This window comes from Patella vulgata, chromosome 4 (assembly GCF_932274485.2).
Source record: "Patella vulgata chromosome 4, xgPatVulg1.2, whole genome shotgun sequence".
Classification (NCBI taxonomy): domain Eukaryota; kingdom Metazoa; phylum Mollusca; class Gastropoda; family Patellidae; genus Patella; species Patella vulgata.
The window spans coordinates 40,267,382-40,555,739 of NC_065882.2; the positions used below are offsets into that span (position 1 = coordinate 40,267,382).

The following is a 288,358-nucleotide window of genomic DNA, read 5'->3' on the forward strand; positions in this document are numbered from 1 at the left end:
TGCGAAAGTTGTGGACAGACTGGAAGTTGTGTAAATCTTTAACGTGCACGAAAATTGAAAACCGGCCCTAATTACATGTATGTGGATTCCCAACCGATTTTCGAAAAAGTTATATTTTTGTACAGCTGGGGATATTGCGGATGCGATAACCGCCAAATTGAAATACCATGTCGTTCTCATTTTTTCTTCAAAATTTGAAAATTTACTTAAATTGTTATTTCTTGGAATTTTGAGTTTTCGATTACATATTTGGATTGGCGGCGTCTGTTCGATTCTACCGATCTAGGATTATCATGATGTGAATTGTTCAACTCTATTTTTCAATTCCCTTCTCTATCGCAATGCGCATGCAAAGAACGTGTCAATATCTGAGTTATGCTAGTGTATTTGGGATTTTTTTTTGGGGGGGGGGGGGCGGGGTGTGTGGTGAGGATAGTCTTTTATCATGCATCTGGCGATCGTGTGACGCCTTGGCACGGTGAAAGCCTTCAGTCTTGCAAGCAAGTCTAGTTAGGCTTTCAACTTCGGTGAAATACTATTGTTTTTACTAGGGATTATTATTAGGCTTTCAGACTTTTGTCTGAAAGACTATTGTTTTTACTAAAATTATTATTATTGTTAGGCTTTCAGACTTTTGTCTGAAAGACTATTGTTTTTACTAAAATTATTAGGCTTTCAGACTTTTGTCTGAAAGACTATTTGTTTTTACTAAAATTATTATTATTATTAGGCTTTCAGACTTTTGTCTGAAAGACTATTATTTTTACTAAAATTATTATTAGGCTTTCAGACTTTCGTCTGAAAGACTATTGTTTTTACTAAAATTATTAGGCTTTCAGACTTTTGTCTGAAAGCCTATTGTGATTACTAAAATTATTAAGCTTTCATATTTCATATGAAAGCTTATTGTTTTTGTTAAGATTAGTATTAATATTATTTTTTTTTTTTTGTATACTTTCTGCAAATCGGATTTCTCAGAATCTAACCATGGGATCTTTCTGAAACTTTGACCTACCTCCCAAAAATTGGGTGGCAGCTTTTGATTAAATATATTGTAAGCCTACAAGCATCCTAGCACTGCCGGCGAGACGTTACGGAAATATTCAGAGATCTGTATTATCATACGCGGAGGGAGGAAGGGGGGGGGGGAGTATTCGAGTCCTTTCTCCATTCCTACGACAGCAACCCTTCCAGTACTATGGCTTTATTTTAAGGCCTCAATAGTTAATCGCCTCCATTCCTGATTTAGGTTCTCCATGCCTCCTCCTTTGTCACTGTTCTGTTAGACAAGCTCTCCATCACTCCGCCGTTGCTGCTCCTCCAGGAATGCTGATGCCATTCCTCCCGTGAACAGGTAATTATGCGCTAGGAATATGTACGGTAGTTTGGGACCTTAAAGCGTATAAAGGGGCATAACTCCATTGGGCATATCGCAGCCCATTAACTAATAACCAAGTAACGCCGTATTTACCAAGGCCAATAAAGTTATTTATTCGGCGAATATGATTACTGTATGCAATATGTATTAAAATAAATATTTACAATTCATTGGAAAAACAATATTGAAAGCATAGCGTTCGATGTCCGACGTGGTGGGATATAGCTAGCATATAGTCTAGAGCCAAATTCTAACGAAGTCGCATTCCGCACACCTTAAAGCGGCGAATAGTAGAAGCCGTTAAGCGCTTGAAAAACATCATGAAATATCGTATAATATTATAGGAATGAAAATGTACCGATCATGTTTTATAATAAATCCTCACCTAGTAAAACAATAGGTGCTACTGTTAAAATAGTTTGAAATATAAAGTGATTTCTTAAGAATACTCGAAAGGCTCCAGAGTAGAGATGCTGCTTGACCGAAGTCGATTGCTATTTGCCATCACGTCGTTAACGGGGTCTTATATAGGCAACACCAACGTACCAGGTGACCGGATTGACCAATGGTAGGTTGTCCTTTTTGGGAGCGTCGGAACTAATTACAGCCTAGCGACAATAACATCATAATTTAAAACGATAACAGTCTATGCCGACTTGTCCGGTGCATGTCCGATCTGCTTAAATTTAGCAGTAGTTGATTTAAAATATACAGAATAAGAATTAATGAAATAATCATAAAACGGACAAGTATCAACACAAAGCCCCAGCATACATAGGCCTAGTGGCGTCGTGAGCCATTACACAATGAGTGATGGACAAAACGTAGTTCGTACTTTACATTATTAAGTACGGCCAATTATAAGTTAGAAAAGCAATATAAATACAACAACAACAGTAGAAATACTATGATAATTTAACAATATTCAACATTTCTGGTTTAAATAGAATATATATATATTTGACATTTCAATGACGTTTGTTTGTAAAATCTATCATGGACGACTAGGTTGAAATCGTACGAATTTACAATGACGTTTTATCGAATTTCGAGGAGTTTACATGCTCTAGTACATAAAGTTTGCTATCGGGAAAATGTGATGATCCAAGGACACACATTACCGGATATAAATACGTAAGTTATAGTTTTGAAATAGTAATAATGTACATAAATCGGACGAAAGTAACGTGTTTCATGACGACGTTCAAGAAATCAAATAACATTATAATAATAACACGGCGGATCGTCGTAGTTGGATTGTAACTAGTCATGATAACTACAATAATATTACATATTAAACTCCCCCCACCAAAGTTTTGAAAATTCTCCCGAATTTTGCACCGTTGCCCTTTAAATAACCAACATGGCATATAAAAACATTGTATATAACAATTACATCATGTAAGCGGAAATCTTTAAGCTGAATCATCTTGTACTCTTAAAGAGATGGCTGCGTCATCGATTACGTCAATGAAACGGTCGGTGTCCCGACTTCTCCGTTCTGCGGCGCTCTCCAATATATCCAGGGTCATGGTTGCGGAAGGAGACACATATTTTTCCAACGCGATTTCTCTCAGTAGATTGTACAGGTAATATTTTGATTTTCCTGCGGCCTCCGAGTTCTTCGTAGATGGCTTGAATACAGCTGTACCGGGCAGTGCCAGAAAATTAAATTTTAACAGAAGTTCATCTCTGTCGAACGTGAATGATCCACATCTGAGGTTGAGGCATACGCTCATATACTCCCAAGCAGTCAACTTCTCGGTAGCGTTCATACTTCTCCAGTTTACAGGAGGCCACTTCAGCGACGGTGACGAACCCAAATCTACGACCTCGCTTTCCTCCCAATCACGTCGTCCAGGTGGAAAGAGGGGCATGGCCCCACATCTCAACAGCTTAGAAGCTCGGGAACTCAGTTTCCAGTCTGGCCTCCGGTCTTCCATCGGCCGTGTCTCGTTTCTTCTACTCGACTGTACATCTCTTCCGTTACCGTCCGTTACTCTAACCCTCTTCCCACTCGAATCGTCTTGTTCCGTCGTATTCATGTCGCCATCGTTTCTACCTGTCTCCCTATTTATGTCCCCCTCTTTATTAAAATCCTCAATCTTCATTACATCTCTCGCCTTCTTCTTCATTTCCTCTCCGTTTTTCCCCGTTTCTCCTGTCTTGCTGAAATCTTCCTCCCCGTTCTTTTCCTGGTCTCGGCCTTTCTTTCGATTTTCATCTTTATCTTCATTCTTGTTCAAATTTCTGTCTTTCTTATTTAAATCTACCCCTCCCTTCTTGTTTATCATGTGGCTCACGTCTTTCCTCCCATCATTTGATCGGTTGCTCTTACACTGTTCTCCCTTCTTGTCTTCTCCCTGTCCTACATCATTATTAGTCCCTGCTTTGTTCTTGATACCATCCCCTTTCTTCCTTTCAAGGCCACTGGTGTTCTCTATCACGACAGTGTCCCCAATTCTCACCGTCTTCGGCTTTCCTTTACACTTGTCTGCATTCTCGTTCTCCTCCACATCTCGTCTAATCTGTAATAATTCCTCCGATGAGAACCAAGGCTCATCCTCGACGTCCAGAGTAATGTCTGAGGTGGATGGAGTTGGTAGGGGTGACAGCTGTACGCTATGGGTCTTATTAAAATTGAAACGACAGGATTGCACGTGACTGATAAAGTGTGGTTCTATGCCTAACATCTTTTCCTTTATTTTCCCGACCTCTTTGAAGACCATTGGTTCCTTTACGTTCTTGTTGTTCTTAAGAGTCACTAACCTTCTAACCAGGGCGTCCATAGACTTGCTGTGGCCTAAAACCGCATCATTCATAATAATTCTGACCCAAAAGGCGCCCGTGCCTACCTCCGTGCGAAACATAGCGTTGGTATTTCCCTGCATTATGTTGATGTTCCTTAAGGTCAGGTCTTCAGAAATTCCAGGTCTGGAAGGCGAGTAGGTGCGCTTGGCCGCAGCGTTCCGTTCCTCGAACTCCCATCCTCGGTACCACTGCTCGCTGGTTCGTGAACAGCCTACTCTGTCTATCATGGCTAAAATCTCCATTCGTGCTTTCATGGCTTCTTCCGAGTTTCTAGACGATGGTTGGATGACCGATCCATAGTTCTCTGGGTGGTAAGCCATCCAGAAACCATTGTTCTCTGACAGAAACTTCTCCGGCATGAGTCCCAGCTTTTCCGAGTGTTCAGCCTTCATATGGGTTTTCAGATCCACCATTCGCCTGAACGAAGTCTCACGGTCACACCATACACAAACCATTTTCAACCGTTGATGTGGTGCAGCTGCAAGGTGGTTTTTCAGTTTTCGTTTGTTCGGGAAAACTTCTTGACACAACCCGCAGGTGCAGGAATCTTCTTGACTCATCATCCTGGAATGAAGAAGGTCTTGTTCAGAATTGTGTGGTATTGTAACAGTGTACATTGACAAAATATGCAATATATTTTATTTTAGATATTTTATTCTTATGTATATTTTATAGATTATATAGTTTATTTTAAATGTATATATGTTTATTAAAGACGTCGAGTCTATATTGCATAAATCAACCTTGACGCTGATTTGGTGTCAATAGATCTTAAGCATATTATATAATGGTATACTGATATAGAAGAACTTGAATAGAGGGTCCTTTATTGGTTGTTTATTTTAAAGTAATTAAGTAAGATTAATGGTGACAGCTTTAACTTTAAAAACAATACCTAGGATTACACTGACGCTATTACTCGGGTTGTCGTTACCTGACATATTAAGTCAAGCGAGTCTAGATCCGGCCAATCAGATTTCGTATCGAGTAATGGGCGTCTTCCGTAAATGGTCTTCCACCAATCAAAAAATGAGATTAATCCAATACCCGGCATCTCCACCAATTGTAAAAGTGTGGTTTTCGGTGGTTTTTAATCTGAATATAAGAGAGATCCAATATTGTCGTTTCAAAGTAATTTATTAAGTGAAGATGATCATTATTCAAATTCAAACATTAATAACAATATAACGTAAATACTATGTAAAGGATGGTGTAGCTTATAATAATATATATACATAGGGTGGTGTAGCATATAATAACAATAATAATATATGTATAATTTCAATGTAATACAATAGAGCTAACTCGCTTGTGAAGAGGTACAAGTTACTGATGTAGAATTTCTTAAATGTACGATCCTTATTAAATGTAACTAATAAATATAACTATTAAATCTTTATTAAAGATTTATCGAATATATAGTACTTTTCCGTCTATTAAAAATATATATTGTAAAATATTCGCTAGAAGTTAAACAAGTAATAAATCATGTAAATCCTTACTTTTCCGTTTAATTTAGCGCGAACCATTTCTAATTATTTTAGACATTAATTATCTGTTATTGAAACATATTTAAACAAACAAGTATTTCGTCGACAAACGTACTTTTCCGTTTTAATAAATATATATATTGTAAAATATTCTCAAGTAATTAAACAAGTAATGAATCATATCAATTCTTACTTTTCCGTTTATTAATTAATATTTTACGTAGATGAAGAAATATCTATTAATGTAATACTCGATTCTACTAATCGTATTGATCCGATATAAAAGGATATAATTCTAAATCAAAGGTTAGAATAAAATATATATAAAGTTTAAACAATCAAAATATACATAGAGGCTTACCTGAATATAAGAGAGATCCAATATTGTCGTTTCAAAGTAATTTATTAAGTGAAGATAATGGTGAAAGTTTAGCTAGATATATTTATATCTTCCAAAAATCCCGGCAAATATTAGAGATGCCACGTGTTGGATTAATCTCATTTTTTGATTGGTGGAAGACCATTTACGGAAGACGCCCATTACTCGATACGAAATCTGATTGGCCGGATCTAGACTCGCTTGACTTAATATGTCAGGTAACGACAACCCGAGTAATAGCGTCAGTGTAATCCTAGGTATTGTTTTTAAAGTTAAAGCTGTCACCATTAATCTTACTTAATTACTTTAAAATAAACAACCAATAAAGGACCCTCTATTCAAGTTCTTTTATATCAGTATACCATTATATAATATGCTTAAGATCTATTGACACCAAATCAGCGTCAAGGTTGATTTATGCAATATAGACTCGACGTCTTTAATAAACATATATACATTTAAAATAAACTATATAATCTATAAAATATACATAAGAATAAAATATCTAAAATAAAATATATTGCATATTTTGTCAATGTACACTGTTACAGTATACTTGTTATACCATCCGTTATCTCCCCCTTAAAAAAAACCCGATTTGTATAAAACTCCGTATTTCAGCTCTACTATTATCCGCTATTAAGGAACCAGTCACGTCCATCACCGCAATTTGCGTTTAAATACTTTATGGTTATTATACTAAAAGGAGTCACCACTACCAAGTTTACCAGCCTAAGGTATATGTTCCTAGTGTATGTATGTGTGTCGATCTTTAATGGAAAAGCTAAGTAGGATCCACACTCCCGAAATGTATCAACAGTGACCATCCTAGGTCAGTAACCGACGATTGGTCGCGCGCTAACCATATCGTCAACCTGGGTCAGGGCCCTAGACAACCCTCCGTCCCTCTTTATACCGATGTTCGCTGGGGCCGACTGCCAGGCAACCTATAATTACAAGACATGAGCGTATCCATCCACCATCCGGTGTTACTGTAAACGTTAACAGTTCCATGAACGCGGTCATTACTTGATCGACCGTGTAGCTTATCCCCGTCTTTATTCCCCCTATAATCCAAGTATAAAGCCCTGGAGAACACGTCTCCGTTTCTCCTCTGACCAAACATAAAAATCCCCGTTCGGGCAGTTCCTAGATCGCCTTTACTTTGCTATTATAGATTATTTTACATTTGTTTCAATTATTTATTTTCTTGGGTAATCCTCTTAATTTATTCATTGGTTTGTTTGTTTTTTTCTGTTATACACCAAGTTGGCAGATTCTTTCCTTGATAGGGCATTTACCGATCAAGATGATAAACTTTGGGCATTTGCTTCTTGGATCGTTTTATAAGATATGTAGTGTCATCTATTCGTTTCATCACCATGTAAGGGCCTTTCCATTTTGAGGTAAGTTTGTGACACACACCTGCTTTCCTGGAGGCGTCATACAGCCAGACAGCTTGTCCGTTTTCTAAAAATCGTTTCTTCGCTTTCAGATCATAATGCCTTTTCTGGTAATCGGAATTTTTCTTTAATTTCTCGCGGGCAAGGGAATGCGCCCCAGATAATTTATGTTGCAATTGATGTATGTACTCGTTTACTTCCACAGTATCGATTTCTTCCGTTTCTGTCGGTTTCAGTATAATAGCCTGGACGGGCATGATAATGTTTCTACCTAGCATCAACATATTTGCCGTAGATCCGGTACTGGAATGAACAGACGACCTATACGCCCTCATCACCTGAGCAAGGTATTCGTCCCAGTGTCTCTGATCGCGCTCACAGAACATCGTCTACATGGAGGCCAAGGTACGGTTAAACCTTTCTACGGTACCGTTAGCTTGCGGTCGATGACTCGTAGTTCTCGTTTTGTCTATTCTGAATAGAGAACACATATCCTGAAATAACTTGGATTCGAAACACCTGCCCTGATCAGTGTGTATTTGAAGTGGCGTACCGAATCGACAGATAAACTCGTTGACGACAACCTTTGCAATGGTGGAGCTTTCTTGGTTTGGTATAGCGAATGCTTCGGTCCACTTGCTGAAACAATCGCATATGACTATAATACGACTGTTTAATCCGATTCATTGTCTTCTCTGCTCCAAGATGTCCCGCAGAGGGCAAGTCGTGGAAATATTTTATAAGTTCCTGCCTGTGAGAATTAGGTATGATCAGTTGCAGATAGTCATCGCCAGGTTCAAAGAATCTTCGATAAAGTACACCGTCCTTAATTTCTAACCTCTCCCATTTTCTCCACAAGCTTTTAGTAATAATACCATAACTGGAAACTTGGTCCCATTGCGGTCTATTATTTCCGCTTTCTAATGCAGTCATAAGGATGGCGATATCTACGTCTAAAAGCTGAGCTTGTCGAATCTCGTCTAAATTCCAACCATTGAGTACGAACAGATTGCGAGTTGGAACATTACCGGTGCAGCAGGCAGTGGATCTTGTTTTATTTTCAATGATATTCTCTTGGTTCTCTTCATCCCCATCTTCCAGGTCCAAATCGTTGCGCTCCTGCCTAAAACAAGACGTGCATGGCTTTCTTTAGAGTGCGTCTGCGTTACAGTGTTTGCGACCAGCTCTATGAAATATGGTCAAATTATAGGTCCCCAGCTCCTGTAACCATCTGGCTGTCTGTCCAGTGGGTCTCTTCAAATTTTGCATCCAGCTGACAGCTGCGTTATCTGTGCGGAGTGTGACTGCTTGACCATAAACATACAAATGGAATGTTTTGAGGGCCGTAACAGCTAAGAGCTCCTTCCTCGTTACGCAGTATTGTTGTTCATGTTTGTTCATAGTTTTATTCATATATGCAATAACCCTTTCCTCCCCATCTTGCAACTGTGAAAGTACCGCTCCGACTGAACAGTCGCTTGCGTCACTGTCCACGATAAACATGTCACCTGGCCTTGGGTATTCTAATATCGGTGTGCTCGTTAACGCATGTTTTAGAGTTTCGAACGCTTCTTGACAATCTTCAGTGCATTCAAGGCATACTCCTTTATCGCAAAGTTTATGTAGAGGTCTGGCTATTTGTGCAAACCCCTTCACAAATCGCCTGTAGTACGAACATAATCCTATGCAACTTCTAACGTGTTTGGCACTTCTCGGAACAGGCCAATTTGTAACAATTTCATTCCAATCAACAAATAGATTGAACCCATACGATCATACAGATACCCAAAAATGGTTTCTAACTTGTACGGTTGTTGAGAAATAGACGATTTTCTAAAAGTTACTGTTCAAGGTTTTGGGTCAAGGAAAGTGGCAATTATTATTCGATTTACATAAAATTTTCACCATGTGATGCCTTATGCCATTTCTGATTTCATAAAACTAATTGAACATTTTCATTATCACCGGAAGTACTGTACACTTACATGTAAAAAATGTGTAAAATGAATTGATATTGATGGATTTGGTTGATTCGGCGTCCATGTGATGTTCTGATTTCATAAAACTACTTTAACATTTTCATTATCACTGGAAGTAATGTAATTTTGTCAGGATTACTTACATGTAACAAATGTATACAATGAATTGATATTGCTAGATTTGGTTGATTGTGCGTACATTTTATTTGATGTGTGCAATGCTTATATGGAAACCTGTTTAATGGTTTCATCGGTACCGGAAGTGACATATGTTCAAGGGTAACGGGGCACCGGTGAAACCCGTCATTACTGCGTCGCAGTTCTAGTTATTCTTATTAGGGTTTCACACTGCGTAGCTTGTGTGAAACACTATTGTTTTTGTTAAAATTATTCTTATTATTATTTTTTTTTTCCAATTTGATTGTATCTCAGAAACTACTTGTCGGATCGATTCGATGTCTTCGGTTTTACTGGAAAAGTGGGTGTGACTTAGAGATTAAAGCTATTTCGAACGTTCTGCGACAATGCGAAATGTCCGATTTTTGAAATATTGCGGTAATATTAACAATAATCGTCGGATTTTAACATTGGATACATTTTGACATAGCCAGAGACAAGGCACATAGCTATGGTTTTTTAGATTTTTGATTTTCGACGAATCGTCGGAGATATTAGGCGCCAAATTTTGAAAATTTAAAGTTTTACAAAAAACTTTTTTATTTATGAATATTTTAATGTGGTATTATTTTTTTCAAATCTGGTAAAACTGAAAGTGTGTGCCCTGTAACGTAATGTCACTTTTAACTAGGTCAAACTGGATTTTCATAAAAGTGACACCATTTGATACATAATGTCAATTGTGACTAGTTCAACCCAATTTAACATTTTCATTGTCACCGGAAATGACGTAATTTGGGCAAAAACTGTATTTATAGCCTTCAAAACCAATAATTTAGTAAAATGAGTCGTATTTGTTATTTTTTTTTAAATTTTGATAATTGATTCCAATCCAATCAACTGATAGGATGAACCCATACGATCATGTAGATATCACAAAATCGTTTCTAACTTGTTCTGTTGCGGAGAAATAGACGATTTTCAACAAGTAACATTTATAGGTTTTTGGTCCATAAAAGTGTCAATTATTATTCGATTTTCATAATATTTTCAGTGTGTGATACCTAATGCCGTTTACGATTTTATACAAGTAATTAAAGACTTTCATTATCACCGGAAGTAACGTCATTTTGGCAAAAACTGTATTTTTAGCCTTCAAAACAGATCTTTTATTCAAATGAGTCTGATTTGTAATGTTTTTAATATTATATTTGATTCCAATCAACAAATAGATTGAACCCATACGATCATACAGATACCACAAAATGGTTTCTAACTGGTACGGTTGCAGAGAAATAGACGATTTTCTACAAGTCACTTTTCAAGGTTTTTGGTCTATAAAAGTGGCAATTATTATTCGATTTACATAAAATTTTCACCATGTGATGCCTTATGCTATTTCTGTTATCATAAAACTAATTTAACATTTTCATAACCACCGGAAGTAATGTAATTTTGTCAGGACCACTTACATGAAACAAATGTATACAATGAATTGATATTGCTGGATTTGGTTGATTCTGCGTACATTTTATTTGATGTGTGCAATGCTTATATGGAAACATTGAAAACATCGGACATTGAAAACATAAAAACACCGGAATTCACTTTGAAAACATTAACATCGGAATTTACTTTCAACATATCGGAATTCGCACTCAAGACCAGCTTCCTATTTAGTAATATTTTACATTAATATTAAATTACTTTAAAACACCGCAATGACAGGAATTCACTTGGAAAACATATAAACATAGGAATTCACTTTCAACATATCGGAATTCGCACTCAAGACCTTCGTATTTAGTAATATTTTACATTAAAGATACATTATGGGAGATTTTTATAGAGAGTTGGCCATTCTTGCTATAACAGTTCAAAAGTAGAAGATGAAAGAAGAATATATTGAAAAATTCAGTCAAATTACTTTATTCTGAACATAGTTATCATCGTTGTAATATTTGCCTAGAAATGGTAGCGAAATGTGTCTTCACCTTCGGCGATCGTTTGATTGACAGGCGTTAACTCCACCTACATATCTCGATTATCAAGTAATGTTTTCAATGGCATACGGAAACCCTTTACAGCGGCCTCGCTAAGTACACTATCATTTAGCCTCGATCTAACTGACGTATTTTCATCAGGTTACCCCTTATTTGATCTAATCAATCAGTGAAATCCTATTTTAATCCGAGCTGTAGCCGAGCCATCCGTGGGTCTACAGAGTTGATTTTGGTCTTGTTATTTAAATAAAGATTTAATTTATAATTTCTATAACATCTGAAGCCTAAATTAAGACTTGCAATAATCAGATTTAGCTCTTGCATAATGCATGTTTAATAATAAATTACTTTAAAACACCGCAATGGCCGGAATTCACATTGAAAACATAAACACCGGAATTCACTTTCAAAATATCGGAATTCACTTTCAAAATATCGGAATTCGCACTTCAGACCTTTGTACTTAAAAATATTTTACACTAATAATAAATTAATTTAAAACACCAGAATCCACTTACAAAATATCTGAATTTGCACTTAAGACCTTCGCATTTACTTATATTTTACATTAATAATAAATTACTTTAAAACATCGGAATTCACTTTGAGAAAATCGGAATTCGCCCATATAATTACTGTTTTAATAAACTATTAATCTCTAATTACAACAAATTGCAACGAAAGTATACATTTATTTTTGTCAACACGGGACCTCGGTTTTTCGCCCCATCCGAACGACTAGACCACTGTTCTTGTCAGGCCCTCCGTCCTGCATCACTGACAAGGGAAAATCAGTGCCTATAAAGATTGGAAGGTAGATATTTTCTTAGCCACTTATTTCCTGAAGTTTTGAATAGTAAGTGTCAGAAAAGGTAAGAATACTGCTTTTTGACCACTTGTTATCAAAATAGCCATTATTGGGAGTATCTGTTGGCTGAGTGTGAATTTGGGGTGTAAATGTTAACATTTCGTTCACTATGATGTCAAAACATGGTTAGGTCTAAATATTAAGGCCAACTCAACTGCAGATTTGATCTAACCCACGACCCAGCCTTTACCCCAACCCTAACCCACAATCTTGTCAACATTCATGTGCCGTAGGCCTAAGCTAGTCCCTTGCTTTCTTTGAAAAGCGGGGGACAATAAACCTTTCAGTAAGAGCATTTAACCATCTTCTCAAGGTTGGGATTAACCCCACTCCATAATCTTCACAGCTAGCTTTAGTTTATCACTATCACATTGGTGGTTTCTTGGTATGGACAGGTACCTTTATTCTTGTGTGGTCAAAAATAAATAAGCCTTTTAATTTCTAAAATGTGTTAATATAAATGATAATTTATTCATGAAAAGCTCAGAACTTTATGGATGACAAATTATGTATGTAAATAACTATAGTTATAACATGCTGTCAAGATCTACAGAAAAATTACATTTTAACTTTGATGAATGCCTCAAATTCAGTAAAGGGATCAAACAATTGGACAAAGCCAGCACCATATTGGCACCTCATTAATGATTTTAAAGGAGCTAAATCTCTAATATTTGGGATCTACAAATTGACACAAATGGGTCGCAACGCATATAATAATGTAATATGAATGTAAATGTTTCCATTTTTACTCTAATTTCAAAGCAGTTATATTCGACGAAATACGAATGAAGTCTCAATCGAATGGCAATCTCTAACGTAGTATTTATTGCGCATGCTCTCCATATAAAAATATGGGGTCACCGTTTGACATGACTTGTGGAATATGTCTAACCTCGTTCTTCGAGTCGTTTGTTACAAATTTTGCTGAAATGCATTATGGTACACGATTCGTGTACCAATCGTAAAATGTTTATTTTGTCTTAAATATTGGATATCAGAAGCCCATCTTTTCCCGGTAAGATCACAACACCAATGTTGATTAAAATTGACAACTAATTTGTGTTTTGGATGATATTGAGTTAGAGACTTAGCTACTTTAATATTAGAACTATTCACTTCAATTTTTTGTAATGAATTAAAATAAGCAAAGTAACCTCGAAATTTCATTTGTTTTAATAAATACAACATGAACACTGAAAATTAACCAAACTTCACACAGACCTTCATATTGATCAATTGTAATTTAGTATGAATCTTGTAATGAATGACCAAGTATATTTTTTATCTAACAATTATTGACATAAAAAAGGTGGCAGTAAATAAGTTCAGGGATAACATGTGTCATACAGCCATATTAAATTAACAGTTTAAGAAAAGAATGACACCAGTCGCAGTATAAAATGTGTATACAGATTAGTTTTGCACATGGTATTCCTAATCACCTTCTCCCTTAGATGCTTCATCAAAATTTTCTACCAAGTCTGAAAAAGAAATAGCCAACAAATCCATTATTGTTGCCATTATCAGTTTTATCATTAGACTGATATAAAGATAGGTTGCTAGGCAATATGCCCACAGCAGCTAAATCGTTACTAAAACAAGGGCCTTAACTCTGGAAGTAACTTACAGAAATTGTTGAAATTTCGTTTTACTAATTTAAATAATGTAAGTTTACATACAGATCAGATAACTTTTGTCATTTGAGCAGTCACACGGTCCAACAAGATGAAACAGGGGCCATAACCCATAACTCTAGAAGCCATTAAACAAAAATTCCTGAAATTCAACTGGCTTCGTCATTTTACCAATTTAAATGATGCATATCATTTTCACACAGATGGGTGATAACTTTGGTTGTTAAAGCATTCACACAAGGTGGAACAATGTGAAACAAGCCAACAGTGAGGCTGATGTCCCCGCCGAAATCCCAAAATGACACATTACTCGAACATTTATTTTTTACAAAAGTATCACGCAATCAAACCGATTATCAACTATACACCAAGTTTCATCACTCTCTAAATCAGATAGTATCAAAGTTATCTGGTTTACCGTTAGCCCGAAATGTTAATCATTTAACTCAGTCAAGACTTCACCTAATAAACATCAACATCAAGTTTTAAACATTCTACCTCAATTAAAAGCAGAGTTGTTATGTTCCAAAGTCTTGACCAATCAAATTGCTTATCGATCCTTCCTTAGCCTAAGCAGAAAATTTTCATCATCAAACTTAGTCAAGGTAATGATATAATGAATCTATACTCGGAGTTTCATCACTCTCACTTAATGAAAACCAAAGTTATTGGCCCTAAAGCATCAACCGATCAGATTGCTTATCTCTGCTTACCGTAATAGTCTGGAGGCTCAGGGTGGAGGGGTGTAGTAAAATTTCGCTTAGAATACGATGCCGAGTGGTAAGCAGTCTGCCGTTGGGGTGTTTGAGATATTTTGGGTCAAAGATCAAATTAGTTTATTTTGCACTGAAAGTGAATGCGCAGCCATTCTTGTATCATGAAAATAAGCTGTAAATGATCAAAAGTAATCACCCTTTCAATAAAAATGTAAACTTGCTATATTCACCTTTGATCTTTGTCAACCCAGAAGTCAAAAGGTGAAATTTTCTGTTTTAGCACTAGGAAGATTTAAAGCAATAAATCATAAATGTCAGCATAAAATATAACAACTAAAGTGTAACCCGTTCTAATTAATAGTAGGAACATTTTAAACTTATCTTTAGGTGGTCTTGGCACCAAACTTTTACTTTGGCATGTCGAAAAAGGTCTTGTATAATAACAGTGCCAAAACCAGTTTCAAATATACGTAAAAATGGTCAAATCAAAATCTCTCCGAAATAGTTTTACAACAAATGCTATACATAATGATACTAGTTGTCTGAAAAAACAATTGAATAGTTTTATGGCTTCACACCAGTTTGCAGACGCGTCACATTTACCAATACAATATTTTTATCCCGTAAGCTATTATGTACAATGCATCCGTTGGTTTTATCCGTGTCCATGTTCCGGCGAAATTCATAAAAATTTGCAAACATTTAATCTTGTGGTCAGATACATGTTTTCCGGTCACAGATTAACGTTGGTTTTCCCAGACTGGCATTCCCGGAAATCCACGCGGCCTTCAGGCTGGAATCCAACCATGAAACTATTAAATTGTTTTTAGGACAACTAGTTTCATTATGTTTAACAATCGTTGTTAAATTAAATCAGGTGGAACAAGCCAACAGTGAGGCTGATGTCCCCGCCGAAATCCCAAAATGACACATTAATCGAACATTTATTTTTTAAAAAAGTATCACGCAATCAAACCGATTATCAACTATACACCAAGTTTCATGTATATTACGCAATATCTTTTTCGACGTTCCAAAGTCAATACAGTAGAATCTGTATTAAGCAGCCACTCAAGGGAATTTTCATGACTGGCCGCCTAATAGGAGTGACCGCTTAATCAAATCTGAGTGTTTGTTAGTGCTGACATCAAGTAAATTTTACGCTTGGATGCATTGGAAGCAAACATCAATACTTGCATCAGTAAATTTGGCCGTTGCTGAAACTTGCTTGGGACGCAAATTATTTGACACAAATCTCTGATATATCTTCCGTAAACATGTCATTTTGTACCAACATTGATACTACTGTCTACCAGTACTGATGTATTCCATATTATTTATTCATTTTTTGTGTTGTTTTCAACATATCGGACTTATTTCGACTACTTCCGGTCTACGGATCATTGTTGAAATTGCTTTATTCCTTGCTATGGTCATATGACTTCATGCTCCAGAAGTGTCAAACATCGATTTCTTCGTAAAAAGAAAAGATAGGTTACCAGGCAACGAAACATACGCCCACAGCAGATAAATCGTCCGGGCAGTCAACAAGTCTTGTCGCATATTTTTACTTTTTTTGGTAATGAAACATTTATAATACACTAAAATCTGATTAAGAGTAACAACTCATTAAGTAATTATCAATCTGAAGTCAATAGGATGATAACTTTAGCCTCTAGAACGTCACAAGATTTTTCAAGGTGATCAAGGGCCATAACTTTGGCAGTAATTATCGGAAATCGTTGAAAATCAATAGGCTTCTTCGTCTCATGACCTTAAACATTGTGTATAAATTTAAAGTTAATCAGATATTAACTTTGACCTCTAGAGCTTTCAACAAGATTTTTTGAAGTGCTCAAGGGCCATAACTCTGGCAGTAATTATCGGAAATCGCTGAAAATCAACAGGATTCTTCGCCTTATGACCTTTAACACTGTGTATAAATTTAAAGTCAATCTGATATTAACTTTGACCTCTAGAGCTTCCACAAGATTTTTTTGAAGTGATCAAGGGCCATAACTGGCAGTAATTATCGGAAATTGCTGAAAATCAATAGGATTCCTCATCTCATGACCTTAAACACTGTGTATAAATTTAAAGTCAATCGGATATTAACTTTGACCTCTAAAGCGTCCACAAAATTTTTTGAAGTGATCAAGAGCCATAACTCTGGCAGTAATTATCGGAAATCATTGAAAATCAATAGGCTTCTTCGTCTCATGACCTTAAACACTGTGTATAAATTTAAAATTAATCAGATATTAACTTTGACCTCTAGAGCGTCCACAAGATTTTTGATGTGCTCAAGGGCCATAACTCTGGCAGTAATTATCGGAAATTGCTGAAAATCAACAGGATTCTTCGTCTTATGACCTTTAACACTGTGTATAAATTTAAAGTTAATCAGATATTAACTTTGACCTCTAGAGCGTCCACAAGATTTTTTGAAGTGCTCAAGGGCCATAACTCTGGCAGTAATTATCGGAAATCGCTGAAAATCAACAGGCTTCTTCGTCTTATGACCTTTAACACTGTGTATAAATTTAAAGTTAATCAGATATTAACTTTGACCTCTAGAGCGTCCACAAGATTTTTTGAAGTGCTCAAGGGCCATAACTCTGGCAGTAATTATCGGAAATCGCTGAAAATCAACAGGATTTTTCGTCTTATGACCTTTAACACTGTGTATAAATCTAAAGTCAATCTGATATTAACTTTAGCCTCTAGAGCGTCCACAAGTAATTGTGGACGCCGGACCGACGGATGGATAGGGGCGACGACAATATACGACCACATTTCAATGTGGGCGTATAAAAAGTAGGATATAAAATGGGCAAAAAATTCGAAAAAAAAAATTGAAAAAAAAAGGATGATAACTATGAATGGAACTTATATTACTGGAATCGGATCGACATCAGGTATCCCAAAATGTAGGTCAAATTTGAATATTTTGAAAATTAACAAACGACATGTTTGCCAACGACAAAGTTTCGAAATTTCGAAATATTCGACTGCTATTGTTCCAGAAAAGACTCAGGGTTTCCGATAATGTCATTTGTTTGAAAATATGAAAATAATTGACAAAACTATGGCCAGTTTCCGATTTTTGGGCACCGTACCAAATTCGACCCCTTCCGGTCTGCACAGAAGTTTCAAAGGTAGTCGATCAAGTAGCCACCACATGGTTTCCCCAATAGAAAATTAGGTCCCAGATCGCTATCTGTTACAGACACTGAGAAATAGGCTCCTAGGCGGAAAAATAATAATTTTAGTAAATAGGCTTTCCAGACAAAAGCCTGAAAGCCTAATAATAATCCAAACAAAAACAATAGTGTTTCACACAAGCTACGCAGTGTGAAACCCTAATTATGTTTCAATTTTCACATTTTTGTAATAATTACACCGATTTCCACAGCAACTGCAAAATACATAGGTTTTCTCAAAAATTCCATTTTGTCAATTTTTTCATCAAAAATGCTCTTGTGCATGTTGTATCTGAAATATTAAACCTGGTTGTTATGCATGTTAAAATCAGTAGCTATCAAGTATGATTAACGAAAAAAAAAAGTAAAAATATCTCTCAAGAGCTGTATTATATATGTTCATTTTTGAACAATTTTCCGCAGCACACAATTGCCCATTTTTGGGGCGTTTTTGGGACATTAATAAAATATGAAAGAATGGAGATACACAAGTGAAATTATGGGAATATGCCAAAAAGTTTGTGAATTTTTAAAATTACTTATTTCCAATCCGCCATATATTATCAATTTTGGTTGTCATAGCAACCAAAATGGAAAAAAATGCAATTTTTGACCATTTTCAACGCTATTTACCATAACCCAAAAGGTCATCACCACATTTTAAAGTAAGCAGTTTAAAATATTTGAAACCCATGTAATATCAAATGATATGGATCGTGTAAGTTTGAGAAAAATATGAAGGAGTTTGGGATGTTACCATAGCAATCATATTTATTTTTTTCCAAAAAGCATTATTTTCCAATAATCATGACATCAATATTGATAATTGTATTATTTTAAAAACAGAAGCTATTGGACAAGATTTTAAAAAATAAATAAAATCAAAATATTTATATGTCTTCTTCCAAGAGCTGGAAAGGAGTTCCCTTTTGAAAACCATTCTGCAGTAGCTAATTGTCCATTATTAAGACATAAATAAAATATGAAGGAATTAAGATCTTGAAGAGAAATTTTGTTTACAAGTAAATATGTTAGTGAATTTTTAAAATTATTTATCTTTACTCTTGTATATTACTTAATATTTGGTTGTTATAGCAAACAAAACGAAAACCCCCAAAAAGGCAATGTTATTCGATTTTCAATGGTGTTTACCACGACAAATCAATTGATCACCACATTATAAGTACAGTAGCAGAAAGCATTTTAGCATATATTTACAGCCCATGTAATATAAAATATTAAGAATTGTATAATTTTTAAGGATTTTGGATGGTTGTCATGGCAACCACATAATTTTAAAAAAATAGGTTGCCAGGCAACAAAACATATGCCCACAGCATTTTTTGGTAATGAAACATTTATAATACATTAAAATCTGATTAAGAGTAACAACTCATGAAGTAATTATCAATCTGAAGTCAATCGGATGATAACTTTAGCCTCTAGAATGTCACAAGCTTTTTAAAGTGATCAAGGGCCATAACTCTGGCAGTAATTATCGGAACTGTTTTAACAACATGGAACTTATTGGACGAACACTTTTAATGTTAATAATATACGGGTCCAGCTATGTGGTTTTTACTGCAAGCACTTCGCTTTTCCACAAAGCCAGCGGATTCTTTTTCCCCCACAGGTTTTTTTCTATCCACTCTAATGACGCCAAACATCAGTAAGTTGGACCCCCTGTTTTAACTTTATTATGACAAACGGAGAAGATGACCCGACCTCTCTTCCCATGACAGAGAACTTATAAGTGTGCTTTAAGGAACTTTTGCTATCCGAGGACCTTTTATTATGTGTTTTTAACAATTTTCAAGTGTAAATAATTTAATTAAATCAACCTGCCCACGTCATTGTTTTGGACGTTAAATCTGTATTAACAACAACAATGAAGACGACAAAAGCAATTAGCTCATTTACCGGTAATTTGGATAACCCCGTAATACCATACTCCTTGCAGTGTTTCGTTTGATTAGAGCTTATCCCACTACTCACTGCTGTAAAGAAAGCAAATTCTTGTTCTAAATTATGACTGGTCAATAGTCCGATTAACAACCAATAGCTAACTGCGTAAAAATACCACGTTACATCATGACTCACGATTTTAGTATGTCCAATTAACCAGTGCATAGCAGAATATTACAGAAAAACTAATTGTGTTACAAATGAGGCTATCAAGACGGATATAATGTAAACAATATTGTTTTGAGACGAACAACACTTTCACCGTTTTTAATACCTTAAATCACTGTCCAAAGTTTTAGGGAAGGCCCCTGATTAAAAGAAGGGCTGTCATGTTGCTGTGCTTGGGGATAGATTTGATTGAACGGGAAGAATATACACACTCCCTCAAAAGCGCAAGTATCAGAAGCTAATCCAGCAATGGCCAGAGGGATTTCTCGGGCCATGGCTTCAGGAATATGCCGTAATACTTGATATCCCAAACTATTCTCTGTAAGTACAGAAATACAAATGGTGCCAGTCATTTATCGATATGTATTCATTATAAGCTATATATAATAATAATAACCATTTCTATACAAAGAACAAATTTTATCGTAACTCCATTTTAAATTCACAGCGAATATGGAATTTTACGATGACTATGCATAACAATAGATCGCCCCCATTTCTCAGCCAATCAACGCTGGGAATCTTATTACCATGTACGGTTTAACTTTGGCGCGAAAATTGCATGGGATTCATGGACATGAATATCAAATACACTTGATCATACGAGGAGTTCCTGATGCCGTTTGGGGAGTGATTAAACTGTCGATGCAATTGAAAATACTTTTATTATAAAGATGATAAACGATGTTAGACATTATAACCTAATCGTATCACAAACGTTTATCAGATGTTCAGATTTCATATCAAGTCAATTAAATGTTGTTTAAACACAAATCAACAAATAATACGAGGCTACTTGATTACAAAAAACACTGGTGAGCAATAATTATAAACAACTGATGAGTAAAACTTAATTATTTTATACAATTAATGTGTGTGTGTGTACGATTCTACCACTAGTTTGTTAGTTGGGTATTACGCACACGTTCCACCTAGAGTGATGTCTTTGATCTGGCCGGCGTAAAAAAAGATAATTACTTAATCAGCATTCTTAACTCCACTAACACTCACTGCCAACACTGAGGTGTAAATTAATTTATGACCCTATGTCTGTATAACTTTAGTCGGATTGATTAATTAATGACAGATATTAACGACACTACACTTGCCATATTATTATCAATACACAGAGATAGTTAGATGACCCTTCTCAATCTGTTATTCCATTTAGATAGTTACCAACAAAATTTATTTGGTCTGTTAATTCTAACGTATATTGAAATATTTTTTTGTATTTCATTTTTACGGTCTATTTCAGAGTAATGAAGTCATATCCGCATGCAGAAAGAAAGGCACCATACGATGATAACGGATCGTCATTTAAAAATAGCGTTTCAATCATATTTGACTTTTATGATATATTTTGCATGACCACATCTTTTTATTCCTGTACTCCTTTACTCGGGGAAATTAGAACCACAATACTCTTCTGACGAAAATGTATCTCGAATCGTTTGGACTGCACACGATGGTAGAGGGTATTAAAGAAGGGTTCCCAGAAAAGTATTTATCGGGTGGTTATTTCCAATAAAAGTATGGCAATTTTGGTATATATGGAAAATAGAGATATCCAATCTTACTAGAAAACTACTGGATTCCCCGAAAAACACTCATGGAGCGTATACAGGACAAAAATGTAAGGGTTCCCCTTATTGACAGCTCGATGATTAGGAATTTCTGCACGCGTGAAGTCAAAGGTCACACACGAACATTGAGCGCTTGATGTACAAGTTGATAAACTTGATGAACAGTTAGACATACAACACTTTCTGAGATAAAAAATGACGGAAAAAGACGCGGGTAGTGGATAATCCGAGAATTTAATTAGGATTCGATATTTGTAATAAATAGTAAGCAATTAAAGACAACATCGTCTTATATATGCAATGAATTCTCCTCTGACTTCCAAGAGAGGTAAGTCACATGACGTAAACATGACCTGGCTTGATCAAATTTTTATAGCAGGGCATTCCTTCGCAATTACAACGTTTGAGAAGGATTTGAAGCAAAATTATGACAAATTAATTAGTTTGAATATGTTTTCAGTCCATATATACCATTAAATCACCCAGTTTGTACGCGGGAATGTATCTTCAAAAGTTTAAGTTAGTATCTTAAAGGTTTAAGTTTATATCATAAAGCTACGTTCCCAGAAAAGTATTTATCAGGTGGTTATTTCCAATAAAAGTATGGCAATTTTAGTATATATGGAAAGTAGAAATATCCAATCTTACTAGAAAAATACTGTATTCCCTGTAAAACACTCATGGAGCGCATACAGGACAAAAATGTAAGGGTTTCCCTAACCGACAGCCCGACGATTAGGAGTTTCTGACGGCGAAGGTTGCACGCGGAGATTGAGTGCTTGATGTACATTTTGATAAACTTTATGAAGAATTAGATGTACAACACTTTCTGAGATAAAAATCACGGAAAAACATGCAGGCAGTGGATAATCCGAAAATTTAATTAATTAGGCTTCAATATTTGTAATGTAATAAATAGTCAGCGATTAAAGACAATATCGTCTTGTGTATGCAATGAATTCTCCTCCGACTTCACTTGCGTTGCTAGGTACTTTTTTTATAGCCAGGACGACCTTCGGTTGCACGGATTTTTGTACTATAGTCGAACTATCTGCATGCGAATGACATTAGTTCAATCAGTGGTCGTGACCAGCTGTACAACACTTTCCGAGATAAAAAATGACGGAAAAAGACACGGGTAGTGGATAATCCGAGAATTTAATTAGGATTCGATATTTGTAATAAATAGTCAGCGATTAAAGACAACATCGTCTTATGTATGCAATGAATTCTCCTCTGACTTTTGAGAAAGCTAAGTCACAGGACGTAAAAATGACCTGGTTTGATCGAATTTTTATAACAGGGCATTCCTTGGCAATTACAATGTTTGAGAAGGATTTGAAGCAAAATTATGACAAATTAGTTTGAATATGTTTTTAGTCCATATATAACATTAAATGACCCAGTTTGTACACGGGAATGTATCTTGAAATTAAAATGAATTACAAAACAAATTATTCCGTAGTCCAGTGATGGGATTTTGCCCGTATATTCCGGACTTGTCCGAATCTTTTTTCCAAACGCCCAAAATTGTCTGACCGGGAATATGCCCAATCGGACATCAAGACATGGTGAATAATATTCAAAATTCCGAAATTAATATAGTTTACTGAGTGTATAACTACCACTCAACCAGATTATCGTCGATAATATGCTGGATTGATTAGGTAATTAAGTGATCAACGTATTTATTGTGTTATCTGCCTTGATTGACTTAATCCTTTGTCGCACAATTCATCAATCTAATCTTAAACAGAAGCCATTGTTTCCCCTTTGTCGGACTATTCATCCATCCATTATAATTTTAATCTTCGTGTTAACCTTGTGGTTTCTGCATTGTCGGACATTTTAATCGCATTGATGTGAGCCGACAATATATATAAACTAGTCATAAAAGTCAAATATTGTAAGAGTATATAACGCCCAGATCAATAGACAGTCATTATAATTCGTCTGCGATATCACTTCGGTGGAAGCGAGCGTTGAATAAAGCTATTTCACACACACATATATCCGAAAAATAGACATTTCTAGCATGCGGGGAAACCTCGGCAGATTCCGTTACTCTACATCTAGCTTCGGCTGCATGACGGTAAGTGATATGTACCTACGAACTTGCCGGTTTTAGAAAGAAGTTATCAAAATTGCATCGTTCGAAGCGTGTTTAGAATTTTCAGAGCAAAGTTGTCCTTGTTTGAAGAAAATCTGATTAGGTACATATCACTTACAGCTGAGGCTAGATGTAGAGTAACGGAATCTGCCGAGGTTTGCCGAGTGCTATACCGGTATTAGAAATCTCGCGAGGCGTGTGAAATTATGAAATGAATATGTGACTAAATTCACACTTCTAATGTCGAAGAAAAGATTCTATTTTGATGGCATATTCTTGGATTTACGATCATATTTTGAATGGGGTTTATGTTTTTAAATAAAGAAATAAGTAATCTAGGCAATGTTGGCGAATATGTCGATTGAAATAGTGTAAATACTTAATTGTTTTAGACGATAGCGCATGCTAGAGTAGAATGCGATTATTTAGCGGATGGTGTCATTCCTCGGGATATCATATTCTTACCCTCTGTACAGAAGTCGTAACAGAGTATCAGACGAATGCTGGACTTCTGCTGAAAAATGTAGAGACTTATGACCCGAAAATACGGTAATTTTGGAGGAACGCTTTCATTCTATCGTATTACGAATTTTGTAGGAATATTACTGACATAAATTTGAATACCGTACGGGAATTAAATATGAAAACTAACGAGGTGCTCCTATTTTTATATTACGGACGAATTTGAATATTTTGTTAATACGTGATTTTTGTGTGTGGTCTAAAAACTGCCATCTTAAATAACGATAAGAGTTATGTCCCTTTATTTTCGGTAAAAATGTCTGACAAGAAAAATTTTGAAATCCCATCACTGCCGTAGTCAATTGTTTTATTTATTTAGGCCGATTAAGGAATCGGTCAGAGGTTAATGAATACACACGCCGACTGTATATAGGTAATTAAGGAATAAACATTCCGAATATGCATTCGGTCACTGTGACGTCACCGGCGTCTGAGGGGATTAAGAGCGTTTTCGATAATTGGCACAGTCGGTTTTACGGGAGGTCTATTTTTATAACTTTGACTGAAGATAGCTGAATTAATTGCAATCAGATTGATGTGAACTTGCCAGAAAATGGATATAGTAACCATCTTATGTGCACTTTAAATAATGCATATAAATTTCACAAAGATTGGATGATAACTTTCAGCGTTGGAGTGTTCACACGCCGACTGTATATAGGTAATTAAGGAATAAACATTCCGAATATGCATTCGGTCACTGTGACGTCACCGGCGTCTGAGGGGATTAAGAGCGTTTTCGATAATTGGCACAGTCGGTTTTACGGGAGGTCTATTTTTATAACTTTGACTGAAGATAGCTGAATTAATTGCAATCAGATTGATGTGAACTTGCCAGAAAATGGATATAGTAACCATCTTATGTGCACTTTAAATAATGCATATAAATTTCACAAAGATTGGATGATAACTTTCAGCGTTGGAGTGTTCACACGGTTCAATAAATTGAAAAGAGCCATAATTCTAGACGTAAAAAACGGAAATTGCTGAAATTCAATAGGATTCTTTTTTTTTTACTGACTTAATTGGCACATACTGATTGGCAAATAACTTTAGAGGTTAGAGTGTTCACAAAGTGAAACAAGGGCCATAACTCCAGAAGAAATAAATGGAAATTGCTGAAATTCAATAGGATTCTTCTCTTTACTAATACTAATTGAAATGACGCATATAAATTTCATACAGATCGGCAGATAACTTTTGATGTTAGAGTGTTCCCAAGGTGCAACAAAGTGAAACAAGGGCCATAACTCTCGACGTAATAAACGGAAATTGCTGAAATTCATTAGGCTTCTTTGTTTCACTAATCTAAATCATGCATATAAATTTCATACAGATCGGCAGATAACTTTTGATGTTAGAGTGTTCACATGGTTCAATAAAGTGAAACAAGGGCCATAACTCTAGACGTAATAAACGGAAAGTGCTGAAATTCAATAGGCTTCTTCGTTTCACTAATTTAAAAAAGGCATTTAAATTTCACAAATATCGGATAACTTTTGCTTAAGAGCGTTCACAAGGTTCAATAAAGTGAAACAAGGGCCATAACTCTCTAGACGTAGTAAACGGAAAGTGCTGAAATTTAATAGGATTTTTCGTTTCACTAATTTAAATAATGCATATAAATTTCACAAATATCGGATGATAACTTTTGGCGTAAGGTTCAACATAGTGAAACAAGGGCCATAACTCTAGACATAAAAAAACAGAAATTAAATAGGTTTCTTCGGCTCACTAATGTAAACCACATATATCAATTTCAAAACAATCGGATAATAACTTTTGGAGTTGGAGGGTTCACAAGCAATTGTGGATGACGGACGGGGGCGACGGATTAGTTTAACATAAATATTTTAATGTATACCTTTGGGTTTTTAAATACAAAATAAGTTTGATTATTTAACATATCAGCTATTTCCAGGTGTTTGTTTCTCAAGCCATGAGGTATGGTACCAGTGAACTGTATGTCGTCAACTTTGACCCCATGGCACATCATCAAGGGGCCCTTGAGTGATATAAACAATTTTACTATCCTGTCTATTTTAATATTATTTCATCACATCAAAGTGTTTTGTTTTCTTTTGAGACCTTGTTTAAGGAGTGACGAGGTTAATAAATACTTTAAAACAATTAATTTGTATCTACCGATTTTGGTAAATTTGTATGAATATTGGTAAAATTCTAATTATCGCAACAAATCTAATACGAGGCTAAAATCTGTAGATACGTTGTGTTAATTAACAGGGGTGAGAAATTGACTGAAAGGTGATTTAATTATCGCTAGGGGTAAAAATCTCTGCGACGGTGCGTTTTCTGTACTGGGTGTGTTAATTAACAGACGGGTTAAAAACAACTGACACGGTGTGTATTCTTTGTTTGGTGAGTTTTGTCGATAGCGTGTTATAACTACACCAAAGGTGTCTTATCAAGGACAAGCAGGCTTAATCTGACGTGTGGGTGTTAAAGGGTTAATCCAGATATTTTTTGCAGAATAAAACTGCTTAATTTTGTGTTAAAATCCCTTAAATTCCTCTAGCTAAGGGCCGAGCAACTAACTCAATATTTGTGATACGTTTTCAAACAACTTAAACCCGCCAGTCTTCATCTGGAAATGGAGACGGGTGTCCAGGGATGTCATTTTTCAAGTAACAGGAAATTTTGCTAAAGTAAGGGGCAGCAAATTTAGGGCCAGAGGCCTGAATCTGCGGGCAAACCGAAGGGTGGGGAGTGTGTTATGGTATCGGATTCATGTGGAGAGGGTGATCGAAAGAATGAAAAAATTAAAAATTATAGGATCTCGACTTTCACTTAATTTGAAGCCAGTTGCGTCTCAGATTGTGCATATTATTGGACTTTTGGTTAATTATCAAGAGCCACTTGTAAAATAAAATGTTTGTTGAACATTTTGCATTCCTAGAAAGAAATTTATTGTTTTGATTTTATTACCAATCATATTTCTAAAAATAAAAAAACAACCAAAAAAACAATTCATTTTATGCATTATAACTATAATTTATTATGTACAAGTTCTGAATGTTTGATTATCAAACAAATTAATTTAAATTGAAGATGTAAAATATTGAAGATGTAAAATACAGTACAATCAAATGAATAGTTTTATGCTTTTATTTATCACTGGGCTGATCTAGGCTTAGATTGACTGGTAACAGTCTGCGAGGGATTCTCTGCTCAAAATACTCTGGCACTAATATATTGTGGTGAAAATCGATCAGTTTTGGAAAAAGTGCATTCCAAAATCCAATGTCTCTTTGTATCCTCTCGATACACATTCCCTTTGGAGACCAAATGCTAAAATCACAAAAGTCAACTCCACAGATTGCAATCTGCATTTGAATTTGAAAATAGTATGAATGTGTTCGGTTCAGAACTAATTCCCCATTTTCTATTTTATAACACAGATTGTTTATTTGATTTTTTGATAAGTTTTCTAAATCAGTGGGTCCACTATTTTCTAGCACAAGGGGACACTTTATTTCCAGCACACCCACTAATTTTTTATTACAATCCCAGATTAAGCCATCAGGGCTACAACCTAATTCTGGATATTTTGGGTTTACCCAAAAACCACTCTTGGTCAGAGCATGTCCAGGTGTTAAACTTCCCTCTTGGAAATTTTTAAATGCGTGGTCCTCATTGTCCCGTCCATATTTTAGCGCTTTGAGGTCCAGCACTTTTTTACTCCAAAGAAGTCGCTTCAGTAAATTATACTGTCCTTGCTTGGACTTAGTTGTCGTGACAGTTTTTGCATTTGAAGCAGTAACTCGAAGTGAGCGTGCTTCATACCAGCTGTCCGAGGTTGTCTGCCCCTTCGTATTGTCTATTTCTATAGGCTGGTTTCCTTGAATACTCTCTTTTAAACTATTTATTGTTAACTGGGAAAGTTTACGAAGATGGTCAGTGTCCACCACATAGTCATTGTATTTGATCTCCATGATCTGCGCAAACATGGTATTACTGCCCGCATTTGGGATTGTTGCCACAAAGTTGTTAACGAAAGTTTCATCATCTGGAATCATATGTTGGGGACGAGGATTATGTGATATAATCCTGTCGGATCTCAGCTTTTTGTTGTATGTGGCTTCATTATATGGCATGGTTTAGGATCACACTTCGCTTTCCGTCCCACATTCCATTTACACAACTCACTTGTTGCACTTATTGGTTGATATCCAAAGCGAATCGTATAATCTTCTAGTGCAAACAAGATACCAGCCACATGGCTACACCTGCTCATGGCAGACGCACAGCATTCGCATGAGGCATCTAAAACTTTAGCCGAATTTGAGTCTTAAGGTTAAAGTTACATTATAGTCTTTATCGGTCTCGTATGAAGCTAATACCTTGCATTTTAAAAAATAGCATCCATGCTTTTGTTGGTCTTCAATGTCCTTGACATGTCCGCTAACAAAATATTGTCGACCTTTATGCATAGCTTTTGATGTGCCAAAGTCAGTTACAGTTTGATCACCATCTGGATCATGCACTACAGCAGTGGCTATGATGTGGTCATATATGGTACCATAGGAAAAAGCACTTGGCACCTTTTTTGACGGAAATTTACTCCACCCTGTAGTTGGCAAAAGTGGAACTTCAGACAACTGATCAGCACATGAAGCTTGTAGAACTTTAGTAACTTTTCTCTGGTGCCAGCTTCCACCATCAATAGACACTACAATTTCTCCATCTTCGCTTGCTTCTATACAGCACAGGCATCTAAAGTTAAATAAACAAGCCAACAGTGAGGCTGATGTCCCCCGCCGAAATAGGAAAATAATTAGAGGACACATATAAAAATCAAATTGCGTATCGCTCTGCTTACCCTGAGCAGAAAATGGTCATTATCAAACTTAGTCAAGGTATTACTGTAATGAAACTATACACCAAGTTTCATCAATCTCACTTAATTAGAACTAAAGTTATCGTGTCCCAAAGCATCAACCAATCAAATTGCTTATCTCTGCTTACCCTAAGCGGAAAATGCTCATCTTCGAACTCCATCAAGGCATTGACCTAATCAACACATACACCAAGTTTGAACATTCTAGCTCAATTAGGAAGAGAGTTATCGTGCCCCAAAGTATCAACCAATCAAATTGCTTATCTCTGCTTACCCTAAGCGGAAAATGCTCATCTTCGAACTCCATCAAGGCATTGACCTAATAAACACATACACCAAGTTTGAACATTCTAGCTCAATTAAAAGTTATCGTGTCCCAAAGCATCAACCAATCAAATTGCTTATCTCTGCTTACCCTAAGCGGAAAATGCTCATCTTCGAACTCCATCAAGGCATTGACCTAATAAACACATACACCAAGTTTGAACATTCTAGCTCAATTAAAAGTTATCGTGTCCCAAAGCATCAACCAATCAAATTGCTTATCTCTGCTTACCCTAAGCGGAAAATGCTCATCTTCGAACTCCATCAAGGCATTGACCTAATAAACACATACACCAAGTTTGAACATTCTAGCTCAATTAAAAGTTATCGTGTCCCAAAGCATCAACCAATCAAATTGCTTATCTCTGCTTACCCTAAGCGGAAAATGCTCATCTTCGAACTCCATCAAGGCATTGACCTAATCAACACATACACCAAGTTTGAACATTCTAGCCCAATTAGGAAGAGAGTTATCGTGTCCCAAAGCATCAACCAATCAAATTGCTTATCTCTGCTTACCCTAAGCGGAAAATGCTCATCTTCGAACTCCATCAAGGCATTGACCTAATAAACACATAATAATAATAATAATAATAATAATAATAACATTTATATAGCGCTATTCCACACTGTGTAGTATGCTCATAGCGCTCAAGTCAATTCTGCAAAGTCTGAACAATATACTGTGTCATCTCATTACATATAGCGACGGAACAGATGTGTCTTCAGTGATGATTTAAAACTTGCTAGGGACGGACACTGTTTTAAGGAAGTTGGGAGTTTATTCCAATGGAAAGCAGCTTGATATGAAAATGTTCTTGCTCCAAAAGTTTTTAAATTGTATGTTGGTAATTGTAGTTGACAAGTGTTACTAGATCGAAGGTTTTTGACTGGTAAATGTTCGTTAACAAGTTCTTGAAGATAAACAGGTGCAGTCTTATAAACAGCTTGATAAGTTAGGCACAACAATTTGAATTCTATACGTTCATTAATACGAAGCCAATGAAGAGAGGATAAAACTGGAGATATGTGGTCACGGACTTTGGTTCTTGAGACTAGTCTGGCTGCTGAGTTTTGTATACGTTGGAGGCGTTTTGTTTGCTCATTGGTAATCCCAGATAGCACACTGTTGCAATAGTCGAGGCGAGAGAGGATAAGACATCGGACGAGGGTAGCTGCAGCATCTGATGTTATAAAATGACGTATTGAGCCAATATTCCGAAGGTGGTAGTGACATGTTTTACACAGAAAACTGATGTGGTTTTCCATAGACAAATTCGTATCCATAATAACACCGAGGTTTTTGACGTATTTTGATGGATTGATGTAAGATTGTTCAATTTTTAAATGGGTTATGTCGCTCTTATGTAGTCTGCGTGTAGGGGCGATCAATAACAGTTCTGTTTTGTCCGAATTTAGTTTAAGCATATTGTTTGTCATCCAGCTTTTTACATCTGTCACACATGTTTCAATTTTTTCACAACAAGATAGTTGACTATTTTGTTCAGGGAGGAAAAAGTCCATGATCTGAGAGTCATCAGCATAAAAGTGGTGATTTAGATCCTTTTTAATGAGAAGATTGCTGAGTGACTTTATGTACATACAGAAAATAATTGGTCCCAATACTGATCCCTGTGGTACACCACATGTAAGATCGACTGTGTTAGAAAAGGAGCTGTTAACCATAACTGCCTGTGTTCTACCTATTAAATATGATGAAAACCAGTTTAACACAAGGCCATTGATACCATACTCGGATTCCAGTCTGTTGAGTATTCTGCTATGATCCAGCGTATCAAAGGCAGCAGATAGATCAAGCAAAACGAGCATAGCGATGGAACCTTGGTCAACTCCACTTCGGATCGTATTGAAAACGTGGTTTAGAGCAGTTTCGGTACTGTGGTTGTTTCTGTAAGCTGACTGGTACTCGTACATTAAACTGTGATTTTGCATATGTTCCAACAGTTGTATTTTGACAACTTTTTCTAAGATTTTGGAGATAAATGGAAGGTTCGAAACAGGGCGATAATTTTTTAATACTTCCGACTCGAGAGATGGTTTCTTAAGTAAGGGCTTGATCAAAGCGTGCTTGAATGGCTGTGGCACAAAACCAGAATTTAAGCTGTTATTAATGATGGCTGTCAGGATAGGTAATAAAACATCCAATATTTTTAGCATAAAGCTGGTTGGAATTGGGTCTAAAACACAAGACGTTGGTTTTGAAGATAAAATAATTTTCTTTAGTTCATCTTCAGTCACTTCCTTGAATGATGTGAATGGTTTACCTTGAAAAGTGTTGACTTGTTGATTTTCATCTGTTTCTGGTATTAGTGCAGATCTGATTTTGTTAATTTTATCAGTAAAATACTCACAAAATTTGTTGGCTACATCAGATTCTTCACCTCGAGGCAGAATGACATCCTGTGATTTCCCCAAAAGTTTGTTGAGAGTTGAGAAAAGAACTCTTGGATTCTGTTGGTTGTTATTAATAATAGTGTTGATGTGATCAGATTTAGCGTTCTTGATCATTAAATTTACGGAATTACGAGCTGAATTTAGTATTTGTCTATCGATTTCAAGTTTTGATTTTCTCCACTTACGTTCTAAACTATGGCGCTTGTTTCTTGCTTCTAAAATATCGGGTGAAAACCAGGAAGTGTTTTTACGTTGACGGATAGTCTTTGTCTTTAATGGTGCATATTTATCAAGAAGAGTTGTAAGAACATCAGTAAGATTATCTAACAGTTGCGAAGAATCACAGACAAATGGTGGTGTTAAGACAGACTGCGATAATTCATGGGTAAAGTCAGTAATATGGATATTTTTCAAGCCACGAAAGGTGCATGTGACTGATGGTGCTACAGGTCTATCAAAAATAACATCAAAGGATACAAGGAGATGATCTGAAATTTGTTTATCTAACACTTCTATGTTTTGAATAAGGGAAGCATCTCTGGTAAGCACCCAGTCAATAATATGACCACTACGATGGGTTGAAGTTGGAACGTGTTGAATATAATCATGACTGTCAAGAATCTTGAGTACTTTCTTTGTTAGGAAATTATCTTGAGAATCAAAATGAATATTGAAGTCTCCGAGTATGATGGTGCTTTCTTTCTTCCTATCTAGAAGGTCACAAAGAGTAGCAAATTCTGTTAGAAAACTGGATTGTGTCAGTTCGTTTTTCTTCGATGGAGGTGGCCTATACAGACACACAAAGCGTAAAGACTTTTTTCCGCAGCTAATTATACATGTCAATAATTCAAAAGATGAAAATTCTGCAGGTATTTTTGAAATATCCAGAACTAAATTCTTTATATGTAAAAGAGCCAATCCGCCACCGGTCCTTTGGAGCCTAGGGACATGGATAAATTTATAGCCATCAGGAATTAACTCTGCAATTTTACTCTGATCGCCATCTTCTCTCAACCAAGTTTCTGTGATAAACAACACATCTAGATTTGATTCCAATATTAATTCAGAAACAGAAATTGTTTTATTTTTAACAGATTGAGCATTCCATAACCCAATCTTAAGAAAGTTTGAACTATTTGTATCTATATTGGTGATAGTAGTAGTAAGGTTATTCTTAAGAGAATTAATGTCATGTTTAACTAAATTTCTTGTGAACACATCAAACTTCTTTTGTTTTCTCTTTCCACCCCTTGTTCCTCTCCTTGTTGGTTTAGTTAGGTTTATTTTAAGATCACATATAGTATTGAACAGGTCTTGATTAAGCCTATTGTATTGGTGAGAAAGATTAATTAACACTTCTTTACTGAGAGTAGTCAGCATGTCACAAGCTGAACATCTGTGGTTGTGGCCAATTAAAGGTTAATAACAGTTCAACTTTCAAAAATATACAAAATACAAAAATGCATATTATCTGCATAAATATCCAAGTTTGAACATTCTAGCTCAATTAGGAAGAGAGTTATTGTGTCTTCGAAAGGCGGGGGACAATTAATAATTAGTGTTTTCTGCTAGACTGAGAATAGTTGAAATAATTCAATTTCATCGTGATTGGTTCTTAAAACTATTCTACACCCGTACTACTTTACTAGTCCGTAGTCAACTAGACAGTACTGTACCAGGTAGTACAAACTACAAACAATAGTCAATACTTCAATAATTACTTTTAGTGTTTACCGGTACATTCATTGTTTATGATTTAATAGGCCTAAGTAACAAAATACATACCTGTTGCGGTGTAAATAAAGCTGGTATTGGATCAAGATGATCGTTTGTGGGACAATTTTCACCAACAAAATGCTTACTGCATATACAAGTCCATTTCTTTACGTTTTATGTGGTGAAATTTTCTCAGCCACAAGCACGTGCCCACCGCTGACATTTTTCAAAGTTTCTTTTAGGTTTTGGAAAAGTTAACCTATTTTTAGAGTATTTCTCTACTAACGATGGGTGCTATTGCTCCACCAATCCTCAGACATTCAGCAATTCGTCGTGGCATGCTCCTAATCAACCGTCCAATCACGATTTGGGGCAATCTGACCCACACCTCTTGCAGTGTTGTTTTACAACCCAGGTAAGAAATACATTTATAAAATATAACGGCGATGAAACTTAATTGCAAGATTTTTTTGTTTATAATTGTGCTTTCAAAACAGTTCAGTGCATCTGATATCAATAGAGATTAGAATATTATATCGGATAATCAAATGGAGGTTTGACGGGATATCGGTAAATAACGATATTGCGTGTGACGGATTTTAAGACACATTTAATTATAGTTATAGTTCTGTGGTACCACGATAATGTTAACGAACAAAACCCACAAAAAGACAAGAAATATAAATAACTGCAGCCAGACAATGGTACGCAGTGTAAAACACGTATTCATCAACAAATGAAATACACATAGATTAAAGAAGGCACATGTAACTACAGCACATATAAATCCATGCATAAAGACCTACCATTAACAAAGATCGATCTGCGTAAAACATACGGTCGAATAAGAAATCGCATGGTAAATTTGGATTTGACACCTACGCGTCAGATTAAGCCTGCTAGTCCTTGATAAAACACCTTTGGTGCAGTTATAACACGCTATCAAGAAAATTCAAACAAAGAATACACACCGTGTCAGTTGTTTTTAACCTGTTCATTAATTAACGCACGTAGTACAGAAAACAAACTGTCCAAGAGATTTCCACCCCTAGCAATAATTAATTCACTTCCTGTGTGGTATATTACAAGTGACAAACTTGTGCTATTTGAAGTATTTATGTGGTCTTTAGTGAAAGAAAACAATGTTGTGGCTACCAGAGGTGACCGGTCAGCTAGAGGTCAAAGCGCAACACTCTAGACCACTAGGCCATCCTAAACCCCATTTATCTTTTGTAAAATGTAAAGTATAAAGCAGAAAATGCTCATGACCAAACTTAGTCGAGGCAACTTATTTAATGAAACAATACACCAAGTTTTACTTAATTAAATTCCAAGTTACTGTTAGAACAGACCATTGGCGAAATGATCATATTAATAATATTAAATTATCACACTAACCTGGAACATCATCATCTTCATCAATATCCCCACTTGATCCCTTGTTATCACCTAAAAGTATAAATCAATGTCAAATGCAACTACCAATAACAATCACACCAATTATATGGCATGTTTTTGGGGGGTTTTATTATTTTTTGGGGACATTATGATGCGAAGAATACGTATACATGTACTCCAGCCGAGATTAAGCGTGTCAGCCGCCATATCTTGGATACGCTTCCAGACAGACGATACCACAAAACTTTTTATTTTCGACGTATTGAAGCAAAGAATATGACAATTCCCGCCATATATTCAAAGGCAGAAATGTCAAATGAAGATAGCAATAAGTGACGGTCATTTCTTTTTAAATGTTATATCTATATTTACTTTGAACACTGTTCTATTTAAAAAAAAAAAAAAAATAATAATCTTAGGGGATACATGTTCACGTTATTTTACCATTATGACAGAAAAGTCATAATTGTAGTGGAACTGACTTTTCAATATTATTTATTGTAATATAATTGTTTGTACAATTGAATTTTATATCATTGGAAAGAACACGACAATCTGTACATTTTTGTAACAGACTATTTCTTTGTAAAGAAAATATATTTTTAGTTATTTGCAATTTAGTAGAGAGTATTAGGCAGTGATTGGATTTTGCCCGTATATTCCGGACATGTCCGACGCTATTTTCCAAACGTCCTAAATTGTCCGACAAGGAATATGCCCAATCGGACATCAAGACATGGTAAATAATATTCAAAATTCCAAAAGTAAGATAGTGTATTGAGTGTATAACTACCACTTAACCCGATTATCGTTGATAAAAGGCTGGATTGATTAGGTAATGAAGTGATCAACGTATTTATCGTTTTATACCGTCTATTCACCTACCGTGATTAACTACTTAATCTGCATTGATTGCACTGTAACATTGGTACCGTTTAATCTTGCGTAAATAGTGCTAATTTCTACTCTGTGTCCAATTACTCATAAATATTGTTGAATTTCGGCGAATAGTGCTCAATTTGTACTTCTATCGAATTTCAATCTCACTGTTTAATTTTGATTACCAAGCGTCTAATTAACTAGTGTTTAGTTTCTCGACACGTGTTGAATTATAAGCGTCCCGTCTAATTAGCACGACTGTTCAATAATTAGTTGGACCGTTCAATTTCCCGAGCCGTGATTAAAATCAGTCAAGGTGTCCAATTACGCAAGGTGTTAAATTTTGTTGTCAAACATCTAATTTTACATGCGATGTTCAGATATTACGATGTGTTTAGTTCTTGGTCATCATTCAGTTTTGCAGCACAATGTTGAAAAACTGTAATTAGTGTTAGTCTTAGTACTGACCTGTTGCGATACGGTGAAATATTATTTTTCAGGATTCATACGATGGCAGGTATCTGTAATGCCTGTCATTATCCGGGGATTATTTTTCAAGATCACTACAGTGAAACAGATGTTGGATTTTAAACAGTTCCGAAGCAAAGCTTTCTTGAGATGCACATACCGTTTCATCCACAATCATAAAACGTGTATTTATATATCCATTTAAAACAGTATTTCACACACTGACAACCCATCCACGAATGATAAATCTCACGCATCTGATTTACTTGTGTACACATCTACTCCCTACCCTGATTAAATCCTTTTGTTTAAATGTCTTCGCAATTAAGACTAACAGCATGGATATTGCACCAATCATATATTACATAATATGGGATCTATAGAAAGCGTTTTGGGTTGAAGGGTAGTGCGATTATCTCGGGCAATAAACACAGAAGGCTTGTAGAATTAATACACATGTGTCAGAAGCTAACAATATGTCTATTGTTAAAGACAAAACGTAAAAATAAACTAATAATTCGAACTCTTTATTTCTTTTTATTATTATAGAACGACAACCCTTTTTCGCTGAAGATCAAGTAAAACCTACTAAATACATTTCATGCTTATATGTAATGCATAACTTTGCCAAATTTATTTCAGAGAAAGCCAATTTTAAAAGGAATTGTATCATATATACTGAGCGCCATGGAAAACGCATCACTTAGTTTTTCGTATAACAAAAAGATCCTGTAAACATATCTTATTTATTTTGCTTCTTATTGTGAACAATATTCAAATGGGAACACATCAATAACAACACATTTGTACACCTATGGATGTTTAACCTGTAATCAACGGTACAAAGTCAGAGGGGTCAAAACCAAAAGTACGACACAGATGTCAGTAGCGCGTGTGTCTTCCATGGGCTCTTACGCACGCTGTGCAGCGACGTCGCATGGAATTTACCAATGTTTGAAAGAAGGCCTGGGGCAAATTGTTCCATTCTTGGACAAGAGCAGTTTCTAAAGCAGCAATGGTGAGCAAGAAGGCCTGGGGCAAATTGTTCCATTCTTGGACAAGAGCAGCTTCTAAAGCAGCCAGGTAGTCCATACGGTGATGAAATATGAAGCCTCCCCACACCATTACACTTCCCCCACCCCATCGATTTGTTTCAAGACGCAGCAGTCTGCAAGACGTCTCCACACACGTTGACGGCCATCAGTGTGATAAAGATGAAAGCGACTCATCACTGAAGAGCACACTTTGCCAGTCTACTCTTGTCCATGTCTGGTGTCCTTGAGCCCATATCAAACGCCGCTGACGGTGATGATCCCTGAGGATAGTTCCAACATAAGGTCGTCGTACACGGAGTCCTACTTCTCTTAGACGACGTCTTACGGTGTTGGCACTTACTGGTCCTTGTCCTCCGACGACTGCTGCACCTGTTAGAGTCGCTGAGCGGAATCTGTCACGCAGATGAGTGACCCGGATGTAGCGGTCTTGAGCCTGGGTTGTAACGCGTTGTGGACCAGGATGTTGACGATCACGTGTTGATCCAGTAACTCGAACACGTTCCACCAACCTTACAATAGTGGACTGATGACAATTGAAGTGTCTGGCAATAGCACGTGTAGACATGCCAGCCCTGGACATTCCCATGGCTTCATTCCGTTGATTTTCAGTAAGTCTTGGCATCTCTAGCTCGATTCCTTCACACAAATTACGACAGATTGGCGTTTCACAGTTCATGTACTGCACATTAAGTTGAAAACATGCTTTTAAAGGGCTCACACACAATGCTGCACGTGAATATTGGGTTTTTCATGTGCATCTTGTGCAATTTTTTATTTGGCACACGGGCCGATATTTTTTACGTTTGGGAACATTGTGTGAAACAATAGTTCATAGTATTGCATAATATTATACATACAAAACCACCTAGTAATAAAATATTTGGGAAAAAAAAGCGATGCTTTTTCCATGGCGCTTGTATATTTAAGTTAAATTTTTGATAAAGAATGGGGTTATCATAAATACAGGCCTCAGTGTAATTTTACATGCAAAATTAATGATATACCACCACGATGTTATGAATGTTGAATATTTTCGTTAATAATACGCACGCGTTAGTCCACGTTGTATAGTGAGAACACACGTGTTCACATATTTCTGCACAATATATATGCGGTTATATTTCCAACCAGTCATGTAAAGCTGCATGTCTAGAACATTTTAAAGGACACGTATGCATAAGTCTATACATGTATTATACAGTTTAGATATTTATGCTGTGTTCAAATTGTTTTGCATATTTACTGTATTAAGAGTGTATAGTTAAGAATTACTCTTGAATTACAGCAAAGATAGACTTTTAAATTGCAAACTATAAAGGTATTTTGGTTATCGGTCTTACAAATAGAAATAAGACATAAATAGAACTTGCAATGGGATTCGAAAGCGCTTTCAAGTCAGACGTAAGCTCATACTTACCGTAAAAATGAACTGAACGCAACACAAGTCTCCGATGTAAGAGAATATAAGTTAATTATAACCGCTATCAAATCCACACAAAAATCCAAGGCAATCGTTTTATTTTAGAAAAGAATAACTGTATTTCGACCGAAGAGCATATTCCACATGAACCCCAAATCAGAGATGAACTGTCAACTTGTTATGTAGTCATTCACGTGCAGATTGGTTTGAATAACAGAAATGTCCCGTGTATAAATGATCAAAGGATGAAATTGCACATAGACACTTTGTTTATCTAAAAGGGGCTCCGGCGCACTTTAAGGAATTATTTTTGACCCAATATTAACCATCGCCAATTTTTTTAAATCATGAGATAAAGTCAATCAACAAACAATACGGGTCTACTTTATTACAAAAATATTGGTGAACTTATCATTTTGTCTAAAATCATAACGCTAATCAACAAACAATACTATTGTTCTTTATTACAAAAACATCGGTGAACTAATCTCTGTTGTTATGGCGAGACAAGCTAGTTGATTATTAGGTAAATAAAACAATATAAACAACCAAGAGTAAAACTGATTTATTCCAATCAATTTATATACGAGTCAAGTATTACCTTAACCGTGTACGAGTTTGCATTTGAACGGGTAAACTCACACCATTTCAACTTGTAAATTCCAAATACAAACTGCTTAACGTATTCATGCTATAGACACTAATAAACTAATTAAAAAAACCGTTCCGTTTCCAATAATTATCAGACACAAATATTAATTCTGATTGTTTTATCCATCAACACACAGAGTAAACACATCTAACAACCAGAACTTATGAATTGGAGCCTCTTCAATAGTTATAAAGCACATCAAACAGTGTAGAATAAATTGCCTAACAGAAATTCATGCTTTATAATTTGTTAAAGGGGCGTGGGGCTATTTAAGGAATGACGTTTGTGCACAATGCAATGAAATAATTACCACCGGTGTAAGGAATTATTTCGACAGAATATGTCAACTGTAAATATGATGACTAAACATCAGTTTGTTCAGAAGACGCTCTGCATGCGCAAACTATCAAGTCTGTACCGATTTAATAAGATAGGTTGCCAGGCAACGAAATATACGCCCACAGCAGCTAAATCGTCCGGGCAGTCAACAAGAGTTGTCGCATATTTTTACTTTTTTCGGTAATGAAACATTTATAATACACTAAAATCTGATTAAAACCATTAGAATTTGTTTGGTTTTTATAAAGTTCTGCCCCATGCTAACGAGTTGTATACACAACTTTTAATACTGTATCATGAATTTCGCTGTTCCAAGTCATAAAAATTCATTGAAAATCAATATACTTGTTCGTCTCAAGATCTTCAACTCTGTGTATCAATCTACAGTCAATCGGATATTAACTTTGGCCTCTAGAGCGTACACAAGATTTTTCAAAGTGATCAAGGGCCATAACTTTGGCACTAATTATCAGAAATCTTTGAAAATCAATAGGATTCTTTGCCTCGTGACCTCAAACACTGTATAAATTTAAAGTCAATCAGATATTAACTTTAGCCTTTAGAGCATCCACAAGGTTTTTTGAAGTGATCAAGGGCCATAACTCTGGCAGTAATTATCGAAAATCACTGAAAATGAAAAGACTTCTTCGTCTCATGACCTTAAACACTGTGTATAAATTTTAAGTCAATCGGATATTAACTTTAGACTCTAGAGCGTCCACAAGATTTTTCAAAGTGATCAAGGGCCATCACTCTGGCAGTAATTATCGTAAATTGCTGAAAATCAATAGGATTCTTCTTCTCATGACCTTAAGCACTGTGTATGAATTTAAAGTCAATAGGATATTAACTTTGGCCTCTAGAGAGTCAACAAGATTTTTTTGAAGTGATCAAGAGCCATAACTCTGGTAGTAATTATCAGAAATCGCTGAAAATCAATAGGCTTCTTCGTCTCATGATCTTAAACACTGTGTATAAATTTAAAGTCAAACGGATATTAACTTTCGCCTCTAGAGCGTCCACAAGATTTCTTGAAGTGGTCAAGGGCTATAACTCTGGCAGTAATTATCGGAAATCGCTGAATATCAATAGGCTTCTTCGTCTCATGACCTTAAACACTGAGTATAAATTTAAAGTCAATCGGATATTAACTTTGGCCTCTAGAGCGTCAACAAGATTTTTTGAAGTGATCAAGGGCCATAACTCTGGCAGTAATTATCAGAAATCGCTGAAAATCAATAGGCTTCTTGGTCTTGTGGCCTTAAACACTGTATATAAATTTAAAGTCAATAGGATATTAACTTTAGCCTCTAGAGCGTACACAAGCAACTGTGGACGCCGGACCGACGACAACATACGACCACATTTCAATGTGGGCGTAAATTTTTTTAAACAATCCCATATATCCACATTCCTAAAAACAGGAGTTTTACCGTAATACAGTAATCACAATTACTTGTTAGGCTTTCACCTTCGGTGAAAGGCTATTGTTATTACTAAGATTAATTAGGCTTCACCTTCGGTGAAAGACTATTGTTATTACTAAGATTATTCTTATTATTATTTTTTTTTTTATTGGAGGAAGCTAGATCTCAGCAACTATAAGAGATAGAGGTCTGAAGTGTTGTTTTCTCCCGTGAAAATGGGTGGTGGTTAGTGCATAGAGGTAAAATGAAATTTGTGCGCATAGCGGAAATGCGTGAAATCTTTAACGTGCACGAAAATTGAAAATCGGCCATTATTCTCTTAATTCTCAATCGATTCCTCAGATATGTACATTTTTTGGATAGCTGGAGACATTTCCAAGCAGATAGCAGTTCAAAACTGTGGAATTTAGAAACTTTGTCGCTCTCATTTTTTTGGTGAAAAATGGAAAATTTACAAAATTTTCTGAAATTTTTATTTTTAGGAATTTTGAAATTTCAGTTATATTTTTGGATAGCTGACATCAGTCCGATTCCAACAATATAAGTTTTGTTCTGAAATGCTGACTTTGATTTTTCACTTTTTTTCGCATTTTGGTCAAATCGTAGAGTTCTTATTTTTTTAAAACGGCTCCAACGATTTTTCTGAAACTTCAGGAATATGAAGTCGAAGGACCAAACCATAAATGAAAATCCTCTAATCACCGGAAGTAGTCAAGAAAGGTATCAAAACTTTGACAAAATTGTGAAAAATGGGTGCCTGTGCGGAAAATGCGATGTATCAATTGTGTTCTTGTCGATTAGTTAAAGTTTTATATCGTTTAATAGCCAATTGAATTGTCTAAAGCGGCATGTTTCTATCAAAAATTTAAAAAGTTATGTGACTTTGAAAAGTAACATTTTTTACGCTTTCGAGCAATTTTAGACGCATGTTTCTCGGAAAGCCTCCCAACGATTTTTTAAAAACTAATGGGTACTCTGTATTGTGAAACCACTGTATCATTTTTTGAAATGTCAGGGGTAGCCGAAAAAAGAGATCGAAAATGTTGTATTTTTACGATTTGGAGCATTTTTAGAGGCCTATTTCTCGAAAAGTCAACATAATTCTTTTTTGGAACTTCTTCTACAGAGAGGCCTATCGGTAGTGTTATACATAAAATGATTGTACAATAGTCCCAAATTTCAGGAGTAGCAGAACAAAGGCACCGAAAATTGAACACGGCACCTTTCATTGTTAAGCGAAACATAAGTGGGGGATACAATCTGTACGTTTTGTCAACGTATAGAGCCTTTTCAAGAGTGATGATATTTGAACTGAAATTATTTCAACTATGAGTGTTTTCTTCTTTCCAAAATATGGGTTTAGTGACCCTGTAACAGAAATAGTTGATTCTTGTGTGTAATAATTAGCCTTTGAATTAATATTGTTGCTTCTGTGTCAAAATTATTTTATACCGGTAATCATCTGGACAGAAATCGACGGCTCGCGCTGTTTATAAGAAAGTCCAATTTATTAAGCGTTTGCAGTAGTATCGTACAGTGGTATCGAATATTGCACCTGTGATAAAAGGCATGACGTTGTTTGAGCATGGAATCTTATCTGTAATTAATATTAAATTTTAATTAGTGACGTCAAATCTTTAACGTGCACGAAACCAGAAAATTGGCGATATTTCATTGAATATTCAATCAATTTTTGAACCAGTTACATATTTGAGTAGCTGACATGAACGCAATTCCGAAGTCTCGTGTACACATTGGTGTGACCGTAAAAGATCCCTTGGCGGTTGGAATTCTATATAAAAGAAGACTAGCGCCGCTGTACGAGCATGTTTATAGATCATTTCGGGACTAACATATGGTTTACTTTTTTTTATTTCAATAATTCGCTTGCGTGTAGGGGTCTTTAGCAGTTGGAGGAAACCGGAGATAACCCACGGGGTTGGACAGGCTCGTCACGTTCAACCGGGGAATCGAAACCTAGCCAGTTGACTCAATGACAGACCGTATGATACAGCGCAGTCCCAAAGGCTGTAGCCTACCGTGCAAATTCCAGCCAGCATAATGTATCTATATAAGAAACATTTATTCCTACTGGCGATTTACAAATATTGCATGAAGAAATTCAAATCATAAGAACATAAACACGACTAATGCACAGTATCATATTGATTATAAAAGTATAATGTATATATTGGTTATACTATATATGTCACAAAACAACAATCATTAGATAATAATAATTATTTACTAATTATATAAATCATTTAAGAGGTAGGAGTTATCCATTGTTTAATTTAACAGTTATATAATTACCCTGGTTAGAGAGAGAGAGAGAGAAAAATGGGGTTTAACGTCCACCCCACAAAAACTAGGTCATTTCGGGACTAACATATGGTTTAATTTTATTTCTATAATTCGCTTCGCGTAGAGGGGTCTTTAGCAGTGGGAGGAAACCGGAGGACCCGGAGAAAACCCACGAGGTTGGACTATCGACCCTACTCAACCCCCCACCCTGGTTAGAAAGGTATGAACAATTAGAGAGAGAGAGAGAAATGGGGTTTAACGTCCACTTGACATAAACTAGGTCATTTCGGGACTAACATATGGTTTAATTTTATTTCAATAATTCTCTTGCGCGTAGGGGTCTTTGTTGGTGGGAGGAAACCGGAGGAAACCCATGAGGTTGGACAGGCGACCCTACTCCTTGTCACGTACAACCGGGGATTCGAAACCACGCCAGTCGACTCAATGACAGACTTTGTGATACACGTGTTAACCCCCCCCCCTCCGGTATGAAACCACCGTACAACGGTCAAAAGTATCAAGAGTGGCCAAACAAATGGCACTGTATATCGACAAAAGTCTGATAGGGTCATAATCGGAACGTTCTGCATACGTATAATATGGAGAGCTATTTTTCTAAGTGGCAATATTTGAACTAAGGGTGTTCTACTGTTAACCAATATCTGGCACTGGTGCTTCTAGAGTGAAATATTTCATATCAGTAAAAAACAGTTGCTCCTGAAATTAATATCCCAGTTTTTTTGTGTACATGACGTCATCTCTTTATACCATTTAAAATAAAGCTCCCTGCTGCAGCTATTTATAAGAAAGTCGCCCCTGTCTTAGTATGAAGGAAAGTTGAGGTTGATATTTATGATTTTTGGTTTTATTTGTTATCTGAGACTAAAAGACTGCTTTTGTCCCATTCGGAAAACTGTTTTTTGTTGGTTTTTTTTATTCCACTTACAATTCGTGTAGATCTCTGAAACTAACAGATAGTGTTCTGAATATTTATTTTTCCCTTGTTTTTAACAATTATTACTTATTACTATTGCGAAAATTGAAAACCGGCCCTAATTATGTGAATTCCCAACCGATTTTCGAAAAGGTTATATTTTTGTACAGCTTGGGATATTGCGGATGCGATAACGGCCGAATTGAAATACCATGTCGCTCTCATTTTTTCTTCAAAATTTGAAAATTTACTACAATTGTTATTTCTTGGAATTTTGAGTTTTCGCTTACATATTTGGATTGGCGGCGTCTGTTCGATTCTACCGATCTAGAGGTTTGAAATTTGATTTTCTGTCGGAAAAGTGGCTTGCAGCTACTGCTTAAAGCTATTTCGAAGTTTGTACGCAAAGCGGAAATGCGTCAAATCTTTAACGTGCACAGAAATTGAAAATCGGCCATTATTCTCTTAATTTACAATCGATTCTTCAGATATGTACATTTTTGGATAGCTGGAGACATTTCCAAGCAGATAGCAGTTCTAAACTGTGGAAATTAGAAATTTTTTTGGTGAAAAATGGAAAATTTTCTAAAATTTTTATTTTTGGGAATTTTGAAATTTCAGTTATATTTTTGGATAGCTGACATCAATCCGATTCCAACAATATAAGTTTTGTTCTGAAATGTTGACTTTGATTTTTCACTTTTTTTTCGCATTTTGGTCAAATCGTAGAGTTCTTATTTTTTTAAAACGGCTCCAACGATTTTTCTGAAACTTCAGGAATATGAAGTCGAAGGACCAAACCAGTCCATGAACTATAAATGAAAATCCTCTAATCACAGGAAGTAGTCAAGAAAGGTATCCAAACTTTGACAAAATTGTGAAAAATGGGTGTCTGTGCGGAAAATGCGATGTATCAATTGTGTTCTTGTCGATTAGTTAAAGTTTTATATCGTTTAATAGCCAATTGAATTGTCTATCGAATGGTACTAAAGCGGCATGTTTCTATCAAGAATTTAAAAAGTTATGTGACTTTGAAAAGTAACGTTTTTTACGATTTCGAGCAACTTTGGACGCATGTTTCTCGGAAACGCCGCCAACTATTTTTTAAAAAATTTCTCAATCGAGAGACCAATGGGTACTCTGTTTTGTGAAACGACTGTATCATTTTTTGAAATGTCAGGGGTAGCCGAAAAAAGAGATCGAAAATCGAAAATGTCGTATTTTTACGATTTGGGGCATTTTTAGAGGTCTATCTTTCGAAAAGTCAACATAATACTTTTTTGGAACTTCTTCTACAGAGAGGCCTATCAGTAGTGTTATATTTAAAACCATTGTACAACAGTTTCAAATTTCAGGAGTAGCAGAACAAAGGAATCGAAAATTGAACACAGCACCTTTCATTGTTAAGCGAAACATAAGAGGGGATACAATCTGTACGTTTTGTCAACGTATAGAGCCAATTCAAGAGTGCTTTTATCAGTGATGATATTTGAACTGAAATTATTTCAACTATGAGTGGGTTTTTTTTATCCAAAATATGGGGCTAGTGACCCTGTAACAGAAATAGTTGATTGCTGTGTGTAATAATTAGTCTTTGAATTAATATTGTTGCTTCTTTGTAAAAATTATCTTATACCGGTAATCATATGGACAGAAATCGACGGCTCGCGCTGTTTATAAGAAAATCCAATTTTCCAATCGGTTGCAGTATTATCGTACAGTATTATCGAATATTGCACCTATGATAAAAGGCATGACGTTGTTTGAGTATGGTCACTATCTGTAATTAATATCAAGTTTTTATTAGTGACGTCAAATCCTTAACGTGCACGAAACCAGAAAATTGGCGATATTTCATTGAATATTCAATCAATTTTTGAACCAGTTACATATTTGAGTAGCTGAAATGAACGAGAATTCGAAGTCCCGTGTACACATTGGTGTGACCCTAAAAGATCCTCCCTGGCGGTTGGAATTCTATATAAAAGAAGACTAGCGCCACTGTACGGGCATGTTTAGAGGTCTTTTTCTCAAAAAGGCAATCTAATATTTTTTGGGGAACTCCTTCTATAGAAAGCCTAATTGATATATATTTGAATGAAAAGAGAAAGAGAGAGAAATGGGGCTTAACGTCCACTCGACACTAACATATTATTTAATTTTATTTACATAATTCGCTTGCGCGTAGGGGTCTTTAGCAGTGGGAGGAAACCGGAGGACCCGGAGAAAACCCACGAGGTTGGACAGGCGACCCTACTCCTTGTCACGTACAACCGGGGATTCGAAACCACACCAGTCTACTCAATGACAGACTTTATGATACAGCGCGCGCACGCTAACCATTCAGCCATCCACCCTCCCTGAATGAAAAGAGAGAGAGATGGGGTTAAATGTCCACTCGACAGAAACTAGGTCATTTCTGGACTAACATATGGTTTAATTCTTTTATTTCAACAAATCGCTTGCGCGTAGGGTTCTTTAGCAGTGGGAGGAAACCGGAGGACACCCATGAGGTAGGACAGGCGACCCTACTCCTTGTCACGTACAACCGGCGAATAGAAACCCCGCCAGTTGACACCCATGAGGTTGGACAGGCGACCCTACTCCTTGTCACGTACAACCGGCGAATAGAAACCCCGCCAGTTGACACCCATGAGGTTGGACAGGCGACCCTACTCCTTGTCACGTACAACCGGCGAAAAGAAACCCCGCCAGTTGACTCAATGACAGACCTTATGATACAGCGCACGCTGAAACAGAAAGAAGCTTTAAAGGAGCTTCTGTGCCATCGGAAAGTAGCATGTCGATATCAGAGAGTTCATCGCTGACCTTTCGACCTCAGTCCCAAACGCTAGCCTACCGTAGAACTTCCAGCCAGCATAATGTATCTATATAAGACATTTATTCCTACTGGCGATTTACAAATATTGCATGAAGAAATTCAAATCATAAGAACATAAACACGACTAATACACAGTATCATATTGATTATAAAAGTACAATGTAGATATTGGTTACACTATATATGTCACAAAACAATCATTAGATAACAAGCCAACAGTGAGGCTGATGTCCCCCGCCGAAATCCCCAAATAAATAGATGACACATTAATTAATCGCACATCTATTTTTTTCCAAAGTATCAAGCAATCAAACTGATTATCAACTATACACTAAGTTTCATCACTCTCTATCAGATAGAATCAAAGTTATCTTGTCCCAAAGCAGGAAATTGCTTATCTCTGCTTAGCTTTAGCTCGATATGTTAATCATTGAACTCAGTCAAGACGAACATCTACATCAAGTTTAAACATTCTACCTCAATTAGAAGAAGAGTTGTTGAACTCAGTCAAGACGAACATCTACATCAAGTTTAAACATTCTACCTCAATTAGAAGAAGAGTTTGACCAATCAAAATGCTTATTGCTCGTTAGCCTAAGCAGAGAATTCTCATCATCGAACTTAGTCAAGGTATTGATGTAATGAAACTATACACCAAGTTTCATCACTCTCACTTAATTAGAACTAAAGTTATCGTGTTCCAAAGCATCAACCAATCAAATTGCTTATCTCTGCTTACCCTAAGCAGAAAATGCTGATCTTCACACTCCATCAAGGCATTGACCTCATAAACCCCTACACCAAGTTTGAACATTCTAGCTCAATTAGAAGGAGGGTTATTGTGTTCCAAAGTCTCGGCCAATTAAATTGCTTATCGCTCTGCTTACCCTGAGCAGAAAATGCTCATCATCGAACTTAGTCAAGGTATTGATGTAATGAAACTATACACCAAGTTTCATCACTTTCACTTAATTGGAACTAAAGTTATCGTGTCCCAAAGCATCAACCAATCAAATTACTTATCTCTGCTTACCCTAAGCAGAAAATGCTTATCTTCACACTCCATCAAGGCATTGACCTAATAAACACCTACACCAAGTTTGAACATTCTAGCTCAATTAGAAGGAGGGTTATTGTGTTCCAAAGTCTCGGCCAATCAAATTGCTTATCGCTCTGCTTACCCTGAGCAAAAAATGCTCATCATCGAACTTAGTCAAGGTATTGATGTAATGAAACTATACACCAAGTTTCATCACTCTCACTTAATTGGAACTAAAGTTATCGTGTCTCAAAGCATTAACCAATCAAATTGCTTATCTTTGCTTATCCTAAGCAGAAAATGCTTATCTTCACACTCCATCAAGGCATTGACCTAATAAACACCTACATCAAGTTTGAACATTCTAGCTCAATTAGAAGGAGGGTTATTGTGTTCCAAAGTCTTGGCCAATCAAATTGCTTATCGCTCTGCTTACCCTGAGCAGAAAATGCTCATTATCGAACTTAGTCAAGGTATTGATGTAATGAAACTATACACCAAGTTTCATCACTCTCACGTAATTATCATGTCCCAAAGCATCAACCAATCAAATTGCTTATCTCTGCTTACCCTAAGCCGAAAATGCTCATCTTCGAACTCCATCAAGGCATTGACCTAATAAACACCTACACCAAGTTGGAACATTCTAGGTCAATTAGAAGGAGAGTTATTGTGTCCCAAAAAGTGTGACGGACGGACGACTGGACGGACGGACAGACAGACAGACAGACAGACAGACAGACAGACAGACAGACAGACGGACGAACCCATTTTAATAGACAATAATACCATGTGATCTGATCGATACAATTAATAACAAGGCATTGACCTAATCAACATTCTAGCTCAATTAGGAAGAGAGTTATCGTGCCCCAAAGTATCAACCAATCAAATTGCTTATCTCTGCTTACCCTAAGCGGAAAATGCTCATCTTCGAACTCCATCAAGGCATTGACCTAATAAACACATACACCAAGTTTGAACATTCTAGCTCAATTAAAAGTTATCGTGTCCCAAAGCATCAACCAATCAAATTGCTTATCTCTGCTTACCCTAAGCGGAAAATGCTCATCTTCGAACTCCATCAAGGCATTGACCTAATCAACACATACACCAAGTTTGAACATTCTAGCCCAATTAGGAAGAGAGTTATCGTGTCCCAAAGCATCAACCAATCAAATTGCTTATCTCTGCTTACCCTAAGCGGAAAATGCTCATCTTCGAACTCCATCAAGGCATTGACCTAATAAACACATACACCAAGTTTGAACATTCTAGCTCAATTAGGAAGAGAGTTATTGTGTCCCAAAAAGTGTGACGGACAGACAGACGGACAGACAGACAGACGGACGGACGAACCCATTTTAATAGTCCCCTGCTTTCTTCGAAAGGCGGGGGACAATAATAATTATTTACTGATTATATAAATCATTTTAAGAGGTAGGAGTTATCCGTTGTTTAATTTAACAGTTATATCATTGAAATGAAATGAAATGAAATGGAGTTTAACATCCTACTGTTCTGCTCCTAACCTGGGCTAATGAAGACGGGCATACGCCATACAGTGTGCTATGAGGGAAATTTTGCCCGGACAGCGGCACTACGGCCTACTCTTATATCGAATTCCAACTGCCAAGGGATCTTTTACGTGCACGCCAATGTGTACACGGGACCTCGGTTTTTCGTCCCATCCGAACGACTAAACAGCTTTCTATGTCAGCCCCTCCGTCCTGCATCACTGACAAGGGAGAACCACGCCGGAAAATCTGGATGAACTTTCTCTGCCAATAGTTATATCATTACCCTGGTTAGAAAAATACGAACAATTAAGGTATTTAAACAAATGGTTACGAAAGTACATAACACTATAGACTTCTATGATAAGACATATAATACATGTTTAATATATTTATAAATGAAAATGTCCTACGTTAACAAATAATGAAATATGATAGTATCGGTAAATATAAAAAAACAAAGTAGTCGCGAACATCTTGGCTCTTGACTGCTTCAGTTGTTTGATCCTGGACTCTGTAATTAATAGTAAACTTTTACATGACGTCAAATCTTTAACGTGCACGAAACCAGAAAATTGGCGATATTTAATTTTTGAACCAGTTACATATTTCAATAGCTAGCGCCGCTGTACGTTCGAAACATTCCTCATGGTCCATTCCGAGCAGAATGTCGTTAAACCCCATTTCATTTTACTTTGATATCTATTGCGACATTGCTTTTCGTCCATTTCGCAAAACTGTTCTTTTTCTATTTCGCGTAGATCAACTTTATTTTTCGATTCCCTTCTAACGTAATGCGCATGCAAAGAACATGTCAATATCTGAGTTATGCAAATGTGTGTTTTTATTTAGGGGTGGGGGAGTGTGTGTTTGTTTAGGGGGTGAGAGGTGGGGATAGTCTTTTGTCATGCATCTGGTGATCGTGTGACGCCTTGGCGACAGTGAAAGCTTTCAGCATTTCACGCAATTCTAGTTACAAATTGGTATTACATGTAACGGGTGGAGTGGGGGTCCAGCCAAATCGCGACGAATAACTTCTTAGTTATTCATATTGTAAGTGTAACTGTGTTTTCTTTATTTTGACATTTTGTTAAATTAGAAACCATTTGAGTAATAAATGCAGGTTATTGAATGGACTGAAGCTACATGTAAAATCACAAATACATCGACATCTCTTTTCAAAATTTGTAATTATTACTACTGACAATTAACAATAAAAGTCATATTGCCCACACAACCACAGCAAGGTAACAGTTTGTTGTTAAAGGGGCGTCTACGTTCTGTCAATCGGTTTCTTTTGATGTTACGTGTCAATTCTCAATATGGAACTTTGATTGACAGTATGCATCAACCAGACTCTTTGGTGCCGAAATGAAAAAGTCAGCAAGGTATTATCGGACTGATATATGTGTCCATGGTATTCAGCAATAGTTCAAGCAGAAAATGAACCAAGAATGTTTTACAATCAACAATGCTGATTGTTAGCCATTTTCTAACATTTCTTCCAAGTTGAAACTATATGCTTCACGATTTTTGCACGAAGCTAAAATTATTGTCACAGGTAAATGCCAAAATTTCTGCCTAGAAAGTATGGCAGCACGAACTCAGTAAAATTTTAAGATTGGCGTCCCCATTCAGTCTGAAGAACAGTTCCGTTCGTCTTTTTAATTCTACCTTACTTGTTGTTCTGTAACCCCTAATCTAAAATGCTCTTTCGATCTCATCTAATATAGTACATGCCACAAAAACATCGAATTAACTTATTTATGATATCCCCATTCTTTATTAAAAATCAAACTTAAATATATGATACAATTCCTTTTTAAATTGGCTTAATATGAAAAATAACGAGGTTCACCTATTTTTTTTTATTACCTATGAATTTGAATATTTTGTTGACACTTGATTCTTAATTGTGGTTTGAAAACGCCTGCTTAAATAACGATAAGAGTTATGTGCCTTTATTTTCGGAAAGAAAATGTCCGACAACTAAAATTTTGAAATCCCATCAATGGTCTATACACTTACCTTGATTAACTACTTAATCTGTCTTGATTGGCTGACTTAATCCTTTGTCGGACAGTTCATCAATCTAATCTCAAACAGAAGTCATTGCTTTCCCTTTGTCGGACTATTCATCAATCCAATAAGAGTGATTATAATTTTAATCTAAGTGTTAAACTTGTGGTTTCTACATAGACTTTTACATTATAATCACAGCATGTACCAACCGACAAACTAGTCTTAGATGTCACATTTCGTAAGAGTAAAAACACCCCAAATCAGTGTACAGTCATTTTGTCTGCGATATCTTTTACGTCTTTTAAGACTCCATATAGAAATTCTCATTTGCAGTGGCATTCGCTGCGATCTCAATTGCCGCGAGAAAATCGCTTACGATGAAGCTATGTGCCGTGAGTCACGTACGCCATACGCTGCAGGAAGCTAGGTCTTTTTAGAAGTCTATACGGATTGGCAAGCTTTCATATTACGAACACACGTAATTTCGTAGAAATATCACTGACATAAATTTGAATACCCCAATTAAATATGAAAAATAGCGAGGTGTTCCCATTTTTATTACGCATAGATTTGAAAATTTTGGTGACGTTTTATAAAGAAGAAAACACTTCTTATTCCGGAAGTTCTGCATTCATTTGCTGCCGTATAAATGAAGACACGTAATTTTGCAGGAATATTAGGCCTACTGTTGTGAATTTGATGTCATAAATAATCAGTCTTGTGATCTAATATGGTAAGATTACTAAGATACAAAACTCCCAATAATAATCAGTATCATATTTACATTAATAAAGTACTGAAAAATATCTTACCTGCAACTGTTGTAGCTAATTTTTTCAAACTACTCAAACTTTCTGCTCCTAACTGATTTAAAATTCCAGGTAACATTTCTGCTATTTCTGAAAAAAAAAAATCACCCCCAAAACTCTATAAATCATTAAATATAACAATTTGATTGTAAAATGTTTATTTGGGATAGTATAGATATTTGACTTAAAAATACTTTATGGGAGATTCGATAAATGCAGTTCTCACTATAAATAATAGTTAAAAACAAGATAATGTAAAGGCAATTTGCTGAAAATTTCATCCAAATTGATCCACTATGAACCGAGAACTAAGCGGTTGAAATTTCCGGCTAGCCTTGATCATCATTACTAAAGTCAGTACGATAAACAGCATAGTCTTGACTATCAATTTAATCGTTAATTTGTGAAGGAAAGTTATGCAGTAAATTGGCTCACAATCCACTAAAGATCGCAGGCTAGCGATGCCATCTATAGAGTTGATTATAGGGTCCACAAGCTAAAAATGTGTTTTTTCGTACAATCATGGGCCATAATCCATGAAGTTTTGGTCCAATACATGCCAATATCGAAAGCAACCGAGATCTTTTGGAGAGAGAGAGAGAGAAATGGGGTTTAACGTCCACTCGACACAAACTAGGTCATTTCGGGACTAACGTATGGTTTAATTTTATTTCAACAATTCGCTTGCGCATAGGGGTCTTTAGCAGTGGGAGGAAACCGGAGGACCCGGAGAAAACCCACGAGGTTGGACAGGCGACCCTACTCCTTGTCACGTACAACCGGGGATTCGAAACCACGCCAGTCGACTCAATGACAGACTTTATGAAAATGTGGGCGTATAAATATTGAGCGTGGCTCTGCCCCTGGGGGTTGGGACATTCACATGATAACAATACACGTCCAAATGAAAATATGGGCATATAAAAATGAATACAAATTTTAACTTCTAGAGGGTCCACAATCTTCCAATACGGGTGATTATCGAAAGGAACTGAGATCTTTGTCATATAAACATAAAATTGGAGTTTCATCAAAATCGGATAAAAATTGTGACCTCTATAGGGTCCACAACCTTAATGATACACCATACTCTTACACTGTTTGTGTACGAGAAGCAGCCATTTTGTCGGGGTTCTGAAAATGAATTTTAAAGTGCTTTTTGTCAGCTAAATTATTAAGTATTTTGGCTTAAATTTAATCTACACTCAAAAGCCATTAAAAACCCAATGCCAAATTCAAAGTTTATTTACTGCAACAACTTTTAACAAATGTACATAACAATTGACAAAATTGAGATATTAAGCATCTGTGGATAATTTCATAAAAGAATTCACTACAAATGCACAAAACCGAAACATCAGACAACCATGAAACAAAGCAGGGGTCAGCTGAAGTCAGTGTCGGGTATGTCCACCCTGAGCTCTTACACATGCCTGAAGTCGCCTTGGCATGGACTGGCCCAGATGTCTCAATAGACGCTGTGGAATTTTTGCCAATGATTTTGGAGTGCCTGTGCCAACTCTGCAACAGTTCGTGGTGGCACGGATTGAGTTTGAACCCATCGTCCAAGTTCATCCCAAAGGTGTTCGATCGGGTTCATGTCGGGAGACATAGCAGGCCATTCCATAACACGAACATGATGATTGTTCAGAAAGTCTCTTGTCAACCTGGCAATGTGGGGCCGGGCGTTTTCATGCTGAAGAACCATCTGTCGACGGACGCCTTGTTGATCCAGCAATGGAAGCAACACCGGATGAAGGATGGCGTCAACATAATGTTGAGGGTTGAGATTGCCTTGGACCACCACCAACTGGGACCGGAAGTTGACGTCGATAGCGGCCCAAACCATGACGCCACCTCCCCCGAAATGATCCCTTTCCAGCACGCAGTTAAGATACACCAACATTTTGCAAGAGATGGATAGAGAACAAGCTACCCCCCCCCCCTCCCACACACACAAATACGAAACGTCGCCAGATAATCATGTCTCGTTAACACAAATCTGCAAAACAGTCCTGTATTTATCTAACCAATTGTGGACCAGTGCCGGACAACATTTGACTTTATTTGAATATGAATGTATATAAACATAGCTTACGTTTCATTTCTGCATGACCAGTAACTGCAAAGGTATTTGCTGCCAAGGAGGCCTGTACTTTTGGATTATTAAAATGAATGACCTGACCATCTTCTTTGATCATATTTACCTTAAAATAATTATGAAAGCAATTAAGATTGATGTTAACATATGTTCAGAGAGGTCAACTCCCATGGACATTTCAGTACTAAACAAGTCAACAGTGAGGCTGATGTCCTCCGCCGAAATCCCAAAATAAATAGATGACACATTAATTGCACATTAATTTTTTTCAAAAGTATCGAGCAATCAAACTACACACTAAGTTTCATCACTCTCTATCAGATAGAATCAAGATTATCTTGTCTCAAAGCATCGACCAATCAAATTGCTTAGCTTTAGCTTGAAATGTTAATCATTGAAATCAGTCAAGACATTCACCTAATGAACATCTACATCAGGTTTAAACATTCTACCTCAATGTTCCAAAGTCTTGACCAATCAAATTGCTTATCGCTCCTTAGCCCAGGCAGAAAATTCGCACAATAGAACTTAGTTAAGGTTATGATATAATGAATCTAAGCAGACAATGTTCATCACTGAACTCCATCAAGGGATTCACCTAATGAATGCCTACACCAAGTTTGAACATTCTACATCAATGACAAGGAGTGTTATTGTGTTCCAAAGTCTCGACCAATCAAATTGCTTATCGCTCTGCTTACCCTCAGCAGAAAATGTTCATTATCGAACTTAGTCAAGGTATTGATGTAATCTATACACCAGTGTCCTCACACTCTCACTTAATTAGAACTGAAGTTATCGTGTCCCAAAGCATCAACCAATCAAATTGCTTATCTCTGCTTACCCTAAGCAGAAAATGCTCATCTTCGAACTCCATCAGATAATTGACCCAATAAACACCAACACCAAGTTTGAACATTCTAGCTCAATTAGAAGCAGAGTTATTGTGTTCCAAAATCTTGGCAATCAAATTGTTTATCGCTCTGCTTACCCTGAGCAGAAAATGCTCATTACCGAACTTAGTCAAGGTACTGATGTAATGAAACTATACACCAAGTTCCATCACTCTCACTTAAACATGCATTATGCAAGAGCTAAATCTGCCTATTTCAGGTCTTTCTTTAGGCCTGAAATGTTATCTAAATTATTAATTAGACATTAATTAACCTATCCATGCCATAATCAACTCTAAATGGCAGCGCTAGCCTGCGATCTTTAGTGGATTGTAAGCAAATTTACTGCATAACTTTCCTTCTCTATTAAACGATTAAATGGATAATCAAGACCATGCTGTTTATCGTACTGACTTTAGTAATGATGACCGAGGCTCATGGGAATTTCAGTCGCTTAGTTCTCGGTTCATAGTGGATCAATTTGAATGAAATTTTCACCAAATTGCCTTTACATTATCTAGTTTGTAACTATTATAGTGAGAACTGCCAAATCGTTACCGAATCTCCCATAATGTATCTTTAATTAGAACTAAAGTTATCATGTCCCAAAGCATCAACCGATCAAATTGCTTATCTCCGCTTACCCTAATTGGAAAATTCTCATCTTCGAATTCCATCAAGGTATTGACAAGATTTTTTGAAATGATCAAGGGCCATAACTCTGGCAAAAATTATCAGAAATCGCTGAAAATCAATAGGCTTCTTTGTCTCATGACCTTAAACACTGTATCCATTTAAAGCCATTCGGATATTAACTTTAGCCTCTAGAGCGTCCACAAGATTTTTCAAAGTGATCAAAGGCCATAACTCTGGCAGTAATTATTGGAAATCGCTGAAAATCAATAGGCTTCTTCATCTCATGACCTTAAACACTGTGTATATATTTAAAGTCAATCGGATATTAACTTTAGCCTCTAGAGCATCCACAAGATTTTTCAAAGTGATCAAGGGCCATAACTCTGGCAGTAACTATAGGAAATCGCTGAAAATCAATAGGCTTCTTCGTCTTATCACCTTAAACACTTTGTATAAATTTAATGTCAATCGGATATTAACTTTGACCTCTAGAGCATCCACAAGATTTTTTGAAGTGATAAAGGGCCATAACTCTGGCAGTAATTATCGAAAATCGTTGAAAATCAATAGGCTTCTGTCTCATGACCTTAAACACTGTATAAATCTAAAGTTAATCGAATATTAACTTTGACCTCTAGAGCGTCCACAAGATTTTTTGAAGTGATCAAGGGCCATAACTCAGACAGTAATTATCGAATATCGCTGAAAATCACTAGGCTTCTTCGTCTCATGACCCTAAACACTGTGTATAAATTTAAAGTCAATCGGATATTAACTTTAGCCTATAGAACGTCCACAAGAACATGTGCACGCCAGACGGACGGACGGGGGCGACAATATACGACCACATTTCAATGTGGGCGTATAAAAAGAGAGTTATTGTGTTCCAAAAATTGTGATGGACGTACGCGTACGCGTTAACCACTCGGCCACCCAACCCCGCTCCTTTGATGGGAATAGTGGGGGATTAAAGTTATAAAGTAGTTAAGGGTGGATACAAACTAAAGCCAGCGGTTGCCATGCAAGATTTGCCCACATTTTGCAAGTAATGGATAAAAAACAAGCTAGAAATGACAGTCGAGTTTGAATTTCGTTAAAATCAACAAAATACTGGCTCTTATAATGGGCGTCCCAGTAGAACATAGGTAGTATTGCCTATATAGTTGTTCGCAGATCGTTATCCCGCCAGAAAGTAATTTTATTCATGTCATATTATGATTTTTATTGTTTTTGTTATTAATTTTTTTTAAACCCAGGGGCAGTAGCTATAACACTTAAGAATGCGTTTGTGAGAGAACCATGCAGGGACCAGCACATGGTGGGTGACCGATTTTCACCATTTTTTTTTTTTTATGTATGATGGTTAACCCCTCCAAACCCCACTGCCACAATTTTAGATCAATCAAACCATTTTTAGAGCGTAGATCATTTTCAGGCCACTTTTCAATTATTTCGTACAACTAAACTACGGCGAGTAGATTAAAGAAACTTTATAGCGTAGCAGATATGGTTAGTGAGTATACATTCTGAAAGTTTGATGGATTTTCATGGAGCGGTTTTTGGTATAGGGACTTATTACTGCAAGGTACCAAAATAGCTCAATTTAGGTATGTCATTTTATTCTATCTATACATGTATCTCACCCACTGCGGGTTTAAGTATTTTTTGGGGAATGCTGACTGAAAAGGCAATGATCTATAGTAGCAGATATGGCTAGTGAGTATACATTCTGAAAGTTTGATGGATTTTCATGGAGCGGTTTTTGGTATAGGGACTTATTGCTGCACAGTACCAAAATAGCTCAATTTAGGTATGTCATTTTATTCTATCTATATCTCACCCACTGCTGGTTTAAGTATTTTTTTGGAATGCTGACTGAAAAGGCAATGATCTATAGTACTAAGATCAAGAAAAAAATTGGGTGGCACTCAACTGGGGCGTGCACTCCTAATCAGCGAACACTTGCTTCAACGAGCACCAAAAAATCCCCCCCCGCCCCCGAGCGATTTTTAAGTAATTTAACCCCTACTAAACACGCACCTGTTCAACGCACGCAACGGGCATCACGATTAATTCCCCCCATAAAAATTCTACTGTTTCAACGGTCACTCCTCTAATGCGGCCACTATTTTACTAATAAATTCAACAAAACATCGCCCATTCAACGGCCATTGTTGAATCATACCATCTTGTCGTTCTTTTTTTTTAATACTCCGCTAATCCTGTGAGTAGTAGTTAATTAACTGGACCCCCACTGATCAGGTAAAAAGAAATGTAAAAATAACAATCAACCTGGGATTATCTGTTTATTAATCTTTTGTTTTATTAAACGACTAACCTGATCATTGTTTTCACGCGTAATGACACATTATTTGATACTGATTAAATAAAATGAAAGTACCGAGTTTTGTCACGATCATCTAGTATCTCTTTTCCATTGCCACTTTGTTGTAAAACAGACGTTTTAGCGCCCCCTATAATATTACAGAGTTACACCCCCTGTAAATCCGTGATAAAGTCAGCGATGGTTTTTTTGTTCATGTGCTTTTTTGATAAAATAAAATTAATTCATCGATTTTCTTCACAAAAATGGATAAATATTATCGAATGCATCACAATGTTAGACATTAATATCGAAGGTTGGTACAAAATGACAAGTTTACAGAAGTTATGTTCGAGATTAGAGTAAAGAATTTGGAATTTTCGTTCGGCGCAAGATTCAACGACGGTCAAATTTATCGATGCAAGTATTGATGTTCGCTCCCAATGCACCCAAGCGTAATTAATTTATGTCAGCACAAAAAGCACCAAGATTTTATTAAGTGGTCGCGTAATCGCTAAAATAGTTGGGGTGGGAAATACTCAAATTCATCGCATCTTGAAACGTTTTTAGACGCTATGACTCAGTATGATGAAAGTGTAAAATAAATATTTGGGGGGGGGGGGGGGGTCAGAGATCAAGTATTACTAAACAAACATGTATACGCGATCACTTTCAATTCACAACTAGATAAAAAAAGTACATGTATTGTTATTGTTATACTACATGAATAAAAAAAATATATGCAATCTATATCTTTATTTTTTTGTGGTAGGGGTTGGGGCAATATTGGATACCTCTAGTCAAAGAGCACCTCCATTAAGCAAGCATTTTTAAATTTCCCTTGGGTGCTTGCTTAATACAAGTTCTACTGTAGTAAACAATTTCTATTTTTGTACAAAAATAGCGATTTTCAACAAAAATGACGAAAAAAATACCGCTTTATTTACACACTGAAAAGTGTAACATGGCACTTGAAACCAAAATAACGTGGTTTCCAGTTCCTTTAAGAGCAAGCCATAATAAAAATAGAAATAAACAATATAAATATAAACGCAGATTATATACTTTCATCAAAAAATTCAAGTTTAAAAAATGTTCCATTATCAAAACTACAAATACTTATTACTATCTATCTATCTATCTAGCGCTATCTATCTATCCAATAAGTATCTAATCACGAAAACTGAGCTCACATTGTCCTTATAGTGCAGAAAAAGATACACTGTCACTTTTTCTTTCATGGTCGCAAGTAGAATTTCTTTGGATGGTTTTGAAGTGCTAAGCACATAGTATCTATAGGTGTAAAAAAATTGACCGGAATGCAACATACTTAAAATATACAGCTTATTGAAAAGTGCTAAAAATAAGCTTTTGTGATACATTTTTTTGCAAATTTAATTAGAGAAATAAATTTTTTGACTTTTATACGTTTTCATCATATCCATACCCATTATTTGTACCATGTTGTACTCTATATAAGTGTGTATTTGTATTTATTGTATATTTGGTATTGTCGTATTGTCCCTTTAACATATTTGTTGTATTGTCTCTTTAAGATTTCATTTTCAAACAAGTTACCGAAAATGGCTACAAAATGTTTAATTTCAGAGCATGTTTCCACTATTCATTTTGGGACACATCCACTGATTTCTACAATACAGAAATGTGGAAGCTTAAATATTAACGGCAACGAAGCCTAATTGCGTCGAAGTGGGTGACACTGAACAGTGTAGTATGGTAGCTACAGCTCTCGGGCACCGTCAGCTGTACCTTCAGGGCTGGATTTACAATAAGAGAGGCCCTAGGCAAATCCCCTGAACAGGGCCCACGACATGGACCTTGGGGCCCTGGGACAAGCAACTCGGTGAGAGGGTGGGTCGGGGGAAGTCATGGGGTTGGTGGTTCGAATCTCACTTTTGGGTGAATTTTTCATTTTCGTTGGATTATTTTATTAAAAATAATGTCTATTTGAGAGTAATGGATATGTTTGTTAAGATTGAGCACGTCGAAACTCTAATGGAAGGTCGTGGACAACTGCGGAAGTCAATTCCAGTCGACGCCAGATGAGCCATGAACGATTACAGGCCTTTGAAAGTTTTTTTTTTCAAGATATTTTTATAAAACAGATACTAATGTATTTTAGGGGTGGTAGTAAACACCATATGAATGAAAAGGAAAATAAATTGTTAGGTTTTTTTTTATCTACTACGGTTAATTATCTCCAAAATAGGGAAATTACAGATTAATTTCATGGGTTAATGTTTCCTTTACCTAGTTTTTGTCAAGTCGATTCCGGTCATTTTTATTTTTTGTATCAAATGTTGGGAGGTTGCTTGTTCACCCCATGAAAGAAGTAACTATAGGGCGTCAAACTTTGGGTGACGAAAAATGGGGAATTTAGACAGGCTTTGATATCCAGTCCGTATACAAATCTCGTTCGCCAGAATCGTCTGAAGTTAATATTGTGGTAACAGCACCGAGTCATCGATAAACTGTGTGAGTTTGGTCTTTCTGCTACGTATAGTAAAGGTGTAAGGACTTGCCAAAGTTGGTATTTCAGAAAAGACAGATTTTGGCAATTTCACCATATGAAAAATGTTTTTTCAATTTTCTCATACAGGAATTGAAAGATTTATCTAATATTGCACATTTATGTGTTTTGGGACTATCCCAACTTATAAACCAAATTTGGTCAAAATCTGTGATTGAAGCCTTAGCACCTTCTGCATGGTTTTCTCGCGGACACACTCTTAACAACCAATACCTAACTGCGTAACAATATCTTTTTGGTTTAAACAGAGTTTCAAATATGTTAACATAACGTTACGTCATGATTCACGAAATTTATTACGCCCAATTAACCAGTGCATAGCAGAATATTGCAGATAAACTAAATTGCATGACAAACGAGGCTATCAACATGGCTACAATGTAATAATACTGTTTGGAGACGAACAATACTTTCACCGTTTTTAATACCTTAAATCACCATCCAAAGTTTTAGGGAAGACCCACTTTTGAGATTAAACGAACAATTTGATTGAACGGGAAGAATAGACACACTCGCTCAAAAACGTAAGTATCAGAAGTCAATCCAGCAATGGCCAGAGCGGAATTTCTCTGGCTATTGCTTCAGGAATATGCTATTATAGTTTCTTTTGGATAACTGGCTACCAAACTGCATTTTATTTGTGCAAAAGACGGAGGCGACGGCAATAACGTCCACATTTCTATGTGGGCGTATAAAAAGGAATAGCCAATGGCATCACGACCTTCACAGAATCAGTAGTGTTACTATTTTAATGTAAAGAAACCTTTCCCAGACTATGGATCGAACTTAAAAGGACCATATAAGTTTCAGTCTTGTTAATCGGGGAGAAATTCGCCAGCACCATACTATGGAGACAAACGGACAGCTTGTCGCGTGCTGCTAAATAACGTCTACTAATTTGTTTTAAAATGAAAAGTTCCCCCTCTTCCAATTTTATTGGAGTGAATAAATTAGACATACATTTTTAGCGTGAATTTTTATAGATATTATAGTTGTCGCCGACGACTAGTAGATTTTTCTTCTACTTTTCCATTGAAAATGTTACTTGGATTCGACAAGAAGACAAGCGTTGTTTCGACCCCTAGGTCCACATGAAAATGTGGGTGTATAAAAATCATAGTAATAGCCTTACCTCTTCTATACCAGGTATTGAATTAACAGACAACCTTTTTAAAGAACTCTGTAATTTTTTATCATCTGTGATGGTAGTTCTATGCTGAACCTTTCGCTTTCTACGAGCAGAACCCTAGAATACAGTATAAGATAGGTTGCCAGGCAACGAAACATACGCCTACAGCAGCTAAATCGTCCGAGCGGTCGACAAGGGTTGTCGCATATTTATTATTTTGTAGGTAATTGGGGGTCTTTACAAGACAATTTTATACAGATCAGATTATAATTTTTGCCGTTTGAGGGTTCACAAGGTTTTACAAACTGAAACAAGGGTCTCAACTCTGGAAGTAATGAACAGAAATTGTTGAAATTTGACAGGCTTTTACGTTTTACTAATTTAAATGCATATAAATTTCATACAGATTAGGTGATCACTTTTGTCACAAGGTTCACAATCGCCATAACTCTAGAAATTATTGACGGAAATTGCTGAAATTCAAAAGACCTCTGTTTCTCAAATTTAAGTGATGCATATCATACATAATGGATGATAACTTTCATCAATCTAGCATTAATAAGGTTGAACAAAGTGAAACAAGGGCCATAAATCTAGAAGTAATAAACGGAAATAGCTGAAATTCAATAGGATTCTTCGTTTCGTTTCGTTTCCCTAATCTAAATATTGCATATAAATTTCACAAAGATCAGATGTTAACTTGTTTCATTAGACTAGAGCGTTCACAAGGTTCAACATAGTGAAACAAGGGCCGTAACTCTAGACATAATAAACGGAAATTATTGAAATTAAATAGGCTTCTTCATCTCATTAATGCAAAAAACATATATCAATTTTAAAACAACTGGAGGATAACTTTTGTCGCAAGAGCGTTCACAAGAAATTGTGGACGACTGACGGACGGGGGTGACGGCAATATACGTTCACATTTATATGTGGGCGTATAAAAATGAACAGACCATTGGACTAAGATATAGCTACTAAATTAATAACCATTTATCTTGAATTTCAGATAAATTTCCAAAAAGGTCATGTTTCACGAATTAATTCTTTCTTCAATACTTTAGTTAAAGAGAAATTTCCAAATCTTTCAAATTGTCAGCTAGAATTCATCATCATTATTCATATTTACACACCAGAAATCCTATACCAGTAAAAGTAGCCTACCTTTCCACCAATGCGAACTTGTTCAGCTTTATTTTGAAGTAACTTTAACTTTTCGGGATTCATTTTAAAAAATTAATTCTGGAATGAAAAGGAAAGAAACATATTTCAGGCCTTCATATAAAAGGAGAGTCATCGCTCTCGCTCTCCTGGGTGCGCCTGGATGTCAGTCGAGGTGAGCTTTTTATAGCTCGCCTCAATGTCTAAATTGACTTCCCTCAAAAAAAATCAGGAAAATATACCGGTAACGAAAAATACTGTCAATATTGACAATCAACTTGCTTTTCGACAACAATACCAGTCATACCTTAGTAAGAATCGGTTCATAATCCGAGTAATTCGCACATTTAACAGTAGTAAAAATAAAAAAACAAGCTTGCTGGTTATTAATAACAGGTCCAGTAAGTTTCCTTTGTAATAATAAGCCACGTGGCAAAAGACATCTTGCTCGGCATGGATTGTGAATCTCGGGATTTGCGCCCTGTCTTCAACGCTCAATCTGTAGGAATTCCAGGTGGATATTAAAATAATAATTGGAAAATACATTTTATGGTTTCACTGACCCGTTGTTAGTTAAATTTAAATAGTGATTGAATAATCCCTGATAGAACACTTAATAACGCGAGAAACAGACATTAATAATACAGTAAACCTCGCGTAAGTCGGATTCGTATAAGTTGGATCTTCACTCCACTCGGATAAAATCGTTTGGACCCGTTGATCCTTCACGGTTTTCTTATTAAATTTCTGCGCATAACTCAGATTTCCGATGTCGGACCTTTGCTCAACTCGGATCCAAATGTTCGGTCCATTTGATCTAATTCAGGCTTTTTTCCTTCGCCTAAGTCGGATCAGCAGTATGTTCAGAATTTGACTAAGTCAGTTTTGTACCGATGGCCTAAAACACGGTTAGGTATTCCATGCACAGAACCCCAAAATACTTTCCCCCCAAATCTGCCTGTTTGACGCGATACAGACCTGATAATTTCATTGGCATTATAATACATGGACTGAATGCATGCTACACGAGACTGGGAAGTTGGCTGTGCCTTTTCAGGAGTGATAAACTGCCAATGTAATTTTAATAAAATACCGTTTATAAAGAAGAAAACAATGTTCCAACAATATACATGTAATTGAAATTCCTCCAGTATAAATTAATTTTAAATCCAGTTGTAATTTATTATTGAATTCACAATCAGAATGTGCCGTTACTGTGTACGAGACAACGAATAAATGAGTTCCTGACATTACCAGTCAGGAGGATCTTCTATTCGCCACGCCCTAGGAATATGTTGACGCCTTTTTAAATGACACATGTTTTCTTTTCTATTTGTACCGTCTTCATCGAAGTCAAGGTCATGAAATCGTTGGGAGGCAGAATTATTTTAACTGTGTTAATTTCATCAATTGTCATAAATAATTTCATCTATCATCACTATGAAGCTTGTACAGCTCAACATAACATCTTCCGGAACAACCTGCAACAGCATTTCTATGGTTTGGTTAATCATTTTAGTGAAATTTTCAATGAATCAGTATCATTGTAATACATCAACAAGAAGAGAAGGGAGACAATCCAATGTATGTGTCGTCTGCTCAATACAAATAAAATGTTGAACCAAAGTAGTAATATGCCCAACATGTTTTTCCTGTACCCATGCCAAGTGTTTATCCCGAACTATAGTGAACAAATTGAATCTAAAGGGTTCTCTATCCTATGAAATTGAATGTTACCAGTGTAGCTTTGCAAACCTACCATTTTTTCATGATAACATTGAAACCCAGGAAAACGTAAAACAACCGAGTTCCAGTACCACGGATATTTCCAGAGATTTATTCCAATGCTTTTCGAATAAAGGACTACACTTTCTTCATGTAAATGTTCGATCATTACTACCCAAATTATCTGAACTGCGACTAATTGCGTCATATTCTAAGGCAGCAGTTATATCAATTTCTGAAACATGGCTGGATAACAGTGTTACTGACACCGAAGTTAGTATTAACAATTATGACATAGTACGAAAAGATAGGAATAGACAGGGCGGGGGAGTATGTTTATATGTATGTTTATATGTTAGATCAGACTTGGCCACAACCAACAGAGCAGATCTACAACATAATGATGTTGAATCCGTGTTTATTGAACTCTTATTACCTAAAACCAAACCAATACTTGTTGGAACTATTTATAGGCCACCTAAGCAAAATAACTTTCTGGAATACTTTGAAACACTTATCTCGAATTTGAACATTGACAATGAAACCATACTCCTAGGTGATATTAACATATGCTTGTCAAAAAAGTGTAGCCCATTGTATAAACTGTATACTAACATTCTAAAGCTTTATAACTTTCAACAGATAATCGTGGATTTTACAAGAGTGACAGGAACAACTAAAAGTATTATTGATCACATATTGTGTAATTTTGGTGACAAAATTTGTAATTCTCGGGTAATAAATATAGGGCTGACCTTAAAAATATCCTTGTTTCGCCTAACGTGACCGACTAACTAAAACCACCCCCGACTTAAATTATTTTATTGCACTTTTCCGCGATCTTTTTATTTTATTTTGTGGGTCAACCTGAAATATATCACGAGAGTTATTTCCCTTTACTATGGCTATGGTTTGATTCATTTATTGAAACTGGTTGATCAAGACGAAAGCGTCATAGGTGTCGCTTCTCAACAAAATGGTTGCAGACGAAAGCACGTCCATTCCCACGAAATGATTCTGCCTCTATGTCTGTGGGGCGTCGTTTTAAACATGACGACGATATTTTCAATATCCGTTTTCGAGAAAAATAAAGGCACAACCCGCACGATCGTTAAAAACGTGTTGAGGGAGTTTCAAACGTGAGTTTGTCGCAATTTGTGTGCGAGTCGTGCATCAAGAAAAATCCCGATGTCATTGATTTGTTTGCCAATAAAAGAAGACGAATGTTTGCACCCGGAAAATTATCAAGCTGTCAAATTAGCTCTTAAAAAAAAGAAATCTGAAAAAAAACCCGACCTACCGACCCTTCAACTCGATTGTGGGTCGGGTTTGGTGAAACAAAGATATTTTTAAGGTCAGCCTAGGTCTCAGTGATCATTACATTACCTATTGTACTAGGAAATGTAACAGGATCCCAATTAATAAGCATAATGTAATTAAAATTAGATCTTTAAAACAATACTGCAAAGAGGAATTTATTCAAAAATTACTTGAAGCAAAATGGGAAAATCTTTTTAATAGCACAAATGTCACTGAAGCTTGGTTAAGTTTCAAAGATATATTTACTGAAGTATTGAATTCTGTGGCACCCATTAAACACATTAGATTAAAACAAAGGACTGAACCATGGATAAATAGTGAAATTCTAGAATTGATATCAAAAAGAGATTGGCATCTTAGCCGTTTCAGAAAAACTGAAAATCTAAATGATTACAAAAACTTTTGTAAAATTAGAAATAAAACACAAAGAGTAATAAAGAAAGTTAAATCAACATATTTAGCAAACAAATTAGAAGAGAACAAAAATAATTAAAAAAAACTTTGGCAAAATCTTAAAGATCTTGGATATAAAAACAATAAAAAGGATAAAGCAAACATTGTCTTAAATGTAAATGACACTAATATCCATGACCCAAAGTCTGTTTCAAACCATTTCAATAACTTCTTCACAACGGTTGCATCAACTCTTGTGCAAAAGTTACCTCCCCCTAGCAATCGGTTTAACTTCAAATCACTTCTGTTACAGAATTTTTACACCAAAAAGAATGTACATAAAAGCACTTTTAATTTACATCATGTAACTGAAGATTTTATTTACAAGCAACTTTGTTCTCTTAATCCGAAAAAAAGTACAGGTCTCGATGAGATCCCGGCAAGATTCTTAAAAGATGGCACCGACGTCTTAAAAGTTCACATTCAATTTCTTATCAATTTATCTATATCAGAAAACACTGTACCTGGTGATTTGAAGCTAGCTAGAGTTAAACCTTTGTACAAAAAGAATAGCTCTTTGGACGTTGGTAACTACCGACCTGTAAGTGTCCCGAGTATTGTCTCAAAATTACTTGAAAAATCTATTTACATTCAATTAGAGTCATATCTCACTCAAAACAACCTTCTCTATGAGTATCAGTCCGGTTTTCGTGGACGCCACTCTACTGACTCATGTCTTATGCACCTTCTGGACCACTTGAAAGACCAAAATGCAAAATGTCTTTTTACAGGGATGATAATGCTTGACCTCCAGAAGGCATTTGACACTGTTGATCCTGATGTCTTAAGTGAGAAACTAAAACTGATGGGCGTTCAGTCCACGGATTGGTTTTGTTCATATCTAACATTTAGGAAACAAGTAGATAGTATTGGTGATACGTTATCCGAACCTGCTTCCATAACCTGTGGCGTGCCCCAGGGTAGTATCCTGGGACCGTTATTATTTCTGTGCTATGTAAACGATATGGTTATCAGTATCCCCTCAAAATGTAAACTTATTTTATACGCAGATGACAGTACAATATTATTTTCCGATCAGAATCCTGAAGTTGTTTCACAAACACTTGGCTGTGCTCTTGATTCCTGTTCAGAATGGCTCATCGATAATAAACTGTCGCTCCATCTCGGTAAAACCGAGTGTATTCTCTTCGGGCCTAAACGTAAACTAAGAAGTATTAAAGAGTTTACAATAACCTGCAATAACCATACCGCAAAAGCAACAGATAACCTTAAATATTTGGGTCTACGTTTTGACAAATACTTGTCTGGTGAGGACACTGTTAACAGCATTATTAAAAAAGCAAATTCAAGATTAAAATTTCTGTTTCGCTATAATAAATGCCTTAGCAAAAAACCCAAAAATTTACTTTGTTCTGCACTTATTCAGTGCCACTTTGATTATGCCTGCTCAGCCTGGTATTCTGGTGTGAATCAATCACTTAAAAATAAATTACAAGTTGTTCAAAATAAGGTTCTTAGATTTGTGAATGGGCTAGGACGTAGAGATCATGTTTCATATTATGATTTGAATATACTTAATGTTGAAAACCGAGTTAAACAGTTAAAACTCAATCATGTACATAAGATTTTTCATAATAATTGTCCATCATACCTTAAATCAAAATTCAAATGTGTTAGAGATACTCATCAATATGGCACAAGATCTAGTTTATTCAATTTTGTGGTTCCAAAATGCTCGGGTAGAGATCAGCTCACATCATTTTATTATACCGCCATAAGTGTCTGGAACGATTTACCAAATGATATTAAGTCTTTAGATTCACTTTACAGCTTTAAAGCTGCAGCCAAGAAGTATTTATTGTTAATACAATGTTAATCTGTGATACAAGTTTGATAATCTACTATTAATAAAATTGGTTGATGTATAACATGTAGACATAAATATATTTTATTATTTGTGATACAATGCTGTGATGGCATGTTTATTAAATTTTGCCTCCCAATGATGACCTGACGCGACCTTGGCAACTTTGGACCCCATTGGAAATAAGCAACGGATGTTATATACGTCAGGCTTTATGGGCTATCCTAAGTAAAGGTCTCTTCATGACACCATAGGTATCATATTTCTCTATGCTTGTCTCATATGGCATCCCACATTACAATGTAGCACATAGTTCTTATTTTCATATACATATCTGTATTTATTGTTGTCACTTTCCCAGTCGTGTAATGCGACACTAGTTCTTATTATAATACATTAATTTATTGTCATGGTGTAACCTTTACTTGAAGAATAAATAAATAAAATAAATAAATTCTGCGGCTTTTGTACTTGTTTTTAAGTCAGAACATATGAATGTCTTGCTCAGCTATTCAGTGTTCACGCATCATTTCATAATTTACTTATCAACAAACAATCACAAAAAAAAAACCTCGGAACGCAGTACAGATATTGACATTACAGAATTTATACGGCATCTGATTAATCGGTACTACTTTGAATCAGTTATTATCCGGCTCTTGCTTTTTATTTCTGAGCTACGATTGAATTTCGGTCTTCGCTTAACTCGGATCTTCGCTTAACTCGGATAAAATTGGTCAGTCCACTGAGATCTGACTTATGCGAAGTTTATTGTATATGTTTCCTTCAGGATCTCAAATGCTTTCTTATTCCCGATAACCCGACATGCATCGGTTGGAATAAGGTCAATAAACCAGCATTGCTAGATTTAGTTTTAAATAGCGTTTTAGTTTTATTCATTTTGATTTTATACACATGCTGACAGGGAGGTATTTTTTTAAATACTGTCCTTATTAATATTATTCAAGGCTATAGCATAGTCTTACGGAATTTTATTTTATATAAAGCAGTTTTAATTATGGTTGTCACATGATCATTGTGCCGCTTGTCTATCATGCACGAATGAATAGAAACTTTTTAAGTTACGTGATAGACAAAGATAGGTTGCCAGGCAACGAAACATACACCCACAACAGCTAATTCGTCTGGCAGTCAACAAGCATATTTTTACTTTTTTCGGTAATGAAACATCTGATTAAGAGTAACAGCTCATTAAGTAATAATCAGAAAATCATTAGAATTTGTTTGGTTTTTATAAAGTTCTGCCCCATGCTAAAGTTTAGTATACGAAACATTTAATATCATGGATTTAGCTGCTCAAGTTATCAAAATTCATTGAAAATCAATATCCTTGTTTGTCTCAAACCCTTATGCTCTGTGTATCAATCTGTAATCAATCGGGGCCCTGTTTCTCCATCTTGCAGCTTTGACAGGTCAGGTATAAACAAGTTGAAATCCGGTTGATTTGAAAACAAAAGACTCAAGGGGGCCGGAACCCGGGTATACAGGGTATAGAGTGACCGGGTATATAAATATGGTAAAACAATTAATTTGTCAGTCAGTCGAGGCTATCTCGTGCTTTGCAGTAAGTGCTAATAATAACGTAACGTATACAAATCTTCGAGTGGGAATTAAAGGACGTTAATTTACTGTGATATATTACAAGTGACATGCGCTAATGAAGTATTTATATGGTCTTTAGTGAAAGAAAACATTGTTGTAGCTACCATTCCTGGATTTGAAGGTCAGATATGATATGAAAACGAATATCGGTTTGTAGTTTTTTGAACCGTTTCACCAGTGCAACCAAACCATAACCGGGTAGCCGTATACATCCTTTATTATTAGGCAATCGTCTACGATCTTTATTAACCAGCGGCTGCCAGGCAGGATACGCCCACATTTTCGAGAGATGGATAGAGAACAAGCTAACAAGAAAGTGCTTTTTCCTACAATCAAGGGCCATAATTCAGGAAATTACAATTCGATATGCGCAAATATCGAAATGAACTGAGATCTTTGTGTTATAAAATTACATTTCAAGTTTCAACAAAATGGGATAAAAATTGTGACCTCTATAGGGTCCACAAACGAACGACGGCCATTTTGTCTGTCAATTTTGGGCCGATTTTCACGAAATTCGAACTCAACCTTCCTTAGGGTGTAACGGTGATATAAAAATTATGACCTCTTTAGGGTCAACAAGCTAAAAACGCGATTTTTCGTACAATCAGGGGCCATAATTCAGGAAGTTACGGTCCGATATGCCCGAATATCGAAAGGAACTGAGATCTTTGGGTTATAAACTTACATTTCAAGTTTTAAAAAAATCAGATAAAAATTGTGACCTCTATAGGGTCCACAAGCTAAAAACATGATTTTTCGTACAATCAGGGGCCATAATCCATGAAGTTTCGATATTTCAAGTTTCGTCAAAATCGGATAAGAATTGTGACCTGTAGAGAGTCCACAAACTATTGTGGACGTCTGGACGGACGTCTGGACGGACAGGGGCGACGGCATAATACGTCCACATGAAAATGTGGGCGTATAAAAACGATAGGTTGGCAGGCAACAAAACATATGCCAAATATTGAAGCTTAAATCTTGTACCTTGTCCAACTATGGACTAGTGGATATTAATGCCGGTCTAGTGCCTAACAGTAGACTACTAGCCCTGGGCTAGTGGATTCAAAATTATTTTTACAACCCTGGAAACAAGGGCCATAACTCTAAGACGTAATAAACAGAAATTATTGAAATTAAAAAGGCTACTTCGTCAAAACAGATATCAATTTTAAAACAATCAGATCATCACTTTTTGCGTTAAAGCGTTCACAAGAAATTATGGACGGACGGACGAACAATATACATCCACATTTCCATGTGGTCGTATAAAAAGGGGAGATAAGTTATAAAATTTCCAATGACATCATTGAGGTTGGATCAACCACATCTACTTATATTCCTAATTTCATGAAAATTGTACTAATATTCCAAGCAGTTGTCATGTTAGTTTTACTTCAGAGATGAGATGTCAATGCCGTGATATTTGAATTTCGAAAATAGCAGTAAATGTTTTAAGGTACTCAAAGAAAAAGATAGGTTGCCAGGCAACAAAACATACGCCCACAGCAGCTAAATCGTCCGAGCGGTCGTCAAGGGTTGTCGCATATTTATTCCTTTGAAGGCAATCGGGGGCCTTTACAAGACAGTTACATACAGATCAGATTATACATTTTGCCGTTTGAGGGTTTACAAGGTTCTACAAACTGAAACAAGGGTCTCAACTCTGGAAGTAATCTACAGAAATTGTTGAAATTTGACAGGCTTTTTCGTTTTACTTAAAGTTAAATAATGCATATAAATTTCATACAGATCACATGATCACTTTTGTCATTCAAAGGTTCACAATCGCCATAACTCTAGAAATTATTGACGGAAATTGCTGAAATTCAATAGACCTGTTTCACAAATTTAAATGATGCATATAAATTTCATACATATCGGATGATAACTATCATCAATCGAGCATTAACAAGGTTTAGCAAAGTGAAACAAGGGCAATAACTCTAGAAGTATTTATTGTAAATTGCTGAAATTCAATAGCCTTTTTTCGTTTCACAAATTTAAATCATGCATATAAATTTCACAAAGATTGGGTGTTAATTTTCTGCGTTATAGAGTGTTCATAAGGATCAATAAAGTGAAACAAGGGCCATAACTCTAGATGTTATAAACGGAAATTGCTGAAATTCAATAGGATTCTCCGTTTCACTAATCTAAATAAGACGTAATAATGGAAATTGCTGAAATTCAATAGGCTTTTTCGTTTCACCAATTTAAATAATGCATGTAAATTTCAGAAAGGTTCAATAAAGTGAAACAAGGGCCATAACTCTAGACGTAATAAACGAAAATTGCTGAAATTCAATAGACTTCTTGGTTTCAGTAAACAAAATACTGCATATAATTTTCAGAAAGATCGAATGATAACTTTTGACGTTAGAGCGTTCACAAGGTTCAATAAAGTGAAACAAGGGCCATAACTCTAGACGTAATAAACGGAAATTGCTGAAATTCAATAGGCTTCTTGGTTTCAGTAATCTAAATACTGCATATAATTTTCAGAAAGATCGAATGATAACTTTTGACGTTAGAGCGTTCACAAGGTTCAATAAAGTGAAACAAGGGCCATAACTCTAGACGTAATAAACGGAAATTGCTGAAATTCAATAGGCTTCTTGGTTTCAGTAAACTAAATAATGCATATAAATTTCAGAAAGATCGGATGATAACTTTTGACGTTAGAGCATTCACAAGGATCAATAAAGTGAAACATGGGCCATAACTCTAGACGTAATAAACGGAAATTGCTGAAATTCAATAGGATTCTTCATTTCACCTATTAAAATAATGCATGCAAATTTCAGAAAGATTGGATGATAACTTTTGGAGTTAGAGCCTTCACGTAAAAGGAGCGTGATCACTCTCGCTCTCCTGGACTCGCCTGGATGTCAGTCGAGGTGCGCTTTTTATAGCTCTCCTCAATGTCTAAACTGACTTCCCTCAAAGAAAAAACTCAGGACAAATATACTGGTAACGAAAATACTGTCAATATCGACAATCAACTTGCTAGTCGGCTACAATAACTAACAGTCATACCTTAGTGAGAATCGGCCATCCGGTTTATAATCTGAGTAATTAGCACATTTAATTTTGATAATTCGACAAAAAACACTACAAGCTTGTTGGTTATTAATAACAGGTCCAGTAAGTTACCTTTTAGTGTTGAAACTACTATTCGGATATCCGTTAACGGATACAAAATAAGGGTTATCCGAATCATTTTACTATCCGTTTACTATTCGTTACAATATATTCTGACATTCCCGATGCTCTATATTTCACCCGATTAGATTTTATTACATACTTCGAGAAGGTATTTGTTGAGTAATAAAACCTTCTAGTAGTTTATCGAGGGCTGGCCGTTCTTACCGCACGGTACAAATAAAACCTAGTAGTTTATCGAGGTTCGGGTGCTTCCTGAGTCCAAAATGGCCGCTTTATATAAATGAGAATTTTGGGGATAACTAACCCGAGCCCTAACCCTTTTTAAAAGACTGAACTTGGATCTAATTTAGTTTTTACTTCTCTTTAAAGGGTTAGGGTTCGGGTTAGTATTCCCCTAAATACTCATTTGTATAAAGCGGCCATTTTGGTATGAGTTCTGGCTTGTTCTGGAATTTGTTATTATCACGAGTATTATTTAGCGATAGTAACTAATAACAGTAGTCTAAATAAAACCAGCGGCTGCCAGGCAGGATACGCCCACATTTTCGAGAGATGGATAGAGAACAAGCTAAAAAGAAAGTGATTTTTCCTACAATCAAGGGCCATAAATCAGGAAGTTACAGTCCGATATGCACGAATATCAACAGGAACCGAGATCTTTGGGTTATAAACCTATATATCACGATTCAACAAAATCAGATTAAAATTGTGACCTCTATAGGGTCCACAACCTTGATATACCATATTTTTACGCTATTTGAGAACGAAGGGCGGCCATTTTGTCTGTCAGTTTTGGGCCCATTTTCACGCAATTCGAACTCAGCTGTCCTTAGGATGTATCGGTGATATAATAATAGGATTTTTTAAATCGGATAAAAATTATGACCTCTATAGGGTCCACAAGCTAAAAACGCGATTTTTCATACAATCAGGGGCCATAATTCAGGATGTTACAATCCGATATGCGTGAATATCGAAAGGAACCGAGATCTTTGGGTTATAAACTTACATATCAAGTTTCAACAAAATCGAATAAAAATTGTGACCTCTATAGGGTCCACATCCTTGATATACCATATTTTTTACGCTATTTGAGAACGAACGGCGGCCATTTTGTCTGTCAATTTTGGGCCGATTTTCACGAAATTCGAACTCTGTCGTCCTTATGGTGTAACAGTGATATAATTATACATTTTTTTAAATTGGATAAAAATTATGACCTCTATAGGGTCCACAAGCTAAAAACACGATTTTTCGTACAATCAGGGGCCATAATTCAGGAAGTTATGGTCCGATATGTGCAAATATCGAAAGGAACCGAACCCTTTGGGTTATAAACTTACATTTCAAGTTTCAACAAAATCGGATAAAAATTGTGACCTCTATAGGGTCCACAACCTTCATATACCATATTTTTATGCCATTTTGTCTGTCAATTTTGTGCCGATTTTCACGAAATTCGAACTCACTCGTCCTTATGGTGTAACGGTGATATAATAATACGTTTTTTTATATCGGATAAAATTTTTCACCTCTATAGGGTCCACAAGCTAAAAACGTGATTTTTTGTACAATCACGGGCCATAATTCAGGAAGTTACGGTCCGATAAGCGCGAATATCGAAAGGAACCGATATCTTTGGGTTATAAACTTACATTTGAAGTTTCAACAAAATCGGATAAAAATTGTGACCTCTATAGGGTCCACAACCTTGATATACCATATTTTTACCCTATTTGAGAACGAACGGCGGCCATTTTGTCTCAATTTTAGGCCGATTTTCACGAAATTCGAACTCAGTCGTCCTTATGGTGTAACGGTGATATAATAATAAGTTTTTTTAAATCGGATAAAAATTATGACCTCTATAGGGTCCACAAGCTAAAAACGTGATTTTTCGTACAATCAGGGGCCATAATTCAGGAAGTTACGGTCCGATATGCGCGAATATCGAAAGCAGCCGAGATCTTTTGGAGATACACCTATATTTCAAGTTTTGTTAAAATCGGATAAGAATTGTGACCTGTAGAGTGTCCACAAACAAATTGTGGACGGACGGACAGGGGCGACGGCATAATACGTCCACATGAAAATGTGGGCGTATAAAAAAGCTTTTCTTCATACCTGTTGCTTCAGTAAATAACCTGTCACTCTCAATTATCAAAATCAAAGACTAATCACATCACACATATCCATACATGTAGGTACACACACACATGGTTAGGTCTTTGACGTACATTGCTCTATATAAATATCGTAATATGAAACCTTTTTATTTCTTAGACATCGGAATGCCTAAAAGTTCTTGAAAGTTGGCGAATCTACTTTGGCTCAGCGACTCGAAGATTCGTACAATTCTATCATCCGTATCCACATGAATTCCGCAAAGTATCATGGTACCACACTTCCTTACTAAATTGAATACTTCACCTTTGAGTTGTACAGGGATGTGCCTACTATTACAATTACCGGGCGGCACCGCCCGGCACCAATATTGTCCGCCCGCCAAAAATATCTTGAAGCAGATTTCCGCCCATCTCCATTTTCTTGTAAATAAAGATAATCTAAATTGGTAAAAGCGTTTTTATTTGTTGCTTTTAACCTCATAAATTGAATAAATCATTTTGACTCGTGTCAAACTGACCTCGTATCATAGACATCTATTATAACGTTAGTTTTCGACGAAATATATTACTTTCAATTTCTTATTTGATGCGCAGAGTTATCTGATACTATTTTCGCTATTTAAACTATTTTTATAGATTCGTGCAATTCTATAATCCGTATCCACGTAAATTCCACCAAATATAAGTATCATGGTACCAAACTTGCGTTTCAAATGAATACTTCGCCGTTGAGGTGTTGAATTCCGATTATAAAATATCTGTAATATACTGTAGCCTAATTTGATTATCAAAAGACGATTTCACACAGTGCATGACATTATATTACATGAACTTCGTGCGGCGGACATGTAACACCCCCTGGAATTCCTTTCTAACGTCACGTCTTTATTTACGCTAAAAATTATATTATAATAATTTATATGATATATTTTCCCGACCTAATTATTTGATTTGATCATATTTTCCAATAAATTATTCATAGCCGTTATTTCTGGAAATTGTTTTGAACTTTTTAAATGATTAAATGATTAAATAAACCAGTCAGCGAGCCGTGTGCATCTCCATTCCATTCCCAGCATGTGACGTACTTTTACGGTAGAATTAGGTCAGATGACTTGGGGGAATACATGTTTTATTGAGATATAATAAATACTTCATATTACATAATGCTATAAACTAGGCCTAGTGACAAACACAGGTGAAAACATGCGTAGATGGTCATTCATAATTGTTATAAAATTGGCTGCTAGTGCTACCTGACTTCCAACCATTTGAGTAGGCGCATGACAATGGACCGTATACGTTCCATGGTACGACTGAATGAATGCCGACTTGTGTTTTCGATAGAAAAATACAGTCACGAGAACTCAGGAAAGAAACAAAACAATAATTAATAAATTCCTATTTACGCAGGTATACAATGGTGGTTTCAGTGTCAACATTGGCAAATTGCCGTCATCATATTCTTAAATAAATTACCTCGACTAAAGATGTCGCCCGTAGTTCTTATTTATTTTCTACGGTAATTTCGCTAAATACTACGGTGCGGTGACGTCGTGAATTTTGACCCCTGGACTCATGAAATTGCGCATTTTCGATCGAAAGTAAAAACCCCGATAATTTTCTGCCGAAGATTACCGCCCGGCATAAATATTTTTCTGGGCACATCCCTGGTTGTAGAATTCAGATTTTAAAATATCCGTAATAAATTGAATATCAAAACACAAATCACACCTGTGCATGGCACCGTATTTACATGTACCGCGTGCAAAGGACAGATAACGTCACCTGGAATTCCCTTCTCACATATCTGGACTATATTTACGCTACAAATTATATTTATACAATGTATATAAAATATTTTTCCGATTAAATACACCAAGCAACGAGCCGTGTGCATTTCCATTCCAACCACTACTTAGTACTATATTTACTGTGGTGTCGTGACGGTAGAATTATTTCAGATGACTTTGGGGTGCGTTTTAATTTATTTAGATATAATACTCTATAATGCTATAAACTAGTGTCAAGCAGATGAAAACAAGCGTAGATGGTGTGAAATTCATTGATATAAAATTTTCTACTTCCAAACTGTGTGAGTAACACTGTAGCCTACGACAGAGCGAAATGTAAACAGTGCAAATGGCGGCTTTTCGCGGTATATTTCCGTGCTTAATTCTTGCATTTAGAAACAAATAATTAAATGTACGTGACGTGGACGTGAGTATTGTGGTCAATTTACTGAACATTAGTGCTGATATCAAGTATCGATGCATCGTTGTTAGTTAAATTCAAATATTTATTGAATAATCCCTGATAGAACACCAGATATCTCGAGAAACAGATATTAATGATATATTTTTCCGTCAATATCTTCAATGCTTTCAGATTCCCGATAACATGTGACATGCATTGGTTGGAATTAGGTCAATAAACCAGCATTGCTAGATTTAGTTGTAAATAGTGTTTTAGTTTTATTCATTTTTATTTTAAACACATGCTGACATTGACTTAAAAATAATTTGTGTTTTAAATATACTCTTCAAAAAAAGTAGGGGATATTCAGAAACAATACAAAACTGCAGAAATGCACTGCTGTTTTTATTAGAGGTACCCATTCTAATTTCATGAAAATTGTGCAAATATTAAAGAAGTTGTCAACTTCGTCTGAACTTCCAGTACGAACTCACTGCAACGAATTTTAGAAATTTGAAAATCGGAAATTGCAGGTGAAAATGACTTTCGTCAAGGTACACAAAGAAAAAACAAGCCAACAGTGAGGCTGATGTCCCCCGCCGAAATCCCAAAATAAATAGATGACACATATATTGATCGCACATTTATTTTTTTCAAAAGTATCGAGCAATCAAACTGTACACCAATTTTCATCCCTCTCTACCAGATAGAATCAAGATTATCTTGTCCCAAAGCATCGACCAATGAAATTGATTAGTTAAGTTCTGCTTAGCTTCAGCTCGAAATGTTAATCATTGAACTCAGTCAAGACATTCACCTAAAGAACATCTACATCAAGTTTAACCATTCTACCTCAATTAAAAGCAGAGTTGTTATGTTCCAAAGTCTTGACCAATCAAATTCTTGTTGCTCCTTAGCTCAGAAAATTCTCACCATCGAATTTACATGTAGTGAAGGTAATGATATAATGAATCTATATTCCGAGTTTCATTCATTACTTCATTATAACCAAAGTTATCGTGCCCTAAAGCATCAACCAATCCGATTGCTTATCTCTGCTTACCGTAAGCAGACAATGTTCATCATCAAACTTCATCAAGGCATTCACCTAATAGACAGCTACGTCAAGTGTAAATATTCTAACTCAATTAGAATGAGAGTTGTTGTGTTCCAAAGTCTCGACCAATCAAATTGCTTATGGCTCTGCTTACCCTGAGCAGAAAATGCTCATTATCGAACTTAGTCAAGGTATTGATGTAATGAAACTATGCACTAAGTTTCATCACTGCCACTTAATTAGAAATAAAGTCATCGTGTCCCAAAGCATCAACCAATCAAATTGCTTATCTCTGCTTACCCTAAGCAGAAAATGCTCATCTTCGAACTCCATCAAGGCATTGACCTAATAAACACTTACACCAAGTTTGAACATTCTAGCTCAATTAGAAGGAGTTATTGTGTCCCAAAAAGTGTGACAGACAGACGGACGAACCCATTTTAATAGTTCCCTGCTTTCTTCGAAAGGCGGGGGACAATTATTAATAAAATAGGTAAAAAAACCCACAAAGTTATGACTATGCATTGTTAGTTTTTTCGTTCGTAAAATTCGGTGATTTCGGATTCCTAAAACATTTTGAAAATATATTTAATCAGAAACAATAAGCTTTCATATGAAATCTTAATAATAATCCGAACAAAAACAATAGTGTTTCACACAAGCTACACAGTGTAAAACCCTAATAATCCAAACGAAAACAATACTGTTTTACATAAGCTACGCAGTGTGAAACTCTAATACATGTAATAGTCTCATAAATATTAACTTCTGGTACTGGTCGGTAAACCTTTTATTTTATCTAAATAGAAATAGTTTTAAGTTCCATTTTAAGCAAAACATGCTATGGGTACTACAAGTCAAGGGTATTTTCACTCCTCAAAATCATGTAACAGCCTATAAGTTTCTGTGAGTAAATAAGGCCAGGCCGGAAATGAAGTTAAAAGGGAAATCCATAAAAGCTCCTATGCTTATTTGTAGTTGGATGTGGCAGAAATGTTATAATTTTGTAGATAACATAACAATAATTAATCGTTTTGAAGAAAAAAATGTCAAGTTTGCTTATTGAAAGCCCGATTTTGCGCCGAGTTCAACTAGCGGCTGCCAGGCAGGATACGCCCACATTTTCGAGAGATGGATAGCGAACAAGCTAAAAAGACAGTGATTTTTCCTACAATCAAGGACCATAATTCAGGAAGTTACAGTCCGATATGTACAAATATCGAAAGGAACCGAGATCTTTGGGTTATAAACTTACATTTCAAGTTTCAACAAAATCGGATAAAAATTGTCACCTCTATAGGGTCCACAAGCTAAAAACGTGATTTTTCGTACAATCAGGGGCCATAATCCATGAAGTTTCGATCCGATACATGCCAATATCGAAAGCAGCCGAGATCTTTTGGGGATAAACCTATATTTCAAGTTTCGTCAAAATCTGTAGAGAGTCCACAAACAATTGTGGACGTCCGGACGGACGGAGGCATAATACGTCCACATGAAAATGTGGGCGTATAAAAAGCAAGTTAAGAATTTACTAAAAATTGTTCACCTTATTTTAACTGAAATATAGCCCTTTATAAAACTTTTGTTGTTTTAATGTATCAAATCAATAAGAAACTATGTGCAAAGTTTTGTGTTTCTGGATCCCCGATATTTCTCATAAACAGTGAATGAAAGTTGCATGTGTATATTCTTAAAGTTACAATTTCATATTTTTAAGTTATATTTTTAAAACGAAGTGTATATTTTGCCGTCCGACGGTTCCTTACTTTATTTATTATTTAGTCGTACTTCCGTTCGAACTGCGCAGTTGTCCGTCTCCTGATATATTCCACCATTTTGGAACATTAAAAACAACTTGTCTTTCAAGTTCAGCGCAGAAGCACGATTTTACGGGAAAAACATAAACCACTGACAGTCTAAGTAGTTAAATTAAAAACCAAAATCCGCAGAAATGCGCCCTTGACCAAAATAGAATATTCTAAATGCTTTTCTACAATTTACATTTATTATCCTATTTTCTTTTAAAAATAATTCTCCAGTTTCTACCATCAGAAATTCAAGTATGGCTATTTGCTTCCTTATAAAAAACGGAGAAAGAAGCAATGTTAGACAAAGGACGAATAGAACTGTCTGGTGGATTGGGGTTGGGGTTGGGTTAGGTTATGGGTTAACGTCAGACGGTAAAATAGCCTATGAGTTGAAATCATTGCCAAAGCGAAAACTGCTAAGTCCAGGAATCAGACAACTGCGCACACTAGGGACCGGGTATCGTCCAGACTTTACGAAAAGGTAGGTTGCCAGGCAACAAAACATACGCCCACAGCAGCGTTCGTCAAAGGTTGTCGCATATTTATTCCTTTGTAGGTAATTGGGTGCCTTTACAAGACAGTTCCATACAAATCAGATTATAAATTTTGTCGTTTGAGGGTTTACAAGGTTCTACAAACTGAAACAAGGGTCTCAACTCTGGAAGTAATCTAAAGAAATTGTTGAAATTTGACAGGCTCTTTCGTTTTACTAATTTAAATAATGCATATAAATTTCATACAGATCACATGATCACTTTTGTCATTCAAACGTTCACAATCGCCATAACTCTAGAAATTATTGACGGAAATTGTTGAAATTCAATAGACCTGTTTCACAAATTTAAATGATGCATATAAATTTCATACATATCGGATGATAACTATCATCAATCGAGCATTAACAAGGTTTAACAAAGTGAAACAAGGGCAATAACTCTAGAAGTAATTATTGTAAATTGCTGAAATTCAATAGGCTTTTTCGTTTCACTAATTTAAATCATGCATATAAATTTCACAAAAATCGGGTGATAACTTTTTGCGTTAGAGCGTTCACAAGGATCAATAAGGTGAAACAAGGGCCATAACTTTAGACTAATAAACAGAAATTGATGAAATTCAATAGGCTTCTCCGTTTCACTAATCTAAATAATGCATATAAATTTCACAAAGATCGAATGATAACTTTTGGCGTTGGAGTGTTCACAAGGTTCAATAAAGTGAAACATGGGCCATAACTCTAGACGTAATAAACGGAAATTGCTGAAATTCAATAGGCTTCTTCATTTCACCTATTCAAATAATGCATGCAAATTTCAGAAAGATTGGATGATAACTTTTGGAGTTAGAGTGTTCACAAGGATCAATAAGGTGAAACAAGGGCCATTACTCTAGACGTAATAAACAGAAATTGTTGAAATTCAATATGCTTCTTCGTTTCACTAACTTAAATGTTGCATATAAATTTCACAAAGATCGAATGATAACTTTTGGCGTTGGAGTGTTCACAAGGTTCAATAAAGTGAAACATGGGCCATAACTCTAGACGTAATAAACGGAAATTGCTGAAATTCAATAGGCTTCTTCATTTCACCTATTCAAATAATGCATGCAAATTTCAGAAAGATTGGATGATAACTTTTGGAGTTAGAGTGTTCACAAGGATCAATAAGGTGAAACAAGGGCCATTACTCTAGACGTAATAAACAGAAATTGTTGAAATTCAATATGCTTCTTCGTTTCACTAACTTAAATGTTGCATATAAATTTCACAAAGATCGTATGTTAACTTTTGGCATTAGTGCGTTCACAAGGTTTAAGGGCCATAACTCTAGACGTAATAAATTGAAATTGCTGAAATTCAATAGGCTTCTTCATCTCACTAATGTAAACAACATATATCAATTTTAAAACAATTGGAAGTTAACTTTTGGCGTTAGAGCGTTCACAAGAAATTGTGGACGACGGACGGACCGACAGACGGACGGACGGGGAACGACAGCAATATACGTCCAAATTTCAATGTGGGCTTATAAAAAGGAAAGAAACTAAGCTTATCGTCAAGAATTTAATACACATATCCAGCTAATAGATTGCCGTCAAGAATGTGTTAAATGCCGTCAAGATTCACCAAAAACCGCCCAGTTTGTGCTACCGTGTAGATTAAGAAACACTGTTTACTTTTGACAACGATCGTCTGCTTTACGACCGTCCAGTTTCTCGGGATGTTTTTTTTAGAAATGAACACTACCATTTAGATTTGAAAGGGTTTAGTTTTTAGACAAGGCATTTATTTTCCCGGATGTTGTCAAGAAATGAACAGAGCGTTTAGATTCTACGCCAAATTACCACTTTACCGAGAGCCGTCTAGTAACTTACGGGTGAGTAGTAATGCAATGCCGTTTACTTTTCATGTCTTGTAATTAGTTTGCCCAGTGTCATCTAGAAAACTTAAGGCGTTTGTTTTTGTGTGAAATATTTAATTTCTGTCTCCCAATTTTAGAAACTATGTTCAGATTTAGAATCTGAGTATAGTGTCTGAAATTCTCGAATGAATTGCATATTTGTTGAATATCGTCCATTCTTCGGTATTACCGACGTCCGTTGGGAAAAGTCGATTTACAATGAATTGACAATTGTCCGTACATTCCCTTGTTTTTATTCGTTCTATACTTAATAAAAACATGGTAATGCACTGACTTTTTCTCATTGAGTCAATATTTTTTTTCTTTCAATTGTCAGATATATGCTAGACAAGTCGTCCACACGAAAAATCTGGTTAAGTCATCCACGCTGCATTGGTTGACTCGTCCACGCGACTTAGTTTAATTTAGGGATGTAGATTAAGTTGTCCACACGACATTGTGTAATGTTAGGGACGCAGAAATATTCATAGTCAGTATAATATGAGTGTTTGATATAAGTATAAGCAGACTCGCCAATCTAGAGCGGTCGCATTTATAAATAAACAACAAAATAAATCACTTTATTCAATAACAATTTCACTAATAAATAACGTCACTACACAGCCACTAAACGACTCACCTCGGTATACAGACAACTTATCCCAACTTTAAAACATGAATCGAGATATAAGACAACTCATCCCAACAAATATAAGTGCTAGTTTTATTTGTTTTAATAATGATATTGAGAGTAGGCATAAAAGAATGAATCATAAGGCAAAATAAGAAAACCTCCAATTTTACCTTCTAACATTGTTAGCTACCAACCCAGATAAAAATGGTGTCTGAGGGGAAATTGAGAAAACACAAACAGAAGCAGACCAGACACACACAGTTCAAGCTATTCCAACTGTGGTATTTATTTGTAAACCAAACAAAACTATTTTGGCATGAGTGTTTTCTTTAAAGTTGGGTCGAGTTGTCTTCTAACTTAGGATGAGTTGTCTTATATTGGGATGAGTTGTCTTGGACGAGTTGTCTTTGGGATGAGTTGTCAGGTATTCCTCACCTCTATAGTCCCGGTACACTTTTCTTCCCCAGTTCATATAATTTCCATTTTATAAATATACTGAGCGCCATGGAAAACGCATCACTTAGTTTTTCGTATAACAAAATGATCCTGTAAACATATCTTATTTATTTTGCTTCTTATTGTGAACAATATTCAAATGGGAACACATCAATAACAACACATTTGTACACTTATGGATTGTAGATGCCGAGCTGGTGAAGACTAGTTCGATGATGTTCACTTCACTAAAATATTCACATGACACCGCTATTTAGTCCCTTTCAGCCCATCGTTTCATACGCGCTTGAAAACCCATGATATGTAAGAAACACGATACTGCAAACAACAACTATTTATTCACTGTCACATAATATTACACAAAAGTTCACAGCTTGCAGGTCACATTTTATACATACATAGATAATCAAATGTCCAACATAGCGTCTGCGTTTGCGGTAGAAAACAGTACGCTGTCACCAGCTCACATCACACACTCGCAGCTTCACTTGCACATGTTCTCAACATCCGCTCGGTTGCTAAGCAATTGACTCGATTTACTAGACACTACGTACTATTCTACCTGATGCTAATTAGACCCGATTAAACGCTCATTTAACCTAATATTCTGAATGTATGCACTGACACATTATATTGCCATATATAGATTTTGAACATTACATGGATGTTTAATCTGTAATCAATGGTAAAAAGTAAAAGGGGTCAAAACCAAAAGTACGACACAGATGTCAGTAGCGCGTATGTCCTCCACGGGCTCTTACGCACGCTGTGCAGCGACGTCGCATGGAATTTACCAATGTTTGAAAGAAGGCCTGGGGCAAATTGTTCCATTCTTGGACAAGAGCAGCAACGGTGTGCATCTGTGGTCTCCGATACAGACGGCGTCCAATCTCAACCCAGACATGTTCTATCGGTGCCATGTCCGGAGACATGGCTGGCCAGTCCAAGACATTGATGTTGTTAGCATCAAGGTAGTCCATACTAAAACGGGTGGTATGCGGAATTGCATTATCCTGTTGGAAGTGCTGAAGTTGTGGGTGCGCTCGAAACATCGGAACAATTGGTTGCAAGACATCATCACGGTAGGCTACAGCATTAACGCGACTCCTGCAAATGTGTAGGGCGGCCCGGTGATGAAATGTGAAGCCTCCCCACACCATTACACTTCCCCCACCCCATCGATTCGTTTCGAAGATGCAGCAGTCTGCAAGACGTTCCCCAAGACGTCTCCACACACGTTGACGGCCATCAGTGTGATAAAGATGAAAGCGACTCATCACTGAAGAGCACACTTTGCCAGTCTACTCTTCTCCATGTCTGGTGTCCTTGAGCCCATGTCAAACGCCGCCGACGGTGATGATCCCTGAGGATAGCTCCAACATAAGGTCGTCGTGCACGGAGTCCTACTTCTCTTAGACGTCTTACGGTGTTGGCACTTACTGGTCCTTGTCTTCTGACGACTGCTGCACCTGTTCGAGTCGCTGGGCGGAATCTGTCACGCAGATGAGTGACCTGGATGTAGCGGTCTTGAGCCTGGGTTTTAACGCGTTGTGGACCAGGACGTTGACGGTCACGTGTTGATCCAGTAACTCGAACACGTTCCACCAACCTTACAATAGTGGACTGATGACAATTGAAGTGTCTGGCAATAGCATGTGTAGACATGCCAGTCCTGGACATTCCCATGGCTTCATTCCGTTGATTTTCAGTAAGTCTCGGCATCTCTAGCTCGATTCCTTCACATGTCCAACAACAAATTACGACAAAATGACGTTTGACAGTTCATGTACTGCCCATTAAGTCGAAAACATGCTTTTAAAGGGCTCACACACAATGCTGCACGTGAATATTGGGTTTTTCATGTGCATCTCGTGCAAATTTTTTTTTGTGCACACGGGCCGATATTTTTTGCGTTTGGGAACATTGTGTGAAACAATAGTTCATAGTATTGCATAATATTATACATACAAAACCACCTAGTAATAAAATATTTGGGAAAAAAAGTGATGCGTTTTCCATGGCGCTCAGTATATTTTATCATGAATAGTGTCCAACGTCTTCTAGGGGTGATGATTTTCCGTTTCAGAAAATAGCAAATTCCGTTTTAAGTATTTTTTATTCCGTTATTTTCCGTTTCAGAGCTGACCATATTCCGTTTTTTCAAGATAAAATGTTATTTTATGAATAAATGAATAAAACATCTTAAAATGCCTTTTATTACAAAACGGATCATTTTAAACCAATGATAACAAATGTTGAATTGTGAATGACTTGTAATGTTCAATGACTAGTTATTCTTTAAACCTGTTTCCCGAATTAAATAACAGAAAATTACATCTTGTGAGCTCGTTTCATCTTTTTAGCAGACGAAGCCATTTTTCTCAGCTGCTAGTTGTAGTCGCGATTTATCCAGACATCTTCGTAGTTACTACCGTTTCTTCGAGAATAAGGGCTGGATTCACAAGGCTACGGTATATTTCTGATGTCACATGGTTAATGCGGATAAACACGAGTCACGAGCCTGGCAGTAAAATAAGAAGTAAATGAAACGATTTTTACTTTTATGAAGTGACAGAAGTTTTTTTTATGAAATATATATGTACATTACAATGTTTAATTCAAGTTAAACTACAGAGTAATTTTATACAGGGATACATGAAAGATGGGTTTTCGTTTCAATTAAAATTATGATTCCTAAATGATGAAATGAAAGTAGCTAAATACTAAAATAGACAGTAACAAAACCACGCGATATCATACTTGGATAACTGCAAAATTGTTTTGAGTTTGTGTTTAGTATCAGCAAATATCGGCTTTTCCGTCTTTTCCGTGTGAGATTTCAAATTCCGTTTTGAGTGGACAATTCCGCGATTTCCGCGATCACGGAAAATCATCACCCCTAGTCCTCCTTTACATGTACATACGCTTTAGCTCATTTTCCAAACACGCCTATTCTCAGCACCACTTTCACTAAAATTACATCGCAAATAATCGAGCGATCCTCAATCATACTCAATGCAAAACTTTAAACTTGTAATATAGTAGGGTGACCCACCATAAATAAATATCTCCAAATATCTTGACAATTACGCCACAATATTTATATATATGCCAAGCCTCAAATCAGTTTCACACAATTATAGTCACTAAATAAACGATCACGTTGTACTTAATAAGCTATGACCATTAATCATCTATAAATAATAGACTGAAAACTGGTTCCAAGTGTCGTCCATAACATCCAGACACTTTTGAGTAAAAGATATGTTACGTGCCCTTGTTTTGAAATTAGTCTCGCTTAACCAGTCTATCGACCATTCTACGTCTGATTGACAAGTCAGGATAATCAAGACTACTTTTTTACGAAACATAACAGAAAGCTAGAACAAGAAATTGAATTTAGAAATAAGCACTTTAGCCAACTCAACAATTGTTTTAAGAAACTTGTAAAAATAAAATGAAACTACTGCTAGTATCATGTTCCAGCTAACGAAAGTGATTTAGAGATATTATTTGTACTAAGCCAAAAGATGCCGCTCTTAACGGTACAGTTAATGATAAAGCAATTTAAAAAATAAAACAAACTTAATTTCTAAAGCTGCTGTAATAGCCAAGAGGCTAAATTTTACTGCTATTCAAAATCGTCAACAATAGATTTTTTACGGTTGTAATAGTTGATATATTTGTAGAGAATTGCACGTGCCATGGCTATTTATCGACTCAAAGAGAGAGCGGGGTAGTCAGAAATCAGTTCGAGACACGCAACTGAAGCGTGCACATTTAGCCGTGTCGAGACCAACTTTCTGTAGAGTGCACGGGTCAGCCTAAATATATAGTCCCTTTCCTGCAGGTTGGTTTCACCATAACAGAATTGCCCTGTGATATAACAGATCAAAGAATAAACTGCACTAGTCACTTTTTCGACACGTGTTATCTTCAGTTGTTCAGACTACCTGGCACCTCAAATAACCCAACGTTAAAAGAAAGCATGCAGTGTCCACCTTACAACAGGTTCCATTCATTTATGATTTATTTTATAATTTATTACAAAGTTTTGACCACAATGTGTTTCGATTCGCATTTTGGTATTCTAATTTGATTCTTATACGGAAGTCTTATATTTAGTTTCATTTTGTGTGCGGAAATTAAATCAACGATTAGTTTTAAAATTAATTATGATGCCGAAATAATATTAATCCAATTGTATTTTGGCGAAAGATTAAGTTGTCAATATGTAATTGTACAAGCCAACAGTGAGGCTGATGTCCCCCGCTGAAATCCCAAAATAAATAGATGACATATTAATTAATCGCACATTTATTTTTTTCAAAAGTATCGAGCAATCAAACTATACACTAAGTTTCATCATTCTCTATCTGATAGAATCACGATTATCTTGTCCCAAAGCATGCAGTCATCACTCTCACTTAATTAGAATTAAAGTTATCATGTCCCAAAGCATCAACCAATCAGATTGCTTATCTCTGTTTACCATAAGCAAACAATGTTCATCATCGAACTCTATCAAGGCATTCACCTAATGAACGGCTACACCAAGTTTGAACATTCTACCTCAATTAGAAGGAGAGTTATTGAGTTCCAAAGTCTCGACCAATCAAATTGCGTATCGCTCTGCTTACCCTGAGCAGAAAATGCTCATTATCAAACTTAGTCAAGGTATTACTGTAATGAAACTATACACCAAGTTTCATCAATCTCACTTAATTAGAACTAAAGTTATCGTGTCCCAAAGCATCAACCAATCAAATTGCTTATCTCTGCTTACCCTAAGCGGAAAATGCTCATCTTCGAACTCCATCAAGGCATTGACCTAATCAACACATACACCAAGTTTGAACATTCTAGCTCAATTAGGAAGAGAGTTATCGTGCCCCAAAGTATCAACCAATCAAATTGCTTATCTCTGCTTACCCTAAGCGGAAAATGCTCATCTTCGAACTCCATCAAGGCATTGACCTAATAAACACATACACCAAGTTTGAACATTCTAGCTCAATTAAAAGTTATCGTGTCCCAAAGCATCAACCAATCAAATTGCTTATCTCTGCTTACCCTAAGCGGAAAATGCTCATCTTCGAACTCCATCAAGGCATTGACCTAATCAACACATACACCAAGTTTGAACATTCTAGCCCAATTAGGAAGAGAGTTATCGTGTCCCAAAGCATCAACCAATCAAATTGCTTATCTCTGCTTACCCTAAGCGGAAAATGCTCATCTTCGAACTCCATCAAGGCATTGACCTAATAAACACATACACCAAGTTTGAACATTCTAGCTCAATTAGGAAGAGAGTTATTGTGTCCCAAAAAGTGTGACGGACGGACGGACGGACGGACGGACCGACAGACAGACAGACAGACAGACAGACAGACAGACAGACAGACCCATTTTAATAGTCCCCTGCTTTCTTCGAAAGGCCGGGGACAAAAATACCTTTTATTTATCCATCTAATAATTTATATTCAGATTTCATATCAAGTCAATTAAATGTTGTCTAAACATTAAAATCATAACGCCAATTAACAAACAATACGAGTATACTTTATTACAAAAACATCAGTGAAGTATTCTAAAAATCTAAATTCATAACGGCAATAAAATAACACGAATATACTTCACTACAAAACCATGTGTCTGGATTAGGGGATTAATTAAACAATAGGTAGCGGCCATTCAAAGAATCTAACGACAGACATTTATGACCGTTGTATATTCCATGCGACGGTGGTGTAATTACACGTCTGTCAGCGATATGTTTTCAGACGGAACCGAGACACATGGCTAGAATTTGTGATATAAGCAGGCGGCCATTCAAAGAATATAATCTAAATTGTAATGACGAGCATTTATGACTGTATATATTCCAAGTGACGGCATAGGCTATGGTTTCGGATGGAACAGAGATAGCTAGGACGTAGCTGGAATTTGTCATTTATAAAACAATAGTAGTAGGTCATTCAAAGAATATAATCTGATATCGCCGATTAAATTTTGAACTTTTGTGTAAATATGTTTTTATATTTTGTGTTTGTAAGCAATACGCGGATTAGGTTTTAGACTTGGATGTGAGGTGTTATATGTGCATATAGTTTGTAGAGGAACTTTCCATGTATTTGGATATTAGATATTATAATGACCCTGCTTGTTTTGCGTTTGTTTTTTGATTAGAAATACTTGATTTTATTGTGACAAGACTAACAAGCCAACAGTGAGGCTGATGTCCCCCGCCGAAATCCCCAAATAAATAGATGACACATATTAATTAATCGCACATCTATTTTTTTCCAAAGTATCAAGCAATCAAACTGATTATAAAACTATAAACTAAGTTTCATCACTCTCTATCAGATAGAATCAAAGTTATCTTGTCCCAAAGCAGGAAATTGCTTATCTCTGCTTAGCTTTAGCTCAATATGTTAATCATTGAACTCAGTCAAGACGAACATCTACATCAAGTTTAAACATTCTACCTCAATTAGAAGAAGAGTTTGACCAATCAACATGCTTATTGCTCGTTGGCCTAAGCAAAAAATTCTCATCATCGAACTTAGTCAAGGTATTGATGTAATGAACTATACACAAAGTTTCATCACTCTCACTTAATTAGAACTAAAGTTATCGTGTTCCACTTCCAAAGCATCAACCAATCAAATTGCTTATCTCTGCTTACCCTAAGCAGAAAATGATCATCTTCGCACTCCATCAAGGCATTGACCTCATTAACCCCTACACCAAGGTTGAACATTTTAGCTCAATTAGAAGGAGGGTTATTGTGTTCCAAAGTCTTGGCCAATCAAATTGCTTATCGCTCTGCTTACCCTGAGCAGAAAATGCTCATCATCGAACTAAGTCAAGGTATTGATGTAATGAAACTATACACCAAGTTTCATCACTCTCACTTAATTGGAACTAAAGTTATCGTGTCCCAAAGCATCAACCAATCAAATTGCTTATATTTGCTTACCCTAAGCCGAAAATGCTTATCTTCGCACTCCATCAAGGCATTGACCTAATAAACACCTACACCAAGTTTGAACATTCTAGCTCAATTAGAAGGAGGGTTATTGTGTTCCAAAGACTCGGCCAATCAAATTGCTTATCGCTCTGCTTACCCTGAGCAAAAAATGCTCATCATCGAACTTAGTCAAGGTATTGATGTAATGAAACTATACACCAAGTTTCATCACTCTCACTTAATTGAAACTAAAGTTATTGTGTCCCAAACAAAGCATCAACCAATCAAATTGCTTATCTTTGCTTATCCTAAGCAGAAAATGCTTATCTTCACACTCCATCAAGGCATTGACCTAATAAACACCAACACCAAGTTTGAACATTCTAGCTCAATTAGAAGGAGGGTTATTGTGTTCCAAAGTCTCGGCCAATCAAATTGCTTATCGCTCTGCTTACCCTGAGCAGAAAATGCTCATTATCGAACTTAGTCAAGGTATTACTGTAATGAAACTATACACCAAGTTTCATCAATCTCACTTAATTAGAACTAAAGTTATCGTGTCCCAAAGCATCAACCAATCAAATTGCTTATCTCTGCTTACCCTAAGCGGAAAATGCTCATCTTCGAACTCCATCAAGGCATTGACCTAATCAACACATACACCAAGTTTGAACATTCTAGCTCAATTAGGAAGAGAGTTATCGTGCCCCAAAGTATCAACCAATCAAATTGCTTATCTCTGCTTACCCTAAGCGGAAAATGCTCATCTTCGAACTCCATCAAGGCATTGACCTAATAAACACATACACCAAGTTTGAACATTCTAGCTCAATTAAAAGTTATCGTGTCCCAAAGCATCAACCAATCAAATTGCTTATCTCTGCTTACCCTAAGCGGAAAATGCTCATCTTCGAACTCCATCAAGGCATTGACCTAATCAACACATACACCAAGTTTGAACATTCTAGCCCAATTAGGAAGAGAGTTATCGTGTCCCAAAGCATCAACCAATCAAATTGCTTATCTCTGCTTACCCTAAGCGGAAAATGCTCATCTTCGAACTCCATCAAGGCATTGACCTAATAAACACATACACCAAGTTTGAACATTCTAGCTCAATTAGGAAGAGAGTTATTGTGTCCCAAAAAGTGTGACGGACAGACAGACGGACAGACGGACGAACCCATTTTAATAGTCCCCTGCTTTCTTCGAAAGGCGGGGGACAATTATAAACTAGATACGATTTGCGGTCCTTGCCCGTTTCAATGTGGGGAAACTGTACCTACAATTGTTAGAAATTCCCCTCCTTCGGTATTTCTTCAACATTCCCAAGGGATGGGGATACAAAAATAAATGTTGGCGAAAATAGTCCCCCAAAGACATCTAGATAAATGGCAAAAATGACGTTTCATTTGTGGCTGAAACGAGAACTGCACACATTAATTTTTAAATTCACAAATACATTTGTTATTAATTGCGGAAGCGGGTAAATAACACAGAAAGCAAGATTATAAGTAACAAGATATATGTCCATTGTTTTGTTATTTTCTAATAAATAAAATGTGAGTTTTATCTACGCCGGGAAAATTGTCGATTCATTGTAATTCGACTTTTCCCAACGGATGTCGGCAATACCGAAGAATGGACGATATTCAACAAATATGCAATTCATTCGAGAATTTTAGACACTATACTCAGATTCTAAATCTGAACATAAGTTTCTAAAATTGGGAGACAGAAATTAAATATTTCACACAAAAACAAACGCCTTAAGTTTCTAGATGACACTGGGCAAACTAAATACAAGACATGAAAATTAAACGGCATTGCATTACTCCTCACCCGTAAGTTACTAGACGGCTCTTGGTAAAGTGATAATTTGGCATAAAATCTAAACGCCTTAAATAATTAAACACTCTGTTCATTTCTTGACAACGTCTGGGAAAATAAACACCTTGTCTAAAAACTAAACCCCTTTCAAATCTAAATGGTAGTGTTCATTTCTAAAAAAAACATCCCGAGAAACTGGACGGTCGTAAAGCAGACGATCGTTGTCAAAAGTAAACAGTGTTTCTTAATCTACACGGTAGCACAAACTGGGCGGTTTTTGGTGAATCTTGACGGCATTTAACACATTCTTGACAGCAATCTATTAGCTGGATACGTGTATTATTAAATTCTTGACAATAAGCTTAGTTTCTTTTCTTTTTTTCGTAAAGTCTGGACGATACCCGGGCCCTAGTGGCATGTCAAACGGAAGTGACAGGTAAATAAAGTAAAGAACCGTCGGACGGCAAAACATACACTGCCTTTTTAAAATGTATTAAAATAAAGTCCTAAAATAGATGGTATCTATAAACAATCCTATCTTGTTAAAGAATAATCCTATAATTCACTATTGCCAGTTGAGAAATGGGCAAAAATATCATTTTCAACTTCAAATTCAAACGTTTGAAGATAGCTATTCCATGTTGAGGAATAGAAAACAAGGGAGGTAATTGTGTTATTATTTCCAGTGTGAAGATTTTTAAGTGTGAGAAAGATCGTAGAATAGTGAGTTGACAACCTATTGAGCAAAAGACATAAAAATTATTATGTTTTGACTTTCTCAGAAAATATGAAATTGTAACTTTAACTTAAGTCTGAGAATGCTTTTTGAACTCCGGGCTGACCTCCATCGGAATTTGCTAGCCCGCTGCCAAGGTGGATCTATGTACTACTAGTAGTATTAGTAATACATTATACCATTCGTTATCTCGAAACACAGAGGGTTGAGAGATGGGGTTCCTTATAATTACCTACTCTACATCCATGACATTGTCATCCAGTCTAATTGGGAGAGAGAGAAATGGGGTTTATGTTCATTAGACAAAGACAAACTACTGTATGAACCGTGGTAAATTATAAACAGATTTCTTCGATTGTGAACAAACTACTGAATAAATGTTATTAAAAACTTGCCTATGTGTTTGAAATCACTTCCCGTTGAATAAAATCCATGGCACAATTAAATATCCCAACGAAAAAAATAGTTCTCTCTTGAAAAGTCAATGTTTTTGCTTGTATTTTCGACAGTCTCCATCACAACATTGCACTTGTCATGTGGTGAGTTAATCCATCGTAATATTTTGAAGGGGGGTAAAGATTGACAATTTTTAACAATCACGTGTGCTGCTATCAGAACAGCACACAACCTTTTCGATCGTTTGAGTTTGGGCAACAAGATTAGGAACTAAAGACAATAATATTAATTCGGACACAATTAATTGATTGTCAGTTGATAGGCAACTTTGCGGCTAACATTACAAATAAACACACTTTATTTCATAATTTTAATTGATCATATTTCATAACAGGGTCTAATCCCAATGCTCTGTGGTTATTAGTCCATTTACAAAATTTTATGATTACCCAGTAAAACAAAAAAAAACTAAAAAGGTCACCACCTGTTAATAATTTCCATATAAAATTCATGTTTCGAATGTTTATGTCAATAATATTCCTGATTAAATTACTCTTTTTTGTTTATTCGACAAATACTGAAATCGAAACATTCTTGAATAGAACAGTTCGGGGTGTCTAAATATCGTTTGTCGTCTTTATAAAAATGTATTTAAAACAAAAAAAAAATCACTCATCAAAAGAGGAGCGCAGATTGCGTGTATTATTGTGTGTTAATTCTGCAGACCGTGGGAAAAACTCGTGAAAGTTTGCGCCAAATTTAACTGTTTTCACTGCATCTGTGTAGTAATATACAATAACTCATATGGCATGGTACCTTTTACGGTAATAGAATTCAAAGCGTTGAAGGCCGAGGCATGATCGCGATCTACAAAATGCCATCAGGAAATAGTAAAGATATATAAGTGTGAGATTCAAGACCTGTAAAACGAATGTCGTTCTTTTTTTACTGCACCTGTGTTTAAAAGAAATAATCACACCCAACTCTCTAACCAAATAATTAATACAAGACGAAAACAAAATAACGAACTACGGGCGTATTTATGGTTGTAAAGGCCCAAACTCATGGGTCCGAGAGCAATAGTGTATTCAAATTAAATTAAATACCGTTACGATATAAACAAGTCTTGCTGCGACCCCCTTGTACGAAATGATCTATGCTGATAAGTGACGTAATTAGCTTCCATGTTTGTATTTCTAGATGTCCAAGTGTGTGATGAGTTCAATTTTACAAGAGTAGGGTGACCCACCATAAATATCTCCAAATATCTCGACAATTATGCCACAATATTTATATATATGCCAAGCCTCAAATCAGTTTCACACAATTATAGTCTCTAAATAAACGATCATGTACTTAATTAGCTATGACCATTAATCATCTATAAATAATAGACTGAAAACTGGTTCCAAATGTCGTCCATAACATCCAGACACTTTTGAGTAAAAAATAGGTTACGTGCCCTTGTTTTGAAATTAGTCTCGCTTAACCAGTCTATCGACCATTCTACGTCTGATTGAAAGGTCGGGATAATCAAGACTACTTTTTTTACGAAACATAACAGAAAGCTAGAACAAGAAATTGAATTTAGAAATAAGCACTTTAGACAACTCAACAATTGTTTTAAGAAACTTGTAAAAGTAAAATGAAACTACTGCTAGTATCATGTTCCTGCTAAAGAAAGTGATTCAGAGATAGTATTTGTACTAAACCAAAAGATGCCGCTCTTAACGATGCAGTTAATGATAAAGCAATTTAAAAAATAAAACAAACGTAATTTCTAAAGCTGCTGTAATAACCAATTAGTTAAATTTTACTGCTATTCAAAATCGTCAACAATAGATTTTTTACGGCTGTAAAAGTTGATATATTTCATTGTAGAGAATTGAACGTGCCATGGCTATTTATCGACTCAAAGAGAGTGCGGGGTAGTCAGAAATCAGTTCGAGACACGCAACTGAAGCGTGCACATTTAGCCGTGTCGAACCAACTTTCTGTAGAGTGCACGGGTCACCCTTACAAGAGAGAACTTTTTTATTCGCTGGGATATTTAGTTGTGCAATGGATTTTATTTAACGGGAGTTGATTTCAAACACACAGGTAAGTTTATAATAACCAAAGTTAAGCAGTTTGTTCATAATCGAAGAAATGACCCTACTTCTTGTTATGAGAACTGGGGATTCGAAACCACGCCAGATGACTCAATGACAGACCTAATGATACAGCACGCACGTGCTGACCATTCGCCATTCGGCCATCCAACCCCCACATCGGAATATCACTCCGTCTACTTACTTGAGAGATTAACGTCACAAGCAACATTACAATGCAGGATTTTAGCTTATACAGAAATAAAATATTAATCGAAGAAATCCGTTTATAAAATAGGAAGGTTCATACGTCAGTAGGTCATTTCGGAACTAACATATACGGTTCAATTTTATTTCAATAATTCGGAGAAACCCACAAGGTTGGACAGGCGACCCTACTTCTTGTTATGAGAACCGGGGATTCGAAACCACGCCAGATGACTCAATGACAGACCTAATGATACAGCGCGCACGTGCTGACCATTCGCCATTCGGCCATCCAACCCCCACATCGGAATATCACTCCGTCTACTTACTTGAGAGATTAACGTCACAAGCAACATTACAATGCAGGATTTTAGCTTATACAGAAATAAAATATATTAATTGATAGAGATCTACAAGCTGTGTACTTAATTCGCTTCTATTTTATTAAATTGTGGTGATTTATACCTGAAATCGACTGATAGCTAATAACATAAATAACTGATCCACGAGGTGTGCTTAATGGCCGTCTCGAAGAGAATCTTGACGTCACACTTCTTTGTGTTGTTTGTTCAAAACTCTCGAGACAAATCATTTCCGTAACATGCCATGGCCATTTTTTTTATATTTAAGTATATGTTTGTACAAAATTGTCATAATTAAATCTTGTAATGACAAACACAAATATTTTTTTTTCGAAGCTAATGATCTTTTATATTCTTTTATGTTTTAGTTTGGAGATTAGTGCGTAAAGGAAGCTAGGCGATCGGCGCGAATTCAAGAAAAGTTAATGGTGTTCATACTTTGTCCGTGCAGATAAATATAGAAACAAAGCCGATCTTTCCCCCCATTACAATGGCAACCACTGACAGTACTAGCAATGAAACGTCAGCGGATAGGTATTAATTTTAAATAATTAAATTAAAGATACTTTATAGGAGATTCGATAACGAGATGGCAGTTTCTCACTATATAAATATAATACAGGGCCAGGGGCGGATCTAGGAATTTTGAAAAGGAAGGGGGGGGGGGCGCCGCAAAATGAGGGCACTGACCGCGGAGACGGGGCACGCCGAAAATTATCCGTCATTTCCCTGCTTCTGTAGCCATAAGTAAACGTTCGGAAATCTTGCAAAAGAGCCTTAAAATCGAGCAAAAAAGCCAGTTGAACATGCGACTCGAAAATTATCAAGGCGAGCGAGGCATTATGATGGGAAAAAGACGAATCTATTCCCTAGCCACTTCACTATTTAAGCCTTGTAACTTATACTGTGTACTGTCCACACATGAAACAATGCTACATCAAGTTGCACTCATGCGCGTCAGTGATGGGCATGAGTGTATACGCCGCCGATTTCACAAGATGCTATCATTGATGTCTGTCTATAGTCACCCTATAGGATTACGTTTATGTCAGCTAAACAAGAATTCGTTTGGAAGTGGAAGCACTTATTAGACCAAACTGGTGTGTTTGAGTCGATGGTTTGAGTCATTTGGGATCCCTGCAACGGGTTGGGAACGGACATATTTGGGTCTGAGAAAAGGGCAGTAAAAAAGGGCACTGTCGAAAATATGGGGGGGTGCGCGCGCCCCTTGCGCCCACCCTTAGATCCGCCTCTGTAATACAGTGACAGTCCAACCAAGGACTAACTAGAAATCAGCCAGATTTCTTCAAATTTGGGAATCTGACCTCAAAGGTTTGTTGAAGAGAATTCTGTCATCAACTTCTCAAAGAACAATAAATTGTAGCCCAATTATTATCTAAGTGTCATATTACACTGCTCTATATTTAGAATGTAAAAGCTGGGTTTGGAATCAGGTTCCATGAGATTTTCAATTCAAATTGAATAAAATAAGAGAATAAGAAAAACTGATCAAATTAAACATAGAAATAAACAAATTTAAAAACAATTTAATAGAATAAAAAAAAATTGATTCAAATATTACATAACTTAATAATAAGCTTAATAATTAGATGTAATATCCAGTCATTGTTTTTTTGAGACGCGCGATCGCTCGCGAGCGCCTGCCACGCACCTGAATGTTGACCGAGGGGAGGTTTTTCTCCCTCGCCTTAAAGAGACAATAACACTCTGGCTGGCTTGACAGCTCCAGAAAAGAGAAAAATAGCCTTATTCTAAGTACTAGATGTGTTAGTGTCTTACCTGATGTGTTAATTATCCATTAAATCCTATCAAGGGAGGTAATAAACTCCAGATTTGATTGACTTCCTGTTCTAAAAATAGCTTTCCATAATGTCATAAGGGGGGATATCCTCAAGTGTTGCGCGGTTTATTGTCGCAAATAAATAAATATGTAATGTCAACATGGGGATTAATATGACTTGGATTACCACACAATTAATTCAAACTGATTAATAACATTCTAGACAGTCTGTCTTTGGTCTAATTAGCCTGAATTGTATATACACGTTGAGGTGTCAATCAGCTAGATCTCTAATCCAACAAGCTAGATGTTACTCTTTGATATTCTGAGGACGTAACATCTAACATCCGAACGGTCAAAAGCTTGTCGCAAAAGTTGATAACTAGTTTACTTCTTTCAGCGGACGGCACAATTCACAATGTTAAGTTATCTGCACTGCTAACACATTAAACTTACATATGGGTATTGGAACTGCCACGCTGCTTCTTCCTTCTGTAACAGCTATTGGTAACGACACCAGTAACAGTAATGACTTAGAACTATCAATAATAGACCTAGATCAGCTAATGATGATTACATGCAAAATCTTTAGTAAGGTTGCTAAGAGTTCGCTGAAACCCTACATCAAAACAAATCAGAATTAGAATACTGGGATTAGTTCAAGATTCGCATGTAATCATCATTACCTGATCTAGGCCTATTATTCGTAGTCATTACTGTCACTGGTGGCGCTACCAATAGCGGTTACAGAAGGAAGTGGCAGTTGCAATACCCATAGCTGCAGATGATGTAGTAGCACTAGCAGCAGATTGATGATGGATGTAAGCAGCACTACCAGTAGCTGCAGATGGTGTAGCAGTGGGAGACATGTCACCAAACCATATAAAATAATTTACTAAACTTATTTTTTAATGTACTATTTGCAGGGGGCAACATTTGTAAAATTTTCTGAAACTGGTCCCAGTCAATCCATCATCCGGAGACTCGATACAAGAGATTTTTCAATTGCCCATATACGTTTGGGTTGATATTAAGAATATTTTCAATCTGATTAAAACACAGATCCTATTTGGTTTCGTTTTTATAGTTCAAAATTTCGTTTTACTTGTCTTTACTACACTAGGATCTGAAAGAGTTGTTATCATTGACATGTTCTGAATTCTGTGAGGTATTAGCCAATGAAACGGTCTGTTACGGCGAGCTTTAGACATGTTTTGCACGGAACTGTGGGTAAGCCCCTAGAAGCACTAATGCAGATTGGTTAATCAAATGTCTGATGTCATAGGCTCAACTGCCGCTCGTATGACCTCTAACGTGACCTATCGCAACAACCAGTCAGATCTTCATGTAGTGTAGGTCATAGAAAGTATAAAAAAAACGAAACGAAATGTAGATCTGTATTTTAATCAGATTGGAATATGTTGAGAGGTGGCCCCTGATAGGAATGTCCTTCATGTACAAATTCAGTTTTAAAAGGCCCAGCAAGATCCATTTTGGGCTCCGAAAATGATCATATGATGATGTTGAATTTTTGACCCTATGCCATATTTTTTTATTTGAGGAACTACCCTGAGGCAGTGTAGTAACTTGGCTCTCTTGACAGCCCATTTCCTCATTATGGGCAGCATAATATTTCTGGCATACATAACATAGAAGAAAAAATTCTAAAATTAACAAGAATTTTTTAATGCTGCCAAAGTTTAAAAAAAAAAGCAGAGAGCTGGCCTTTAGTAAAGGTATTACAGCTATATCAGACTCGATGCACAGCTGGTTTGAGGACTTCTGAAGCCCATCGCTTAACTTAATCAACTGGAGTATCACCGCACAACTGTTTCCTGCTAATTTCAATAGTATTTTATTTCACTTAGCCGTTCCAATAGGTATAAGTTGATTCCAAGTGACACAATGCGGTCTTTGTATGGCTTCTCCTTAGATGTGGCAGCATGCATCCGTTTGGAATATTCCATTTAATGCAGCTTCGTCAAGAAATCAGCTCCCATTCGGTTCTCACATCACTTATTGCTATGTGATGTGCTAAAAGTTGGGCCTTAATGTCCTTCGTATATCAAGCCTCATCAAAGAGATTAGTTTTGCTCGAGGGGGTTTCAAGCTGCTACCAGTGAGCGCGGGCGAATGATTTGGTGAAGAAACGGAGATAGCTGGCTTACCCTGAATGAAAGTAGCTGGCCATTTCATAGAGAATGAGAGATTTACAATAGGGAAAATTCACCAACTTTGACTTATGACTTCGCTTTGATTGAAGAGAGGTGACAGAGATTTTATTTCTTATAATATATCGATAGAGGGAGTCGAGCTGTGCATAAAACCATTTCGATATCTTGACCTACCGCATCATAGAAAATAGAGCTAATCTTCACAGGTGTATATTTTCTGTTTTTTTCACCATATCTTACAATTTTGCTGATCATTGCTCCCAGAGAATAGATGCGACTTCATGGTCTTCACACTGGGGCACAGGAAGACCCCCACTAACATCACCAGTCACCACCATTTTCATCTAAACCCTAGACTCGCCACAATAGGTGGCTGAAAATTGACCAAAAATGACCTGAAAAATGGCAAAATTGGCCAAAAACCACCCAGAGGCTGTTTCTCAATAACGGTGAAATTTTGACATCGGCCCTTCTGGCTATGAAGTAGTCAGGGGGAGTCCATAAAATCCCCCCGAGATAAACTCGATCTGCCGACCCCCATCTTCCCGATTCTGCACGATTTTGCAAGGTTTTCTCATGGAATGACTTTTAATAATAATAACATTTTATAAATAATAATCTCAATCATACCGCCTTTGCTAGAATTTATCACGGCATAACGGCAAAACTGTCGTAAAAAGTAAAAGCTGAAGCAAACACGGACTGCCACGGTAATAAAAATAGCCCAAATAGCCCAATAACAACCATTGGGAACACGAATAACTAAAGGATCGAAAGGAAAACAAATTTCGATGACTTTATTACTCCAAGAGGAATCTGTAAATTTTATACTTATGACAGTACCACCAAAGGGGCATTCCATGTCAACTGTACACAAAATTCGGGCGATTTTGACATGACCAACACAGATTTTGATGATTTTTGGCGTGCAAGTTAACCATGACGAAAGAATGTGATGTGCAAAATTTTAGCGCTGGGGGCCCCTTCAGGGGCATCCCAAAATTTGGGTCTTTTCAGCTGACCTTCAAACTTTGAAAATCCATAACTTCGCCCCTAGTAATCTTACTTAATGAAATTGATATCAAATTGTTCAGAAAACAGAGATTTTTCTAATGACTGGAAGCATGAACTCCACAGAACAAAATCCAAGCAGATCGTGTTTGACCTTGACCTTTGAACCCACGCCCCCGAAAAGGGGTAGATTCGATTTGGCCAATTTTTCGTGTGAACATTGTCCCACCTATAAATTACAAACACAAAAAATCAAAGTGGGATCTCCATGGGAACAGATTTGATGGATATGAAGTCCACCTAGGTCGCAACAACAGACCTCGATTTTATTAGAATTCACTGTAGGTTGTTTTGTGCAAGCTGACTTCTGTACACTAATTTCACTATGGTAACTTGCACTCTGTTTTTGTCACTGGACGATCCATTAATAGTTTACCGACCTCAAATTTTTACCGCACCTCGAGGACAGAATCACAAATTTCCCACGGCTTTTTATCTCGCTTGAAAATTTCCTCGTTGACTTTCAACAGAACAAGTACAGAAAACGTCCGGACTATTACTGTCATATAAGTATTATAAGACACAGCAAAATGTAAACGAATAGATGCTTATGTGCAGTCGTTTTTTGAATCGTACACTATTAAAATCCAATCATATATTCTACATGCTTTATGCTGTCAGCTTGACTCGGGTTAGTCGTATGAGTTTCACAGCGTGTGTTGCTCATCGTTGGCATGTTTATTTCACTATCTGTACCTACCTGCATCTATTAACTATTTGCAATATTCCTTGATCACCAATCAAACTCGTCCGAAAATGTAAATGCCAGTTACCTCCCTTGACCCATTCGCCACTAACACCACTTCCGGTTCAGTTATTTCTCGGACGCCATTTTTTCTAGTTGTGTTTTTTTTACAAGCGGAAGATATTTTAATCGAATTTTAGTCCTTTTACGAAAGATTAACCGTCTTTTCTTTTGTTTTTGTGTATTGTATTATCTAAGGTAAGTACTTACCCTGTAACATCTATCTCCCTAAATGTCCAGCACTAAGGACTCTGGTTTCCTGTCTTCTGACCTACCTCTTTTCTTTTGTTTTTGTGTATTGTATTATCTAAGGTAAGTACTTACCCTGTAACATCTATCTCCCTAAATGTCCAGCACTAAGGACTCTGGTTTCCTGTCTTCTGACCTACCTCTTAATAAGGAACCTTCTGACATTAGGGATTCCATTCCTCTTATTCCAGCTGTTTCCAATTCTCAGAATTTTGCAGCCAACAGTAATGTGGATCCTAGTATGCTTCAAACTGTCTTAAAAACAGTCACTCTGAAGCTATGGATAAAAGGTTGGAAGACTTTTCTAAGAAGTTGTCTATGACAAATTCTAATAACGACCAGGCTTCAGCTGTGAGAAATATTGAACAGTCTAAAAGAAGGTATGATAAGTTTAATTCAAATCGTAAAATTCTAATAACGACCAGGCTTCAGCCGTGAGAAATATTGAACAGTCTAAAAGAAGGTATGATAAGTTTAATTCAAATCGTAAAGATTTAGATTCAAGCTCTGAAAATAATGTGACGGTACACGAGCAAGCTTTGAGTCTGGCGGACTCAGATAATATACTGAGCGCCATGGAAAACGCATCACTTAGTTTTTCGTATAACAAAATGATCCTGTAAACATATATATCTTATTTATTTTGCTTCTTATTGTGAACAATATTCAAATGGGAACACGTCAATAACAACACACGTGTTGATCCAGTAACTCGAACACGTTCCACCAACTGATGACAATTGAAGTATCTGGCAATAGCACGTGTAGACATGCCAGCCCTGGACATTCCCATGGCTTCATTCCGTTGATTTTCAGTAAGTCTCGGCATGTCTAGCTCGATTCCTTCACATGTACAACAACAATTTACGTCAGATTGACGTTTCACAGTTCATGTACTGCACATTAAGTTGAAAACATGCTTTTAAAGAGCTCACACACAATGCTGCACGTGAATATTGGGTTTTTCATGTGTATCTCGTGCAATTTTTTTTGTGCACACAGGCCGATATTTTTTGCGTTTGGGAGCATTGTGTGAAACAATAGTTCATAGTATTGCATAATATTATAACCACCTAGTAATTAAATATTTGGGAAAAAAAGTGATGCGTTTTCCATGGCGCTCAGTATATTAGTAATGGTAGATCATCCAATTTTGACAATTTACATGAACCCACTTCTGATGTCAAGGATTCTAGGATTCGTGAGACAGATTGGGATGGTTTTGTTCGCAAGATGGTTGAAGCCCTTGACATTGATTGCGAGGGTACTTCAAAGACAGAAGAGCATAAGTCTTACATTTCTGGGCGACTTTTGACTGACCAAAGGTCCAAATCTAGAATGTGTCAATTACCTTTAGAAGGTTCTATTTTAGATTCTTTACACGATGTGGACGATGAAGTTTCTAAAAGAAAGATTCGAGCTTATAGATCAGCTGATGCTTCTCATTATAAGGTGTCATCTGATCACTTTAGACAGTATTGTTACACTCCGCATCTTGATGAAAATATAGCTGAAGGATGATCTTCTCAGTCTTCTAGCTAAGTCTCCTTTTACCAATGCTTCTTGAGGTAAAGGGGTCAAATTACAAAATAAACAAGCCCGTACTCGTAACAGTGACTTTATTAAGATAGACACTGAAGCTAGACTTTTTTTAATAGAAAGTTCATACAGGTCGCCATGGCTCGAAATGTTCGTCTGACAGGTAGCAAATAAAACTACCCGTCGCTTGCGACAGGTGGACTAAATTTTACTTGATGTTTAGTAAATTGACATAAGATCACAATACTCGCGTCCACGTCACATACATTTAATTATTCATTTCTAAATGCAAGAATTAAGCACGGAAATACCGCGAAAAGTCGCCATTTGTACTGTTGACATTTCGCACTGTCGTAGACTACAGTTACTCACACTGTTTGGAACTAGACAATTTTATAACAATGAATTTCACCCCATCTACGCTTGTTTTCATCTGCTTCACCACACTAGTTTATAGCATTGTGGAGTATTATATCTAAATAAATCAAATCGCACCCAACGCACCCCCAAGTCATCAGAAATAATTCGACCGTAACGACACCACAGTAAATATAGTGGTGGTTGGAATGGAAATGCACACGGCTTGTTGCTTGGTGTATTTAGTTTTAAACAATTTCCATAAATAAAGGCCATGAAAGACAATTTGACAAAATCAAATAATCAGGTCTGAAAAATATTTCATATATTTATAAATATAATTTGTAGCGTAAATATAGTCTGGATATGTGAGAAGGGAATTCCAGGTGGCGTTATCTGTCCTTCGCACACGGTACATGTAAATACGGTGTGATTTGTGTTTTGATATTAAATTTATTACAGATATTTTAAAATCTGAATTCTACAACTCAACGGCGAAGTATTCGATTTAGTACGGAAGTGTGGTACCATGATAATGTACGGAATTCACGTGGATACGGATGATTGAATTGTACGAATCTTCGAGTCGCTGAGCCAAAGCAGATTCGCCTACTTTCAAGAAATAAAAAGGTTTCATATTAAGATATTTATATGAAGCAATATCTGTCGAGACCTAAACAAACGTGTGTACCTACTTGTATGGATATGTGTGATGTGATTAGTCTTTGAGTTTGATAATTGAGAGTGACAGGTTATTTACTGAAGCGACAGGTATGAAGAAAAGCTTTTTATACGCCCACATTGAAATGTGGTCGTATATTGTTGTTGCTCCCGGCCGGCCGGCGTCCACAATTGGTTGTGGATGCTCTATAGGCTAAAGTTAATATCCGATAGACTTTGAATTTATTCAGTGTTTAAGGTCATGAGGCGAAGAAGCCTATTGATTTTCGGCGATTTTCGATAATTACTGTCCGAATTATGGCCTTGATCACTTCAAAAAATCTTGTGGACGCTCTAGAGGTCAAAGTTAATATCCGATTGACTTTAAATTTATACACAGTGTTTAAGGGCATGAGACGAAGAAGCCTATTGATTTTCAACGATTTTCGATAATTAGTGCCAGAGTTATAGCCCTTGATCACTTCAAAAAATCTTGTGGACGCTCTAGAGGTCAAAGTTAATATCTGTCACAATTGGTATGTTAATTTGCTATGTATAATTGTGACATGGTTTATTTCTGTGATTTAGGGTACCTAATTAATTTGGTACATGGCTAAAGGGAATATTTATTTCTTTTAAAGACATTCATTAAGGGTTGTACAGGTTTTGGTTAATAAAGTTTAATTATTTTCATTGTATATGCATTGTTTTTTACAGAACGATTGTTGGTATGTCTGAGCAAGTTAGGTAATGAGGGTGTAAAGTAATGAATGTGTCTGGATTGTGATGCATGAGCATGTGGTGCATAGTTCTGATTGGATGTTTGAGTGACTAAAGGTTTCTTGGTGTAGGAATCAGAAAAGTTTGTCAGAGAGGTTTAAAATAAGTTACAGGATAGACATGGCTGTTTTCTCTACTTAGATCAGAGAGATTTTAAAGGACCAGACATGACTGTTTTTCAATATCTACGGTAACACCAATGACTGGCTTTAGATGCTTAGAACCTGGTAATTAAATACGATGTATTTAAATGTGATGAATCCGTTCCTTGATGAAATAACATTTAACCGGTAATGTCTAGGTGACCGATATAAATCATATTTCAACCCAGGGGTAACATTGTGAATCATATTGTAGTTTAATCTTGGTGAACTTTGTGAATCGTACGCATGTAGTCTTGGTGAAGTACATTTCAATCTTGGTGAAGTTTTAATACAATTAGGGAGTCTAGGTGAATCCGGGAAATAGATCTGTGACATGTGAAGGTTTTGTGTTTTCCAAGAATTTGTGTTCGGGTTTAAAGTGTTTTAAAATATACTATTCAAAAAAAGTAGGGGATATTTGATTTTGGGGGCATAATACTAAAATATGCAAATGACAACGAAAAAAGTCACTATAGAACCTAACAGAAGAAACATTTCCAGTTACATGTGACGCCCAAACGCACCAATAGCTACCGCATGGAATGCAGGTGATGCTTGGGATCATCATGGGGGTCCAACCCAAGATTTGCACGACTCTGACTTTGGATGTTACAGTCATTGTGGCATTGAATTCCAGGGTGGAAACATCAGTTTAATTGTTTTAGTGACCAGAAAACAAATTTTGATATGCGTCGGCTTACCCAAAATGAAAGGTTACGTGCCCTTGGCATGCTACAGATCGGCACAACACAGGCGGTTGTGGCGCGGACGATGAATGTTTCTCAGTCTGTCATAAGCAGGCTATGGTCCAGATACCGTGATACACAATCTGTACAGGACAGACCACGCTCAGGTCGACCAAGGGCGACAACTCAAGCCCAGGATCGATTTATCCGTACCTTGGCCTTGAGAAATCGTGTCATCACAGCAAATCAGATCAGCGCTCGTCTTCAAACAGACACTGGTGTGAGAGTGAGTGGCCAGACGATTCGGAATCGACTGCATAGGGGTCACCTTCGCGCCCGACGTCCTCGCGTGATCCCTTGTTTGAGAGATCATCACATTCAGGCAAGACGTCGTTGGTGTAGGGATCGTCAACACTGGGATAATCGACGCTGGAGCAATGTGATGTTTTCAGATGAGTCAAGGTTCACTGTTGATTTTTTGGACAGACGTAGGAGGGTGTGGCGTCGTCGAAACGAGCGCTTCCAAGACGTTAACGTCATCAGACATGATCGATTGGGGGGTGGTTCTGTTATGGTGTGGGGAGGCATCACTGTTGCTGGAAGAACGGCTTTACATGTTGTTGCAGGGCGTGTTACAGGCCAGTACTACCGGGACAACATCTTGGCAGTCCATGTTGTGCCGTTCGCACGACGTCATGGCCGCCGTTTCATCTTCCAGGATGACAACGCAAGATGTCACAGGGCCAGGATCGTTACAGGTTACCTCCAACAACAGAACATCACCACATTACCTTGGCCAGCACTGAGCCCCGACCTCTCCCCCATCGAGCATGTCTGGGACATGCTTGGACAGAGGTTACGTCAACGTCAACAACGTCCTGCCAATGTCCAAGAACTTGCTGCTGCGTTGCAACAGGAATGGGACAATCTGGACCAAAATGACCTTAGACGTCTCATTAGGAGTATGCCACGTCGGATCAATGCTTGTTTGGCAAACAGAGGAGGATTTACCCGTTACTGACTTGGTTGTGATGCTGTGGTAACTTTGCTGTTTGACCCCGGGTATCATTTTACCCTTATAATGGTCAGTCTGTGCCTTACTTAGTCTAACGATCATTTGGAATAAATCGATGAATGTGAACTTCATTTCATTTTGTCATTTGTTTCTTCGTCAGTTTCATTAGGTGACTTTAATAGCACTTAAAAATCAAATATCCCCTACTTTTTTTGAATAGTATACCAACTTACGCGATTGGGACGGTGGAATTAAGACGGAGAATTAATCTGAATGCTATCCAGGAGGATTGATTAGAATTAAAGCAACAGAGTATTAAATGCCGGAATGAACTGTAACTTTGTAATTTTGTAAAAAAAAACTCTTAAATTGTATATGTAAATTGATTGTACAATATACATATTTAAAATAAATTGATTAGTTGTGTTGTTTGTTGGAAATTTGGAAAAGGGGACAATTAAGTTAAAGAACCTGAGGTCACTTTGTGACAATATCCGATTGACTTTAAATTTATACACAGTGTTTAAGGTCATGAGACGAAGAAGCCTATTGATTTTCAACGATTTTCGATAATTAGTGCCAGAGTTATGGCCCTTGATCACTTCAAAAAATCTTGTGGACGCTCTAGAGGTCAAAGTTAATATCCGATTGACTATAATTTATACACAGTGTATAAGGTGATGAGACGAAGAAGCCTATTGATTTTCAGCGATTTACGATTATTACTGCCAGAGTTATGGCTAAGGCTGGGAATCGATATGAAATTTCAATATCGATTATCGGCAAGAATTTGTCAGCGATTATCGATAATAATCGATTATCATTTTTCCGGAAAAATCCGAACTTTACCGACCTGTCATTTGTGTTCATCGAGTTACAGAAGTGTTATTATCCTAGTCTAATACTGTGCCGATGTACGTAAAAAAATCAATTAATGTAAAATAATTACATATAGTTGCTAAATGTAGGACTAACTTGAGTATTATTCTAAGTTTTGTTCTTGATTCATTTGAACCTTTTTTTATTTCAATATCTCCGATAAATACAAAGACAATACATGGTTTCTCTTTGCAAGTGACTGGCGATCATACAGTGTTACTACTAATAGTCTGATTCGGTTTATTACATAATTTCCATCTGTCGGCTTTTCGGGTAGAAATCATGGAATAAGTTTTATTTTGTAGGTTTTGATGTTTGATTACAAAAAACCAATGTTGACATTTTTTCTGAGTAGGTCTTCAAAGTATTTGAGGCCATTATTTGAGGGTAGCCATTTTGCGATAATATTCCAACTTATTTTATTATTTTCACCTTATTTAAGATTTTATTGACATATCAACTGTGATTTGGCAATGTATTAATATTGGCAGGGTTCATGACTATACCTCAGATTGTTTTCCATCATTTCATTATGATATTTCCAAGATGGCGACCATTTTTGGCGGGAGAATCGGACGATGTGCTGATTTCGATTAAGTAGTCGTGCTTGGTGTCAATATATATGTTTTCGGGGCCACAGATTCTATTCCTGACATTTACAACCTTGTAAAATGATCACATGTTCATATACTTAGCATATTTCCAAGATGGCGGTCATTTTTGGCGGGAAAATAGGACGATGAGTTGATGTTGATTAAGTAGTCGTCGTTGGTGTCAATATATATGTTTTCAAGGGCACAGAATCCATTTTGGTCAGTAACAACTGTGTAAAATGATTATTTTGCAATTTACAATATGATGGCCATTATTGGCGGGAAGATGGAACGATGTGTGGATATTCATTAAGTAGTCGTCTATGGTATCAGGATATATTTTTTGGGAAGCAGATTCCATTTTTGCCGTTTACAACTGTGTAAAGTTATCACATGTTCACATATTTAGCATATTTCCAATATGGCTTTCATGTCGGACGGGAAAATGGGACGATGTGCTGATTTTGATTACGTAGTCGCTTTTTTGTGTCAATATTTGTTTTTCGGGGGCGCAGATTCGATTTCTACCATTTAAAACTGCATGAAATGGTGGTATGTTCACACATTCAGGTTTCTGAATCCAATTCTGCTATGTATAAGCTTGTAGCATGTTCCTGGAAGTCTGTGCCGAGTTTACCCATTAGGTATATCATCCAACAATGTAGTTAGTAGTTGAACTCCAGCGCAATATCATTCCACATGTTCGTTCTACATTCATCTTGGAAGTCAGTTGGTAACATAATCTATGTTATGAGGGCTTCTTAGCAAGTATTTCATTTACAGTCACGTCCCCACCACTATCATCCATGTTGCTGCCAGGCTGGAACGAAGCTCCTGGCCATATGCTTGCTACGCTACATTAGGACCTTTATGTATATATAGGGAAGATACTGAGCCCCGTCCGTCAGCTCCAGTCTAGCACCCAAAGAGGAAACCTCAAGAAAACTATGAAATGTTCTTGATTGCTTGACTATTGGTTGTTTTCTGCTTTGAAAGTGAATGAGGACGGATGAGCATGGCACAGTCTCTATAGGCGTGGCAAGAGAATGCCTTATGCCTGGTAGGCACGTCACTGGAGTGTGGTGAGAAAGTATCCCGGTCTGACCGCGAGATCATGGTGTGAACCCTCTTCGCGCAGCCAGATCTTAATTGTAGTAAGCGCTTGGTGTGGTCGTTGCATGCGCATGATGGGCACGTGGCGTAAGCACCACGCTACCGCTATGCTCTTTTTGCCTTCATGCCAGGAATAGGCTTTACTTTCCCAGGAAAATCGATGATAAATAAATGCTAATAATGTGTTTAGAAAACGTTCCACGTCTTGGAAATATGCTAAATTGGTGAACATACAACCATTTTACGTAGTTGTATATGACAGAAATCGAATCTGCCTCCCCCGAAAACTTATATATTGTCACCAAAGACAACTACTTTCTCGAAATCAACCCATCGTCCGATTTTCCCTCCACAAGTGGCAGCAATATTGGAAATATACTAAATATGTGAACATCTGATAATTTTACATGGTTATAAATGTCAGAAATTTATTCTGCGCCCTCGTAAACATATATATTGACACCAAACACTACCACTTAATCAAAATCTGCACATCGTCTCATTTTCCCGCCAAAAATGCCCGCCATCTTGGTAATATGCTAAGTATATGAACATGTGATCATTTTACAAGGTTTTAAATGTCAGGAATGGAGTTTGTGACCCCGAAAACATATATATTGACACCAAACACTACTACTTAATCGAAATCGGCACATCGACCGATTTTCCCGCTAAAAATGGGCGCCATCTTAGTAATATCATCATGAAATGATGGAAAACAATCTGAGATATAGTCATGTGTGCCGCCAATATTAATACATTGCCAAATCACAGTTGATATGTCAATAACATTATAAATAAGATGAAAATAAAAAATAATTTGGAATATTATCGCTAAATGGCTACCCTCAAATAATGGACTCCCGTACTATGAAGACCTACTCAAAAATGTCAACATTGTTTTTTTGTAATCAAACATCAAAACCTACAAAATAAAGCTTATTCCACGATTTCTACCTGAATAGCTGACAGATTTAGATTAACGATCGGACTATAATAGAATAAAATAAAATAGAAGGCGTTTATTGATTGGACAATAAAAAAATAATTACGGGCTTTCAAAGTAGAATTTTTATGATTGGTTAATTTAGATGAAAACCAAAGTAGAATTCTTCCACGAAATTACGAGAGATATAGATATTTTCCCTGGAAGTCAAAAACGTGTTTTGTATGGGCTGTATCTGACATGATTTAGTAATAAAAGCGGAGTTGATCATAAATAATAATATTAGTTTTATCGTGAAAGCAGACGATTTCTCTACAGATCAATCAAGAACAAAGAAGGGAGATAATTCTAATTTTACTATATATCACGTGCGATTGTCATTGTTCACAAAGTGCGTGACCTATTTTAGTTTCAACTAGTAATAACAACAAAAACAACGAAAATATTAAAATAATGTATTTAATCTTAAAGTTTAGTTTTTTACAATAATATATATTTAAAATGGGCCAGTTTGTAAGCAGAGGGGGGAAATTGTTGTTGTGTTGACGTTGTGTATTCATTCATTCGTCTGCTAATGCCAAACTACGGCAAGTTCAGTCATGTGAAAGTGACCGTAACTTGCAGACAGAAGGTAAATATACCGATAATCGATATTTGAATTTCAATATCGATTATCGTGTCGCTAAATATCGATATTTTTGCACAGCCTTAGTTATGGCCCTTGATCACTTTGAAAAATCTTGTGGACGCTCTAGAGGCCAAAGTTAATATTCAATTGACTTTAAATTTATACACAATGTTTAAGGTCATGAGACGAAGAATCCTATTGATTTCCGTTAATTACTGCCAGAGTTATGGCCCTTGATCACTTCAAGAAATCTTGTGGACGCTTTAGAGGCCGAAGTTAATATCCGATTGACCGTAAATTTATACACAGTGTTTAAGGTCATGAGACAAAGAATCCTATTGATTTTTAACGATTTCCGATAATTACTGCCAAAGTTATGGCCCTTGATCATTTTGTGACGCTCTAAAGACTAAAAGTTATCATCCGATTGACTTCAGATTGATACACAGAGTTTAAGTGCTAGTCCACGAGAAAACCATGCAAAATCGTGCAAAATCAGGAAGGTGGTGGGTCGGCCGATTCCATTCATATTCATAGGGTTTGGTCATGCCCATGAGACTACTCGATAGCCAAAACCGCTGAACTCAGAAATTGACCCTAGCCGAGATATGGCAAACAGGTGTTTTGGGGTCTTTTTTCTCATTTTTTCGTCAATTTTAGGCAATGTTAGCTGCTGTTTTTCAGGTTGTAAATGAGTACTTATGAAACGAAGGATGATTCGATATATTAGGCTAGGTAGTAATGTTTAAAAAAAATGAAGAAAGAAAAATCTATCTTTCCACTCAGGGGTGCCATTTGGTTATTCCTGAAGTGTATAAATCAAACCTTATAAAGAACCCTAACTTTATGCCGCGATATCTCCACTGCCGCGGGGTCCCATGAATTCTTTTTGTGGTTGTTAGTAACTGGGTATCAGGTCTCGCGATTAAAAAAATAAAATTTCATATATGTCTATAACTACACTCTCAAAAATAATGGGTAATTTTGATAAAAATCGGATAATTTCGACAATTTTACGAAGCTTTATCCCCAATATTATCAAACTGATATTCAAACAAATGTAGTATAATACAGACGCCTTCACAGCTGCTATGTTTTCGCAACATAATGTTCGTATGACAACTGACAACTCTTACTGCAACTGGAAGTGAAAATTTGCTAAAATTCGCATTATTTCACTCTTAAATCTCTTGGTATGTACAGATCTCATTGTAAGCTGCAGTTGAGAGAACTGTCATAGCTCACAGTAGTCATTGAATAGTAAAATGTAGGCCTAAATCCTCACAAAATATCAAATTTATACAAAATTTACTTTCGGGAGGGAATACTAATCCTTACAAAATATCACATCTAATTACATTCATGGACCCTCACAAAATATCAATTGTAATACAAAAACTACGTTCATAATTTTTCACAATATATCAGAGACATTCAATGAATCCTTTCCTTACAAAATATCAAATACAGTATTATACAAAATTTACATTCATGAACCCTCGCAAAATATCATACAAAATTTACATTCATACATTTTTACAAAATATCAGAAGGATAAAATAGTGGAAGTACCTCATGAATCTAATCTCCTCAGTGTATATCAGGATCTATCAGCAGGACGGTGTTACTATCATTGACAAATAGTAAATATCATCAGGACGGTGTTATAATCATTGACAAATAGTAAATATCAGCAGAACGGTGTTACTATCATTGACAAATATGTAGTAAATTTCATCAGGACGGTGTTATAATCATTGACAAATAGTAAATATCAGTAGAACGGTGTTACTATCATTGACAAATAGTAAATATCATCAGGACGGTGTTACTATCATTGAAAAATAGTAAATATCAGTAAAACGGTGTTACTATCATTGGCAAATAGTAAATATCAGCGGGACGCTGTTACTATCATTGACAAATAGTAAATATGAGCAGCCATTCATAAATTTTTACATTATATCAGAAGGATAAAATAGTGGAAGTACCTCATGAATCTTATCTCCTCAGTGTATATCAGGATCTATCAGCAGGACGGTGTTATTATCATTGAAAAATAGTAAATATCATTAGAACGGTGTTATAATCATTGACAAATAGTAAATATCAGCAGAATGGTGTTATAATCATTGACAAATAGTAAATATCAGCGGGACGATGTTACTATCATTGAAAAATAGTAAATATGAGCAGGACGATGTTACTATCATTGATAAATAGTAAATATCAATGAAACGCTCCCTCAGATATCACTCTTAGTATTTAGCGTCCACATAATAAATCCACTGCTACCAATGATAGATACCGTCTGATGTATTTAGTACACTCTTTCAATAATACATGCTCAGTCTCTTTAGGATACACAGTGAAAACATAGCATTTTGAAGTAGAAAACTGCGAAAAACCACATACAGCAGCCACCATCTTGGATGGCTGGATACCAGAACTGATAGTTTTGACAGAGCGGGTTCTACGACTGCCTGAGCGAGTTCGAAACGCTAGTCTGTCAATTGCCGATGGTATCGAGTAGTTTAGCATCCATATTTTGTCACTATATTGATTAGAACATATAAAAATCAGATGATCCAATATCAAAATTGTCAAAACTTAGACAATGTTATCGCGCATGCGTATGAAGATATATGAAATTTTATTTTTTTAATCGAGAGACCTTGTACCCGTTTATTAACAACCACAAAAATAATTCATGGGACCCCGCGGCAGTGGAGATATCGAGGCATAAAGTTGGGTACTTTATAGGGTTCGATTTATACCCTTCAGGAATAACCAAATGGCACCCCTCAGTGGAATGATACATTTTTCTTTTTTCATTTTTTTGAAACATTACTACTTTTCCTAATATATCGAATCATCATTTGTTTCATAAGTACTCATTTACAACCTGAAAAACAGCAGCTAACATTGCCTAAAATTGACGAAAAAATGAGCAAAAAGCCCCAAAAATCACCTGTTTGCCGTATCTCAGCTATGGTGAATTTCTGAGATCGGCGGTTTTGGCTATCGAGTAGTCTCATGGGCATGACCAAACCCTGTGAATATGAATGGAATCGGCCGACCCCTCACCTTCTCGATTTCTGCATGGTTTTCTCGTGGACTGGCACTTAAGATCTTGAGACGAACAAATATATTGATTTTCAATGAATTTTTATGGCTTGAACAGCTAAATCCATGATATTAAAAGTTCTCAAATAGTGTAAAAATATGGTATATCAAGGTTGTGGACCCTATAGAGGTCACAATATTTATCCGATTTTGTTGAAACTTGAAATGTAAGTTTATAACCCAAAGATCTCGGTTCCTTTCGATATTCGCGCATATCGGACCGTAACTTCCTGAATTATGGCCCCTGATTGTACGCAAAAACGCGTTTTTTGGCTTGTGGACCCTATAGAGGTCATAATTTTTATCCGATTTAAAAAAAAAACGTATTATTATATCACTGTTAAACCCTAAGGACAGTTGAGTTCGAATTTCGTGAAAATCGACCCAAAACTGACAGACAAAATGGCCGCCGTTCCTTCTCAAATAGCGTAAAAATATGGTATATGAAGGTTGTGGACCCTATAGAGGTCACAATTTTTATCTTATTTTGTTGAAACTTGAAATGTAAGTTTATAACACAAAGATCTCGGTTCCTTTCGATATTCCCGCATATCGGACCGTAACTTCATGAATTATGGCCCCGATTGTACTCAAAAAACGCGTTTTTTGGCTTGTGGACCCTATAGAGGTCATATTTTTTATCCGATTTAAAAAACCGTGTTAATATATAACCGTTACACCCTAAGGACGGCTGAGTTTGAATTTCGTGAAAATCAGCCCAAAACTGACAGACAAAATGGCCACCCTTCGTTCTCAAATAGCGTAAAGTGAGGTATATTAAGGTTGTGGACCCTATAGAGGTCATAATTTTTATCCGATTTAAAAAAAAGTTTTATTATATCACTGTTAAACCCTAAGGACGGTTGAGTTCGAATTTCGTGAAAATCGGCCCAAAACTGACAGACAAAATGGCCGTCGTTCGTTCTCAAATAGCGTAAAAATATGGTATATCAAGGTTGTGGGCCCTATAGAGGTCACAATTTTTATCCGATTTTGTTGAAACTTGAAATGTATGTTTATAACCCAAAGATCTTGGTCCCTTTCAATATCCGCGCAGATCGGACAGTAACTTCCTGAATTATGGCCCCTGATTGTACGAAAAATCACGTTTTTAGCTTGTGGACCCTATAGAAGTCATAATTTTTATCCGATTTAAAAAAACGTATTATTATATCACCGTTACACCCTAAGGACGACCGAGTTCGAATTTCGTGAAAATCGGCCCAAAATTGACAGACAAAATGGCCGCCGTTCGTCCTCAAATAGTGTAAAAATATGTTATATCAAGGTTGTGGACCCTTAGACGGAGAGAAATAAAAAACTAGCGAGAACAAATTGCAAAAGAATTTCTTTCACTGGAATCTAGTAAAGGGGTGTCTAAAGGACTTCCAACTCAAAATTGTCCGCTGAAACCCTGTAGCGTTTTTCATAATAAGCATAAATCCAAGATGGCCGCCAATTGGACTTTCTGGCCTCCATATCTTCGAAACGGCTCGTTTTAGAGCAATAAATGTATTATCATTAGATACAAAAAGTGATATCAACGAATCGGAAAATAAAATTATCACAACGCCAGCAGGTCATAATTTGACGCCCTGACGTCACAATGACGTCACACTGCCGTTATTTTGACGCTAAAACACTGCTTTGATACTGAATAAGCGGATTTGACGGGAGTTCTGATGTCTTAGAGAACTCAGAATAAGTGGGCTGTGACCTAGTCTGTTTTTGCGACACTGACTGACTGGACTGGAATCCAGTCAGGTGATTGGCTTGGAATACAGTCTGGGTTTTCTCCAGATATTTGAAACTTTCTTTTGCTAATTTTGTGAAAAGAGTCGTATTTCGCCATGGATACGTGCATAATTTGCGGCAGTATCCTAAATAATGGTGGGGATGTTGTCAAGCCCTTGTGATTAACTTGGAATCCAGTCTGGGTTTTCCCCAGATATTTGAAACTTGTTTTTGCTAATTTTGTGAAAAGAGTTGTATTTCATCATGGATACGTGCATAATTGGCGGCAATAACCTAAATAATAGTGGGGATATTGTTAAGCTCTGGTGATTGGCTTGCAATCCAGTCTGTGTTTTCCCCAGATATTTGAAACTTTTTTTGCTAATTTTGTGAAAAGAGCCGCATTTCGCCATGGATACGTGCATACTTTGCGACAATAACCTTAATAATGGTGGGGATGTTGTCAAGCTTGCCACCAAGGGAATGTAATCAATCAGGCTGCTCAGCTTCACCAGTTGGACATTTCGTTCACCCCTAATGCTCATGTGCATGAATAGTGCAGATAGAATTTCACTCACCAGATTGTATTCCAGTCCAGTCAGTCAGTGTTACAAAAATAAACTAGTTCTCAACCCGCTTATTCTTAGTTCTCTATGACACCAGAACTCACGTCAAACCCGCTTATTCGGTATCAAAGCAGTTAGTCCGGTCGTCAAACCTCAATATATATCGAGTGAATCTGGAAATTGTCTATTAAGTTTTTTTTTAGGATTGATTTTAGTAGCCCATGGAGTCCTCTTTCAGAATCTGCCGGGTGAACTCTGGTCACCCTTGAGCGTTTCGCGAAATTCAAAAATGGCGTCCAAGACGGCCGCCATTTCAAATAATCCCCCATAACTCTAATAGTATTTATTCTAGGACGATAATTTTGGTGTCTAAACGTATGTTACTCGGGTCAAGGAATACACTATAGTCATTCACTATGTTGTGGGGTGATTAGATGATAGTAAAATCTAAAGTGCCAGACAATATGGCCCTTTAACTCGTTAGCAGCGGCTGAGGGCCATTATTTCACCAAACCAAACTATATCTAGAGACAAACTACATATTTCTGGATAAAGGAGCATATGAGTGATGTGATAACATCACATACATGCCTATTAGGGGCTCCTGGGCCACATGGGCCGGCCCAGAAAAGGGGGTCACAGGCTGTTTTGTGAACATTTAAACAAACAAATTCTACCCACAAAACACGAAAATAACCCCCACAAAACTAGGCAATATTCAGTTTAATCCTTTGGTCGTATTTCTGGCTGCAACCTTAGACAGTACAAGCACAAAATACTGTACATTCTAAGCCATCCGTAGTGCATCTACAAGCAAGCGTACTGCATAGGTGTCATTCTTGTATCTGCATCTGATGAGACACATGACAGACCCTGGAGCAAGTTGGCCGGTTGTAGTGTTATCAATTTAGTATCCTTCACCCAGCAATGGCTTGTTGATGAGCTCTTTTTACGTTCCCTGTAAATGCATCATTCATTGAGCAAGATTAATTTTAGATGTCCATACCCTCCAGCGTGTTTCAGGCATCGATTTGCTAGAACTCTGTCCATAACAAGCTGACATAAATACAGTGGCCTGTGTAAGCACCGATTCTACTACTCCGACATGTAAATGGTTGTTTCTTCTTTGATTGGTGATTCCAATGTCAACGGTTGTTTCTTCTTTGATTGGTGATTCCATTGTGACGTGATTCTTGTCAGCTTGTTATGGACAGAACTCTTGCAAATCGACGCCTGAAACACGCTGAAGGGTATAGGCATCCGAAACTGGAAATATATCGTCATTATCCACACTTAAACCATGTAGTCTTGCTCCAACGAATGATGCATTCGTATGGAAAGTAAAACGATGTCACCACGATGCTTTTGTGTGGCGTTCACTGGAAGATCGCAATCCATCGGAACTTGATCCAGAACTGTATTGCTGGGTTAAGGTGACTAAATTGAGAACATTACAATCGGTCAAATTGCTCCTGTGGCTCATCAAATGCGGATGCACGAGTGACGCACCACATAGTACGCTTGCTTGTAGCTGCAATAGGGGTGGCTTAGAATGTATAGTATTTTGCACCTGTTCTGTCACAGGTTGCAACCAGACCCACGACTAAAGGATTAAACTGAATATTACATAGTTTTGTGGTGATATTTTTCGTATTTTGCGGGTAGAATATGTTTTTTAAATGATCAAAACACAGATTGTGCCTTTCCAGGGCCGTCCCATGTGGGCCTGGACCCCTGTTAGACATGTATGTGGTGTTACCATATCAATCATATGCTCCTATGTCCATAAATATATAGTTTGGTTCGGTGAAATAATTATTGTCCAAACAGCCGCTATCGAGTTAAAGGGCCATATTGTCTGGCATTTTGCATTTTACTATCATCTAATCACCCCACAACATAATGGATGATTTCGGTGTATTCCTTGGCCCCAAAAACATACGGTTAGACACCAAAATTATCATCATCTTGAATTTCTCAAAAAGCTCAAGGGTGACCAAGGTTCAACCAACAAATTATTAAAGAGGACACCATAGGCTACTAAAATCAATCATAAAATAATCTTTGTGTACAAACTTCCAGGTTCAGCCATAGTTCTGCTGGACTAAGTGTTTTGACGTCAAAAAAACGTCAGTGTGACGTCATTACGTCACAATGCCGTCATGACGTCACACCATGACCTGCTTGAGTCGTGATAACCTTTTTTTCCGATTCGTTGATATCACTTTTGTATCTAATAATACATTTATTGCTCTAAAACGAGCCGTTTCCAAGATATGGAGGACAGAAAGTCCAATTGGCGGCCATCTTGGATTTATGCTAATTATGAAAAACGCTACAGGGTTTCAGCGGACAATTTTGAGTTGGGAGTCCTTAAGACATCCCTTTAGATTCCAGTGAAAGAAATTCTTTTGCAATTTGTTCTCGGTACTTGACAAACAGAAATTATATCTCTCAGTCTACCTATAGAGGTCACAATTTTGATCCGATTTTGATGAAACTTGAAATACATATTTATAACCCAAAGATCTTGGTTTCTTTCGATATTCGCACATATTGGATCATAACTTCCTGAATTATGGCCCTTGATTGTACGAAAAAATCACTTCTTTTTTTGAGCTTGTTCTCTGTCCATCTTTTGCAAAATGTGGGCGTATCTTGCATGGCAACCGCTTGTTATCCGATTTTGTTGAAACTTGAAATGTAAGTTTATAACGCAAAAATCTTGGTTCTTTTTGATATTCGCGCATATCGGACCGTAACTTACTGAATTATGGCCCCTGATTGTACGAAAAATCGCGTTTTTAGCTTGTGGACCCTATAGAGTTCATAATTTTTATCCGATTTAAAAAAACGTATTATTATATCACTGACAAAGGACAACTGAGTTCGAATTTCGTGAAAATCGGCCCAAAACTGACTGACAAAATGGCCGCCCATCGTTCTCAAATTGCGTAAAAATATGGTATATCAAGGTTGTGGACCCTATAGAGGTCACAATTTTTATTCGATTTTGTTGAAACTTGAAATGTAAGTTTATAACTCAAAGATCTTGGTTTCTTTCGATATTTGCGCATATCGAATTGTAATTTCCTGAATTATGGCCCTTGATTGTAGGAAAAATCACGTTTTTAGCTTGTGGACCCTATAGAGGTCATAATTTTTATCCGATTTAAAAAAACGTATTATTATATCACTGACAAAGGACGACTGAGTTTGAATTTCGTGAAAATCGGCCCAAAACTAACTGACAAAATGGCCGCCCATCGTTCTCAAATTGCGTAAAAATATGGTATATCAAGGTTGTGGACCCTATAGAGGTCACAATTTTTATTCGATTTTGTTGAAACTTGAAATGTAAGTTTATAACTCAAAGATCTTGGTTTCTTTCGATATTTGCGCATATCGAATTGTAATTTCCTGAATTATGGCCCTTGATTGTAGGAAAAATCACTTTCGTTTTAGCTTGTTTTCTATCCATCTCTTGAAAATGTGGGCGTATCCTACCTGGCAGCTGCAGGTATTTAAATGTATTACTAGCAATTGTGTTGTAATAGTTTAATATCAATCTCAATATCTGCAAAGATTCAGACTCAAAATTTATCGAAATTTAAGCGAATTTACTGTTTATATATACGGGAGACGCCTATCTGTTTTATTACTCATATTAGGGGTTTCAGGTCACGTGACTTTAGCGTGGAATCTGACAGCCAGCAGCTGAAATATAGCCTGCTTCAATCTACGATTCTGAATTACTATTTTATTTAAATGTATTACTAGCAATTGTGATGTAATAGTTTAATATCAATCTCAATATCTGCAAAGATTCAGACTCAAAAATTATCGAAATTTAAGCGAATTTACCGTTTATATACGGGAGACGCTCACAGGGAAATATCACTCTTGACGTCAGGCTACCAGAGATTTTCCATCAACACAAATTGCTACGGCTGACTTTATTGGCAAATCCGCAACATAGTCAATTTGTATTTCTACTTTTTGTCAAAATAAAAAAAAATAGATAAACTAGACACCTTCTACTGATATAGTATTACTGTAAAATTCAATATTGGTAGATGATAGTGTAGAAACCTATTTGACCGTAAGAAAATCTTAGGGGAAATCCTATCATGGGGAGTCAATGCACACCGTGTCGATACCGGCGGGAGCTGACTCCTACAACTGCTTGTGCGGTAAACGGTAATCACACACCAGGAACCATCTCACACTGTCACACTGGGTTTGATCCATAAATGCTGATGTATTTTACATTTGCTTCGGCAAAATTAATAGCCGAGGCCATTGAATCATTGAATAGGTAGTATACGGTTATTTTTTTTATATAAACATGTACATACCAAAAATTATTATCAACAACAAATCATACTGAACATCTGTTTAATTATTGGCAGATAGTTCTGTGTCTTCGAATATTATTTCCGTTGTTCAAAAACTGTTCAGAATTTTGCGCCTCGATAACACAATTAACTCTCAGTTATTAACTATAGGCCTATATTAATCACAAGTACAACTCCAGTTTGAAATCCACAGAGAATGGATTTTTCTGATGGCATTTCGTAGATCGCAATCTTGCCTCAGCCAATCAAAGCTTTAAACTCTATAGCCCGATTAGGTTTGTTACATAATTCTCATCCGTCGGCTTTTCGGGTAGAAATTGTGGAGTAAGCTTTATTTTGAAGGTTTTGATGTTTAATGATAAACCAGCGGCTGCAAGGCAGGATACGCCCACATTTTCGAGAGATGGATAGAGAACAAGCTAAAAAGAAAGTGATTTTTCCTACAATCAAGGACCATAATTCAGGAAATTCCAATTCGATATGCGCAAATATCGAAAGGAACCGAGATCTTTGGGTTATAAACTTACATTTCAAGTTTCAACAAAATCGGATAAAAATTATGACCTCTATAGGGTCCACAAGCTAAAAACGCGTTTTTCGTACAATCAGGGGCCATAATTCAGGAAGTTACAGTCCGATATGCGCAAATATCGAAAGGAATCAAGATTTGTAGGTTATAAACTTATATTTCAAATTTCAACAGAATCGGGTCATTTTAGAACGAACGGCGGCCATTTTGTCTATCAATTTTGGGCTGATTTTCACGAAATTCGAACTCGGCCGTTTTTAGGGTGTAACGGTGATATAATAATATTTTTTTTTAAATCGGATAAAAATTATGACCTCTATAGGGTCCACAAGCTAAAAACGCGATTTTTTCGTACAATCAGGGGCCATAATTCAGGAAGTTACGGTCCGATATGCACAAATATCGAAAAGAACTGAGATCTTTGGGTTATAAACTTACATTTCAAGTTTCAACAAAATCGGATAAAAATTGTGACCTCTATAGGGTCCACAACCTTGATATACCATATTTTTACGCTATTTGAGAACGAATGGCAGCCATTTTGTCTGTCAATTTTGGGCCGATTTTCACGAAATTCGAACTCAGCCGTCCTTAGGGTGTAACGGTGATATAATAATATCGAAAGGAACCGAGATCTTTGGGTTATAAACTTACATTTCAAGTTTCAACAAAATCGGATAAAAATTATGACCTCTATAGTGTCCAAAAGCTAAAAACGCGATTTTTTGTACAATGAGGTTTCATAATTCAGGAAGTTATGGTCCGATATGCGCGAATATCGAAAGGAACCGAGATCTTTGGGTTATAAACTTACATTTCAAGTTTCAACAAAATTGGATAAAAATTGTGACCTCTATAGGGTCCACAAGCTAAAAACATGATTTTTCGTACAATCAGGGGCCATAATCCATGAAGTTTCGATCCGATACATGCCAATATCGAAAGCAGCCGAGATCTTTTGGGGATAAAACAATATTTTAAGTTTCGTCAAAATCGGATAAGAATTGTGACCTGTAGAGAGTCCACAAACAATTGTGGACGGACCGGGGCGTCGGCATAATACGTCCACATGAAAATGTGGGCGTTTAAAAACTAATGTTGACTTTTTTTTCTGAGTAGGTCTTCATAGTAGGCTATTATTTGAGGGTAGCCATTTTGTGATAATGTCCATCTCTGGTAAAATGTGGATGTATCTTGCTTGGCAACAGCTTGTTAACAGACATTTCAGATTTGGGGGTGGGGGGGTGGGAAGCATTAGGGTAAAGAGAGGATGAATGTGATTATCAGCATTTCGCTACTTTCAATTTCAGAGTTGCCCCTCACTTTTTGATAAAAACCTTCCGAACTCTATAATTTTAATGATCTTTTTCAAATTTTGGGAAGCATTGATTGGGTTCAAGAAAGGATGAGTTCTATCGATTCTCAGCATTTCGTGATTTTTCCCTGCTAGAGTTCTCTTTCAAAGAAACATCATATTCAGAAAAATTAATGCATAAATAATTATTATTACAGGGCCAAGGATACCGGAACAGCGGTCAACTTGATGGCTCAAGGAAAAAGGAACATGATTTGTGGTGAAATACCGGTCGCTGTCAATCAGTTCCAAGATGCATGTCAGCTCTTGTAAGTTACGTAATTCTAATGAATATATTTATGTTCTGTTTAGTTTATTTCGGTTGAATGGTTTCTCCATGTTTTATTTTTGTATGTAGGTAAACACGGTGATGACAATACGGGCGTCATGTAGTGGTTCCGGTTTATAGCGTACTTGACTTGTCAAAGTTATGCTATGGCGTCTGTTGAAAGGCCTAATCCTAATGTAAATAAATCGCCGCGTTCGTTTAGAAAAAAGAGTGGCGGTGGAAGTTTTTGCTGCGTGCCTTTTTGCAGTAATCAAAGTGGCAGTGATAAAATCAAAAGAAGGTACTACAGGTTTCCCCAGCAGAAAAGTAAGCAGTTCAAGCTGTGGCTTGCTGCCATAAGACGTGACGATTTTGAGTATAAAGATTGGCATCGGATTTGTTCCGACCATTTCAAGAATGGTAATATTTTTTGCATAATTTAATAATTATTATAGCCGAAGTATTTTTCATTCGGAAAATAATCTAGAGATATTAAACCTTCTATGTAAGCAACTTAGGCCTAACCTATAATATCTTATTCCAAATAGTCATTAGTCCCCTGCATCGTTTCAATCTTAAATTAGCACTGACTACCGACCTAAGAGTTAGGCCAAGCCCTAGATCAATGCAAATCAAAACAGCCCTTTTCAATGATTGTCAACTCATTTTGTATTCTAAACAATTTTATTTTATGAATTCAAACAATTTTATTTAACAGATCCAACAATTTTATTTTGTGCATTTTAAACATAAATCCAAACCTTTGTATAATCCATAAATAAACAGGGTTCAACAATTTTTAAATTACGAACAAATGTAGTACCGAGTAGGCCCAATTTAATAAATGGGTCTTATTCCATTATCAATAATCAATAATTCAATTCAAAAGTTAATAATAATAAATTACAAAGAAATGTAGAAATAAATAGTTCTGATTCCATTAACAAATTATAATCAATAAATAAATAAATAGGTTTATTGTAAAGTCAATACAACAATATGTACAATGATATATAGTTCTGATTTCATTCAACAATAATAATAAATAACTATGGATCTTTACTATTTTTAATATTCATTTTTGGTTGGGCATTTAGAATATAAAATCTATTATTATTTCTTTATTTCCTGGGTATCTGTACATGATAAATATAATATCAGTCAAAGGATATTGATAATGGTATTATATTATAATATTTTCTGCCTCCCCCCACCCTCGTTAGTAACATAGGACAATAATTCTACTTATTTTTCTTGCAGGTATAAAAGGCCATTCTCCTACAGATGCTGGATATGTCCCTACTTTATTTCCATTTCAAAAAAAGGTAAATAAACGACAAAGCAGGACTTCAGGTCAAACTGTTGTTATATCCCCACTTAAGCATACAAGTGCAACGACAACGTGCAAAAAGAAATTAGAGAAACCTCTTAATTTGGATCATGCTGCAGTTCAAAGCTCAACTATTATGATAAACAATCATGACTATCTTGAAACTGAAACAGAAAACTGTAAGGAAATACAAAAATATCTACCAGAAATAAATGAAAAAATGAAACAACTTGAAGATGCTGTTCAGGACAATGAGATTTTTAGGAGTAAAATTTTAGATCTTGAAAAAATTATGGAACATCCAAAACAAATTCAATTCTGGACTGGTTTTCCTAATTATGTTACTCTCTTTGCTTTATTTACATTTTTAGAACCACGTGCAAGGAACATGAAGTATTGGAGAGGTAGTGCCTTGTCTAATAATAATGAGCATTTTTCAAAATCTCATCACAATAAACCTGGTCCACAAAGAAAACTGAAACTGATAGATGAATTTTTTCTTACTTTAATTCGATTAAAAGTTGGACTTTTAACTGAAGATTTATCAGATAGGTTTGGTATTTCTTTCGGAACAGTTTCGTCAATATTTACATCTTGGATTCATTTATTATATTCAGATTTAAAACTTATTTGTGAATTACCATCAAATACGGTCACACGTGAAAACCAGTCACATGCTATTGGTTCTTTTAATGATGTACAAGTTATCCTTGACTGCACAGAACTTTTTATTCAAAATCCAACCAAGTTAGATGTAAAAAAACAATTTTTTTTAAATTATAACCATCATATGACATATAAATTTTTGATTGGCATTTCACCACAATTAAGGATAACTTTTGTAAGTAAAATGTATGGTGGTAGGGCATCTGATAAATTTATTACATCAGATTCAGAAAATTTATTATATAACTTAGAAGTTGGAAAGGGTTCGGTTATGGCCGATAGAGGTTTCCTTGTTAAAGGAATATTAAGTGATATGGGAGTTCAACTTCATATGCCTGCTTTTAAAGGTAACAGACCTCAATTTAGTTCTGCTGATGCCGCTGCGTCAGAAAAAATTTCAAGCGTTCGTAAAAATATAGAACGAGCCATTCAACGCATTAAAATATATCATATCCTAGATGGCGAATTAAAACTCAATGAAGGATATCGCAGAGGAAATATTTACTGTATGTGCATATTTAGTCAATTTTCAGTCACCTATTGTGAGGTTATAAATACTGTTTTGATGACAAGTTAATGTTACTAGATATCTTATAACATATAATATTCTACCATTTTTATCAACTTTTTTTTAACTTTCAGGATGTTGAAAACATTTGTAAGCCAAATTAAAGGTATTCTTAATATAATATATAATTTGAAGGAGCTTCCCCTGATATGTTTCCGAGAATAAAACAGATTAATTCTGTGTAAAAGTCGTCTTTATTTTCTACCTAGTTCGGTGATGTGTTTTCATATTAATCAAATCAAATAATCAAAACACGTCTATGGAATACAATTTTTTAATTTTTAATGTGTTACTAAACGCCTTGTAAAGTTGTTTATTAGATAACATAATGAAATTATCTGAGTTATGGATATCCTCTGAAATCTTGGAAGGCACCTTCAAAAGAAATACATTAATATAGTCACTAGCACATGTATTACAAAAATAGATAATGCAATTTTGCAAATTGAATATACTGAAAATTTCATTCAAATTACTATATTCTGAGTGAAGATATTAGCCTTTGAAGGTTTAACAATATGTGGCCACTGATTGTAACCACTGTACTGGTTGTTTGAGGCTTAGCCTCGCTTCTCCATTTAGAAATTTAATCATTAAATGGCTGAACCGTTCTAATCTACTTAAAATCAGACCAATCCAATGGCATTGAGACTTGATCATGGTCTTGTCATGTTAATAAGTGTCTAATTAATAGTTCATATAACATTTAAAGCCTAAAGAAAGACCTGTAATAGGTAGATTTTAGCTCTTACATTGTTAATAAAGGTTGTAAAATTGTGTATTGTAATCCAAGTGCTTGAGACTATGTAGTACTAGTACAGTATATATTATTAAAGTCAAATCTTAAGCTGATTTAAAATTACATGTATGTTTAAGCAGATCTATAATTACATGTATCTTAATAAAAACCTTTGCTAACACATAATTTCTTTTTATCTGGATGACACTCTTGACATCTTTTACAGACATATTATTGGTCCACATATTGTAAAGGCAATCGCCGAAATCCTTCACAAAAAAAGTGATACCAAGTATTTTTATCACATATCAAATTTGCATCACATGCAATATGGCGGCCTTTTACTCTTGAAAACTGAGGCGACTTAGTATCTTTGCAATAGTTTGCACATCCCAAAGTCCATTCGTTAGGTACATGCGTGGTGCTATGATTTAATGAAGTGCTGTCGGATGAATCACTGTCAGAAACAGAATTATCAGACGTGATTTCTATAACGTTATTAACTATAGTCGGTTCAACAACAGTGTTAGAATCTGCTATAATAGTGGCATCATTGTACAGTTTCAAACCCTTTTTTACTCTCTCGGTTAACAATTCGGGCACTACACAGTCAGTAAATAATAACTTTAATGAAGGTAACATCTCATTATTCCAATAAAAAGGTTCAAAAGGTACATTAACAACAATATAGTTCACTTTTGACCATATCAAAAGTTCTGCATTTATATGCTCTTTAAGTAAGGCTGGCCATTAATTATATTGATGTAATCTAATTTCCCATTCTTCATGCAAGCATTGATATCGTCGTTACGAAAACTGTATGGACACTTAACTTCGACAAGTTTTCTGCCATGACATGAACAAGTTATTGTGCAATCAGGACTAACCCGTATATATGGGAATTGTGGATGAACTAGCAATCCTGGACGAAAAAATTCAACATCTTTATGAGTTTTTTTAAAATCATGTACATATGCCTGAATAGCTATATTTTCATTTTTCAAACCCCAAGCTAAAGCCGGAACTCTTGAGAGTGTTGAATCATAATTATATTGCATGACATCAGTAATAATATGCTCTGGAGAAGACTTTAAATGTATAAAATGACATAATTTTTGTAACTTTACTACCAGTTATACAACCCTTACGTTGATCAAACCATTCCAAACTTGCAGATTGTTGACGTGTCAACAATTCAATATTTTCAATGTCTTTATTTGTATAAATAATTGAATCAATAAAACGTTTCTTTGCTAATGAAAAATCAACATCATATACTGACTTAAAAACAGGATGTGAAAATTTATAAAGTGGCAATGGATGTGTCAATACATTAATCTCATTTGTAAAAGGTATATCAAAATCAACACACTGATCAGGTAAAAAGGGAATTTCTTGAGGAATTGCACAAGGAGATGTTCTAAATCGGTCGATGTCAAGAATATTTACAATTGGTGGCATAGATGATGAAACATTACTATTTCTGACATCGGACATTAATTTTAAAATACGTTGATAGTTCTCTTCTTTCGATAGTTCTGGTGCAACACTGTTAGAATAATTACTATTTGAGGGATCAGACTTATCTTTTTTAATATTAGTATCTTTAGCACATTTAGGGTCGATGTGTGCACTTTTCGGTTCTAACCACTGACATAAAGTGTCTGTACAAGATTTCTCATCATCATTATTTAACTGAATACTGCCCTCTGCAATAAAATCGGCAAGAAGAAAAAGAAGGGCACTAATATGTGAGCATGTCTGCATTTTCCTGAAATAAAAAAAAAAAAAAGTAAGCAGAGTAATGACTAATGAAATGGTAAATGTTTTTATGCTTTGAGTAAATCAAATCATTTTACGTCATACACATACTCATTCTACAATTTCTAGTGGGACTTTGTGGATGGTTTTTTTTATTTGATTTATGGAAATGTTTAATGTTAATTGTGAAATCAAATTTAAGAAACCAGAGCTACAGCTAAGACTAATTTTTATATTGTGTTTTCTGTACTGTTTACTACTCTGATATGATTTTGGTCTTGCACAAACAACTCTGGATAAAATTAAAAATACAGTAAATTATTTAGTCCACATACCCAACCGAACATGTGCAAAATCCACCATATGGTTCACCTGTGTGTTGATCAAGAATTATAAACAAAGATTTCACTCGTCTTGAATCACCACTCTGTGATGGTAAACACTGTGCTTTTACAATAATAAAACTTTGATTTTCTTCTAAATAATTAAGTAAAACACTATTGATATGATTTGCTTTAAAATGTGCATAACTACGAGTAAGTTTATAGCTCTTTAAACTCTGAGGAGAAAACAAATCAGAACCAGTTTCAAGCAGATATTTCTTCACAGTAGCAATGTCTAAATCTTGGAATTTAGATAGATCCCTTGTCCAGTTTATAAGCGAATATATAAAAGGAACTGTCAAGGTAGAAAATAATGTAAGTTCTTTAGTATTAAAACAATGACGGTGATTAATGTTATGGGCAGCTACTGACGACGTTATCTGAACCTGATACACAAACTTTACTGTCACAGTTATCTGTATATATACCCAAAAAATTACAAATTAAAATGTCTAGGGAGTCTCGACCAATGTTTTTATATTCTAAATTTAAATCTTTACACAATTTTATAATATTTCCGTGGGATAAAGCTTTTACATCTTTATAACAATTGGCAGACGACATTACATTGTTATTGGTTACAGTCGATACGGCCTTGACTTGAAACCGGAACCACACAAGACGCGCGTTGCATGCTGGGTCTATGCAAACGAGTATATAATGTGGTATAGATCAGTGAACTGCCGGTACCATTGTATCCAGCGTTATTTTCTTTAACGTATAGAAAAATTTGTAAATATAGTTGAATATGGATGAAAGCATTCAATTTGTACTTGATGGTCGAATTTTGATAACAAGAGTCCAGTTAACTACCGTTTAGTTTCCCGATATGTATTCAATTATAAGCACCCTTCTTAATTATCATTGCTGATCAATACATGTAATTAGTTGAACCATTTAATTTGCCGAGCCATGATTAAAATAAGTCCATGTGTCCAATTACGCAACATGTTCATTATATATACACTCACATTTTTATGTTGACATATATTGTAGGGGCGATGATTATCCGCGGAAAAAACTTGAAAACCGGCACTCTACCTAAATTTTAATCTCCCACGGAAAAAGACGGAAAAGTCGATAATTTGCTGATAGATACATACATTAAACAAAAACTTATCTAAGTATTTTATCTTTCTATTCATAAAAATCAAAATTATTGAATGATATCACATGGTTTTATTACTATTTTAATATTTAGCTACTTTATTTTATCTTTTAAGTTTTATACGCCCACGTGGCACAGATCTTGGTGCCTTTCGATATTCGCGCATATCGGACCGTAACTTCCTGAATTATGGCCCCTGATTGTACGAAAAATCGCGTTTTTAGCATGTGGACCCCATGTAGCAATATAGTCGTGTCGACATTGTTTTTAAATTTATAGCCAAAGAATAGAGAAATAAGATGACATTCTATATATTTAATTAATTAATATATTTGGCAAATTAATAGTTTCACACATATTCACATATAGACGGAGAGAAATAAAAAACTACCGAGAACAAATTGCAAAAAAATTTCTTTCACTGAAATATGGTAAAGGGATGTCTAAAGGACTCCCAACTCAAAATTGTCTGCTGAAATCCTGTAGCGTTTTTCATAATTAGCATAAATCCAAGATGGCACCCAATTGGACTTTCTGGCCTCCATATCTTGGAGACGGCTCGTTTTAGAGCAATAAATGTATTAGCGTTAGATACAAAAGTGATATCAACGAATCGGAAAATAAAATTATCACAACGCCAGCAGGTCATGGTGTGACACCCCGATGCCACAATGACGTCATGACGTCACACTGCTGTTATTTTGACGTCAAAACACTGCTTTGATACTGAAAAAACGGGTTTGACGTGAGTTCTGATGTCTTAGAGAACTCAGAATAAGCGGGCTGTGACCTAGTTTGTTTTTGTGACACTGACTGACTGGACTGGAATCTAATCTGGTGATTGGCTTGGAATCCAGTCTGGGTTTTCCCCATATATTTGAAACTATCTTTTGCTAATTTTGTGGAAAGAGTCGTATTTCGCCATGGATACGTGTATAATTTGTGGCAATAACCTAAATAATGGTGGGGATGTTGTCATGCTCTTGTGATTGGCTTGGAATCCAGTCTGGGTTTTCCCCAGATATTTGAAACTTGTTTTTGCTAATTTTGTGAAAAGAGTTGTATTTCGCCATGGATACGTGCATAATTGGCGGTAATAACCTAAATAATAGTGGGGATGTTGTTAAAGTAGCTAAGTCTCTAACTCAATATCATCCAAAACCTTCGACATTGAAAACACGAATTAGTTGTCAATTTTAATCAACATTAGTGTTGTGGTCTTACCGGAAAAAGATGGCCTTCTGATATCCAATATTTAAGACAAAATAAACATTTTACGATTGGTACACGAATCGTGTACCATAATGCGTTTCAGCGCAATTTGTAACAAATGACTCGAAGAACGAGGTTAGACATATTCCAGAAGTCATGTCAAACGGTGACCTCATATTCTTATCTGGAGAGCATGCACCATAAATACTATCGGTGTAGACTGGAATAACCAGACGCTAGAGATTCCCATTCCATTGAGACTTCCCGCGTATTTCGTCGAACATAACTGCTTTGAATTTAGAGTAAAAATGGAAACGACTGAATGTAAACCAGTTTATTTACATTCATATTACATTATTATATACGTTGCGACCCATTTGTGTCAATTTGTAGATCCCAAATATTAGCGATTTAGCTCCTGTAAGCTCTGGTGATTGGCTTGCAATCCAGTCTGGGTTTTCCCCCGATATTTGAAACTTTTTTGCTAATTTGGTGAAAAGAGCCATATTTCGCCATGGACACGTGCATAATTTGCGACAATAACCTAAATAATGGTGGGGATGTTTTCAAGCTCACCACCAAAGGATGGAATGTAATCAATCAGGCTGCTCAACTTCACCAGTTGGACATTTCGGTCACTCCTTATGCTCATGTGCATGTACAGTGCAGGCCCCGAGTTCACTTGTTCACCTTATTTTAACTAATATATAGCCCTTTATAAAACTTTTGTTTTAATGTATCAGATACATCAATAAGAAACTGTGCAAAGTTTTGTGTTTCTGCATCAAAGATATTTCTCATAAACAGTGATTGAAAGTTGAGCAAATTCTCAACATAAGTCTGAGAATGCTTTGTGAACTCACCAGATTGGATTCCAGTCCAGTCAGCCAGTGTTACAAAAACAAACTAGTTCTCAGCTCACTTATTCTTAGTTCTCTAAGACACCAGAACTCACGTCAAACCCGCTTATTCGGTATCAAAGCAGTTAGTCCGGTCGTCAAACCTCAATATTTCGAGTGAATATGGAAATTGTCAATGGTTTTTTTTAGGATTGATTTTAGTAGCCTATGGTGTTCTCTTTCAGAATCTGCCGGATGAACTCCGGTCACCCTTGAGCGTTTTGCGAAATTCTAGATGACGTCCAAGACGGCCACCATTTCAAATAATCCCGCTCCCATAGTATTTATTCTAGGACGATGAATTTGGTGTCTAAGGAATACACTGAAATCATTCATTATGTAGTGGGGTGATTGGATGATAGTAAAATCTAAAATGCCAGACAATATGGCCCTTTAACTTGTTGGCGGCAGCTGAGGGCCATTGTTTCACCAAACCAAACTATATCTAGAGACAAACGACATATTTCAGGATAAAGGAGCATATGAGTGATGTGATAACATCACATAATGCCTATTTGGGGCTCCAAGGCCACATGGGCTGGCCCTGAAAAGGGGGCACAAGCTGTTTTGTGAACATTTATCATTTATACAAACAAATTCTACCCACAAAACTAGGAAATATTCAGTTTAATCCTTTGGTCGTATTTCTGGCTGTCACCTAAGACAGTACAAGCACAAAATACTGTACATTCTAAGCCATTCGTAGTGCATCTGCAAGCATCTGATGAAAAACATGACACACCCCAGAGCTAGTTGTAGTGTAATCAATTTAGTGTCCTTCACCCAGCAATGGCTTGTTGATGAGCTCTTTTTACGTTCCCTGTAAATGCATCATTCATTCAGCAAGACTACCATGTTTGAGTGGGGATGATGACTTTTTAGATGCCCATACCCACCAGCGTGTTTCAGGCATCGATTTGCTAGAACTCTGTCCATAACAAGCTGACATAAATACAGTGGCCTGTGTAAGCACCGATTCTACTACTCCGAGGACTGAGAGAGAATAGAATCAAGCTCTCACCACTTCCAAAGCTGTAGTAGCATGTAACCGTGTCATATCGAGTAAGTGTATGGGCTGACAAGATTCCAATGATAATTGACATGTCAGCGGTTGTTTCTTCTTTGATTGGTGATTCCAATGTCAACGGTTGTTTCTTCTTTGATTGGTGATTCCATTGTGACGTGATTCTTGTCAGCTTGTTATGGACAGAGCTCTTGCAAATCGACGCCTGAAACACGCTGAAGGGTATAGGCATCCAAAACTCGAAAAATATCGTCATCATCCACACTTTATGTAGTCTTGCTCCAACGAATGATGCATTCGTATGGAAAGTAAAACGATGTCACCACCATGCTATTGTGTGGCGTTCACTGGAAGATCGCAATCCACCGGAACGTGATCCAGAACTGTATTGCTGGGTTAAGGAGACTAAATTGAGAACATTACAATCGGTCAAATTGCTCCTGTGGCTCATCAAATGCGGATGCACGAGTGACGCCCCAAATAGTACGCTTGCTTGTAGCTGTACTAGGGGTGTATTAGAATGTATAGTACTTTGCACCTGTGCTGTCGCAGGTTGCAACCAGACACACGACTAAAGGATTAAACTGAATATTACCTAGTTTTGGGGGGTATTTTCGTATTTTGCGGGTAGAATTTGTTTTTTTAAATGATCAAAACACAGATTGTGCCCTTCTTTTCAGGGCCGTCCCATGTGGCCCTGGACCCCCTGTTAGGCATGTATGTAGTGTTATCGTATCAATCATATGCTCCTATGTCCATAAATATATAGTTTGGTTCGGTGAACTTATTATTGTCCAAACCGCCGCCATCGAGTTAAAGGGCCATATTGTCAGGCATTTTTATACGCCCACATTTTCATGTGGACGTAAATTGTTGTCGCCCCTGTCCGTCCGGACGTACGTCCATCCACAATTTGTTTGTGGACTCTCTACAGGTCACAATTCTTGTCCGATTTTGACGAAACTTGAAATATAGGTTTATCCCCAAAAGATCTCGGCTGCTTTCGATATTGGCATGTATCAGATCAAAACTTCATGGATTATGGCCCCTGTTTGTACGAAAAATCACGTTTTTAGCTTGTGAACCCTACAGAGGTCACAATTTTTATCCGATTTTGTTGAAACTTGACATGTAAGTTTATATCCCAAAGATCTCAGTTCCTTTCGATATTCATGCATATCGGACCGTAACTTCCTGGCCCTTGATTGTACGAAAAATCGCATTTTTAGATTGTGGACCCTATAGAGGTCATAATTTTTATCCGATTTAAAAAAACGTATTATTATATCACCCTTACACCCTAAGGACGGCTGAGTTCAAATTTCGTGAAAATCGGCCCAAAATTGACAGACAAAATGACCGCCCTTCGTTCTCAAATAGCGTAAAAATCTGGTATATCAAGGTTGTGGACCCTATAGATGTCACAATTTTTATCCGATTTTGTTGAAAATTGAAATATAAGTTTATAACCCAAAGATCTCGGTTCCTTTCGATATTCGCGCATATCAGACCCTAACTTCCTGAATTATGGCCCCTGATTGTACGTAAAATCGCGTTTTTAGCTTGTGGACCCTATAGACTATAGAGGTCATAATTTTTATCCGATTTAAAAAACCGTATTATTATATCACCGTTACACCCTAAGGATGGCTGAGTTTGAATTTCATGAAAATCGGACCAAAATTGCCGGACAAAATGGCCACCGTTTGTACACGAATAGTGTAAAAATATGTTAAATCAAGGTTGTGGACCCTGTATGGGTCACAATTTTAATTCGATTTTGATGAAACTTGAAATGCATGTTTATAACCTAAAGATCTTGGTTCCTTTCGATATTGTCGCATGTTGAAAATTGAAATATAAGTTTATAACCCAAAGATCTCGGTTCCTTTCGATATTCGCGCATATTATTATATCACCGTTACACCCTAAGGATGGCTGAGTTTGAATTTCATGAAAATCGGACCAAAATTGCCGGACAAAATGGCCACCGTTTGTACACGAATAGTGTAAAAATATGTTAAATCAAGGTTGTGGACCCTGTATGGGTCACAATTTTAATTCGATTTTGATGAAACTTGAAATGCATGTTTATAACCTAAAGATCTTGGTTCCTTTCGATATTGTCGCATGTTGAAAATTGAAATATAAGTTTATAACCCAAAGATCTCGGTTCCTTTCGATATTCGCGCATATCAGACCCTAACTTCCTGAATTATGGCCCCTGATTATACGAAAAATCGCCTCTTTTAGCTTGTGGTCCCCCTGAAGGTCACAGTTATTATCTGATCTTAAAAATTGTTTGAATATATCACCGTAACACCATAATAAAGGTTGAGTTCAAATTTCCTGAAAATCAAACCAAAACTGCCGGACAAAGTGGCCGCCCCTTGTACGCGAAAGGTGTAAAAATATGGTATATCGAGATTGTGGACCCTGTAGAGGTTACAATTTTAATCCGATTTTGATGAAACTTGAAATGCATGTTTATAACCCAAAGATCTCGGTTCCTTCGATATGCGCAAATATTGTAACTTCATGAATTATGGCCCTTGATTGTAGGAAAAATCACTTTCTTTTTAGCTTGTTCTCTATCCATCTCTCAAAAATGTGGGCGTATCCTGCCTGGCAGCCGCTGGTGCATTTTACTATCATCTAATCACCCCACAACATAATGAATGATTTCGGTGTATTCCTTGGCCCAAAAACCATACGGTTAGACTTCAAAATTATCATCCTAGACAAAAATAGTATGGGGATTATAGGTGATTATTTGAAATGACGACCGTCTTGGACGCCATCTTGAATTTCTTAAAACGCTCAAGGGTGACCCAGGTTCAACAGGCAGAATTTCAAAGAGGACACCGTAGGCTACTAAAATCAGTCATGAAAAAATCTTTGCGTACAACTTCCAGGTTCAGCCATAGTTCTGCCGGCCTAATTGTTTTGACGTCAAAATAACGTCAGTGTGACGTCATTATGTCACAGTGCCGTCATGACGTCACACCATGACCTGCTGGCGTACATAACCTTTTTTTCCGATTCGTTGGTATCACTTTTGTTATCTAATGATACACATTTATATGCTCTAAAACGAGCCGTTTTCAAGATATGGAGGACAGAAAGTCCAATTGGTGGCCATCTTGGATTTATGCTAATTATGAAAAACGCTACAGGTTTTCAGCTGTCTAGGGTGGAGAAATGATTTTAGCTAGTATTGTAATCTGTGCTTGTACACATGTATTCGGCTATGCTATATAAAATGTAGAAGCGAACTATTGCATTGTTATTCCTGGTAAGACAAACGTCTTAAGAAAACAGTAAGAAGTAAATACACAACGTGAAGCAGAAGTAAAGACAGCTAGAGACAAATTCTAGACAATCACAAGGCTACAGAAATATGTAGTAAGAAAAGATGCATGGGTCGTACGTAGGATGTGGCGACCGGTCTGGCATCTCCCGCTCTCCACGTCTGACAGAAAGGCCTATGGTGCTACACCCATAGAGGTCACAATTTTTATCCGGTTCAAAAAACCGTGTGAATATATCACCATTACACCCTAAGAATGGTTGAGTTTGAATTTCGTAAAAATCAGAACACAATTTTGATCCGATTTTGATGAAACTTGAAATGCATGTTTATAACCCAAAGATCTTGGTTGCTTTCAATATTCGCGGATATCGAATTGTAACTTCCTTAATTATGGGCTCTGGTTGTACGAAAAATCTCGTACACAATTATTATTCGATTAAAAAAAAACGTTCAAATATATCACCGTTACACCATAATGTTTGTTGACGTTGAATTTCGTGAAAATCGGGCCGAAACTGCTGGACAAAATGGCCGTCCCTCGTACGCAAATAGTGTAAACATCTGGTAAATCAAGGTTGTGGACCTCTAGAGGTCACAATTTTGAACTGATTTTGATGAAAGTTGAAATACATGTTTATAACCCAAAGATCTTGGTTCCTTTCGATATTCGCGCGTATTGGATTGTAACTTCCAGAATTATGGCCTGATTGTACGAAAAATCGCGTTTTTAGTGTGTGGTCCCTCTGGAGGTCACAATTATTATTCGATTTAAAAAAATGTTCGAATATATCACTGTTACACCATAACTTCCTGGATTATGGCTACTGATTGTTCGAAAAATCGCATTTTTAGCGTGCGGATTCTTTAGAGGTCAAATTGTTTTTTTCCGATTTTAAAAACCGTTTAAATATATCACCATTCCACTATAATGAAGGTTGCATTCGAACTTCGGGAAAATAGAAATGAAACTGCCCGACAAAATGGCCGCACTTTGTACGCAAATTGTGTAAAAGTATGCTACAAAGGATGTGGACCCTCTAGAGGTCACATTTTTTTTATCCAATTTTGATGAAACTTAAAACATATCTTTATATCCCGAATATCTCTTTTTTTTTATATTTCAGACCATAACTTTCTGGATTATTGCCCCTGATTGTACAAAAAATTCTGTTTGTTTTTAGCTTGTTTTCTATCCATCTCTTGCAAAATGTGGGTGTATCCTGCCTGGCAGCCGCTGGTTTTTATAAATCAGTATTCTTGAACGATATCACATGGTTTTTATTACTATTTAAGTATTTATCTACCTTTTAAAATTTCATCATTTTGGAATCATAAATTTACTCAAAATGAAAACCTGTCTTCCATATATACAAATTACTGGCGTGGTTTCGATTCCCCGGTTTTATGTGACAAGGAGTAGGGTCGCCTGTCCAACCTCGTGGATTTTCTCCGGGTCCTCCAGTTTCCTCCTACTGTTAAAGACCCCTACACGCAAGCGAATTATTGAAATAAAATTTAACCATGTGTTAGTCCCAAAATGATCTACTTTGTTTCGAGTGGACATTAAACCCCATTTCTCTTTTTTTTTATTGCAGGATTTGTGACTCATGTTTATCCGCTTTAAATAACAAAATGACTTCACAAATATGCCGTAGTTTTGTGAATCCAGCCCTTATTGTCGGGGTTTTTTTCAGATTTTTTTTTAAAGAGCTAATTTGACAGCTTGATCATTTTCCGGGTGGAAACATTCGTCTTCTTTTATTGGCAAACAAATCAATGACATCAGGATTTTTTGTGATGCACGACTCACACACGATTTGCCACGAACTTGAAGTGTGAAACTCCTTCAACACGTTTTTAACGATTGTGCGGGTTGTGCCTTCGTTTTTCTCGAAAACGGATATTGAAAATATCGTCGTCATGTTTAAAACGACGCCCCATGGACATGCTTTCGTCTGCAACCATTTTGTTGAGAAGCGACACCTATGACGCTTTAGTCTTGATCAACCAGTTTCAATAATGAATCAAACCATAGCCATAGTAAAAGGAAATAACTCTTGTGATATATTTCAGGTTGACACACAAAATAAAATAAAAAGATCGCGGAAAAGTGCAATAAAATAATTTAAGTCGGGGGTGGTTTTAGTAAGTCGGTCGTGTTAGGCAAAACAAAGATATTTTTAAGGTCAGCCTCAGGAGTGACACTGTTATACCCCCACATTTTCATGTGGATGTATATTGTCGTCGCCCCTGTCTGTCCGGACGTCCACAATTGTTTGTGGACACTCTACAGGTCACAATTCTTATCCGATTTCAACGAAACTTGAAATATAGGTTTATCTCCTTAAGATCTCAATTCCTTTTGATATTGGCAAGTATCGGGCCGTAACTTCATAGATTATGGCCCCCGATTGTACAAAGAATCGCATTTTTAGCTTGTGGACACTATAGAGGTCACAATTTTTATCCGATTTAAAAAAACGTTTGAAAATATCACCGTTACACCCTAAGGATTGTTGAGTTCGAATTTTGTAAAAACCGGACCAAAACTGACAGAAAAAATGGCCGCACTCGTACTCAAATAGCATAAAAATATAATAATATATCAAGCTTGTGGACTCTCTAGAGGTCACAATTTTCTTCTGATTTTGATGAAACTTGAAATTTAAGTTTATAACCCAAAGATATCGGTTACTTTCGATATTCGCGCATATCAGACCATAACTTCCTGAATTGTACATAAATCGCATTTTTAGCTTGTGGACAGACAGACCCATTTTAATAGTCCCCTGCTTTCTTCAAAAGGTAGGGGACAATAAGGGCTGGATTCACAAAACTATGGCATATTTGTGATGTCACTTTGTTATTTAAAGCGGATAAACACGAGTCACGAATCCTGCAATAAAAAAAAGAGAAATGGGGTTTAATGTCCACTCGAAACAAACTAGATCATTTTGGGACTAACACATGGTTAAATTTTATTTCAATAATTCGCTTGCGTGTAGGGGTCCTTAGCAGTGGGAGGAAACTGGAGGACCCGGAGAAAACCCACGAGGTTGGACAGGCAACCCTACTCCTTGTCACAAAACCGGGGAAGCGAAACCACGCCAGTAATTTGTATATATGGAAGAGGGGTTTTCATTTTGAGTAAATTTATGATTCCAAAATGATGAAATTTTAAAAGGTAGATAAATACTTAAATAGTAATATCTTTCAAGAATACTATAATTGTTTGCTTGATACTTTTGAAAAAAATAAACGTGCAATTAATTAATGTGTCAATCAATTTATTTCGGTATTTCGGCGGGGGGACATCATCCACACTGTTGGCTTGATATCTGATTTTAAAAAACGTTTGAATATATCACCGTAATGTTGGTTCGTGAAAATCGGGCCATTACTGCCAGAAAAACAGGCTGTTGCTAATACGCAAATAGTGTAAACATCTGGTATATGATGGTAGTGGACCCTCTTCAGGGTATGAAATAAGCCTCGAATATGGTAACCTCAAAATAGGTTACGCTAATCTGACTGAAATTTGAAATGGTAACCTATAGGTTACGATGCGTTAATTTGCTGACATACTGTTTACAGCTGAAGGCTTGAATTCGCCTAGGGTAGAAGTCGATTCAACACACCAATGCCTAAGGATGTAACGAGTCAAAAAAAATTGAACCGGTTAACCGATGGGCAAAAAACCGACCGTGACCGGTCAACCGATTCACTTTTTAGTTGCGGAGTTATTAATCGCCGGACCGTACGCAGGATTAAAGTTTACTTTTTCACACTGTTTAACTTCGTTTTGAATATAAGAAGAGTTTATTTATTGCAGCTTATTTTGTTTTTCATTCAAATTTCTCGGAAGGAAACATTGCGTCGTCTAACAGTCAAAAAGGTCATGGTCTCACGTGGTCGTCACTCGCCCAGTAGCACATGCCGTTGTGTGACAGATCGGAAAATTGATACAATATTATTAGTGTTCGACCCGTTATAAATATAGGAATATTCTATGGCCCCACCTACCTCCATCTCAATGTGCAATGTTATAATGTAATCCATTAATAAAATATTTAATTCGACGTCTTTATTCGCGCGCACGGCATTACTTTCATTTTCATACGCATTTAATAGTCAACCTGTAGTCAAGATTACCCAGCCCGAAGATACAACGCAATAAGTCGCTCTTTTCTGGAGAGTCTTAGATCACGGTCAAAACATTATTATAACTTACATAATTTATATTTATAAATATTGCCGTATTAAAAGCTAATACTATAAAATTTGTATGTTTACCACACGTGACTGAACATGTGACCCCATCGAGCCAATGAAATGACGAAAAGATTATACCATTTGGCCACATGCCAGAGGGACGAAAGATACTTTGTTTACGGCATAATTTTTCTACTACGTTTTCGAGCAGCGAACACGACCGTTTTATTACCGGGAAATTTTTGTATCAACGTGTAATATGAACAAGAGAGCCTGGGCTAATGCTAGTTTACTACTAGGTCGATATACACTGACATTGTTATATAGAACGAATAACGGTCACAGGAATATCGAACCGGTCTGGTTGCAGAACCGAACCGTAACCGGTCAACCGAGTAACCGTTTACATCCTTACCAATGCCCCATTCTACTGTAGTACTTGAAAGGGAAGTCACTAAGATCAATTCAATAATTAGAAGAGTATGGTTTAAATCTTCATTGTGATGTGCAAAGATCTTTTCCCAAGGCATTAGCGATGACTTTGTGATGAAATTTGGTTGAAACCAAATTCTTTAAGACTTTCCATTCCATCAAGGCAAGGTCTTTTGAATACTTGTGATATGACAAACTCTGCTGGAAATGCTCTCCAATCTGGATGATTTCTTCTTTACCATAATTTGGGTTGGATGTATCCCACTGACTGTGATCAACAATTTTAAAAGGCTTGAAATATTCCATCTTCAAATGACTCCAGACGTTTAAACAAGTTAGCTGACAATGCTGGTATCAACTCTGTCTTGATTCTATTAACAACTTGTTTACCTCTGTTAACATTCTTCAGTATGAATTCTTCCTGTACTACTGTGACATTATTCTCTAATTTTTTCTTCTGACTATCACTTAACATATTTTGTTCCTTGAACTTCAATGTCGCTGGTAAATTGGTTGACTCTGGTGTGATAATCACCCCCAAACCATCATCTGTTGGTCTTGATTCAAAAGGGAGTTTTTCTTCAAGCTCCATCAATGCATTTAACTGGTCTACTATTGACTGGATACCATAAATTATATCAGTAATTATGGGTGTGGAATTCTGTACCAAGTAAGATAAATGTGCTGTCTGCCGAAGAGCTAATCTATAAAGATGAATCGATGCAAGGTAACCATAATCTAACCACTGTCGTAAGTAGCCTTGTAACTTTGCCTTTTGTTCTGGTTTACAGATCTAGTTGTTTGAAGCCACCAAATTTTCAGCTAGCAAGCACAGTGGTAGAAAATTGACAATAAGAACTTTAATGGCCCTGTACTTGTGTGCAGTAAACCTTGTACCAGATGACTTCGGAAATCACTGAACTACAACATTCAGCTTCTCAGCCATCAAAGTCAGTAGTCTCCAACACTTCCCACTGTGTTTAAAAAATAAATACAGATTCAGCATCATTTCATCTATCCTAGCAAAATCATTGACAGTTTGAAAAGCATCCTTGATGACCAGCTCAATACGATGAGCACTACAATGGATTATTAATAACCATGGCTGACCTTCATTCTTCATTACTGTGAGTGCCCCAGATACAGAGCCCAAATTGACACTGGCGCCATCTGCACAAGATGAGACAAGACAATTCATGAAAAATTCTCCTTGGACACCATAACTGTAAAAGGCATCGTCGATACTATTTTTAATATGGGCGGCCTCGGCACCTCCAAAATGACTCATTTGTTTACATTTCAATAGTAATTCGGTTTGTTGCCCTTTTACAACAACTTTGGCATACACCAATTCTTTTTCATCACGTGTTTTCCTAGCCTCTGTTCCATCTTGTTGGCAGGAAAAGAAGTTTGTACATCTGAGGATATTGGATATATCTTCCATTAGGGCCTTAGCCAAGTAGTAAATAAATTCTCTGCAAGCCTTTTTGTTGTCTTTGCCAGTAAAAAACTTAACACCATTCTTTCTTTGGAGCTCTATTAAATATTTGAAGTCAGAAAGTGGTTTTTCCCTCATAACAAGAGACATGACAGTGTTAAACAGGTGTAAGTAGTGGTCATGACAGTTTTGTGTTATCAGAAATGCTATACTTCTAAAACTACTAGGCTTCTCCTTAGGAGGATGAGTCTCAATACCTGTGATTGCATCGACTGTGTCTTCAAGTTTAGATTTTTTTTTCGCCCAATCATGAAGCGATCCTGAGTGAACATGCCAGCTCACGTTACTTTTATGTACATATGTCACACCATCAACATATGCTGGTATTCCGTTCAACACCGTTCCAGAAATTCCTCGTCTTTTAGCTTCATTGCGTATTTGAGCAATATTATCTGTACATATTCGGCATTTCACTGCTGTAACCTTATTATTCTTGTCCAATTCATACGAAAAGTCAAGACGAAAAATCCCAAGAGCGAAATGTTTTTTCGTTCACTGTTTCTACATGAGGTTTTTTCACGGGGGCGGCCATGTTCACTCAACATCTCGTACATTCACGAACAAAATGTTATTTAGATTTTTATAAGAAATATATGACGTGAATCTCCAAACTTGTTACAAGAAAGCAAAAATAATCTTTTAGATATTTTTAATAATTGTAATATGTATTTAACGTGAGCGTGGGGGAAATATTTTGACAATTCTTCAGTTTATAAATTATAGTTCGACATTCGGCAAACCTCGGCTGATTACGGTACCCTACATCTCTGCTGAGGTTTGCCGATAGCTCGGTGGTCGAGAACGGACGTCCGTTCGCGTGTTTCTGGGTCATGGTAACCGATGCGTAACCTGAACGACCATTCGCGTGTTATTTCGTACCCTGCTCTAGAGGTCACAATTTTGATCGATTTTGAAGAAACTTGAAATACATGTTTGTAACCTGAATGACCATTCGCGTGTTATTTCGTACCCTGCTCTAGAGGTCACAATTTTGATCGATTTTGAAGAAACTTGAAATACATGTTTATAACCCTATCGATTTTGGCATGTATCGGACCGTAACTTCCTGAATTATGGCACTTGATTGTACAAAAACCATCACGTTTTTAGCTTGTGGTCCCTTTAGAGGTCAAAATTTTTATCCGATTGGAAAAAACGTTTGAATCACCGTTACATCCTAATGACGGACGAAATGACTGCCCCTCGTACGCAAATAGTGTAAATATATGGTATATAAAGGTTGTGGACCCTCTAGAAGTCACAATTTTGATCCGATTTTGATGAAACTTGAAATACATCTTTATAACCCAACGAAATGAAATGAAATGGGGTTTAGCGTCCTACTATTCTGCTCCTAAACTGGGCTAATGAAAACGGGAAATTTTGCCCGGGCAGCGGCGCTACGGCCTACTCTTATATCGAATTCCAACTGCCAAGGGATCTTTTACGTGCACGCCAATATGTACACGGGACCTCGGTTTTTCGTCCCATCCAAACGACTAAACAGCTGTCCTTGTCAGGCCCTCCGTCCTGCATCACTGACAAGGGGAAACCACGCCTGAAAATCTGGATGAACTTTCTCGGCCAATGCAGGGATCAAACACCCGACCTCCAGGCTAGCAAGCCAGCGTCTTACCCACTTAGCCACGCGATCCCAAAGATCTTGGTTCCTGTTGATATTTGCGCATATCGGATTGTATCTTCCTCAATTATAACCCTTGATTGTACGAAAAAAGGCTTTTTGTTTAGCTTGTTCTCTATCCATTTCTTGCAAAATGTGGGCGTATCCTGCCTGGCAGCTGCTGGTTTACTATTTTATAAGCCGATTAGTACACATGCAAAGTTGATTATTTTGACATTTTGCAGGTCAAAACATTATGGAGAGATGGCTAAAGAATGTGCTGAAGCTTATTATTGTTATGGTCAGTCTTTACTAGATCTCGCCAGAATGGAAACAGGAGTGTTAGGAAATGCTTTGCAAGGAGGTATTGTTATAATCTTTTCACTGAGCGAGGTAGTTACTGAACTGAAAACTCTTGACGGTAAAGTTTGCCCCTTTTGAATCGAGAATGATAAAGATTTTTGAGGCTATCAATGATGGTGTATTCTGTTTTTCTGATCAAAGACTACATTGTACACTGAAAATAAGTCTTGTGCAAAAGTGAAAAGTCTTAAGTTTTGACATGCTTTTATTCAAATAGTTATTCATTGTTTTAATTGGTTTTTGTTTTAATAATTACGTTGGATGATATTTATGGTCCCGTATTACTAGTTGATGTTGATGATGAAGATACTGCTGATGAGAAGGAAGAGAAAGGAAATGAACAGTTTGAAAATGCAAACAAACTACCAGGTAAAAAGCAGTTCTTTTACAATTTAGATCTCTGATTTTAATATATTTGGAAATAAAATTGGCCAACTGAAAGGAGAAGTCACTAAGCATTGACTTTATGTATTTATAATGAATTTGTAAATATTTTGTTAGATGTTATGAATATTGGTATTTATCCAGTAGGCTACCTCAATTTTATAGCCTGATTGGATGGCTTGTAGACCCATCAAACTGAATGGTTTGTGCAGAGGTTCTATGTTACTGATTACATTAATCTGAGCTATAACACTTGTTACTACTAAGAAATAGGAGTAATATAGAATAGAAGAATTAAAGTTACCCCTTATATTAGCAAGACAACCTTATACCATATGTTTAATATACATGTGGTATGTTTTAAAAGCAAATGAATTTTATCTAATGTACGTATGTAGGTGAAGAAAGAGATAAACTAAGAGATGAAGTATATGATGCCATGGCTGGAGATGAAAAAAATACTGCAAAAGAAAGAGGGGAAAAGGATGCAAAAGTGGAAAAAACAGCAGAATCAAAAGATTTAAATAAAGATGAAACAGATTCTAAAGAAAGTAGAGAAAAGGATGTGATGAATGAAACAGCAGATGAAAAAAAAAATGGAGAAAATGCAGATACGAAAGATAATGTTGAAATGATGGATGTAAAAGAAAGCAACTGTGGGGAGGATAAGACCAAAGAAATGGATGTCGAAGAAATTGGTGATTTAGATAAAAAGAATGATGGCAAATCTACAAAACAGGGAGAAGGTGATAATTCAAGAAAGACTGTTGCAGATAAAGATTCCATTAAAACTGAAGAAAAGGAGCAAAAAAAAATTATTAGTGAAGAGGGAGACAAAATAAAAGATGTAAAACTATGTGATAAAACAAAGACTGAAGCCAGCTGTAAAGAAAACATTGAAGATAAAGGTTAATTATATTGACAAGAAATTATTATAACTAACTGCATGGTGTTTTTGTTTAAAGAAAATTTGTTTATGGTTTTCAGTTCAATTAACTGAATAACAAAAACCTTAGTACTTGGCTAATGACATGTAATATGAATGACATTGACAGAGCAGTGCATTTTGTGGTGTAAGGAGAGACATAGGGTTGGCTCCCTTTATATATCTAAAAATAATACTGTTTAGGCAAAACAAATAAAACTAGTAGTACTGTGATGCCAATAAATCCAGCAATATCGGTTCCATTTATACAACCAAGTCCTGACATCACTTCCGTTATCCACAAAATATTTTAAAAAGATACATTAGTTAAGAGTTTAATAAAGAGTTGGCCATTCTTGCTATAATAATTCAAAAACAGATGATAAAAAAAAAAAATGAAAATTGAAAAGTTAATTCCAATTACTTCATTCTGAACCAAATTATCGCTGTTTGTAGTTTTGACTCGATGTATGCATAGAGGTAAACAGGGCACTGGTATATTTGCGACTTAGCCTCTCTTTCCCATTTTCAAATTAAATTTTTAAATGGAGAACCGTTCTAATCTATTTAAAATCTCGAGTATCTGATGCCATCGAGGGTTGATTATGGTCTTGTTTTGTTAATAAATGTCTAATTATAGTTAATATAACATTTCAGGACTAAAGAAAGACCTGCAATTGGCAGATTTAGCTCTTGTATAATGTATGTTTAAATTGAATTACAGAAGTAACCACTTCGATTGTCCTTTGCATGACAGAAAATTGATTAAAATTAGAACATAATTAACCCTTTATAAAGCCTTTTTATACGCCCACATTGAAATGTGGTCGTATATTGTCGTCGCCCCCGTCCGTTAATATCCGATTGACTTTAAATTTATATACAGTGTTTAAGGCCGTGAGACGAAAAAGCCTATTGATTTTCAGTGATTTCTGATAATTACTGCCAAAGTTATGGCCCTTGATCACTTCAAAAAATCTTGTGGACGCTCTAGAGGCCAAATTTAATATCCGATTGACTTTAAATTTATACCCAGTGTTTAAGGTCATGAGACGAAGAAGCCTATTGATTTTCAGCGATTTCCGATAATTACTGCCAGAGTTATGGCCCTTGATCACTTCAAAAAATCTTGTGGACGCTCTAGAGGCGAAAGTTAATATCCGATTGACTTTAAATTTATACACAGCGTTAAAGGTCATGAGACGAAGAAGCCTATTGATTTTCAGCGATTTCAGATAAATACTGCCAGAGTTATGGCCCTTGATCACTTCAAAAAATCTTGTGGACGCTCTAGAGGCCAAAGTTAATATCCGATTGACTTTAAATTTATACCCAGTGTTTAAGGTCATGAGACAAAGAAGCCTATTGATTTTCAGCGATTTCCGATAATTATTGCCAGAGTTATGGCCCTTGATCACTTCAAAAAAATCTTGTGGACGCTCTAGAGGCCAAAGTTAATATCCGATTGACTTTAAATTTATACCCAGTGTTTAAGGTCATGAGACGAAGAAGCCTATTGATTTTCAGCGATTTCCGATAATTATTGCCAGAGTTATGGCCCTTGATCACTTCAAAAAAATCTTGTGGACGCTCTAGAGGCGAAAGTTAATATCCGATTGACTTTAAATTTATACACAGTGTTTAAGGTCATGAGACGAAGAAGTCTATTGATTTTCAGCGATTTCTGATAATTACTGCCAGAGTTATGGCCCTTGATCACTTCAAAAAAATCTTGTGGACTCTCTTGAGGCCAAATTATTATATCCTATTGACTTTAAATTTATACACAGTGCTTAAGGTCATGAGACGAAGAATCCTATTGATTTTCAGCAATTTACGATAATTACTGCCAGAGTTATGGCCCTTGATCACTTTGAAAAATCTTGTGGACGCTCTAGAGGCAAAAGTTAATATCCGATTGACTTTAAATTTATTGATCACTTCAAAAAACCTTGTGGATGCTCTAAAGGCTCAAGTTAATATCTGATTGACTTTAAATTTATACACAGTGTTTGAGGTCACGAGGCGAAGAACCCTATTGATTTTCAAAGATTTCTGATAATTACTGCCAAAGTTATGGCCCTTGATCACTTTGAAAAATCTTGTGGACGCTCTAGAGGCCAAAGTTAATATCTGATTGACTTCAGATTGATACACAGAGTTTAAGATCTTGAGACGAACAAGTATATTGATTTTCAATGAATTTTTATGACTTGAAACAGCTAAATCCATGATACAGTATTAAAAGTTTTCTATACAAAACGTTAGCATGGGGAAGAACTTTATAAAAACCAAAATAAATTATAATGGTTTTCTGAGTTGTTGCTCTTAATCAGATTTTAGTGTATTATAAATGTTTCATTACCGAAAAAAGTAAAAATATGCGACAACTCTTGTTGACTACCCGGACGATTTAGCTGCTGTGGGCGTATGTTTCGTTGCCTGGCAACCTATCTTTAAATTGGGAAAAATCTTAAAAAGTGATCCTGACAAAATTGGTTATTTCTCGACAAGGGCAGATGCTAGAAACACTTTTTTGATATCTATATGATTGTATTGATTCATACTGTTTGTCCATTGAAATCAAATATCATAATTTTATACAAGTAATGAATATCACTTACTTCAAACAAATATTTGTTTTGGAGGCTAAAAATACAGTTTTTGCCAAAATGTCATTACTTCTGGTGATAATGAAAATGTTAAATTAGTTTTATGAAATTATAATTGTCATAGGGCTTCACATGGGGAAAATTTTATGAAGATCGAATTATAATTGACACTTTTATGAACCAAAACCCCTGAAAAGTGACTTTTAGAAAATCGTCTATTTCTACGCAAATGAATAAGTTAGAAACCATATTGTGATATCTATATGACCGCATGAGTTCATTCTATTTGTTTTTGGAATCAAATATCTTAATTATAAACAAATAACAAATGCGTCTCAGTTGAATAAAAATGCCCATTTTGTTCAATTGATGCCAATTCCGGTGGCAGTGAAAATGTTAAATTGGTTTGACCTAGTCATGGGAATCAAATGGTGATAAACAAAAATGAAAATCCAGTAATAATTGAATCTTTTACGGGCAAAATAATGTGGAAAGTGACTCGTGCAAAATTGTCTTTTTCTCGGCAACTGCTCATATTACAAAACAATTTTGACATAATATTGTCATATGCATTAAAGCTTCAAGTTTTTATAAGCCCACATTTTCATGTGGAGGTATATTATTGTCGTCGCGCATCCGTCCACAATTTGTTTGTGGACACTCTACAGGTCACAATTTTTATTTGATTTTGACGAAACTTAAAATATAGGTCTACATGTATCTCTCAAAGATCTCGGTTCCTTTCAATATTATTGTAATGGGCCATAACTTCATAGATTATGGCACCTGATTGTATGAAAAATCACGTTTTTAGCTTGTTGACACTCTAGAGGTCACAATTTTCATCTGATTTTGATGAAACTTGAAATGCATGTTTATAACCCAAAGATCTTGGTTCCTTTCGATATTTGCGGATATCAGAATGTAACTTCCTGAATTATGGCCTCTGATTGTTTGAAAAATTGCGTTTTTAGGTTGTTCCTCTGGAGGTCACAATTATTATCCGATTTAAACAAATGTTTGAATATATAATCGTTAAACTGTAATGACGCTTGAGTTCGAATTTTGTGAAAATCATACCAAAACTGCCGGACAAAATGGACGCCCCTCATGCGCAAGTAATGTAAAAAAAAAAAGGTACATCAAGGTTGTGGAGCCTCTAGAGGTCATAATTTTGATCAGACTTGAAATACATTTTTATAACCCAAAGGTCTTGGTTCCTTTTGATATTCCCGCATATCAGATTGTAACTTGCTGAATTATGGCCCTTAACTGTCTGAAAAATCACTTTTTTAGCTTGTGGTCCCTCTAGAGATCACAATTTTTATCCGCTTTAACAAAATCGTTTGAATATATCACCGTTACTCGTGAATTTGAATTTCGTGAACATCGGACCAAAACTTCTGTACAAAATGGCCACCCCTTGTACGTAAATAGTGTATATTAATATGGTATACCAAGGTTGTGGACCCTCCAGAGGTCACATTTTTGATCCAATTTTGATGAAATTTGAAATACGTGTTTATAACCCAGTGCCATTGGTCTGCTGTCCATCCGTCGTCCACACCCGATTGTTTTAAAATTGATATACGTAATTTACATTAGTGAGATGAAGAAGCCTTTTTATACGCCCACATTTTCATGTGGACACTGTAGAGGTCACAATTTTTATCCGATTTGGTTTAAACTTGAAATGTATGCTTATAACCCAAAGATCTCGGTTCCTTTCGATAATGGCGCTTATCGGACCGTAACTTCCTGAATTATGGCCCCTTATTGTACGAAAAATCGCGTTTTTAGCTTGTGGACCCTATAGAGGTCAAAATTTTTATCCGATTTAAAAAAACGTATTATTATATCACCGTTACACCCTAAGGAAGGCTGAGGTCAAATTTCGTGAAAATCGGCGCAAAACTGACAGACAAAATGGCTGCCCTTCGTTCTCAAATAGCGTAAAAATATGGTATATCAAGGTTGTGGACTTTATAGAGGTCACAATTTTTTATCCGATTTTGTTGAAATTTGAAATGTAAGTTTATAACCCAAAGATCTTGGTTCCTTTCGATATTCGCGCATATCTAAGGATGACTGAATTCGAATTTCGTGAAAATTGACATACAAAATGGCCGCCGTTCACTCTCAAATAGCGTAAAAATATGGTATATCAAGGTTGTAGACCCAATAGAGGTCATTATTTTTATCCAATTTTGTTGAAACTTGAAATGTAAGTTTATAACCCAAAGATCTCGGTTCCTTTCGATATTCGCGCATATCGAACCGTAACTTCCTGAATTATGGCCCCTGATTGTACAAAAAATCCGATTTAAAAAAACGTAAAATTATTATATCGCTGTTACACTCTAAGGATGGCTGTGTTCGAATTTCGTGAAAATCGGCCCAAAACTGACAGACAAAATGGCTGCCCCTCGTTCTTAAATAAGGTAAAAAATATGGTAAATCAAGGTTGTGGACCCTATAGAGGTCACAATTTTTATCCGATTTTGTTGAAATTTGAAATGTAAGTTTATAACCCAAAGATCTTGGTTCCTTTCCATATTTGCGCATATCGAATTGTAATTTTCTGAATTATGGCCCTTGATTGTACGAAAAATCACTTTCTTTTTTGCTTGTTCTCTATCCATCTCTCGAAAATGTGGGCATATCCTGCCTGGCAGCCGCTGGTTAATTTCAATAATATCTGTTAATTACTTCTAGAGTTGTTGCACTTTGTGAACGTTCAAACATAATTTATATGCGTTATTTAGATTAGTAAAAAGAAGAATCTTATTGAATTTCAGCAATTTCCGTTTATTATGTCTAGAGTTATGACCCTTTTTTCACTTTATATGAAATTCAGCATCATTTAAATTAGTGAAACCACGAAGCCTATTGAATTTCAGCAATTTACAATAATTACTTATAGAGTTATGGCCCTTGTTTCACTTTGTTGAACCTTGTTAATGCTTGATTGATGAAAGTTATCATCCGATATGTATGAAATTTATATGCATCATTAAAATTTGTAAAACAGAGAGGACTAGTGAATTTCAGCAGTTTCCGTCAATTATTTCTAAAGTTATGGCCCTTTGTGAAGGTTTGAATGTAAAAAGTTATCATCTGAAATGAAAATGAAATGGGGGTTTAAGTTTAACCACTGTTATGCTCCAAACTGGGCTAATGAAGACATGCATACGCTATACAGTGTGCAATGAGGGAAATTTTGCCCTGTCAAATTTCAACAATTTCTATAAATTACAATTTAAGGCCTTTGTTTCAGTTTGTAGAAGCTTGTGAACCTTCAAACAACAAAAATTATAATATGATCTGTATGAAATTGTCTTGTAAATGCCCCTAATTGCCTACAAAAGAATAAATATGCGACAGCCCTTGTTGACCTCTAGGACGATTAGCTGCTGTGGGGGTATGTTATTGTTACTTTGCGTGGCAACCTATCTTATATTGATATACAGAAAAGGTCTTGAGATGAACAAGTATATTGATTTTCAATGACTTTTGATAACTTGAACAGCAACCGGTAAATCCATGATATTAAATGTTTTGTATACTAAACGTTAGTAAGGGCCAAACAAATTCTAATGATTTTCTGATAATTACTTAATGAGTTGTTACTATTAGATTTTAGTGTATTTGAATGTTTCATTACATTGCCCAAACAATTTAACTGCTGTGGGTGTATGTTTAGCCTGGCAACCTATCTTTTGACTTTGCAACGTGATAAATACGTATTAAGACTTACCTGGACTAATTGGATATCAAATACAAACTTAGTTGTATCTGCCCTACCGTCTCCTCCCACCATTATACCTTTAATCTGATTGAGAATGTCTTTACTTTTGACAGAAGAGAACCCATGGTACACTCTATCCCCTTTCTTTGCTAGAATTTCCACAACTCTCAAAAACAAAGATAATGTGCCATTTTAAAATTCTCTCTAAAATATTCCAGTCACAAGTTTGTAATATATAATAATTCAAGACGAGAAAGGTCAGCTTTAAAAAATATGCTTTGGGTTTATAGTGACTTGTTGCTTACACGTAGATCATTATAATGAGGTAATAATTATGTCAGTATGTTAACTCGACCTTGCATAAACACTAGTCAACTGTTGGTGTGTATGGATAGTGATAAAATCATAATATTGTATGTGTGGTCCCTTTGACGTCGCCGGCCAATCAACCGAATTAAGGCTGTTTTCGGGTGTCTGATACTTTAACAATAATATGTCAAATACTCTTAATCAGATCTGTGTATAGATATAGTAACCACCGGCTATAAATACATACAATTTAGTTTTCCCATTTTATGTGTTTTTTAAATTGTATTATACATGATGCTTTTCTAGGGGCGCTAGTTTCGCTAGCTGTGAAGTTGTCTGTCATTAGTTCATAAGCTTTTCGTTATTAGGATTTACGACACAATTCTGCGGTCGTAATATCTAAAACCAATAAATGTGAGATATATGCTGTGGGTAATTATATATTTATCTTCATTTTGAAGTTATTGTGTTAGAACTGAAAATTATCACGGTCAGTTTGTTTTCAATAGAGCACGTGGTAGTAAGTGTGAGATACCAGAAGGCTTTTTCTACGGCCAATTCTGTTCTTCATTTGTCTATAAGGGGGATCACGTGGGTAAGACGCTTGCTCGTTAGCCTGGAGGTCGGGTGTTCGATCCCTGCATTGGCCGAGAAAGTACATCCAGATTTTCCGGCGTGGTTTCTCCTTGTCAGTGATGCAGGATGGAGGGCCTGACAAGAACAGCTGTCTAGTCGTTCGGATGGGACGAAAAACCGAAGTCCCGTGTACACATTGGCGTGCACGTAAAATATCCCTTGGCAGTTAGAAATCGATATAAGAGTAGGCCGTAGCGCTGCTGCCCGGGCAAAATTTCCCCTCATAGCACACTGTATGGCGTATGCCCGTCTTCATTAGCCCAGGTTAGGAGCAGAACAGTAGGACGTTAAACCCCATTTCATTTCATTTGTCTATAATCAAGTATTTTGATAAAAAAAATGGGGGGGTTGGATGGCCGAATGGTTAGCACGTGCGTGCTGCGCTGTATAATACGGTCTGTCATTGAGTCAACTGGCGGGGTTTTGATTCCCCGGTTGTACGTGACAAGGAGTAGGGTCGCCTGTCCAACCTCGTGGGTTTTCTGCCGGTCCTCCGATTTCCTCCCACTGGTAAAGACCCCTACACGCAAGTGAATTATTGAAAAAAAATTGAACCAAGTGTTAGTCCCAAACCTTGTTTGTGTCGAGTGGACGTTAAACTCCACTTCTCTCTCTCGATAAAAAAAACTATTTAAATGGCCAAAAAGAGTATTTTATTTATAAATAATTATCATAAGCCCTACAAATCTTATTTATTTTGTGTACATCATGCTGACAAAATAGTATAGAAATGTGGATTCACCATACCCTACCATAAATAAAAACATGAAATATGAATTTAATTTGCAAAGTTTTCTTGCGTTAATAAAAATGACATGGCGTATGCCCGTCTTCATTAGCCCAGGTTAGGAGCAGAACAGTAGGACGTTAAACCCCATTTCATTTCATTTGTCTATAATCAAGTATTTTGATAAAAAAATGGGGGGGTTGGATGGCTGAATGGTTAGCACGTGCGTGCTGCGCTGTATAATACGGTCTGTCATTGAGTCAACTGGCGGGGTTTTGATTCCCCGGTTGTACGTGACAAGGAGTAGGGTCGCCTGTCCAACCTCGTGGGTTTTCTGCCGGTCCTCCGATTTCCTCCCACTGGTAAAGACCCCTACACGCAAGTGAATTATTGAAAAAAAATTGAACCAAGTGTTAGTCCCAAACCTTGTTTGTGTCGAGTGGACGTTAAACTCCACTTCTCTCTCTCGATAAAAAAAACTATTTAAATGGCCAAAAAGAGTATTTTATTTATAAATAATTATCATAAGCCCTACAAATCTTATTTATTTTGTGTACATCATGCTGACAAAATAGTATAGAAATGTGGATTCACCATACCCTACCATAAATAAAAACATGAAATATGAATTTAATTTGCAAAGTTTTCTTGCGTTAATAAAAATGACAGACGGTGAAATTTTGAAGTGGAAGCCCTGTTGTGGACCCTCTAGCGATCACAGTTTTTGTCCAATTTTGTTGAAACTCTAGCGGTCCCATTTGTTTTCCGATTTTGTCGAAACTTAAAATGTATGTTTAGGCTATATCCCAAAGATCTCATCTCTTTTCGATATTCACACATTTCAGACTATAACTTATTGTACGAAAAATCATGTTTATTTTTTGTTTTTTTTAGCTGGTTCTCTATCCATCTCGTGCACAGTTTCATCACTATTCTATGTATATTGCACGCTGTTTATGTATTACATATTTTTTTTTATACACGCACAGGTTAATGTTATAACCCTGTCAGTCCGTCAACAGTGAGCCAAGATGGCTCTGTAAGGCGCTGGTTCACTAACCAGGAAATCCCAGGTTTTTCTCCTGGTGTTGGCTAAGAAAGTTCCTGTGGATTTTTTTAGCGTGGTTGCCACCTTTGTAACTCATAGCACACTGCATGGCATATGCCCGTCTTCATTAACCCAGTTGGAGCCATATTCCTGAAGCAGTGGAACAAGAAATCCCTCTCTAGCCATTGCTGTATTGAGAACTGAAATTAACATCGTCCAATCAAATATCTCCTGAGTAAAATATAGGGAATTTTCATGACATAACCGGGGTGACCTCGTTAAAAAAAAAAATCCTAGTGTTTCTTAGTGCTGATTTCAAGAAAATTTTTACCCTTGGATGCATCAGGAACAACATTGATACTTGCATCGGTAAATTTATCTGTCACTGAAACTCGCTATTGGAGCAATAATTCTTTTGACTCGGATCTCCGATATAAATTATATAAGCGTGTACCAATTATTAATGCCTACCTTTAAGTATTCGATAATATTTCCACGAATTATTTATTTTATCAAAAAAGCACATATATTATTTCTATCAAGTTTGTTGAAACACAATACGTAACATGACAGCCCTTCTCTTTGATCTGCTGTTTGGTCCAAGAGATAAAAAGATTCCATGTGCGCAGCGATTACCAAATGTTTACATTGTCACTATTTTGGATAGCCTTGTTTATCACACAATTAGTTTCTCTGCAATATTCTGTTATGTACTAGTTAATTGAGCGTAATACATTCTGTGCGTTCTAACGTAATGTAGCTGCATTTTTCACCAGACACTTTACAGTAACATATTTAGAGCTCTGGTTAACCCTGATTGATTTTGTTACGTCCCAAGTGCTGATTGTTGATCGGACTGTTAACCAGTCATAATTTGGGACAGAAATTTATGACAGAAATTAGCAGGGTTTGAGTGGGATTAGGTCTAATCAAACGAAACACTATGAGGACTATGAGTTGAAGCAGAACAGTAAGGCATTAGCCGAGATGGTCAAGTTGGTGCAGTAAACTTGGTTGTACGTGACAAGGAATAGGGTCGCCTGTCCAACCTCGTGGGCATTTCTCCGGGTCCTCCGGTTTCCTCCCACTGCTAAAGACCCCTACGCGCAAGCGAATTATGGAAATAAAATTGCACCATATGTTAGTCCCGAAATGACCTAGTTTGTGTCGAGTGGACGTTAAACCCCATTTCTCTCTCTCTCTCTCTGGTGCAGTAAAGGAGGACGTGGATCCCCATTTATTTCTGTCAGTCCACCCATCTATCCTCAGTGTTTTGTTTTAGGGACTACAATTATATTTTTATACGCTCATGTGGACGCATATTGTCTTCACCCCTGTCTGTCCGGACGTCAATTCACATTTTGTTTGTGGACCCTCTAGAGGTCACACTTTTTATCCAGTTTTGAAAACCGTTACTATGGGTCATTCCATGAAGTTGACACATTGTTACCTACGATTATCATTGTGATGATAAAATCTCAAGAAACAGAATTCAATGATGAATTGTTAATTATTTTGGGGGTCTGATGTAAAGATAATATTAAAATTTCATTTTGTGAAATAAAAAGAATTCACTTGTAAAAAAGATGTGTCAAATGCATTTTCTGCAGTTTGACATGCACCAAAAGTGACATTTTCATACTCCTGAACTTTGATTTGATCCCCACTTTATCTTATGTGTTTAAATCAACTATCCGAGGTGCAGTTGCAAAGATTTAATGTTCAATTTTTCAAATACTGCACAACTAGGGCATCGATTTGGCTATTTGTTAAGATATCGTCACCCAAAAATAAAGAAAAAATCGTAACTGTGTCGGTTAACTTTGTTACGTACGCTAATGACACGATTAGACGGAGTGCTATTGTGTCACCTACATAAATAATGTCGTAAAATGTAACCACTCTTATTTCATCTTAGAAAAGGCAAAATGTTTATCGGCTATACTTTTGAAATTATTATGTAGTCATTATGAAAAGTGTTGCTTGTCGGTCAATATTACGTTTGCGCGATTTCCTTCTCTTTTTACGCCGTCGAGAGCGATGGAGAATTTAACGACATCATACAACTCATTTACAGCATAGACGACTTGTTAATGGCATTATGGCAGGAAAAGAAGTGGAAAATATGGAATTCGGTAAGGAAAATGGGATTTGTCTATTAGTTACGTACGTACATTTGAATCGCATGTGTCGAGTTACGAACATCATATGAATACTTAAATCAATATGAATGTTCCTTTTCTTTATTTACATAATTATAGATTACTTTTATTCAGACTTTTTGTCCGCAAAACAAATGGTTGCCCTAGCCGATCTCGGGAACAAACCGGGATTGGATTGGTTGGTTGGTAACTTGACACAGTTAAGCTTTCAAAATTACTAACAATACACCGGAGGCTCAGTGCGGGGGGGGGGGGGGGGTGTCCATCAAATGGGCACAAAACCAGACCCAACTTTTCTAGCGTAAAATACGATGCCGAGTGGTAATCAGTCCGCCATTGGGGCGTTTTCGAGATATTCGGGGTCAAAGGTCAAATGAGTTCATTTGCACTGAAAGTGAATGCGCAGTCATTCTTGTATTATGAAAAGAAGCTGAAAATGATCGAAAGTAATCACACTTTCAATAAAAATGTACCGTTTTTGCATAGGAAGATTTAAAGCAATAAAATGTTGGCGTAAAATATAAAAACTAAAGGGAAACCTGTTCTAATTAAACATGCATTATGCAAGAGCAAAATCTGCTTTTTAAAAGTCTTTCTTTAGGCCTGAAATGTTATCTAAATTATCAATTATACATTAATTAACTTATCCAGACCATAAAAAACTCTCGATGTCAAGGCTAGCCTTCGATGATGGCTGGATTAGATTCCTATATGCCGCTAACGGCCGTTGATAATTAAATTTAAAAAAAGTGGATAATCGAGACTATGCTGTTTATATTAATGATTTTAGTAATGATGACCGAGACTATGCCAAAATTTCACCCGCTTCTTTCTCGGCTCATAGTGGATCAATTTGACTGAAATTTTCAGCAAATTACATTTACACTATCTAGTTTTTAACTATTATAGTGATAACTGCCATCTCGTTATCTTATCTCCCATAATGTATCTTTAATAATAGGAACATTTAAAATTTATCTTTAGGTGGTCTTAGCACCAAACTTTTACTTTGGAATGTCGAAAATGATCTTGCATAACAGAACCAAAACACTTTGAAACCTGTTTCAAAAATACGTAAAAACTGTCAAATAGAAATCTCTCTTGATTTATTTTCACAACGATTGTTATACGTAATGATACTAGTTATCTGAAAAACAATTGAATAGTTTCAGTGTTGGACTCGAGCCGGCAGGTCGCGTGGATTTCCGAGAATCCCAGTCTAGCAAAACCAACGTTAATCTGTGACGGGAAAACTCTTATTTGACGACGAGATTTAAAGTTTGCAAATTTTTTATGAGTTTTTATGTTTTTCGCCGGAACATGGACGCAGATAAAACCGACAAATGCATTGTATAGTTCACAGGATATATATGTCGTATTGGTAAATGTTAGCGGGGAAAATTTTGGCAGGCTTTGTGACGCGGCCTGCACTGGAGTCCAGCCATGGAACTATACAATTGGTTTTTTTTTTAGACAACTAGTATCATTATGTATAGCATCCGTTGAAAAACTAATTCGGAGAGATTTTGATTTAACAGTTTTTACGTATTTTTGAAACAGGCTCCAAAGCGTTTTGGTTCTGTTATGCAAAGATCATTTTCGATGTTCCAAAGTAAAAGTTCGGTGCTAAGACCACCTAAATATAAATTTTAAATGTTCCTATTATTAATTCGAACAGGTTTCGCTTTAGTTTTTATACGCCCACATTGAAATTTGGTCGTATATTGTCGTCGCCCCCGTCCGGTGGTCCGGCGTCCACAATTGCTTGTGGACGCTCTAGAGGCTTAAGTTAATATCCGATTGACTTTAAATTTATACACAGTGTTTAAGGTCATGAGACGAAGAAGCCCATGGATTTTCAGTGATTTTCGATAATTACTGTCGGAGTTATGGCCTTTGATCACTTCAAAAAATCTTGTGGACGCTCTAGAGGTCAAAGTTAATATTCGATTAACTTTAAATTTATACACAGTGTTTAAGGTTATGGGACGAAAAAGTCTTGATTTTCAGCGATTTCCGATAATTACTGCCAGAGTTATGGCCCTTGATCGCTTCAAAAAATCTTGTGGACGCTCTAGAGGTAAAAGTTAATATCCGATTGACTTTAAATTTATACACAGTGTTTATGGTCATGGGACGAAAAAGCCTATTGATTTTCAGCGATTTCCGATAATTACTGCCAGAGTTATTGCCCTTGATCACTTTAAAAAATCTTGTGGACGCTCTAGAGGTCAAAGTTAATATCCGATTGACTTTAAATTTATACACAGTGTGTAAGGTCATGAGACAAAGAAGCCTTTTGACTTTCAGCGATTTCCGATAACTACTTCCAGATTTATGGCCCTTGATCACTTCAAAATATCTTGTGGACGCTCTAAAGGTCAAAGTTAATATCCAATTGACTTTAAATTTATACACAGTGTTTAAGGTCATGAGACAAAGAAGTTGATTCATTTTCAGCGATTTCTGATAATTACTGCCAGAGTTATGGCCCTTGATCACTTCAAAAAATCTTGTAAATGCTCTAGAGGCTAAAGTTAATATCCGATTGACTTTAAATTGATACACAGTGTTCAAAGTCATGAGATGAAGAATCATTGATTTTCAACGATTTCCGATAATTACTGCCAAAGTTATGGCCCTTGATCACTTTGAAAAATCTTGTGACCCTCTAGAAGCTAAAGTTATCATCCGATTGACTTCAGATTGATACACAGAGTTTAACGTCTTGAGACGAACAAGTATAATGATTTTCAATGAATTTTTATGACTTGAATGAACAGCTAAATCCATGATGTTAAAAGTTTCCTCCTATACTAAACGTTAGCATGGGGCAAAATCTATGATGTTAAAAGTTTCCTCCTATACTAAACGTTAGCATGGGGCAAAACTTTATAAAAACCAAACAAATTCTAATGGTTTTCTGATAATTACTTAATGAGTTGTTTCTCTTAATCAGATTTTAATGTATTATAAATGTTTCATTACCGAAAAAAGTAAAAATATGTGACAACTCTTGTTGACTGCCCATATGATTTAGCTGCTGTGGGTGTATGTTTCGTTGCCTGGCAGCCTATCTTTATATTTTACGCTGACATTTATTACTTTAAATCTTCCTAATGCTAAAATGGAAAATGTGACCTTTTGACCTCTGGGGTCACAAACAGGGCTGTCGGTAATTTTTCACAGTTGATTAGCAGCACTGCTAATCAAAAAGTCCAATTTTGCCAAATTTGATTAGCAAATTTAAAAATTGATTAGCACTTTTTCAGTTTCAACGTAAAACACCTAAATAACAAGATATTACTTTAATTCATAACAAATATGATTAGATTCCTTTCTGACTATTCTTAGATTTTTTAGCACTGCCACAAGTACTTGTGACAGTTTGTGAATGTGATGTAGACATTTAGTTAGGTCTTATGTCTGAAGCCAATTCTTGACAGTGACTTGCGAAGTCCCACTCATTTTAATTGTTATTTTTTTGTTACGTTAGAAATCTTCGTTAGAAAGCAATTTCGTCTGCTTTTTATTGTGTATTACTATTTTTGTTCAATCGGGCACACCTCGGTTAACTAGGCACAAGCGATATAAACAATAATATTTTACGGGAATTTTTACTTTGATTTATCATTTTACAATACGTTAACATGTATTTATTTTTTTATATTTATTTTACAATACGTTAACATGTATTTATTGTTTTATATTTTATTTCCGGTTTAATAGAGTTATGTCCCTGTGTTATATATTGTGTCTGGGTTGTTTGAGAAGAAAATGTCACACGGAGAATTCAGTTTTGTTTATAAAATTTTATTCAACATTTTATACATGTTGAAAGTGTTGAGTAAGCCTTCTAGTCTTCAAAATGTGGATTATTCTTGTGTCAATATCCAAAATGACAGGCATATTAATGATTCGCAGTAACTGAATCAAAAACGTTAGATTTTAATTTTTGGTTAGCAACAGACAAAATATGTATCGCAAATTGCACTGCGATACTGGTTGTCGGCAGCCCTGTTCACAAAGAACAAAGGTGAATTTAGCAAGTTTACATTTTTATATGCCCACTTTTTCATGTGGACGTATTATGCCGTCGCCCCTGTCCGTCCGTCCACAATTTGTTTGTGGACACTCTACAGGTCACAATTCTTATCCGATTTTGACGAAACTTGAAATATAGGTTTATCTTCAAAAGATCTCGGCTGCTTTCGATATTGGCATGTATCGGATCGAAACTTCATGGATTATGGCCCCTGTTTGTACGAAAAATCACGTTTTTAGCTTGTGGACCCTATAGAGGTCACAATTTTTATCCGATTTTGTTGAAACTTGAAATGTAAGTTTATAACCCAAAGATCTCGGTTCCTTTCGATATTCGCGCATATCAGACCATAACTTCCTGAATTATGGCCCCTGATTGTACGAAAAATCACATTTTTAGCTTGTGGACCCTAAAGAAGTCATAATGTTTATCCGATTTAAAAAAACGTATTATTATATCACCGTTACACCCTAAGGACGACTGAGTTCGAATTTCGTGAAAATCGGCCCAAAATTGACAGACAAAATGGCCGCTGTTCGTTCTCAAATAGCGTAAGAATATGGTACATCAAGGTTGTGGACCCTATAGAGGACACAATTTTTATCCGATTTTGTTGAAACTTGAAATGTAAGTTTATAACCCAAAGATCTTGGTTCCTTTCGATATTCGTGCATATCAGACCGTAACTTCCTGAATTATGGCCCCTGATTGTACCAAAAATCAAGTTTTTAGCTTGTGGACCCTATAGAGGTCATAATTTTTATCCGATTTAAAAAACCGTATTATTATATCACCTTTACACCCTAAGGACGGCTGAGTTCGAATTTCGTGAAAATCAGCCCAAAATTGACAGACAAAATGGCTGCCGTTCGTTCTCAAATAGTGTAAAAATATGGTATATCAAGGTTGTGGACCCTATAGAGGTCACAATTTTTATCCAATTTTGTTGAAACTTGAAATGTAAGTTTATAACCCAAAGATCTTGGTTCCTTTTGATATTTTGCGCATATCGGACCGTAACTTCCTGAATTATGGCCCCTGATTGTACAAAAAATCGCGTTTTTAGCTTGTGGACCCTTTAGAGGTCATACTTTTTATCTGATTTAAAAAACCATATTATTATATCACTGTTAAACCCTAAGGATAGCTGAGTTCGAATTTTGTGAAAATCGGCCCAAAATTGACAGACAAAATGGCTGCCGTTCATTCTCAAATAGCGTAAAAATATGGTATATCAAGGTTGTGGACCCGATAGAGGTCACAATTTTTATCCGATTTTGTTGAAACTTAAAATGTAAGTTTATAACCCAAAGATCTTGGTTTCTTTCGATATTCGCTCATATCGGACCGTAACTTCCTGAATTATGGCCCCTGATTGTACGAAAAATCACGTTTTTAGCTTGTGGACCCTATAGAGGTCATAATTTTTATCCGATTGAAAAAAATGTATTATTATATCACCTTTACACCCTAAGGACGACTGGGTTTGAATTTCGTTAAAATCTGCCCAATATTGACAGACAAAATGGCTGCTGTTCGTTCTCAAATAGCATAAAAATATGGTATATCAAGGTTGTGGACCCTATAGAGGTCACAATTTTTGTCCGATTTTGTTGAAACTTGAAATGTAAGTATATAACACAAAGATCTTAGTTCCTTTCGATATTCGCGCATATCGGACTGTAACTTACTGAATTATGGCCCGTGATTGTACAAAAAATCAAGTTTTTAGCTAGTGGACCCTATAGAGGTCATAATTTTTATCCGATTTAAAAAAACGTATTATTATATCACCATTAAACCCTAAGGATAGCCGAGTTCGAATTTTGTGAAAATCACCTCAAAATTGACAGACAAAATGGCTGCTGTTTGTTCTCAAATAGCGTAAAAATATGGTATTTCAAGGTTGTGGACCCTATAGAGGTCTCAATTATTATCCGATTTAAAAAAAACGTATCATTATATCACCGTTACACTCTATCCTTTCGATATTTTTGCATATCGGACCGTAACTTCTTGAATTATGGCCCCTGGTTGTACGAAAAATCACGTTTTTAGCTTGTGGACCCTATAGAGGTCACAATTTTTATCCGATTTTGTTGAAACTTGAAATGTAAGTTTATAACACAAAGATCTCAGTTCCTTTCGATATTTGCGCATATCGAATTGTAATTTCCTGAATTATGGCCCTTGATTGTAGGAAAAATCACTTTCTTGTTAGCTTGTTCTCTATCCATCTCTCGAAAATGTGGGCGTATCCTGCCTGGCAGCCGCTGGTTATTGAAAGTGTGATCACTTTCGATCGTTTTCAGCTTATTTTCATGATACAAGAATGACTGCGCATTTACTTTCAGTGCAAATGAACCCATTTGACCTTGACCCCGAATATCTCGAAAACACCCCAACGGCGAACTGATTACCACTCGGCATCATATTCTATGCAAAATTTTACTCTAGAAAAGTTGGTTCTGGTTTTGTGCCCATTTGATCCCCCCCCCCCCCCCAACCCCCGCGCTGAGCCTCCAGACTACAACCCCTGTCTGGCACACTTATTTAATTATTTGTTAGATCTTTACAAAAAAAATTATCTTTTGAAATACTTCATGGTTCTATGCATGCTGTCATCCTTATTTACCTATACCTGTTCAAGGCTGTTGATGAAAATAAGTGTACTAAACACGTTGTATATTGAATTCCAAAATAGTGTAGAATTAATCTTGTGTTTAAATTTCTTTCTAGGTTGTTGATTGGCCATATGTATGTCAAGTGCTTATGTACAGCAGGGAATTTTTAGTTGGAAAATGAACTATTATTTGAATCTGTAATAGGAATAGCAGTTGAAAATTGGTTTGATTCTGTTCGCAACATGAAAATGCTGCTCCCTATGTAAACAAGCCTTCTGTCATCTTTGTTTCACAAAATCTGATGACCAAAAGAGCCTTTCGTCATCTTTGTTTCGCAACATCTGATGACTTGGTCTGATTTTAATTTGACTAAATCTATGCAGGGAAATTATCTAGTGCTGATGTATTGATTTCTTAGTTAAGTATTAAGTCAGTCAATGTTGAGTACTAGCATTGGTTACGAAGAAGAAGATATTTTCTGATTAATGCAAATCCCATGTCGTTACTTGAATTAAATCAGTATTGATGCTTTATCTGTCCAATTGAATTAAATCAGTATTGATGCTTTATCCGTCCAATTATTTTACCATTATTGTTATGTCATTTACATTAAACCCCATTTTATTTCTGATGGCATTTTTATTCTGTCTTTGTTTTTAAACTGATCACTGTGTTACATGTTGAATAATAGATGAAATATTAAATCATATTTCCAAAGTCGTAACTTATTTAATGATGGTTGTTCGAGAGAGGTAGACTTTAGCGATCACTCGACTCGAGGTTATTTCAATAATTGGCTTGTGCATAGGGCTTTAGCAGTGGGGGTAAATGATAGTCCTTGGCAAAACCCACAAGGTTAGACAGGTGACCCTTGTGCTTGTCACATCCATGACTAACATCCACATTATCATTTGTATTTGAAGGTGATAGCTCCTTGGGATGCCGTCGCCCCTGTCCGTCCACAATTTGTTTGTGGACACTCTAGAGGTCACAATTCTTATCCGATTTTGACGAAACTTGAAATATAGGTTTATCTCCAAAAGATCTCAGCTGCTTTCGATATTGGCATGTATCGGATCGAAACTTCATGGATTATGGCCCCTGTTTGTACGAAAAATCACGTTTTTAGCTTGTGGACCCTATAGAGGTCACAATTTTTATCCGATTTTGTTCAAACTTGAAATGTAAGTTTATAACCCAAAGATCTCGGTTCCTTTTGATATTCGCGCATATTGGACCGTAACTTCCTGAATTATGGCCCCTGATTGTACGAAAAATCGCGTTTTTAGCTTGTGGACCCTATAGAGGTCATAATTTTTATCCAATTTAAATAACTGTATTATTATATCACTATTACACCCTAAGGACGACTGAATTCGAATTTCGTGAAAATTGACATACAAAATGGCTGCCGTTCGTTCTCAAATAGCGTAAAAATATGGTATATCAAGGTTGTGGACCCTATAGAGGTCACAATTTTTATCCGATTTTGTTGAAACTTGAAATGTAAGTTTATAACACAAAGATAATCGCGCATATTGAATTGTAATTTCCTGAATTATGGCCCTTGATAGTAGGAAAAATCACTTTCTTGTTAGCTTGTTCTCTATTCATCTCTCGAAAATGTGGGCGTATCCTGCCTGGCAGCCGCTGGTATTTTTACCACATTGGTATATTAGGAAACATTCAAAACAAAACAATGTGTTATTTACTCTCCAAATACGTTTTGAAATTTTAATGCCCATGTCACACTTTAGGTGTCAACTTCATGGAATGATCCATATATATCATTGTTACACTATAATGATGGTTCAATTCGAATTTATTGAAAATCGGAACAAAACTATCCAACAAAATAACCGCTCCCCATATGCAAATTGTGTAAAAGTATCTTGTCCTCGCCCCGTACAGGTCCACATTTTGTTTGTGGATACTGCACAGGTCACAATTTTTATTCGATTTTGATGGAACTTAAGATATGTTTATATTCCAAAGATCTTGGTTCATTTTGATATTCATGCATATCAGACCATAACTTTGAGGATTATGGCCCCTGAATATCCCCGATTGTATGAAAAATTGTGTTTTTATATTGTGGATAGAGGTGACAGTTTTTATCTTATTTAAAAGAAAAAAACAAATATATCACCGTTACATCATACACTACAACTCGGGCATTATTTAGTTGTGTTGTTTGTGGATACTGCACAGGTCACAATTTTATTCGATTTCGATGGAACTTAAGATATGTTCATATTCCAAAGATCTGGGTTCTTTTTGATATTCATGTATATCGGACCATAACTTTGAGGATTATGGCCCCTGAATATCCCTGATTGTTTGAAAAATTGTGTTTTTAAACGCCCACATTGAAATGTGGTCGTATATTGTTGTTGCCCCCGTCCGTCCATCCGCCCGTCCGTCCGGCGTCCACAAATGCTTGTGGAGGCTCTAGAGGCTAAAGTTAATATCTTATTGACTTTAAATTTATACACAGTGTTTAAGGTCATGAGACGAAGAAGCCTATTGATTTTCAACGATTTCCGATAATTACTGCCAGAGTTACGGCCCTTGATCACTTTGAAATACCTTGTGGATGCTCTAGAGATTAAGATAATATCTGATTGACTTTAAATTTATATACGATTGACTTTAAATTGATACAGAGTGTTGAAGGTCATGAGACAAAGAATCCTATTGATATTAAACGATTTCCGATAATTACTGCCATAGTTATGGCCCTTGATCACTTTGAAATGTCTTGTGAATGCTCAACAAGCTAAAGTGATATTCGATTGACTTTAGATTGATACAAGGTCTTAAGACGAACAAGTGTGGACTTTCAATGATTTTTATACACCCACATGGAAATGTGGACGTATGTTGCCGTCGCCCCTGTCAGTCCGTCATCCACAATTTATTGTGAATGCTCTAACTCCAAAAGTTATTATCCGATTGTTTTACATTAGTGAGATGAAGCCTATTTAATTTCAATGATTTCTGTTCATTACGTCTAGAGTTATGGCCCTTGTTTCACTTTGTTGCACCTTTGGAACGCTCTAAAATCAAACGTTATCTATCGATCTCTGAAATTTATATGCATTATTTAAATTAGTAAAGAGAAGAATCTTATTAAATTTCAGAAATTTCCATTTATAACGTTATGGCCCTTGTTGCACTTTGTGAACGCTCTAACCTCTAAAGTTATCTTCCGATCTGTATGAAATTTATATGTGCCATTTAATTTAGTAAAAAAAAAAAAGAATCCTATTGAATTTCCGTTAATTACGTCTAGAATGATGGCTCTTTTCACTTTATTGAACCTTGTGAACACTCCAAACCTGAAAGTTATCATCCGACGATTTTTTTGAAATCTATATGCATTATTTAAATTAGTGAAACCACGAAGCCTATTGAATTTCAGCAATTTACAATAATTACTTCTAGGGTTATTGGCCTTGTTTCACTTTGTTAAACCTTGTTAATGCTCGATTGATGATAGTTATCATTCGATATGTTAATCTGATCTGTATGGAATTGTAAAGGCCTCCAATTACCTACAAAGGAATAAATATGTGACAACCCTTGTCGACGGCTCGGACTATTTAGCTGTTGTGGGCGTATGTTTTGTTGCCTGGCAACCTATCTTTCATTTTTTTTAATAAAATTATTCGAACATGTCGATTTATTCATGTAGTTGTACGAAAAATCAAGTTTTTAGCTTGTGGACCCTCAAGACCTCGCAATATTTATCCAATTTAAAAACAAATTAAATATATCACCTTTACACCATAATGACAGTTGAGTTGAATTTCAGAAAAACAATTTTACTAGTTTTATGAAAGTAATTGAACCAGTATGGAAAACATGTAGTGTAAAGTATTACTATTTATTTTGTTTTTCAGAAACACTAAATGATAAAAAGCCTGAAGATGATAAGAAAGATGATGTTGATGAAGAAGAGATTATGGAAGATGAAGAAGATAAAGAGGATGAAGGAGACGCAGCTGAAAATGAAGGAGAGGATGGAGAGGGTAAAACCGATGAGGTAGTATATGAGACATTATAATCTTTCACTCTTAAACTGCATGAGAATCAACTGTATAATCTCACCCATTCTTAAAATTCTCATACATGCTCCAAGGCTCAATGCGAAAACAGCTATGTACTATAGCACACCATACTCACAGGTTTAGTCTGAAAAGAACTAATTACTGTAGGCCACCATGCTCACAGGTTCAATCCAAAAGCTGCTAATTTCTGTAGGACACCATGCTCGGAGCTTCAGTCAAAAAACGTTTTTATACACCCACATTTTCATGTGGACGTATATTGTCGCCCCTGTCCGTGGGGATGTCCGTCCACAATTTGTGGACACACTACAGGTGACAATTTTTACACGCCCACATTTTCATGTTAACGTATTATGCCATGGCCCCTGTTTGTCTGTCCACAATTTGTTTGTGGACACTCTACAGGTCACAATTTTTATCCAATTTCAATGAAACTTGAAATATAGGTTTGTCTCCCTAAGATCTTGGTTCCTTTCAATATTGGCATATATCGGACCATAACTTGATGGATTATGGCCCCTGATTGAACGAAAAATCGCGTTTTTAGCTTGTGGACCCTATAGAGGTCACAATTTTTATCCGATTTTGTTGAAACTTGAAATGTAAGTTTATAACACAAAGATAATCGCGCATATTGAATTGTAATTTCCTGAATTATGGCCCTTGATAGTAGGAAAAATCACTTTCTTGTTAGCTTGTTCTCTATTCATCTCTCGAAAATGTGGGCGTATCCTGCCTGGCAGCCGCTGGTATTTTTACCACATTGGTATATTAGGAAACATTCAAAACAAAACAATGTGTTATTTACTCTCCAAATACGTTTTGAAATTTTAATGCCCATGTCACACTTTAGGTGTCAACTTCATGGAATGATCCATATATATCATTGTTACACTATAATGATGGTTCAATTCGAATTTATTGAAAATCGGAACAAAACTATCCAACAAAATAACCGCTCCCCATATGCAAATTGTGTAAAAGTATCTTGTCCTCGCCCCGTACAGGTCCACATTTTGTTTGTGGATACTGCACAGGTCACAATTTTTATTCGATTTTGATGGAACTTAAGATATGTTTATATTCCAAAGATCTTGGTTCATTTTGATATTCATGCATATCAGACCATAACTTTGAGGATTATGGCCCCTGAATATCCCCGATTGTATGAAAAATTGTGTTTTTATATTGTGGATAGAGGTGACAGTTTTTATCTTATTTAAAAGAAAAAAACAAATATATCACCGTTACATCATACACTACAACTCGGGCATTATTTAGTTGTGTTGTTTGTGGATACTGCACAGGTCACAATTTTATTCGATTTCGATGGAACTTAAGATATGTTCATATTCCAAAGATCTGGGTTCTTTTTGATATTCGCGCATATCGGACTATAACTTTCTGAATTATGGCCCCTGATTGTACTAAAAATAGCATTTTGAGCTTGTGAATCCTATAGAGGTCATAATTTTTATCCGATTAAAATAAAAAAACATTTGAGTTCGAATTTCGTAAAAATCGGACCAAAACTGACAGACAAAATGGCCATCCCTCCACTAGGGACCAGGTATTGTACAGATTTAACGAAAAAAGGAAAGAAACTACATGTACCTTTATTATCTAGAATTTAATACACGTATCCAGCTGATAGATTGTCATCAAGAATGTGTTAAATGCCATCAAGATTCATCAAAAACCACCCAGTTTGTGCTACCGTGTAGATTAAGAAACACCGTTTACTTTTGACATCGATCGTCTGCTTTACAACCGTCCAGTTTCTCAGGGTGTTTTTTAGAAATGAACACTACCATTTAGATTTGAAAGGGGTTTAGTTTTTATACGCCCACATATTCATGTGGACGTATTATGCCGTCGCCCCTGTCCGTCCGTCCGTCCACAATTGTTTGTCGACTCTCTACAGGTCACAATTCTTATCCGATTTTGACGAAACTTGAAATATAGGTTTATCCCCAAAAGATCTCGGCTGCTTTCGATATTGGCATGTATCAGATCGAAACTTCATGGATTATGGCCCCGGATTGTACAAAAAATCACGTTTTTAGCTTGTGGACCCAATGGAGGTCACAATTTTAATCCGATTTTGTTGAAACTTGAAATGTAAGTTTAAAACCCAAAGATCTTGGTTCCTTTCGATATTCCAGCATATCGGACCGTAACTTCCTGAATTATGGCCCCTGATTGTATGAAAAATCGCATTTTTAGCTTGTGGACCCTATAGAGATCATAATTTTTATCCGATTTAAAAACTGTATTATTATATCTCCGTTACACCCTAAGGACGACTGAATTCGAATTTCGTGAAAATCGGCCTAGAACTGACAGATAAAATGGCCGTCCTTCGTTCTCAAATAGCGTAAAAATAGGGTATATCTAGTCACAATTTTTATCCGATTTTGTTGAAACTTGAAATGTAAGTTTATAACACAAAGATCTCGGTTCTTTTCGATATTTGCGCATATCGAATTGTAATTTCCTGAATTATGGCCCTTGATTGCAAGAAAAATCACTTTCTTCTTAGCTTGTTCTCTATCCATCTCTTGAATGTGGGCGTATCCTGCCTGACAGATGTTGGTTAGACAATGCCTTTATTTTCCCGGACGTTGTCAAGAAATGAACAGAGTGTTTAATTACTTAAGGCGTTTAGATTTTATGCCAAATTACCACTTTACCACGTTTTTAGCTTGTGAACACTGTACAGGTCACAATTTTTATCCGATTTGGTTTAAACTTGAAATGTAAGTTTATAACCCAAAGATCTCAGTTCGTTTCGATATTCGCGCATATCGGACCGTAACTTCCTGAATTATGGCCCCTGATAATTTTTATCCGATTTATAAAACCGTTTGAATAAATCACCATTACACCCTAAGGATGGTTGAGTACGAAGTTTGTAAAAATCGGACCAAAACTGACAGAAAAAATGACCGCCCCTCGTACCCACATAGTGTAAAAAAAATATGGTATATCAATGTTGTGGACCATCTATAGGTCACAATTATCTTCTGATTTTGATGAAACTTGAAATGTAAGTTTATAACCCAAAGATCTTAGTTCCTTACGATATTTGGGCATATCGGATCGTAACTTCCTGAATGATGGCCCCTGATTGTACAAAAAATCGCATTTTCAGCTTTAAGTACCTCTAGAGGTCACACTTTTATTCCGATTTAAAAAAAATATTTGAATATATCACTGTTTCATGAAAATCGGACCAAAACTGCCGGACAAAATGGCCGCCTCTCGAACGCAAACAGTGTAAAAATATGGTGTATATCAAGGTTGTGAACCCTCTAGAGCTCACAATTTTGATCCAATTTTGATGAAACTTGAAATGCATGCTTATTACCCAAAGATCTTGGTTGCTGTTGATATTTGCGCATATCGGATCATAGCTTCCTGAATTATGGCCCCTGATTGTACAAAAAATCGCTTTTTATACGCCCACATTGAAATGTGATCGTATATTGTCGTTGCCCCGTTAATATCCGATGGACTTTAAATTTATATACAGTGAGACGAAGACGCCTATTGATTTTCAGCGATTTTCGATAATTACTGCTAGAGTAATGGCTCTTGATCACTTCAAAAAATGTTGTGGATGCTCTAGAGGTAAAAGTTAATATCCGATTTATACACTGTGCTTAAGGTCATGAGACGAAGAAGCCTATTGATTTTCAGCGATTTCCGATAATTACTGCTAGAGTTATGTCCCTTGATCACTTCAAAAAATCTTGTGGACGCTCTAGAGGCTAAAGTTAATATCTGATTGACTTTAAATTTATACACACAATGTTTAAGGTCATGAGACGAAGAAGCCTTTTGATTTTCAGCTATTTCTGATAATTACTACCAGAGTTATGGCCCTTGATCACTTGTGACGCTCTAGAGGCTAAAGTTATCATCCGATTGACTTCAGGTTGATACACAGAGTTTAAGATCTTGAGACGACCAAGTATTGATTTTCAATGAATTTTTATAAAAGACTTGAACAGCTAAATCCATGATATTAAAAGTTTTGTATACTAAACGTTAGCATGGGGCAGAACTTTATAAACACCAAACAAATTCTAATGGTTTTCTGATAATTACTTAATGAGTTGTTACTCTTAATCAGATTTTAGTGTATTATAAATGTTTTGTTACCAAAAAAAGTAAAAATATGCAACAACTCTTGTTTACTGCCCAGACGATATAGCTGCTGTGGGCGTATGTTTCGTTGCCTGGCAACCTATCTTTATATCATATATGACCTTCAAAAACCGGGAATGGTAGCTACCACATTGTTTTCGGTCACTGAAGACCACATACATACTTCATATTGCATTTGTCATTTGTAATTATTCTTTCAAGCATGTAGCATGAGATAGGCTCACTCATAAGTAGCGACAGTATTTATTAACTGAGCACTCTATAAACAAAGTCTCAAAAGGAAACAGAATAGTTTGATGTGTTGAATTGAAATATTATTAAAATAGGCAGGACAGTAAAATCGTTTACATTATCACTCAAGCGATGCTGGGGGGGTGGGGTGGGGGGAAGTCAGAGTTGACGACATACATAGGGGTCATTGGTACTACCGCACAGCATATGGCTATAAAGCAAAGGAACACGTGTAGTAAATTCTTTGGAAATATAGTTGACGTGTTAAATAATCAAACTCATTTTGTATTTGAAAATCCAAAGGTACGCTTTCAAATATTTATGGCATAATTAATCATTTAAAGAATTGGGGGGGGGGGGCATTTTTATTAATTTTAAATCAACCTGCTTGCAACTGGTCAATAGGTGATGTCAAAGTACGGGTAAGATGGAGAAAATGCCTAGAATGAATGAAGTTTGTGCTATAATACTAATAATTTGACCTGTGTCACAAAGTCATCCTGTATAAAAATTGATCAAATGTGAATAAATTTGTTAATGTAACCGATATTTCAATTTGCGTAACCAGGAAATCGGTCACATGTTTTTGAGCTGGCGTGACCGCACGTAACCGACACTAGCACTTCAATCTAAACAATCAGTTGTATAACCTCTATACAACCCCGGTAAGCAAGCTACCGACCCTGATAAAAAATTTGTAAACCCACCGCCAAGAGGCCAACCCCAGTAACCTCACCAATTAGTAACCATGGAAACCCAATTTACCTTCAGTTAAAGTCTTATTGTAATATAACTAATTGTATCATAACCCTTTATTTCCATGTTTTAGGAAGATCCTGAAGATGTTTCAAATTTACAGCTAGCATGGGAAATGTTGGAGTTGGCTAAAATGATTTATTTAAAGTAAGTATGTGGTGTTCAGTTAAATCTGGGAAACTAAGTTGAGGCTTCTTATATGAATATTGCATTGTAGCATAAATATCAATATATGTGACTCGTGCTGGCATAATGAGTCACACGTACATTATTATGGGAAGAGATTTTCAATTATAAGGTACTGGACAAAAACCTCTATCACTATTCAGTATTCAGACGCTTGATCTATTGCCTAAAAAAACAATGATTGTATTATGTGTGGTTGCTGTTATGGTCTGATAATTGTTGGAAAATATTTTGTGGCTCACCCTAATATCTTGTTACAATTTTGGGAGTACAAAATGTGACCTCTGTGTATCATGAGCCAAACTTTGATTTCTGCTTCACTTACGTTTTAATTTATAGAGATAGTGCTAAAGAAGCTCAGCTTCGAGCGGCCCAGTCATATCTAAAACTAGGTGAAGTGAGTTTAGAAACAGAACGATATGAACAAGCGATATCAGACTTTAAAGACTGTTTACAAATACAAGAAAAACATCTTTCACCAGAAGACAGATTAATAGCAGAAAGGTTTGAATTTTACTTATTCCTTGTACGGGATTGCGTGCATGTAAAAGAACCCTTGACAGTTGGAATTTGAAATAAGAGCTGGCTGTAATCGTGATCACCAAAGTTGTCGTGTAGTGTGCTCACTCCACTTATGTTGCGGCGATATGTTCCTTTCGTGAAGGTCAGGGCAACGGTTACCTGGTTCTTCCCCTCGGCCACTCTAAACCTGTATCCCTCAGTAACGTCATACTCCCTATCCTTCATATCGTCCATTATTTCTTCCCCGGTATAGTAGGCCAGTATCCCATGACCGTCACGGTCATACCGAGTAAGCTGTCCTGGGCCAGTGCCCTGTCCATGTCAGTTCTTTCCATCTGCCATTGGTTTGGATCCATGGAAGGACTTGCCTTCCAGTGACCTCACTTACATGATGTGGTTCTGCTCATCCTTTTTATTATACGCTCATATTGAAATGTGGTCGTACATTGTCGTAGCCCCCGTTCGTCCAGGGTCCACAAGCGTAAAGTTAATATCCGATTGACTTATTATACAGTATTTAAGGTCATGGGACGAAGAATCCTATTGATTTTGAACAAAAATGATAATGTTGTTGCCGTGGCAACCACCTAAACTCCTTCATTTTATAGTCAAAATTGTACAATTTCCATCGCTTGATATTACACTGGTGTTAAATATATGAACTGCTTTCTTTAAACTATTGGGGGATCACGTGGCTAAGTCAGTGGACACATTAGCCGAATCGTTCGGCTGAATCAATCGGTGCCGAATTTTATTCGGCCGAATGGGTGGACACACTAGCCGAATGCTTCACCCGATTCAACCTGTCGGTTGCATCACCTTTCACGTCACATGATTAAACATGGCGGCGTCTATGTCTTCAATCTATCACATGACTTCTCGATATGAGTGGTGATTGGCTAATATATCAAACCTGTTTGATTCGGGCGAATCATTCGGCCGAATGACAGTGGACACACTAGGCGAATTTCGACGCCCAACGATTCGGCCGAATCATTCGGCTAGTGTGTCCACCGCTTAAGACGCTGGCTCGCTAGCCTGGAGGTCGGGTGTTCGATCCCTGCATTGGTCGAGAAAGTTCATCCCGATTTTCCGGCGTGGTTTCCCCTTGTCAGTGATGCAGGACTGAGGGCCTGACAAGGACAGCTGTCTAGTCTTTCGATGAGACGAAAAACCTAGGTCCCGTGTATACATTTGAATGCACGAAAAAAAAGATCCCTTGGCAGTTGGAATTTGATATAAGAGTAGGTGATAGTGTCGCTGCCCGGGCAAAATTTCCCTCATAGCACACTGTATGGCGTATGCCCGTCTTCATTAGCCCAGTATGTAATCTTAAAAAATCACAAACTTTTTGACCTGTACACAAAATTTCACTTGAAAATCTCAATTCCATCACATTTTTTTTTAGGCTGAAAATTGGGCAATTTCCAATTGCGGAATTTTGTTAAAAGTGAACCCCTTTCCAGCGTATAAAGAGATGGCATATAAATATTTTGTTATTATTTATTTGTTCAATCTTGCTCTATAGGTACTGACTTAAAATAATATAAAAATTAATATTAATGAGAAAATTATCGGAAAAACATTCGTTTTAAAAAAAAATATATACAGTGGTTGCTATGGTAACCACTCAAACTCCTTAATATTTTGCTCAAACTTATACAATCCATATCATTTGACATTACATAGGTTTCAAATATTTTAAAATGCTTATTTTTAAATGTGATCAACTTTTGGGTTATGGTAAATAGCATTGAAAATTTTCCATTTTGGTTGCTATGACAACCAAAATTAATAACATATGGCAGATTGGAAATATGTAATTTTAAAAATTCACAAACTTTTTGACATATCCCCAGAATTTCACTTTTGTATCTCCATTCCTTCTTATTTTATTAATGTCCCCAAAATGCCCCAAAAGTAGGCAATTGTGTGCCACGGACAATTGTTAAAAAATGAACATATATCCAGCCCTTGAGAGAAGGCATATAGATATTTTTACTATTTTTTTTTCTGTTAACCTTACTTGATAGATACTGATTTTAAAATGCATAACAACCAGGTTCCTTTCGATATTGGCATGTATCGGATCGAAACTTCATGGATTATGGCCCCTGTTTGTACGAAAAATCACGTTTTTAGCTTGTGGACACTATAGAGGTCACAATTTTTATCCGATTTTGTTCAAACTTGAAATCTAAGTTGATAATCCAAAGATCTCGGTTCCTTTCGATATTCGCGCATATCAGACCGTAACTTCCTGAATTATGGCCTCTGATTGTACCAAAAATCGTGTTTTTAGCTTGTGGACCCTATAGAGGTCATAATTTTTATCCGATTTAAAAAAAACGTATTATTATATCACCGTTACACCCTAAGGATGGCTAAGTTCGAATTTCGTGAAAATAGGCCCAAAACTGACAGACAAAATGGCCGCCCCTCGTTCTCAAATAGCTTAAAAATATGGTATATCAAGGTTGTGGACCCTATAGAGGTCACAATTTTTATCTGATTTTGTTGAAACTTGAAATGTAAGTTTATAACCCAAAGATTTCGGTTCCTTTCGATATTTGCGCATATCGCATTGTAATTTCCTGAATTATGGCTCTTGATTGTAGGAAAAATCCCTTTCTTTTTAGCTTGTTCTCTATCCATCTCTCGAAAATGTGGGCGTATTCTGCCTGGCAGCCGCTGGTTGATGAAAAAATTGGCCAAAATCACTTTGACAAAATATAATTTTTGAGAAAACCTATGTATTTTGGAGTTGCTGGGGAAATCCGAGTAATTGTTACACAAATGTGAAAATCAAAACATAATTAGCCTTAAAGTTGTATTTCATGAATCTAAATGTGTGATAGTTTTGATATGAAATGAAATATGGCATCACAAAAAACAAAAATGACTTTTTCAAAGTGTTGAAAAACTTCTTCCGCGAAAAGTCTAAAATCGCAACTTTGAGCCTCAATAATAATAATAAAAAAAAAATTTCATCCGATTTTGAATCTATAAAAAGTTTTGTGAGAAGAATGATGAGATCTACATGAAAAGCCAATAAAATCATATGTATAATCATAATCTCAAAATCACCTTTTCCACCAGCTGCTAAATAATCCCATTCGACTCTAAGCACGCGCTATCGTCTAAAACAATTACCGTAACTACTTATGTTATCCAATCGAAATATTCGTCAACATTTCTTAGTGAGTTTATTTATTTAAAAACATAAACCCCATTCAAAATATGATCATAAATCCGACGATATGCCATCAAAATAGAATCGTTTCTCCCGACATCAGACTTATTAGATTCGGCACTTTAACACCTCTTAATTCCATGTGTCTCGCGAGATTTCTACTTTCATTTTGCGTGTGTGTGAAATAGCTTTATTTAACTTCGGCTTACACTGAAGACATATCACAGACAATTTATCGGACACAATGTATATTGATTTTGGGTGTTATGTACTATTAGGATATGTGACATATATGACTAATGTCTATGGCCGACATCAAGGAGATTAAAACGTGAGACAATTGAGAAATCACAGGTTAATCACTTAGATTAAGTTTATTAGATTGATATATAGTCCGACTAAGGAGAAGCAATGACTTCTGTTCATGATTGAATTGATTCATTGTCCGACAAAGAATTAAGTCAGCCAATCAAGGTAGATTAAGTAGTTAATCAAGGTAGGTGTATAGACGGTATAAAACGATGAATACGTTGATCACTTAATTACCTAATCAATTCAGCCTATTATCAACGATAATCGGGTTGAGTGGTAGTAATACACTCATTACACTTGAAAAACTAAATTCATGATATTGAAAGTTTTGTACAATGTTAGTGTGTGGCAGAGCTAGATGATGCCAAACAAATTCTGAGAGAAAATATGCGACAACCCTTGTTGACTTAGCTGCTGTGGGCGTATGTTACATTGCCTGGCAACCTATCTTTCACCCAACTAAACTTTCTTTTCCAAATTGACCAGGGCACAATCTACTGTCATCAGCAACACCTTCTTTATTAAACAGTACCGTATTTTTCACACTTTTTTTTTACCAAATAATTTATTTTCTAGAAGGGGTGTCCTAATACATAACGTTAAGCAAATCCAGGCTTTTCCCGTGTTGACATCGAAGTTGGGAGTTCAAGAAATAACTGCCCTAGAATCAACACATGTCGGCCGGGTGACGCTACCTCAAAAGTTTATGATATATTATCACTCAAAATAAATACAATACTGTTCCCTTTCGTGCCCATTTATATTTGTCAATGTTTTAGATAGATTAAACATTGTCCATATTTGTCAATGACCTTTTAGATACGGTTAAAATATTTAAGGGTGGTATTACAGTTACTGACATATTTTGAAGTTCTTCAGTCTAACCTGTCGTGGAAACGGCAAATCTTCTCGATGTTGGTCATTGACAGTCAACCAATTCTTCCTCAATTTGTGGATAACGTGCGGCGTTCCATCCATTTGCTTCTTTATTTGGTTTATGTCATTAAGCTCCTAACTCATAGCCGTCTTGCGTTTGACTCATCCAAATTAAATTCACAAGCCTCGACACTGTTACCATACACGTTAGCGGTTTGTCTTGTAGTCATTCTGAATAAACAATTTCTGATAGAAGGTTAGTTGGTATTTTCTATACATTGCTGTAACTGTTACATCTAGTCATTTCAAGTTGCCGATGTTTTCATGCAACATAGATTGACTTATTGATCCATTGTTATAATTTACTGGTATCGTTAATTATCTACTGGTGAGTTGTCACCCGTATGCCTTGTTAAGTTGTTTGTAGTTCACCAAATCATTGTTTCTTTGATTGGTATTAAAATTGCTATTGTATTATGTTACTGATAGATTTAAATGACTACAATCTAGGTATTGTCATGAGTAGCTGATCCTAATAAATTATTTCTACAATTATTATTTCATTTGTTTATCATCAATACTTATTCATTTATCACAGCCAATTGCTTGTGAATTTAACAGGATATAATAGACGGCCATGATTGTTGGGGGCGGGACTTTATCAACAAATAGACTACCGTACGAGCGCCAGAATTTTCATTTAAGTTATGAAACAATTCAATTGAAAGTCAATTAATATAAAGTCTTATGCAATTCAAAAAAATGTATATAGAGTTTTTTTATTTCATAAAGAAATAAATATAAAGCTTTATATGGCTAAATATCGGTAATTATTATAACTGTAAACAGATCGCAGGTGTATTTGAATCACGTATAGTATGGCAAGTGTTACACAAGCCTCTGGAGAAGAGTGCATCTAAACCATGCACTTTTATTTTTTCCTGAAACACCTCTGCCAAACTCGCCCTGCTCCTTATCAACGCATGCGCCTAATACACCGAAAAATACGGTACTGGTATAAAATCCGCAAGCCAAAAATTCATAGAATATTGCAGCAAAATGGTGCACATAATTTAAAACTACATGTATTTCACTCTAAACCAGGTATTAAGGGGAGAGAGACATAGCTGCTGTATGGACATATTTCCACGCTTTGCATGGCTATCGTTTTAATATGTAGTCAAGATAGGCCCACCATCTCCCCCTAATACCCAGTTATAGTTTTTTTGCCCATTAATTGACCCCCGCCTTTCGAAGAAAGCAGGGGACTATTGAAATGGGTCTGTCTGTCTGTCCGTCCGTCCGTCCGTCCATCCGTCCGTGCGTCCGTCACACTTTTTGGGACACAATAACTCTCCTTCTAATTGACCTAGAATGTTCAAACTTGGGGTAGGTGTTTATTAGGTCAATGCCTTGATGGAATGTGAAGATGAGCATTTTCTGCTTAGAGTAAGTAGAGATAAGCAATTTGATATGGTTGATGCTTTGGAAGTGGAACACGATAACTTTAGTTCTAATTAAGTGAGAGTGATGAAACTTGGTGTATAGTTCATTACATCAATACCTTGACTAAGTTCGATGATGAGAATTTTTTGCTTAGGCCAACGAGCAATAAGCATGTTGATTGGTCAAACTCTTCTTCTAATTGAGGTAGAATGTTTAAACTTGATGTAGGTGTTTATTAGGTCAATGCCTTGATGGAGTGCGAAGATAAGCATTTTCGGCTTAGGGTAAGCAAATATAAGCAATTTGATTGGTTGATGCTTTGGGACACGATAACTTTAGTTCCAATTAAGTGAGAGTGATGAAACTTGGTGTATAGTTTCATTACATCAATACCTTGACTTAGTTCGATGATGAGCATTTTCTGCTCAGGGTAAGCAGAGCGATAAGCAATTTGATTGGCCAAGACTTTGGAACACAATAACCCTCCTTCTAATTGAGCTAGAATGTTCAACCTTGGTGTAGGGGTTAATGAGGTCAATGCCTTGATGGAGTGCGAAGATGATCATTTTCTGCTTAGGGTAAGCAGAGATAAGCAATTTGATTGGTTGATGCTTTGGAAGTGGAACACGATAACTTTAGTTCTAATTAAGTGAGAGTGATGAAACTTGGTGTATAGTTCATTACATCAATACCTTGACTAAGTTCGATGATGAGAATTTTTTGCTTAGGCCAACGAGCAATAAGCATGTTGATTGGTCAAACTCTTCTTCTAATTGAGGTAGAATGTTTAAACTTGATGTAGATGTTCGTTTTGACTGAGTTCAATAATTAACATATCGAGCTAAAGCTAAGCAGAGATAAGCAATTTCCTTGGTCGATGCTTTGGGACAAGATAACTTTGATTCTATCTGATAGAGAGTGATGAAACTTAGTGTATAGTTGATAATCAGTTTGATTGCTTGATACTTTTGAAAAAAATACATGTGCGATTAATTAATGTGTCTCTATTTATTTGAGGATTTCGGCGGGGGACATCAGCCCTTACTGTTGGCTTGTTTATTACTACTTTAAGTTTAAGGTTTATATATACCCTGCCAAAAATCTGAGCTACTGTACTAATGTTTCTATTTATTGAATGGTTTAGTCATTATCAGTTGGGCCTGGCATATGGTTTTAACCAACAGTATGATGAATCTATAGACCATTACAGAGCAGCTATTAAAGTTATAGAAAATAAGATAGGTAAGTTAAAGATGCATTATGTAAGAGCTAAATCTGCCTATTACTACAGGTTAAATTATTTTGGCTTAAAATGTTATATAAATTATTATTTAGACATTTATTCATGTTGACAAGCCTATAATCAACTCTCTAAACTATTGGATGGCACAGATAGATTGAAATATGATTGCCATTTAATTATATTTGAGATATATTTCAATGGATGCCCCAAGATGGCTAAAATAAAATTGGGCCAGACTGTTATTTGTAAGGAAGAATTTACCCAAATTAGTGAAAAATGCTAATTGAATTTTCAGTTACAGATCAGGCCTTAAACTAGTTAAAGGACAATGTTGATGTTGGCCATATAGAACTGGTTAAATATAATTTTAACGCAGAGATCAATGCTATGGTAAATCAGTAACGAAGATTTGAAGAAACAGGAAGTGACGAAAAAAAATAAAAAACATGAGTTACTCTTATAGTTATATATAACTGACTGAAGAAATATAGGTGACTTCCAAAGATCTCGGTTCCTTTTGATATTGGCATGTATCAGACCATAACTTAATTGGGTTTGACCCCTGATTGTACGGAAAATCTTGTGTTTAGTTTGTAGACACTCCAGAGGTCACAATTTTCTTCTGATTTTGATGAAACTTGAAATGTATGTTTATAACCCAAAGATCTTGGTTCCTTTCAATATCCGCGCATATCGGATTGTAACTTACTGAATTATGACCCTTGATTTTAGCTTGTGGTCCCTCTAGGGGTCACAATTTTTAACCGATTTAAAAAAACGTTTGAATATATCATCGTTACATCCTGATGATGGTTGAATTCGTATTACGTGAAAATCGGACTAAAACTGTAGGACAAAAGATGGTATATCAAAGTTGTGGACCCAATAGAGGCCACAATTTTGATCTGATTTTGATGAAACTTGGAATGCATGTTTATATCGCAAAGATTTTGGTTCCTTTCGATAAACAAACATATCTGAATGTAACTTCCTGGATTATATCCCCTGATTGTTCGAAAAATTGCATTTTTAGCTTGTGGACCAGCTAGAAGTCACAATTTGTATTCAATTTTAAAAAACGTTTAAATATATCACTGCTACACATCAATGAAGGTTGAGTTCAAATTTGGTAAAAATCTGACCGAAACTGCTGGGCAAAATGGCTGATCCTGGTACGCAAATAGTGTAAAAGTAGGTGTCACAGCTCCATTGCCCGCGTTGGAAGAAAGTCATTTTTTCCCGATTTGTAACCCTTTTTCAGCTTAACGTCATAAGGTGGCTATTTAATATTTTGTAATAATTTTAAAATATTTTGGAAGCCGATATCCTGTTCTTTTGCTTGGTATAGTTTTTATATATGTGTTCATTTTATTAATTTCATAAACGTAAGTTGAAAAACGTCAATTTCCCGTGTTTTGACGTTACGCTGAAAATTTTTGTCACGTTTTGAAATGAGGGTACCCCACTTCAAGTGCTCGGCTGCGGTTCCTATTTTTAATATTATTTTTATACGCCCACATTTAAATGTGGTCGTATATTGTCGTCGCCCCCGTCTGGCGTCCACAATTGCTTGTGGACGCTCTAGAGGCTAAAGTTAATATCCGATTGACTTTAAATTTATACACAGTGTTTAAGATCATGAGACGAAGAACCCTATTGATTTTCAGAGATTTCCGATAATTACTGCCAGAGTTATGGCCCTTGATCACTTAAAAAAAAATCTTGTGGACACTCTAGAGGCCAAAGTTAATATCCGATTGACTTTAAATTTATACACAGTGTTTAAGGTTATGAGACGAAGAAGCCTATTGATTTTCAGCGATTTTATGATAATTAATGCCAGAGTTATTGCCCTTGATCACTTTAAGGTCATGAGACGAAGAAGCCTATTGATTTTCAACGATTTCCGATAATTACTGCCAGAGTTATGGCCCTTGATCACTTTGAAAAATCTTGCGGACACTATAGAGGCCAAAGTTAATATCCGATTGATCTTAAATTTATACACAGTGTTTAAGGTCATGAGACGAAAAAGCCTATTGATTTTCAGCGATTTCCGATAATTACTACCAGAGTTATGGCCCTTGATCACTTTTAAAAATCTTGTGGACGCTCTAGAGGCCAAAGTTAATATCCGATTGACTTTAAATTCATACACAGTGTTTAAGGTCATGAGACAAAGAATCCTATTGACTTTTAGCAATTTCCGATAATTACTGCCAGATTTATGGCCCTTGCTCACTTTGAAAAATCTTGTGGATACTCTAGAGGCCAAAGTTAATACCTGATTGACTTTAAATTTATACACAGTGTTTAAGGTTATGAGACGAAGAAGCCTATTGATTATCAGCGATTTACGATAATTAATGCCAGAGTTATGGCCCTTGATCACTTTGAAAAATCTTGTGGACGCTCTAAAGGCCAAAGTTAATATCTGATTGACTTTAAATTTATACACAGTGTTTAATGTCATGAGACAAAGAATCCTATTGATTTTCACCGATTTTCGATAATTACTGCCAGACTAGGCCTACCATAGCCTATAAGTAAATGAGTAACCTTCTTTTACTCTTTAGTCTTTAGAGAATAATTTTTTATTGGTCAATGTTATCTTCTGAGTAGAAAATAATATGTAAAAGCAGAATTCTAACAATAATGTAAGAAACGAATGCTGAGAACAATGATAATGAAACAACAGTTGTCCGTTTTTTAAAATTATGTGGTTGCTATGACAACCATCCAAAATCCTTAATAATTCACTAAAATTCGTCGCTGTTCCGGCGAATAAGAGTATATTGTTGAAATATACTTTTTTATATCAAATGGAAGCTCTTTCAATGCCATTTAAGACAATGCCAAGATAATTATTACAAACCAATAAATATAAAACATAATTGGAAAACAAAATTTGACGAATATGTAAAAGTTAAGTTTATACTTTGGCAAAGTGACGAATAATGTTATTCGTGAGTTCGCGGAAAGAAATTTCTCGCCTTACTTTATGAGAACTTTTCTGCTAACTGCCGAATAACCAACTTTGTTTAATCTGGCGTCTTCCAGACCAATCAAATATCCCGTTATATTACTTATAATCTCCTGATTTGGCCTAATCGCCATTTAGATACATTGAAGCCTAGAGTCACGTTTGTTTTCGCCGTAGAGCCTTATTCGACCAGCAAGGTAAGAATCAGTAAGAATACCTTTTCATTTTAAACCCCCACATTTATAGCCATATTATATTAGGCCTACCTGTTTTCTAATAATTTTATTAGGCCTGAATGCCTTAACGTAGCAAAAGAAATAATCACTCAAGCACTATTTGATTTCCCTCGCAGATTATTCCTGTTCCATGTCTTGACGAAGGTCCACTTTTACCATTAGTAGTAGATCTAAGTTTATCATAGCATATTATGATCATGTTTGTTGTATTATATTCCCACAGGCATAGACAGCAACCTACGTTAGAGCAGAGTTAAGCCCCTTGGTCACTAGGTCACGTGAGGCCTATATTTAGAGGCTGTTACCCTATCGTCACGCTTTACAATTTCGTCCAAAAACTGAGTAATTTCGTCCAAAAACTGAGTAAATTCGTACAAATTCACACAAAGAAGTATTTGTAATAGCCTAATGTTCCTAAGTAGAATTGGCCAGATTTATTGCATATATTGCATTCATGTTTAAAGCAGCATACTTTAAGGTCATTTACAAGAACCTCCCGCAAACAGCAGGAAGTTACAAGTAAAATTAACAGGATCTGAATATACAACAGTGTCTGGTGTAGAAAAACCAGCCAAAAAGATTTTAAAACAGGGATGCAACAGTAATAAATGCTCTAAAAAGGGTCTTGGGTGCGAACTAATTACTGAAGACAGAAGAAACGTTATTTTGTCCAGCTTTTATGATCAGGTCTCTTTAACAGAACAACGAAACTAGTTGTCAAGACATATAAAGTCTTCCAAACCATCCACAGCCAAAGAAAACAGCAGAAAAACACGCACCTTGTCTTATTACCTACCAATTGATGAAAGTGGAGATACTGCACGTGTCTGTCATGTCATGTTTGTAAATACAGTTAATGTTTCTGATCGCATGTTCAATACCGTTATTAAGACGAACGCTGAGGGAACAGTTGAAGGAGAAAATAGAGGTGGTCGGTCAGCAAATCAATCAACAAGAGACACGCGAATTAGGAACCTTGTGAAAAACCATATCAATCGCTTTCCACGCATGGAGTCGCATTATGTCCGAGCCAATAGTTCATGTGAATATCTTTCGGACGAATTGACTGTCTCCAAAATGTTTGAAATGTACACGGCTGAACACACTACTGATGACAAAGTTAACCTTTCATTTTACTATAAGGTTTTCAAGAGTTTGAATTTGAAATTTACAAGACCAAAAAAAAGATCTGTGTGGTCTGTGTGAAATGTTTTATAAAGCATCGGAAGAAGAAAAAACGAGGCTTGTGGCTGAATTTAATCGTCGTACACGAGAGAAACAGAAGATCAGATCCATTAAACGTGATTTAAAGGAAGATACCGATGATGATGCTTTCGTTGGTTGTTTTGATTTACAACAAGTTATCTTTTTACCAAAGAGTGATCGAGGAGAGCTGTTTTACAAGAGACGCTTATCAAATTACAACTTTACAATATATGATGTTAAAACCAACCAAGGCTATTGTTATTGATGGCAAGAAGGCCTGGCCAAAAGAGGGGCCAACAAAATCAGTTCTAATTTGGCTCACTTTCTTCGAGAGTATAATGCTAAGAAATACAAACAAGTATTTTTATTTTGTGACGGCTGTGGGGCCCAAAATAAAAATTCGATTGTTTGTGCAATGCTAATGGATTGTATCAACAAAGCTAAATATATAGAAGAGGTTGTGATATTTTATTTTGAAACAAATCATGGCCAGTCTGAGGGAGACTCAATACACAGTGTGGTAGAAAGAGCCCTGAAAAGAGTGAGAGAGATAGTTACTCCGTCACAACTATCTGGCGTGATAAGAATGGCATCAAAAAAGCCTTACCCTGTTGTAGATATTGATACCACTTCAATCCAAGACTTCAAGGAGTTGAGCCAAACATTAGCAATTTTGAGGGTACGTCTGACTGATGCTGGTGTCGAAATCCGTTGGCCGGATTTCAAACAATTGAAAATAAACAAAATACCAAAGTTATCTATTTTAAATATTCTCACACAGAAGAGGACTTTCATGTCATCAGTTTGCCATCTAGAAGAAACGTTTCTTTATCTGTCCATCAAGCCTATGCAAACCCTCCTTCAATAGCAGAAGCCAAATATACTGATCTCATGAGTTTATGCTCCGGAACGTATCCAGTAATCAAGTCTCAAGAGGATGTAAGATTTTATTCTTCCCTTCATCACTGAATGAATAATAATTTGATGGTTGAAGATTAATAAATGTTTCCTTAAATTTTAAACTGTTGCTTTCTACGATACAGTGTTACACTCCTCTCTTTTATTTGTCTATCTGGTTAGTGGACACACAATGATAGCGTTTTACACTTCAGACCCCATTCGTCCATAAGCCTAGCAGACACAGAACGCTAGAATGTTAGACCCCATTCGTCTATAAGCCTAATAGACACAGAACAATAGAATGTTACCTTCCATTTCGGCAATTCGTCCGTAAGCCTAATAGACGCAGACCAATAGAATGTTACACCCCGTTCGTCTATACGCCTAGTAGACACAGACGAATAGAATGTTACACCCCATTCGTCTATAAGCCTAGTAGACACAGACGAAAAGAATGTTACACCCCGTTCGTCTATACGCCTAGTAGACACAGACGAATAGAATGTTACACCCCATTCGTCTATAAGCCTAGTAGACACAGACGAAAAGAATGTTACACCCCATTCGTCTATAAGCCTGTCAGACACAGAACAATAGAATGTTACACCCCATTCGTCCACAAGTCTAGTAGACACAGACCAATAGAATGTTAGACCCAATTCGTCCATAAGCCTAGTAGACACAGGAAAATAGAATGTTACACCCCATTCGTCTATAAACCTGGTAGACCCAGAACAATAGAGTGTTAGACCCCATTTGCCCGTAAGTTTAGTAGACACAGGACAATAAAATGTTACACCCCATTCGTCTATAAGCCTAGTAGACACAGACAAATAAAATGTTACACCCCATTCGTCTATAAGCCTAGTAGACACAGACGAATAGAATGTTACACCTGATTCATGTATAAGCCCAATAGACACAGACGAATAGAATATTACACCCCATTCGTCTATAAGCCTAGTAGACACAGACGAATAGAATGTTACACCCCATTCGTCTATAAGCCTAGCAGACACAGAACAATAGAATGTTACCTTCCATTCGTCTATAAGCTTAGCAGACATAGAAAATTATAATGTTACACTCAGTAAAGGTGCCAAACCGTGTTAAAAATTATGTTATTCAGTAGTTCACCAAAGAATTTTGAAGAATTGTATTCAGTAAAATTTTCGACGAAGTGACGAATAGGCATATTTGGCAGTTAGCCAAAATAACTTATTTACGAAACTGTGCACCAGAACGACAAATAAGTCAGTCATTCTGTTTGGCTGGTTTTTTTTGTAAATGTGGAAAAATCCAATGTCCTTGTATTTGACAATGTAAAAACAAGATATAATATTATCTGTCTAGGATATATCATAGAATGATTTTGAAGGATATTGGAAACGGTTTAATCGATAGAAAATTGCTAAACACGTTAAATGCGTTTTTCTCAGTTCAATGTCAAACACAAATTCGGCAGTTTGCCGAAAAAGCGACGAATTATACAATTCTTAATATTTTATATTACATGCCATGGGCTATAAATATATGCTAAAATGCTTTCTGCTACTATACTTAAAATGTGGTGATCAATTGGTTTGTCAGGGTAAACACCATTGAAAATGGAATAACATTGCCTTTTTTGGGGTGTTTGTTTTCGTTTTGATTGCTATAACAACCAAATATTAAGTAATATACAAGAGTAAAGATAAGTAATTTTAAAAATTCACAAACATAAATACATGTAAACAAAATTTCTCTTCAAGATCTTAATTCCTTCATATTTTATTAATGTCTTAATAATGTCCAAAATAGACAATTAGCGGCTGCAGAATGTTCTTCAAAGGGAACTCCTTTCCAGCTCTTGGGAGAAAATATAAATATTCTGATTTTATTTATTTTTTAAAATCTTATCCAATAGCTTCTGTTTTTAAAATAATACAGTTATCAATATTGATGTCATGATTATTGGAAAATAATGGTTTTTGGGAAAAAAATAAATGTGGTTGCTATGGTAACAGCCCAAACTCCTTCATATTTTTCTCAAACTTACACAATCCATATCATTTGATATTACATGGGTTTCAAATATTTTAAACTGCTTAATTTAAAATGTGGTGATGATCTTTTGGGTTATGGTAAATAGCGTTGAAAATGGTCAAAAATTGCTTTTTTTCCCGTTTTGGTTGATATGACAACCAAAATTGATAATATATGGCAGATTGGAAATAAGTAATTTTAAAAATTCACAAACTTTTTGACATATTCCCATAATTTCACTTGTGTATCTCCATTCCTTCTTATTTTATTAATCTCCCAAAAATGCCCCAAAAATAGGCAATTGTGTGCTGTGGAAAATTTTTCGAAAATGAACATATATCCAGCTCTTGAGAGAAGGCATATATATATTTTTACTCTTTTTTTTTTTTGTTAATCATACTTGATAGCTACTCATTATAAATTACATAACAACCAGGTTCAATATTTCAGATATAACATGCACAAGACCATTTTTGATGAAAAAATTGACAAAATGGAATTTTTGAGAAAACCTATGTATTTTGCAGTTGCTGTGGAAATCAGTGTAATTATTACAAAAATGTGAAAATTGAAACATAATTAGGCTTAAAGTTGTATTTCATGAATTTACATCTTTATTTTTAATAGGTTTGATATGAAAAGAAATATGGCATCACAAAAAACACCAAAAATGGCTTTTTCAAAGTGTTGAAAAACCTTGCTTCCGCGAAAAGTCAAAAATCGCAACTTTGAACCTCAATAAAAAAAAAAGTTTTTATCCGATTTTGAATCTGTAAAAAGTTTTGTGAGAAGAATGATGAGATCTACTTGAAAAGCTAATAAAATCAAATGTATAATCATAATCTCAAAATCACCTTTTCCACCTAGTAAAAGTATGTAATACCAAGGTTGTGGACACTCTAGAAGTCGCAATTTTTATCTGATTTTGATGTAACTTCAAATATATTTGTGAATATCAGACCGTAACTTCCTGGATTATGACCCCTGATTGTACGAAAATTCATGTTTTTGGCTTGTGTACCCTCTAGAGGTAACAATTTTTATCTGATTTTAAAAAGTGTTTAAATGTATCGCCGTTACAGCCTAATGACGGTTGAGTCTGAAGTTGATGAAACTTAAAATATATGTCCCGAAGACCTCGTTTCATTTTGATATTCGTGCATATCAGATTATAACTTCCTGGATTAGTCTTGATTATCTATTTTTATACGCCACATGGAAATGTGGACGTATATTGGCATCGCCCCTGTCCATCCGTCAGTCATCCACAAAAGTTATTATCCAATTGTTTTAAAATTGATATATGTGGGTTTTAAAATTGATATATGTGGTTTACATTAGTGAGATGAAGAAGCCTATTTAATTTCAATAATTTCTGTTGATTACGTTGAGAGTTATTGCCCTTGTTTCACTTTGTTGCACCTTGTGAACGCTATTACACCAAAGGTTATCCGAAATTTATATGCATGGGATACCTAGCATTTTATTAAGACGATCTTCATATTCAAGTATATTGATGCTTGGGAAAGTCTTGTTGCTCTGCGAAGTACTTGTTCTATCTGTCGCCTGTCTTGTAGTAATATTGGATAGCTCACACCTGGAAAGGTGGGGGGGGGGCGGATAAGGGCGGTGAATAGTTGCTTCATTGATTCCACTACTGCTCCTACGCTTAGGACTTTTTATGCGCCCACATTTTCATGTGGACGTATATTGTCGTCGCCCCTGTCCGACTGTCCATCCGTCCGTCCACAATTGTTTGTGAACAGTCTATAGGTCACAATTTTTATCTCGGTTCCTTTCGATATTGGCATGTATCGGACCGTAACTTCATGGATTATGGCCCCTGATTGCACGAAAAATCACGTTTTTAGCTTGTGAACACTGTAGAGGTCACAATTTTTATCCGATTTGGTTTAAACTTGAAATGTATGCTTATAACCCAAAGATCTCGGTTCCTTTCGATATTCGTGCATATCGGAACGTAACTTCCTGAATTATGCCCCCTGATTATACAAAAAATCGTGTTTTTAGCTTGTGGACCCTATAGAGGTCATAATTTTTATCCGATTTCAAAAACCATATTATTATATCACCGTTACACCCTAAGGACGACTGAGTTCAAATTTCGTGAAAATCGGCCCAAAACTGACAGACAAAATGGCCGCCATTCGTTCTCCAATAGCGTAAAAATATGGTATATCAAGGTTGTGGACCCTATAGAGGTCACAATTTTTATCCGATTTGGTTGAAACTTGAAATGTAAGTTTATAACCCAAAGATCTCAGTTCCTTTTGATATTCGTGCATATCGGAACGTAACTTCCTGAATTATGCCCCCTGATTGTACGGAAAATCGCGTTTTTAGCTTGTGGACCCTATAGAGGTCATAATTTTTATCCGATTTAAAAAACCGTTTTATTATATCACCGTTACACCCTAAGGACGACTGAATTCGAATTTCGTGAAAATCGGCCCAAAATTGACAGACAAAATGGCCGCCGTTCGTTCTCCAATAGCGTAAAAATAAGGTATATGAAGGTTAATTGGTTAATTCCATGTGACGTCGCTGCACAGCGTGCGTAAGAGCCCGTGGAGGACACACGCGCTACTGACATCTGTGTCGTACTTTTGGTTTTGACCCCTCTGACTTTGTACCGTTGATTACAGATTAAACATCCATAAGTGTACAAATGTGTTGTTATTGATGTGTTCCCATTTGAATATTGTTCACAATAAGAAGCTAAATAAATATGTTTACAGTATCATTTTGTTATACGAAAAACTAAGCGATGCGTTTTCCATGGCGCTCAGTATATTTTGAATGGTGGTTACGTTTTTAAGTGGGGGGTTGGATGGTTAGCGTGTGCACGTTGTTTATTAAGTCTGTCATTGAGTCGACTGGCGTTTTTTCGAATCCCCGGTTGTACGTGACAAGGAGTAGGGTCGCCTGTTCAACCTCGTGGGTTTTCTCTGGGTCCTCCGGTTTCCTCCCACTGCTAAAGACCCCTACGCGCAAGCAAATTATTGAAATAAAATTAAACCATATGTTAGTCCCGAAATGACCTAGTTTGTGTCGAGCGGACGTTAAACCCCATTTCTCTCTCTCTCTCTTAATAATAGCTAAAGTCAGAACCAGGTCCGTTGACTTTGCCATATGACTACGACGAGTGCTATTAAAAGTATTATTTTTTAGCAGTGGACATCGTAGGACGACTGTTACATTCTAAGATTTTCAAACATCAAATACAAAATGACTACGGGCAAGTTAAGTTATAAATAGAAATATAATCAGACACAACTCTATGTAATGGGGGACATTTCCGAATAACTGTACCGTTGAATTCGAACCGTTTAACCGTCCAGTTCTAACCGTTTACGGCTATCCGACTTGTCATATGAGCACTAGATTCCACGTCTGTGTTTATACCTTCTGTTTTTTATGTCCACTGAAGGTCAGGTTAGGATCTATATAGACGCCCAGATCTTTCTCTAGCTCTGACGTTGCCAGCCTACTGTCTGAACCTTCCTATTTTATAGGGGATCACGTGGCTAAGTGGGTAAGACGCTAGCTCGCTAGCCTGGAGGTCGGGTGTTCGATCCCTGCATTGGCCGAGCAAGTTCACCCAGATTTTCCGGCGTGGTTCTCCCTTGTCAGTGATGCAGGACGGAGGGGCTGACAAGGAAAGCTGTCTAGTCGTTCGGATGGGACGAAAAACCGAGGTCCCGTGTACACATTGGCGTGCACGTAAAAGATCCCTTGGCAGTTGGAATTCGATATAAGAGTAGGCCGTAGTGCCGCTGTCCGGGCAAAATTTCCCTCATAGCACACTGTATGGCGTATGCCTGTCTTCATTAGCCCAGGTTAGGAGCAGAATAGTAGGAAGTTAAACTCATTTCATTTCATTTCATTTCCTATTTTATAAACGGATATCTTCGATTATGAACAAACAATTTAACTTTGGTTATTATAAACTTACCCGTATGTTTGAAATCAACTTATATTTTCTACAAAGTGGAAGACAGCATGGCTTTCGTCACTTGTTGGACGAAACCAATCAAGCTGTTGCGGGGGTGTTTAATTTTAACAGTTGGACAACCATGTGTTGCATTGAAAGCAAACCTCGATCAATTACATAGAAGATTTATATTGAAACCATTGATGGTCAGTCTACCAAATTTTATTCACAACAAAAATATCAATGATTGCACGGTTACTCGTAAAAATTAAGTCATATTTAAACTAAACCTTTCTTATCTGTTTTATATTATAAATAATTTAACAAACATGAAGCTCACGACCGAAGTTTCCGAGTGCATCCTTAATTTTGCAATTTAGGTCTTGGTGCTTCCTTTTAAGCAATATGAATCCCTTGCAGATAAACATATTGTGAAGATATTTCTCTGATAGGAATGCCGGTTCAAAAATTATTTCTGTTTAGTTCAGTATTTACAAAGTTATGTGGTATTGAACTTTGTTGAATTAGCTACGTAATAAGACCGGTGAACAGAAATGGGGAGTGAAAAATTTGATATTTGTAAACGACGCATCGTTAATATAAAATAATCTATAGGTTAATATATCTCGACAAATGATGTGCACATTTTGTGTCAGATTTATCAATATAAATATGTTCGATTTAAGAGGTTATCGAACGTAATTTCGTTTTCTATATATTTCTTTTGTATTTTTTTCTTTAGCCCAAGAAAAAGACTGTCACCAGACACACTCCACTTTTAAAATTACAGATGTGGAAACTCTCTACAAAAAGGCCAAAAAAAAAGGGTTACCCAGAGGGATTGGCAAAGGGCCTGTTTGCACGTCATCAATGAAGTGGAAAACAAATTTAGAGAGATTGATGGCATGCAACAGGAACTTTCACCAATAATAATTTGCATTGGTGAATCAGAAAGTGAGAATGAGAGTGAAAGTGATATGGATGTCAGTGCGGAGAATGTTGGTACGGGTGAGTGTGTTGACTGCAGATAAGAATGACAGTGTGACAAAGATGGATGAGAGTAGAGTGCTTGATGTGGTTGGGGATGCAAGGGAAAACGTTGCTGAATGTGTTGATGACAGTGTGTGAAAGGTATGCGGCGCTGCGGAACCACCGCTGGGTGATTCTGTTATGGATGTGGAATGGGTGTGTTGTGATGAGTGGTTGCATGTCATGTGTATTGGTGAGGGGTTGGAAGAAGGTGCAATATTTCATTGTTCATACTGTAAATATATTCTCTATCATTGACTATCTTTTTAATTTATTGTAAATGCTTATCACACCATCATCCCATAATTGTAAATACCCTATACATTATGTTACATCAAATATATCATTTTATATATCATATTAAAGATAGTCATGGGTACAATTTAAAGCCCATTAAACAAATGTCGTTTTTGTGCCGCATTTGTGATCAAAAGAAAATTATCCCATTCGACTAATCAAATAATTAAAACAAAATTTTATTATTTCAAAAGAAAATCTATAAACTTTGCAGGGATTTTTTTACTAGAATGTAAAAAGATGGTAATAAAATAAAGATATACGGGCCGAACACCCAAACTCAATACCGAGCCAAGGCTAATACCATAAATTGTTATAGGTGTATCCTGGGTTTTTCTTGCTGATGTGGAGTACCTTGCATTTACTGGCATTGAAAAGTAGTAGCCATTTGTTGGACAATTCACTTAAGTTGTTCATGTCGTTCTGCAACTTTGTTGTATCTGATTTATCATGGATCTCTGTGAACACTTTTGTGTCGTCTACAAACATCAGGCAGTTATTATTGATCATTTCTGGTAAGTCATTATGTAGCAGACAAAAAGGATCGGACCCAGCACACTTCCTTGTAGGATGTCACTAGCTCTAAACTAGAGGCTAAAGTTATCATCCGATTGACTTCAGATTGATACAGAGTTTAAGATCTTGAGACGAACAAGTATATTGATTTTCAATGAATTTTTGTGACTTGAACAGCTAAATCCATGATATTAAAAGTTTTGTATACTAAATGTTAGCATGGGGCAGAACTTTATAATAACCAAAAAAATTCTAATGGTTTTCTGATAATTACTTCACGAGTTGTTACTCTTAATCAGATTTTAGTGTATTATAAATGTTTCATTACAGAAAAAAGTAAAAATATGCGACAACTCTTGTTGACTCCCCAGACGATTTAGCTGCACTGGGCGTAGGTTTCGTTGCCTGGCAACCTATCTTTGAAGATAGGGGTAACTACGGCCAATTTCCACCGTCTTGTTACTTGACCCGATCTAATAGAAATGTTATAGATAAATACGAGGGGGTTGCTGGTCTCGTCTGCAGCTTCACATTGTGTTCTCGGGTGGATGTTATCCGGGCCTGGAGATTTGTTAGTTTTAAGAGCGCAGAGTTCTTATCATGACATCTTCATGCGTTATGTTGAATGATAGTAGCTCTTTTGGCACTGGAGTCAGAGTTGTTTGGGGGACATCAGATGTATCCTCCTAAGTAAATACATTACAAAAAAACTGGTATAATACATCAGCTTTGTCAGCATCTGAACTTGCTATGACACCGGATGGGCCATAAGGTCACCTATAGATTCTCTCACCTTGGCTAAGTGGGTAAGACGCTGGCTCACTAGCCTGGAGGTCGGGTGTTCGATCCCTGCATTGGCCAAGAAAGTTCATCCAGATTTTCCAGTGTGATTTCCCCTTGTCAGTGATGCAGGACGGAGGGCCTGACAAGGACAGCTGTCTAGTCGTTTGGATGGGACAGAAAACCGTGGTCCTGTGTACAAATTGGCGTGCACGTAAAAGATCCTTTGGCAGTTCGAATTTGATGTAAGAGTAGGCCGTAGCGCCGTTGCCCAGGCAAAATTTCCCTCATTAGCACACTGTATGGCGTATGCCCGTCTTGATTAGCCCAGTTTAGGAGCAAAACAGTAGGACGTTAAACCCCATTTCATTTCATAATCTCATAATCTCATAACCCCTCAGGGACAGCTTGGCAGTTTGTGTTGGCATTAGAGCATTCTTAGGTGAAAACTCTGTTATGCATATGACATCAGAGGAGGGGCATTCCATGTCAAGTGTACACACCTCATTGACACCATGATTGATAACAGATTCTCTTCAATTTTTCTCCAAAAGTTAGCCCCCCTAACCGTCCGATTTTCATAAAGTTGGTACCAAAATGATCAGGAAATCCAGACCTTTCATTTGACGTATTACACGATGTTATCAGATAATGTTTTCAAATTTTCTTTTTATTTTTTATCATAAAGCCTGTCATTGAGTCAACTGGCGTGGTTTCGAATCCCCGGTTGTACGTGACGAGGAGTAGAGTTTCCTCCGGTTTCCTCCCACTGCTAAAGAACCCTACGCGCAAGCGAATTATTGAAATAAAAAAAATATACCGTATGTTAGTCCCGAAATGACCTAGGTTGTGTCGAGTGGACGTTAAACCCCATTTCTCTCTCTCTCTTTTCTTTTTATTTCTTTGACCTTGACCTTTGACCCTGTCCGGGCAGAAAATCCGATGACCCCAATTTTTTCTCAAAATCATGTTCTATATATCAGGCCTTTACATAATATAAGGTTAAATAAGGGGATCAACGAATCATTCTCCTGGTTTTTCAATGAGGTGATCAGTTTTATGAAAGTAAGAAAATGTGCCTTGCTAAAGTCAATCACTCTCAATAGCACTAACAGTGTCCATCATGTCTGCTTCTGATCCTGACAACAAGCTATCTGTATCGGTCTCACTGATGTCACTGTATTCATTGTCTGTGTCCGATATGTTAAGGTAACTGTCATCATTCAACAATGGATTTTGGACAGCCACAAACACTGTAACCTCTGTATCATCTCATAAGGGGTTTATAGCGCTAAAAACTATGCATATAGTTTAATTTCAAAACATCGTTTGATATTGATAAAAATCGTTTGGAAATTAAAAAAATCGTTTAATTAGTGCTATAGTTTAATTTAATGGTACACTGTTTAATTTCTCCGAGAGGCGTTTAGAAATGGAAAAGCATTGACTGTGATTTAACTCATTCGATCCAACTTACCATGGGCGTCGACCTAATTAGCTACTGAATTTCACCGACTTATGCCACCTGTCGACTACCTAATGTCTAGTGACTTTTCCTAACGACGACTGTTGTCGGCCTCTTTGATGTAAAGTTTTATTGATCAAGAAAGTTATCAAAAAAGGCCAATTGTCTTCCAAAAAGTAGTTATCCAATAAATATATAGTTTGAACTAATTACTGGAATCATAAAATTTGTAGGTCACATCAAAGGTTTAGGGGTTGTAAATGTCGTAAACTCGCGAGACAATTTGCCCATCAACGGCTGCTGAGTATAGTTTGAACTAATGATTGAAATCATAAAACATATACGTCACATCAATGGTTTCGGGGTTATAAGGTCGTGAACTCTTGAGAAAATTTGTGTCATAGGGCGCCATTTTGTACGCAAGTTTAATATTTTCACGCTCGTTCATCTAATAATTTCTTAGCTATGGAAAGTGATCCCGATTCAGAATTTGAAGGAATTTTATCAAAGTGATTTTTCCGAGATATGAAGCAGAGAAGAAGATATACGTGATATACGGCGTACCAAAAATGGCAGCCACTCTTCGTCGAATTGTAATATCCCAGCGCTCACTCTTAATAATTTCTTAGCTATGGAAAGTGATTCCGAATCAGAATTTGTAGGATTTTTATCAAAGGGTATATTAGATATGAATATTAATCTCAATAGTGTTCGGGAAATTGTTTTTTTCCAGGATTATAAACGGAGAAGATGACCCAGATACGACTGACTACGAAAAAAAATCAAAATGTCGGCCCATGGTCGGCGAATACAATACCGACCTTGTTCAGCAAATTAAGTTAAATTCAGTGATTTTTTCAACATTTTTAGGACATTTAAATGAGGATAAAAATAGTTAGATTTTTTAATTTGCTCATTGTAGTAAATCTTGCACATTTTGATCGTCAATTAGACAAATGCCTACAAGGAAGCATGCTATGGCCTGTTGTACAATGTGCGTGTGCTAAACATTGTTGAATTTAAATAAAGAATAACTTTGTTGTTACTTTGTATTAGTGCTTAAAAGTTGGACCATTTTGATGCCCAATTATATATCTTCATTTGAATATATGAACATTTTTTGACTGGAATAATAGTTTGTGTGTTATTTTGTGTTCTTGCAATATATTGGATTAATGGATAATCCTTTAATTAGCTCCAGGGAGATAAGCTATTGTCTAGTTAATTGGCTTAGGGAGAGACAGTAGTAGATAATGAATTAAGTCTAGGGGTCAATGAGTTAAAGAAGATACATTACCTGGGATGTGTGTGACTTGTCTACAATATCACCTCGGGTGGAACTGGACGTAAAACTCCAGGAACGAACGAACGAATGGGATGTGATTTACGGATTTCCAAATGAATAATTACCTCGGACGTGATTTACCGATTTTTGATGTATTTGTCAATGGCGGAATTACTATTTTGAATGGATAATAATACTACGACCACGGTAAGGTGAGCATCTATGGGTGTGCTTTTTTATATTCACCATTTTTATTCGCACTTCATATACACATAATCGTAATCAAAATGAACCGATCGGATAAACGGCGCGAGGGAAAATAAACGATTCATCTAATAGTTAAACATAGTAGATAAATTAGCAGGTGTTGATTTCTAAACACCTCTCTGAGAAATTAAACGGTGTACCATTAAATTAAATCATAGTACTAATTAAACGATTTTTGTAATTTCCAAATGATTTTTATCAATATCAAACGATGTTTTGAGATTAAACTATATGCATAGTTTTTAGCGCTATAAACCCCATATTAGACAATACAAGGGTTACAGTGAAAGGGAGTAGGGTAGATTGATCCTGCAGAATCAGTGGTTGATGGATTACTTCTGGGAGCTTTGGTCTTTGCTTTTCTTCTTGGAGTAGAGATATACTTTTCAACTGCGCTGTTTATAAGTCTTGTTTCATAAGTGGAATCTAGGGTTTCCATGGAGGGAACATTAATTCGTATCATCAACAAATCATTGAGGGTGGCTTTGTTAAGTGATGTTCTCGTGTCTGTAACTAGTCTCTTGGTGCGATAATTTGTTTATCGTACGGGCGCCGTAGACTTTCTTGCCTCCCTTTTTGATGGTGCCTCCCACCCCATCATTTCCAGCGATTCATTTAGATTTTCTAATTCTGTCTCTAATTCAATGAAATCCCCAGCTCCTTCACTCAACGCACACTTAGTGTCCTCAGGGCCATCAGTCGGCACAGCATCCTCACGGTTCCCCTGTTCGTCTACCGACGCCGACACTGCACTCGCCTCAGGCGGCAGTTGCGACATACTTTTCCTACATGCTGAACATACACTGTCACCTTCTTTTACCATCGACGGGTATTACTCAATCATTACTTAAGACACATCCCTCAAGTCCTTTACTTCAGTTTGTCATGGCATTTGAAAGAATCTGCACAAAACTTACGAAACTCCCCCTTTTTACGAGTTAAATCTATTATTTCATTCGAAATTTTACTTTTTTTGAAATAACAGAAAATATCCACTTTCGTTTCTCAGAAAATGCTGGATACCAGTCAAACATACACTGGACCCCAGGCTCAACCATGCAGACTCAACCCAGGTGGCATTTGCGAAAGCATTTTTGGGCATGATCCCATAGAGATCCCATTTTCATTTTTGGCATACGGGTGGATGATATATAGAACATGATTTTGAGAAAAAAAAATGGGGTCATGGGATTTTCTGCCTGGACATGGTCAAAGATCAAGCTCAAAGAAATAAAAAGAAAATTTGAAAACATTATCTGATAACATTGTGTAATACTTCAAATGAAAGGTCTGGATTTACTGATCATTTTGGTACTAACTTTATGAAAATCGAACTATTAGGAGGAAAATTATAGCTGTTGCAAGGTGTTTGGCCCACCGGATAGGCCCAAAATTTGGTCGGCCCAAAATAACGTCATTTTTGGATCGATTCGCCTGAAATTTGGTTTTTACACTTTTTTCATCCCACCTCACCATCAGTCATCAAATGAACGAAATCTGATATGTCTTGTCATTTTTTAGTCGGAAAGTGTGTACACTTGACATGGAATGCCCCGGGAGTTTTGCGCGACAAACATACAAAGTTCTGTTTTCTTGTTCATAAGACTATCACTAAGTATCTCATTTGGTCCCTCTGAAAAGGGGTTCCGTCTTCTCTAATGTTGATATTTTTAAACTGACCATTGTGGTCTGTCAGTGAACCAGATGCTTTCATTTCAGTACTTTGGTTTTTATGCAACGAGTGGAAAAAAACAACTTGAAGTGGGCGTGGCTTGCATTCTTCATCAGTGGTTTCATCATTTCGTGGGCCAAGTCTGATGACTTCGTTGATACCAACTCTTGGTAAATTAAGAATCTCAGTGCAGACTTTCATTACCTGGACATAATCCTCCTGTTTTAACTAGGGGTTAGTCTCGGCACTTTCGATCAGTCCATGGAAAATATTACATTATTCATTTTGGAGATTCTGTCGTTGAGCTCCTTGTCAGTAATACCTTCCTGCTTTCTCTGAGCTAGTTTCTCATGGTTGGTCATTAGTAGTTCTACAGTTTTCTTCAGTTGTGGGTGGTTGTCTTCTATCTGTTTGCTGCACTGTTTAAAATTTACTTTGGTCCGGCGCCGATAAATAACTGGACGGGCTGACATCTTTTTATTTTTAAGATGGCGAGTCGGCCCTGTGAGCCGACTGTTTTTGTCATGGATATTTTGTTCATGGTTCTATCTAAATAAAATTGTCCACCAAAAGAAATTATCGTTGTAGGAGTGAGGTCGTGCTTGCAAATATCAGCACGCTCCCAGAGTTCGGGAGGATATTATTTAACCATTTTGATTAAGTATGGGGATGAGTGTGTGTTTCGATAGTATGCCTTACTTACTGTCCTATTTGTCTTTATCCGATATTGAATACACATGCATAATCCGGCATATTATATTCCTTCAATGGAGAGATCCAAACAGGTATGCTACTAAACTAGGTCAGTCCATCTACTGTACTGCCATGAATCCAAGAATAAATATTCATGTGATATAAAACCTTTGTCTTGTAAAAATAAAATTGAAAAACCAGAGCTGAAAATTCACTGAAAGCCTAACTAAAGTTAAAAATATAATTCCAGCGAGGTAAAACGAGTGGCATTTCCAGCCATTATTTCCAACTCTTGTGATTTAATAGACGTGATTATCAAGTCTTTCTTTAATGATTTCCATAAATATAGGCTATCCCAATGTGTGACATCAGGTCAGTTTTAATAATGATAAAAAATGACGTGTCGTCTGCCAAACAGCACTGATAGTTTACTTTCATGTTGAAAGGTCACGGTCTTTCATTTCACACATGATGGAAACAAATCAAATGATTATTGCTATCGGACAGCAAATTTAATAAGTTCATTGAAATGTAAGACATGTTAATCTGTGTTTTGTAAGACGTTGAAAGCCATTTTCATTTCATTTATATGCACAATATATTCTGTTAATTTTCGGAGAATGTGAAGGGCCATTTTGATCTTCAGATTTCTATGTGAATGGAATTTCGAGATACGTTGTTAGTACTATAAAGTAGACCTACTTATAATCACCAAGATTATTACAAGTGAATATTTATTTATTACAGAAAAAATAAATATCAAGCCTTGGCAGGAATGATTTTTTTTCTTTCTATACAGGAAGTATAAACATTAAATCTTTTCAAAAGTTAAAATTGTAATGTGAACAGTCAATATTGAATACATATTTTAACTTTTAAACCTGTCCCAAATGACTGTAGAAGACACCTACGGAACTTAAAAGTTCAAGGAATTTTGGATGGGGTAGTGTACGTGTGTTTTAATATTTATTGGGCCCACAAGTTAATGTGGTAGATTATACGTGATCCTCAGGATCATGGTGTGTCTTGCTACTTAATGTTATTCTGGTTGCAGTAGGGCTATCTTCATCGTCTAGGCCCTTTCTTCCCTGTTTTCCGGTGCATTTTCTGCTGGTCGACCCAGATGCTGTGTCACTGATGTCAGTGGTTGCAAATTTCATGAACTTTGACATAGCTATTCAGGTGATGTTTTGTAAATGTGGCAAATACTGGGGATATTTAAAGGATTCAAGGATAGGTGTGTAAAGGGGTTGTGTTGTAGCTCTTGTGAGTAGACCATGGTTACATAAATCTGTATAAACAATCAATCAAAATGGCGCCGGTCATGGACATTTGTTCTCGTCTGTTTTTGAGTCTGTAATACGAAATAATGGGCTTGTCAGTGACCACTTCAGTGACTTACTCCCTATTCTGTGACTTCATTATGTACAGTAATTATTCTACGCTGTCGTGGACTATCTATCGGTACATCACTACGTAGTCAAAACAAACAAAATGGCGACTATCGTGGAAGACTTTTCTCGTTGGATTTTGAGTCTGTGCTGGAAATTCAGGGGCTTGTCATAAACAACTCCCCTACACAGTAAGTCTGTATCAGTCTTCGAATCTCCGGTTGTACGTGACAAGGAGTAGGGTCGCCTGTCCAACCTCGTGGGTTTTCTCCTGGTCCTCCAGTTTCCTCCCACTGCTAAAGACCCTACGCGCAAGCGAATTATTGAAATAAAATTAAACCATATGTCAGTCCCGAAATGACCTAGTTTGTGTCGAGTGGACATCAAACCCCATTTCTCTCTCTCTCTATATCAGTCTATGATATTTGGTTTCAGGCAGTGAAAATTGAGTTAAGACGGATAAACCTCAGAGCCTGCCCACAATAGTTAATGCTCAATTGATGAAAGTTATCATTCATATGAAATTAATATGTATCATTTAAATTTGTGAAAAAGAGGTTTATTGAATTTCAGCAATTTCCATCAATTTCTAGAGTTATGGCCCTTGTTTTATATTGTGAACGTTTGAAAGACAAATGTTATCATCCGATCTGTATGAAATTAATATGCATTATTTAAATTAGTAAATCGAAAAAGCCTGTCAAATTTCAACAATTTCTGTAAACTATTTCCAGAGTTAGGCCCTTGTTTAAGTTTGTAGAACCTTGTGAACCCTTAAAAGACAAAAAATATAATCTGATCTGTATGGAACTGTCTTGTAAAGGCCCCCAATTACCTACAAAGGAATAAATATGTGACAACCCTTGTTGATTTTTCGGACAATTTAGCTGCTGCAGGCATATGTTTCGTTGCCTGGCAACCTGTCTTTACGTTAAATCATCTATCATGAAATGTATTCAAACCCACTAAGGAAAGACCTGCAATAGGCAGATTTAACTCTTGCATAATGGATGGTTATTAAAATAATGGTATTTTTTTGTTTTCTCTTATCTAGTGACAGTCAATTCTTTTTCTAATATAACAGTCTTATTTATATAACAATTTTTCATCTCCAAAGGAATTATCAACGAGCTGAAATTCAACTGTGGTTTCATTGCTCATTAATTCAGTCAGTTATATATAAGGATAACTTGTTTTCAATTTTTTGCGTCACTTCCAGTTTCTTCAATTAAACAGTCTGTTACAGCGACTTCTTGGCGTGCCATGCACAGAACTGTTGATAAACTATTAGAAATGCCAACGCTGATTGATTAAACAATGTCTGATGTCATAGGGTCAATGGCCGCTTGTACGACACCTGACATGACCTTCGAGTACAACTTGTCAGATCTTCATGTAGTGTAGCCCATCGAAAGAATAAAAAAACCGACACGAAATATAGATCTGTATTTTAATCAGATTGGTTTAACCAGTTCTATCATATGTAATAATGGCTGACATCAACATTGTCCTTTATGAAATTGTTGAGATAGGGACAAACTAGGTCATTTCGGAACTAACATGGTTCAATTTTATTTCATAATTCACTTGTGTGTAATGTAGGGGTCTTTATCAGCGGAAGGAAACCAGAGATTGGACAAGCTACCCTACTGCTCGTCACGTACAACTGGGAAATCAAAACCATGCCAGTTGACTTAATGACAGACCTTATGATACAAAGCGCACGCGCTAACCATTTGACCATCCAACCTCCCAATTGTTGTCAGATTAGGGTAAAGTTTGTAAACTTATTTGATAACTTTCTAGGTATTGCTACATTATCAGGATGTGCTGTACAAAGTTTAATATTTGCTGTGATTATATTTTAGGTAAACTGGAACAGTCTGTAGAAGATGAATCAATAGTGCAAGAAAAGGGTAAGTTTATTTTCCTCCAGTATTTGATCTACAGCCATTTTGTGCCAAGTTCTCATTAACTTTCATCAGGTAATGCCCCTATTTAACTGTTTGGACGTATTTCTCAATTTCCTGTATAGTATTAACCAATACCATTACAAGAAAATCTAACAATGGTAAGCAGTCAATATTGTCAGTAGATTATAAAGTAATTGAAAATGTGAGGCAGCATATGCAATAAGAACACCAGATACCACTTTTCATTGGAGGAGTTCAAATTGTTAGGAAATTTTTGTTGTGCTTTTTTTTTTATGTCATATTCAGATCTTGGTGTAGAGTGAACCTGGGTTAATATATGGTAAACAAAATTTTAATGTTGTAATTTATGATCTTATTATAGAAACTGGTGGTTTTGAGGATCCAGTTCAACAAATCAAAAAAGAGATTGAAGATCTGAAAGAAATACTTCCAGACATACGATCCAAAGTAAGGAACTCCACGTAATATAGGGGGCGCTAAAACTTGCTTTTTTATACGCCCACATTGAAATGTGGTCGTATATTGTCGACGCCCCCGTCCGTCCGTCCGGCGTCCACAATTGCTTGTGGACACTCTAGAGGCTAAAGTTAATATCCGATTGACTTTAAATTTATATACAGTGTTTAGGGCCATGAGACAAAGAAGTCTATTCATTTTTAGTGATTTTCGATAATTACTGTCACAGTTATGGCCCTTGATCACTAGAGGCTAAATTTATCATCCGATTGACTTCAGATTGATACACAGAGTTTAAAGTCTTGAGATGAACAAGTATATTGATTTTCAATGAATTTTTATGACTTGAACAGCTAAATCCATGATATTAAAAGTTTTGTATACTAAACGTTAGCATGGGGCAGAACTTTATAAAAAACAAACAAATTCTAATGGTTTTCTGATAATTACTGGGGGATCATGTGGCTAAGTGGGTAAGACGCTGGCTCACTAGCCTGGAGGTCGGGTGTTCAATCCCTGCATTGGCCGAGAAAGTTCATCCCGATTTTCCGGCGTGGTTTCCCCTTGTCAGTGATGCAGGACGGAGGGCCTGACAAGGACAGCGGTCTAGTCTTTCGGATGAGACGAAAAACCGAGGTCCCGTGTATACATTGGAATGCACGTAAAAGATCCCTTGGCAGTTGGAATTCGATATAAGAGTAGGCGATAGTGCCGCTGCCCGGGCAAAATTTCCCTCATAGCACACTGTATGGCGTATGCCTGTCTTCATTAGCCCAGTATAGGAACAGAACAGTAGGACGTTTAACCCCATTTCATTTCATTTCTGATAATTACTTCATGAGTTGTTACTCTTAATCAGATTTTAGTGTATTATAAATGTTTCATTACCGAAAGAAGTAAAAATATGCGACAACACTTGTTGACTGCCCAGACGATTTCGCTCCTGTGGGCGTATGTTTCGTTGCCTGGCAACCTATTATTTTTTAGCTGGTTCTCTGTCCATCTCTTGCAAAATGTGGGTGTATATTGCATGTAAACCGGCTGCTTGTTTTATATATTTTTAATTAGATTGAAGACATGGTGGAAGATAAAAAAAGTTTAGAACAGTTAAAAGATATTACAAAGGAAGCTTTAGGAGATCATATAGTAAGTAATGGATATTGATTCTAAAAATGTATTATGGTGTGATCTGATGATGGTAGGTGAATCTTCAACCTTTTCCAATCAAAACAACACCTAGATCGTGAAAATTCATCCAGTAGTTTAGGATATATGTCCATTTAACGATTTTGGAGTTACTGAGAACAAGCGAAAAATGGCAAAAAGCAGATGATCAGGTTTGGAATCCCAAATTGTTTTGGTTGAATTGAGGTGGAATGACCCATACACAATTTGTTGAAGCTTTTGGACACAATAACTTCTATTTCAATTTAACGAGAGTGATGAAACTTGATATAGTTTCATTAAATCAATACCTTGACTAAGCTTGACGATGAGCATTTTGTGTGGAGGTTAACAGACACTGAGATTTTATTAAGAGTTCACTCCCATTAAATGGTCAGTCGTTAAAATTTCATGAGCATTTTGTGTGGAGGTTAACAAACACTGAGATTTTATTGAGAGGTCAATCACGTTAACTAGTCAGTCATTAAAATTTCCATGAGGAGATATTTGATTGGACGGTCAAAAACCCAGGATTTCAGTCTCAGTACAGCAGGCTCTAAATTAACCATAGTATATGGCATAACCTATCGAGCGGAATTTCCCCCATAATTCTAACTCGTAACCTAGTTATGCGTATGCTAATATGCTTACTTCTATGCATGTAACTTTTTACTAACACATGTTAAATTGGCTATTTACACATGTAAAAATGCTAATTTATATGACTTATTTTTTTAAATATTGCAGTTAGAATATGTATTTTGTTCTATTTCCATTATTACTTTTAAATTATTGTAGGCAGTTCAGCTTCGTTAACATTTTTATACGCCCACATTTTCATGTGGACGTATATTGTCGTCCCCATGTCCGTCCGTCCACAATTGTTTGTGAACAGTCTACAGGTCACAATTTTTATCTGATTTCAATGAAACTTGAAATATAGGTTTATCACCCTAAGATCTCGGTTCCTTTCGATATTGGCATCTATTGGACCGTAACTTCATGGATTATGGCCCCCTGATTGTACGAAAAATCACGTTTTTGGCTTGTGAACACTGTAGAGGTCACAATTTTTATCCGATTTTGTTGAAACTTGAAATATAAGTTTATAACACAAAGATCTTGATTCCTTTCGATATTCGCGCATATCGGACCGTAACTTCATGAATTATGGCCCCTGATTGTACGCAAAAACGCGTTTTTTTGGCTTGTGGACCCTATAGAGGTCATAATTTTTTATCAGATTTAAAAAAACGTGTTAATATATCACCGTTACACCCTAAGGACGGCTGAGTTCGAATTTCGTGAGAATCGGCCCAAAACTGACAGACAAAATGGCCGCAATTCGTTCTCAAATAGCGTAAAAATATGGTATATCAAAGTTGTGGACCCTATAGAGTTCACAATTTTTATCCGATTTTGTTGAAACTTGAAATGTAAGTTTATAACACAAAGATCTTGGTTCCTTTCGATATTCGCCCATATCGGACTGTAACTTCATGAATTATGGACACTGATTGTACGCAAAAACGCGTTTTTTGGCTTGTAGACCCTATAGAAGTCATAATTTTTATCTGATTTAAAAAAAAATTTCGTGATAATCGACCCAAAACTGACAGACAAAATGGCCGCCGTTCGTTTTCAAATAGTGTAAAAATATGGTATATCAAGGTTGTGGACCCTATAGAGGTCACAATTTTTATCCGATTTTGTTGAAACTTGAAATGTAAGTTTATAACCCAAAGATCTTGGTTCCTTTCGATATTCGCGCATATGGGACCGTAACTTCCTGAATTATGGCTCCTGATTGTACGAAAAATCACGTTTTTAGCTTGTGGACCCTAAAGAGGTCATAATTATTGTCCGATTTAAAAAATCATATTATTATATCACCGTTACACTCTTAAGGACGACTGAGTTTGAATTTCTTGAAAATCGGCCAAAAACTGACAGATAAAATGGCCGCCCTTCGTTCTCAAATAGCATAAAAATATGGTATATCTTGGTTCCTTTCAATATTCGCGCATATCGGACCGTAACTTACTGAATTATGGCCCCTGATTGTACGAATAAACGCGTTTTTAGCTTGTGGACCCTATAGAGGTCATAATTTTTATCCGATTTAAAAAAACGTATTATTATATCACCGTTACACCCTAAGGACGACTGAGTTAAAATTTCGTGAAAATCGGCCCAAAACTGACAGACAAAATGGCCGCCCCTCATTCTCAAATTGCGTAAAAATATGGTATATCAAGGTTGTGGACCCTATAGAGGTCACAATTTTTGTCCGATTTTGTTGAAACTTGAAATGTAAGTTTATAACTCAAAGATCTTGGTTCCTTTCGATATTTGTGCATATCGAATTGTAATTTCCTGAATTATGGCCCTTGATTGTAGGAAAAATTACTTTAGTTTTAGCTTGTTTTTTTATCCATCTCTCGAAAATGTGGGCGTATCCTGCCTGGCAGCCGCTGGTAACATGTCCTCAATGGATCACCATATAATAAACAGCGCCACCTGTTACCATAATGAGAGTTAGAATTATGACTTACCTAACGGGTTAAAAGGGAGTCATAATTTTAACGCACATTATGCTAACAGATGGCGCTGTTTATTATATGGTGGCTCATTGGGAACATGTAAAATCTTGCCCTTTTGATTACCCGTTAGACAGACGACATTTTTCTGTCAAACATACTAAAATATTTTACATACAAAAGCAAATTATTCTAGATGTTTTTCAGATGAATAAATAGGCTACTTTTTCGTGCATTTGCCCTAATACGGCCTTATCGATTGATTCAGCCTCGTTTTTTTTTGTAATATTCATTCTTGATATTTTTGAGAGAATAGGTTATTTTTTTCTCTAAAGGTAAATAGAATATATTACGTACTTGGTAAATTATTCTGATAATATTTAAGTAATATAGAAATACACCAGTAGAACAAAGTTATTTTGTGTGTTTGTTTTGGTTTATAAACATTATCTTATTATCCCGCACCGAGCATATCTCATAAACCGTTCAAGATATCTTTCTGAAACTTTGCACACACATCAACCTATTACAGTAGTTGTGCCTTTTGCCATTTAGAAATTTCTGGGATTGATATTTTGTGTGTTTCAATGGAAACAAAAATGACTTAGTTTTTGGTGTACAATTTGGTTTCCGGAGCATATCTCATAAACCGTTCAAGATATCTTTCTGAAACTTTGCACACACATCAACCTATTACAGTAGTTGTGCCTTTTGCTATTTAGGAATTTCTGGGATTGATATTTTTTGTGTTTCCATGGAAACACATTTGACTTAGATTTTGGTGTACAATTTTGTTTCCGGAGCATATCTCATAAACCGTTCAAGATATCTTTCTGAAACTTTGCACACACATTAACCCGTTACAGTAGTTGTGCCTTTTGCTATTTAGAAATTTCTGGGAGTGATATTTTGTGTCTTTCCATGGAAACAAATTTTACTTAGTTTTTGGTGTACAATTTTGTTTCTGGAGCATATCTCATAAATCGTTCAAGATATCTTCATGGCACTTATTTTGAATTTCTCAGATTTGATAATTTTATGTGTTTCCATGAAAACACATTTGACTGTTCAAGATACCTTTAAAATAATTTTACCCATTATTTTATTTTCTGAAATCCAGCCTTCCATCCTGATTTTGTTTCTGGAGCATATTTTAGTATCTGTTCAAAAAATCTTTTTGAAACTTTGTACAAACATTAACCTATTATAGTATTTTATTTTCTGATGTATAAGTTTATTGTTTAACATACAGCAGCTAATTAAGGTAGGTAAAGGTTGTTGTGCAAACCTTACAGGGAGTAGCGACCCTGCCTTGCAGAGCTACTGTGATCAGAGTATGAAATTCTGTGAATTGATATTCCATGTGTCGGAATATGAGATTTGTCTAAAGCTCCAGTTCCCTCCACTTGCAAAATATCTCTATTTTCTATGTAGTCATGTCTAATTTTTAAAACCAGAGCTTAATGTCATAAATTATCTCAAATCTTCTAGTAAATATCAATCAGTCATTTGTTTTCAGAAATAGAGAGCAATATCTACTAAACAGGGCCACAATATTAGGACCAGTGACACTGTTTGCGAAATCTGATACATTTTTATATTGATTACCAATAGCATAAACAAGTTATTTTTCCTTATTTCTGCCAAACAAGTGCAAGGGCGCGGGATGTTGATGACTAGTCATCTTGTTTTATTTTAGATTGAATTGAGAAACAGGAAATGATAATTCAGATATAAAATTAAAGCAAAGCGCCCCCCCCCCCCCAACACACACACACACACACACACACACACACACCAAACCAGATTCGTTTGGCCTTGATCCAATTAGTTATGACACCAAACTTTGGAATGAGATTAATAATATCAATGCAAGCGGCTAATCCGATGATTTGGAAATTTAATATACATTATGCAAGAACTGAATCTGCCTATTGCATGTCTTTCTTTAGGCCTGAAATGTTATCTAAATTATTAATTAACTTATCCAGACCATAATTAACTGTCGATGTCATCGCTAGTCTGCGTTGTTTACTAGATTAGGATCTGATCTGCTGGTCAACGCTCAATTATGATTAAATCAAAAAATGGATAATCAAGCTTATGTTGGGTTTTTTTTCGTACCAACTTTAGTAATGATGATCGAAGCTAGGCCCAAATTCAATCGCTAAATTCTCGGTTCAGAGTGGAACTGAAGTTTTCAGCAAATTCTCTTTACATTAGTCTGCTCTTTGGGCCTATCTATTCTCCCATAATTTATCTTTAAATTAAATGAAATCGAGTTTAACGTACCTGCGTTCAGCATCAACTGTACTAATCAAGACGGGAATACGCCATGAAATGTGCAGTATGAGGCGATTTTGCACGGACACGGCGCTACGGCCTACTCTTATTTCAAATCCTAACGTTCAGGGTTCTTTTACGTGCACTCTATAAGAACGACTAGACAGTGTTCCTTGTCAGGAACCCCGTCTTGCACCACTGAAAAGGGGAAATCCCGCCGGAAAACCCGAGGGACTTTCTCTTCCAACCCTGGGAGCGAACTCGAGACCGAGTCCAAGACATACTCACCGAGCCACCGCGGCTCACAATGATTTGGAGGCTTGATCCGATAGAAAGCTAAAATAATATTAAAAATACTTTACTTGTGTGCGAAAAATATTTCATAAATTTGAGGGGAAAAGATACGCTAAACTTATCATTACCTATATATTTATTTTTTCACTCCGGTGCATGACGTTCTTTCTATATACTTTATTGTTCTTTTAGAAACAAAATATGCCAAATCAATCGACATAGCAGTATATTGGAAAATGCACGACAGGGAAGCCTATTTATGTTTTAAAAATATTTACAATATTTTGTTTTTGTACATAAAATATTTTAGGATTTTTATCTGTTGGGTTATGAAAAAGGCGAGATTTTGCATGTCCCTAATCAGCCTCCATACAATAAATAGCGCCATCTGTTACCAAAATGAGCTTAGAATTATGACGGCTTTACAGCGTAACATTTGTGAAATGTCAAAGTGTTAACGAAACTATACAGACTACAATAAATTAAATGTAATAATGGAAATAGAACAAAATACAAATTCTAACTGCAATGTTTAAAAAATAAGTTAATAAGCATTTTTACATGTGTAAATAGCCAATTTAACATGTGTTAGTAAGAACTTACATGTATAGAAGTAAGCATATTAGTATACACATTACGCATTGCCGAAGCAAACACAGGCTGCTATGGAAAATACAAAAAAATTGTGGAGTAGTTGCAATTTAGGTCATGCTCTTTCAATAGCATACAACCAATGTTGAGGAACAATTGGAATTAGATCGTGAATCAAGATATACTTTTAATTAGTGTTTACTGCTAAAATTTAGTATTTTATACAAATACTGATGTAAAGGCTCAATTTGAAAATATTCAAGACTATGGCATTGTCAGTTGGGCATACCTTATGGTCTAATTTCTAAAGCGTATGTGTTGGACCATTTTTGACTTAACCAAGGGACAAGTTTCACGAATGTCCAATGGAATTTACACAGAATAAATCTTATATAAATATGATATAGTAATGAAATGAAACATATCTCAGCTCTCGGGTAAAAGATCACTACGTTGTCAATAGCCGTGGGGTGTTGGCAGCAGCATCTCCAGTACGTTCTCATGGCTAGAAATTTTCTGTGGAGAACCGGACAACTGATCACAAACTGTGGCTTGAAAAAATTGAAGTGTTTCTGAGGGATGTAAATGTTCGCGCGTGTAACAGGTTTTAAGGAGATGGGGAATTGTACTTGTAGATGATCAAGTGGCACTGAGCCATACACACATGATCAGCATGACTACACATGCTAAAATTGATTATCGTTATCTTTCTTTCAAATTAACAATGGATGGAAGGTTAGAATTGCATATGTCGACTATCTTTGAATGACTGCTAGTTATAACCTTTTCTTCCACCAGGGGCGTAAAGTAAACAAATTTTTGAATCCACTAGCCCAGGGCTAGTAGTCTACTGTCAGGCACTAGCCCGGCATTAATATCCACTAGTCCATAGTTTGACAAGATACAAGAATTAATTATCAATATTTTGGCATATGTTTTGTTGCCTGTCAACCTATTGTTTTTAATAAAGATCGTAGACTTGATTGCCTAATAATTAAGGATGTATACGCTACTCGGTTAACCGGTCACGATTCGGTTGCACTGGTGAAACGGTTCAAAAAACTACAATCCGATGTTCGTTTTCATATCATGTCTGACCTTCAAAACCAGGAATGGTAGCCACAACAATGTTTTCTTTCACTAAAGACCATATAAATACTTCATATAGCACATGTAATTTATAATATATCACGGTAAATTAACGTCCTTTAATTCCCGCTCAAAGATTTGTATATGTTACGTTATTATTAGCACTTACTGCAAAGCACAAGATAGCCTCGGATTAACAAATTAATTGTTTTACCGTATATATTTACCTGGTCACTCTAAAAAGAGTCTCAAAATGAAACAAATCAGTTTGATGTGGTGATATATTAAAATAGACAGGATAGTAAAATTGTTTATATTATCACTTGAGTGCCATGCTGCGTGCCGATAGGGTCAAAGTTGACAACACACGTGTCACTGGAACCATTTATCATGGCGTGTGTGTAGTTAATTCTTTGGAAATACCTGACATGTTAAATAATCAAAATTATCTTGTATTTAAAAATACAAAGGTATGCTTTCAAATATTTACATGTATGTCAGAACTAGTACGGCTAAATAGATCACTAGCCCGTAAGTTATTTTTGGTAGTCCAGGGCGTCGGTCTAGTGGATTTTTACAACCCTGTCTTCCAAGGTTGGTTACTTGTACTTGCCAGATAGGTTATTTTGGTCAAACATATTTTAGGAATTGAACCACTCTTATTCCCATCTGTATTTAGAAGCCAATCGGTGTATAGAAACATTTGGAAGTTATAATGGAGTGTTATCGAAAATCAGTAGACAACATACATTACATATTGAAATCTACTGAAGGAGAAGATGACATATACATATATAGGCCAAAAACATCATTACAAAAATGGGGTCCCAAAACCAGGAAGGCAGGTCAGAATCTAAATAAGTGAACACTTCTGCTCGAACATAGGTATCTGGTATATGCCAGAGGTTGGCATGTGCAGTCAAAATTATCCTGGATTGTCTGGAGTGTCATGAACAGTCTACAGGTCACAATTTTTATCCGATTTCAATGAAACGTGAAATATAGCTTTATCACCCTAAGATCTCGGTTCCTTTCGATATTGGCATGTATCGGACTGTAACTTCATGGATTTTTAGCCCCTGATTGTACGAAAAATCACGTTTTTAGCTTGTGAACACTGTAGAGGTCAAAATTTTTATCCCATTTAGTTTAAACTTGAAATGTATGATTATAACCCAAAGATTATAACCCAAAGATCTCGGTTCCTTTCGATATTCGCGCATATCGGAACGTAACTTCCCGAATTATGGCCCCTGATTGTACGAGAAATCGCGTTTTTAAGCTTGTGGACCTTATAGAGGTCATAATTTTTATCTGATTTAAAAAAACGTATTATTATATCACCGTTACACCCTAAGGACAGCTGAGTAAGTTTATAACCCAAAGATCTCAATTTCTTTCGATTTTCGCGCATATCGGACCGTAACTTCCTGAATTATGGCCCCTGATTGTACGAAAAATCACGTTTTTAGCTTGTGGACACTATAGAGGTCTTAATTTTTATCTGTTTTAAAAAAAAACGTATTATTACATCACCGTTACACCCTAAGAACGGCTGAGTTCGAATTTCGTGAAAATCGGCCCAAAATTGACAGACAAAATGGCCGCCGTTCGTTCTTAAATAGTGTAAAAATATGGTATATCAAGGTTGTGGACCCTATAGAGGTCACAATTTTAATCCGATTTTGTTGAAACTTGAAATGTAAGTTTAAAACCCAAAGATCTCGGTTCCTTTCGATATTCGCGCATATCGGACAGTAACTTCCTGAATTATGGCCCCGGATTGTACGAATAATCTCGTTTTAATCTTGTGGACCCTATAGAGGTCATAATTTTTATCCGATTTAAAAAAACGTATTATTATATCACCGTTACACCCTAAGTACGGCTGAGTTTGAATTTCGTGAAAATCGGCCCAAAATTGACAGACAAAATGGCCGCCATTCGTTCTCAAATAGTGTAAAAATATGGTATATCAAGATTGTGGACCCTATAGGGGTCACAATTTTTATCTGATTTTGTTGAAACTTGAAATGTAAGTTTAAAACCCAAAGATCTCGGTTCCTTTCGTTATTCGCGCATATCGGACAGTAAATTCCTGAATTATGGCCCCTGATTGTACGAAAAATCGCGTTTTTAGCTTGTGGACCCTATAGAGGTCACAATTTTAATACGATTTTGTTGAAACTTGAAATGTAAGTTTATAACCCAAAGATCTCGGTTCCTTCTGATATTCGCGCATATCGGACCGTAACTTCCTGAATTATGGCCCCTGATTGTACGAAAAATCGCGTTTTTAGGTTGTGGACCCTATAGAAGTCATAATTTTTATCTGATTTAAAAAAAACGTATCATATCACCGTTACACCCTAAGGACGACTGAGTTCAAATTTCGTGAAAATCAACCCAAAATTGACAGACAAAATGGCCGCCGTTTGTTCTCAAATAGGGTAAAAATATGGTATATCAAGGTTGTGGACCCTATAGAGGTCACAATTTTTATCAGATTTTGTTGAAACTTGAAATGTAAGTTTATAACACAAAGATCTCAGTTCCTTTCGATATTCGGGCATATTGAATTGTAATTTCCTGAATTATGGCCCTTGATAGTAGGAAAAATCACTTTCTTGTTAGCTTGTTCTCTATCCATCTCTCAAAAATGTGGGCGTATCCTGCCTGGCAGCCACTGGTTATCCAATTTTGTTGAAACTTAAAATGTAAGTTTATAACCCAAAGATCTCTGTTCCTTTCTATATTCTTGCATATCGGACCATAACTTCCTGAATTATGGCCCCTGATTGTACGAAAAATCACATTTTTAGCTTGTGGAGCCTATAGAGGTCATAATTTTTATCCGATTTAAAAAAAACGTATCATTATATCACCGTTACACTCTATCCTTTCGATATTTTTGCATATAGGACCGCAACTTCCTGAATTATGGCCCCTGATTGTACGAAAAATCGTATTTTTGGCTTGTGGACTCTATAGAAGTCATAATTTTTATCTGATTTAAAAAAACCGTATCATATCACCGTTACACCCTAAGGACGACTGAGTTCAAATTTCGTGAAAATCAACCCAAAATTGACAGACAAAATGGCCGCCGTTTGTTCTCAAATAGGGTAAAAATATGGTATATCAAGGTTGTGGACCCTATAGAGGTCACAATTTTTATCTGATTTTGTTGAAACTTGAAATGTAAGTTTATAACACAAAGATCTCAGTTCCTTTCGATATTCGGGCATATTGAATTGTAATTTCCTGAATTATGGCCCTTGATAGTAGGAAAAATCACTTTCTTGTTAGCTTGTTCTCTATCCATCTCTCAAAAATGTGGGCGTATCCTGCCTGGCAGCCACTGGTTATCCAATTTTGTTGAAACTTAAAATGTAAGTTTATAACCCAAAGATCTCTGTTCCTTTCTATATTCTTGCATATCGGACCATAACTTCCTGAATTATGGCCCCTGATTGTACGAAAAATCACATTTTTAGCTTGTGGACCCTATAGAGGTCATAATTTTTATCCGATTTAAAAAAAACGTATCATTATATCACCGTTACACTCTATCCTTTCGATATTTTTGCATATAGGACCGTAACTTCCTGAATTATGGCCCCTGATTGTACGAAAAATCGTATTTTTGGCTTGTGGACTCTATAGAAGTCATAATTTTTATCTGATTTAAAAAAAACGTATCATATCACCGTTACACCCTAAGGACGACTGAGTTCAAATTTCGTGAAAATCAACCCAAAATTGACAGACAAAATGGCCGCCGTTTGTTCTCAAATAGGGTAAAAAATATGGTATATCAAGGTTGTGGACCCTATAGAGGTCACAATTTTTATCTGATTTTGTTGAAACTTGAAATGTAAGTTTATAACACAAAGATCTCAGTTCCTTTCGATATTCGGGCATATTGAATTGTAATTTCCTGAATTATGGCCCTTGATAGTAGGAAAAATCACTTTCTTGTTAGCTTGTTCTCTATCCATCTCTCAAAAATGTGGGCGTATCCTGCCTGGCAGCCACTGGTTATCCAATTTTGTTGAAACTTAAAATGTAAGTTTATAACCCAAAGATCTCTGTTCCTTTCTATATTCTTGCATATCAGACCGTAACTTCCTGAATTATGGCCCCTGATTGTACGAAAAATCACATTTTTAGCTTGTGGACCCTATAGAGGTCATAATTTTTATCTGATTTAAAAAAAACGTATCATTATATCACCGTTACACTCTATCCTTTCGATATTTTTGCATATCGGACCGTAACTTCCTGAATTATGGCCCCTGATTGTACGAAAAATCGTATTTTTGGCTTGTGGACTCTATAGAAGTCATAATTTTTATCTGATTTAAAAAAAACGTATCATATCACCGTTACACCCTAAGGACGACTGAGTTCAAATTTCGTGAAAATCAACCCAAAATTGACAGACAAAATGGCCGCCGTTTGTTCTCAAATAGGGTAAAAAATATGGTATATCAAGGTTGTGGACCCTATAGAGGTCACAATTTTTATCTGATTTTGTTGAAACTTGAAATGTAAGTTTATAACACAAAGATCTCAGTTCCTTTCGATATTCGGGCATATTGAATTGTAATTTCCTGAATTATGGCCCTTGATAGTAGGAAAAATCACTTTCTTGTTAGCTTGTTCTCTATCCATCTCTCGAAAATGTGGGCGTATCCTGTCTGGCAGCCACTGGTTATCCAATTTTGTTGAAACTTAAAATGTAAGTTTATAACCCAAAGATCTCGGTTCCTTTCTATATTCTTGCATATCGGACCGTAACTTCCTGAATTATGGCCCCTGATTGTACGAAAAATCACATTTTTAGCTTGTTGACCCTATAGAGGTCATAATTTTTATCCGATTTAAAAAAAAAACGTATCATTATATCACCGTTACACTCTATCCTTTCGATATTTTTGCATATCGGACCGTAACTTCCTGAATTATGGCCCCTGATTGTACGAAAAATCGTATTTTTGGCTTGTGGACTCTATAGAGGTCATAATTTTTATCCGATTTAAAGAATTGTATTTTTATATCACTGTTACACCCTAAGGACAGCTGAGGTTGAATTTCGTGACAATTGGGTCAAAATTGACATACAAAATGGCCGCCGTTCGTTCTCAAATAGCGTAAAAATATGGTATATCAAGGTTGTGGATCCTATGGAGGTCACAATTTTTATCCGATTTTGTTGAAACTTGAAATGTATTATTATATCACCGTTACACCCTAAGTACGGCTTGTGGACACTTTAGAGGTCATAATTTTTATCCGATATAAAAAAACGTATTATTATATCACCTTTACATCCTAAGGACGGCTGAGTTTGAATTTTGTGAAAATCGGCACAAAATTGACAGACAAAATGGCCGCCGTTCGTTCTCAAATAGCGTAAGAATATGGTATATCAAGGTTGTGGACCCTATAGAGGTCACAATTTTTATCCGATTTTGTTGAAACTTAAAATGTAAGTTTATAACCCAAATATCTCGGTTCCTTTCGATATTCGCGCATATCAGACCATAACTTCCAGAATTATGACCCCTGATTGTACGAAAAATCGCGTTTTTAGCTTGTGGACCCTATAGAGGTCATAATTTTTATCCGATTTAAAAAAACGTATTATTATATCACCGTTACACCCTAAGTACGGCTGAGTTCGAATTTCGTGAAAATCGGCCCAAAATTGACAGACAAAATGGCCGCCGTTTGTTCTCAAATAGTGTAAAAATATGGTATATCAAGGTTGTGGAACCCTATAGAGGTCACAATTTTTATCCGATTTTCTTGAAACTTGAAATATAAGTTTATAACCCAAAGATCTCGGTTCCTTTCGATATTTGCGCATATCGAATTGTAATTTCTTCAATTATGACCCTTGATTTGTAGGAAAAATCACTTTCTTTTTAGCTTGTTCTCTATCCATCTCTAGAAAATGTGGGCGTATCCTGCCTGGCAGCGCCGGTTGTATATATTGTCTACAGGCTGCAATTCAGAATGGATCATCTTGGAACTTTGCATATTTATTTCTTATGCCAGACAGCAACTATTTATTTTGGTGCATGCCCCTACCATCTGGGGCAGGTTGTATATATTGTCTACAGGCTGCAATTCAGAATGGATCATCTTGGAACTTTGTATATTTATTTCTTATGCCAGACAGCAACTATTTATTTTGGTGCATGCCCCTACCACCTGGGGCAGTGTCACACCCACTTTTTTGTTAATACTGTGTCTGTAAATTTGGCGAAACAAACCCAACCCTTAGCCCTCTTTGCCTCTTGTCATATTACAGGGTTCCCGCGGTCCTTGAAAATCCTTGAATATCCTTAAATTTAAAATTTCATTTTCAAGGTCTCGAATATCCTTGAATTTCGCGGAAATAGGAAAATATCCTTGAATTTCAGTTGAGATCCGACCTTAATTTTGTTTCAAATTGGTAATAATAGTAAGTTGATATGAAAATCCTGTTTAGATTAGAAGTTATGCTAGTTATACTAAACAATAACTCTGACGTATACCTGTCAATCAACTGATCTAAATAAACAGCTGTGTTTTGTCACCTAATAACAAGATAAGCCAATGACATTTACCGTAATGCACTGGACACATTAGCCGAATCGTTCGGCCGAATCAATCGGCGCCGAATTTTATTCGGCCAAACGGGTGGACACACTAGCCGAATGCGTCGCCCGATTCAACCTGCCGATTGCATCACCTTTCACGTCACATGATTAAACATGGCGGCGTCTATGTCTTCAATCTATCACGTGACTTCTCGATATGAGTGGTGATTGGCTAATGAATTCTATATTCCGCCGAATGCTTCGGTGAAGAGAACAAACCAGGCAAATATAATTCGGCCGAATAAATATTCCGCCGAATATATCAAACCTGTTTGATTCAGGCAAATCATTCGGCCGAATGACAGTGGACACACTAGGCGAATTTCGACGCCGATTGATTCGGCCGAATCATTCGGCTAGTGTGTCCACCGCTATAGGCAACCAAATACTCTCACGTGACCCCATTGTCCAATTAACATACTAGAAGCCACTACACTGACTAATCAAAATCGGTATTAGTAATTACATTAAACTATGCATAATAACGAAGGCAAGCCTGCATGACATTGAAAATAAAACATGTCTTTCAAACTTCGTGGCTTGATAGCTATAACTGGCTAAGTCGCGATGAAACAAACATTCATCAAGCGAAATGCTGCATATGCAAGAAGAGTTTCAGTATCAAGAAAATGGGTATATCCGCTGTACGTTCACACGAAAAGAGTGAAAAACACATCAAATTAACGAAAGCTACGTCATCAAATATGACTATTAGTTTCACATTAAAACAATAATAAACGTATTAATAATCGGAAAATTAACGTCAATAAACTGTACTACTTTTTATTCGTACTTTAGTTTAATCAGTTAACTGTGGTTCGAGTCGAAAAGGGAAATAACTCTGTTTTAAAAATGGCGGGAGTTTTTCCGGTGTGCCGAAAGTCGATCTGTAATAATAAAAAAACAGTTTATGTCTTCAATTCCTTTTAAATATGAGATTATAACGATAGTTGGTAATGTTTTGGTTATTTTTAAGATGAAAAATTGTAACTTTAGGCTAAAAAATGTCCTTGAAAATCCTTGAATTTGACGTATATTTATCCTTGAAAAAAATGTTTGACGAAGCCGCGGGAACCCTGTATTGCAGCCATTTTTTTATTTCATTCTCTTCATTTTAAAAAGTAATATATCAATCACAGCAGGAATGTTGACGTATATTGCAGTGTTAGCGATGTTCTAGTTAGAATCGGCTCATACATAGCATAGCTAAGATTTTGCACCAATTTCAACTATATTACTTATGAGGCAAATTTTGGCCCACGTTAGCACTTTTTAATATAGTCAGAAAAGGGCATGGCCCCACTTTTTCTGGTCAGATTTATATTTTTTTATATTCATGCATTGTATGGCAATATTTTAGAAATAATTCTGATCCAATTATTTATGAGACAAATTTGAGCCCTTTTTGTCCTTTTTTATCTTCTCCTCCCAGCCAAATTCCCCACTGAAACCTCGTAAGACTGAGTGTTTTGAATTTGCCCCATCAATAACTGCCAATTAATATGGTCAAACCTTCTATTACTTATGAGGCAGTTTTTTTCGTCCCTGGCTCTTGGTCTATTAGAGAAGTGACTACATGTATATAACAGTATTAACACCAAGCAACCGGAGGGTGGGGGGGGGCCTTTGATAATGAAATTGACTTTCCAGCAACAGAAATTTAATGGACCACTAACAAACGACACGTTAGCAAAATAATTATAATGGAATCGAGCGCTGTAGGCGCAAAACAATTTCAGACAGCTAGGTAGATTTACGTAACTGAACTTTTAGCACCATAGGCGCAAAAACATTTCAGATGTAATTTGGGACTGGGACTGAGGGACTTTGTCTTACACACCCACCCCTAGATCTGTGCCTGTCCTGACACCGAAACTTTGTGAAAATAGGACTGCAATTGCCTAACAAAATGGCCACTCCTTTTACGCAAATATGGTAAAGTATGGAATATCAAGGTTGTGGAACCTCTAGATGTCACAATTTTTATCCAATTTTGATGAAACTTGAAATATTTTCATATCCCAAAGATCTTGGTTTCTTTCGGACATTAATTTCCTGGGTTATGGTCCCTGATTGTACTAAAAATCACAATTTTAGCCTGTGGACCCTCTAGAGGTCACAATTTTTATCTGCCCAACGTACGCAAATAGTGTGAAAATATGTAATACTAAGGTTGTTGACCCTCTAGAGGTCACAATTTGTATCCGATTTTGATACATTGCGTGTGTTGGACTAACCGATTGTCTCTCCCAAAAAATCTTTAGCTTGCTCTCTGTCCATCTCTGTCAAAATGTGGACACATCTTGCTTAATTAGCAACCGCTTGTTTGTTTACTTGTAGCTTGGTGGTGAACCTGCAGGAATTACGACTACAAGTTCTTCTATTGATGTAAGTAAATTAAAAAAAAAAAAAAAAATAGGATTTTCTTATAGATTTTGTACATCCATAGTAAATGTTACGGTAGCCAAACCCCAGTTTAAACTAGGACATGTAAAATGGAGTCCATCCAGACTTCTTTCCCAGTTTGTTTGTAGACACTCTACAGGTAACAATTTTTATCACAATGCCTCTTGATGGATGGTAACATTGTTACTTGTTATAACCATAAAGGAATAATATATAGACAGGGCCAAGAGGCCAACCCCGAAAACCATGAAACAGTTAAATACGAACGAAAAAAGTCACTGACACTTGGGATAACTAGGTCTTCATAGTCACTCTTATCTCTTACATTATCTCACTCTCTGCTTACAATCTGGTTATAGCTAACCGTGTTAATCAAATCGGTCGGTTGTGATTCTATCTTTGCCTTGGAATAAACTACAACTTTGATGTAAGATGTTCTCTTGGCTAAAAACCTTTACTCTCTCAATCACGAGACATACCATAGAACCAAATCGGCCCAGAGCCAATATTGTTGAAAAGTTACTCATTCAACAAAGACACATAACCAAAGGATGACTGACCTACCCATCCAATTAATTCAACGGAAAATCTCACCTCGGTCCACAAAAGAGACAAACACACTAGTCGCCTCTCACTTCCCATTTCCAAGGCATTTTAATCCAAACCTTGACTCAAATATAATTAAACTATATGGTACTAAATAAATATATTAAACCCCTCAGGTGCCATATTGAATTATGCAATATTTAGCGTTTAAGAAACTTAATACATTAAGGAATCAACAACAAATCTAAATCAATAGGCTTCTTCATCTCAGTAATAATTGGAAATCAAAAGGCTTAAACAAAAACAATAATCTTTCATATGTAATGGTCTTTATTTTGTTTTAGACTGCCAAAAAAGCCTCAGATATCAGTCATCTAATTCGTAAAAAGGTACGTAATGTAACTTCTTTCAGACGGAATGCTTGTATGAATTTTTGCCCCCTCTTTTCCAAGAAAGCAGGGGACTATCAAAATGGGTTCGTCCGTATGTCTGTCAAACTTTTTCGGACACAATAACTTTCCTAGTTTTCTGCTCAGGGTAAGCAGAACGATAAGCAATTTGACTGGTCAAGACTTGGGAACACAATTACTCTCATTCTAATTGAGCTAGAATGTTCACACTTGGTGTAGGTGTTTATTAGGTGACTGCCTTGATCATTTGATGGAGTTCGAAGATGAGAATTTTCTGCTTTGGGTAAGCAGAGATGAGCAATTTGATTGGTTGATGCTTTGGAGCACAAAAATTCTAGAGTTTCCGATAACCAATTTTACACTGGTAAATTTTAACTTGTACCAGTAAATTATTTTCCCGGCAGTCCATGGGACCGGTAAACAATGATAACGGAAAATCATAAACGTCAACAAAATTAACTGCAACTTCATCTTTCCATTCGAACTCGTGTCAAAAATCGGGCCTGACCAATCACTGGAATTCATTTACTATCACCAGAATTCACCTATAATCACCGGAATTCACTTCGAAAACCCCGATTCCTCCCACAAAACTAATTTATTTTAAATGCATAATACATTATAATATACTATTCAAAAAAAGTAGGGGATATTTGATTTTGGGGGCATAATACTAAAATATGCAAATGACTACGAAAAAAGTCACTATAGAACCTAACAGAAGAAACATTTCCAGTTACATATGACGCCCAAACGCACCAATAGCTACCGCATGGAATGCAGGTGATGCTTGGGATCATCATGGGGGTCCAACCCAAGATTTGCACGACTCTGACTTTGAATGTTACAGTCATTGTGGCATTGAATTCCAGGGTGGAAACATCAGTTTAACTGTTTTAGTGACCAGAAAACAAATTTTGATATGCGTCGGCTTACCCAAAATGAAAGGTTACGTGCCCTTGGCATGCTACAGATCGGCACAACACAGGCGGTTGTGGCGCGGACGATGAATGTTTCTCAGTCTGTCATAAGCAGGCTATGGTCCAGATACCGTGATACACAATCTGTACAGGACAGACCACGCTCAGGTCGACCAAGGGCGACAACTCAAGCCCAGGATCGATTTATCCGTACCTTGGCCTTGAGAAATCGTGTCATCACAGCAAATCAGATCAGCGCTCGTCTTCAAACAGACACTGGTGTGAGAGTGAGTGGCCAGACGATTCGGAATCGACTGCATAGGGGTCACCTTCGCGCCCGACGTCCTCGCGTGATCCCTTGTTTGAGAGATCATCACATTCAGGCAAGACGTCGTTGGTGTAGGGATCGTCAACACTGGGATAATCGACGCTGGAGCAATGTGATGTTTACAGATGAGTCAAGGTTCACTGTTGATTTTTTGGACAGACGTAGGAGGGTGTGGCGTCGTCGAAACGAGCGCTTCCAAGACGTTAACGTCATCAGACATGATCGATTTGGGGGTGGTTCTGTTATGGTGTGGGGAGGCATCACTGTTGCTGGAAGAACGGCTTTACATGTTGTTGCAGGGCGTGTTACAGGCCAGTACTACCGGGACAACATCTTGGCAGTCCATGTTGTGCCGTTCGCACGACGTCATGGCCGCCGTTTCATCTTCCAGGATGACAACGCAAGATGTCACAGGGCCAGGATCGTTACAGGTTACCTCCAACAACAGAACATCACCACATTACCTTGGCCAGCACTGAGTCCCGACCTCTCCCCCATCGAGCATGTCTGGGACATGCTTGGACAGAGGTTACGTTAACGTCAACAACGTCCTGCCAATGTCCAAGAACTTGCTGCTGCGTTGCAACAGGAATGGGACAATCTGGACCAAAATGACCTTAGACGTCTCATTAGGAGTATGCCACGTCGGATCAATGCTTGTTTGGCAAACAGAGGAGGATTTACCCGTTACTGACTTGGTTGTGATGCTGTGGTAACTTTGCTGTTTGACCCCGGGTATCATTTTACCCTTATAATGGTCAGTCTGTGCCTTACTTAGTCTAACGATCATTTGGAATAAATCGATGAATGTGAACTTCATTTCATTTTGTCATTTGTTTCTTCGTCAGTTTCATTAGGTGACTTTAATAACACTTAAAAATCAAATATCCCCTACTTTTTTTGAATAGTATATAACGAATAACTATTTTGATCTCTCCACATGCCAGATGAAGGTGCTGTAGGTGTATTTATTTAAAAGACCACCGGAATTCATTTCAAATATATGCATCATGATTGATAACGTAGGGCGCGTCAAATTACCCAATAACTCCAAAACATCCTCCAGTAACTCCAAAAACGTTGACTATGGAAACAGAAAATAACAATTTAGTTGAGTTTAAGAAGCCTCACTGATTTGTGCCCAAATCGGAGGTTCATGAGAGATAACTCGTGTATGTGATTTTTGTTGACAAAAAACTAATGTATACTTTCGTTGTAATGTATTGTAATAGTGATTGATTAATAGTTTATTAAAACAGTAATTATATGCATGAAACATATTATGGTGTATATAGTGCAGTAAACAATCCAATATTATAGCTATATTTATTCATAATTGCAAATTGTGTTGATTGTCACGTTCAGTCATCGACATCGTAACTTGTTTTGAAATAAATAAATGAAAATCTAATATGATTCTAAATCCGATATTTTGATCATTAAAGGGAGATTACTCGACATGTGGAGAAAATCTTGTAACTCGTCAAATTTGAGATGTTTTAAAACAATTATGTGTAGAACCTATTTGTAATTCATCAAATTAAAGCCTCTTTTATATCAGCATTTCAGTCCTAATTTTAACTTAACAATATTATTTGACCAAAAAAATATACTGGAATTCACTTACAATCACCGGAATTCACTTTGAAGATATCAGAATTCGCCCGTAAGATCTTCCTATATACTTATATTTTCCTTTAATATTAATATTGAATTACTTTTAATTTATTATTAGTGTTTAATATATTAGGAAATATGAAGGTCTTCAGTGCGAATTCTGATATGTTGAAAGTGAATTCCTGTGTTTATATGTTTTCAATGTGAATTCCGGTGATTTTATGTGTTTTAAACTTTAAAACTTAAAACACATAAAATCACAGGAATTCACTTTCAACATATCAGAATTCGCACTGAAGACCTTCGTATTTACTAATATTTTACATTAATAATAAATTACTTTAAATCACCGGGATCCACTTTGAAAACAAAAAAACATCGGAAATCGCACTTAAGACCTTTGTATTTACTAATATTTTACATTAATAATAAATTACTTTAAAACACCGGAAATCACTTTGAGAAAATCGGAATTCGCCCCAAGACAATTGTGTTTACTTATATTTTCCATTAATATTAATACTAGAATGTATCTGCTGTAAAACGATATTTCCAGATTGTCAACTCAGGGAAACACAATATGATAAGAACACGGCAGTAATCTATGTAAAATGTCAAATCAAACATTTCTTGAATGTGGAGCAAAAATTCGCAGTGTAGATGAGCTAAGTTTAGTCGAAAATTAACTTGGTAATAATAAACCAATCAAAAAAAGTCTCATCAATAATGGTTTGGATGTTTTCATAGATAATCCTTTGTAGCATGAAGCAGTCCAGATTAAATAAAGTGTAATTGTAAGTTGTCTCGTGCCACTAACGAGACGCAAAAACACAGGGGTCACACAATTCCGGCTTAATCCTTACTGATTATTCCTTAAATCAACACTGACTTGTTTAGTAGTTATTTTAATAATTGATTTGCCTGGGATATGAAGTTCAGATTTATGTTTAACCTGTTTGTTGACCGAGCCCTTTTGTTGATTGTCTCTAATCATAGACAGGAACTTACCACATTGTGGTTGTTGTTGAAATCTGTAATAAACAACAATCACATTACACACAAAATACTGACATGGGAAGACCCGTCTGTGGGCTACTCCCGGGCATAAAATTGATATAAATGGTTCGACCGCATTTACCAACACCTCACTTGCAATTATTTCTATAATCATTGCCAATCGTTGTCTTTAATATCTTTAGCAATACACATGGCTACTCGTAGAAAGAAAGATTAAATACTCAAGTATGGCCTTTTTATTTTAGCCTTGTGGTGTTTGCAGGCGAGATTGTCCTGTCATTTTGATGGAATATCAAGTGATACATATTGTTATTCATCTGGCGGGGGGTTGGGTGGCCGAATGTTTAGCGCGCGCGCTGTATCATACGGTCTGTCATTGAGTCGCCTGTCCAACCTCGTGGGTTTTCTCCGGGTCCTCCGGTTTCCTCCCACTGCTAAAGACCCCTACGCGCAAGCCGCAAGCGAATGATTGAAATAAAATTGAACCATATGTTAGTCCCGAATGACCTAGTTTGTGTCAAGTGGACGTTAAACCCCATTTCTCTCTCTATTCATCTGGCATGAAGAGATTGTCTAAGGTAAGTCGTGCTACCAATTTTGTTTTTATAAGCCCACAATTTGTTTGTGGACTCTCTACAGGTCACAATTGTTGTCCGATTTTGGCGAAACTTGAAATATAGGTTTATCCCCAAAAGATCTCGGCTGCTTTCGATATTGGCATGTATCGGACTGTAACTTCATGGATTATGGTCCCTGTTTGTACGAAAAATCACGTTTTTAGCTTGTGGACCCTATAGAGGTCACAATTTTTATCCGATTTTGTTGAAACTTGACATGTAAGTTTATAACCCAAAGATCTCAGTTCCTTTCGATATTCGTGCATATCGGATCGTAACTTCCTGAATTATAGCCCCTGATTGTAAGGAAATCATGTTTTTAGCTTGTGGACCCTGTATAGGTCATAATTTTTATCCGATTTAAAAAAACGTGTTATTATATCACCATTACACCCTAAGGAAGGTTGAGTTCGAATTTGGGGAAAATCGGACCAAAATTGCCAGACAAAATAGCCGCCGTTTGTACGCGAATAGTGTAAAATTAGGGTAAATCAAGGTTGTGGACCCAGTATGGGTCACAATTTTAATTCGATTTTGATGAAACTTGAAAAGCATGTTTATGACCTAAAGATCTTCGTTCCTTTCGATATTGTTGCATATTGGATCGTAACTTCCTGAATTATGGCCCCTGATTGTACGCAAAATCGCCTTTTTTAGCTTGTGGTCCCTCTGGAGGTCACAATTATTATCCGATTTAAAAAAACGTTTGATTATATCACCGTTACACCGTAATGAAGGTTGAATTCGAATTTGGTGAAAATCGGACCAAAATTGCCGGACAAAATGGCCGCCGCTTGTACGCGAATAGTGTAAAAATATGGTATATGTCAAGGTTGTGGACCCTGTAGAGGTCGCAATTTTAATTCTATTTTGTTGAAACTTGAAATGCATGTTTATAACCTAAAGATCTTGGTTCCTTTTGATATTGTCGCATATCGGATCGTAACTTCATGAATTATGGCCCCTGATTATACGAAAAATCGCCTCTTTTAGGTTGTGGTCCCTTCTGATCTGAAGGTCACAGTTATCTGATTTAAAAATCGTTTGAATATATCATCGTAGCACCATAATAAAGGTTGAGTTCAAATTTCCTGAAAATCAAACCAAAACTACCGGACAAAGTGGCCGCCGCTTGTACGCGAAAGGTGTAAAAATATGGTATATCAAGGTTGTGGACCCTGTAGAGGTTACAACTTTAATCCAATTTTGATGAAACTTGAAATGCATGTTTATAACCCAAAGATCTTGGTTCCTTTCGATATTTGCGCATATCGAATTGTAACTTCATGAATTATGGCCCTTGGCCTTGATTGAGGAAAAATCACTTTCTTTTTAGCTTGTTCTCTATCCATCTCTCAAAAATGTGGGTGTATCCTGCCTGGCAGCCGCTGGTTAGTGTTTAACGTCCGCTTCCATCGAAGGTGATTTTGCAAACAAATTGTCTTATTTTCATGCATATAATTACTGTTTTAATAAACTATTAATCAATCTCTAATTACAATACATTACAACGAATTGCCACGAAAGTATACATTAGTTTCTTGTCAACAAAAATCGCATACAGGAGTTATCTTCCGTGAACCTCCGATTTGGGCACAAAGCAGCGAGGCTTCTTAAATTCAACTAAATTGTTATTTTGTGTTTCCACAGTCAATATTTTTGGAGTTATTGGGTGTTTTTTTGGAGATATTGGGTAATTTGAGCAAATTGTTGTTTTGTGTTATTTTGGAGTTAGGCATATTGGGTATTTCGACACGTCCTACGTTATCATAATCATGACGCATGTATTTGAAATGAATTCCTGTAGTCTTTCCAAATCAATACACCTACAGCGCCTTCATCTGGCCTGTGGAGAGACCAAAATAGTTATTTGTTATATTATAATGTATTAAACATTTAAAATAAATTAGTTTTGTGGGGGGAATCAGGAATTTTCGAAGTGAATTCCGGTGATTGTAAATGAATTCCGGTGATAAGTCTACCCGTCAAAAATCTTGTGCTGACCATGGGTGTCGAAAAGTGATGCTATTTATAGTAACTTGGGTGACGGTTTCTTCCGTCTTGAAGATTGCTGCTCAATGTCTGCATGATCTTCACAAAATGGTGCCAAAGCAGACGAATCTTTCGTCCTTCAATAGAGGTGGTGATACATGTATCAAACGCAAAAGAAATATCGTTGCTGATTCATTGACCTAATTCCAGCCATTTCACGTGTCATCGGTATTCAGCATTGGAGATTTTATCGGAAAAATATATTATATTCAGTGAAGATTTAAATTGAACTAACAACTAGTCTGTGAAACCATCAAATGTATGATCCAATTATTATTTTAATATCTACCTGGAATTCATATGGAGCGTCAAAGACGTGCGATTCTCGAGATTCACAATACAATCCATGACCAGATCCGCCTGGCATATTTTCACAATATGTTTCAATGAAGTGTTTATTTGAATACATTTAAAGATTGATTAGCGGTAAAATTTTGTTTTCATCAGATTGGTAAAATTACGAGTGGACCGGTCTACCGGTGAATTTTGAAGCTAGCGGAAACACTGATCTCTCCTATTGAGGTAGGCGATAATGTTCGATAATGAACATTTTCTGCTGAGGGTAAGCAGAGTGATAAGCAATTTGATTGGTCGAGACTTTGGTACACAATAACTCTCCTTCTAATTGAGGTTGAATGTTCAAATTTGGTGTAGGCATTCATTAGGTGAATGCCTTGATGGAGTTCAATGATGAACAGAACATTGTCAGCTTACAGTAAAAAAAGAGCAGTAATCTGATTTGTTGATGCTTTGGGGCACGATAACTTTGGTTATAATTAATGTGAGAGGTATGAAACTCTGAGTATAGATCCATTATATCATTACCTTGACTAAGTTCAATGATGAGAATTTTCTGTGTAGACTAAGGAGCGATAAGCAGTTTGATTGGTCAAGACTTTGGAACATAACAACTCCCACTGAGAACTGCTAAAGGGTGAATCTGTGCAGTTCTCAGTGTCCGCTTTTAATTGAGGTAGAATATTTAAACTTAATGTAGATGTAAAGCTAAGCAGAGCTAATAAATTTCATTGGTCGATGCTTTGGGACAAGACAACTTTGATTTTATCTGATAGAGAGTGGTGAAACTTAGTGTATAGTTGATAATCAGTTTGATTGCTCGATACTTTTGAAACAAACTAAAGGTGCAATTAATATATGTGCCATCTATTTATTTTGAGATTTCGGCGAGGGACATCAGCCTCACTGTTGGCTTGTTTTATGAATCAAAACCTAGCATTTTAGTTAGGGCTTTGGTGGGTAAAATTACATTTATTATGAATGACAGTATGTTTTGATGTAATTCTTTCAGCGTAAACCAGACGAAGATCCAGAACCAGATGCGGAAAGTAAAAAATCTCGTCAGGAAATAGGTGGGAGTGGAGATGCCAAAGCTGTTGAAAATGTTGTTACAGAAAAGGTTTAATGTATAGACTAGCCCTAATTGCCCATGAGACGAAGAAGCCTTTTCAAAATTATGATATATGATTTCAGTGGACAAATAGTATGAATCATGTAGATATCAAAAAAGTGTTTCTAGCATCTGCCCTTGCCAAGAAATAACCAATTTTAACAGTATCACATTTTAAGATTGTTTTTCACATTTTAATAAAGCTTTATAAAGAGTTAATTCTTATTTTAAAACGCCCATATTTTCATGTGGACATATTTTGTCGTCGACCCTGATTGTATGAAAAATCGCGTTTTTAGCTTGTGGACCCTATAGAGGTCATAATTTTTATCCGATTTAAAAAAATAGCATAATAAATATGGTATATATCATGGTTGTAGGTCACAAGTTTCTTCTGATTTTGATGAAACTTGAAATGTAAGTTTATAACCCAAAGATCTTGGTTCCTTTCGATATTCGAGCATATCAGATAGTAACTTCCTGAATTATGACCCCTGATTGTACAAAAAATCGCATTTTTTGGTTGAGGTCCCTTCAGATGTTACAATTATTATCCGATTTTTTAAAAAAAACATTCAAATATATCACTGTTACAGCGTAATTTTGGTTGAGTTCGAACTTGGCCCCTCGTATACAATTAGTGTAAACATCTGTATATCAAAGTTGTGGACCCTCTCGAGATCACAATTTTTATCTAATTTTATGAGAGATGAAATACATGTTTATAACCCAAAGATCTTGGTTCCTTTCGATATTCGTGCGTATCGGATCGTAACTTCCTGAATTATGACCCTTGATTGTAAGAAAAAATCATGTTTCTAGCTTGCCGTCCATGTAGAGTTCACAGCTTTTATCCGATTTAAAAAAAAATATATCACCATCGCACACTAAGATCTTGGTTCCTTTTGATAACCGCGTATATCCGAACGTAACTTCCTGGATTATGGCTCCCGATTGTTCGAAAAATCGCATTTTTAGCTTGTGGACTCTCTAGAGACCAGAATTTTTTTTTTTTCCGATTTTAAAAACCATTTAAATATTTCACCATTCCACCATAATGAAGGTTGAATTTGAATTTCGGGAAAATAGAAATGAAACTGCCTGACAAAATGGCCACTCTTTGTACTCAAATTGTGTAAAAGTATGCAATACAAAGGTTGTGGACCCTCTAGAGGTCAAATTTTTTATCCGATTCTGATGAAACTTAAAACATACCTTTATATCCCAAAGATCTCGTCCCTTTTGATATTGCCGCATTTCAGACCATAACTTTCTGGATTATTGCCCCCGATTGTACAAAAAATCCTGTTTGTTTTTAGCTTGTTCTCTATCCATCTCTTGCAAAATGTGGGCGTATCCTGCCTGGCAGCTAAATCTATGATATCCAGGAATGTTCCTTGTATTTTACACTTAGTCTACAAGGTAAATGTCCCCCCGCCTTTCAAAGAAAGCAGGGGACTATTAAAATGGGTTCGTCTGTCTGTCCGTCACACGTTTTGGGACACAATAACTCTCCTTCTAATTGAGCTAGAATGTTCAACCTTGGTGTACGTGTTTATTAGGTCAATGCCTTGATGGAGTTTGAAGATGAGCATTTTCTGCTTAGGGTAAGCCGAGATAAGCAATTTGATTGGTTGATGCTTTGGGAGTGATGAAATTTGGTGTATAGTTTCATTACATCAATACCTTGACTATGTTTAATAATGAGCATTTTCAGCTCAGGGTAAGCAAAGTGATAAATGATTTGATTGGCCAAGACTATTGAACTCAATAACTCTACTTCGAATTGAGGTAGAACGTTCAAACTTGGTGTAGGTGTATATTAGGTTAGTGCCTTGATGGTGTGCGAAGATGAGCATTTTCTTCGTTGGGTAAGCACAGATGAGCACTTTGATTGGTTGATACTTTGGGACACAATAACTTTAGTTGTAATTAAGTGAGAGTAATGAAATTTGGTGTATAGTTTTATTACATCAATACCTTGACTAAGTTCGATAATGAGCATTTTCTGCTGAGGGTAAGCAGAGCGATAAGCAATTTGATTGGTGGAGATTTTGGAACACTATTACTCTTATTCTTATTGAGGTAGAATGTTCATACTTGGCATAGGTGTTTATTAGATGAATGCCTTGATGGAGTTCAAAGATGAGCATTTTCTGCTTAGGGTAAGCAGAGATAAGCAATTTGATTGATTGATGCTTTGGGACACGATAACTTTAGTTCTAATTAAGTGAGAGTGATGAAACTTGGTGTATAGATTCATTATATCATTACCTTGACTAAGTTCGATGGTGAGAATTTTCTGCTTAGGCTAAGGAGCGATAAGCAATTTTATTGGTCAAGACTTTGAAGCCTAACAACTCTGCTTTTAATTGAGGTAGAATGTTTAAATTTGATGTAGATGTTCATTAGGTGAATGTCTTGACCGAGTTCAATGATTAACATTTCGAGCTAAAGCTAAGCAATTTCATTGGTCGATGCTTTAGGACAAAATAACTTTGATTCTATGTGATGAAACTTAGTGTATAATTTAATTGCTCAATACTTTTGAAAAAAAATAAATGTGTGATTAATTAATGTGTCATCTATTTATTTTGGGATTTTGGCGGGGGACATCAGCCTCACTGTTGGCTTTTTTAATATATTTTATAGGAAGCGAAAGATAAAACGCCAACAGCTATGGAGGAAGCAACTACCACTTCTTGAGATTACTTAATTGTGATCGTATAAAACTATAATATCATCAAATGTTGTGTGTATTTTTAAAAAAAACGTAATCAAGGGTTTTTTGCACGGTTACCTGATGTGGAAAATATCATGTAAAAGCTATTTTTGTTTATAAATAAAATATCGGCTTAAACAGTTTGTTGACTTCATATTATTCAATAGAATTTCAGTGTGTGCGTATTATGTCGTCACCCTGTTCATTAAGCGATAAAGGCTGTTGTTGATTTAAATGACCCCTCCCCTCTACGCAAATAGTGGCAATTTGGTGTAGAGATGTTCACTATCGGTATTTCAATAGAAATACTTGTCGACATTTCTAAATATATACTGAGCGCCACGGAAAACGCATCACTTTTTTTTCCCAAATATTTTATTACTAGGTGGTTTTGTACAGTATAATATTATGCAATACTATGAACTATTGTTTCACACAATGCTCCCAAACGCAAAAAATATCGGCCCATGTGCAAAAAAAAAAAATGCACGAGATGCCCATGAAAAACCCAATATTCACGTGCAGCATTGTGTGTGAGCCCTTTAAAAGCATGTTTTCAACTTAATGTGCAGTACATGAACTGTGAAACGTCAATCTGTCGTAATTTGTTGTTGTGCGTGTGAAGGAATCGAGCTAGAGATGCCGAGACTTACTGAAAATCAACGGAATGAAGCCACGGGAATGTCCCGGGCTGGCATGTCTACACGTGCTATTGCCAGACACGTGAATATTAGGTTTTTCATGTGCACACGGACCGATATTTTTTGCGTTTGGGAGCATTGTGTGAAACAATAGTTCATAGTATTGCATAATATACATACAAAACCACCTAGTAATAAAATATTTGGGAAAAAAAGTGATGCGTTTTCCATGGCGCTCAGTACGTAATTATAGTTAACACGCGTTCTTGCTATGTCGATATCTTCTTCTGTATTTAAACATCTGTTTCCAATTTAATATCTCTGATCAAATATTATTATATAATTATTTTAATCCTAAGCTTGTATATATGTTCTATATTCTACTGTAACTTATCTGGTGACCGGCTCGCTCTAGCGATACCTATCTCGTTATTGTGACCGTTAGCCAGTTTTGGACACTCGTTGATTAAAAGTACAATTTTAACGATTTGTCTGCGTTTTCGTCGTTAGTGTTGGAATAAGCTACAACCCCCAGAAAGCAGCACTTCGGTAGCTATTTCACACGTGAAATAACATTGTACAAGGGTCTGTAATTGCATCAATTCGCGTAGTCTCAGACACCCACAACCCCCTAATCCAGTATATTTTGAGGCAGACCACGATTAATTTCTTCAATCACTGGTGTTCTACATGCAGTAGCCCATTCCCTAAATTTCGTCGATAAGTTCCCTTTACAGCACAGCTAGTATGGGATCATTAGAGTACTGAATTTGTATAAGGGTTGACCACCAAAATTTCAATTCACTGATATTCATAGCAGACTGGGGACAAGACCGAGATATGGAAGAAACGATTCATTTATACTATATGAGGCTTTTAAATTTGGATTCACACTCTAGACCACCGTTAGGCCTCTAAGTTACAAGGAAATAAGAGAAGTTTTCGGGATGAAAGCATCTGAATAGTCCCCAAAAATGAAAATACTAGATTTTCAGCGTCCCATTATATATTGCCTAACCAGCGAATTTTCAGCGTAGCATAATTTATTTTCTAGCCATCTAAATCGTATCATTCAGATGTCATATGATAGTCCGTTAATGGGGCTATCCAGCGGTTTAAGAAATGTGTTTATCAGTTGGAGGAAATCAAGTAGTTTGGTGTTTCCATTGTGTCCAGATGAAGAAAATGTCATCTATAAACCTCACAATCAGGGGCCATAATTAAGGAAATTACGATCCGATATGCGCAAATATCGAAAGGAACCAAGATCTTTGGGATGTAAACATGCATTTCAAGTTTATCAAAATTGAATTAAAATTGTGACCTCTAGAGGTTCCACAACCTTGATATACCAGATGTTTATGCTATTTGCGTACGAAGGGCAGCCATTTTGTCTGGCACTTTTCGTCCGATTTTCACGAAATTCAAACTCAACCAAAATTACTGTGTAACGGTCATATATGCAAACGGTTTGTTAATAATTGTGACATCTAGATGGACCACAAGCTAAAAACGCGATTTTTCGTACAATCAGGGGTCAAAATTCTGGAAGTTACGACCCGATGTACGCGAATATCGAAATAACCAAGATCTTCAGGTTATAAACATGCATTTCAAGTTTCATCAAAATCGGGTGAAAATTGTGACCTCTGGCTCAAGCGTGTCCACAAGCTAAAAACGTGATTTTTCGTATAATCAGGGGCCATAATTTAATCCATGAAGTATGGTCCGATACATGCCAATATCGAAAGGAACCGAGATCTTTGGGAGATAGACCTATATTTTAAGTTTAGACCTATATTTTAAGTTTTGTCAAATCGGATAAAAATTGTGACCTATAGTAGTGTCCACAAATTCTGGACGGACACGGGCGAAGGCATAATCAGGGGCGACCGGGCGATCGCCCGAAGGGCCGGTCGGACAAAAAATGAAAAAAATAATTTTGTCCAATTCGTCTAAAGGATGCCTTTCTGTCTTGTCTATTTATTGGTCAATTGGCGTTTCACATTCCATAGGAGGTACCTCATTAGTGTTCGTCTTTGGTGTTAAAACCGGCAAGCAACTGGGCATATCGCCAGTGCTGTAGTAACGAACATGAGATATCATTCTACAGAGTGCAAGGTTGACCGTTTGATCACCTTTTGTGGTTTCTTCGTCGTCATCGTCTTCTTCTCTTAATCTTTTTTTTTTACCGTGTTGATTGAATTAATCATGACACACAGGACATCGGCGTTGACCATGGGTGGTTTTGTCTTCTGTTTGACCTCTACAGATTTGGCAGATATTTTCTTCTCTTTCTTCTTCTTGTCTTTACCTTTAGGAGTGGGGGTTGCAACGGACGTCGAGAGAGTCGTTGCTGGAGCTTGTTTTGGTTCCACCACCGGTTCTCTGACTACTTTTGCTTCTCTCTCCTTGTATTTTACTTGCTGGGTTGCCTCCCTAAAGGTAAGTTTATCTTTGCTTTGCAGACGTAGCGCTGCTTTGGTCGCTTGAATTCTTGGACATTGCGGGGAGTTGGCTGCGTGGCTGCTCTTGCAGTTTGAGCAGTTAATTTTGCTACCCACCCTACACTCAGCCACCGCGTGTTCTCCTCCGCATTGGGCGCATACGGTTTTTCCCTTACAGTACTTTACCGTATGTCCTAGTTTCTGGCAGTTGGCGCACTGCCTCACCCTCTGAACATAGGGGTGGGTACGGCGGTTGAGGTACACGATTTTAATGGCCTCAGGTGCGGTACCCTTCTTGAAGGATAGGGCGACGCTTACCTGATCCTTCCCCTGGGCCACATTAAACCGATATACCTCGGTAGCTTGGTACCCCCTCTCTGTTAGATCTTCCAGAATTGTGGCCAGAACAGCTAGATTCTAATATTTTCATTTCATATGTACCCTTCGTAATCCATTATATTTTCGTAGGCACAAGTATTTGGTGATTTTATCCTTTATTAATCTTGTTCTGTAATTAATTTGGAATCAATGTCAATGTAAATTATATATGTGCCTAAGTATGTTTAATGTTGCCGAGTAATTTTATGCGATGTGCTTATCCCATTGTTTAGCATAGGGGAGCATATTGTTTTCACCGGCAGGGATCGGCAGTAGATTATTTTCATGATTTTATTGTCTATATTTGTTTGGAATGTTTTTTCCGAAGCGGTGCCTATTTGTATTTTTATTGTGCCTTAATCATGCCGGAAATTATGATCATTTATGTATTTTACTTATTGAGTAAATGTAGGGTTGATCAAAGGGAGATAACTTAATTACTTAAAATTTACTATCTTTGTAATTTTGTCTGTACATGTTCAATTTGTATAATTTTTATTATTCTGTTATTCCAAAACTTAGGAAATATGGTATTTTTATCGCCTCTATTTTGTTTTAGTTGAGGCGGGGGTTCGTTATTTTATTTATGTATGTTGTTTGATGTGGATCTTGATGTAAATAAGTAGGGCTTTGCATAACGTCTGATCACCTCGGTAGAAGCGGACGTAAAATACAACCAACTAACAACAACATAACGTGGATTTGATCTGGTCTGACTATCCAATACGTCATATCTATTGACTGAAAAGACTGATTCATAGAAGATATTGGTTTGAAAGGTATTATGTTTAATTGTATTTTTAATGTGAGATTACTTAGGTGTTTGTACCTGATGGTGTTTTAATTAAAGTAAATTATTGTGGACGTTGATTTATACATTGTTAGAGACGTTGACAAGACGTCCCGTCCTATTCGTTCCGAATTACCCGAATTACTGCTGGCTTATCCCCTACCGAACGAATATTTAATATTCACAATATAATTTTTTAAGACTGACGGTGTGCGGGTAACACTAAGTTTTAAAATGGTGGCAGAGGTGGGATTTGTTATCAGAGTGTAAAGGGTAAATAGAGTTTTGACGAAGATTAACAGTTAACGATTTTTGAAGATTGAAGAGACTCGGTAATTGATGATGTCTTCCAATAGCAGACCGTGCCCCCGGGATTTGTATGACGCTGTCGAAAATCTGCAGAAATCTTATCAACGAGACATTGAAACTTTAGAGAGAATGCTGGTAGATTGCAGTGTCGGTACCAGACGCACACCTACACCTGCACCTAGGGTATTGGCGTCAGACACCTTTGCAACACCAATGTTCTCAATATTTGGAGACAACACAGGCAGTATTCTCCGAGATTCGTCACTTCCCGTTAATGCATCTCAGAATGTACGTCACTTTGAGAATAATGCATCAACGCCACTGACGTTTGCTATGCCGCGTGTCAGGGATTCCGTACTTACAGAGTATCCTGATGAAAGAAACGGTGCGTCTCAGAGATAAAAATTCCAGTTGATTCATCTCCACGCTTTTCTAGTCGTATACAGAATAGTGCATCATTTTCTGCACCTACAAATTCAACCGGGATATCAGACAGGCTGTCGGAGAAACATCCCATATTGGAGCGAGTATCTACAAGGCTTGTTCCAGATCAACAAAATGCTGCGGAAAGTAACATGCATAATGACTTATTTGAAACTTCCCTTACGCACCCAGTACATGGTATTGACATACCAGCAGCTGCATACAACAGTATAAGAAATAAACCTATAGCGATGCCCCCCAAATATGGTGGTGAAGCACGGTTACAAGATTATTTTATTCAGTTCGAGGTCACAGCTAAGATTAACTGGAATGAAGATGAAAAAGCCCAGTTCTTGGCCATTAGCTTGACTGGCAAGGCAAGTGACATTTTCAGCACAATGAAAACTTCAGACATACACAGCTATAGTCAACTGAAAGCTGCCCTCCAACAAAAGTTCGAGCCTCCTGAACTTGCCAATTTGAGCAAGGTACGGCTACGTGACCGACGCAGAGAAACTAATGAGAACCTTTCCGATTATGCACAGGCTATACGCCGTCTCGTTAAATTGGCGTATCCCACAGGGAGCGAGGCAATGTTAGAGGAGATTGCCAAAGATCACTTTGTACAACATATTGGCAATACACAGATGCGTATGCATATATGTCAGGCAAAGCCTACCGATCTTAATGCAGCTCTGCATCATGCCATGGAGTTGGAGGCAATACTTTCTTCTAACGACACTAACCAACGATCAGCAAATACAGCCTCATCTAGACCTGCAAAAGCTGCCAAGAAGAAAGAAAATCAGTCAGACGAAATAAAACAATTGAAAAATTTGATAAAGAAATTAGAACAGATTAAAGAATTGGCAGACAGGTTTCAAGAAACTGAACGGAAGAGATTAGATGAAATTGTTCAATTACAGAGAGAAGGGGGGAATAGGGGACGAGATATTTCAAATGTGACCTGTGCATAGTCGGGCCACTATGCATCATCCTGCCCTCGGAGATCAAATATAGGAAACAACAATCACCATGACACAACTAATCAAGACGAATCGAGTATAACCCAGAGAAGGATTAGCGTCGTTAGTCCTGCAACATCTGGACTCTTTATAGATGGTTCACTTGAGGGCTTTAACTCCGAAATATTAGTTGACACTGGAGCCAGCCTATCAATGTTGTTCATGCGACACGTACAATGAATTCGCAGACAAGCCCGATTTGCTTCCAGTAAATTGCCAGATCACACAGGCTGACGGTTCGCCATTTAAATGTCATCGACAGAGCGATGATGAGTTTGAGTATAGGTGGATCTGATATTAAGTTCCCTTTCGCTGTGGTGGATATGCCGACTCCAGTTATACTGGGACTTGACTTTGCCAAGTATGCCAATGTCATCATCAATGTTCCGAAATCTGAGATTTATCTAAATGGTGATATTTTCTCCTGTGTTGTTAAGGGTGGTATTGGAGTTTGTCACGTCAAAATGACTGAAGACATAACTGTACTACCGGGATGTGAACAAATAATAAATCGTAAAGCTGATATTCCTGATGATGCCGTTATATTGGGTGATAGTATTGTAGAATCATTAAAGGACCCACCGTCTGAGCTTCCACTAGTTGGTAGAAGTGTTACGCAACTGGGAACAGACGGATTTGTCATTGTAAGATTATTTAACCCAACACGTGAAATTACAACTCTTAAGAAGGGAACTACAATAGCTCTCTTACAAGATGTCGATAGAGTTGTGACTCACGTTACCATGAATCAAGATGGAGTTCCTTGTGATCCATTGGTGTCTAACTTATTAAATGACTGTAAAGGACGTCTAACTGCAGATCAATTTACACAAGCAGCCGACATGCTTTCGCAGAATTTAGACGTATTTGCGAAGAATGACGACGATGTCGGTAGAACATCTGCCATACAACATACCATTAATACCGGTGATGCTTCTCCAATAAGGCAACCACCAAGGAGATTACCATATCAAGCCAAGGAGGAGGTTCGTAAACACCTCCTTGATATGACAAGAAGAGATATGATAGAGCCAGCCTCTGGGCCTCGGTCGGCACCAATTGTATCATTATCACCGGAAGTAACGTCATTTTGGCAAAAACTGTATTTTTAGCCTTCAAAACAGATATTTTATTCAAATGAGTCTGATTTGTAATGTTTTTAAAATTATGATATTTGATTCCAATCAACAAATAGATGGAACCCATACGATCATACAGATACCAGAAAATGGTTTCTAACTTGTACCGTTGCAGAGAAATAGACGGTTTTCTACAAGTCACTTTTCAAGGATTTTGGTCTATAAAAGTGGCAATTATTATTCGGTTTATATAAAATTTTCACCATGTGATGCCTTATGCCATTTCTGATTTCATAAAACTAATTGAAGACTTTCATTATCACCGGAAGTACTGTACACTTACATGTAACAAATGTACAACATGAATTGATATTGCTGGATTTGGTTGATTCAGCGTCCATTTTATTTGAAGGGTGCAATGCTTATGTGGAAACCTGTTTAATGGTTTCATTGGTACCGGAAGTGACAACTAAAGTGTCATTGGATAGCCCTAACAATGGACGATCCTATGACATCTAAATGGTAAAAATTCGCTGGTTAGGCAATATATAATGGGACGCTGAAAATCTAGTATTCTCATTTTCGGGGTCTATTCAGATGCTTTCATCCCGAAAACTTCTCTTATTTCCTTTCTTAAACTTCTGTTACTTAAGAGTCCTAACGGTGGTATAGTGTGTGAATATAGTATAAATGGTCCAAAAGGGCCACAATCTTTGAAAAAAGAGCTAAATTTTGGATGTTTGGGTTTGGCCTGGTTCACTGATTTTTAATTGCCTGGAATGCTAATCTAAACAACATGTCCAACTTGAGTGACATTATTGCCCCGATATAAATAGTTCAGTTAGATACATGTTGATAGCTATAACCCTGCCATTGTGGGTATCAAATGACAACATTTTAATTTCTAAAATAAAAAGCTCTTTTTATATAAAACATATTTATCGATGATGAGGTTGATAGATAACAACTTAACACTATTATATACAAATTACTCAATATGACACTTGAAGAATAGCCTAAAAGTATGTAATACAAGGTTGTGGTCCCTTTAGAGGTAAATTTAAATCCGGGTAACTTTAAATTAATATCCGTGTTTACGAAGAATCCTATTGATTTTAACCAAATTCCGATAATTACTGCCAGAGTTACATATATGGCCCTTTATCACTTTGAAAAATCTGGTGGGACGCTCTAGGGGCTAAAGTTAATATCCGATTGACTTTAAATATATACACAGTCTTTAAGCCTTAAGGTCATCCGACGAAGAAGCCTATTGATTTTCAACGATTTCTGATAATTACTGCCAGATAGTTATCAACTGATTGATTTTATATTCATACACCGTGTTTACGCCTATATATAATAGTTTCGATTGACTTTAGATTGATACAGAGTTTAAGGTCTTGAGACGAACAAGTATATTGATTTTCAATGATTTTTGATAACTTGAACAGCTAAATACATGACATTAAGTGTTTTGTATATACGTTAGCATGGGCCAAACAAATTCTAATGATTTTCTGATAATTACATAATGAGTTGTTACTCTTAATCAGATTTTGGTGTATTTTAAATATTTCAATACCGACAAATATCTCTGTTCCTTTTGATATTCACGCATATCAGACCTAATTTCCCGTCTTATGACCCCCAATTGTATGAGAAATCACGTTTTTATCTTGTCCGATTATACATTTACATCCCAAAGTTCTGGGTTCTAGTCGATACTTCGGACCGTGTCTGCCTGGATTATGATACCTGATTGTACGAAAAACTTGTTTTTAAAGCTTGTTCTCTGTCCATCTCTTGCAAAATGTTGGCGTCTCTTGCATGGCAATGCCTGTTTCCAAATATATTTCATATTCATACTGTATATTAAATAACAAATAGATTGTTTTGAGGTAACCTTTAACTGTATTTAAAAAATCAGGAAATGTTCATATTTTTGCACGAACATAAGATATTTTGGGATCAAATTTTCTTTAATAATAATTGATAAGTTTGTAAATAGTATTGTACCTTGTAGTCACATATAATACATGTACGATGGCTCAATAGGCCCTTTTCTATGGAAATAAATATGCATAGGTGAATGTAAAGTGCCACTGGCTAGAGTTATACAAAGATAATGTGCTCAACAACGCTTATTTTACTTATGAATATTAATCTTCCCAGGAAAAAGGTCCAAAATTGGATAACATCAAATTGGTCAATGTCAAAGTATATCAGTAAAATAGTGTAAGATATTTTATAGCCTGGCTTAGAGAAGTTGCTGTAGATATTATCTCATTAAATAAGCTTATTATTATCGGTACTTTATGTAATATTTGAATCAATTTTTATACGCCCACATTTCATGTGGACGTATATTGTCGTCGCCTCTGTCCTTCCGTCCACAATTGTTTGTGAACACTCTACAGGTCACAATTTTTATCTGATTTCAATGAAACTTGAAAATATAGGTTTATCCCCCTAAGATCTCGGTTCCTATCGATATTGGCATGTATCGGACTGTAACTTCATGGATTATGGTCCCTGATTGTACGAAAATAACGTTTTTAGCTTGTGAACAGTGTAGAGGTCACAATTTTTATCCGATTTGGTTTAAATTTGAAATGTATGTTTTTAACCCACAGATCTTTCGATATTCGCGCATATCGGACCATAACTTCTTGAATTATGACATCTGAGTGTACGAAAAATCACGTTTTAGCTTGTGGACCCTATAGAGGTTACAATTATTATCCAACATTCGAATATATCACCGTTACATCGTAATGTTTGTTGAGTTCGAATTTCGCGAAAAGAAGGGCCCTTGATTGAACAAAAAATCATGTTTTTAGCTTGTGGTCCCAGTAGAGGTCACAATTTTTATCCGATTTAAAAAAAAAAACGTGTGAATATATCACCATTACACACTAAGATCTTGGTTCCTTTTGATAATCGCGGATACCCGAACTTAACTTCCTGGATTATAGCCCCTGATTGTTTGAAAAATCACATGTTTAGTTTGCGGATTCTCTAGAGGTCACAATTTTTTTTTCCGATTTTAAAAACCGTTTAAATACATCACCATTCCACCATAATGAAGGTTGAATTCGAATTTCGGGAAAATCGAAATGAAACTGCCCGACAAAATGGACGCTCTTTGTACGCAAATTGTGTAAAATAGTGTGTGTAATACAAAGGTTGTGGACCCTCTAGAGGTCACGATTTTTATTCCATTTTGATGAAACTTCAAACATATCTTTATATCCCAAAGATCTCAGTCCCTTTTGATATTTGCACATTTCAGGCCATATTTCTGGATTATTGCCCCTGATTGTACAAAAAAATTGCGTTTGTTTTTAGCTTGTTCTCTATCCATCTCTTGGAAAATGTGGGTATATCCTGCCTGGCAGCCGCTGGTTTTTATTATTATACTAAATTGTTATTAAATTTGTTTACTTCTATATTTAATTTGATTAGTTTCTCTAATTCAATTTAAATTGAACATCTCATAGAACCTGATATTTGTATGCCCTGGCTAAAACAAGATGCTGTAGATATTACATCTAATTAAATAAGCTTATTACTTTATGTAATATTTGAATCAATTTTATTTTCATGATATAATTATTATATTAAATTATTATTAAATTTGTTTATTTCTACATTCAATTTGATTATTTTCTTTTATTCTCTTATTCAATTTTAATTTTAATTTCAATTGAAAATCCCATAGAGCCTGATCTCCAAATCATCTAGCTTTTATATTCTAAATATAGAGCAGTGTAATATGACACTTATACACTGCACCATCTAAATAGATAATAATTGGGCGACAATTTATTATCTTTGAGAAGTTGATGACAGGATTCTCTTCAACAAACTTCCATTATCTGTGAGGTCAAATTCCTAAACTTGAAGAAATCGGGCTGATTTCTAGTTAGTCTTAAGAGTCAGTATAGTATAAATGGTCCAAAAAGGGCCACAATCTTTGAAAAAAGTCGAAAAATCGTTATATCTTCTTCTAATGGTATAAGGGAGATAACACATTGGCATTAGACTACCAATTATTTGCTAAATATTGTTAAATATCTTCTGAGTTTCCTTTCTTTTAAAAACTGTCCCATGGATCTTTCTGAAACTTCTGGTACAGGAAGTGAAGTTCCCATACAACATGTTAAATCTATCCCGACAATGATCCGTAAACCGGAAGTAGTCGAAAAAATATTCAATATTTAAAAAAAAACCCAGTTAAATCTTTAACGTGCACGAAAATTGAAAACCGGCCCTAATTATGTGAATTCCCAACTGATTTTCGAAAAAGTTATATTTTTGTACAGCTTGGGATATTGCGGATGCGATAACGGCCGAATTGAAATACCATGTCATTCTCATTTTTTCTTCAAAATTTGAAAATTTACTAAAATTGTTATTTCTTGGAATTTTGAGTTTTCGCAATGCGAATACAAAGAACGTGTCAATATCTGACTAAGTAAGGCACAGACTGACCATTATAAGGGTAAAATGATACCCGGGGTCAAACAGCAAAGTTACCACAGCATCACAACCAAGTCAGTAACGGGTAAATCCTCCTCTGTTTGCCAAACAAGCATTGATCCGACGTGGCATACTCCTAATGAGACGTCTAAGGTCATTTTGGTCCAGATTGTCCCATTCCTGTTGCAACGCAGCAGCAAGTTCTTGGACATTGGCAGGACGTTGTTGACGTTGACGTAACCTCTGTCCAAGCATGTCCCAGACATGCTCGATGGGGGAGAGGTCGGGACTCAGTGCTGGCCAAGGTAATGTGGTGATGTTCTGTTGTTGGAGGTAACCTGTAACGATCCTGGCCCTGTGACATCTTGCGTTATCATCCTGGAAGATGAAACGGCGGCCATGACGTCGTGCGAACGGCACAACATGGACTGCCAAGATGTTGTTCCGGTAGTACTGGCCTGTAACACGCCCTGCAACAACATGTAAAGCCATTCTTCCAGCAACAGTGATGCCTCCCCACACCATAACAGAACCACCCCCAAATCGATCATGTCTGATGACGTTAACGTCTTGGAAGCGCTCGTTTCGACGACGCCACACCCTCCTACGTCTGTCAAAAAAATCAACAGTGAACCTCGACTCATCTGAAACATCACATTGCGTCGATTATCCCAGTGTTGACGATCCCTACACCAACGACGTCTTGCCTGAATGTGATGATCTCTCAAACAAGGGATCACGCGAGGACGTCGGGCGCGAAGGTGACCCCTATGCAGTCGATTCCGAATCGTCTGGCCACTCACTCTCACACCAGTGTCTGTTTGAAGACGAGCGCTGATCTGTGATGACCCGATTTCTCAAGGCCAAGGTACGGATAAATCGATCCTGGGCTTGAGTTGTCGCCCTTGGTCGACCTGAGCGTGGTCTGTCCTGTACAGATTGTGTATCACGGTATCTGGACCATAGCCTGCTTATGACAGACTGAGAAACATTCATCGTACGCGCCACAACCGCCTGTGTTGTGCCGATCTGTAGCATGCCAAGGGCACGTAACCTTTCATTTTGGGTAAGCCGACGCATATCAAAATTTGTTTTCTGGTCACTAAAACAATTAAACTGATGTTTCCACCCTGGAATTCAATGCCACAATGACTGTAACATTCAAAGTCAGAGTCGTGCAAATCTTGGGTTGGACCCCCATGATGATCCCAAGCATCACCTGCATTCCATGCGGTAGCTATTGGTGCGTTTGGGCGTCCCATGTAACTGGAAATGTTTCTTCTGTTAGGTTTTATAGTGACTTTTTTCGTAGTCATTTGCATATTTTAGTATTATGCCCCCAAAATCAAATATCCCCTACGAATAGTATAGCTAATCGTGAAAATCTATTTCTTATACCGATTTCGCTGATGAAGAAATGTGGTTTAACATCCATTGACACAAAATATGTCATTTTGGGCATAACTTATGGTTAAACTTCATTTCAATAATACGCTTGTGCATTGGGGTCTTTACCAGTGGGGGGAAACCAGATGACCCTATGCCCTGGTCACGTACAGCAGGGTTCTGGATTCCACAGCACTTCGACTTTGTGACAGAAACTTTCGCAGTGGGAGGAAACCCAGGAGATTGGACAGGCCCTAGTCCTTGTCATGTATAATCTATGACACACCCACACCAATCAATTCAATGATAGACCTCATGGTGGAATACGGACGCGTTAACCATTTAGTCACCCCACCTTAAAATATGTGACTGGCACTCCCACAGCTGCTTAGGTAGAAAATTGTATCAACGTGGTGCACATTACCAGAAATAGATAATCAATTTAGAAAATTGTGGTATGAAGGATTTTTGCCCGGACAGCAGCGCTATAGGGAACTTATTAAGTATTCCAATTGTTTTGGGTTGTGTTACGTGCATGCAAATGCGTACATAGGACCTAGGTATCTCACCCCCTCTGACTATATGTTGTCCTTTGTCAGGCCATCCATCATCCTTACACTTTTCACAAGGGAAGAATCAAGCTCGAAAATCTGATAATTTCTCGACTAATAAGGGTGTGCATCCAAATGTAAAAGACTTGAAATGATATAAATGGTCCAAAAAGAGCCTCAAACTTTGAAAAAAATTGAAAAATCGTTAAATTACTGAAAATGCTCTTCTATTTTTCTCTTTTTTCAAAATTGCTCAATGGATGTTTCTGAATCTTCTGGTACAGGAAGTTAAAGGCCAACGCCACGTTTTAAAACTATCCCGAAATTGATACGTAAACCGGAAGTAGTTGATACGATATCTGATATTTTGAAAAAATGCGTAAAAATAAAGATTTATGACAAAAACGCGATTTCTCCGTTGGATTTTACCAGATCAAAAGAGCTAAAGTATCCTTCGATAGCTCAGTGAATGGACTTTCGTATGCCTTCTTCGGGTCTGTTGCCTGATTCAGTACGGCCATGCAGGTTTTTTCCGCGGGAGCCTATTTCTTCATGATCGGAAACAGATATTGATCTTGAACTAAGTTTTCTATCGGGAAACCATGTGTGGTTACTGGATAAACTTTTTCAAACTTCTGCGCATACCGGAAGTGACCGAACTTTGGACTTTTTCCCGGAATTGAAAATCGGCCGTTGTTTCGTCCATTCTTTACCTATTTTTAAACAAAATGACATTTTCGGAAACCCTGAATCTTTTCCGAGATAATGGCTATCTCACATTTTTCAATTTCGACTTTTATCGTTCGAAAATTGAAAACGCGATGTTTTCGAGACAATTTTTGTTATTTTTCCAAATTTTCAAATTTGACCTACATTTTTGGATACCTGAAGTCCTTCCGATTCCATTAATATAAGTTTCATTCCGAGTTATCGCCCTTTATTTTTCGATTTTTTTAGAATTTTCTGCCCATTTTCCAACCCTTATATTTTTTTGAAAGCATCAATCGATCTTTCTGAAACTCCAGGATCGTAAAGCCATATTGTCAGACCGTTGGATAAAGCAATTTCAACAACGATCCGTAAACCGGAAGTAGTCAAAATAATGCTCGATATTTTGAAAAAAAGGCAAAGAAAAATGGGATTTCTCCGTCCAATTTCAACGGATTAAACAAATTAATGTATCGTTGGGTAGCACGATGATTAGACTGTCGTATGATACCAAATTTATAAGGATACTATGACCAGGCAGCAAACTATGGCACGCTGAAAATCAAGTATTTTCTGATTTTGTGCGTTTTTGGACGCCTTTATCTCGAAAACTGCTCCAAGGATTTTTTCTTAAACTTTCTCTACCGAGAGTCCATTCGGTAGTCTTGTGCATGAAACCATCCAATAAATTGAAAAATCTGACCTAATAGCGATTCTAACCATGTATCATCGGTAGTACTGTACACTTACATGTAACAAATGTATAAAATGAATTGTTATTGATGGATTTGGTTGATTCGGCGTCCATTTTATTTGATGTGTGCAATGCTTATGTGGAAACCTGTTTAATGGTTTCATTGGTACCGGAAGTGACATATGTTTAGGGTAAAGTGGCACCGGTGAAACCCGTCATTACTGAATCGCAGTTCTATTTGCTAAATATCGTTAAATATCTTCTGATTTTCCTTTCTTTTAGAAACTGTCCAATGGATCTTTCTGAAACTTCTGGTACAGGAAGTTAAGTTCCCATACAACGTGTTAAATCTATCCCGACAATGATCCGTAAACCGGAAGTAGTCGAAAAAATATTCGATATTTTAAAAAAAAAACCCAGTAAAAATAGGTGCGCTTGCAACAATCAGGATTTCACCGTCGTGTGTGACCGGATCAAAACACCTAAAGTATCGTTTGGCAGCTCGATGAATGGGCTATTGTATGACACATTTCCTGTCTGATTCGTGAAAGCCGGTTCAGGGCTGCTTGCAGGTCTAGTTATTATTTACCGCGGGAGCCTTTTTCTCCATGATCGAAAACAGATATCGATCTGGGGTTCAATTTTCTCTCGGGAAACCATGTGGTGGTTACTCGAAAAAGTATTTTTGAAAATTTTGCGCAGACCGAAGTGGCCGAATTTTGAACCGTAGCAATAAATCAAAAATCGGCCGTGGTTTCGCCAATTCTTAACCTATTTTAAAACAATTCACAATTTTGGTAACCCTGAATCTTTTCAGAGACAATGGCTATCTCACATTTTTCAATTTCGAACATTCATCTATGGCTTTTGTCTTTCGAAATTTGAAAATAGGCCTACGTTGTTTAGGAGACAATTTTTGTAATTTTTCAAAATTTTCAAATTTGACCTACATTTTTGGATACCTGAAGGCAATCCGATTCCAGTAATATAACTTTCATTCAGAGTTATCACCCTTTAGTTTTCGAATTTTCTGCCCATTTTGTGTGCCCGAGTTTCGTTTTACGGCCGAATTGACGTTTCTGAAACTTACGGAACATGAAGTTATAGTCCAAAACCAACTGATAAAACTATTTCGACAAGAATCCTTAAACCGGAAGTGGCCGAAAAATGTCCGATATTTTGAAGAAAACGCAAAAAATGGGTGCTTATGGGAAAAACATGATTTCTTTACCAGATATCAACGGATTAAAGAAATTAAGGTATCGTTGGGTGGCCCGGGGATTCGACTGTCATATGAGACTCATTTCACACGGATCCTATTAGAGAGCAGCAAAATATGACATGCTGAAAATCAAGGATTTTCTGATTTGGAGCGTTTTTTGGACGCCAGTATCTCGAAAACTACTCCAAGGATTTTTCTTAAACTTTCCCTATCGAGAGTCCCCCCTCCCCGGTAGTCGTGTGCATGAATCCATCCAATAATACTTTGAAGTGTCTGGAATAGGTAAAATAACGGACTGAAAATAGAAAAAAGTTGAAAAATCGTGAAATTTCAGAAAATGCTCTATTATTTCTTTATTTTAACAGATTTTCAAAAAAGTTATACATTCAGATAGCTGTCCTAATTACGATTCTAACCATGTATAATATGTATTGATTTATTAAAATTTAATTTTCGATATATTGACATTTTTGCCCCTATTGAACATAGGATTTCCCAGGGGCATTTTATCTGACCAGACAATGTAATATATCATTACATAGCCCTGTGGCTATTTGATTAGCCAATCCGGTTATTAAAACTATCCCGACAATAATCTCCATACCGGAAGTATTCAAAAAATGAAGAAAAAGGGTTAAAAAATAGCACTCTTCCGAAAAACTTGATTTCTCCATCAGATGTTAGCGGACCAAAAGAACTAAAGTTTCGCTGGATAGCCCCATTAACGGACTATCATATGACATCTGAATGATACGATTTAGATGGCTAGAAAATAAAATATGGTACGCCGAAAATCTAGTATTTTCCGTTTTGGAGCATTTTGAGACGCCATTTTGTCGAAAACGAACACTACGATTTTTCGTAAACTTTTTTACTCAGAGTACTATTGGTGGATTATGGCGTGTGTTCAAAAATAAAAGCATTGAAATAATATAAGTAGTCCAAAAAGAGCCTCAATCTTGGAAAAAAGTTGAAAAATCCTTAAATTACTGAAAATGATCTTCTAATTTTCTTTCTTTAAAAAACAGCTGAATAGATTATTCTGAAACTTCTTGTACAGAAGGTAAGGTAACCAAACAACTTGTTAAAGCTATCTCGACAATGATCCAAAAACCGGAAGTAGTCAAAAAAATGCACATTTAAGGGCATCAAAATCATTGATTTTCTCTCCAGGCAGACTTAATTATACACACTCAAAGCCTTAATAAAGGTTTTCTAAAATCTTTTATTGCTATTTTGATCTTTTGTGTCGATAGATAGTATATCTATAGACACATTTTTTTGAAAATCTCAATTTCGATCAAAATCAATATTTTCACTTATTTTGTCTTTATCTTATTATTGATTCGTGCGCATTTCGACCCCTTTAGCTGAGGCCAGTCACATATAATGACAGGGACGGATCCAGGAATTTTCTGCAGGAGGGGGTTTGCCAGGTTCCTGAGACAATATATCTTCCCCCTGCACGCATGGTCTGTATCATCATTTTGGCGTATACACATACATATTGAGCTTTGTAAACAGAGAAATTCATCGCCTCGTTTGACGTCAGTTTTTATTATGCATTAATACAATGTCACTGTGATTCAATTTCATGGATGCAAAGCATTAATTGTGATATCACATAATGTCTACATCATTATCTCGTGCTTTGAGATGTCCCACATCTGACGATAAAGTATAAAGCACATGGCCGAGAAACAATACATAGTAAGTAAATTTAAAATTAATATTGTAAATTAAACAACTAAGGAGCAAGATTAAAATCTGTTTGACATATCAATAAACTTGTGGACTTGGTTAAAAATATTGTTGTTTACATCGATACAGTGGGTTGATGACCCGAACAGAAGACAGTTAATGTTTTTGAGATCTTATTGTATTTTGTCTATGGTTTCCTTTCGTGCATTTGAATATAAAGAGCATTGCAAGAGGTAGTGATCAGGATCTTCAAAAATGTGACCACAGATGCATGTGGGGCTGTCAGCAACATGTCTGAGGTATTTGTGGCCCTGTAGGTCAGAACATCGGACATTTAAGTTTACTATGGATTATCTGGAGTTTCCGCTGACCTTTATAGTAAAAGATGGAATTTTTATATCTGATTTGGAGAGATGATTTGAGAATATTTTAAGAGTTATTGAGTTTCTTATAGGGGGGCTGAGTTTATTCCACTCTTATACAGGTTGGGGCGAATTCCGGTGTTTTAAAGTAATTTATTATTAATGTAAAATATTAGTAAATGCGAATTCAGATATTTTGTTAAGTGAATTCCGGTGTTTTAAATTAATTTATTATTAGTGTTTCCCCGGGTTGACCATCTGGAAATATCGTTTTACAGCAGATACATTCTAGTATTAATATTAATGGAAAATGTAAGTAAACACAATTGTCTTGGGGCGAATTCCGATTTTCTCAAAGTGAATTCCGGTGTTTTAAAGGGGAGCAGGCCGATATTCATCCTACTACCGGTTCATCTCGAGCTGTTTCATCCCAAAGTTACACAGGTCCTTTCATCCCACACCAATTTCACTTAAATTACATTGCTTATAATCAAGCGATGCTCATAGCAAAACATTCAGCTTGTAATATAGTCATTTTCATGCATGTTGTTGTCCATTGATTTACGTTGTTGTTGTTTATTACAGATTTAACGTCCAATACAATGAATATGATATTATTGACAGGTTGATTTAATTAAATTATTTACACTTGAAAATTGTTAAAAACAGGTTGATTACATGTGCGATTACATTATAGCCTACTTATCAAATACACCAAATACATGTTCACAATGACAGCATGTCGGCGATGGGAATGCGAGTCTTTCAAACTCTTGGGAAAAAAAACAGCGGCTGCCAGGCAGGATACGCCCACATTATGCAAGAGATGGATAGAGAACAAGCTAAAAACAAACAGGGGCAACAATCCAGAAAGTTATGCTCTGAAATGCGCAAATATTAAAAGGGACTGAAATATTTGGAATATAAAGATATGATTTAAGTTTCATCAGAATCGGATAATAATTGTGACTTCTAGAGGGTCGACAAACCTTCATATTTTTACACAATTTACGTACAAAGAGCGGCCATTGTGTTGGGCAGTTTAATTTCGATTTTCCCGAAATTCGAATTCAGCCTTCATTATGGTGGAATGGTGAAATATTTAACTGATTTTTAAAATCAGAAAAAAAATTGTGACCTCCAGAGAATCCACAAGCTAAAGATAGGTTGCCAGGCAACGAAACATACGCCCACAGCAGCTAAATCGTCCCGGCAGTCAACATGTGTTTTCGCATATTTTTACTTTTAATACATTAAAATCCGATTAAGAGTAACAACTCATTAAGTAATTATCAGAAAACCATTAGTATTTGTTTGGTTTTTTAAAGTTCTGCCCCATGCTAACGTTTAGTATACGAAACTTTTAACAACATGGATTTAGCTGTTCAAGTCATAAAAATTTACTTGTTCGTATCAAGATCTTAAACTCTGTGTATCAATCTGAAGTCAATCCGATTATAACTTTAGCCTCTAGAGCGTCACAAGATTTTTCACAAAGTGATTTAGGGCCATAACTTTGGCAGTAATTATCAGAAATCTTTGAAAATCAATAGGATTCTTTGCCTCATGACCTTAAACACTGTGTATAAATTATCAGAAATCGCTGAAAATCAATAGGCTTCTTCGTCTCATGGCCTTAAACACTGTATATAAATTTAAAGTCAATCAGATATTAACTTTAGCCTCTAGAGCGTCCACAAGCAATTGTGGACGACAGACGGACGAGGGCGACGACAATATACGACCACATTTCAATGTGGGCGTATAAAAATGCCATTTATCAGGGGCCATAATCCTGGAAGTTAATTTCGGGTATCCACGATTATCAAAAAGATATGGGCGTATAAAAATGCCATTTATCAGGGGCCATAATCCTGGAAGTTAATTTCGGGTATCCACGATTATCAAAAAGACCACAAGATAAAAACGTGATTTTTTGTTCAATCAAGGCCCATAATTCAGGAAGTTACGATCCGATATGCGCGAATATCGAAAGGAACCAAGATCTTTGGGTTATAAACTTACATTTCAAGTTTCATCAAAAACAGAAGAAAATTGTGACCGCTGGAGGTTCTCCACAACATTGATACACCATATTTTTACGCTAATTGTGTACCAGGGCAGCCATTTTGTCCAGCAGTTTTGGTCCGATTTTCACGAAATTCGAACTCAACCAAAATTACGGTGTAACAGTGATATATTTGAACGGGTTTTTTTTAAATCGGATAATCATTGTGACATCTCGAGGGTTTCACAACCTTGATATACCATGTTTTTACGCAAATTTGAGTACGAGGGGCAACCATTTTGTCTGTCAGTTTTGGTCCGATTTTTACGAAATTCGAATTCAATCATCCTTAGGGTGTAGGGTCCACAAGCTAAAAACGCTATTTTTCGTACAATCAGGGGCCATAATTCAGGAAGTTACTATCCGATATGCACGAATATCGAAAGGAACCGAGATCTTTGGGTTATATAAACTTACATTTCAAGTTTCAACAAAATCAGACAAAAATTGTGACCTCTATAGGGTCCACAAGCTAAAAACGTGATTTTTCGTACAATCAGGGGCCATAATCCATGAAGTTTCGATCTGATACATGACAATATTGAAAGCAACCAAGATCTTTTGAAGATAAACCTATATTTCAAGTTTCGCCAAAATCAGATAAGAATTGTGACCTGTAGACACAGGCACTTGAAGGGATTAAAATAAATCTTCTTACTACTGCTTGACTATATATTATATATATACTATAATATATAGTAAAGCAGTAGTAAGACCTTCAAGTGCCTGTAGAGTGTCCACAAACAATTGTGGACGGACAGACGGCCTGACTGACAGGGGCGACGACATGAAAATGTGGGTGTGACACTGCCCCAGGGGGTCAGGCATGCAATAAAATAAATAGTTGCTGTCTTTACGGTATAGGTAATACACAGTTCCAAGATGATCCATTTAGAATTGCAGTCTGGAGGCGATAAATACAACCAGCGGCTGCCAGGCAGGATACGCCCACATTTTAAAAGAGATGGATAGAGAACAAGCTAAAAACAAACGTGATTTTTTGTACAATCAGGGGCAATAATCAAGAAAGTTATGGCCTGAAATGTGCAAATATCAAAAGGGACAGATATCTTTGGGATATAAAGATATGTTTTAAGTTTCATCAAAATCATATAAAAATTGTGACCCCTAGAGGGTCCACAACCTTCGTATTACAAACTTCTACACAATCTGCGTACAAAGAGCGTCCATTTTGTCCGGTAGTTCTATTTTGATTTTCCCGAAATATGAATTCAACCTTCATTATGGTGGAATGGTGATGTATTTAAACGGTTTTTAAAATCGGAAGAAAATTGTGACCACTAGAGAATCAGCAAGCTAAAAATTTGATTTTTCGAACAATCAGGGGCCATAATCCCCTGACCTCTACAGTGTTCACAAGCTAAAAACGTGATTTTTTGTTCAATCAACGGGCCATAATTCAGGAATTTACGATCCGACATGCGCGAATATCGAAAGGAACCAATATCTTTGGGTTATAAACATGTATTTCAAGTTTCATCGAAATCAGATGAAAATTGTGACCTCCAGAGGGTCCACAGCCTTGATTTACCAAATGTTTACACTATTTGCGTACGAGGGGCAGCCATTTTGTCGGGCAGTTTTGGCCCGATTTTCACGAAATTCGAACTCAACAAACATTACGGCGTAATGGTGATATATTCGAATGTTTTTCTTAATCGAATAATAATTGTGACCTCTAGAGGGACCACAAGCTAAAAACGCGATTTTTCGTTCGATCAGAGGCCATAATTCAGGAAGTTAGGATCCGATATTTAGCACTATTATATGTCGCTATCTGAAATATGTTTGCACCTTCCTCCACTCCTCAGTGGTCTTATACTATTGCATCATTATCAATTTCATGGTTATAGTGAACCGCTCAGTTAGTGGGACAACAGGCTTTACAAGATTTCTGTTAAGTGACACAAAACAGGAATTGTCAGGCAGATCTCAAAATTCTGATGCTTTCGTTCACAAGAATTTGCTCCCAGCGCAATAACTTCAAAAGCCAGGATATTGACTTATAATTAATAAGCGGGAGGCCCCCTTTTCACAATATACAAAGACAAAACAATCTTGAAGGTTTATTTGTTTAAAAATCTATAAATATTTCTATATATATATTACAAGCAGCATTAAAATATTGTGTTGTAACACAGTCAATAAATATAAACCAGTATGAATTTATTTTATACATCAAACTTCTAATTATAAAAGACTATCACAATTAAACGTTATGCAAGAGCTAAATCTGTCTATTGCAGGTCTTTCATTTAGGTCTGAAATGTTATCTAAATTATTAACTCGACATTAACTTATCCTGCGATATTTACTGGATTGTAATCAGGCCCGTAGCCAAGGGGGGGCCTGGGGAGGGCGAAACCCCTCCCTGGAAATAATCTTGCCCCCCCTGCCAAAAAGTTGTCGACCATATTTATAAATTACCTATGTATGATTTGAATATATTTCTTGAAAAACACTCAGAATAGTTCGTTCTTAGAACATATAATTGTCGATTTCTATGCTTAGAAACTCGTTTACAGCTACTCAATTTTCCAGGGGGGGGGGAGACCCCTGTACCCCCGGCAAGAGAGAACAGCCCCCCCCCCCCCCTGCGCCAGCAAGCTGGCTACGGGCCGGATTGTAATCAGATCCCACTGAGAAGTGCTAAAGGGTGAATCTGTGCACAGCCACCCTATAGAGTATAATTCTCAATCATCGTTGTTATTTGTACGTGTATCGAAAGAAAATTAATTTTTCGACTATTACTCAGTATTACCGCGTTAAAACTGTAAATAAGGTGTGTTAATTAACAAGGGTGAAAAATTGTCTGAGAGGTGAGTTAATTAACGCTAGGGGTGAAAAACTGTGCGACAGTGCGTTTTCAGTACAGGTGTTGTGTTAATTAAACGACCGGTAAAAAATGAATGTCAATGTTGTGTATTGTTTAATTGGCATGTTTTCTCGCTAGTTGCGATAACTGCATCAAAAGGAGTACAATCAAGGACCAACAGGCTTTATATCTGACACGTACGTGTTAAATCAAAATTTTGGAAGTAAAACTGTTTTACCGTGCGATTTATAATTCGACCGTGTGTTTTACGCAGGTCTTTGTATAATTAAAGGCAGGTCTTTTGACAGGCGTGTGTGCTCGCTATGATCTACCTTTCTCTAATGACGACATTACATTCACCTTTCCGTATACGATAGATCAGTATTTTTATTTCATTAAATTCAACTTTATATATATGGTACGGAATACAAAAGACACATAAGAGAAAGGTATATCATAGCGAGCACACACGCCTGTCAAAAGACCTGCCTTTAATTATACAAAGACCTGCGTAAAACACACGGTCAAATTTTGATGTAACACCTACGTGTCAGATAAAGCCTGTTGGTCCTTGATTATACTCCTTTTGATGCAGTTATCGCAAATAGCGCCAATTAAACAAGACACAACATTGACATTCATTTTTTACCGGACGGTTGATTAACACACCTCTACTGAAAACGCACTGTCGCACAGTTTTTCACCCCTAGCGTTAATTAACTTACCTCTCAGACAATTTTTCACCCTTGTTAATTAACACACCTTATTATTTACAGTTTTAACGCGGTAATAGTCGGAAAATTAATTTTCTTTCGATACACATACAAATATCTAATGTGAGAACTGCCAGGTCTTTGTCTAATCTCCATATTGTATCTTTAATTAGGTATAAAAATAATAATACTGATGAATTAAAAATCCATCCAGAAAACATTGTGTTTATTTGTCCTCCACATGATATTGTCGTCATTATCTTCGTGAACTGGCAGCAGTTTCTGTTAAAATACATTTAATAAAATCAATTCAGTAAATAGTTTACAAGTATTTTAAGAGATCATAAATTAGCCTTTCATGTGTAAATTTTATTTTAAGCAATATGCATCCCAACAGAATATCATCTGAACTGAAGTAACTAGACCTGTGATGCACCTTTGACAGTTTTCACCGGTGCCTTTAAACTGAGTCAATTCCTGTACCAATGAAATTTATTTTTACTACCTGTTGATTTACCGGTATCTGGGTTTGAGATGAAATTTGATTGTGGAATTGACTGGAGCTGGGTTGGTTGAAGGATTTGATGATGTCTGGAAATAGTGAAATAAATATTATTAAACCTTAAACTGTTTTCACAGCCATAAATAAATCCAATTAAATATGTGCACACTCACTCAAGGCAGTTTCATTTGTATATCCGATTGACTTTATATTTATTTTATACACAGTGTTGGCGGTCATTATTATTATTATTATTACAGCATATTTATAGTGCACCCTTTCATATAACATGTTCAGGGGCACTTTACAAAGTGACAATGTAAATCACACATAAACAACAAGATTATGGGCATGTTAACGGTTGTATACAGAGTCAGTTAAAAGCCTGATTAAATAAATGTGTTTTAAGTTGTTTTTTAAAAGAATAGAGATGTACAACATCTTAAACTAAATGGTAGATTATTCCATAAAACAGGTGCTTGATAACTAAAAGAGCGCTGACCATAAGAGACTAGTTGAACAGTTTTGGGCTTTAAAAGTAGTTGTGTCAAAAGTTTATGGAAGAATTTTGATTATTTCTGGACCAGTTGATGATAACTAAGTGTTGCACTATCTACCGCGGTTGATTTTTGTGATATGCTGAATAATAGATCTCTCACACAACATGTTTCTTCTTCTACTCATAACGGTGGACATATTCTCGATCTGGTGATAACTAATCCACGTGATATTAAACTGGATAATCTCTCTGTCTCGGACAAATTAATATCTGATCATTTCCTGGCAACTTTTAATCTTATGATCCAGAAACCACAACCAACAAGAAAGACTTTAACATATCGAAGGTTTAAATCATTTGACATAAATAAATTTAAAGCGGAAATAGTGAACTCGAATTTCAATGGCATTCAACATATTCAAGATGTACAAGAGAAGGCAACCCAATATCACTCAAAGCTTGCTGAAATTTTGGACTCGCTTGTTCTTCTTCAAACGAAAACATTTACTATTCGTCCCAATACGCAGTGGTTTAATGATTCTATTTTAGAAGCCAAAAGGGACCGTAATAAGGCTGAACATCTGTGGCGGAAAACAAATCTACATGTCCATAAACAGATTTATAAATCTTTAAAAAACAATGTGAATAAATTAATTGAAGATGCTAAAATTAAATTTTACTCTGATAAAATAGAAAATGGCGAAAACATACAAAAAGACCTGTATAAAGTTGTGAATTCCCTTTTGGACCATAATGCTGAGCGTACTATCCTCCCGGACAATGATAATGACACTGAACTTGCAAATTTATTCTCTGATTTCTTTCAAATAAAAATACAGAAAATACGAACTGAACTTGATGATTTAAATAAAACTATTGACTTTAACGCTCATGATTTTGATAAGTTAGAAAATTCTGTTTATTTAGAAAATTTTAACTTGGTTAGTGAATCTTTTGTTTTAAAGCTAATTAAATCGTATGCTCCTAAATCTTGTTCATTAGATCCTGTTCCGACTTCTGTTCTTAAGGACTGTCTAGACGAAGTTATTCCAGTTTTGACCAATATTATTATATCATCCGCTACTATTCCCAACGTTTTCAAACGAGCTTATGTTACCCCTTTAATTAAAAAGTCTACACTGGATCCTAATATTTTTAAAAATTACAGGCCAGTCTCTAACTTAAGTTTTATTTCTAAAATATTGGAGAAATGTATTGCTTCTCAGATAAAGGCCCATCTAGATGATAACTGTTTGTATGAACCATTTCAAAGTGCTTATAAACAATTTCACAGTATCGAAACAGCTTTAACCCGGGTTTCAAATGATATTTTAATGGAAATTGATAATAGAAAATGTACATTTTTAATTTTATTAGATTTATCTGCTGCTTTCGACACGGTGGACCCTTCCATTCTTCTACGTAGACTTCAATTTAAATTCGGTATTTGTGGCTCTGCATTAAATCTTTTAGAGAGCTATCTTGTGGGTAGAAAACAGTGTATTTTCGTTAATTGCAAATCGTCGTCTGAATCTGTTTTGTCATCTGGGGTTCCCCAAGGTTCTGTTCTTGGTCCGATTTTATTTACCCTCTATACGTCACCATTAGGAAATATTGTCAGAAAATATGGTCTCAGCTTTCATTTGTATGCCGATGATACTCAATTATATATTTCATTTACACCTAATTGTCCATCTTCTTTCAATTTATCAAAATTGCAACTTGAGAACTGTATTAGTGAAATTAGAAAATGGATGTCAAAGAACTTTCTAAAATTGAATGATGATAAAACCGAATATTTGTTATTAGGCTCAAGGCATCAATTAAGTAAATCTGCACAAGATAACCCCCCTGTTGTAATTGGTAATTGTGATATATTTTCATCTTATTCTGCTCGTAATATTGGCGCTATCTTTGATAGTTTTATGCTTATGGGAGCTCAAGTAAATAATATTTGTAAATTGTGCTATTTTAATATTAGAAATATAGGTAAAATACGTAAATGTGTAACTGTAGAGGCCACTAAGTCACTTGTTAATTCTCTGGTCACTTCTCGATTAGATAACTTTAATTCACTTTTAGTTGGTTTACCTTTAAAGCTTATAGATAAATTACAAAAAGTACAGAATACTGCGGCTAGACTTGTTACTTCAACTAAGAAATGTGACCACATAACTCCTGTTTTATATAATTTACACTGGTTACCTGTTAAATATCGAATTGATTTTAAGATTTTATTACTTACTTTTAAATGTTTAAATAATTTAGCTCCTGTTTACCTCTCAGATCTTTTAGAACTTTATACAACTGACCGAACATTACGTACATCAGATAAACTACTTTTAAAGCCCAAAACTGTTCAACTAGTCTATGGTCAGCGCTCTTTTAGTTATCAAGCACCTGTTTTATGGAATAATCTACCATTTAGTTTAAGATGTTGTACATCTCTGTATTCTTTTAAAAAACAACTTAAAACACATTTATTTAATCAGGCTTTTAACTGACTCTGTATACAATCGTTAACATGCCCATAATCTTGTTGTTTATGTGTGATTTACATTGTCACTTTGTAAAGTGCCCCTGAACATGTTATATGAAAAGGTGCACTATAAATATGCTGTAATAATAATAATAATAATAAGGTAAACAGGAGCTAAATTATTTAAACATTTAAAAGTAAGTAATAAAATCTTAAAATCAATTCGATATTTAACAGGTAACCAGTGTAAATTATATAAAACAGGAGTTATGTGGTCACATTTCTTACAAGTCTAGCCGCAGTATTCTGTACTTTTTGTAATTTATCTATAAGCTTTAAAGGTAAACCAACTAAAAGTGAATTAAAGTTATCTAATCGAGAAGTGACCAGAGAATTAACAAGTGACTTAGTGGCCTCTACAGTTACACATTTACGTATTTTACCTATATTTCTAATATTAAAATAGCACAATTTACAAATATTATTTACTTGAGCTCCCATAAGCATAAAACTATCAAAGATAGCGCCAATATTACGAGCAGAATAAGATGAAAATATATCACAATTACCAATTACAACAGGGGGGTTATTTTGTGCAGATTTACCTAATTGATGCCTTGAGCCTAATAACAAATATTTGGTTTTATCATCATTCAATTTTAGAAAGTTCTTTGACATCCATTTTCTAATTTCACTAATACAGTTCTCAAGTTGCAATTTTGATAAATTGAAAGAAGATGGACAATTAGGTGTAAATGATTTTGAAGGATTGCCGATCAATTTTCAAGAATTTCCAATAATTACTGTCAGAGTTATGGCCCTTGGATACTATATACCTAAGGAACATCCCTATTGTTTGTGGTGCATGCCCAACCCCCAGGGGCAGAGCCACGCCCATTTTTTTTCTGTGTGTCGCCTACAGGCCACAATTCTTAATCAATTATCTTGAAAACTTTTCATACTTATTCCTTTTGCCCTAAAGATGACCTATTATTTTTGGTGCATGCCCAACCCCCTGGAACAGAGCCACGCCCAATTTTTTTGTGTCCGTGTTTTGCCTACAGGCCACAATCCTTAACAGATTCTTTTGAAACTCTGCATACCTATTCCTTATACCCTAAGAATGATCCCTATTGTTATATGGTGATTGCCCAACCCCCAAGGGCAGAGCCACACCTATTTTTTTCTTTGTGTCTATGTGTGTTGCCTATAGGCCACAATTCTTAATGGATCGTCTTTGAACTTGAGATATGTATTCCTTATAGTCTAAGGACGACAACTGTCCCGACCACCAGGGGCACAGCCACGCCCAATTTGTGTTTTTAGTATACAGGCTGAAATTCTGAATGGATCAGCTTGGAACTTGGCATATTTATTCCTTATTTTAAGGGTGGCAACTATTGATTTTGGTGCATGTTCCGACCCCCAGGAGCAGAGCCACACCCAATTTATATGTGTTTAGCGCCCAAATCGATTATCTTGGAACTTGGTATACTTATTCCTTACACCCTAAGGACAGCAACTATTGCTTTTGGGGCATGATTTCCCTTCCCTTGGCATATTTATTCCTGTAAGGATAGCAACTATTTTGGTACATGTCCTGACCCCCTGGGTGTGGTACCATATCCACTTTTTTTGTCTGTAAATATTCTACAGGTTGCTCAAATTCAGCATATCAATCATTTCAGTAACAGGGTAGTACGTATTTATATTGTTCCAAATCCAACCCTCAGGGGCAGAGCCACGCCCAATTTTTGTATTTATCATCTACAGGTGCAATTCTGAATGGATCCTCTTGGAACTTTGCATATTTATTCCTTATACCATAAAGACAGCAACTATGTTGTAATATTGGGATGGTGGATTCTGTTATTGATCTAGGGAAGCTAGGAGTCGAGAAAGAGGCAGTGCAGATCTAAGACATGTTTATTCTTCAGCCATTACAAAACTCTAAGCAGGGGAGACTACTCTATTGAAGTTACATATGAAAGTATGGAAGCACAATTAATTAGAGCATTATATAACATCTTCCCCTCTCTTTAAATTGTATATCTAGATACAGCAAATTAATATGAAATTCACTAACTGTGACACATCTGTACAATGTAAACAAACAATGTATAATAAGCCAAAGTTTATGTAAATAAATCAATTATGTATGAAACACATAGTCACTATGTGAGTTTGGCTTATTTACAGTTCTATCACTTTTACGTGCATCATATGAAGAGACAGGAACATCATTAGTAGATTTAGAAGGTGTATGTGAAGAACTGGGTGCTTGATTAACGCGTGCTTTGGCAAGCCTTTCTTGATTCCAGACTTTTCCATCATCTAGTTCATAGGTGCTATCACTGCACTTAGCCATTATCTTTCGGGCATGTCAATTGAAATTCACCTTTTCTAACATGAGTAGGTATACGCACATAATCACCAACTTATAAGTTAAGACATTTACCAGAGCATTTAGTATCGGTATAAGACTTAGATTTTGCTTGTTTTTGTTTAATGCATTCTATGACTTGGTCAGCAGTTCGTGTTGTAGACATATCATGCAATTCAAAAATATATAAACCAGTTCTCATTTTACGTCCATGTAAAAGTTCTTTAGGAGAAACACCGGTTGTAGCATGAGGTGTAGATCTGTAGATTGTTAGGAATTCTTGAACGGTTTTCTTAACATCAGTATTACCTTCACGACGGGCAGTTTGAAGAACATCTTTTAGACTTCTATTTAAGCGTTCAACTAGTCCATTAGACTGTGGGTGATAAATAGCACTGAGAGAATGTTTAATATTACGTGACTTAAGAAATGATTCAAATTCATGAGACACTAATTGTACTCCATGGTCTGTAATGATCTCAGCAGGATATCCTTCACGACTAAAGACAGATTAGTAACGACACCAGTAATAGCTATTTCAGGCCATTTAGTATAATAATTAATCATGGTGATTGCAAAACGTGAGGCATGTGGTTGACTATCATCAGGGCCAACATGTCAATGGCAAGTTTTTCCCAAGGGTTGGCAGGTGTAGGAACAGATGTCATGGGAGCAACAAAAGTTTTAGCAGTTTTATCACTATTTTGGCAAACAGTGCAAGTAGAAATTAACATTTCAATTTGAAAGTCCATTCCACTCCACCAGTAAAGTTCTCTAAGTCTAAGGCGTTATTTAGTACGGATTATGCCTAGGTGACAAGCATGAGCAATTTGGAATAATTTAGGGGTGAGGGCGGAAGGAGCAAGAACACATGAACCATGCATCAAAATATTCTTACAAACCCATAGCACAGAGTAAAAATACACAGAGTGGCGACTGCTTCATTTGCATAAAAAGTAGGTCGCGCACTGCATCTTGGGGTTTGTCTGTAATGTCACTAAACATGGTGGCTAAAGAAGACGTTTCGCAGTTGAACAGGAGAAAATGTAAAGATCCAAGTGGTGGATATGGTACCTATGCCGGGTGTTTTAATTTTAGGGACTATTGAGGGATTTAAAAAATTCAGCATATCCGTGTGTGTAGGATAAAGCATGAGACCGTGGTTATGCTGGGGAAAGAAAGACTGAAGAAAATAACCCGAGAAAAAGAAAAACCGAGGCCGGCAGGCCGAGGGTTTTCTGTCGAGGGTTTTTTCTGAAGATTTTCTTCCCCAGCATAACCAAAGTCGAGGACTTTATCTTGCTTATAAACCGTCTATGTTTACATGTACACAAAATGAGAATATGCCAGAATTCCCATAAGAAAAACCTTAGATCATGTTTTCTTATGGAGAAAAAAAAAACTACCCTGGAAGAATAACCTGTTACAGGTTTAAAGAAAAACTTTCAGAAGAATAACCCCAAATTCCCCTTGACTTTCAGACCTCAAGTTATTCAGGGCATAGAATATACCCCAAAGATCAAAATGTGATTCTATGTAGGTCTACAATTACTTGTGGTAAACAATTTAAGTGTTAAGTATTTCATAACAAAAATATTATTTTGGTCAATTTTCAGTTGCAATAAGCTTTTAATAAAACAGTAAGCCTAATACTGTTATGCTATTCAAAATCAAATTTCCCCTTTTACTGGTAGATCAAAATGTGATTCTATGTAGGTCTACAATTACTTGTGGTAAACAATTTAAGTGTTAAGTATATTATTTTGCTCAATTTTCAGTTGCAATAAGCTTTTAATAAAACAGTAAGCCTAATACTGTTATGCTATTCAAAATCAAATTTCCCCTTTTACTGGTAGATCAAAATGTGATTCTATGTAGGTCTACAATTACTTGTGGTAAACAATTTAAGTGTTAAGTATATGGTATGTTATATATCTTTTCAAATTTCATAACAAAAATATTATTTTGCTCAATTTTCAGTTGCAATAAGCTTTTAATAAAACAGTAAGCCTAATACTGTTTCCCCTTTTACTGGTAGGCCTTAATCCGACCAATATGGCAGATTATTCCATAATAGTACACAGTATAAATTAAATTTTCTATTTCTAAATAATCAGTTGACAAAAAAAATCACAAAAATAAAAGTAACTCTGAACACAGATCAGACCTAATGGCATGGATATCTAGAGAAAACTTCAGATTTATAATAATTTAATATATATTCTTGTGCAGTAGTGTAAAATGGACAATTTCATAGTATAAGGGGGCCTATAAAGGCCGTCAAAACATTACTTGACACCCAGAGCAATCATACTGCATGCAGCGACCCATCTACGTCATACTTCCCAGAATGTGACACTGCCCTTATTACCCGCCATTTAAAATGCTCACGTGATCATTTTGGGGCGGGACTTATCGACTAGACACCGGTTTGTTTAGACAACAGAGTAAAAATAACCCAAGCATGTGTGTTTTATGTAAACACTCCATGTCGCTGACACTCGCCTAAAAGCGATATATAATATGTACTATGGGTAATATTGCAATAAATTCTTTACCATTGTAAACTGTCTTTAGAGTTTCAATCTGTTTATCTTTCAAAACAAGGTTGGATACTCCTAAATTTGTTTTCGCAAACAAAACCGCCTCTGTGAAATTATATGTCATAGGCTCCGCCATATTGAATAATTAGGGAACTTTTTTGTGATTCGGCTCTGATTAGTTTGACATCTTTCATACACACAACGGCTAAATAAACATGTTTAATTTCATTCAATATGACAATAGAAGAGAAATAAATACTTCTAAAAATTTCTAAAAGCATACTCAGTGTTTTCGACTAAAATCGTCGATGTAGGAATTAAAATGTTGGTTAATTAGCTTAGGGCCTATTCTCAGTCGGAGCTAGCTGTAGATAGGCAGCCTAAGTTTGGGATGCCAGAGCAATATGCAAAATATTCATTCTGAAGTTGTTTTTGGTTTATAATTTTTTGTAAAAAGACAAACCAATCAACTCAAATAATGTTTATTGAAAATACATAGGCCTATTTAAAATAGAATTTTAATATCTTTAATTATTTTATTTTTTAACCAGCGGCTGCCAGGCAGGATACGCCCACATTTTTGAGAGATGGATAGAGAACAAGCTAACAAGAAAGTGATTTTTTCTACAATCAAGGGCCATAATTCAGGAAATTACAATTCGATATGCGTGAATATCGAAAGGAACCGAGATCATTGGGTTATAAACTTAAATTTCAAGTTTCAACAAAATCGGATAAAAATTGTGACCTCTATAGGGTCCACAACCTTGATATACCATATTTTTACGCTATTTGAGAAAGAACGGCAGCCATTTTGTCTGTCATTTTTGGGCCGATTTTCACGAAATTCGAACTCAGTCGTCCTTAGGGTTAAGGCTGTGCAAAAATATCGATATAATCGATAATCGGTAGAAGTTATTTAGCGATACGATAATCGATATTGAAATTCAAATTATCTCCCTTCTTTGTTCTTGGTTGATTTGTAGAGAAATCGTCTGCTTTCACGATAAAACTAATTGTATTATTAATGATCAACTCCGCTTTTATTACTAAATCATGTCAGATACAGCCCATACAAAACACGTTTTTGACTTCCAGGGAAAATATCTATATCTCTCCTAATTTCGTGGAAGAATTCTACTTTGGTTTTCATCTAAATTAACCAATCATAAAAATTCTACTTTGAAAGCCCGTAATTATTTTTTTATTGTCCAATCAATAGACGCCTTCTATTTTATTTTATTCTATTAGTAGTAACACTGTGTGATCGCCTGTCACTTGCAAAGAGAAACCATGTATTGTCTTTGTATTTATCGGAGATAAAAAAAAGGTTCAAATGAATCAAGAACAGAATTTAGAATAATACTGAAGTTAGTCCTACATTTAGCAACTAATGATTTTACATTAATTGATTTTTTTACGTACATCGGCACAGTATTAGACTAGGATAATAACACTACTGTAACTCGATCAACACAAATAACAGGTCGGTAAAGTTCGGATTTTTCCGGAAAAATGATAATCGATTATTATCGATAATCGCTGACAAATTCTTGCCGATAATCGATATTGAAATTTCATATCGATTCCCAGCCTTACTTAAGGTGTAACGGTGAAATAATAAAACGTTTTTTTAAATCTGATAAAAATTATAACCTCTATAGGGTCCACAAGCTAAAAACGCGATTTTTGGTACAATCAGGGGCCATAATTCAGGAAGTTACGGTCCGATATGCGCGAATATCGAAAGGAACCAAGACCTTTGGGTTATAAACTTACATTTCAAGTTTCAACAAAATCGGATAAAAATTGTGACCTCTATAGTGTCCACAACATTGATATACCATATTTTTACTCTATTTGAGAACGAACGACGGACATTTTGTCTGTCAATTTCGGGCCGATTTTCACGAAATTCGAACTCAGCCATCCTTAGGTTGTAACAGTGATATAATTGAACGTTTTTTTAAATCGGATAAAAATTATGACCTCTATAGGGTCCACAGGCTAAAAACACGATTTTTGGTACAATCAGGGGCCATAATTCAGGAAGTTACGGTCCGATATGCGCGAATATCGAAAGGAACCGAGATCTTTGGATTATCAACTTAGATTTCAAGTTTCAACAAAATTGGATAAAAATTGTGACCTCTATAGTGTCCACAAGCTAAAAACGTGATTTTTTGTACAAACAGGGGCCATAATCCATGAAGTTTCGATCTGATACATGCCAATATCGAAAGGAACCGAGATCTTTTGGAGATAAACCTATATTTCAAGTTTCGTCAAAATCAGATAAGAATTGTGACCTGTAGAGTGTCCACAAACAAATTGTGGACGGACGGACAGGGGCGACGGCATAATACGTCCACATGAAAATGTGGGCGTATAAAAAGCACTATTGAGTACCGGTATCGTTCTCTTCGTCTATTTTTCGTGCGTGCGTAGGAGTCGACTCGATGTTTTCTGTGACTTAATCCTTCGTATATATATAATAATACAATAGCCTACACCGGTCACTTTATATTTACTTCAAAGTCTCAATCTCAATTTAGCTTTTTAAAAAAAATGTTAAAATAAATTCACCCACATTTAAACAATACTTTAGTTTGAAACAATAATCGCCATATCATGGAATTCGCTAAATTGGAGATACCTGGATGTGTAAATAATTCAGAGTTTTTCCCCTTTCAGAATTCGTCTGCTCATTATAAATGACATAGCAATGATGGATGACAAAAACGTTTGTATTTCTTCTTTCGGAATCAAGGCTGTATTTTTTTAATAATAATAAACAATTTACGAATTCGTGATAACAAGCTCTTTAGGCTATTACATTTTCTTTAGTTTTTGCACACGAATCAACAACGATTTGTCTACCATGTTGGTATTTGTCGCGCTCACGTACGCAATGTTTTGAATCGACTCGTGCTCATTTTATTTTGGTTCCTGCACATACATAGGCCTATCAATGGTATTTCGTCTTCGAAACCAAGGCTACATTATTTAAACAATTTATACGTAATATGAGACAGTTTATTATTAATTAGACGAACAAAAACATTGTATAGTTTGACTTTAAAACACGTAATCCATTCTTCATTACGATCGTGAAAATAAGATTGTTTCGATACCGATTATCCATAGTAAAAATAACTGTCGATACCCAGCACTAATCGGCGACCATACATGGCCGTGGATAGTTAAAAATCGCCCACGAATCTGCGGCCAAATTCTAAAATTCGAAGGCCATGGCCGCCGGCAGTGTCGAGCCCTGGTTACCATGAGTTAGATATGTCAAAAAAGTGATTCTGACAAAATTTATAACTAACTTACCACTAAGTTAGCTGACTACACTGAGAGGTACAGTGCACTCTGTCACATCCTACATCGTACGGGATTGTTACAATATGTCGGATTACGCAGAGTGTCGGAATACCCAGTTTTCTCAAAACTGGAAATATTGTAACTTCGAAAACCGGAAGTATTATTATAATGTAGCTTCGAACATAGAACTTCGAATCACCAGAATGTTATTCCCTTTAAAAATGATAAACCTTTCTGTACATTCAAAATTTTATTACATTAATTTTTATTTCATTTAACATGCGTAGGCATTTGAATAGGTCAAGTCTGTCGTTAATTTAAATTCTTCGCCGTCTTCAGTTGATCGCACTCTTGTCTTTGCTATCACGTGTTCATTGATAATGGGCGTACTCGATTGAACGTTCCGGAATTGAATTCTCTCAATCCCAAAAATAGCGACAATCGAGTGAACATGGGTACTTCGGGCTACAACGCATGCGTCGACTGGATATATAAATATCTCATCCAACCATGCAGCAGAAACCTGTTCGTCGTGTTTAATTACGTCACAATTCTACTCACACCACCTCCTTCGTCGGGACTGACTTCCCCTGTCACTCAATTGTAATTCTGTCAATTCGGGACGTTCCGGACTGTGACTCGAGCATCTCAGGTCGTCGGCACACGGTTCGAAGAGATCCGTAGGGTGACCAAACTTATAGGTTATTCAGGTTCAATCGGCATGAATGTTTCTAACAGGTGTTAGGAATATTTTTACGACTGTGAATTCGGGGGAAAATTCATGGATATTCTTGAGTATTTGTCACAACTGTCGTACAAGAGATTAAAATTATCAAAGTAATCAACAAAGACCCACAGTAGCGAGTTTTAATCTCACAGATAATTGATTGGTGATTGCTTGTTAATCTTTTGTGGCTTCACACCCATCCAGTTTTAATCTCACGGATAATTGATTGGTAAGTGTTTGCTTCACACCCAACGATTGAAGGTCGGATTATACGGTGTCGATTCAATGGAAATCGTATGACGGGACGGCTGATTGATGTCGTAATCCGGAAAGTACAGAGTTCGAATTACCCAGAGATTTTTTGGCTGAAGTAATAAGGAAATAAATTGGGAAATGAAAATGGTGTCGGATGTAACAGAGTGCCGGAGTGATCAGAGGTCGGAGGTGACAGAGTGCACTGTAGTAATAGTGTGATTTGTACATTTATGGTATATATTTCTCAATTTTTAGTAAATTTGTACAAATATCGGTAAAATTCTAATCATCGCAACAAATCTATTATTAAGAGGCTAAATCTGTCGGTACGGTGTGTTAATTAACAGGGGTGAGAAATTGACTGAAAGGTGATATAATTATCGCTAGGGGTGAAAATCTTGGCGACAGTGCATTTTCTGTACCGGTGTGTTATTTACCTGTACCGGTGTGTTAATTAACAAACGGGTTAAAAACGACTGACACGGTGTGTATTCTTTGTTTGGTGAGTTTTCTCGAAAGCGTGTTATAACTGCAGCAAAAGTGATTTATCAAGGACCAGCAGGCTTTATCTGACACGTAGGTGTTAAATCTAATTTACCTGTGATTTCTTGTACGACCGTGTGTTTTACACAGATCGGTCTTTGTTAAGCGTAGGGGTTTATACATGGATTTAAACGCGGGGTAGTTACGTATATGGGTCACTTTTTGGTAGTGTGCACAAAAGTGTGACATAATTGCTAGAAAATAAACCTTCACTAATTTTGCTTAAATTTATCTGCATACAAAGAAAAATATGTAACATTTTCATATTTTAGAACGAAAATATAATGCAAGTTTTGAGAATTAAAAAATATCTGATTTTATGCCTCAATGTTTAAGGGTTGCGCATGTTACACAGGACACAAATAGTGACTCAGGTTTTGTACAATTTTTAAAACTGTACACAATTTTTCATGTGCTATATCAGAACTCAGTTTATCTGACCAAAAATATAACAACAGCATCCAGATTTTTTACGCTTTTAAGACAAAAATACTTCAAAACAAAAAACTACAAACCTTATTGCGCATACAGTGTTTACTCACATTTTACCATGGCCATAACATTTAATCTCTATTTATCAAAACTAATGTTAAATAATAAGCCTTAAAATGGACTCCAATGTTACTATTTTTAATTCCAATTTGTCTTTCTTGGTTTCAAGAAAATTAATTGGTTGCGTATGTTACATTTTTATGATGGACACCAAAATAGAAAAACACAAATTACATTTAACATTTTCTTTATTATAAAAATAACAAATCCAGAAAAACTGGTGCCAATATTTCATTTAACAAATTTAAACAACTGAAACCGGTTACAACTTTTATTTTCTACAATTGCGGGGGGTGATTTAGTTTTTTTGTTATGGAATAATCCATTTCCCAACTTTGATCCTCCCTTGTTGGCCAACGATAAAAATCCCCAGACTGTTCCATATATTGGAGAAACACCTCATCCCCCTTGATTTCCAGGATCTGAAAAATATAATTATAAATTATAAATTGATGCTAATATTGAACTCAAAAGGGAATCTAGCTTAAATTGCATTGCCTGTCAACAGTCTTATAAAAGTAGCAATGTACTGTTATTGTTTCTAAATTATAGGCTAAATCACTAAATCAAGATATTTTTGAAAAAAGTACCACAGACTATACCACAGGCTAAATCAAAATATTTTTAAACGTACCACAAAATATACAAGATTTATTTTATATTAGTAATAAAACCCGAAAAAGTGATTTACCGACGTTACACGGAAGCCAAGCATTAAATGTGAAATTAAGAAATATCGTTCAACGTACTTCACACGGGTCTCGTACGGTGAACATACAAAGTGAATTACAGTAACCAAGGTAATTATCTTCCATCATATCGTCTGTTTTTTTCATAACATACATTGTTCTTTGAACTTATTAGGAATTTGTTAATGTATACTCACAATTCTTACCGACGTTACAGCTTTCACACCTGGCGGGACACAATAAGACCAAAGATGAAACAATGCTTCTGCCGTCATCACGTGATTCCAAGTAAACAAAACTACCGGCAATGTCGTAAATATCTATTTTTAGAAACAAAAGACGGCTTACAGCGATGGATGGGTGATCGAAGGAAGTAAATGTTTTACCGACGTTACAAATGAAAATAGGACACGAATAAATGTATCAATGAATGACCGTTGTTTTTTTTTCATTACATTATAATTTTGGCTTGTCATGCAACGGTATATTCTTTAGAACGACCGAATTCAACATTCTAAAATAACATTCGTAGGTTTATCGGGCCATTGCGGTTTCCAACACAAAAACAATTTTTAAATATTTTACGGACACGAAAGGTAACGTGCGCAACCTCATAGTCAGATGAACGTAAAAAAAAATCAACAAACAGCGGAGTGTCAAATATGGTTTTAAATGATGATTTGAACAATTATGTATTTCATTAAAAGTCAGCATGCTTCATTTCTTTGCCTGTAATACTGGCAATCATGGAAGGAAAAGGTTCAGATTTCCATGTCACAATTTTGCAGGTTGAAAATAACCAATTTTGACAATTGTTGATAGATAAAAAAATTAAAAAAATATTCACTGAACCAGTTTTATTTATAATATTACTGCAGGTATTGATGCATGGATTGAAACGAATGAAATATTTGAAATATCAAAATTTTAATTATAAATCAAATTTATATTAAGGCATTCGAAAAGTGCCCAATACTGAAAAGTGACCCATATGCATTCTTACGTATTTCATGTATTGATGAATACTACGTGTTTTGTACTTCGTACCATAGTCGGACTGCAGTTATTTATATGTTTGATCTTTTTTGTGGGTTTAATTTATTTACAAATTATCGTGCGTACCACTGAACTATAGAGAATCCGCAAGCTAAAAATGCCATTTTTGGAACAATCAGAGGACATAATCCAGGAAGTTACGATTCGATATGCGTGAATATCGAAAGGAACTGAGATCTTTGGGTTATAAACTTAAATTTCAAATTTTAACAAAATCGGATAAAAATTGTGACCTCTATAATAATAGGGTCCTCAACCTTGATATACCATATTTTTACGCTAATTGAGAACAATGGGTGGCCATTTTGTCAGTCAGTTTTGGGCCGATTTTCATGGAATTCGAACTCAGCCATCCTTAAGGTGTAACGGTGATATACTTAGGGTGACCCACCATAAATAAATATCTCCATATATCTCGACAATTACGCCACAATATTTATATATATGCCAAGCCTCAAATCAGTTTCACACAATTATAGTCACTAAATAAACTATCATGTTGTACTTAATAAGCTATGACCATTAATCATGTATAAATAATAGACTAAAAACCGGTTCCAAGAGTCGTCCATAACATCCAGACACTTTCGAGTAAAAGATAGGTTACGTGCCCTTGTTTTGAAATTAGTCTCGCTTAACCAGTCTATCGACCATTCTACGTCTGATTGACAGGTCGGGATAATCAAGACTACTTTTTTACGAAACATAACAGAAAGCTAGAACAAGAAATTGAATTTAGGTAGCTCAACAATCGTTTTAAGAAGCTTGTGAAAGTAAAATGAAACTACTGCTAGTATCATGTTCCTGTCTAACCCGAGTGATTCAGAGATATTATTTGTACTAAACCAAAAGATGCCGCTCTTAACGGTACAGTTAATGATAAAGCGATTTAAAAAATGAAACGAACGTAATTTCTAAATCTGCGGTAATAACCAAGAAGCTTAATTTTACTGCTATTCAAAATCGTCAAGAATAAATTTTTTACGGCTGTAATAGTTGATAGATTTGTAGAGAATTGCACGTGCCATGGCTATTTATAGTATCATACTGTCAGAAAGTTGGTCTCGGCACGGCGAATGCGCACGCTTCAGTGGTAGTCTCGAACTATCAGCGGTGGACTGTATTTCTGTGAGTACATGGGTCACCCTAATATACTAAAACGTTTTTTTAAATCGGATAAAAATTATGACCGCTATAAGGTCCACAAGCTAAAAACGCGATTTTTCGTACAATCAGGGGCCATAATCCCATGAATTTTCGATCCGATAGATGCCAATATTGAGAGCAACCGAGATCTTTTGGAGATAAACCTATATTTCAAGTTTCATCAAAATCGGATAAGAATTGTGAGTGTCCACAAACAAATTGTGGACGGACGGACGGATGCCCGGACGGACAGGAGCGACGACAGTATACGTCCACATGAAAATGTGGGCGTATAAAAAGGTTACAAAATGCAACAGTAAGAATAAAATTACCTTGGTGTCAAATTAACAGCATTTCCAGAAATGGTATTGGCAGGAATACAAATATCTGTTATTATATTAATAATAATCCATTAGCACAAAAATAAAATTGGTATTAGATTTTATATTAACAGGTTATAAATTATTGCACTCACAGATCTATATTTTGTTTTGTTTTTTATACTTTTGATGGCGTCCACTACATTAAGATCTGACTGATGTTAGTGGGAGGTCACATCAGGCTTTTCGATCTATCACAGTGATTCTCAACCAGTGTGCCACAGCACACCTGTGTGCCGCGAAATTTTGAACTGCACACTAAGAAAATTCAAAGATAGGTTGCCAGGCAACGAAACATACGCCCACAGCAACTAAATCGTCTGAGCAGTCGCATATTTTTACTTTTTTCGGTAATGAAACATTTATAATACACTAAAATCTGATTAAGAGCAACAACTCACGAAGTAATTATCAGAAAACTATTAGAATTTGTTTGGTTTTTATAAAGTTCTGCCCCATGCTAACGTTTTGTATGCAAAGCTTTTAATATAATAGATTTAACTGTTCAAGTCATAAAACTTCATTGAAAATGAAAATACTTATTCGTCTCAAGATCTTAAACTCTGTGTATCAATCTGAAGTAATTGGCAGTAATTATCGGAAATCATTGAAAATCAATAGGAATCTTCGTCTCATGACCTCAAACACAATCGGATATAAATTTGAGCCTCAAGAGCATCCACAAGATTTTTTGAAGTGATCAAGGGCCATAACTCTGGCAGTAATTATCGGAAATCGCTGAAAATCAATAGGCTTCTTCGTCTCATGACCTTAAACACTGTGTATAAATTGAAAGTCAATCGGATATTAACTTTGGCCTCTAGAGCATCCACAAGATTGTTCAAAGTGATCAAGGGCCATAACTCTGGCAGCAAATATTGGAAATTGCTGAAAATCAATAGGCTTCTTCGTCTCATCATCTTAACCACTGTGTATAAATTTAAAGTCAATCGGATATTAACTTTGGCCTCTAGAGCATCCACAAGATTTTTCAAAGTGATCAAGGGCCATAACTCTGGCAGCAAATATCGGAAATCGCTGAAAATCAATAGGCTTCTTCGTCTCATGACCTTAAACACTGTGTATAAATTGAAAGTCAATCGGATATTAACTTTGGCCTCTAGAGCATCCACAAGATTTTTCAAAGTGATCAAGGGCCATAACTCTGGCAGTAATTATTGGAAATCGCTGAAAATCAATAGGCTTCATCATCTTATGACCTTAAATACTGTGTATAAATTTAATGTCAATCGGATGTTAACTTTAGCCTCTAGAGCATCCACAAGATTTTTTGAAGTGATCAAGGGCCATAACTCTGGCAGTAATTATCGGAAATCGTTGAAAATCGATAGATTTCTTTGTCTCATGACCTTAAACATTGTGTATAAATTTAACGTCAATCGGATATTAACTTTGGCCATTAGACCATCCACAAGATTTTTTTAAGTGATCAAGGGCCATAACTCTGGCAGTAATTATCGGAAATCGCTGAAAATCAATAGGCTTCTTCGTCTCATGACCTTAAACACTGTGTATAAATTTAAAGTCAATCGGATATTAACTTTGGCCTTTAGAGCATCCACAAGATTTTTTGAAGTGATCAAGGGCCATAACTCTGGCAGTAATTATCGGAAATTGTTGAAAATCAATAGGCTTCTTCGTCTCATGACCTCAAACACTGTGTATAAATTTAAGGTCAATTGGATATTAACTTTGGCCTCTAGAATGTAGACAAGATTTTTCAAATTGATCAAGGGCCATAACTCTGGCAGTAATTATTGGAAATCGCTGAAAATCAATAGGCTTCTTCGTCTCAAGACCTTAAACACTGTGTATTCACTGGTGTATACTGTCTATGACTGGCCATGTTTTTATTTGCAGAATTCAAATATTTTTCATATTTAGCCAGGTGTGCCGCTATTTTTCATGTTTTCCAAGGTGTGCCATTGGCAAAAAAAGGTTGAGAACCACTGATCTATGACATTAGTAATTCAATTAACCAATCAGCGTTTTTCCAGTTTGGTATTCGGAAATACATTTGCTTTGATTTGTTTCCTATCGCTGTGTTTTAATCAGATTGACTCATCCACCAATAATGAAAAAATTAACTTGAAAAGTGTACTGTTGTATGTAGTATCTCTTGAAGGAATGTACCAGTGGTTGCCAGACAAGATACAACCACATATTGCATGAGATGGGTAGAGAACAAGCAAAAATCAAAAGTGATTTTTCGTACAATCAGGGGTCATAATCCAGAAAGGTATGGTCTGAAATGCGCAAATATTGAAAGGGACTGAGATCTTTGGGATTTAAAGATATATTTTAAGTTTCATCGAAATCAGATAAAAATTGTGACCACTAGAGGCAGGGCTGCCAACAACCAGTATCACAGCGCAATTTGCGATACATATTTTGTCCATTGCTAACCAAAAATTAAAATCTAACGTTATTGATTCGCAGTTACAGCGAATCATTAATATGCCTGACATTTTGGATATTGACACAAGAATAATCCACATTTTGAAGACTAGAAGGCTTACTCAACACTTTCAACTTGTATAAAATGTTGAATAAAATTTTATAAACAAAACTGAATTCTCCATGTGACATTTTCTTCTCGAACTACCCAGACACAATACTATATAACACAGGGACATAACTCTATGAATAGGGACTATTAAACCGGAAATAGGGAATCAAGTAGTACCACTCACGTTGCGAGACAACAAGTAATTTTATCATATTCATTTTGAAAGAAATAAATCCAGTGTATCCCCCACGTATTGTAAATAAAATATAATAAAATAAATACATGTTAACGTACTGTAAAATGATCAATCAAAGTAAAAATTCCCGTAAAAAATATTATTTGTTTATATTTATATCGCGTGTGTCTAGTTAATGGAGGTGCGCCCGATTGCACAAAAATAGTAATACACGATAAAAAGCAGATGAAATTGTTTTCTAACGAAGATTTCTAACGTAACAAAAAAATAACAATTAAAATGAGTGAGGTTTTGGAAGTCACATAAGACCTAACTAAATGTCTACATCACATTCACAAACTGTCACAAGTACTTATGGCAGTGCTAAAAAATCTAAGAATAGTCAGAATGGAATCTAATCATATTTGTTATGAATTAAAGTAATATCTTGTTATTTAGGTGTTTTACGTTGAAACTGAAAAACTGCTAATCAATTTTTAAATTTGCTAATCAAATTTGGCAAAATTGGACAATCAACTGTGAAAAATTACCGACAACCCTGGCTAGAGGGTCCATAACCTTGATTATGGTGTAATGGTGATAAATTTAAATGTTTTTAAAATTGGATAAAAATTGCGACCTCTAGAGGGTCCACCAGCTAAAAGACTTTTGGTACTAACAGGGGCCATAATCCAGGAAGTTATGGTCTGATATATGCGCAAATATCAACAGGGACCACGATCTTTGGATTATAAATATACATTTCAAGTTTCATCAAAATAGGACAGAAATTGTGACTTCTAGAGTGTCCACAACCTTGATTTTATTATTACATACTTTTACATTATTTGCGTACAAGGAGTGGCCATTTTGTCTGGCAGTTTTGGTCAGATTTTTACGAAATTCGAACTCAACATTTATTGATGTTTAACTGTGTGTAACAATAATAATTGTGATTTTCGTACAATCAGGGGCCATAATCCATAAAGTTTCGGTCCAATACATGCCAATATCGAAAGCAACCGAGATCTTTTGGAGATAAACCTATATTTCAAGTTTCATCAAAATCGAATAAGAATTGTGACCTGTAGAGTGTCCACAAACAATTGTGGACGGACGGACAGGGGCGACGGCAATATGCGTTCACATGAAAATGTGGGCGTATAAAAAAAAACATATCCGACACTCGTAATGGGCCCCAAGAAAACCTACCAGTATTTTAATCAGCCGCTGCCAGGCAGGATACGCCCACATTTTGCAAGAGATGGATAGAGAAGAAGCTAAAAACAAACAGGATTTTTTGTACAATCAGGGGCAATAATCCAGAAATTTATGACCTGAAATGTGCAATTTATCAAAAGGGACTGAGATCTTTGGGATATAAAAATGTTTTAAGTTTCATCAAAATCGGATAAAAATTGTGACCTCTAGAGGGTCCACAACCATCATATTACACACTTCTACACTATTTGCCTACAAGGGGCGGCCATTTTGTCCGGCAGTTTGGGTCCAATTTTCACGAAATTCAAACTCATCAAACCTTACGGTGTAACGGTGATATATTCGAACGTTTTTTTTTAAATCGGATAATAATTGTGACCTCTAGAGGGACCACAAACTAAAAACACGATTTTTCATCCAATCAGGGGCCATAATTCAGGAAGTTACGATTCGATATGTACGAAAATCGACAGGAACCAAGATATTTGGATTATAAACATGCATTTCAAGTTTCATCAAAATCAGATGAAAATTGTGACCTCCAGAGGGTCCACAACCCTGATACACAATATTTTGACACTATTTGCGAACGAGGGGCGGAAATTTTGTCCGTCAGTTTCGGTCCTTAAGATTAGGGTGTAACGGTGATATATTCAAATGTTTTTTTAAATCAGATAAAAATTGTGACCTCTATAAGGTCCACAAGCTAAAAATGCGATTTTTCGTACAATCAGGGGCCATAATTCAGATCTGTGGGTTATAAACATACATTTCAAGTTTAAACCAAATCGAATAAAAATTGTGACCTCTACAGTTTTCACAAGCTAAAAACATGATTTTTCGTACAATCAGGAACCATAATCCATGAAGTTACAGTCCAATACATGCCATTATCGAAAGGAACCAAGATCTTAGGGTGATAAACATATTTATTTCAAGTTTCATTGAAATTTGATAAAAATTGTGACCTTTAGAGTGTTCACAAACAATTGTGGATGGACGGACAAACAGGGGCGACAACAATATACGTCCACATGATTCATGAAAATGTGGGCGTATAAAAATCTTGTGGACGCTCTAGAGGCTAAAGTTAATATCTGATTGACTTTAAATTTATACACAGTGTTTAAGGTCATGAGATGAAGAAGCCTATTGATTTTCAGCGAATTCCTATAATTACTGCCAGAGTTATGGCCCTTGATCACTTCAAAAAATGTTGTGGACGCTCTAGAGGCCAAAGTTAATATCCAATTGACTTTAAATTTATACACACAATGTTTAAGGTCATGAGACGAAGAAGCCTTTTGATTTTCAGTGATTTCTGATAATTACTACCAGAATTATGGCCCTTGATCACTTTTTAAAATCTTGTGACGCTCTAGAGGCTAAAGTTATCATCCGATTGACTTCAGATTGATACACAGAGTTTAAGGTCTTGAGACGAACAAGTATATTGATTTTCAATGAATTTTTATGACTTGAACAGCTAAATCCATGATATTAAAAGTTTCGTATACTAAACGTTAGCATGTGTCAGAACTTTATAAAAACCAAACAAATTTTAATGATTTTCTGATAATTACTTAATGAGTTGTTAGCCTTAATCATATTTTAGTGTATATTATAAATGTTTTATTACCGAAAAAAGTAAAAATATGTGACAACTCTTGTTGACTCCCCAGACGATTTAGCTGCTATGGGCGTGTGTTTCGTTGACTAGCAAACTAGCTTTTAGAGGTTTTAAAACTCGATTGTATCCGTTCAAAATTAATTCATCAGCAATATTTTGGTCACATTTGTAAACTAGAGATTCTCCGCTTAACAACGATGCCTATTATTATGCAAGAGGAATGATTGGTCGTCCCGCTGCAAGCGAAGAAAAACAACTAATTTCGCTGAGAATTTTTCAAAAGAAATAGGACAGATTTAAGAATACGGTACTGTTACAAACGTCCAAATAAAGGTGTTCTAAAATCTTTTATTGCTATTTTCATCTTTTGTGAAAATCTCAATTTCAATCAAAATCAATATTTTCACTTATTTTGTCTCCAGTTTAAAATTAGATAACGCAAATTCCTACTCATTTTGACATACTGAGTCACATAATGCTGAATACAGCAAGCAGATTCTCTCTTAATTCATTCTACTACTATATCAAAATATCGAACATTCCTATTAAATTATACAGTAGGGTTGAATCAATACAAATAATATGATTACACAACCACAAGATGTCACTAATATGATAATATTTGTCACTGAAAATATTATAAACTGTCAAGGGTGCCAACATTTCTCATGTATCGTTGCAACCCTTGATTATAGGAAGAAACATATTATAGGGATTACCTTGAGGAATGATTTCATCATCTGAAGGGGAAAGAAAGGAAATTTTTCGCTGGGATTTACGACGTCTATGTCTAGGTTTACGATCTATGTCATTGCGAACATTATTGTATATGCCATTAACATGTACACCAAATTTTGGACTTTGCATACCAGGCTTTCTTTTTAGGTGTGAAGGCTTCTTTTTCCGTTTAGGAGTTTCACTGAAAGGTACAAATAAAAAGAGTAGATAAAATAGACAATGCGACCAGATATCCCTATTTAGCAGTAACTAGTTTCGTTCGTATTGAACTCTTCAGACTGATTAATCTCACTTAGTGAGGTTCTATATACTATTGTGGACCCCAGTAAAATTTTACCAGGGTTTAGGTTTTGGTGGGATTACCGGGGTGGGTTTTTACCGGGGTGGGTTTTTACCAGGGTTTGGTGATTGCCTTAGAAACCAGGGTGGAGATTAAGGCAAGGTATCCAGGTTTGCCATAACCAAGTGTGAAAAGTTAGAATATTACCAAGGTGTAGAGAATATTAGCAGTTTCAAACAGGCTGCAGAAAATCAAAGAGGTTCCTTTAAGCCTGGCGCATAATACGCGACGACATTGGCGATTTCGGTCGCTGACGATGAAAAATCAAAAACTTGCCTGGTGTGCTCACTCGGTCGCTAGCGATTTTTCGTCGCCAGTGACCATCGTGGCAATGGTCGCCAATATCAGACATGTTTGATATGATTGCCCAAGTTGTCGCTTCGTCGGCAACAAATCGTGTAAAATGCTCACCTCGGCGACAAGTTGAGCGACAATCAAGGAAATAAATTCACCTATTAAACCAACCATTTTTGGTTATTCCTCTCATATATAAGTGGCTCGGGTAATCTAATTTGGGCCTAACTAATTGAAATTAAGTTTTCAATTCTGGCACATGGTAGGTGGATGTGGATTTTTCCGTTTGTTTAACTATATACTCAATAATAATATAGTCCTGAATTCATAGATGGTAATTAGAATGGGCGTTTTTTTTCCCAGCAACTGTAGCGAGAAAAGGGAGGATGACAGTCAAACATTCTCCTGGGCTTATTTGTCCCATCTTGGTTGTTTGTTTGGTAATGAGAGGTAATGTCCCAAAGCATCAACTGATCAAATTGCTTATCTCTGCTTACCCTAAGCAGAAAATGCTCATCTTCGACCTCCATCAAGGCATTGACCTAATAAACACCTACACCAAGTTTGAACATTCTAAGTCAATTAGGAGGAGAGTTATTGTGTCCCAAAATATACATTGGATACAATCGAAAGCCATTTAATCAGGGCAGGGAGTTAACACGAACACACATAAATCAGATGCGTGAGATTCGTGGATGTGTTATGTCAGTGTGGCAAATACTGTTTTAAATGGATATATAGATACACGTTTTATGATTGTGGACAAAACGTTATGTGCATCTCAAGGAACCTTTGCTTTGTCCCGTCGCTGTTAAAAATCCAACATCTGTTTCACCTTAGTGATCATGAAAAGTAATCCCCTGACAACGACAGGCATACAGATACCTGACGTCGTATGAATCCTGAAAAATATTTCAACGTATCCATATCGCAACAGGTCAGTACTAAAACTAACACTTATTACAGTATTTAAACACCGTTCAGCGAATTTAACATTGTGCGGTAAAATAGACATTCAGCGGCAAAACTGAACGATGACCCACAACTAAACACATCGTAATATCTGAACATCGCACGTGAAATTGGATGTTTGACAACAAAACTGAACACCTTGGGTAATTGGACACCTTGACTAATTTTAATCACAGCTCTGGAAATTGAACGGGCCAACTAATTATTGAACAGTCGTGATAATTAAGCCGGGCACTTATTATTAAACACGTGTCGACAAACTAAACACTATTTAATTAGATGCTTAGTAATCAAAGTTAAACATTGAGATTTAAATTGGATACAAGTACAAATTGAACACTATTAGCAGAAATTCAACTTTAGTTACGAATATTTGAACACAGCACAGAAATTAGCGTCATTTACGCAAGTTTAAACGATACCAATTTACCAGTGATTACTTCCGGTGATAAATGAAAATCTTAAATTACTTGTATGAAATTGTAAATGGCATTAGGTATCACATGGTGAAGATTTGATGAAAATCGAATAATAATTAACACTTTTGAGGGCCAAAAAACTTGAAAAGTGACCTGTTTAAAATCGTCTATTTCTCCGCAACTGAACAAGTTAGAAACCATTTTTTGATATGTGTATGATCGTATGGGTTCATTCTATTTGTTGCTTGGAATCAAATATCAACATTTAAAACAAATAACAAATACGACTCATTTGAATAAAATATTTGTTTTTAGGACTATAAATACAGCTTTTTCCAAAATTTCTGGTGACAGTAAGTAAGAATTTTGTATTGGTTTGACCTAGTCAAAAGTGACATTACGCATCAAATGGTGTCACTTTTGGCTAATTCCATGCCAATGTTCCAGACCTGAACAAAAATAAAACGATAAGGAGGAAGTTCAATGCATTTTTTTTTCAATATAATTATGTTTAAGTTATTTAAATTGGGTTGATATTTTATCTGTTTCACATTATCACCAAAATACCAGGCGCCAAAGTTGTTGGTCAGTTTTAAAAAATAGTTAGGATTTAGCCTAAATTTAATTTGCTCTGTTGTAATAAAATAAGGGTAGAAAATGATGATAGTGGCATATTTGTATCATGTAAACTAGTAATAAACTGTGCAGTGGAGGGTAAGTTAAAGTATCTTTCAAGCTGACAATCTTAACAAAAAACTAGAGAACAGCGATGCAGTAATGACAGGTTTCACCGATGCCACGTTACCCTTGAACTTATGTCACTTCCGGTACCAATGGAACCGTGAAACAATTTCCACATAATCATAGCAGACGTGTTATAAAATGGACATAGAATCAATCAAACCCATCAATATCAATTCTGTTGATACATTTGTTACATATGTCAAAACAGTGATCCTGACAAAATTTGTTACTAACTTACCGCAAAGTTAGCTGACTTTCTAATGGGAAATTAAAATGCGAAAAAAAATCTTAAAAAGTGATCCTGACAAAATTGAATATTTCTCGACAAGGGAAGATGCTAGAAGCAATTTTTGGACATTTATATGATCGTATTGATTCAATCTATATATGTCCATTGGAGTCAAATATCATAATGTTAAACGAATAATAAATATAACTCACTTCAAAAAAATGTGATAATGAAAATGTTAAATTAATTCTATGAAATCATGAATGGCATAAGACATCACATGGTGAAAATTTTATGAAAATCAAATAATAATTGCTATTTTTATAGACCAAAAACCATGAAAAGTGACTTGATAAAAATCGTTTATTTCTCTGCAAACGTAAAGTTAACAAGCAGTTGCCATGCAAGATACGCCCACATTTTGCAAGAGATGGACAGAGAACGAGCTCAAAAAAGAAGTGATTTTTCGTACAATCAAAGGCCATAATTCAGGAAGTTACAATCCGATATGCATGAATATTGAAAGGAACCAAGATCTTTGGGTTATAAAAATGCATTTCAAGTTTCATCAAAATCGGATCAAAATTGTGTCCTCTCTCTAGAGGGTCCAAAACCTTGATATACCACATGTACAATATTTGCGTACAATGGGCAGCCATTTTGTCCGGTAGTTTTGGTCCGATTTGTACGAAATTCAGACTCAACAATCTTAAAGGTGTAACAGTGATATATTCAAACGTTTTTTTAAATCGGATAAAAATTGTGACATCTAGCGGGATCACATCCTAAAAATGCAACTTTTCGTACAATCAAGGGCCATAATTCAGGAAGTTATGATCCAATATGTGCGAATATCGAAAGGAACCAAGATCTTTGGGTTATAAATATGTATTTCAAGTTTCATCAAAATCGGATCAAAATTGTGACCTCTATAGGGTCCACAACCTTGATATACCATATTTTTACGCAATTTGAGAACGAACGATGGCCATTTTGTCTGTCAATTTTGGGCCGATTTTCACGAAATTCGAACTCAGCCGTCCTTGGCTGTAACGGTGATAAAATAATATGGTTTTTAAATCGGATAAAAATTATGACCTCTATAGGGTCCACAAGCTAAAAACGTGATTTTCCGTACAATCAGGGGCCATAATTCAGGAAGTTACGGTCTGATATGCACGAATATCGAAAGGAACCAAGTTCTTTGGGTTATAAACTTACATTTCAAGTTTCAACAAAATCGGATAAAAATTGTGACCCCTATTGGGTCCACAACCTTGATATACCATATTCTTACGCTATTTGGGAACGAACGGCGGCCATTTTGTCTGTCAATTTTGGGCCGATTTTCACGAAATTCGAACTCAGTTGTCCTTGGCTGTAACGGTGATAAAATAATACGTTTTTTTAAATCTGATAAAAATTATGACCTCTATAGGGTCCACAAGCTAAAAACGTGATTTTCCGTACAATCAGGGGCCATAATTCAGGAAGTTACGGTCTGATATGCACGAATATCGAAAGGAACCGAGATCTTTGGGTTATAAACTTACATTTCAAGTTTCAACAAAATCGGATAAAAATTGTGACCCCTATAGGGTCCACAACCTTGATATACCATATTCTTACGCTATTTGGGAACGAACGGCGGCCATTTTGTCTGTCAATTTTGGGCCGATTTTCACGAAATTCGATCTCAGTCATCCTTAGGGTGTAACGGTGATATAATAGAACGGTTTTTTAAATCGGATAAAAATTATGACTTCTATAGGGTCCACAAGCTAAAAACGTGATTTTTCGTACAATCAGGGGACATAATTCAGGAAGTTACTGTCCGATATGCGCAAATATCGAAAGGAACTGAGATCTTTGGGTTATAAACTTACATTTCAAGTTTCAACAAAAATCGGATAAAAGTTGTGACCTCTATAGGGTCCACAAGCTAAAAACGTGATTTTTCGTACAATCAGGGGCCATAATCCATGAAGTTTCGATCCGATACATGCCAATATCCAAAACAGCCGAGATCTTTTGGGGATAAACCTATATTTCAAGTTTCGTCGAAATCGGATAAGAATTGTGACCTGTAGAGAGTCCACAAACAATTGTGGACGGACAGGGGTGACGGCATAATACGTCCACATGAAAATGTGGGCGTATAAAAATGGTTTGACCTGGTCCAAATTGGCATTATTGTCCCGTCTGTCACAGAATAAACTAAAAAGTTTCTGTATTACCAGAATTAGGTAATATTTCAAAGTTAAACAATAATAGCTATCTCCTTCTTTATATGGCTGATTCAGAACATATAATTAATTAGATCCAACATGAATCAACAAAGTGAAAATTGTATTTTAAATGTGTCCCGTCTGTCACAATTGTCTCGTCTGTCCCGCCTGTTACAAGAGTTTATAATGCTGCTTTCTTGCTTTAATCTGATTTTTTTTTACCTTCAAATAGTTTCAAGAAGCTTGTAATAACATTTTTGAATTTTAATAGATCATTTGTCATTGATCTCTTTTTATTACTTGATAGTTCAGCTGTAATTATCAACAAACTACAGTAATTTTTCCACAAAAGTTGGCTAACTATAGAAATTTCTGGGAAACCCAAGTCAATGTTGTTCCAATTTGAAACTTTTGCAATTTTAAAATGTTGATTTAGGATTGCAGATTAGGTATCTGAAGCCCCCATATATCCAAATATACCAAATTTAAAATATTTATATTTGTTCTGGGCATAACAAATTACTTCAAGATTATCCATCTTTAATTGTTATTATAAATTTATTCTGTTTTTTTTTTGTTTTTTTTTAAAGTACATGTTCCAGATTTTTTTTTTATCATGTGAAATAATTTTTAAACAGCAATCTTCGTTCTATTATGAATTGTCTAAGCAGTGTCATATATTTGTCATATATGTAGTTTGTTTTAAAAAAATCCAAAGACAGGTTGCCAGGCAACGAAACATACGCCCACAACAGCTATATCGTCCGGGCAGTCAACAAGAGTTGTTGCATATTTTTACTTTTTTCGGTAATGAAACATTTATAATACATTCAAATCTGATTTAGAGTAACAACTCATTAAGTAATTATCAAAAAACCATTAGAATTTGTTTGGTTTTTATAAAGTTCTGCCCCATGCTAACGTTTAGTATATATGAAACTTTTTAACATCATGGATTTATTTAGCTGTTCAAGTCATAAAGATTCATTGAAAATCAATATACTCGTTCGTCTCAAGACCTTAAACTCTGTGTATCAATCTGAAGTCAATCGGATGATAACTTTAGCCTCTAGAGCGTCACAAGATTTTTCAAAGTGATCATGGGCCATAACTCTGGCAGTAATTATCCGAAATCGTTGAAAATCAATTGATTCTTCATCTCATGGCCTCAAACCAGGGTTCGTACACTAAAATGTGAATGAAATTCCATGACTTTTCCATGACTTTCCAGGACCAAAAAGAGCATTTTCCAGGACCAAAATTAGAGCATTGCACTGAAGTTTGTCAATGCATGTTTACTGAATTAAATCTGCACAAATAAGCTAATCTACATCGTCATGCAAAGAAATCAACTTCTTGCAAATTATGAAACTTTTATTAATAACAGTATTCACTTAAATTACCAAATAAAAGTCGGGCTACAATCTGAGTAGTAAAAGTTATCATAAAGCATCAAGTACTTTAAACAAAGTTCAATTATTCACTGTAAACAAATTAATCCAAAATAGAACAGAGAACAAAACAATGTCCAGTACTTTAACTAAATTAGTTTGACTTATATTCGTTTAATTTTTTAATAAATCCAATTTGTCCAGTTCAGATTCTTTGACTTTTGCCGATTCTCTGTGGCTATTGGATTTTGCAATTAAATGTCTGATTTCAGTAACAGAACCAACAGACTCTGCCTTGTTGGCCAAGTCATCAGCAGACTTGAATAAAGCTCCTGAATCACTTTCAAGTCTGCATTTTTTAATTTTCATTTCATCAATTTCCTCTAACAAGGATCATTTTTTCAATGAAAGTTTCTCCTTTTCTCTGTCATTTTTTTGTTTATCCAAAAATGACATAGTTTTGACTTGCAGAACTGACTGACATGACTAGTTTTTTATTGATGTCAACATTTAAAGCTCCCCCAACAGACTGAATATGATCTATGACTTGTCTTTGCGCAATAAAAGATTTTTCGTCCATATTATCTTTATAGACCTCTTTATTTACAGAAAATCCACGCTCAACAGATGCTTGTCCATATGACAAGATTAAAAGTAACTGAATGACAGACCAAATGTTACTATATTGTTGTTTTGATGAGAAGCAGTTATAGAAAAGATTATCAACTCGTTGTTCTTTATAATTGAAATCGTTAAACAAAGAAGAATATCCTGGTAAATCTTGGGTCAAAAATGTAGAAAATTCATGTTTTATTGTGTCACATTCTAACTCATTGATCTTTTTATGATTAACAAGAATGCCAAGTATTCTTTCCAATTTCTCTACACAAAAATCTTTGTCATTACACATTTGCCTAGGATCTAAACATTTCATGCACCTCACAAGTGTATATTTCAGGGGACATTTTTCTTGGATTTTAGAAATCATTTTGATAACTGAAGCCCTTGCCTGAGCTCTTATGTCGAGAAATTGTTGTTCGTTTACTTTTTTGTCGGACACAAGTGATTTCAATAGTTTATTTCCCACAAATCCAATGTCAACTTTCTTTATTTCACACTGATTATTTCTGTCATTTATGTCAATCTTCAGTAATGAGTAAGCAGTACCCCCACTTTTA

The 288,358-nt window shown here is 36.2% G+C and overlaps 2 protein-coding genes across 7 annotated transcripts; one reads left to right on the plus strand and one right to left on the minus strand.

The window, feature by feature from the left end:
- Nucleotides 1-27,460: 27,460 nt before the first annotated feature.
- LOC130012386 (uncharacterized) lies at nt 27,461-28,632 on the minus strand. Its single transcript, XM_056100217.1, has one exon. It carries the CDS (start codon nt 28,448-28,450, stop codon nt 27,461-27,463), a length of 990 nt encoding a protein of 329 aa, XP_055956192.1. The 5' UTR covers nt 28,451-28,632.
- Nucleotides 28,633-97,328: 68,696 nt separating this feature from the next.
- Nucleotides 97,329-233,508, plus strand: LOC126818823 (protein HGV2). 6 transcript variants are annotated; one of them, XM_050546423.2, is made up of 16 exons: nt 97,329-97,483; nt 124,154-124,264; nt 145,275-145,393; nt 145,681-145,761; nt 146,175-146,684; nt 168,518-168,660; nt 173,919-173,992; nt 174,371-174,535; nt 181,525-181,622; nt 204,192-204,239; nt 204,619-204,704; nt 205,782-205,859; nt 221,668-221,715; nt 222,624-222,668; nt 230,550-230,657; nt 233,301-233,508. In XM_050546423.2, exons 1-16 carry the CDS (start codon nt 97,440-97,442, stop codon nt 233,352-233,354), a joined length of 1,812 nt encoding a protein of 603 aa, XP_050402380.1. In that variant the 5' UTR covers nt 97,329-97,439; the 3' UTR covers nt 233,355-233,508. The 6 variants fall into 6 exon arrangements, 5 of the variants coding, with proteins under 5 accessions (XP_050402380.1, XP_050402382.1, XP_050402384.1 ...); XM_050546425.2 differs by lacking the exon at nt 146,175-146,684; XM_050546427.2 differs by lacking the exons at nt 145,681-145,761; nt 146,175-146,684.
- Nucleotides 233,509-288,358: the final 54,850 nt, after the last annotated feature.

Bases quoted from the DNA above. Each gene is read 5' to 3' on its own strand.
- LOC126818823 (XM_050546423.2), top strand. From the start codon at position 97,440: ATGGCAACCACTGACAGTACTAGCAATGAAACGTCAGCGGATAG. The intron at 221,716-222,623 runs GTAAGTAAATTA...ATTTTGTTTTAG, and splicing joins CTACAAGTTCTTCTATTGAT to ACTGCCAAAAAAGCCTCAGA. The intron at 222,669-230,549 runs GTACGTAATGTA...TAATTCTTTCAG, and splicing joins GTCATCTAATTCGTAAAAAG to CGTAAACCAGACGAAGATCC.
- LOC130012386 (XM_056100217.1), bottom strand. From the start codon at position 28,450: ATGCCATATAATGAAGCCACATACAACAAAAAGCTGAGATCCGACAGG.